The following is a 277,350-nucleotide window of genomic DNA, read 5'->3' as shown; positions in this document are numbered from 1 at the left end:
TATAGGACGAGGGTCCCCACCCCCTCTATCACTCATCGCCATCTTCCCAACACAAGAAGTACTGCACTTCCTTATTTAGTCCATGATTTAGTCATGAAGAACAGCGGGGCTGAGCCCCACCAGAGGTCAGAGAGTGAGGATGGGGGGAGAACAACCAAGATGAAGACTGGACTGATCCTGAAGACCACCATCATTGGGGTATTGACTCCTCCCTCATTATCACTTTCTGTTTAAGGGTCCAAAGTTGGAGGATGTTATCACATTATTATCACCATGTAAAAGTCTGTGCTCCAATCACATCATCCGATATAACATGTCCAGCTGGGAGGAAATGGGTGTAAAATAATTAAGGCCTAAAGTGAAGGAAATGTGTATTTGCTCCCCGGCTGATGTTGAATGTTCGCCCCTCACACAGAAATAATCGGTCTAACAATGGAATGTTCGGTGTAACACAGAAATGATCGGTCTAACAATGGAATGTTCGGTGTAACACTGAGAGACAGAATACAACAACAAATTCAGCAGAAATGCGTCTAACAAATGATGACGGATCTGCATGTTCATGAGGGAAAGAAGGATTTGATCCCATTCACAAAACATGACTTAGTACTTGGTGGCAAATCCCTTGTTGGCAATCACAAAGGTCAGACGTTTCCTGGAGTTGGCCCCCAGGTTTGCACACATCTCAGGAGGGATTTTGGCCCACTCCTCTTGGCAGATCCTCTCCAAGTCATTAGGGTTTGGTGGCTGACATTTGGCAACTCAAACTTTCAGCTCCCTCCACAGATTTTCAATCGGATGAAGGTCTGGAGACTGGCTAGGCCACTCCAGGGCCTTAATGTGCTTCTTCTTGAGCCGCTCCTTTGTTGCCTTGGCCGTGTGTTTTGGGTCATTGTCATGCTGGAACACCCATCCACCACCCATTTTCAGTGCCCTGGCTGAGGGAAGAAGGTTCTCACCCAAGATTAGACGGTACATTGCCCCGTCCATCGTCCCTTTGATGCGGTGCAGTTGTCCTGTCCCCTTAGCAGAAACCCCCCACCCAAAGCAGAATGTTTCCACCACCACGTTTCACAGTTGGGATGGTGTTCTTGGGGTCATAGGCAGCATTCCTCCTCCTCCAAACACGGCGAGTTGAGTTGATGCCAAAGAGCTGGATTTTGGTCTCCTCTGACCACAACACTTCCCACCAGTCCTCCTTGGCATCATTCAGATGTTCAGTGGCAGACTTCAGACGGGCTGGACATGTGCTTTCTTGAGCAGAGGGACCTTGCGGGCACTGCAGGATTTCAGTCCTTGTCGGCGTAGTGTGTTACCAATTGTTTTCTTGGTGACTGTGGTCCCAGCTGCCTGGAGATCATTGACAAGATCCTCACGTGTAGTTCTGGGATGATTCCTCACTGTTCTCATGATCATTGACAGTCCACGAGGTGAGATCTTGCATGGTGCACCAGACCTAGGGAGACTGACACTTGTTTTGTGTTTCTTCCATTTGTGAATGATTGCACCAACTGTTGTCACCTTCTCACCAAGCTGCTTGGCCATAGTTTGGTAGCCCAGTCCAGCCTTGTGTAGGTCTACCATCTTGTCCCTGACATCCTTGGACAGCTCTTTGGTCTTTGCCATGGTGGAGAGTTTGGAATCTGATGGTTTGATTGCTCCTGTGGACAGGTGTCTTTTATACAGGTAACACAATGAGATTAGCAGCACTCCCTTTAAGAGACTGCTTCTAATCTCAGCTTGTTACCTGTATGAGAGACACCTGGGAGCAAGAAATCCTGCTGAATGATAGGGGATCAAATCCTTCTTTCCCTCATGAACATGCAGATCAGTCATCATTTGTTAGACGCATTTCTGCTGAATTTGTTGTTGTATTCTGTCTCTCAGTGTTACACCAAACATTCCATTGTTAGACCGATCATTTCTGTGTGAGGGGCGAACATTCCATTGTTAGACCGATCATTTCTGTGTGAGGGGCGAACATTCCATTGTTAGACCGATCATTTCTGTGTGAGGGGCGAACATTCAGCATCAGCCGGGGAGCAAATATGCATTTCCTTCACTGTATGTAATGTACAACTTACCATATAGGATACAAAAGTTAGGACTAAACAGTATTAGTTTTAATTTTTCAGGATTTCTTCTACATTCATCTGGTGATCTAGCCAGTAAATCTGTTTTATAAAAACTCTACAGCAGAATGTATCAGTTCCAGGGATGAGGCAGACCATTTACCACTGACAGGGGGCTTACAATGATCAGCTTTTATTTATTCATGTAAAACTTTTAACCCAAAAGGAAAAAATTCTGTTTGATGAAACTGATTATGAAGTGTGAGCTGGAGTTTGGCTTCAATTAGTTACTGTTTTTAAATCTGCTAATACATCTAACACTCCCCTCCCCCCAGACTGACTGCTGCTGTCTCCACAGTGGGGGTGCTGTGATAGGGGGTGTGTGTTTTACTGGCCAGATCACCAGGTGAAAACAGGGAAAAAAGTCAAAGAAAAGGAATGCAGCCGCCACACCCAATGATTGGTAAGCTGCAATATGGGACATTTGTGGTTTAATATCCCTTTAGTTTGGTTGATGAAATCTCATCCTATGTCCAGTGATAGCAGTGACATCTACTGGCCACAGTGAGACATCACAGGACAACCTAAACTTAGGGAGAAACCAAGTGAAGAACTATACAATCAGCCTGAGCCAAGTACAGCCCAGCCACAAACTAAACCCACATAGTACCTCTATTCAGGACAAGGGGCCACACTAATAAATAGTGTAAGGATCACATCAAATTGGTGTTTAGTAAATAGAGATCACTTACAGTGGTTGTAACCCTCAGACATGGAATATGAACAAGGCGTATCCCTCTACAGTGTGTACTTGTCTCACTCCAGAGCAATAAGAGTCATTTCTGTCTGCTGTCTCCTTCCTCTGCGATCAGCAGCTGAGTCACTTCTGACAAGTCTTCCTGACACCAAGAGAAGAAATGTGAAAGGGGAGAAGCTCCAGCACACAGCCTGTGATTGACAGCCTCAGCTCTGTTCCTGTGTGAAAGGGGTGTGTACCTTCCCTCCAATCATCTTTCAGAGCTCACCTCACTGAGCTCTGCAGAATGTGACTTTATCTCTCTGTCTCTTTTTTCTGACTTCTCAGACAATCTGTTTACATTCTGGGCTTTGAACAGTTGTAGAGAAGATTGCTACAGATAAAAAGGTGCAACATACGTAGGATTTGTTTTATCTCTGTGTATCACCTGAGGCCAGTCACTGCACTGGGTATATGGAGGGATTACAACCACTTTAAATGTCTACTGTAGACAAGTTGCAGAGATCCCACACCGCTGCCTCCCATCTCCTGAGACTGCACTCAGTGACTTGGGTCTGAGACACTACAGACATATCCCTCCACCCGGCACAGCCAGCAGACCACAGAGCAAGGAACCCTGGGAGAAATGTTCTGTCAGAGATCTTACTAGACCCGGGCATGGGGAAGAAGTACCAAATCACATGTCCCAGGTGCCTAGGTCTAGTAACATCTATGGTGAAAATGAAACTTTTGCTGCCAGCTGAACCCCAGAACCTCCATAAATCCAGTCTAGATACATAAATTGTGTCTGCAGCACAGAGAAGGAAGATTATCCGAGAGAAATCCAGGAATACAGGACGGGGAACACAGCTCAGGAAAGTGACCAGGGGATTACAGGCTGATATCACCCAGTCCCCGCCCTACTCTGGACCAATCAGTGAGCAGTATGGGTGGAGGAATGGATTTAGTGTTCATGACCCACCTGTGCTGATCTCTGTAGGAGTGTCCTCCTCTATAAATGTCCCCGTTATTCCATCCTCCTCCATAGACTGCTGATCATCCCTCACATACGCCTCTTCTTCTTCTGCTTTCACCTCAAATTCTATATCGATTGGATCTCCACTCTAAATCAAGGAAATGAGAGAAAATATCATCTGTAAAATGTAAGGTCACATAAAAATCCACACATCATCTTTACAAGTCCATTTTCTAGATGCTCTGTTCCACCAACCTTGCAATGATGAGGGATGGTGTGACCTTCCTGTGTGGAATCCCGGGAATACAGAGGACGGGGACATCTCTCTGGTGGGTTCCCATGACTGGATCCATCTGTAGGAAACACACACACTGACTGAATCCATTGTTTCTATGTGTTTATCAGATGATGGGGGATCTAGGTGGATCCTCCGTACTGCTCTCTCCTTTACAATAAAGTCTCCTCTTACCCGGTGATGTGAGGGGCGGCTGATTGTCCATCATGACGTCCTTGTAGAGATCCTTGTGTCCTTCTAAATACTCCCACTCCTCCATGGAGAAATAGACAGTGACACCCTGACACCTTATAGGAACCTGACACACACAATGATACAGTCACCATCCAGACACATCCCTTGTCTGTTACTGGAGAATGTCCCAGAATTCCCGGCACCGCTCACCTCTCCTGTCAGCAGCTCCATCATCTTCTTGGTGACTTCTAGAATCTTCTGTGTCTTCTGTCTTGTAGGGATCAGGGATGGAGGTGGGGGGATGGTGATGGGATTCTGGATTCTCGAGGATCTTGTGGTCATACGATGAGATCTCCTTCTGGTGTCATTGTCGGTAGATTTCTTCATGACTCCTGTACAGTTCTGTGTAATACAAAGATAAATCTCACTCTCCCATAATCCCTCACTTCTATGGTCAGCTCTAGATTTATTCTCCAGGGATTGGCCACAATGTGCCGACTCAGCAAAGGACAGACATGTCCATCCAATGATATGATGACAATGGGGTCAGATTTATAGCTCCTTCTAGAAGTCATATAATAGAGTCACTAATGGTTTACTAGTAAGGCTCACTGACCCACCAGGAAATGTCACCCATGGATTTAGTGGTCAGTGGGCGTGGCATGCTGGTAATCATGGGTCTCTCTGATTGGACGAAAGCTGAGATTGTTCTCTTCTATAACCAATGCCGCCATCTTGTTCTATAACCAAATCTCATAGAGTCCGGACACTTTATGTATTCACAGTACTTGTGTGGATGTCGTTATTGATTACAGAACATCAGAAGACTTCAAGTGACTCTGAATCCCTCCCAGTGTACAGCCGAGTCAGATTTAACCCCTTCATTACACTCACCTCTCCAGTCAGCAGGCTGAGGATCTCCAGGGTGAGCTTCAATATCGTCTCATTCCGGGGAAATTCCTTCCTTACAATCTTCACAAAATCCAAAGTCTGCTGATTGTCCATCATGACGTCCTTGTAGAGGTCCTTGTGTCCTTCTAAATACTCCCACTCCTCCATGGAGAAATAGACAGTGACACCCTGACACCTTATAGGAACCTGACACACACAATGATACAGTCACCATCCAGACACATCCCTTGTCTGTTACTGGAGAATGTCCCAGAATTCCCGGCACCGCTCACCTCTCCTGTCAGCTGATGGACCATCATGGTGGTCAGTTCCAGAATCTTCTGCTCTTTCTCCCTCTCAGGTATCAGAGAATGAGATGGAGGCACCATGGTGAGGCTCTGGGTTCTGCTCCATCCTCCTGAGATTGGCTCCCCACTAGACTTCTTCTTTACAACATAATCCTACAGATCAGGAGACAAATAAAACAATATCAACCACCTGACATCATCTAAATGTGTGCAAAAATAAAATGGTCTATTGACCAGAATAGACAAGAGTGATGTCATGTGACCTCCCAGAATCCTCCTCACCTCTCCGGTCAGGTCTGTGTTTTATTAATAGAGATAAGAGTGATGTCATGTGACCTCCCAGAATCCTCCTCACCTCTCCGGTCAGGTCTGTGTTTTATTAATAGAGATAAGAGTGATGTCATGTGACCTCCCAGAATCCTCCTCACCTCTCCGGTCAGGTCTGTGTTTTATTAATAGAGATGAGAGTGACGTCATGTGACCTCCCAGAATCCTCCTCACCTCTCCCGTCAGGTCTGTGTGTTATTAATAGAGATGAGAGTGATGTCATGTGACCTCCCAGAATGCTCCTCACCTCTCCGGTCAGCAGGTAGATGATCTCCAGGGTGAGGTTTAGTATCTTCTCAGTCATGTGACTCCGGTCCTCCTCCATCCTCATTGGTGCCATCATGTGATCTATACAGGTCTCCTTGTAGACGGATAACTTTGGGAAATGAAAGTAAGAATGATTTGGATGGTATTGGTCACACAATAATAGGATGTGGATGTGAGGGGGGAATAGGAGGGTTGCTGGACATTGAAGAACTACTCCCCCCATGGGAAGACATTTTCTTTGGACTGTTTAGTGTTTACTACAATTTTGAGGTCCGGGGCCCCTTTCTCTGTTGGGTTTGTTTGGTCTCTTAACTGGTTTTGATGAGTATTAGATCTGCAGACAAGGAATGATAAATATGATCCTTCCTATGGACTAGTTTGCTCTGAGGCAGTGCTGTGAGGTCAATGTCGGCTCATCATGCAGGGATGGTCACTTTACATCGCCTGACGCCCGGGACATGTAGTTCTGGGGGCCGGGCAAGTATTGTTTTTAATCTTTATCCCTGCTGAGGGCAAGCCGCAGGGCTCTCCTTTCAGGTGCCAGCCTCTGCCACCCCGTGTGTGTGATCCTCTCCTGTACCTACTATGCTTCCCCGGCTCCACCTATCCATCTATGGGCCCGGGTCAGCGGGTGTCGGAGGGTAGAGGGGATGGAGGAGAGCGGACACGTTCACTCCCTTCTTGTCCTGACCCAGAAGTGACGTTATGGCAGATTTCCTGACAATCAAGGCCGGTAAAGAATGTAATGCGATGCGATGTGCTCTACATTACATCCAATGGAGTACAGGGGAGACATTGGGTCCCCTTAAGTAAAAATGTTTTTTTTAAATGTAAAGAATTAAAGTTACACCCAAGTACATAACTCCTCCTCTTAAAAAATTTGAAGCCCCCTCCCCCCATCCCCACATATATGCATGCCCAAACGTAAGAGCACACGCTGGAGCCCCTACACGTGATAACATGGATTGTGATACACGTTACATATCACCGGTCACACCAGAATGAGAGGATAATTCTAGGAGCAGACCTCCTCCGTACTCTATACTGATGACCTAGAAGGGGCTATAAATGTGTCCCCTATAGATAATACCGGGGACTAAAGGTTGTCACCATTTCAGCACACACAACTTAAGGTTTGACATGTTGGATATCTATTTACTCGCTGCAACCTCGGCTTTTATATTATTACACATAAATGGGTCATTTATTGCTTTTTGTGCTCTGAACTCAGCTTAAGTGTATTTTTTAATGAAATTTGCCATTTCCTAGACTTTGTGATAAAATTTTGTGATATAAAAAATTAGAACTGCCGCTATTTTATTCTCTAAAGTCTCTACTTGCAGAAAATCTATATTTTGGGGGTTTTGTGTCATCTTCAGGATAAAATGATTTTTTAAATGTGCAAAAAATGAAAAAAATGGCTCTGGGAGTGAAAGGGAGGAAGGATGAGCAGGACACTCCCCTTTCCTGAGGAGCAGCCAATCTGTACTCATTACACTGCAAGGTCTCTCCCCTCCCTGCTAGTCCCCAGGTGCAGTGCTGGAGACAGGCGGGGGAGGGGAGGAGGAGATAAACAGAACAATGTTACACATATTACACATTTAAGTTGCTATAAAGCCCCTTTCATTTTTTTAAAGCCACAAACATTCCTAAAAGAGCCTCAGATTTATATACATTTGTTGTAAATAGGAAATAACATCTTATTACCTCCTCTGCTGCCTCTTCCACCAACGTCTCTGATATACTTCTTCCCGCCTCACCTCTCATCTGAAACTTCCTGTCTTTACCTGACATCACTTCCTGTCTGTACCTGACATCACTTCCTGTCTGTGCCTGACATCACTTCCTGTCTGCATTCCATAGAGACTTCCTGTGTGAGTATAGGTGAGATCCCCACCTTGTGGAGTTCAGAGGAACTGCAGCCCCGAGATCCATCCCATAATCCCCCTTCCTGTATAATATGTACCTTACAGGGATACTACGGGAGATGAAACATTACTGAATAAAGGAAGAAGAAATAAATGTAACTCTTATGTAACCAACTGTTCAACAAACATCTCTTATTACATATAGAAAAGTCTTACAAACACAGAACACAAAATACAAATGTATAGCTAATGAGAGCGATCCCGCCAAACCTGATCCTTCTGGGGGGGACAATGCAAAAATATATATCAATCCACTCATAATGACATCATCTCCTGCAGCCTATTAGCTCCCATTTCCCTCTCTATGTCTCAGCGGATCTCCTGCAGCCTATTAGCTACCATTTCCCTCTCTATGTCTCAGCTGATCTCATGCAGCCTATTAGCTCCCATTTCCCTTTCTATGTCTCAGCGGATCTCCTGCAGCCTATTAGCACCCATTTCCCTCTCTATGTCTCAGCGGATCTCCTGCAGCCTATTAGCACCCATTTCCCTCTCTATGTCTCAGCTGATCTCCTGCAGCCTATTAGCACCCATTTCCCTCTCTATGTCTCAGCTGATCTCCTGCAGCCTATTAGCACCCATTTCCCTCTCTATATTTCAGCGGACCTCCTGCAGCCTATTAGCACCCACTTCCATCTATATGTCTCAGCGGATCTCTTGCAGCCTATTAGCACCCATTTCCCTCTCTATGTCTCAGTAGATCTCCTGCAGCCTATTAGCACCCATTTCCCTCTCTATGTCTCAGCAGATCTCCTGCAGCCTATTAGCACCCATTTCCCTCTCTATGTCACACATTACAACAAGCTGTCACAAAGGTAAATGTAAAATAAAAGCAGAGAGGGAGAGAAGGCTGATAAAGCAGCTCATCGATGAGAGGTACATAAGAACATACAATGTCAATACAAAACAGTGACATGGCTATCAATCACAAACGATCGGAGCAGACAGATCGGTGTCATAGGTGTCCCGTGGGTCCTGAACTGCCTCCAGCGCAGGGACAGTAGCAGGGTGTAAAGCAGGTAGGTACTCCAACTTTCTCATTTCTGCTCTGACCTTCATCAGTGCCGGTAACATGGGGGACATAGAAGACAGCCAATGCATGGGAATGGTTCTCCTGGCTGCCCTCAGAATGTAGGTGGAAAGTTTCCTCGCACATTTAGAGAGACCCGAAAAGGTAGACCCAACAGAAAGTAAATGGGCTCAAAAGGGACAGGAGCCCGCAGAAGTAACCACAATGGGGTAAGGACCTCCTCCAAAAGGGCGCAATGGACCGGCAATCCCCAAAAATGTGGAAAAGAGTGTCAGTTTCCATCCCACAACACCAGCAAACAGAAGAAACATTCAGGTTACGATCATGGAGAACCTCAGGGGTCCGATACCAAAACATCGGGGTCTTAGAAGGATTTTCTGTACACATTACACACACAGAAGATTTAGAAGAGGCCTCCCAAATCCTACTCCATTGATCCAACCCAATATCACATTGAAGGAAACGGGACCATTTACACATATAAAGGGGAGAACCAATAGAAAAAGGGCGACATCTACAAGCAATGTATACGTAGCGGAAATGATGTCCCGGTGGTGTGGGCCTTGGAGGCAGATATGATCTAAAGGGGTAGGTTGTTCAAGAGTCAGAGAAGAGGCTTTGGAGGCAAAAATGTGTTGTATCTGTAGATAAAATACTGATGGGGTGGAATGCGAGCAGCTTTTTGAATGTCAGGGAAGGATTTAAGGTTGTGAATTACGGGATTGACCAAATGTCACAATTGGAATAGATAAGCCTCAGCCCAAGGAGGGACTCGACCAATGGCCAGACTATCTGGGAGACTTGGATTAAAAATGATGTTGGTCAAGGGGGAACACTTAGAGCCTAGGATGAATCTAACCCTACACCTCCTCCATATAGACAACATAAACTGCATGGGTCCTAATATGAGAGGAGAGGTAGTGCGGGCTGTGACAAAATAAGTCCCCCTCATTCCCTCTTTACACCAAGTCATGGCCAGACATGCACGCCTCGGTTAGCTAGTCGCTGTGGTCGTGTGCATGTGGGTGGGATCCGTGACAGCCTCTGATGACTCCTCTGTAATCCAATAAAGCTGATGGACCTCAGATGTCTTCCTTGTCCTATGATGAAGCTGATGGACCTCTGATGTCTCCCCTATCCTCTGATGAAGCTGATGGACCTCTGATGACTCCCCTGTACTCTGATGAAGTTGATGGACCTCTGATGACTCCCCTGTCCTCCAATAAAGCTGATGGAAGTCTGATGTCTCCCTTGTCCTACGATGAAGCTGATGGACCTCTAATGTCTCCCCTGTCTTCTCATTAGGCTGATAGACCTCTGATGTCTCCCCTGTCCTCTGATTAGGCTGATAGACCTCTGATTTCTCCTCTGTCCTCTGATAAAGCTAATGGACCTCTGATGTCTGCCCTGTCTCCAATGAGGCTGATGGACCTCTGATGTCTCCCCTGTCCTCTGATGAAGCTGATGGACCTCTGATGTCTCCCCTGTCCTCTGATGAAGCTGATAGACCTTTGCATTCTCCTCTGTCCTCTGATGAAGCTAATGGACCTCTGATGTCTCCCATCTCCAATGAGGCTGATGGACCTCTGATGTGTGCCTATCCTCTGATGAAGCTGATGGACCTCTGATGACTCCCCTGTCCTCTGATAAAGCTGATGGACCTCTGATGTCTCCCTTGTTCTACAATGAAGCTGATGGACATTTTGATGTCTCCCCATTCTCAGATGAAGCTGATGGACTTCTGATGTCTCTCCTGTCATCTGATGAATCTGATGGACCTCTGACGTCTCCCCATCCTCTGATATCCTCCAGTCAATGTTCACTGAAGGAAGGGGGATCCAGGAGTGAACATTCACTGAAGGAAGGGAAGATCCATGAACGAATGCTCACTCCAGGAGGGAGAAATCCAGGAGTGAATGTTCACCATGGGAAGTGGAAATCCAGGAGTAAATGTTCAATAAAGGAAGGGGGATCCAGGAGAGAATGTTCACTAATCTCTCACCCCTCTAACTGGTATCAACCCATGTGTCAATCCTAGGTGTGCTAATGGGCCCATGACAGGGGTGTGTGGGGGGACCTACCTTTATCAGGGTGTGTGGGGAAAACCCCCATTGCTGGGCTATGCAGGGGGACCTACCATTACTTATATGTATGGAGGAATCCACCATAACCTGAGTGTGTGCGGGAGGGCTCACCATTACCAGGGTGTGTGCGCGGGGGGGCACCATTGCTGGGGTGTGTGGGGGAACCCACCATTACAATGGAGTTTGGGGGAGCCAACCATTACTGGGGTATATGGGGGACCCACCATTTGTCAATAAGATAACACCGTGTTATCATTAGTTCATTTTTAAAGTGGAGTTCCCCTTCATCTTCATACTTCTCCTAATGTTGGATGAGGGTCTGGTATGGATATTAAAGGGGAACCCCACACTTATTTCGTTTTGAAGCAGAGTTTTCCTTTATATTGTTAGACCTCACAGTTGAGCTGAACTTTTACTGCCCCCTATATCTGCAGAGGCAGTGGGCAGTGTCTACACATATCCCAGTAGTGATGGTTGTCTTCGCAGTCACAGCAGGAATTATCCCCAAGATGTCACTTTTGATGGGTGTATCTCCTGCTGAATGTGACCCATTGAAGTGAATGAGGCTGTTTCTTGACCCCCCAACAAGTGCATGCAATGCATGTGACTCACAAACTGCACCAAAAACACAAGGCAGGTGCATTTTTGAAGTGGTTTGCCATGTTTTCCATTGATTTCAATGGGGAGGTGCATTTTTTGTGTGGCTTTTTTTTACCACACCAAACCTGCACTAAAAATGTGACAAGCAGGACTTTGAAAAATGCAGCGGCCCCGCATCGGCTGAGTGTAAAAAGGAATCTGGGAGGGAAATGTAATTTGTTGGCAATTTAAAACTCTTCTCTAGATTTGTAAATGTCAGGGACGTGCGATGATTGACACCCCCTTACCCAGGTAATGGGGACTTGTAATCTGACAGATTCACACAGGAATTGTTCATTGCTGAAGGAACCCCGAGAAACCTTTGGAGGAACCCTGACTGAGAGAGGCTGGACTAGGCAGTCATATATTTCTGCCCCCTTGGTGGGAGTGGAGGTGACCCCTCTATCAGTGTACCGATCCCCCTGAAGGGGCTGCTTAAGTTTGTTCTCTCCACCACTCTGCCTCCCAACCCCAAGAACTGTCTCAGCCCCAACTGACACCCCTGACAATAGTGAAGTACAAGGACCAATGAAAAGCACACACGGTATAATAAACACAGAGATCAGCTTTACTGTAAGACCTCTATGGGAAGTAATAAACATGAACAACAGGTATACGTTCGGTGAATCAAGAGAACAGCAAATCCTGAGACCGGAAGCAATATAACTCACTTTTACACTCAGGCTGCTTTCAGGGGATTCCAACCGTGAATAACCCCAAGAGCAGAGGAAACACTTACATGGCGCCCTCAATGTGGGTCTAAACCCCTTTACATAAACTCAGCTCTATGATGTCCAAGCAGGAGGAGAGCAGAAGGATGACTCTGTGGTGTCAGACTTCTCCCTTCTAACCCCCGACACCACAAGCCCAATAGGCAAACACTGCGCCCAACTGATGCTTCATAGCTACTGTCCAAGGTAGAGCTATTCCCTCCCACACCATGCAATATAGAGGCCTGAATACGCATGCGCGTGCCCGTATGGCACCAGTAACGTCAGTCTCTTGGTAACAGGATGAATGTTGGGGTCTTCAGCGAGACACTTTCATTGGTGCACTTACACTCCTATGGTAAAGTATCATTGTAATCCCGTGGCAGGATTTGTATAGCAAAGCAAACACTGTGTCTGTATAGCAGAGCCATCTACACAACCCAGTGCCTGGTGAGTATGGGAGAAGTGTCATGTCTCTGTGTGCCGTGTTCCTGTCATCTGCCAGGGGGCAAAATCCCTCTCACCAGATCCTGGGACTAAGGCCCAAACCATGGTCCTGGAAATGACCGGCTCCTGTGGTCACCTCACGATGAGCCCTTCACACTGTCGGTGTAGGCACTGTACTGTAGGCCACATCTCTCAGGTTGGATGTTCCCTGACTGATGCAGATACCTAAACATGGAGTGAACTGACCCTGAGCACTTCTCTGCCAGGTCCAGACTGTCTCCTGCCACATGCAGACTGCCTCCCCTCAGGAAAAACAAGATGGAGTCCTTCACTTTGCTCTCACTAAGCATGCTGGTCTCTGTAGTTCCATCCCTCATATCAGCCTATCAGGCCATTTCTGTTCAGGACTGCATATTCCACAATGCTTTGCAGCTGCACCTCCTGCTTGAGAAAGTCCCTGTCATTGGCTCCTTTAATAGCTCTTCTGATTGGCTCTCTCTGTATTACAGTCTGAGAGGAGAAGGGAGGGGCTGAAATCCCTGACTGCCTTGTGTGTATCCAGTGCCAGTGTCAGATTTCACAGGAGATGCCAGTCAGCAGGTTACAGCAGTCACAGATAGGAGTCATTTCCTCCCCTACACAAGGATCTACAGTCCATACACACCCAGCACAAGGCCGGGGCCACACTACCAGACGCTTCTCGGGGCTGCAGTTCCTCTGAGCTCCTCAAGGTGGGGATCTCACTTCTACCCACACAGGAAGTCTCTATGGAAGACAGGAAGTGATGTCAGGTACAGACAGGAAGTAGAGATGAGACGTGGCTGGAAGTAGCAGCAGAGGAGGTAATAAGATGTTATGTTCTATTTACACCCAGTAACCCCCCGTCATGTCTGTCCTTTTCCTCCATAGTCACGTCCGTCCTCTTCCTCCATAGTCATGTCCGTCCTCTTCCTCCATAGTCATGTCTGTCCCCTTCCTCCATAGTCATGCCCGTCCTCTTCCTCCATAGTCATGCCCGTCCTCTTCCTCCATAGTCACGTCCGTCCTCTTCCTCCATAGTCACGTCCGTCCTCTTCCTCCATAGTCATGTCCGTCCTCTTCCTCCATAGTCACTGTGATGTCTTTTATCTCCAGCAGATGATGATACACACATATATAGTGTGGGAACCCAGATTAACCCCTTCAGGAGCAGAACATTCCCCCACTTCCGGGGCCGGAACATTATTCTCATTGTGGAGAGGTGTCACCTTTCCCACCAATCACTCTCTTACCTCATCAGTCTATACCAAAGGATTTTACCACTTTTATAAATGGCGGGGGATGGAGAATCCTATGACATCACACTGACCTCACAGCTCCTCCTCCCAATGTCCCTCCATCCAGAGTCAGAGAATTCTATGACATCACACTGATCTCACAGCTCCTCCTCCCAATGTCCTTCCATCCAGAGTCAGAGAATCCTATGACATCACACTGACCTCACAGCTCCTCCTCCCAATGTCCTTCTATCTAGAGTCAGGGAATCCTATGACATCACACTGACCTCACAGCTCCTCCTCCCAATGTCCCTCCATCCAGAGTCAGAGAATCCTATGACATCACACTGACCTCACAGCCACCAATGTCCCTCCATCCAGCTCTTTTTTCTTTTTTCCGGTGCTCTTAAGATATGGGCGGACCCTTTACATCCTCACAGCCAAAGCAGAACTGTTGCTCCAGCATTTTATGTAATGACGTCAGAATTCCTTTTATCTGCGTAGTGTGGGGGTCCTGTGGGGGGAAATTATACCTCAGCCTGAAGTGGGGCTTTAATAAAATGGAGACCTGAATGGAGAGGTGAGGAGGATTCTGGGAATATCATTTGATGTGACTATTTGTGTTCAGATGTAGAGTTTTCCTCCTGTGAAGTCTGGAGATCATATGACATCACATTGCCTCCACCTCCCTCCCTGATAGAAGAGAGAAAGAAGAAGAAGATTCTAGAAGTCACCAGAGAGATCACTGAGCTGCTGACAGGAGAGGTGAGCGGTGCCGGGAATTCTGGGACATTCTCCAGTAACAGACAAGGGATGTGTCTGGATGGTGACTGTATCATTGTGTGTGTCAGGTTCCTATAAGGTGTCAGGGTGTCACTGTCTATTTCTCCATGGAGGAGTGGGAGTATTTAGAAGGACACAAGGATCTCTACAAGGACGTCATGATGGACAATCAGCCGCCCCTCACATCACCGGGTAAGAGGAGACTTTATTGTAAAGGAGAGAGCAGTACGGAGGATCCACCTAGATCCCCCATCATCTGATAAACACATAGAAACAATGGATTCAGTCAGTGTGTGTGTTTCCTACAGATGGATCCAGTCATGGGAACCCACCAGAGAGATGTCCCCGTCCTCTGTATTCCCGGGATTCCACACAGGAAGGTCACACCATCCCTCACCATCATCAGGTAGATGATGACAATTATTGGTAGTTGTGATTTATACACAGCATGTTTGTTACAATGAATGTTTTATTATATCTTTCAGAGTGGAATCCTCGGGGATGAGAATATTGATGTTAAAGAAGAGTATAAAGAGGAGGATGAGGAGTATGGAGTGATGGAGGAGTTTTCAGAAGGACACAAGAAGATGATGGAGCCACCTAATACCAGGAACCCACCAGAGAGATGTCCCCGTCCTCTGTATTCCCGGGATTCCACACAGGAAGGTCACACCATCCCTCATCATTGCAAGGTTGGTGGGATGGAACATCTAGAACATGGACTTGAGGAGACAATGGATTTTGTGTGTGATGTCACAATCATAAATCTTGCATTTTTCAGATGATATTTTCTCTCATTTCCTTGATTTAGAGTGGAGATCCAATCGATATAGAATTTGAGGTGAAAGCAGAAGAAGAAGAGGCGTATGTGAGGGATGATCAGCAGTCTATGGAGGAGGATGGAATAACGGGGACATTTATAGAGGAGGACACTCCTACAGAGATCAGCACAGGTGGGTCATGAACACTAAATCCATTCCTCCACCCATACTTGTCATGCTTCCCTTCACATTGATCCAGCACCGGGTTTTGCCTCCTGTCCGTGTTGCTCGGGTTCCTGCCTATCCCCCCTGAACCTAGGTATTATCAAGTCTTTGTACCTGTGTATTAGTGTTCCAGCAACGTGTCTTCATGTGGAAGCCGCACCCCTCTGGTTCCTGTGGTGTTCACTGCCGCTTGAGTATTCCCATATTCTGTGTGCTGTTTGATCCTGTCTTTGTTCTCTGTGTTTTCCCTCTGGCTGTGCAGTTATATTCCCTTTGGTTTCTGTCCGTGGATCCCCTCATTTCCTGTTGCTGTGTGTGTCCTTCTCAGCATTGTTTCCTGTTGTTTGCCTGCAGCCCTTTCCATCTTGCTGAGTCTCTCTCTCTGCACCATTGCTCAGCATCCCTCCCTCTCCTGCACTTTACACGTGTTCCCTGCATCCTCTCCCCCGGAGCCCCTTCCTAGGTTGCTGCAGTAGGTGACCTTGGTTCCTAGTATCCTGTGTGTACCGCGTGTCCTTCCAACATGCTATTTGGTTGCACTGTGCCTGTACGGGTGTGTTAGAGAGCCACAACCTGGGGGCTGCTGAAGACCGGATGGCCCCTTAGATCCTACGACTCTTGTGTGCGGTCACACTGCTCCTGTATATGTGAGGACCGGTACCCAGGTACACCTGTTTAGTTGTTTCCACTGGCCCACTATAGATCCTGAGTTTACAGTCCCAGGTGGTCTTCTCCTCTGATCGTGACAATACTGCTCTCTGATTGGTCCAGAGTAGAGTAACCACTGCAATATCAGCACATGGGACACAATTTATGTATCTAGACTAGATTTATATCGATTCTGGGGTTCAGCTGGCAGCAAAATGTTCATCTTCTTCATAGGTGTTGCGCTACCTAGGCACTTGGGGCATGTGTCTTGGGGTTCTTACCAATGGCCGGATCTAGCAAGATCTGATGTCTGCTGGCTGTGCCGGGTGGAGGGATATGTCTGTAGTGTCTCAGACCCAAGTCACTGAGTGCAGTCTCAGGAGATGGGAGGCAGCGGTGTGGGATCTCTGCAACTTGTCTACAGTAAACATTTAAACTTCCTCTAAATACCCATAATTTGAGTCCTGACCCTTATACTGTATATTATATAGTATATTGCATGTTACATATACCTGACCCCTGCACTATATACTCCATGTTGTACATTACATACTCCTGACCCCTGCACTATATACTCCATCTTGTACATTACATACTCCTGACACCTGCACTATATACTCTATGTTGTACATTACATACTCCTGACCCCTGCACTATATACTCTATATTGTACATTACATACTCCTGACACCTGCACTATATACTCTATGTTGTACATTACATACTCCTGACACCTGCACTATATACTCTATGTTGTACATTACATCCTCCTGACCCCTGCACTATATACTCTGTGTTGTACATTCCATAGTCCTGACTTCTGCTCTCCCCCTCCCCCCACTGCTATATATACACATAATATGGATTCTCTTTTGTTACACCCATTTCCTCCCAGCTGAACATTTTATATCGGATGATGTGATTGGAGCACAGACTTTTACATGGTGATAATAATGTGATAACATCCTCCAACTTTGGACCCTTAAACAGAAAGTGATAATGAGGGAGGAGTCAATACCAAAATGATGGTGGTCTTCAGGATCAGTCCAGTCTTCATCTTGGTTGTTCTCCCCCCATCCTCACTCTCTGACCTCTGGTGGGGCTCAGCCCCGCTGTTCTTCATGACTAAATCATGGAGTAAATAAGGAAGTGCAGTACTTCTTATGTTGGGAAGATGGCGATGAGTGATAGAGGGGGTGGGGACCCTCGTCCTATAATCCCCTCATCACTGTCCCTCCTATAAAAGACAGTTCTGGTTGTTTCCTCACTCTCTGACTAAGGTCCATGAATAAAGAAATGACCTGGTAGGAGATCAGAGGAGCCATTTCCTAGTTCCCTTGAGGGTGGAATTGTAAGCTCCTCAGAGACCAAGCTGCCTGGTGTGGGCGGAGTCCTGGTTTGGGGGAACCAATCAGCTCCTGTCTAGTAATCCTCTTTGTCTTTGTATTTTAGTCCATGGCCGGGAGATGAGGAAAACCTCCGAGGATTGTCTCACTTTGTCTCCAGACTGGAAAGTAGAAGATGAGGACATCACACAGTATAGTCCAGGAGAAAACCCGGCTCCCTCCAATGTCCATCCGGCACCACCCAGTGTAGATGGACCATCGGATTCCTCGTATCCTGAGGAACCTCAGACTGTGCGGGACCGGGCCTGTTTTCCAACAAGGAAGAGCTTCTCCTGTACTGAGTGCGGGAAATGTTTTTCAGATAAGTCTAATCTTTACAGACATAAGAAATTGCACACTGGGGACAAGCCACATTCCTGTCCTCTGTGTGGGAAATGTTTTTCACAGAAGCCCCATCTTTACATACATCAGAGATCTCACACGGGGGAGAAGCCTTATTCCTGTCCTGAGTGCGGGAAATGTTTTTCACAGATGTCCCATCTTTACACACATCAGAGATTACACACTGGACAGAAGCCGTATTCCTGTCCTGAGTGCGGGAAATGTTTTTCAGGGAGATCCGGCCTTAACACACATCAGAGATTTCATACAGGAGAAAAGCCATATTCTTGTTCTGAGTGCGGGAAATGTTTTTTGCAGAAGTCCGATCTTTACAGACATCAGAGAATTCACACGGGGGAGAAGCCACATTCCTGTCCTGAGTGAGGGAAATGTTCCTCACTGAAGTCCTGTCTTCCTGTACATCAGGGGTCCCACACAACCCTCGAGGTGCATTAGTGCCTTGAGTGTGGGAAATGTCTTCTAGATGAATGTTGCTGGACATCCCAGCTCTCATGTGGGGAAGAAGCACACCCTGATATACACCTCAGATATACTCCATGGCTGACCTTCATCATGGAAGAAACAGTTCATAAGGAGATCAGAGGTCCCCAAAGACATGGATGAAGTGTGGGACCAAGTTGGCCATTGATAGCAGGAGAAGAATAAAAATGGAGTCCTGACCTTTCATTGGCTGAGTACATTTTTTTAACATTCTTTATTGAGTTTTCTAAAGAGATATACAAAGAAGCAATATGTCTGGGGTGAAAGAGGAGACGAGTACCTCATACTTCTTGCCATGACTTCTGAATAAAAGATAAATCACAGTAACCAATGAAATAATTGGAATCTCTCCAATAAAGAAAGAGGAAGGAATCTTCTGGCAGGAACTGACCTGGAGGTGTGACCGGGTGTGATACCTGATCAGAAAACATGGATGGACTCTCTCCTGAGACTTTGTTCCCAACTCCAATAAGTGAGAGGAGCAGAATGTCATAATGTTCCTAGATGTCATGATAAAGCCAAGGAAGTAAGGTTCGGCCATGAGTGCGCACAGACACATCAGGAGAGCAAAAGAATGACAACGTCATGAACCAGAAAACCAAGGTATACACGGCCTGATGGGGAGCAACACCTGTTATGTATGCGTGTCCTCAATGCGTGTTCCATACACGGCTGTCTGATCTCTACAATGTAACCACCTTCACCAACCCATCCATAGAAGTAAAAGAAGGCAACATAGAGGATTGCTCCAAGGATGTAAGTGTTGCTGCAATAAAAGTGTCCCATCTATTATGGAAATGTTTGACTGAGGCTTGGTTGTTGAGCTCCATGTCTACCTTCTCTCTGTAAATCAGAAGACGTAGATCTTTTTTAGTGTCTGTGATGGTGGGGGACAAGGTGATAGTCCATTTCTTAGGAATAGCCCTGTGGGCCACCAGTAAATGTATTAATATCCTCTGCAAGCTCCTGCGGGATTTGTGGATGTGGGTTTTCTCAGCTGAATGGAGAGTTGTAGAAGAACTGGGTCCATGGGGAGTGAGCAGCCACAAACTCCTCAGATGTAGGCTAACACTTGTTCCCAAAAGGTTGAGATGCGGGGGGGCCATTCCTGAAATCGGTGGAAGAGAGAGGGCGGTGCTCACTATATAGTGGATTTGTGGAGAGTTCTTAGTGGATAGAAATGGGATGATGGCCCCATGGAAGAGCTTACATTGAGACTCTCCAGGATTCATTCACCACAAGCCTTTGCACTTTGTTCTATCCTTCCAGTATGTTGCCCACCAGGTTCTCTCCCGGTATGACCTTGCTCCAAGATTTCACAGATGTGGGATGTAGAGGTTTAGTAAAGAGAGAGTGTAAAGGTTGATACATGTCAGATACGGAGTATTTCCATTCCTGTAGGAAGCGATCCGATATGGAAGTTTGAAAACATTGTTGTTTGGCTGGGCAGCACCAGTTTATACAACCTGAGAGGTGTAGGTAGTAGAGAGAGGGATGGCTTGGCAGGGCATAAGTTGATGCAAGGGTTGGGAAAGATTTCAAAGTTCCTGATGGTTCAAATATGCATCATACAGGGAGGCAACGCAGGAGAGCCCCTTAGAACTCCAAATGTTAAAAGCCGCATATTGAACAGCTTCTGGAAACATTGTAATGCCTCTTATGGGCAAATATTGGGAGACATGGGGTGACAGGCCCAGTTTGCTCTGTATGTCCCTCCATGTAAGAATCAGATCCCGTATCAGAAGGTTGTGTTGAATACTTGTGGGGAACAATTGTATTTTGCAATGCAGGAGTGCAGCTAAGTCATATGGTTGCCCCACTGCCAACTCCAAATCATAATTGGTGTATGAGGAAGCCTGAAGTATCCAATCTGTCCCTATACACAATAAACAGGCAAGGGTATACAATCGAGTATCGGGAAAGTTTGCTCCACCCTCCATTTTTTTTTCTCCCCCTGTTTAAGCAGGAACCAAATTGTCTGAAGAGGGTACAATAGGCGAGCAATGCTCACCATTTTGAACAGATGGCATCCCCCAAAAAGTGATAGGAGAAGGTACATCCATGTTTCCATCTCATTTCCTATTTTAGATATCAGTGGAGGGTAGTAATGATAGACCGAGGATGGCTCCTTCCCTATCGTAATGCCTGAATATGTGATCTGAACATTTGCTACGTGAAGAGAGACTGCTGGGCCCAGGGAGGGGTGTTGGTTCGAGAAAAGGAAAGTATTCCACTCTTAGCAGAATTGATTGGAAGGCCAGAGAACTGTAGGCAGCTTGTGAAGACCTGATGGATAATGTGAATAGCTGCCACAGGATCCGCCATAAAAAATATCATCGGCAAATAGGACTACACAGAGTTCTTCTTGACCTGTCTGAATCCCATGTATTGGGGCTCTGGAGGAAAGGTAACGGGAGAAAGGTTCCAGGGCAAGGTTGAAAAGAAGAGGTGAAAGGGGGCAACCCTGGTGAGTACCCTTCATGCAGCAATATTTCACCTGATATGAGACCTGCAGCTACCACCCTGGGTGAAGGTGCAGAATCCATACTGCTGAAAAGCCATCAGAAGAACCAGAGCAAGCCAATGATAGCTGACATTATCCAAGACTTTTCCAGCATCCAATGTAATAATAGCTCGATCCTCAGACGGGTGTACCTTGCCTTGTTCCAGCACTGCAATAACTTTCCGAATGTTGGAAGCCACTGGTCTACCATTAATATAGCCAGCCTGGGCAGTATGGATAAGGGAGGGTAATATTGCAGCCAAGAGGGATGCTACTATTTCAGAGAGTATTTTAGTGTCCACATTTAGGAGGGATAGGAGTCGGTATGCCTCCGGTTCAATTGGGTCCTTGCCCTTATTAGAAATCAATTTCATAGTCTTGGTGACCCATTGGAAGGTATGGGTCCCCTCCCAAACCTCGTTATATACTGTCAGTAGCTGAGGGATGAAGAGAGTCCATCATCTTATACAATGCTGGTGTGTAGCCATCAGGACCAGGTGATTTCCCACTAGGTAAGCCTTTAATCACCTCAGACTCTTCATTTAATAAAATAGGGGCATTTACAGATTACAGGTGGGAGGGGCCAATAGTGAGTAAATGAAGTGAGTCTAAGACTTGTGGTCACCTCAAGGTCTTGGATCTAGATATAGAGCGGCACAAATATCTTCCAGTATTTTATTGGTTTCTTCTGAGGAGGAGACAAGGGTAGCAGAAGTATCCTTTAGGGAGGCTACATGAGTTGGTTGGAAAGACCCTTTGCTTACCCACCTTATCACCATATTTACACAATTGTGAATCAGAATAGGAACAATTTACTGTATATGTTTACCCAGCCGAGTCCTTCCTGTGTTAGCGCCTCCACTCTGCTACCCGGCCGAGTCCTTCCTGTGTTAGCGCCTCCACTCTGCTACCCGGCCGAGTCCTTCCTGTGTTAGCGCCTCCACTCTGCTACCCGGCCGAGTCCTTCCTGTGTTAGCGCCTCCACTCTGCTACCCGGCCGAGTCCTTCCTGTGTTAGCGCCTCCACTCTGCTACCCAGCCGAGTCCTTCCTGTGTTAGCGCCTCCACTCTGCTACCCGGCCGAGTCCTTCCTGTGTTAGCGCCTCCACTCTGCTACCCGGCCGAGTCCTTCCTGTGTTAGCGCCTCCACTCTGCTACCCAGCCGAGTCCTTCCTGTGTTAGCGCCTCCACTCTGCTACCCAGCCAAGTCCTTCCTGTGTTAGCGCCTCCACTCTGCTACCCGGCCGAGTCCTTCCTGTGTTAGCGCCTCCACTCTGCTACCCGGCCGAGTCCTTCCTGTGTTAGCGCCTCCACTCTGCTACCCGGCCGAGTCCTTCCTGTGTTAGCGCCTCCACTCTGCTACCCGGCCGAGTCCTTCCTGTGTTAGCGCCTCCACTCTGCTACCCAGCCAAGTCCTTCCTGTGTTAGCGCCTCCACTCTGCTACCCAGCCAAGTCCTTCCTGTGTTAGCGCCTCCACTCTGCAAACCCCGGAGATGTTCACCTGTCCTTCACTCCAGGTCAGGACCCCCAGAAATCCCCCCTGTACCCATCTCAGGCTATCTCCTTCAATTCACAGGACCTTTCAGAGGACATCTGACAGGGAACAAGGACATGTTATTACCACCCCCACACCTAATTTCACCCTACAATGACACACTACCACATTGTAATTGTGTACATTGTACGTAGTGGTGGTGTGGCCCCATTGAGCCCAGTGGGGGAGCTTGATAAGAGGTGCTGCTTGTCAGACTCTGCACCCCGAGGTAATAATGCTGCAGACATGGCCTGTTTATAGCCCCATCTGGCTGTTATTTTACAGTTTGAGAGCAGAAACACTGGCTCAGCTGTCCATTTTTACCACCCCCAAAACCCAACTGAAAGAGACCAATCTCATGAGCAGTGGTATCTAAAATAAATTGAGTAACTCTAGCGCTAACTATGGTGAAATGAAAACAACAAAAATGAGAATTAAATACTGTAGCCACTGGTGCACACAACCCATGTCTCAGTGCGGCAAATTATACATTCATAATGTGAAGTGAAAAAATGCTGCGTTACATGAAACAATGGCACAATCCTTATATAACCAAAAAACAAAGTGAAAAAATAAAACAAATATATATTATAAGATAAAATAGAAAAAATATTAATATTGAAATTAAAAAAAAAATTTAAAAAATATATATATATATAAACAAAAAACACACAAAAAATAAAGAATAGTTTTAAGTATGAATAAAAAAAAAGTCATTCAAAAAATCAAGTTCAGTCAATAAAGTGTTTATTCAGTGAGCCCTCCTTTGGATAATGAAAAATATATGCATCTGTCATGAATTCCCGTGCAGAGACATCCTCCACCATATATCTGCTCACCATCCTCCACCATGTATCTGCTCACCATCCTCCACCATGTATCTGCTCACCATCCTCCACCATGTATCTGCTCACCATCCTCCACCGTGTATCTGCTCACCATCCTCTACCATGTATCTGCTCACCATCCTCCACCATGTATCTGCTCTCCATCCTCCACCATGTATCTGCTCACCATCCTCCACCATAAATCTGCTCACCATCCTCCACCATGTATCTGCTCACCATCCTCCACCATGTATCTGCTCACCATCCTCCACCATGTATCTGCTCACCATCCTCCACCATGTATCTGCTCACCATCCTCCACCATGTATCTGCTCACCATCCTCCACCATGTATCTGCTCACCATCCTCCACCATGTATCTGCTCACCATCCTCCACCATATATCTGCTCACCATCCTCCGCCATGTATCTGCTCACCATCCTCCGCCATGTATCTGCTCACCATCCTCCGCCATGTATCTGCTCACCATCCTCCACCATGTATCTGCTCACCATCCTCCACCATGAATCTGCTCACCATCCTCCACCATGTATCTGCTCACCATCCTCCACCATGTATCTGCTCACCATCCTCCACCATGTATCTGCTCACCATCCTCCACCATGTATCTGCTCACCATCCTCCACCATGTATCTGCTCACCATCCTCCACCATATATCTGCTCACCATCCTCCACCATGTATCTGCTCACCATCCTCCACCATGTATCTGCTCACATGGTGCTTTATCCTTTTATACTTTTATTCATCAATTACACATAAGAAATGCTCTCACGTTCCGGAGGTCTATATTGCACCAGGTATGATGAACATCCAGTGATGTACTGATCAGACACAAGGTGGCAGTATCATCTCAGCAGCAGAGTCCTGCACATGCTCAGAACAGACACCATCCATCATGTGATGTAAGGCAAAGCAAGGGGCCCCTTAATGAATGCTATTGCCTGATGTAATGTCCTTCCAAAAGCCGTTTTTAGAGTACTACAACCGCTGTCCCGATGAATGGCAACGTCGTGACGTCATCCGCACACTCCTCCCCGATGGACAGTATCTCTTTTAAGCATGTGCAGGACTCTGCTGCTGAGATGATACTGCCACCTTGTGTCTGATCAGTACATCACTGGATGTTCATCATACCTGGTGCAATATAGACCTCCGGAACGTGAGAGCATTTCTTATGTGTAATTGATGAATAAAAGTATAAAAGGATAAAGCACCATGTGGAGTTCTTATTAATGAGGAATACGGCTGATACAAAGACGCTTATCAGGAGGGAGCTTACTTTGGAGTCTTCATTCAGCAAGCTGATCTTCTGAGTCCATATGGGACCAAAAGTGCAGTTAGACGGTAACATTGTACAATGTGTGGTCACACTGCATGAGGTGAGCAGATACATGGTGGAGGATGGTGAGCAGATACATGATGGAGGATGGTGAGCAGATACATGGTGGAGGATGGTGAGCAGATACATGGTGGAGGATGGTGAGCAGATACATGGTGGAGGATGGTGAGCAGCAACATGGTGGAGGATGGTGAGCAGCAACATGGTGGAGGATGGTGAGCAGATACATGGTGGAGGATGGTGAGCAGATACATGGTGGAGGATGGTGAGCAGATTCATGGTGGAGGATGGTGAGCAGATATATGGTGGAGGATGGTGAGCAGATATATGGTGGAGGATGGTGAGCAGATATATGGTGGAGGATGGTGAGCAGATACATGGTGGAGGATGGTGAGCAGCAACATGGTGGAGGATGGTGAGCAGATATATGGTGGAGGATGGTGAGCAGATATATGGTGGAGGATGGTGAGCAGATACATGGTGGAGGATGGTGAGCAGATACATGGTGGAGGATGGTGAGCAGATACATGGTGGAGGATGGTGAGCAGCAACATGGTGGAGGATGGTGAGCAGATATATGGTGGAGGATGGTGAGCAGATACATGGTGGAGGATGGTGAGCAGATACATGGTGGAGGATGGTGAGCAGATACATGGTGGAGGATGGTGAGCAGATACATGGTGGAGGATGGTGAGCAGATACATGGTGGAGGATGGTGAGCAGCAACATGGTGGAGGATGGTGAGCAGATATATGGTGGAGGATGGTGAGCAGATATATGGTGGAGGATGGTGAGCAGATACATGGTGGAGGATGGTGAGCAGATACATGGTGGAGGATGGTGAGCAGATACATGGTGGAGGATGGTGAGCAGATTCATGGTGGAGGATGGTGAGCAGATTCATGGTGGAGGATGGTGAGCAGATTCATGGTGGAGGATGGTGAGCAGATTCATGGTGGAGGATGATGAGCAGATATATGGTGGAGGATGTCTCTGCATGGGAATTGATGACATATGCATATATTTTTCATTATCCAAAGGAGGGTTCACTGAATGAACACTATTGATTGAACTTGATTTTTTTAATGACTTTTGTTTGATTCAAGCTTAAAAATATATTTAATTTTGTGTGATTTTTGTTTTATATATATTTATACATACAGTGAGGAACAGAAGTATTTAAACCCCCTGCAATTTTGCAAGTTCTCCCACTTAGAAATCATGGAGGGGTCTGACATTCACATTGTAGGTGCATTCCCACTCTGAGAGACAGAATTTTAAAATAATTCAGGAAATCCCATTGTATGATTTTTAGAGAATGTATTTGTCTCGCACGGCTGAACAGAAGTATTTGAACACATAAGAAACAGCAAGAATTCTGGCTCTCAAAGACCTATTACTGTACCTTTAAAAAGTCCACCTCTACTCCACTCATTAATCTAACTTAGTAGCACCTGTCTGAGCTCTTTAAAGACACCTGTCCACCCCACAGTCAGTCAGACACCAACTACTACCATGGGCAAGATCAAAGAGCTGTCAAAAGACACCAGAGACAAACTTGTGGATCTCCACAAGGCTGGAAAGGGCTACGGGGCAATTGCCAAGCAGCTTGGTGAAAATAGATCAACTGTTGGAGCAATTGTTAGAAAATGGAAGAGGCTAAAGACGACTGTCAGTCTCCCTCGGACTGGGGCTCCATGCAAGATCTCACCTCGTGGGGTATCACTGATGATAAGAAAGGTGAGGAATCAGCCCAGAACTACAAGGGAGGAGCTGGTCAATGACATGAAGAGAGCTGGGACCACAGTTTCACAGGTCACTGTCGGTAGAACACTACGCCGTCATGGTTTCCAATCATGCATTGCACGGAAGGTTCCCCTGCTCAAGTCATCACATGTCCAGGCCTGTCTGAAGTTTGCCAATGACCATCTGGATGATCCAGAGGAGGCATGGGAGAAAGTCATGTGGTCAAATGAGACCAAAGTAGAACTTTTTGGTCTAAACTTCACTCGTCGTGTTTGGAGGAAAAAGAAGGATGAGTTGCATCCCAAGAACACCATCCCTACTGTGAAGCATGGGGGTGGTAACATCATGCTTTGGGGGTGTTTTTCTGCGAAGGGGACAGGACGACTGCACTGTATTAAGGAGAGGATGAATGGGGCCATTTATTGTGAGATTTTCAGCAACAACCTCCTTCCCTCAGTCAGAGCATTGAAGACGGGTCGTGGCTGGGTCTTCCAACATGACAACGACCCGAAGCACACAGCCAGGAGAACCAAGGAGTGGCTCCGTAAGAAGCATATCAAGGTTCTGGAGTGGCCTAGCCAGTCTCCACACCTAAATCCAATAGATCATCTTTGGAGGAAGCTGAAACTCCGTGTTGCTCAGCGACATCCCCGAAACCTGACAGATCTAGAGGAGATCTGTGTGGAGGAGTCGGCCAAAATCCCTGTTGTAGTGCAAACCTGGCCAAGGACTACAGGAAACGTCTGACCTCTGTAATTGCAAACAAAGGATTCTGTACCAAATATTAACACGGATCTTCTCAGGGGTTCAAATACTTCTGTTCAGCAGTGCAAGACAAATACATTCTTTACAAATCATACAATGTGATTTCCTGAATTGTTTTTTTAAATTCTGTCTCTCAGAGTGGGAATGCACCTACAATGTGAATGTCAGACCCCTCCATGATGGAAAAGTGGGAGAACTTGCAAAATCGCAGGGGGTTCAAATACTTCTGTTCCTCACTGTGTGTGTGTGTGTATATATATATATATATATATATATATATATATATATATATATATATAAAAATTTATTTATTTTTTTATTTCAATATTAATAGTTTTTCTATTTTTTCTTCTAAAAAAAGAATAATAAATATATAGACAGTTGTGTTCAAAATAATAGCAGTGTGTTGAAAAAAGTGAATAAAGCTGAAAATCCTTCTAATAGCTTTTATTTCCATCCACACAAATGCATTGGGAACACGACACATTCTATTCCAAATCAAAACATGAAGAAAAATACATCAAATTTGTGTTGTTCCTCTAAAAAAATGGAAGAAAAGTGAATATTAGACGGTTCAAAAAAATAACAGTTTTTGTATTCTTCTTTACAAACTAAACATTCACTATATAAACTGAAAAATGTTTGAAGATTTTGCTTTCCTTTGAATGACTTCATGAATATTTGGTTGTATAAGCACTGTTTCTGAGAACTGCTGTACATCTGTGTCAGGAATGGACTTGCCAATAACGGTGGGACTCACCTGCCCTGTATCTTGTAACCTGCATTCCTGTTCCTGTTTCTGCCTGACTTGTTGCCGACCCTGCCTGATCCTGACCTCTGCTGATTTCTCCTGTTTGATCCCTGGTTTGTGACCCTGACCATTCTCTCCGCCTGCTCCTCCTGTACCTACCTGCCCGATAGTTATCGACCCGGCCTGCCTGACTACGTTGTGCTCTATATGTGTATGTACCTGTGTATCTATATCAGTTTAGGTTTGGGTTTGTTTCACCTTGTTGTATGTATTTGTGTTAGCTTGGCGTTTGGTGCACTGCGTTTATATTTGTATTGTTAGTCTCAATAAATTTATATTATTTACTATATCTGAAGCCTACGTTTCCCTGTGTCAGTCCACACACTTCTGGTCACACCCGCATCCCTGACAATCTGTGTTGCATGGAGTCACCCAACTTCTGGCCCCTGTGATCAGGTATTCCAGCCCAGGATGATTGGACGACATTCCACAGTTCTTCTCTATTTCTTGGTTTTGCCTCAGAAACGGCATTTTTGATGTCACCCCACAAGTTTTCTATTGGATGAAGATCCGGGGATTGGGCTGGCCACTCCATAACGTCCATCTTGTTGGTCTGGAACCAAGATGTTGCACGTTTACTGGTGTGTTTGGGGTCGTTGTCTTGTTGGAACCCCCATTTCAAGGGCATTTCCTCTTCAGCATAAGGCAGCATGACCTCTTCAAGTATTCTGATGGATTCAAACTGATCCATGATCCCTGGTATGCGATAAATAGGCCCAACACCGTAGTATGAGAAACATCCCCATATCATGATGCTTGCACCGCCATGCTTCACGGTCTTCACAGTGTACTGTGGCTTGAATTCAGTGTTTGGGGGTCGTCTGACAAACTGTCTCCGCCCACTAGACCCAAAAAGAACAATCTTACTTTCATCAGTCCACAAAATGTTGCGCCATTTCTCTTTAGGCCGGTCAATGTGCTCTTTGGCAGATTGTAACCTCTTCAGCACACGTCTTTTTCCCAACAGTGGGACTTTGCGGGGACTTCTTGCAGATAGCTTGGCTTCACATCGGCGTCTTCTAATTGTAACAGTCCTCACAGGGAACGTCACACCTTCTTTCATCTTCCTGGAGCTGATTGTTGGCTGAGTCCTCACAGGGAACGTCACACCTTCTTTCATCTTCCTGGAGCTGATTGTTGGCTGAGTCCGCCCCATTTTGGCTATTCTTCTATCCATTTGAATGGTAGTTTTTCGCTTTCTTCCACGTCTTTCAGGTTTTGGTTGCCATTTTAAAGCATTTGCCATCATTTTAGCTGAGCAGCCGATCATTTTCTGCACTTCTTTATATATTTTCCCCTCTCCAATCAACTTTTTAATCAAGGTACGCTGTTCTTCTGAACAATGTCTGGAACGACCCATTTTCCTCAGAATTTCAGAGAGAAATGCACTGTAACCAGCATGTACAACATTTGCTGCCTTCCTTCCTTAAATAAGGGCAATAATTGCCACCTGTTTATCAAAGAATGAATGACCTCACTAATAGAACTCCACACAGCTATTATTTTGAACACGCCCCTTTCAATGAGTGATTCAATGACACAGAATCAGCAGCATGCATGTCATGACTGTCGGGTCTGTTGGATTTCCATGACTCTACTACACCTGCTAGGAAATTATTTGCCATGTAGAAATATCATTTCCACCAAAAACAGTGATTGATCCGGTTAGTGATGTCTGACTGCTATTATTTTGAACACAACTGTATATTTTTTTTCACTTTGTTTTTTGGTTATATAAGGATTGTGCCATTGTTTCATGTAGTGCAGCATTTTTTCACTTCACATTATGATCATCAATGGACAGCCAGAGACTATGTCAGCATTGTAGGATATGAGCAGCTTGCTGCAGTGTGGGTGCCAACAAGGGGCCATATTCTGGTTCTGGTCATCTAGTTTTGTAACCCAAACTGAAAGAGGACTTTGCTATGTTGGGTAGGGCTAGGACTTACTACCGGGGCCTGTACTATGTGACTGTTTAACATCCATGTGTTTCTTGAATGTCAGGGCTCGCATCTTTACTGTGTCTTTTTTTTACTCTTCACGTATTTGTACCTCAGAATGCCCGGGGTGCTATGGGGGAGATCCAACCCCCCCAGGCAAGAAATGTAAGCTCTGTGTTCCAGTTATACGGTGACAACAGCATAGAGTGCTTTCAGGATAATGGACAAAGGTAGACAAGTATTGCATGCTGTTGTTGGTTTATATTACAGATAATACATTTTGTTTGGCTTTTTCTACAGTGTTCCCCGATCCAGACATTCATGGCCTCATGTGCTGTGTGTGCCGACACATCCAGACCCTGGAGCAAGCCCTGGAGGTGGACCCAGCCAAGGACAAGCCTGGACTTGTGGCCTATATTAAGCAACATTTTTAGTTTTTGGTTTTAAGATGTTTTTAGATTTTTATAAATTTGTAAATAAATGTTCTATTTCTCTTGGACAGTGCCCTGTGTTGTGGCCTTCTTCAGCCTTTGTAGGTCGGCAATCTTCTTCATTGCAGTTGGAGATGATCTGCATGTCCCTAAAGCATTGCAGGACTCTGCTAGCTCCAGCTGCGCTGGACAGTCTTGCTTACCTGGAATTGTTGGTAATGTCCAAACGAAGTGTTTTCTGGCAAGTCCAGCTTTAGGACTGTAGCAGATAGGATTGCATGTTTCCGAGAGGTAAACCAGCTCCTTCAATCCTAAGCTGGGATACATAAAGATTGAAGTTGTGTCAAACACCGCCTGGCGGGGCCTCTAGCAACCCACAGAGCAGGGTTCCCCAGGGCACGGGGTCTAAGTCCCAATCTGCTTATTCACCAGGGCCCCTGATGGTGGGGATGGACTTGGAGCAGACTGAGACCAGGTCGCGACCCCTGAGTACATCCGGCAGTGGTAGAGAGCACCGTCAGGGGTGTGCGGGAAATAGAGCCTGACGTGAAGAGGCTGGCAGGCCTGGTAACAGGGACAGATCCGTGCGGTATGGATGGATCGTAAGGAGTAGTCAGGCAGTCCAGTCAGCAACGTGCAGGCAGCGAGGTACCAGAGGAGCAGGCAGAGAATGGTCAGGGTCACAAGCCAGGTTCAGCAACTAACGGGCAGCGTGGTATAGAGGATCAGGCAGAAGAATGGTCGGGTCAAGCCAGGGGTCAAGCAGGAGACAATCTACAGGGTCAGGATCAATGCAGAGGTCGGCAACAGGAAGCTTCACAGGATCAGACTACAGGAACAGGACAATAAGACCAAACGGCAACTTGTGTCTGTGCAGGGCTGGTTTAAATAGCCCGCCCTACACAGACCGCCTCTGGGTCCCAGTGCCTGCCAGCGCCGTCATAGGTGACAGGTGCGCCTGGGTCCTAGTGCCCGCCTGCCTGCATGTCTTGTCGGACACCTACGCATGTGCAGACTCATGCGTCGTTCGCGGTGATCCCTGACATTGCCCCCCCCTACGGGCAGCCTCCAGCTGCCCAACCAATCTCTCCTCTGTGGGTGGCTGCGAAAAAACTCTTGGACAAGTCTAGGGGCGTGAACGTTTTGGGCTGGCTCCCATGAGTTCTCTTCTGGACCATAACCATTCCACTTAATCAGGAATTGTGTCTGCCCACCCCTTTTCCTGCAATCTGATTGCCTCTACTTCAAATTCTACTTCCTCGTCAATGGTTATGGCCTCCGGGGGTCTAGACCTCCGGTCCGGGAATGGATCCGGTGTTGCGGGTTTCAACAAAGACACTTGAAAGACCGGGAGTATTCTAAAAGATTCAGGAAGTATGAGTTCATACGCCACCTCGTTAATCTTTTGTTTTACTCTGAATGGACCCATGAATTTTGGTCCTAATTTTCTTGATGGGCAAGACATTTTCAGATTTGTTGTGGTTAGCCAGACCTGGTCCCCAGGGTGCAGAATGAGTTCTCCTCTCCTCCTCTTGTCGAAGGCCTTTTTATTATCTTCTTGGGCCTTTGTGATAGCTTCTTGTAAGACCTTGTTGTTTGCTGAGAAAAACTGTAGCATATCCTGTGTAGTTGGCACTGGACTTTCTGGAATTGTGTCGGGTAGAAATGTGGGATGGAATCCGTAATTGGCGAAGAACGGAGATTGTTGGGTAGCAGAGTGATTCGCATTGTTGTATGCGAATTCGGCCAGTGGCAGGAGATTCAGCCAATCATCCTGAAGGACAGAGGTGTAGCACCTGAGATACTGTTCCAGAGTCTGGATTGTGCGTTCCGTCTGCCCGTTGGTCTGTGGATGATATGCTGATGATAACGACAGCTTGATTCCCAGGGTCTTGCACAGTGCTCTCCAGAATTTAGAAGTGAACTGGACCCCTCTATCTGAGACAATGTCCTTTGGGACCCCATGAAGTCTCACCACTTCCCTCACGAAGACTTGTGCTGTCTCTGCAGCCGATGGTGTGTTTCTCAGGGGCAGGAAGTGGGCCATCTTTGACAGGCGGTCCACAATCACGAAAATGGCAGTGTGATCTTGGGATGGTGGAAGCTCCATGATGAAGTCGATGGAAATCATCTCCCATGGCCTATTAGGTATTGGTAAGGGTCGTAGCAGACCCCAGGCCTTGCTCCTGGTGGGCTTGTTCCTCTGGCAGATCGCACAGGTCTTCACGTACGCTTCACAATCTTTAATCATGCTTGGCCGTTTGGTACTGTCAAACACCGCCTGGCGGGGCCTCTAGCAACCCACAGCGCAGGGTTCCCAAGGGCGCGGGGTCTAAGTCCCAATCTGCTTATTCACCAGGGCCCCTGATGGTGGGGATGGACTTGGAGCAGACTGAGACCAGGTTGTGACCCCTGAGTACGTCCGGCAGTGGTAGAGAGCACCGTCAGGGGTGTGCAGGAAACAGAGCCTGACGTGAAGAGGCTGGCAGGCCTAGTAACAGGGACAGATCCATGCGGGATGGATGGATCGTAAGGAGTAGTCAGGCAGTGCAGGTCAGCAACGTGCGGGCAGCGAGGTACCAGAGGAGCAGGCAAAGAATGGTCAGGGTCACAAGCCAGGTTCAGCAACTAACGGGCAGCACGGTACAGAGGATCAGGCAGAAGAATGGTCGGGTCAAGCCAGGGGTCAAGCAGGAGACAATCAGCAGGGTCAGGATCAATGCAGAGGTCGGCAACAGGAAGCTTCACAGGATCAGAATACAGGAACAGGACAATAAGACCAAACGGCAACTTGTGTCTTTGCAGGGCTGGTTTAAATAGCCCGCCCTACACAGACAGGTGCCCTTGGGTCCCAGTGCCTGCCAGCGCCATCATAGGTGACAGGTGCGCCTGGGTCCTAGTGCCTGCCTGCCTGCATGTCTTGTCGGACACCTACGCATGTGCAGACTCATGCGTCGCAGTGATCCCTGACAAGTTGTCTGCTTGCTGTCTGCAGCTACTCCCAATCTTGGTTTGCTTCCTCTTGTGAAATGCTGCAACAGTTTACACAGAACACTCCATTCACGTTACATTGTTCACGTTTGGAGTAGCTCTTCATTCCATCCAGGGACTTCTACATAGCTTGGTGGGGTGTAGTTGTGCAGACTGCCAAAAGGGGGTGCAGCCAAGTAGACAAAGTGTGGGGGATCCTGTGGCCCAACTCTGTCAAGATGTCTCCCATCACCTCATCTCTAGTTGGGATTGGCATTACACAGAAGTCACATGACTTGAAAGCTGCTCTTGGAAGGACTATCAGTTATGGATGAGACCAGTTACATGCAATGTCCCCCAGAAAAGAAGGGGCCCTAATGGGCAAATTGTCTATCTGCTCCACACATACCACTTGGATCCAACTTGTTGCTCATTCAGGTCAGTGTTTTGGCAACAAGAGGTGGGGAGGGAATGAAGTGAGGAACAAGTGTCCACTGGGCACATAAATTCCATAGGCACACACATCTAGAATCAGGCAGCTAAAGATCCTATGCTCCCCAACCAATCTCGGGGCAAGATGTTACACGGGGTGTAAAGCAAACTTAGTCTGGGTCCAGTTAGTCCAGCATAATGATAGTCCAAACAACAGAAGGCCTTCTTCTTATTCTCCCAACTTTTCTGTGTCTCTAGCATTCCTTGGCAGGCTTACTGTGTGTAAGTTGTGTCCTGGTGTCACGCCTGGTGTCCTGGATATTACACACTTCTTGTATAGTGTGTGTCAATGAAGTAGCACAGGGAACATATTTGGACAGCAGTGTCAGTCTCTGGGGGAGGTGAGTGTTCCATGCAGGAGTCTTGGCCAAAATCAGCACCCCAAAAAGACAAAAGCTAGCCGACACTTAGAAAACAAGCTGCAATATTGTGTGTTCCCATATTGGGGAACGTTAGCCTTGCCCACAGAGTCCACTGAGAATTCTAAGCTCCCTTGGGGCAGCCAAATGGTTAGCAGATAATGGCCAACCGCTACATGTGCCAGAGAACTTGTGTGATGGGGAACAGCTAAAACTATTTGCAGGACAGACCACCAGGTGAAAACAGCAGAAAGGCCAAAGAGTCTAACCACCAATGACTCTGGAAGGGTCACCTTTTAGTTTTCTTTCTGAAGTGCTGCTTTTTTAGTGTTCGCTATTTGGAATTATTGGTAGCCATTAGAGATGAGCGAATCGAACATGACGAAGTGGAATTCGTTCCGAAGATTTGGAAAAATTCGATTCGCGACGAATCCGAAGATTAGCAAACTTCGGATGCACGAATCGAATTTTCCCAAAAATGGCGGTGACATGTGTGGCGACGGAGCGGGGATCTCTGGGAAGGCGTGCAGACAAGGCACGCTGACCCATAATGCATTCATTCATGACGTGATCGCATTAGCCAATCAGCAGCCAGCCAGCCAGCACTGTGTAATGGTGGAGCTATAAATCGCGGCCATCTTAGAATTCTCCATTAGCTTCCGGTCATTCAAGAGAGACAGACCTGTGTGTATTAAGGGACAGAGTTAGGGCCACAGAGACTTTAGGGCCACAGAATCGTTACTCAGGGACACAGAATCGTTACTCAGGGACACAGAATCGTTACTTAGGGCCACAGCTATCAAAGAATTGAAAATTTAAAGTGACATACACCCTTTTTTTTTTGGTGGCTGTCGTGCACAGTTGGTGCTGCAGTTTGCCGATTGTGCAAAATAAACTGACTTTCTGCTTCACAACCACTATTGTACGTTCAAAGAGTTAATTCCATATACACGCCGGGTGGCGGTAATATTTTTTGGGTGATTAGTGCATTCCAGTGACACAAATGTACAGTTTCCAGCCAACGGCAAGCTGCAATTGACCGATTGTGCTAAATAAACTGACTTTCTGCTTCACAACCACTATTGTACGTTCAAAGAGTTAAATCCATTTACACGCCGGGTGGCGGTAATATTTTTTGGGTGATTAGTGCATTCCAGTGACATAAACGTAGTTTCCAGCCAACGGCAAGCTGCAATTGACCGATTGTGCTAAATAAACTGACTTTCTGCTTCACAACCACTATTGTACGTTCAAAGAGTTAAATCCGGTTTTATTTTTGGGGTGCTTATTGAATTAAAGAGTATGTCAGACAACACGCAGAGGAGTGGCAGAGGAGGCAATGTTTCAGGAGCGAGCAGACGTGACAGCAGAGGAAGGGGTCGAGGCAGCACTAGTCGCAGCCAGAGGCCAGTGCTCCCGGTGTCATCCAGCGGTCGTGTCTCCACCGACAACCCTGCCGTCATCGATTTGGTTGACTCGGTCGTCTTCCTCTTCCCAGGTCACCTCTGACACCTACAGCCAACGGTCGGTGGGTACGTCAGACACAACCGTTAGTTGGCATGGCCCGGGAGCAAGCCCACTGAAATCACGTGTCCTCGACCTGCCCCTGTCCTTTGGTGTTCCCTCACCAAGCGAAGTATCGCATGCTGTGGGCTCAGCCCCACTGTACAGTGAGGAAGAGCTAACAGAGGGCGGTCAGGAACGGGGGGAGACATCCGCCTCTTCAGCAGCCAGGCGAAGAAGTACTGGCGAGGAGAGTGGCTCGGTAGCCGGTCTAGAGACAGGTCTGTCTCCTGACCCACACACAGCCGAGGGGGCTAGTAGTGACGCGGAGACCCTAATTGATGATGATGAGGCTGATCACACTTGGCAGCCTCGTCGTCATCAGGCTATTGCTTCCGCATTATCAGGAGAAGAGGGTGCCAGCTTGCCAGCGAGCAAAACAGTCGGTGGGTTGCCCAGGAGGCAGCAGGGTCGCAGCAGTGTCAGTGAAGCCAAACGGCCACGGAGCAGAGCACCAGCTCCACTGCAGCCTACCACCACGGCCAGTAGTGGTGCCGGTGTGCACGGAGGAAGTAGCAGTCAGCCAGTGAGGAGTAGCGGGGGCAAAGTTTCCTACTCGGCGGTGTGGCAATTTTTTGTCAAGCCGCCCGAGGAAGTAAACGTAGCCGTATGTCGACTATGTGGCCAGAAAGTCAAGCGTGGCCAGGGGGCCCATGTTGGGACTACAGCGTTGCGTCAGCATATGCAGCGTCGCCATTCGGTGGCCTGGGAAAACCGTGATAAAGATACGGCGGTTCTGCCTGCCCCAGCCCCCGCTCCATCTCCCGCTCCGTTACTTGCTCCGTCACCCGACGTCAATCGCCCTCTATCAGCCAGTCAAGGCTCCAACACCTCTGCTGAGGGGAGTTGTCGCTCGTTGGCATCTTCCACTCGTTCAGATGCTCCTTCTCCTGCTACTCCTCTTCACGGATTCCGTCAGCAGTCTTTCTTGGAATCCGTTTCCAAGAGACAACAGTTTGCGAGCACGCACCCGACGGTGCAGAAGCTGAACGTCCTCCTGTCCAAGTTGCTGGTGCTGCAGTCCCTCCCTTTCCAAGTGGTGGACTCAGCACCTTTCCGAGAAATGATGGCTTGTGCTGAGCCACGTGAAGAGTGCCAAGCCGGCATTTCTTCGCCAAAAAGGCAGTGCCGGCCCTGCATTCACATGTAGAAGAGATGGTGGGCCAGTCTTTGAGCATGTCGGTCTCTGCCAAAGTGCATGGCAGCGCCGACGTGTGGAGCTGTAACTACGGTCAGGGACAGTACATGTCATTTACGGCCCACTGGGTGAACGTGGTGCCGGCACAGCCGCACCAGCAACTTGGACAGGTCACGCCGCTTTTGCCTCCACGTTTGCACGTCCTTGGTCCAGCAAAGATGTCCGCCTCTACCACCTCTTCTTCCGCCGTGTCCTCAGCCGCCACCCCCGTGCCAAGTCCCATTACCCGACCGGCATATCACATGTGCAGGGCGCAACGGTGTCACGCTGTGCTGCACCTGGTATGCCTTGGCGAACGTAGTCACACAGGGGAGGAACTTCTGAGTGTAATGAACAGAGAAATTGACAGATGGCTGTCTCTGCGCAAACTGAAAATCGGAACCATGTTGACCGACAACGGAAAGAACATGGTGTCTGCTCTGCGTCAAGGAAGGTTGTGCCATGCGCCATGCATGGCTCACGTGTTCAATCTGGTTGTCAAGCGGTTCCTAAAATCCACCATCCCACTGCAAGACATCCTTAAAATGTCACGTAAACTTTGCATGCATTTCAGCCATTCCTACACCGCAAAGCACACCCTCCTTGAGCTGCAGCGGCAGAACGGAATTCCACAGCATCGCCTGATCTGCGACGTTGCAACAAGGTGGAATTCAACCCTACATATGTTAGACCGCCTTTACGAACAGCGAAAGGCCATCACCGATTTCCTGATGTTACAAGCGGATAAAGGTACTCCCCTGTGTAACTTCGATGTCAGCCATTGGCAGCTCATGCGTGACACCTGCCGCTTGCTCAGGCCCTTTGAGGAGGCCACGCTATTCGTGAGTCGGCAGGACTATGGGATGAACGACGTCATTCCTCTGTTGCACGTCCTGGAACAAATGCTGTTAACAATGGCTGGTCAGGGTGCGGTAGACGTGGTGCACAGATCTCAACGCCACATGACCCCTGTGGGGGCAGGACAGGAAGAAGAGGAGGAGGTAGAGGAGGACATTGGTGCTCAGGAATTATTGAGTGAAATGGGTGGTTTTTCCACTCAGCGGACAGGAGTGGAGGAGCAGGAGCATCTGGTAGAGGAGGAGGAGGAGACAGAGGACCCAGACGCACCGTGGCAGTATGCTGTGGAGATGGAGGCAGGGAGTCCCTCGCATTCCTTGGCACAAATGGCCCATAGCATGCTCGGTTGCTTGCGTAGCGACAGCCGAATAATAACACTGTTCAACAAATTTTTATTTTTTGCCAGTTTTGGAAACAAAAGGATCCATTTCTTAATGAATTTCACATTCTGAGTTCAAATATAACAATGAAATTTGTCAATTGGCTCTAGTTTTTCTGTAAACGGAAAGTTTTCTACTATAGGCGTAATGACTACATAATGCACAATAATTATATAGATAGATGTCTTTCCACAAATATAAAGCAAGTGATATTGACTACATAACAAAGCCTAAATGGCATAATATATTGCATAGGATTACCAAGAAAAATTATAGCCATAAGCTAAGTTGAATCATTTTAAAACTTAGGATTCTCACTAGTTTTGTCTTCAGTTTGTGTCGGTTTTGCTTCTCTTGGCTTTTCTCTTGTATTCGAGGAAAGGGCTATCTCTTACAACTGCACGTGACTACACGCTTCAGGTTCTTCCTCACTTGACTCAACCACGAAGGATTCTGGTGCTTTAGGAATTGGTAGCCCCTCTCCATGAGGAACTGGACGTATTGCCGATGGAATATTTGGATAGTGCACAGATAACTTTTTCTTCTTATTTAGCCCTTTTACAATTGGAGGCACCATACAAAAGTAACAATTACTAACATGATCTGTTGGTTCTCTCCAAATCATTGGCACAGCGAAAGGCATAGATGCCTTTTTTCCATTCAACCATTGCTCCAGTGCCGTCCCACAAGAATTGCAGCATATATGTGGTGCCCAGCTCTTGTCCTGGTCTCCTATCTTGCAGCCAAAATACAAGTTGTAGGCTTTCTTAATCATTCCTGTTATCCTCCTTTTTTGTGAGATAAAAGTTATTTCACCGCAGATATAGCAGAAATTATCTGCTTTATTCACACAAGTTCGAGGCATTACTGAGTAGCCTATAGAAGCATAAAACGAAATGTAAAGACGCTGTCGAACTACAATCAGCTACAGATACTGCAGCTTTTATGCAGTGAAGTGATGCAATTAAAGGCTAATATTGCATCATCTCAGTATACATGCAATTTTCTATTGGTCACCAGTATCAATTGCGCAATATGCAGCTGAAGTTGCATCATAATTTTGAATGGCTTACGTCATTAGATGGGTGAATATATCATGGAAACTAGAGCCAATCAACATTTTTTAGGGTCATTTTCGTTTTCAGCACCCCAAAATTATGTAAGATTAGCTAATTTTATGCCCAAAACTTTTTACCTGTTGAACAGTGTAACCATCAGACAGAGCGATGACTTTTGGCTGTCCACCTTGTTGGACCCTCGCTACCGTTCAAAAATGGTGGCCTTTTTCACACCTGCTGAGAGGGAGGCCAAAATAACGTACTATAAAAACCACCTATGTAGTCAGTTGGTCTCTGCCTTTCTGCGCCAACGTCCATCCTCAGACACTGTGGGCCCTGTGCGCTCGCGTTCCGCTGCCATGGCAGTAGGGGAGGGGTGGGGTGGTAGGAGCAGTGGCAGCTCCACCAGCAGCGGCTGCCTCAGTCTGCAGTCGATGATGAGTAGCTTTCTTCACCAGCGCAGTGAGGAAACTACTAACCAGCCGCAGCAGCAGCAGCAGCAGCATCAGGTGGACCTGGAGCAGGACCTCAAACAACAGGCTTGGGCCTACTTGGACAGCACCCTGCCAACCGAGGTAGACAATCCCCTTGACTACTGGGCAACAAAACTTGACCTTTGGCCCCAACTAGCTGAATTTTCCCTTGAAAGGCTGTCATGCCCGGCCAGTAGCGTGGCATCGGAGCGCGTGTTTAGTGCGGCAGGAGGTATTGTAACTCTGCGGAGGACACGACTGTCCACCCAAAGTGTGGAGAGACTCACGTTTGTGAAAATGAATCAGGCGTGGATTAGTCTGGATTTCAAACCACCAGTTCCTGACACAACTGACTAAATCCGCCATGAATCATGCCCCAAACATGTTATTATTTTTAACATAGGCCTCTGTATGGCCTTCAATTTAAGCTGCTTACGCTTCGCCACTCTGCCATGGGCCCCTGTACCGCCTCCTCTTGCTGCTGCAGGTCCAGAGTGTGTCATGGGTCCCTGTACTGCCTCCTCTTGCTGCTGCCAGGTCCAGAGTGTGTCATGGGTCCCTGTACGGCCTCCCATTGCTGCTGACTTCATCGCCAGACTCTGCCATGTGCCACTTTCAGGTCTCCTTACACTGTTGGTGGGTTCCATTTTGTGATAGGGTGCTGTATGGCCTTCCATTGCTGCTGCCTCCACCGCCACCCTGCGCCATGTGCCTCTGTCATCTGCTCACACTGCTGACGGCTTCCGCTTTTTAACCGAGGCCTGTGTTTGGCTTCCGAATACTGCTGCATCCACCGCCACCCTGCGCCATGTGCCTCTGTCGTCTGCTCACGCTGCTGACGGCTTCTGCTTTTTAACCTAGGCCTGTGTATGGCTTCAGAATAATGCTGCCTCCACCGCCACCCTGCGCCATGTGCCTCTGTCGTCTGCTCACGCTGCTGCCAGGTCCATACTGATTAATGGCCCCCTGTACCGGCTCCTCATGAATGTGGTTCAGCGGGTTTGCATCACTTAACGGCAAATCGTTGACAAACGCTGGGACGTTCAGTGTTGTGCGCATTAAGCCAGACACCAAAGGGCAGCACAGACCTGTTATTACTCGCTCAAGCATGGCTGAACAAAACCAGTCTCTACCACAAATTGGACCCAGACCTGCCCAGGGTCTCGTAACTAGATTGCACGGAGGAGTAGAGTTCGTTATTGGAATTAACTGTGAGAGACTTTTAAACCTAGGCCTGTGTATGGCCTTCAATTGAAGCTGCTTCTGCTCTGCCACTCTGCCATTGGACTCTTGATAGTCGTCTCCCCACGCTGCTGCTGGGGGGACTTTTTAACATAGGCCTCTGTATGGCCTTCAATTTTAGCTGCTTACGCTCCGCCACTCTGCCATGGACCCCTGTACCACCTCCTCATGCTGCTGCCAGGCCCGTAATCTGTCATGGGCCCCTGTACCGACTCCTCATGCTGCTGCCAGGCCCGTAATCTGTCATGGGCCCCTGTACCGCCTCCTCATGCTGCTGCCAGGTCCAGAGTGTGTCATGGGTCCCTGTACGGCCTCCCATTGCTGCTGTCTCCATCGCCACACTCTGCCATGTGCCACTTTCAGGTCTCCTCACACTGCTGGTGGGTTCCATTTTGTCATAGGGTGCTGTATGACCTCCCATTGCTGCTGCCTCCACCGCCACACTGTGGCTCCACACTCTGGTTTTGGCCCCGTGACTGCCCAAATGAGTGAAGTGTGCGGTGATTCTAAGATCGACGGCACTCATCTGCATGTCATACTGACTGACAGTATTATTTCTCTTCCCCAGCAGACTCCAAGGGCATTTAAATTAAAGGTACAGTGTTCTGCACTAATATAAAGGCTCTCTGAAGCCTAGAAACACCCTTTTTATAAGTTAAATTCGCAGCGAATATATTCGGCTCGAATCAAATTTATTCCGCGAATTCGGCGAATCAGCCGAATCGAATTTTTGAATAATTCGCTCATCTCTAGTAGCCATACTCAGAAAAGCACCTGTGTTGGATTCCCTACATGACCAAGCCACCATTATTACCCCAATTGCATTTCTGACAATTAGAAAGACACGTTCTGCTACTTTCCAAATAATGTTTATTACATAAAACATACAAAATTAATGGGGAGGAGAAGGCTGCTGCTGCAGAGGGGGTGGGTGTGAGGGTTGGGGAGGTACAGTGTGTGGCGGGCTGGGAAAGAGTGGTAGGGAGGGAGTGCTGGGGGAGAGGTTGAATGGGGGAATGGAAGACAGGGAGAATGTGGGGAGGGGCATTTGAGGGCTGAGGAGAGTGGGCAGGACATGGAAGGTAAGGGTAGAAATGGGATTGAGAGGAGGGGCGTGTAGAAACAAGGGGAGGGGGTGTGAAAGTGGGGGTGTGGTCAAGGGGCAAAGTGGAGTGTGAAGAAGGTGCAGAAGAGGGATCCTTGGGGAAGGAGGCATACTGTCTGGAATGGACTCAGCATTGGTGGTGGGACTCGCCTGCCGTGTGGGCTGCAGTACCAGAACTGACCAGCGGGTGCTCTCAGCAATGGACTCAGCACTGGTGGTGGGACTTACCTGCCGTGTGGGCTGCAGTACCAGAGCTGACCAGCGGGTGCTCTTAGCAGCCAGAAGCTCACAATCAGCCAAACCTGGGGCTGATTACAGAAAGGTGTATATAAGGCATGACCAGGCCTGTGCTCTGGGCCTTGGTGTATGTTTTCCCCTGAGCCTCTGTACCTGTATCCTGTGTTCCTGCTTTGTTGCTGACCCGGCTTGATCCTGATCTCTGTTGACCGTCTCCTGTTCTGACTACTGGCTCATCCCTGACTATTCTTCTGCCTACTCCTATGCTGTTTGACCTCCTGTTGCTGTACCTTGGCTTGTGACCCGTTTACTCTTTGCCTGCTGCTCTGTACTGATCTGCCTCCACCGTTACCGACCCGGCTTGTCTGACCACGCTAACTACTCTGCCATCCATCCATCCTGCACGGATCCAGCCGTACCTGCACATACCTCTGGTGGATCCCTCTACCACTAGCAGGTGTACTCAGGGGCCGCGACCTGGTCTCAGTCCTGCACCTAGTCCATCCCCACCATCAGGGGCTCTGGTGAAAAGGCAGACTGGGGCTTAGACTCCGCGCCCTGGGGAATCCTGCCCTGAGGACCGCTAGAGGTACCACCAAACGGTCATTACAGAACCCTACGGCCGGCCTGACCGTTCCACCTCTCCAGCCCTGACTACGCCTGTGTTCCTGCACCTCCTAAAGATTAGTGGAAGGTTGGTTTGCTCACTGTGCGTTTATATATATATATATATATATATATATATATATATATGGGTGGTGTTAAATATCGTGACACTTATATTATTTAAGTGTCTGTCTTTAGGCGTTTGAGGCAAATTGTTCTAGTGCCAGGCTGACTTAAAACAGTGTGACTTTTATTTAATGCACACTTGGCATCAAAAATGAATACAAAAGATAAAATAAAATACAGAGTAAAATATAACAAAAGTTGTAGATTATGGAAAAAGAAATAAGCTTTGGAGAAATGTCTAATCTCTTGTCTGTTCTATGACAAGTGTTTCAGTCTCGGCAAGGAAGACAACAGGTGTATCAAGGCTTTGCAGGCCTTACCAGGAGACAAATATGTCAGTGCGTGTCAGCTGTATAATGTCTTGATGTATGAGTGTGAGTGAGTGTATGTGTCTGTCTATCTCTAAGGCACATCTTATATATATTTTACCAGACCAACCCACTAAACAGTTATTTCCTAATTCAGTGTGAGCTAAATAAGTAAAACCCTTATTTGTGCTTCTTCTAAACATATACTCTTAGTGTCCATATATGTAAACCTTCTAAACTATACTTAGTATGACGTTATTTGCAAACCTCTTAGAAGACAGAAATATATGATACTGTCATCTGATATAATGGCTTCACATATCTTTAGAAAGGATAATGGTCACATAAATGCATAGATATAACCAACAATAATTGATACTAAACTTATCACACACTATTCCTAACTAATAAATTGATTATATGAAATAATTATCCAACTAACTATATTATGGATTAGACATGATTTTCTTTATAAAAGACATATCCTTTCTTTGTTCTACTACATATCAATATCTTTTTACATTCCAATTGCTATTCTTAAAACTAAGCTTATGACCTGCTGACCTCTTAGACATGAATATACCATGGTTCATCTTTAACACCTGTTTTCCAAAGCTTCATTCACACGCAAAGTTAAAATTACTTCTCAATGATTTTGCTGTCATTTTGAAAGATATGAGACGTTTGTTTTAAGCTACATAATTTCTACAATATTCCCCCTAAATATAATTTATCATATAATATTATATATACATTCATACTTCATTCATGGCCCAACTATACACGCTCTGAATCAGTTGTTCCAGATGCACCATTTTCTATAACCAGGTCAGTTAGGTCAGAGGTAACCTTCCTTCTAATAATACCTGACAGGATTTTTTCACCTTCTTTCATTTGTTTCTTAATCAATTTGTAAAATTGTTTCATTCTAATCATAATACAGATTTGAAATAAAATACATAAAACCATAATAATAAATATAATAATTAATGGGTGTAATAATATATTTCCAACAGCTGCTGTTACTGAAGTTTTTCCCCACATTGATACAGTATTTTTAAATTTTGACCACCATGAACGACCTAAAAATTCAGACCAATCATGTTCTATCTCTAGTAGATTTCCTTGTTCATGCTTAAATATTATTTCTGCTTTCTGAAGTTCTTCAGACAAAGCAATTAATAATCCCTTATCCTTTTGTATGATCTCTGCCCATTCCTTCCATGGAAACTCATCTACTTGAGATATATTATATTGTATAGGTAGAACACTCACATTTTTCGTAAGTATATTAGTTAAATTTACTCTAATTTCATTTAAACTAATTCCTGAAAGATCTCCTTCTATACAATACAAGCCTCGACTCAGGATATCTGTATGTGTGCAGGATAGGAAGAAAGCTTTCACTGTTTCAGTGTCTGTCATGACTTGAAAACAGACTTTCCTCTTTCCTACAACAGTGACTAGGTCAAGTGAAGTTTTTACTTTTTCTATTCTTGCTGTACATAATGAATGATTATGAAAACAAGAGTGAAAAATACTTTTGTCCTGATTAGGCAAACATATTACTTTTGATTGAAAATGTAAACAAGAAGATAAATCTAATTGTTCTGGTTCAGATGTATTAGTATCCAAAGCAAAATCTACAAATTGTAATTGATAATATAACAACTGGGTATTACTAACTGGCAATCCTAAGACTGTAACTGGAATTAACATTTGTTCTTTCCCAGCAATGGGAATCATTGAGGTACCAAAGCATTCATGTTGATTACATCCTACCCATTTATTTACCCATAAATCTGTATGATTTTTTGCAAATACATATTCATTAGGTAAACTTTGCAAAAGACTTAGAGGAGTTATTCCACTTTGGAATGCTTGTGCAATTATTTTAAAATTGGTAGAATACTCTGTCTGTATTTCTAGACATGTTCTGGCTATGTGGGAATGTTGTTCTCTGTCCATTAAATTCAAAGTAACATCTTGTAAGTGGACTACAGCTGGGCCTATAACCGTAGCTGTCTTCATTAACATATTTTCTAATATTTGATTTACATTTCTTTGAACTTTAATACTTTTACTACCCACTAAGCCCGCTGTTTCCAGATCAGACTGTAATGTATTAATATCCATACTATTGGTAATACTTCCAATAGTACCAATTCCACCTAAAATTCCTTCTATGATACCTCGTTTATTCCTGTTGTTATTTTTATTATTAGTTCCAAACCATTTATCCATACCCAATTCCATATTAATTAAGTATTCTTGACATTGAGGATACTTTGATGAAACTTTCCATTCAGAAACATTAAATTTCCAAAGTATAATCACAAAATGTCCTTCTCTTAAGAGATGTCTGGGTTGGAAATGATTAATTTGAAATGGACTAGAAGGAATAAATTTTTCATCAATACACTTAATGTTCCTAGGAGATGAAATTATAACATTTGCAGTATCACATTTCATTGGATTATTTTCTAATGATATGCAACATTCATATATGCCTCTGTCATTAAGATTTGGACTACTGTGTTGATAAATAAAGTTATTGTTAGTCCAATCTACATTTCCAAGATTACTCTTACGAATTATATTAGTAGAGCTATGGAAAAGACTGCCCAAAAATTCACCATTTCTTTTCCAAGTTAATAGGGAATTTTGAGGTAAATATATTTGTGTAGTACATATCAAATTTAAATCATCCTTTCCTTCAATAATTTTAACAGCTTGAGGGGATACTTTTATATCTGGAATAATCAAGTCTACAATTGAAATAGTCACTCTCACTTTAACGTGAGCTGAACCTCTTGTTATTTGAAAATCCCATACTCTAATTACATCTCCTTCTTCATCTCCTGTAATCTTTAAGTGTTCAGGATCCATAAACTGTAAATAATATTGGGTCAAAAACCAAATATCTGTTTTGGATCCTCCTACAGAAGAAGAACCTACTCTATCTCCAGTTACATCGCCAGTCCAAATTGTAGACTCATTTCCTTTTAAAACTATGGACCAGAATCCCATCTCAGTTAAATTACATTCATATGTACCAGTTTTATTATTATGTACATATGATCCTTGCATTTTTGTAAACTTTGTTTTAGATTCTATTCTAGCTTGTATTTCAATAGAGTTACTATGAAGAAAATAAAACTGCATACAGCAAGTAGCTCCATGACCTATACAAGCAAGTCCATACAAGTCTACGGCTGTGTCAATGTCACTGTATCTTGGAAAATGTCTCTTGTTTCTGGATAAAGGCAATTCTCTTTTATGCAGGGTCTCAGACTTGTTCTTCTCTGCTGGGCTGGAAAAAGTCATATAAGTTTTTAGGAATAAAAATGTCATTAATGAGAAAAGGAGTCCTGTGATGACGAATTTTCTCCTTTTAATGTTCTTTCTTTCTTTCCACTTTTCTGATGTTGTCAGTATTTCTGTTTGGAGTTTGATGTTCCTCCATATTTGATTATCAGATGTCATTTCTGCAAAAGAAATGCAGTATCATTATCTTGGCATAAACAGCTTGCATTGATCAGTGTGAACCCATATTTTTTGTTGTCTCCGTGCATTTTTAACAGAATTGAGAGGTCTTTGGACTTGTATCATTACACCACGTGTGTCCAAAATTTCAAAAGGACCTTCCCAATTACTTTGCCACGGCCCACTTTTTCTAAATGTTTTAATCATGACTTGTCCACCTTTCTCAAATTTTGAGGAGTGTGGAGGGATCATTTTCTGCATGTGAGTAGCTGCATGTGGCAAAATGGCATTTAGATTGTCTTGCAACATCTGTAACCATTTGGTTTTCTCAATTGCTTCTTTCTGCGGAGTTGACAAAAAACACGGTTCATGTGGAAAAACAAGCGGCATTTTTCTACCTGTCATCAGTTCAAATGGACTGTATTGTGTAGATGAAGATGTTGTACTTCTGATACTCATCAGAACAAAAGGCACGGCATCTACCCATGTATGTCCTTTGTCTAACAACATTTTAGCAATTCTGGATTTGATAGTCCTGTTCATTCTTTCCACAATACCTGCAGATTGCGGATGGTATGGAACATGAAATCTTTGCTGGATTCCCAAAATTTTACACATTGCCTGCATTACTTTACCTGTGAAATGAGTTCCACGATCTGAACTGATGTCAATTGGGATCCCCCAAGTAGGAAAAACATGATTAATTAACATTCTTGCAGTTGTTAGTGCATCGTCTGTGCGTACAGGTAAAATCTCAACCCATTTTGAGAAAACATCAACAATTATGAGAGCATATTTGAAACCATTTTTTCCTGTTGGTAATGGTCCTATATAGTCAAGTTGTAATGTGGACCATGGACCATTAGCTGGAGGAGTTCTTTGTAAAGGAGGTTTCTGTCCTTTTGGCCTGGGGTTCACTTGAGCACAAATAAGACAAGATTGAATTACATTGTCTGCAGTCTCATCCATTTTTTCCCAGAAAAATTTCTCTTTGAGAATCTCTAACAATCTCTGCTTACCTACATGGCCTAAACTTTCATGATTGTATTTTGTGAACTCCACTTGTAAATGTTTTGGTATGACAGGACGCAGAACCCCGTTACAGTCATGAAACAAAATCTTGTTTTCAAAAACAAAGGAAGATTCTGTATCAACCTGAGAAGCAGAAAGGGACGGGTCCTTTTTCTGTTCTTCTGCAAATGAGGGGATCTGTGTATCTGTTTTTCTGACTGTGTTTACTGAAACTACTTCAGGTGGAGTCTCTGACTGTTCATTAACAGCTGCTTCTTTTGCTAATGTGTCAGCTATCATATTTCCTATGCTCAGTTCATCATTGTCTTTCCTATGCGCTGGTACTTTAACAATTGCATAGGCACAAGGGTTTATCCCTGCTAGTGTAAAAATTGACTCTAGTATCTCTCTGTGTGCTAAAGCTTTGTTTGAAGCATCTACAAAACCTCGTCTTTTCCAAATTGGAAGATAATCAGTAAGAGAACGCACAACATATGAACTGTCACTATAAATCACTAGTGGACCTTGATTCTCTTCTTTGTCTACAGTTAACACTGTCTCAATGGCTATCAGTTCTGCTTTTTGTGCTGAAAAGTGTCCTGGAAGTCTGTGTTGTATGGCATATCCTCTCTTTGGAAACCAGATTGCATAACCTGAAAAATACTCCCCTGAGACACAATAACGTGAACCATCCACAAACACAGGTTCATCAGTCTTCTCTGCTTCTCTGCGAAACAGAGGAGAGTGAGTGTCTTGGACTTCACATGAACACTCATGTTCTGATCCATTATATTCCATCAATTGAGGGAGTACATATTTGGCATTATGTTCAACCTGGATCTGTTTGGGTGATAAAGCCAACAACCATTGTGAAAATCTTTGATTGGAAACACCTGGGATGTTTTTTTCAAGGAGAAATTTCAGGGTGGAATGGGGTGTTTGTAAGATAATTTTGTTAAATTATACTATGTGCTCAGTTGCTTTTACTGCATAGTGAACTCCTACCAATTGTTTAACACATGTGTCAAAACCTTTCTCAACAGGTGTTAAAAGCCTAGAGAAATATGCTAGGATCCTCCAATTTCCTCCTTATAGCTGAAGCAACACCGAAGAAATAGCAGTTTCAGATGTATGCACCTGCAAAGCAAACGGTGCTTGCTTTTCTACTGTAGTTAGGGCTGGTGCTGTCTGCAAATCTTTTTTCAAAGATTCAAAGGCCTTTTGCTGAACTTCTGTCCAAGGACCAAAACCATTTTCCTCATTATTCTTTAGAAGTTCATACAGAGGTTTTGCTTTATCAGCAAATGACTCAATGAACTCTCTAGAAAAATTCACTAATCCTAGGAATTGTCTTAGTGCTTTGAATGTTGTTGGTACAGGAAGTGCAGCAATAGCATTAACCCTTTCTTGCAAAGGTTGGCGTTTACCCGGACTGATCTGAATGCCGAGAAACTTGACCTCGCGTTTCATGAGCTGAACCTTACGAGTATTCAGCTTGAGACCTGCATCTTGCAACAGATCAAACAATTCTGCCAAAAGGGTTAAATGTTCTTGGTTATTTTCTGTTGATAACAAGATATCGTCCACATATTGTAGGATACAATCTGGCCTAGAAAATTTGGATAGGACTTCCGCTAAAGCTTGATGAAATACGCTAGGACTCAAATGGAGGCCTTGCGGAAGACGATTAAAGGTATACTGAGAATTTGCAAAGGAGAAGGCAAATTTATATTGACAGCTTTTAGATAAAGAGATTGAGAAAAATCCATTTGCAATGTCAATCACAGAGAACACTTTTGCTTTTGCATCAATTCGGGACATTATATCTGGTGTATCTGTCACTATTGGAGCGCAGCTTGGGGTATATTTATTCAGCATTCTGAGATCTACCAGAAGCCTGAATGATTTAGGGTCATCACGTTTAGGTACTACCCATAATGGATTGTTTGTTACAGAATTTGTTTTTCTGATAATACCTTGTTGCAGAAGCTCCTGTATGACTATTGATGCTGGTTCAATAGATTCTGGTGGCAATTTGTATTGCTTCTGTGGGGGCGGATCCTTGCCTTGCACGTCTACTTCTATGTCTTTAAATAGACCGGCCTCATTTTTGCCTTGGCTCCAAAGATTTTTGTATGATTTGACCAATTGTTCTAATTGTTGATTGTCACCACTATCTGGCCACTTATGGTCTGCAGCAAGCACTTCTGTTAAACAGATGCTGCCGACCTCACAGTAATCTGCTGGGTCAATTACCACAGGCTTACGATTAATGGAACCTTTCCATACAATGCCATTACCAAGGTCAATTATCCAACCTCTTCGTTGAAGGATATCTGTCCCAATGATATTCTCTGCACCTTGACAATACCAAATATCAATCTCAGTATCCAAATAATCAGGGATTTCAAATGAAACATTTTTACACATTGAAGCTTTCGAGTTACCTGATCCGTTAAATCCAACAACTGTACATACTGTTGCATCTGTCAAAAGAGGTAATCTTACACCGGTAATAGAGATTTCAGCACCTGTATCGATTAGAAACTTGAGCTTTTGTCCATTCAATTTTGCTTTAATGTAAGGGCGTCCACATTTATCTAGACATATTGGTGTTACATATTCTAGATGATGAGATTTTATTTCCTTTTTATTGTCTAGTCATGGAGTAGGCAATAATGGAGCTGAATTAACAGTGGCTGACTGCAAGTTCTTTTCAGTCAAACCGCTGCTGACCGATAACTCTCTGATCTGTTTTATCAGAGGAGCATAGGGAGAAGAAGATTGAGTTTCCTTCTGACTAGGAGGAGCAGATGGTTCAAGAGAAATAAGTCCATTTTCTTTACCTAAATTTCTTGAATCCTTTATCTGCATATCCTTTAAGAATTTTTTACACTTCCATTTTAAATGTCCAGGCTTTTGACAGTAGTAACAAGTTATTGGCTCTCTCTGTCTCACCTGCTTGTATCTGTCACTTTTACTAAGAGCAGTCATTCCTGTCTTAGCTGTAGTTTGACCGTTCCTATTTAAAGTGTCATTTTGAACTAGAGCTATCTTAGACTTGAGATAGTTCTGTTTCATTTGTCTTCTGATTTTATCAATGAATGAACAAGCATCTGTAATCGAAGTTTTATCTTGCACAATGGCCAAAGAAGTTGGATCAAGATATTTAAATTTTTTTACAAATGCTTTTATCATACCTGTATCGTTTTCATCATCTACACCCAAGACCATTTTGTATGCCTTTGTGAATTTAATTTTAAATTCATAAGGGTCTTCTCTAACTGAAGTCTGTAATGAATCTAGTACTTCTAAAGAAGGTACTTCCTCACCTGTGGTACATAACAACAATTGTCGTAATCTGTCTGATGCGTCACTATGTATCTCCTGTCCGTCATCGTCAATAACAGGTGATTGCACAAGTCGTCTAGCAAAATGTGCAGGTATCCAAAGATAATAGATACGGTTACGCTGTTCGTCAGTCAAGTGATAACGATCTGTATAAGACTCAAAGATGTCCGCATTATAAAAGGCATCGACCTTTGAGTCATACACTGGAATATCTTTTAAAATTTTAATTAATTGATCATGAATTTGTAACTTTAATTTAGCTGCACGGTCTAGTAGTTTTTTCTTTCTAACTTCGGCTTCGTCATTTGCGTCATCTTCCCCCATTTCAGGAATGCAGGAAGCTTGAGGCTTTGACTGTTTAGAATCAGTCTTTTTACCACCTTTTGTTAATACAGCAACCTCTTTTCTGTCATTCTGCAGTCTTAACAAAAGATTTGTTTTAGAATCAATTTGCTCCTCAAGATTTTCTATGTAATTACAAAGTATGTCACAATTTGGACAATTAAGAGGATCTTGAGACAAATGTTCATGCATTTCTGTGTTCTGTACAGTGCTACATTCTGTCTGCTTTAGTGTAGAAACACTTTTAGCAGGTAAGTCAATATTCAAAATCATTTTGTTGAATATTCTTACCAACTTTAAGATATTAGATATCTTCTTATGCTGTTTGTTTACAGTAAATCTAGATTTATCTATCTGAACATTGGCCTGTAAACATTCCTTGTACATGTACTGCCATAATTTACCATCATCAGGATATAAAGAAACATCCTTAAACTCTAACTTGCTTTCTATAGCTAGTTTATCAATAAATTCCATAACTTTTACTCACCGTAATCAGATGATTTTCTTTTTTGCAGCCGGTGGCTCCGTCACTGGACCTCTCGTCAACGTCTGACGAAACACAAACACCTTCACTTCTAGGTTCTTTGCACCGTGTTTTTCCAAGACTTGATCAGTCTGTGCTTTCTCCCCCTCTATCAAGGAATGAAAAACCCGGAAAAACTGTGGCGGAGGCTGGCTTAGCCAAATGTTAAATATCGTGACACTTATATTATTTAAGTGTCTGTCTTTAGGCGTTTGAGGCAAATTGTTCTAGTGCCAGGCTGACTTAAAACAGTGTGACTTTTATTTAATGCACACTTGGCATCAAAAATGAATACAAAAGATAAAATAAAATACAGAGTAAAATATAACAAAAGTTGTAGATTATGGAAAAAGAAATAAGCTTTGGAGAAATGTCTAATCTCTTGTCTGTTCTATGACAAGTGTTTCAGTCTCGGCAAGGAAGACAACAGGTGTATCAAGGCTTTGCAGGCCTTACCAGGAGACAAATATGTCAGTGCGTGTCAGCTGTATAATGTCTTGATGTATGAGTGTGAGTGAATGTATGTGACTCTCTATCTCTAAGGCACATCTTATATATGTTTTACCAGACCAACCCACTAAACAGTTATTTCCTAATTCAGTGTGAGCTAAATAAGTAAAACCCTTATTTGTGCTTCTTCTAAACTTATACTCTTAGTGTCCATATATGTAAACCTTCTAAACTATACTTAGTATGACGTTATTTGAAAACCTCTTAGAAGACAGAAATATATGATACTGTCATCTGATATAATGGCTTCACATATCTTTAGAAAGGATAATGGTCACATAAATGCATAGATATAACCAACAATAATTGATACTAAACTTATCACACACTATTCCTAACTAATAAATTGATTATATGAAATAATTATCCAACTAACTATATTATGGATTAGACATGATTTTCTTTATAAAAGACATATCCTTTCTTTGTTCTACTACATATCAATATCTTTTTACATTCCAATTGCTATTCTTAAAACTAAGCTTATGACCCGCTGACCTCTTAGACATGAATATACCATGGTTCATCTTTAACACCTGTTTTCCAAGCTTCATTCACACGCTAAGTTAAAATTACTTCTAAATGACTTTTGCTGTCATTTTGAAAGATATGAGACGTCTGTTTTATGGTGAATAATTTCTACACAAGCTCACAATCCACAAATCAACTGGCTCAAGAAAGAAGTCACCTTCCAATCAAATTACTGTATTCAGCACTGCGGCACTCCCACACCCACCAATTTCCCTGTGTGCCTCTCAGTTCAGCCTACATCAGATGCCAGTCATTCCGTTCCCCCTGCCTACCACCATTTCCTTGATGTATTTGATAAAAAGAAAGCTGACACTTTACCATCTCATCAATTATATGATTGCCCTATTGGGCAGCTTCCAGGGGCAGCCAACATTTGCCAACGTTCATCAAGGGCTTCTCAACCATTATAGCCCCCATTACCCAACTCACTAGCCAGCATACACATTTTCTCTGGAGCCAAGAAGCACAGACAGCCTTTGAGCAGTTAAAAAAGCAGTTCACTTCTGCTCCTGTATTACAACACCCAGAGCCAACACTTCCCTTCATCCTGGAGGTGGAAGCATCGGATGTGGCTACAGGAGCCAAGGCCCAAAAGCTCTGCTCCATCCGGTAGCTTTTTGCTCTAAGAAACTAAGCCAAGCTGAAAGGCACTATGACATAGGCAACAGGGAACTTTTGGAGATCAAAATGGCGTTCAAAGAATGGAGGTACCTTTTGGAAGGAGCTAGTCACTCAATCATGATCTTCACAGTTCATAAGAATCTAGAATATTTAAGATCTGCCAAGCGCCTAAGACCGCAGCAAGCTAGATGGGTCCTATATTTCTCCATCTTCAATTTTCACATGACCTACCGCTCAGGATCCAAGAATGGGAAAGCAGATGCACTATCACGTATGTTCCCAGATTCAGTTGAAACTTTGCCCCCGATACCATCCTGTCGGCCCCAAATTTTTTGTTGATTCAGCCCAGTCTGAAGCTTTTGATTGAACAGGCATCTGCACGGTGTGCCATACCTGAGCAGAACTCATTAAGAAGGCAGGATGGCTTTCTGTGGCACCAGGATAAGATCTTTGTACCCCAGGAGGTAAGATCCCAAGTTTTCAAGACAATCCACGACCATCAACTGGCTGAAAAACAATGGACCTGATCCAGCGATCGTTTTGGTGGCCCAACTTAAGTCAGGACTGCAGAACTTAAGTAAAATCCTGCACAGTATGTCTACGTAGCAAGGGAGACAAAGCAGAGGGCATGGGGGTTGCTGAGGCTCCTATCCATTCCTAATCATCCCTGGGAAATTATCACAATGGACTTTATTGTACACTTGCCGCCCTCTGAGGGGTTTGCTACCATCCTAGTAGTGATAGATTGGCTATCCAAGATGGCCCACTTTCTGCCAATGATAGGAACTACGTTGACGCCTGAGTTGGCACATATTTTTATTAAGGAAATCGTTAGGCTACACGAACTGCCCAGCAATATCGTGTCTGACCGAGGGGTTCAATTTACCTCCAGGTTCTGGAGAGCCTTATGGAAAACCCTGAAAGTGGAACTCTGCCTATCATCGGCCTACCACCCTCAAAGTAATGGACAAACTGAACAAACTAACCAAATGTTAGAACAATATCTACGATGTTTCTCCGCCTTTTCCCAGGATGACTGGACATCTCTACTCCCATTAGCAGAATTTGCATACAATAATTCCGTCCATTCCGCTATGAATCAGTCGCAATTTTGGGCTAATTACGGATTCCACCCTTCATGCCTGCCGGATACCATACTCGAAACCTCGGTACCTGCAGTTCAGGACAGAATCCGCAGGATACAGGACAACTATTGAGCTCTCCAGGAATCCGTACAAAGATTGCAAACTGACTACAAAAGATACTATGACAAGAAACGGAGGGGAAATCCTTCTCTGAAGGTTGGAGACCAGGCTTGGTTATCAACAGCCAACCTAAAACTTCCTTGCCCATCGCAGAAGTTGGGACCAAGATACATTGGGCCCTTTCAGATCAAACGAGTAATCAATCCAGTGGCATATGAGCTATCTCTTCCTGAATCATATGGGATTCACCCAGTCTTCCATGTTTTTCTGCTCAAGACAGCAGTTCATGATCCATTTCTGGGAAGAGTAGAACCTCCTCCGCCGCCAATAACAGTTGGGGAGGATGCAAAATACGAGATAGAATCAATCCTGCACTGCAAGAAGCGAGGAAGGCAGATTCAGTTCTTGATCAAATGGAAGGGGTAACTCCTGAAGAAGGCTCCTGGGAACCAAAGACAACATACAGTACATGCCCCCAGACTTCTCCAAGAGTTCTACTCCAAATATCCAGACAAGATGGCCCAAGTAGGCATCTGGAGGCTGCCCTTGGGGGGGCACTGTCAGGGCCCTGTCCTCAGCAGAGGTGTTAGGAGACCTGACACCCCTCCAGTACCTTGCATGGCCACAGTTCACATTGGCTCAAATTTGGCAGCAAACGGCCTTTATAAGGAAGCCCTGCACTACTCTCAGGTGGTGGTTGATCTCTGGCTCCCCGGTACCTTGTTCCTGTGCTACTGTGAATTGTGATTTCCTGTTCCTGTGCTACTGTGATCTGTGATTTCCTGTTACCAACTCGGCTTGCTCCTGGACCTGTCTTCTCTGCTTAAACCCTGACCTGACCTTGGCTTGGCTAACGGATATTCTCTCTTGCTCCTCTGTGTATGACCTCGGTTATCCCATCTGACTACGTCTGTTCTGATCTCCACCCAGTACCGGACCTTGGCTTTGAACCGGCTATCCAGTAATCCTCTGCTCCCCGGAAGGGCTTGCATACCTCACACAGGCACCTCCTGTCTGCAGACCTCATCTCAGTGCATCAGTTGTGCTCCAGGGTGGACCACCAACAAGCACTCCTACAGGCGACCTGTGCCACTTTGGTCCTGACTCCTGCTGTCCCACTCTCAGGGGAGTCTGGAACTTAGCTGCAAGGGAAGCCCTCTCTCCATTGGCCTCTCACACCAGGTAAGTGACAACAAAGGAGAACAGACACGTTCACTCCCTTCTTGTCCTGACCCAGAAGTGACGTTATGACAGATTTCAAGACCATCGAGGCCGGCAAAGAATGTAATGCGGTGCAATGTGCTCTACATTACATCCAATGGAGTACAGGGGAGACATTGGGGGTCTTTTAGACCCTGGATGTCTCAATAAAGAGAACCTGTCATCAAAAGTCATCTCATAGAGGACTTTGTCCCCTTAAGTAAAAATGTTTTTTTTAATTGTAAAGAATGAAAGTTACACCCAAGTACATAACTCCTCCCCTTAAAAAATTTTAAGGCCCCCCCGGCCCCCCCACCCCCACATATATGCACGCCCAAATGTAAGAGCATATGCTGGAGCGCCTACACGTGATAACATTGATTGTGATACACGTTACATATCGCCGGTCACACCAGAATGAGAGGATAATTCTAGGAGCAGACCTCCTCCGTACTCTATACTGATGACCTAGAAGGGGCTATAAATGTGTCACCTATAGATAATACCGGGGACTAAAGGTTGTCACCATTTCAGCACACACAACTTAAGGTTTGACATGTTGGATATCTATTTACTCGCTGCAACCTCGGCTTTTATATTGTTACACATAAATGGGTCATTTATTGCTTTTTTGTGCCCTGAAATTAACTTAAGTGTATTTTGTACTGAAATTTGGCATTTCCTAGACTTTGTGATAATATTTTCTGACATAAAAAATTAGAACTGCCACTATTTTATTCTCTAAAGTCTCTACTTTCAGAAAATCGATATTTTGGGGGTTTTGTGTCATCTTCAGGCCTAAAATGATTTTTAAACGTGCAAAAAATGCAAAAACGGCTCTGGGAGTGAAAGGGAGAAAGGATAAGCCGGACACTCCCCTTTCCTGAGGAGCAGCCAATCGGTTCTCATTATACTGCAAGGTCTCTCCCCTCCCTGCTAGTCCCCGGGTGCGGTTCTGGAGACAGGTGGGGGAGGGGAAGAGGAGATAAACAGCACAATGTTACACATATGAAATGTTTTAGTCCCTATAAAGCCCCTTTCATTCTTTACCCCCTCGACATTCCTAAAGAGCCTCAGATTTATATACATTTTCTGTTACAAAGGAATGTTTCCTTCCTCCTGAGCAGCAATGTAAGGGGCTCTATGCTCCATACTCCTGACCCCGGCACTCCATCATTGTGTTGGCTGCATAGTGTAATGATTGCCCATTGGCTGCCTGTGTAGTGTCATCATTGCCCTTTGTAGGCCATGTATGGTCAGGATGGTCCTTGTCTTGTCTATTTATTGTCAGTGCTGTTTGTTTAGAGGACCATATTACTAGAATTTATCTCCACAATGAGGAGAATGTTCCGGCCCCGGAAGTGGGGGAATGTTCTGCCCCTGAAGGGGTTCATCTGGGTTCCCACACTATGTATGTGTGTATCATCATCTGCTGGAGATAAAAGACGTCACAGTGACTATGGAGGAAGAGGACGGACATGACTATGGAGGAAGAGGACGGACGTGACTATGGAGGAAGAGGAGGGACGTGACTATGGAGGAAGAGGAGGGACGTGACTATGGGGGAAGAGGACGGACGTGACTATGGAGGAAGAGGACGGACGTGACTATGGAGGAAGAGGACGGACGTGACTATGGAGGAAGAGGACGGACGTGACTATGGAGGAAGAGGACGGACGTGACTATGGAGGTAGAGGACGGACGTGACTGTGGAGGTAGAGGACGGACGTGACTGTGGAGGAAGAGGACGGACGTGACTGTGGAGGAAGAGGATGGACGTGACCGTGGAGGAGGAGGACGGACCTGACCGTGGAGGAAGAGGACGGACGTGACCGTGGAGGAAGAGGACGGACGTGACCGTGGAGGAAGAGGACGGACGTGACCGTGGAGGAAGAGGACGGACGTGACCGTGGAGGGAGAGGACGGACGTGACCGTGGAGGGAGAGGACGGACGTGACCGTGGAGGGAGAGGACGGACGTGACCGTGGAAGAAGAGGACGGACGTGACCGCGGAGGAAGAGGACGGGCGTGACCGCGGAGGGAGAGGACGGACGTGACTGTGGAGGGAGAGGTCGGGCATGACTGTGGAGGGAGAGGACGGGCGTGACTAAGGAGGAAGAGGATGGACATGATGGGGGGTTACTGGGTGTAAATAGAACATAACATCTTATTACCTCCTCTGCTCCCACTTCCACCAATGTCTCCTCTCTGCTTCCTGTCTGTCCCTCACATCACTTCCTTTCTGTACCTGACATCACTTCCTGTCTGTCCCTGACATCACTTCCTGTCTGTACCTGACATCACTTCCTGTCTGCATTCCATAGAGACTTCCTGTGTGAGTATAGGTGAGATCCCCACCTTGTGGAGTTCAGAGGAACTGCAGCCCCGAGATCCATCCCATAATCCGCCTTCCTGTATAATATGTACCTTACAGGGATACTACGGGAGATGAAACATTACTGAATAAAGGAAGAAGAAATAAATGTAACTCTTATGTAACCAACTGTTCAACAAACATCTCTTATTACATATAGAAAAGTCTTACAAACACAGAACACAAAATACAAATGTATAGCTAATGAGAGCGATCCCGCCAAACCTGATCCTTCTGGGGGGACAATGCAAAAATATATATCAATCCACTCATAATGACATCATCTTCTGGGAGTGTCTGCACATCCATCCATTTCATACACATTTCATGTCTCAGCAGATCTCCTGCAGCCTATTAGCACCCATTTCCCTCTCTATGTTTCAGCAGATCTCCTGCAGCCTATTAGAACCTATTTCCCTCTCTATGTGTCAGCGGATCTCCTGCAGCCTATTAGCGCCCATTTCCCTCTCTATGTCTCAGTGGATCTCCTGCAGCCTATTAGCATCCATTTCCCTCTCTATGTCTCAGCGGATCTCCTTCAGCCTATTAGCTCCCATTTCCCTCTCTATGTCTCAGCAGATCTCCTGCAGCCTATTAGCTCCCATTTCCCTCTCTATGTTTCAGCGGATCTCCCGCAGCCTATTATCTCCCATTTCCCTCTCTATGTCTCAGCGGATCTCCTGCAGCCTATTAGCACCCATTTCCTTCTCTATGTCTCAGCAGATCTCCTGCAGCCTATTAGCACCCATTTCCTTCTCTATGTCTCAGCAGATCTCCTGCAGCCTGACTGCCCGGGGGAGGGATTTTGGCCCCTTTGATTTTGCAGTAAATGTGATTCCTTTAGTCCCGTTGATTTTCGTATTTCCATGTAATAAAAGGTGTCACATGATGTCGGGTTCCCCTTTCTCTCCTCCCTGAGTGTGTATTTAGAGGCGGAGCTCCTGCTGGAATGGCGGTTGGAGGCGGAGTCTAGGAGGGAGACTGACAGAACCCGCAGCAGACTTGCAGGAGCGAGGAGGATCCGGTTCCTTTACCATCGGAGATGAGGAGAGTGTGAAGGATGTTTGTGACTCTGGGAGCTGAAAAGCTGGGAGTCCTATTGGTGTGGTGAGGGGGAAGCACTACTAGGGGGTGCCCTCACCATCCCGTGTACAAGAGGTGGAAGAAGGTGTGGCTACACTACAGCTGCCATGTTTGGAGGGCGGAGCACCTTCACACCTTATCAACTTTTCACTGATTGGTGGATTTTTGGAGTAAAATAAGTGGATTGAAGTAGATGCAAAGTGGAAGCGGTGGACTTGCAGAGAACACTATACTGAGCACACAATATTGTCCGTCTCCATGGATTTGCACAGGATTTGAGATGATTTCCTATAGCAGCAAATCTGATGAGATGAATGAAGTGGGTGTAAAGTGGAAGCAGTGGATGTGCAGGGAGCAGCATCTTGAGCACAAAGCACTTTATGTTGTGGATGGATTTGCACACGGTTCAGTTTCCTTCATTTATTGATAAACCCCATAAGACCAATGAAGTGGGTGTAAAGTGGAAGCAGTGGATGTGCAGAGAATAGGATTTGGAGCCCCGAGCTCTTTATCTCTGAATGTCTCCACATATTTGTAGTGTATTTGTGATGATTTCTGTGCACACACAATAGGACAGCGCTGTGACACATAATGCTCTTCTAGATGACAGGGAATCCTTCCCTTTGTTACAGCAGCAGTCCGCTAGAAGGTTTTTGTAGGTTTGGAGTTGTTACACATAGCGCGGGTTTTATCCATTTATAGTGATGACATCATTGCCCAAATCTGGGGGTCACCAGCCATTTCCACCCTTTACTCCCAGCTGGGGGGCTTTGTATCCATATACCAGATGTTCTACAGGACTAAATCTGCAATCAATGTTACTGCAAAATCAAAGGAGCCAAAACCCCTCCCCCGAGGAGTCAAATATTTCTGTCCCCCTTGGTGGGAGTGGAGGTGACCCCTCTATAAGGATCTACAGTCCATACACACCCAGCACAAGGCCGGGGTCACACTACCAGACGCTTCTCGGGGCTGCAGTTCCTCTGAGCTCCACAAGGTGGGGATCTCACTTCTACCCAGACAGGAAGTCTCTATGGAAGACAGGAAGTGATGTCAGGTACAGACAGGAAGTGATGTCAGGTACAGGCAGAAAGTTCCATGAATGAGGAAGCACAGAGGAGACATTCCTGGATCTGGCAGCAGAGGAGGTAATACGTAGATGAACCCCTTCAGGGGGAGGAGTTGATGATAATATATTTGCTCCCAAAGCTGGCCTACATGGTTCAGTTTTATCGTTCAGCCAGCGGGATGACCATAAAAACTGAAGGGATTCCCCCATCCACACATTGGAGGTGGATGGGGGAATCCTCCCCGCTGCACTCTTGTATTCTGACAATGGGGGGACTCCTCCGCTCTCAGAATACACAGATCAGCACTGAAGCTATTGGCTGCAGCCGCTGGGGGAGTGGCTTTTATCCGGCAGTGGCCACACATGGATAGAAATGTGAGCGATCCCTGCTGAACCAGCTGAATTTCCATGGATCTATGGTCACCTTCAGTGACTTCCTCCCCTCCCCCTCATCTCCTTCATGATGGAAGTCATGCTGAGATCATCTCCCATTGGCTGAGCAATATTCTCATTTGTCTCTCAGCTCCTTCTTGCTATTCCTCGTCCTGCCTGTAGTTTCCTTGGATTGATTTTCTGTGTAGTGACCCCGGCTTGGTCTCTTGGATGCGCTCGTCTGTTGCTTGCCCTGACCTGTCTCCTGATTCCTGGATCTCCTCCTCATCTCTCCTCCATATCCTCTTACACAGCTTTTCTCCACACCTGCAGTGACCCTGGGGGGAGGAAACTTGGCACCAGCACGCCGCCAAATCCATCCCCACCATTAGGGGCTCTGGAGACAATTGTCTGCTATTTACACTCCGTTCCTCCGCACGTCACCTGATCACATGACAGCTTACTTCCACAGATTCCGGACAGATTTCTGAATGGTAAAGGTCAAAGTTCACTCTTCAGCTTAGGAGAGGTAGGACGCACCCAGGAACAATGATTTGGTTTGCATGGGAGCCTAATATAGAGGACCCCTCAAGTCTCCCCATCCAAATGTCCCTCCATCCAGCGTCTATATGTCCTATGACATCACACTGACCTCACAGCTCCTCCCCCCAATGTCCCTCCATCCAGAGTCAGAGAATCCTATGACGTCACTCTGACCTCACAGCTCCTCCTCCCAATGTCCCTCCATCCAGAGTCAGAGAATTCTATGACATCACACTGACCTCACAGCTCCTCCTCCCAATGTCCCTCCATCCAGAGTCAGAGAATTCTATGACATCACACTGACCTCACAGCTCCTCCTCCCAATGTCCCTCCATCCAGAGTCAGAGAATCCTATGACATCACACTGACCTCACAGCCCCTCCTCCCAATGTCCCTCCATCCAGAGTCAGAGAATTATATGACATCACACTGACCTCACAGCTCCTCCTCCCAATGTCCCTCCATCCAGAGTCTATCTGTCATAGGATTCTCTGACTCTGAATGGAGGGACATTAGGAGGAGGAGCTGTGAGGTCAGTGTGATGTCATAGGACATATAGATTAACCAAAATTATTGGTAGTTGTGATTTATACACAGCATGTTTGTTACAATGAATGTTTTATTATATCTTTCAGAGTGGAATCCTCGGGGATGAGAATATTGATGTTAAAGAAGAGTATAAAGAGGAGGATGAGGAGTATGGAGTGATGGAGGAGTTTTCAGAAGGACACAAGGATATGATGGAGCCACCTAATACCAGGAACCCACCAGAGAGATGTCCCCGTCCTCTGTATTCCCGGGATTCCACACAGGAAGGTCACACCATCCCTCACCATCATCAGGTAGATGAGGAACAATCACTGATAGTATCATTAGGATCTGTACATTATCTGCATTGTTACCATTGATGTCATTTTTATTATATATTCAGAGTGGAAACCTGAGAGATCCTAAAGTTGAAGTTAAAGAAGAGATAAAAGAGGAGGATGAGGATGGGGGGATGGAGGAGTCAGAGCTTCTAAGAGAACACAAAGATCTGTACCAGGACACCATGGTGGAGTCATCCAGCTACAGGAACCCCCCAGAGAGATGTCCCCGTCCTCTGTATTCCCGGGATTCCACACAGGAAGGTCACACCATCCCTCACCATCATCAGGTAGATGATTGCAACTGAATTTCTGCTTTATAAACAGGTTTGTTTGTTACGATAATTTATTTATTTCAGAGTGGAATCCTCGGGGATGATAATATTGTTGTTAAGGAAGAATTTATAGAGGAGGATGAGGAGTATGGAGTGATGCAGAAGTCCTCAGAAGGACACAAGGATATGATAGAGGCACCTAATACCAGGAACCCACCAGAGAGATGTCCCCGTTCTCTGTATTCCCGGGATCCCACACAGGAAGGTCACACCATCCCTCACTATTACAAGGTTGGTGGGATGGAGAATCTAGAACATGGACTTGTGGAGACAATTTGTGTATTTTTCATGTTAGTTTATATTTTACAGATATTATTTTCTCTTATTTTAGGGTGAAGATTTAATAGATTTAAAAGTTGAGGTTAAATCAGAAGAAGAAGAGGCGTATGTGAGGGATGATCAGCAGTCTATGGAGGAGGATGGAATAACGGGGACATTTATAGAGGAGGACACTCCTACAGAGATCAGCACAGGTGGGTCATGAACACTAAATCCATTCCTCCACCCATACTGCTCACTGATTGGTCCAGAGTAGGGCGGGGACTGGGTGATATCAGCCTGTAATCCCCTGGTCACTTTCCTGAGCTGTGTTCCCCGTCCTGTATTCCTGGATTTCTCTCGGATAATCTTCCTTCTCTGTGCTGCAGACACAATTTATGTCTCTAGACTGGATTTATGGAGGTTCTGGGGTTCAGCTAAATATTAATTCATTGCCTCTGCTAAACCTAGACACCTGTCAGATCCTGGACTTGAACCCAGGAACTCTACTGTGTCTGGTAGTAACTCTTCTCACTGAACTACCTGATATAATGGACGACACTCGGCTTATCCATTGCTGTGTTTTCTGCTGAACCTTGAACTCTCTGCTCCTCCCATGAACTTCCTGATTTAATCCATGTCTTTGCACTTCCTTTTTGGCAGATTTTTGTGCCTTCTCCATCCAATATCTTGCTCTTGTCTCTCCTGCTACCGCCTGTAGCTTTGCTATTGACCTTTGTCTTGTTTCTGGACTATGATTCTGCTTCATCCCAACCTGCAGCCACTTGTTACTGACCCTTGGCTTGTTTATTGAGTACTACTACTGTGACCTGGTACTAACACGCAGCAAAACCCATACCCACCATCTGGAGCTCTGGTGATACTGGTTAGTGCTTAGACCCCGCACCTCAGGTGAGCCCATGTCATCTGTCAGGGTGACCTGCCTGTATACCTATCCTGTTGGTTGGTCTTCTGCTATAACTACTGGTCTCTGAGCCTGACCTCTGACCGGCACAGAAAAATCTGACCCAAACATGGAGGCCGCTATAGCAAATACCGTGGCTCCTTTCAGGCAGCAACTTTCAGAACTGCAAGAGTTCGGTGTTACCTACCAAGAAAAATGTTCTGGAAAGTGTGTTAAAGGGGCAACAGGAGGAAATCCATGCTCTGCAAAGACGATTGCTGGACTTATGTTCCTGCGATGTTGCTAACACAGGCATGCCTCTGTCAGTCAAGTTCAATGGAGACCGACGCCATTACAGAGGTTTCCTTAACCAATGCCACATTTTTTTCCAGATGCAACCTGCTGCATTTAATTCTGAGAAATAAAAAGTATTGTTTGTTATAAACCTCCTGACTGAGGAAGCCCTAGCTTGGGCCTCTCCCCATATAGGACATGACTGCATTGAACCAGGACTTTGAGGATCCCAACCATTGTGCTACTGCTGAAGCAAAGCTGCATAGTTTACTGCAGGGTAGACGCTCTGTTTCTGAGTACACAGCTGAATTCTGATGATGGAGCTCAGATACCACCTGGAACCCAGCAGCACAAAAGAATCAGTTCCGCCAAGGGCTCTCTGAACAGGTAAATGATGAGCTCACCAGACTAGAGATTCCTAATGATCTTGAAGCTTTCATCCAATTATGCATCTGAATTGATCAGAGACTTACAGAAAGGAGGAAGGAGAGACTGGGAATGTTTGGAAGTATTGGTGACATACGTTTTCCTACTGATCAGTTCATTCAGAAGGATCTAAATGTTTCTCCAGATTCTAACACATCCAACCTATGCAGGTAGATGCTATTAAGTAATCCATTTCTACTCAAAAGAAAGAGAAGACGTTTGGAGAACTTATGTCTGTATTGTGGGGATTCTGGACATTACGCAGTTAATTGTCACAGCAAAGTTAAAAGAACAATTGCTGCGATTGATAGTATATTATTATTATACAGTGTTTATAAAGCGCCAATAGTTCGCTCAGCGCTGTACATTACAATGGGAGACAGAACATGTGACAGAACAATACCAATACAATGCAATACATGAGGGGATCGAGGGCCCTGCTGTTTCGAGGAAAAGGATTGCACTTTGCGTCCATGCATCGATTTCAGGGACTAGAATAAATCACTATTAAAACCTTTACTCCCATTAATCGTTGAAATTCTGGAAAGACTCCGCTCTGCCAAAGTCTTTACAAAACCTGACTTACGGGGGGCATATAACCTGGTATACATTCATCAAGGAGACAAATGGAAAGCCACCTTTACAACCAGATATGGGCACTTCGAGTCCCTAGTTATTCCTTTTGGCCTATGCAACGCTCCCGCGACTTTTCAGCACTTCATCAATGATGTGTTTTGACATCTGTTGGACCAGTTTGTTATTGCATATCTGGATGATATTCTCATCCTTTCCGATAACTTGGAGGATCATCTCAAGCGTGTCTGCACTGTATTCAAAAGATTAAGGAAGAACCGACTTCAAACTGGAGAAATGTGAGTTTGAACAAACCCAGATCCAGGTCTTGGGATTTATTATCTCTTCAGAAGGAGTGAGCATGGATCCCGAGAAGATCAAGGCAGTGGTGGATTGTCCTGTACCTGGAAACGTGAAGGAAATACAATTTGTTGGATTTGCCAACTTACAGGAAATTCATAAGAAACATCTCTAAGGTAATCGCACCAATTACAGAGCTGACAGAAAGGAGTGCCCTTTGTATGGTCACCTGAGGCACACACTGCTTTTAGTAAGATAAAGTTTATTTTTCATTTCTACACCAATATTGGTACATCCTGATCTTGAACTACTCTCTTAATATCTCTCACCTTGACTATTGTAACTCCCTCCTCATTGGCCTACCTCATCGCAGGCTATCCCCTCTTCAGTCTATCATGAATGATGCTGCCAGACTCATCTACCTTACTAACCATTCTGTATCAGCCACCCCTCTCTGCCAATCCCTCCACTGACCTCCATTCAGTGTCCTCCATCCCTCTCTGCCAATCCCTCCACTGTCCTCCACTCAGTGTCCTCCACCCCTCTCTGCCAATCCCTCCACTGACCTCCATTCAGTGTCCTCCATCCCTCTCTGCCAATCCCTCCACTGGCCTCCATTCAGTGTCCTCCATCCCTCTCTGCCAATCCCTCCACTGGCCTCCATTCAGTGTCCTCCACCCCTCTCTGCCAATCTTCTCCACTGGCCTCCATTCAGTGTCCTCCATCCCTCTCTGCCAATCCCTCCACTGGCTTCCATTCAGTGTCCTCCACCCCTCTCTGCCAATCCCTCCACTGGCCTCCATTCAGTGTCCTCCACCCCTCCCTGCCAATCCCTCCACTGGCCTCCATTCAGTGTCCTCCACCCCTCCCTGCCAATTCCTCCACTGGCCTCCATTCAGTGTCCTCCACCCTTCTCTGCCAATCCCTCCACTGGATTCCCATTGCTCAACGAATAAAAGTAAAAATATTAACAATAACATATAAAGCCATTTATAACTCTGCCCCAAATTACATCACCGATCTTGTCTCCAAATATCACCCAAACCGTCCTCTCCACTTCTCCCATGACCTCCTGCTCCTCCTGCTGGAGGAGTCAATACCCCAATGATGGTGGTCTTCAGGATCAGTCCAGTCTTCATCTTGGTTGTTCTCCCCCCATCCTCACTCTCTGACCTCTGGTGGGGCTCAGCCCCGCTGTTCTTCATGACTAAATCATGGACTAAATAAGGAAGTGCAGTACTTCTTGTGTTGGGAAGATGGCGATGAGTGATAGAGGGGGTGGGGACCCTCGTCCTATAATCCCCTCATCACTGTCCCTCCTATAAAAGACAGTTCTGGTTGTTTCCTCACTCTCTGACTAAGGTCCATGAATAAAGAAATGACCTGGTAGGAGATCAGAGGAGCCATTTCCTAGTTCCCTTGAGGGTGGAATTGTAAGCTCCTCAGAGAGCAAGCTGCCTGATGTGGGCGGAGTCCTGGTTTGGGGAGCCAATCAGCTCCTGTCTAGTAATCCTCTTTGTCTTTGTTTTTTAGTCCATGGCCGGGAGATGAGGAAAACCTCCGAGGATTGTCTCACTTTGTCTCCAGACTGGAAAGTAGAACATGAGGACATCACACAGTATAGTCCAGGAGAAAACCCGGCACCACCCAGTGTAGATGGACCATCGGATTCCTCGTATCCTGAGGAACCTCAGACTGTGCGGGACCGGGCCGGCCTTCCAACAGGGAAGAGCTTCTCCTGTACTGAGTGCGGGAAATGTTTCCGTTTTAAATATGATCTCAAGGTGCATAACAGAATTCACACAGGAGAGAAGCCGTATTCCTGTCCTGAGTGTGGGAAATGTTTTTCACAGAAGTCCCATCTTTGCAGACATCAGGGATCTCACACGGGAGAAAAGCCGTATTCTTGTCCTGAGTGTGGGAAATGTTTTTCACGTAGGTCCTATCTTCAAATACATCAGAAGTTTCACAGAGGTGAGAAACCACATTCCTGTCCTGAGTGTGGGAAATGTTTTTCACAAAAGTCTAATCTTTACAAACATCAGAGATCTCACAAGATCAATAAGCCATATACCTGCCCTGAGTGTGGAAAATGTTTTTTAAAGATCTCCCATCTTTCCACTCATCAGAGATCTCACGCTGGCAAGAAGCTGTATTCCTGTCCTGAGTGTGGGAAATGTTTTGAACAAAAATCAGAACTTGTTACACATCAGAGGAGTCACATGGGGGAGAAGCCATATGTTTGTTCTGAGTGCGGGAAGTGTTTTCGTGTTAACTCCAAACTTAAGGTGCATAAAAGATCTCACACGGGAGAGAAGCCGTATTCCTGTCCTGAGTGTGGGAAATGTTTTTCACAGAAGTCCAATCTTAACATACATCAGAGATCCCACACAGGAGAGAAGCCATTTTCCTGTTCTGAGTGCGGGAAATGTTTTTCAGATAAGTCCAGCCTTAAAAATCATCAGAGACTGCACACAGGTGAAATGCCGTATTCCTGTCCTAGGTGTGGGAAAGGTTTTGTACGAAAATCAGAACTTGTCACACATCTAATGTATCACACGGGGCAAAAGCCATATTCCTGTTCCAAGTGTGGGAAATGTTTTGTACGAAAAACGGTACTTGTCAAACATCAAAGGTCTCACGTATAAATACTGTATTCCTGTCCTGAGTGCGGGAAATGTTTTTCAGACAAGTCCAGTTTTTACAGACATCAGAGATCTCAAATGGGATCTCATAGAGATCTCAAATGTTTTTTCAGACAAGTTCCATCTTTACAAACATCAGAGATATCACACGGGGAGAAGCCACCTTCCTGTCCTGAGTGAGGGAAATGTTCCTCACTGAAGTCCTGTCTTCCTGTACATCAGGGGTCCCACACAACCCTGGAGGTGTATTAGTACCTTGAGTGTGGGAAATGTCTTCTAGATGAATGTTGCTGGACATCCCAGGAGATCAGAGGTCACCAAAGACATGGATGAAGTGTGGGACCAGGTCGGCCATTGATGGTAGGAGAAGAATAAAAATGGAGTCCTGCTCTGTGATTGGCTGAGTACATTTTGTGGTGGAAGATTTTGTAACCATTTAGGGGGTCTAAAAAAAATAAATCGAACAAAAGTAACCAACATTCTGGCTGTATTTATTTTCTATGAACATTGCCTCCATCTAGTGGCCATAATGTCATTTTCTATAAATAGCCCCCTTACCTTACTTGGTCAGACATGGCTTCATCCTCATCCCTGAGATCATACTCCGACACGCAGGAGTACAGTAGACTCTGCAGCACACAAGTCAATGACACCAACCATTGATGTAACATGGAAAATACCACACTTGGCCTTTAGATGGCACTAAGTATAATAGCAATTAGCGCCATCTAGTGGCACATGTGGTATTTTCCATATTAAATCATGGAAAACATTCAAGAAGCAGATCTAATAACATCCATTTTCACCCCATTCACACAGGAGGAATGGACATGCACTTTCACCAGGTGAATGGATCTACACATTCTTTATGAATAGACCCCCAAATTTCAGGAGACGTTTCTATAAAGACGGGAAGTATGGAGCAGAGAAATGAATAGACCTCCCAGCAATGTTATTACCAGGCTGCAGCTAGGGGGAGCTCTAATGTCACCCCAGCAGAGGGATCCCATCTAGCCCACATTAACCCTCTCACTGCCAGAGCTGTTTCTGCATGATTTTGCACACATGGGAAAATGCAGATTTTGGTCCTGAAGATGAGATAAACCCCCAAACATCTATTCTGTGACATCAGAGGCCCTGGAGAATAAAATGGTGGTGATTGTTAAGGTGTTCCTTGTACACAGATTCCCCTTCATATCCGCCTTTATTTCCTCCTTTCCCCCATGCAATCAGTAAGGTGGGGGAAGGGGGCCAATTATAAGAACTGATCTCCTGTCCATCTCTCCCTGCATCCGCTGAAAGCTCCCCCTCTTCTTCCTACTGCCGGCTTTTAGTGGCTGCAGGAGAGATGGACCGGGGATTGGTTCTTGTACTTGTACCCCCTCATTCCCCCAGCACACTGATTACATGCTACTGTCTGCCATCCGATTTATGCTGTTTTCCAGCCCCCTCTACCCCCATCTGCCTCCTCCCAAACGCTGCCTGGCTTTCCCTCCCATCCCTCCTGCCCCTACCACTGGCTGCTACAAGCACACGGGATGTTTCAGGATGGAGAGTGGGGGAAGGGGTCATTAAATATTTCATTTACAGGCCTCTTCCTTTTCAGAATGAGCGCACTGGCTGTGTCCATCCATAACTGAAGCATAGTACACATTATTTCCCTGGTTTCAGCCTATGATTGAACAGGAGTCTGTAGCTGGCCTCTGCTCATTCATTCTGCAGTACAGCTGAGGATACAGAGAATCGGATTAAGGAATGTTCTCAATCCCTTTCTCCATCTCAGAAGTGAGACATCGGGGGTCTGTTTAGACCCCTAGTGGTTCACAAATGCCCCCAAAAAATATATTGTGAAAAAATTGTAAAAACTTAAAAAAATTCTAACATTTAAAACAATTGAAAAAAAATGTCAAAAACAATTGGGACTCATTTAGATTTGCAGTATTTTTTGTTTCCATAATACATTTTTATTTGGTTTTACAAATATAGTTACAACAACAAAAAAACTAAATTTGTACAGTGAAAAGCGACACAATATCACAGTCTAGGTGCTGCGTTAAAGTTTAAGAAAGAGAAAAAAAGAAAAATTGAAAAATTCCTAACAATCCTTCTAGTTCCACGAAATAATCATTTTAGAGTATCCAAGAAAAGGTTAAACATAATATCTGAGGTTCCGGTTCTGAACCAGTCGGACCGGGGAGTCCAAGCTTTGTCAGATTTGGTCATATTTAGGTCTGCTAAAGATTTCTCATAGATGAAGTGGGTCTGGACTCGCTCAATGACGTCTTTTACAGAAGGGGCGGAGTCTTTTCCATTGTCTAGTAATGGTGAGTACCGATGCTAGAATAATATGTGTCACTAAGGCCCTGATTTACTAATGTACATAGATGGCCTCTAGGCGCATTTCCGTGGGCTAACGTCTACTTTTCTTTGGAATCCGTCTACTTTTAGGCGGCAAAGACATTTACTAAAGAAAGAGTCTAACAAATAGACGGGAAAGTGAATTTACTAACCAGGCACAATCCAGGAATCCGTCTAAGAAAGCAGACGTCCTAGAAGCACGTCTAACACAAAGAACAATCACTGCACAAACGTTCACATTGAAATTTGCTTTCCCAAATATCTGGACTTCACTTTAAACAATATATTCCTTTTAAAACATTTTTTCAGTGGGTAAAAAATAGTTTTTTTAGGGAATTCATGACAGTCAAGAACTAGACGCTTTTCCAACATCTATGTAGGGATATACAGTGAAGGAAATGAGTATTTGCTCCCCTGCTGATGTTGAATGTTCGCCCCTCACACAGAAATGATCGGTCTAACAATGGAATGTTCGGTGTAACACTGAGAGACAGAATACAACAACAAATTCAGCAGAAATGCGTCTAACAAATGATGACTGATCTGCATGTTCATGAGGGAAAGAAGGATTTGATCCCCTATCATTCAGCAGGATTTCTGGCTCCCAGGTGTCTTTCACACAGGTAACAAGCTGAGATTAGAAGCAGTCTCTTAAAGGGAGTGCTGCTAATCTCATTGTGTTACCTGTATAAAAGACACCTGTCCACAGGAGCCATCAAACCATCAGATTGCAAACTCTCCACCATGGCAAAGACCAAAGAGCTGTCCAAGGATGTCAGGGATAAGATGGTAGACCTACACAAGGCTGGACTGGGCTACCAAACTATGGCCAAGCAGCTTGGTGAGAAGGTGACAACAGTTGGTGCAATCATTCACAAATGGAAGAAACACAAAACAAGTGTCAGTCTCCCTAGGTGTGGTGCACCATGCAAGATCTCACCTCGTGGAGTGTCAATGATCATGAGAACAGTGAGGAATCATTCCAGAACTACACGTGAGGATCTTGTCAATGATCTCCAGGCAGCTGGGACCACAGTCACCAAGAAAACAATTGGTAACACACTACGCCGACAAGGACTGAAATCCTGCAGTGCCCCAAGGTCCCTCTGCTCAAGAAAGCACATGTCCAGGCCCGTCTGAAGTCTGCCACTGAACATCTGAATGATGCCGAGGAGGACTGGTGGGAAGTGTTGTGGTCAGAGGAGACCAAAATCCAGCTCTTTGGCATCAACTCAACTCGCCGTGTTTGGAGGAGGAGGAATGCTGCCTATGACCCCAAGAACATCATCCCAACTGTGAAACATGGTGGTGGAAACATTCTGCTTTGGGGGTGTTTTTCTGCTAAGGGGACAGGACAACTTCACCGCATCAAAGGGCGATGGATGGGGCAATGTACCATCAAATCTTGGGTGAGAACCTTCTTCCCTCAGCCAGGGCATTGAAAATGGGTGGTGGATGGGTGTTCCAGCATGACAATGACCCAAAACACACGGCCAAGGCAACAAAGGAGCGGCTCAAGAAGAAGCACATTAAGGTCCTGGAGTGGCCTAGCCCGTCTCCACACCTTCATCCAATTGAAAAGCTTTGTAGGGAGCTGAAAGTTTGAGTTGCCAAACGTCAGTCACCAAACTTTAATGACTTGGAGAGGATCTGCCAAGAGGAGTGGGCCAAAATCCCTCCTGAGATGTGTGCGAACCTGGGGGCCAACTCCAGGAAACGTCTGACCTCTGTGATTGCCAACAAGGGATTTGCCACCAAGTACTAATTCATGTTTTGTGAAGGGGATCAAATCCTTCTTTCCTTCATGAACATGCAGATCAGTCATCATTTGTTAGACGCATTTCTGCTGAATTTGTTGTTGTATTCTGTCTCTCAGTGTTACATTGAACATTCCATTGTTAGACCGATCGTTTCTGTGTGAGGGGCGAACATTCAGCATCAGCAGGGATAAAATACACATTTCCTTCACTGTATATGAGCATGTGCAGGACACAATGTAGCCGTCTGCCGCGGGTGCTTTCTTTTTAGCCGCTGTTCAATAGTAAATCTCTGTGTGGATTCCTCTGACAAACGGCACTCGGTCACGTCTCCTGTGTGTGGAGTCCTCTGACAGCCGGCACTCGGTCACGTCTCCTGTGTGTGGATTCCTCTGACAGCCGGCACTCAGTCACATCTCCTGTGTGTGGAGTCCTCTGACAGACGGCACTCGGTCGCGTCTCCTGTGTGTGGAGTCCTCTGACAGCCGGCACTCGGTGGTGTCTCCTGTGTGTGGAGTCCTCTGACAAACGGCACTCTGTCACGTGTCCTGTGTGTGGAGTCCTCTGACAGCCGGCACTCGGTCACGTCTCCTGTGTGTGGAGTCCTCTGACAGCCGGCACTCGGTAACGTCTCCTGTGTGTGGAGTCCTCTGACAGCCGGCACTCGGTCGTGTCTCCTGTGTGTGGAGTCCTCTGACAGACGGCACTCGGTCGCGTCTCCTGTGTGTGGAGTCCTCTGACAGACGGCACTCGGTCGTGTCTCCTGTGTGTGGAGTCCTCTGACAGCCAGCACTCGGTCGCGTCTCCTGTGTGTGGAGTCCTCTGACAGCCGGCACTCGGTCGCGTCTCCTGTGTGTGGAGTCCTCTGACAGCCGGCACTCGGTCACGTCTCCTGTGTGTGGAGTCCTCTGACAGCCGGCACTCGATCACGTCTCCTGTGTGTGGAGTCCTCTGACAGCCGGCACTCGGTCGCGTCTCCTGTGTGTGGAGTCCTCTGACAGACGGCACTCGGTCGTGTCTCCTGTGTGTGGATTCCTCTGACAGCCGGCACTCGGTCACATCTCCTGTGTGTGGAGTCCTCTGACAGACGGCACTCGGTCGCGTCTCCTGTGTGTGGAGTCCTCTGACAGCCGGCACTCGGTCACATCTCCTGTGTGTGGAGTCCTCTGACAGCCGGCACTCGGTCGCGTCTCCTGTGTGTGGATTCCTCTGACAGCCGGCACTCGGTCGCGTCTCCTGTGTGTGGAGTCCTCTGACAGCCGGCACTCGGTCGCGTCTCCTGTGTGTGGAGTCCTCTGACAGCCGGCACTCGGTCACGTCTCCTGTGTGTGGAGTCCTCTGACAGCCGGCACTCGGTCGCGTCTCCTGTGTGTGGAGTCCTCTGACAGCCGGCACTCGGTCGCGTCTCCTGTGTGTGGAGTCCTCTGACAGACGGCACTCGGTCGCGTCTCCTGTGTGTGGAGTCCTCTGACAGCCGGCACTCGGTGGCGTCTCCTGTGTGTGGAGTCCTCTGACAGCCGGCACTCGGTCGCGTCTCCTGTGTGTGGAGTCCTCTGACAGCCGGCACTCGGTGGCGTCTCCTGTGTGTGGAGTCCTCTGACAGCCGGCACTCGGTCGCGTCTCCTGTGTGTGGAGTCCTCTGACAGCCGGCACTCGGTCACGTCTCCTGTGTGTGGATTCCTCTGACAGCCGGCACTCGGTGGCGTCTCCTGTGTGTGGAGTCCTCTGACAGCCGGCACTCGGTGGCGTCTCCTGTGTGTGGAGTCCTCTGACAGCCGGCACTCGGTCGCGTCTCCTGTGTGTGGAGTCCTCTGACAGCCGGCACTCGGTCGCGTCTCCTGTGTGTGGAGTCCTCTGACAGCCGGCACTCGGTCACGTCTCCTGTGTGTGGATTCCTCTGACAGCCGGCACTCGGTGGCGTCTCCTGTGTGTGGAGTCCTCTGACAGCCGGCACTCGGTGGCGTCTCCTGTGTGTGGAGTCCTCTGACAGCCGGCACTCGGTGGCGTCTCCTGTGTGTGACAACCAGCACTCGGCAGATCTTTATGAATTCTAATTTGATTTCCTTAGTTCTAGTGATTAAGTTTTTGTTTCTTATCCTTTATAATTATTTCTGTAACGGAATATCCCACAAACAGCGCTCTCAACCTACTAATATACCAAAATGAATATAACCAGTGTATAAATGAATATAACCAGTGTATAAATGAATATAACCAGTGTATAAATGAATATAACCAGTGCATAAATGAATATAAATGACATGTAAAATTATATAAGAAAATTATATAAATAATAAAATAAAACTGCCACCAAATAAAGTGCCAATATGTGCCAAACAATATATATATAATTAAATCATACAAAAAAGTCCAGTAAGTGAAGTCCAAATATATATATAATCTTTCTTCAATGAAGATATGAAATCTTTCTCCAATAGAAATCTTTTCTCCACAATGGTGAATATTTCAGTGCTCAACACCCCATCAAAGTGCCAACTCACCAGATTCTGGAGATTAACCAGCATATCCTTCACATATCAATGGATGTGGAACATTCAGCAGCATAACAATAATCCTCCTTCATCAGATGACTGATCTCATTACTCTCTGTCATGGTAAGTATAAGACACATGTGAACAGATAGAACACTCACTTTAGCATCATTCCATTTTAATGTTTATTCTTCAAAATTCCCCCTTTAAAAACACTCACATTCTGCAAGTAAATATACAGCCTTTTTGTATATAAAACCGTCTGCAGCCTGCAGCACACAATCTCCTGCTCCCAGCACACACAGTGGAGTCTCACCAGCCGTAGTCGGCAACAGATGATGCGGTTGTGGTCATGTGGTCCAGCCATGTGGTAGCGGCATACATGATGATGTCACTGCTCGATCACGCCCTAACGCGTTTCGTCACACAACTTCGTCTGAGGGTGTCACCTCATATGGATAATGATATCATCCTAAAGACCCTGCCCCCTCTTTTACATTTAGCGTATAGGGACCAGAAGCCATCATTCATGGTCAGTGCAATAATGGATCATATGTATTCTCTGGAGTTGTCATCATGATTGATGATGATCTGCATTGCTGGAAAACATGATTCATGATGCATTTACAATGCTGGAAATTTTAAAGACTTTTTATTTCTTAATAAAAGTGTTACTAAACTCCGGATCCTGGATTCACTATATCCGCTCTCCCCGGACCCCGCATTCACTATATCCGCTCTCCCCGGACCCCGCATTCACTATATCCACTCTCCCCGGACCCCGCATTCACTATATCCACTCTCCCCGGACCCCGCATTCACTATATCCACTCTCCCCGGACCCCGCATTCACTATATCCACTCTCCCCGGACCCTGCATTCACTATATCCGCTCTCCCCTGACCCCGCTGTCAGGAAAGGTCTCACCATTGGGTGTGCTGGGGCTCACCTGCTATGTGGGCTGCAGTACCAGTTCTCACCAGTGGGTGCTTTTCAGCAGCCAGGATTGCACTCCTGCAATCAAGCCATCACCTGAGGCTGATCGCAGGAGGTGTATTTAAGCAGTACCAGGCCTGCAATCAGCGCCTTGGGGTTTTCCCATGAGCCCTTGTTGTCCTGAACCTGTATCCTGTCTTCTACCTGCTTGACTCTCCTGCTCGATTCTGACCACGACTGAACTCTGCCTGCACCAAACCGGCTCTCCTTTTTGACTGTCCATTTGCCTGCCCCTCTGTGCCATATCTGCCCGATTGTTCCTGACCCGGCCTGCCTGACCACTCTACCTCTCCAGCCCTGACTATGCCTGTGTTCCTGAACATATTGATATTAGTTGAAGGTTTGTTTTTTGTTTACTGTGCATTTTTGTATATTTGTGCAGCTCTTAATAAATTATATTATTATTACATCATTCCTAAAGCCTGCTGTTCCCTGTGTCAGTCCACACATCTCTGGTCATACCTGGATCCCTGACACCCACATTCACTGTATCCGCTCTCCCCGGACCCCGCATTCACTATATCCGCTCTCCCCAGACTCCTCATTCACTGTGTCCGCTCTCCTCGGACCCCGCATTCACTATATCCGCTCTCCCCAGACCCCTCATTCACTGTGTCCGCTCTCCTCGGACCCTGCATTCACTGTATCCGCTTTCCCCGGACCCCGCATTCACTATATCCGCTCTCCCCGGACCCCTCATTCACTATATCCGCTCTCCCCAGACCCCTCATTCACTGTGTCCGCTCTCCTCGGACCCTGCATTCACTGTATCCGCTCTCCCCAGACCCCTCATTCACTGTATCCGCTTTCCTCGGACCCTGCATTCACTATATCTGCTCTCCCCGGACCCCTCATTCACTATATCCGCTCTCCCCGGACCCCGCATTCACTGTATCTGCTCTCCCCGGAAGCCGCATTCACTGTATCCCCTCTTCCCGGACCCCGCATTCACTATATCCCCTCTCCCCGGACCCCGCATTCACTATATCCGCTCTCCCCGGACCCCGCATTCACTATATCCGCTCTCCCCGGACCCCCATTCACTATATCCGCTCTCCCTGGACCCCGCATTCACTATATCCGCTCTCCCCGGACCCCGCATTCACTATATCCGCTCTCCCTGGACCCCGCATTCACTATATCCGCTCTCCCTGGACCCCGCATTCACTATATCCGCTCTCCCCGGACTCCGCATTCACTATATCCGCTCTCCCCAGACCCCGCATTCACTATATCCACTCTCCTAGGACCCCGCATTCACTATATCCGCTCTCCCCGGACCCCGCATTCACTATATCTGGTCTCCCTGGACCAAGCATTCATTATATCCGGTCTCCCCGGACCCTGCATTCACTATATCTGGTCTCCCTGGACCCCGCATTCACTAAATACGCTTTCCCCGGACCCCACATTCACTATATCTGCTCTCCCCAGACCCCGCATTCACTATATCCGCTCTCCCTGGACCCTGAATTCACTATATCCGCTCTGCCCAGACCCCGAATTCACTATATCCGCTCTCCCCGGACCCTGCATTCACTATATCCGCTCTCCTCGGACCCTGCATTCACTATATCTGGTCTCCCACAGTACACAGAACATGGAAATGCAATTATTTTAGCAAATATAAACTGCTAAATCGGTTTTCTCATCAGCAGTTTATAGAAGTCTTATGACTTCTATCAGTGTCCAGCAGAGCACTAGCTAAAGCTTGTAGGAGTTTTCTTTCTGCTCTAGGAGGATGCAGGACCCCTGATCCTCTGTCTGGACAGTGCTGATTGGCCCTGTGCTGATCACATGCACTCTCCCAAGAAAGAAAAAAACCTCTTTAGCAATACACACTAAACTGAGCATGTGCAAATGCCTATGGTTCAGTCTGTCTTATCAGGAGATAAGAGGTGGTCACTTGAAAAAGGGAGGAACAGAGAAGACAGGATCAAACAGCCTTTTTACACAATGCAGAGGATTAACCCCTTAGGGTCCACAGTGAGTATAACAAGCATGCTTAACTGCATGGGGAACCCAATGCCATTTTTAAGGTCCCCCATTAACATCTATAGTAGACTCATCTAGGATAAGGGTCTGGTATGTGTTTTTAGGGGGAACACCATGCCATTTTTAGGGTCCCCATTAACATCTATAGTAGACTCTCATCTAGGATAAGGGTCTGCTATGTGTTTTTAGGGGGAACACAATGCCATTTTAGGGTCCCCCATTAACATTTATAGTAGACTCTCATCTAGGATAAGGGTCTGGTATGTGTTTTTAGGGGGAACACAATGCCATTTTAGGGTCCCCCATTAACATTTATAGTAGACTCTCATCTAGGATAAGGGTCTGCTATGTGTTTTTAGGGGGAACACAATGCCATTTTAGGGTCCCCCATTAACATTTATAGTAGACTCTCATCTAGGATAAGGGTCTGGTATGTGTTTTTAGGGGGAACACAATGCCATTTTAGGGTCCCCATTAACATCTATAGTAGACTCTCATCTAGGATAGGAGTCTGGTATAGATGAAGGGAATCTTTGGCCCTTTGTTTACTAACAGAACAAAGCCCCCGGGATCTGTCATTAATATAAAGCCTAAGGTTAGCCAAACATTTCTTTACAAAATCAGCACAACAGACAGTACTTACTGTCAATACAAAGTGTCCCTTGTACTGATGACTTCCTCTTTAGTTCTCCATCCTACAATCCCCCTACCCCCACCGTGGTAACAGGTAAATGATTCAAGGTATGCCTCCTCCATTCATAGATTGTCTTCCATTTATAGAAGCTATAGTACTGACTTCTGTTAATGGAGTAGGGGGTGGGAAGAGTGGGCATACAGTAGTTGAGTTCCATCATCAGTCCCTTGGTGGGTATCCTGTCTTCTGCAGCCACTTATCAGTGTATTAAATATTCAGAATACAATGTCCTGGAAGGGGGATTCCCCCATCCACTTCACTTGTTTGGATGGAAAAGAGAAAAGACCCTGTCCCATCTTTGGGGACCAAAGATTCCTAGTGGGGGGAATGTGTAGCCAGGTGCAGGCTACTAAGAGATGGAGGAGAGGAGACATTACAGAGTACACAACAGGTTGTTTCATTTCCCCTTATGTTCATGGATAGATCATTGCATCATCTTTCTGCCTCTAGAGGGAGGTCACTCTTACTGACTCTGAAAGCAGAGGATCCTGGGACATGTAGTCCCTCAGCTAACACTGAAGAATAAAGCAGCCCAGAGACTACAACTTGCTTGAGAGCCAAAGCAACAGGGGATCCTTGGAGAGTTTTTAAATTTACTGTAATTGGTGGTCTCAGGGTCTTGTCCTGGGGACTCTGGAGAGTTCAGTTGTGTGCTGCCCTTCTGCTAGTTTCTGTGGAGAGAAACAGCGACACGGCAGTTCTACATCCAGCCCTCCAGTGACCGTCCTACGTACGCAGCAACCAGATCAGTGACACCGCACCTTCCAGTGACCATCCTATGTAACCAACAAGCAGTTCAGTGACACCGTACCTTCTAGTGACCATCCTACATAAGCAGTTGAATGACACCGCACCTTCCAGTGACTGTCCTACGTAAGCAGACAGCAGTTCAGTTACACTGCACCTTCCAATGACCATCCTATGTTAGCAGCAAGCAGTTCAGTGACACCGCATCTTCTAGTGACCATCCTATGTTAGCAGCAAGCAGTTCAGTGACACCACATCTTCCAGTGACCGTCCTACGTAAGCAGCAATCAGTTCAGTGACACCGCATCTTCTAGTGACCATCCTATGTTAGCAGCAAGCAGTTCAGTGACACCGCATCTTCTAGTGACCATCCTATGTTAGCAGCAAGCAGTTCAGTGACACCGCACCTTCCAGTGGCAGGTACATAGAACCACATTCATCACCAGCAGCCAGAGACACAGGGACATCCATACTGACCATAATCAGTGGTTTCCACTGCAGCCCGCTGTGCATTCTTCACATCATCCTATCTGCTCCAGAGCCTGTTCACCCCCCTTTCCTGCACCACAGTTTTATCTTCAGTCATGATTGGTGGAAGGGAGATTGTCCAACCTTCACTCTGTGCCTTACATATGGACATTGCTAGCAGAAACCTTTACCCTCCCCCACTTCCTCTCTACTTCTCACACGTGGACACCGCTAGCAGATACCTTTACCCTCCCCCACTTCCGCTCTACTTCTCACACGTGGACACTGCTAGCAGACACCTCTACCCTCCCCCACTTCCTCTCTTTCTCACACGTGGACACTGCTAGCAGACACCTCTACCCCACTTCATCCAATGAGATCCCATTACTCCATCTTCTCTGCAGATTTGACCCAGTCATTATCATCCCCTATACTCCAATTGTTGAAGGGCCCCATCTATAGCCGGCAGAAGATGAACTCTCCTTGATCTCCATATACTGAATATCCATCGGTAACTCAGAGATGCTCCCACTTTCCATTAGCCAATCCCTGCTCCTCCTCCCTCCACACCCGCCCCATATACAGTCCAGGCGTGGCAGTCCCGGGAGTGCAGCTGTAGCTGTGTGAAGCCTGAATGTCCCAGTAGGAGGAGTTCTGCCCGCAGTGTGAGCTGCACTCCTGGAGGACCCTTTTCCAGTCTATGCTGCACCACCCCCAGCTTCATGATTGGCCTTCCTCTGCCTCATTGTCTGATATCAATTGTCCGTGTATTGCTACATGTTGGGGATTTCTGCTACAAATCTGAACTAGGAATAGAGAAAGGTAGAAAGGATGGCGCTCTACTTCCTGCTCTCTGTGCTTTCCATCCCCCATCAACCAATCACAATGTGTCCACAATCACCATGGAAATGATCAGATCAATGAAACGTTTGTCATAGACAGACCATCATGTGCCGATCATATACACAGACATTTGTATCACGGGAAACATACAAGAAACATGTATGGAGAAAGACACGGGAAAGTCCCAATATGTGCATTCACCAATCACTCCTTCATTCCCGGTATACACACAATTCCATTGCTTCCATGTGTACACCATCAGTCACTCTTCTAGAATTGGGACATTTTATTACCACCCACCTCTTCAGTGATCCCCCACCATGCAAGTATTGTCCTCACCTCCAACTGTGGGCCTAATTATTTTTATTATTATACAGTATTTATATAGCGCTAAAAGGTTTGCTCAGCGCTGTACATTATAGTGGGGACAGAACATGGGACAATACAGTAACATTACAATACATGAGGGGTTTGAGGGACCGGCTCTTTCAAGCTTACAATCTAGGAAAGAGGGGATAGAGGTACAGGAGGAAGTGGCTGTGGGGGATGGAGTGGTAGGAGGAGTGGAGGAGATCGGCTGTTAGGTGAGGGTGGGGTAGGTTTCCCTGAAGAGATGGGTTTTCAGGGTGTGCCAAAAGGAGAGTAGGGTAGGTGACAGTCTGATGGATTGGGGTAGTGAGTTCCAGAGGATGGGGGAAGTCCTGCAGTTGGGCATGGGAGGAGGAGACCAGGGAGCTAGAAAGTAGGAGGTCTTGTGAGGAGCGAAGATTATGGGTTGGGTGGTATTTGGGTATCAGGTCAGTGATGTAGTTTGTGGCAGCGTTATGAATGGCTTTGTATGTCAATGTTAGTAGTTTGAATTTAATGTGTTAGGCAATCAGGAGCCAGTGGAAGGAATGACAGAGGGGGGTGGAGGACACTGAGTGGAGGCCAGTGGAAGGAATGACAGAGGGGGTGGCAGAAGCGGAGCGGTTGGTGAGGTGGATGAGTCTGGCCGCTGAGTTCAGGATAGACTGAAGCGGGGATACTCTGTGATGAGGTAGGCCGGTGAGGAGGGAGTTGCAGTAGTCCAGGTGTGAGATGATGAGGGAGTGAACACGTTGTTTAGTAGTGTCTGGGGTTAGGAACGTACGTATCTTGGAGATGTTGAGGAGGTGGAGCCTGCATGAGTTTGCCAGCAATTGAATATGGGGCTGGAAGGACAGGTTTGAGTCTAGAGTGACACCTAGGACTTTGGCTTGTGGGGTGGGACTGATGGTGGCATTGTTAGTCGTGATGAAGAGGATGGGGGGCACACGGGCTGGGGGGAAAATTAGGAGCTCAGTCTTGGAAAGGTTCAATTTGAGGAAATGGAGCGACATCCAGTCTGATATGTCATTCAGTAGGTGGGTGATACGGGCGGAGACTGAAGGGGTGAGGCGAGGGGTGGAGAGGTAAATTTGCATCATCGGTGTAAAGGTGATAGTTGAAGCCATGGGAGTGTATCAGTTTGCCGAGGAAGGGGGTGTAGATGGAGAAGAGAAGGGGCCCGAGGACAGAGCCTTGGGGGACCCCAACAGAGAGGGGGAGGTGGTAGCATTATAGGTAATGCTGAAGAAGCGTTGGGATAGACAGGAGGAGAGCCAGGAGAGAGCAGAGTCTCTGATGCCAAGGGAGTGTAATTTATTGAGGAGGGGGTGGTCGACTGTGTCGAAGGCTGCGGAAAGGTCGAGGAGTAGGAGCACTGAATAGTGTCCATTAGCTTTGGCTGTTAGCAGGTCATTAGTGATTTTGAGGAGGGCGGTTTCGGTGGAGTGCAGGGGAAGGAGGCCAGACTGTAGTGGATCGAGGAAGTTGTTGTCGGTGAGGAGGGTGCTTAGGCGATTGTAGACTAAGCGCTCAAGGAGCTTGGATGTAAATGGCAGCATGGAGATGGGTCTAAGGTTGTCAGGTTGGTGGGGTCCAGGGAGGATTTTTTGAGTATGTGGGTGATGTGGGCATGCTTTAGAGGGAGGGAACATGCCAGTAGAGAGAGAGAGATTGAAGATGTGGGTGAGGGACCATAGGATGGAGGAGGAGTTGTGTGGGGACAGGGTCAAGGGGGCAGGTGGTGAGGCAGGCTTCTGAGAAGACCTTAGTGACCTCCTCAGTGGTAGCAAGGCTGGAGGAGTGGAGTGTTGGGGAGGTTATAGTGTGTGGGATGTTAGGTGTGGTGGGGGGCAGGGCGGTTGTGAGGTCAGAGGAGGGGAGAGTTGGTGGGGTTATGGTAGGAGGGAGGCTAGGTGGGGAGGTAGGTTGAGCATTGGCGATGTTCTTACAGATTGTGTCGATCTTATTTTGGAAGTGAATGGCAATCTCGTGGGCGGTGAGTGAGGTACTGGGTGGGGGGGAGAGAGTAGGGAGTTGAAAGTGGAGAAGAGCCGGCGAGGACAGGTGGAGAGGGTGTTGATGAGGGCCTAATGAGTGCTTGTAACATTTGTCCACAAAGTATTAATAATAGACCTCCAAGTGTTTGTGAAATCTCCCACCACAAAATGTACTCAGCCAATCACAGGGCAGGACTCCATTTTTATTCTTCTCCTGCTATCAATGGCCAACCCGGTCCCACACTTCATCCATGTCTTTGGGGACCTCTGATCTCCTTATGAACTGTTTCTTCCATGATGAAGATCAGCCATGGAGTATATCTGAGGTGTATATCAGGGTGTGCTTCTTCCCCACATGAGAGCTGGGATGTCCAGCAACATTCATCTAGAAGACATTTCCCGCACTCAGGGCACTAATACACCTCCAGGGTTGTGTGGGACCCCTGATGTACAGGAAGACAGGACTTCAGTGCGGAATATTCCCTCACTAAGGAGTGGAAAGTAGCTTCTCCCTCGTGTGCAAACTCTGATGTTTGTAAAGATGGGACTTCTGTGAAAAACATTTCCCACACTCAGGACAGGAATATGGCTTCTCCCCTGTATGAGATCACTGATGTGTATAAAGACTGTACTTCACTGAAAAAAATTTCCCGCACTCAGAACAGGAATACGGCTTCTCCCCTGTGTGAGATCTCTGATGTCTGTAAAAATGAAACTTTTGTGAAAAACATTTCCCGCACTCAGAACAGGAATACGGTTTCTCCCCTGTGTGAGATATCTAAAGTTTGTCAAGATCAGATTTCTGTGAAAAACATTTCCCACACTCAGGACAGGAATACGGCTTCTCCCCTGTGTGCAATCTCTGATGAGTGTAAAGACTGGATTTATCCGAAAAACATTTCCCACACTCAACGCAGGAATATGGTTTCTCCCCCATGTAAGATCTCTGATGTGTATAAAGACTAGACATGTCTGCAAAACATTTCCCGCACTCAAGACAGGAATATGGCTATTCCCCCATGTGAGACCTTTGATGTCTGTAAAAATGTGACTTTTCTGAAAAACATTTCCCACACTCAGGACAGAAATATGACTTCTCTCCCGTGTGAGATCTATGATGTCTGTAAAGACTGGTCTTCACAGAAAAACATTTCCCGCACTCAGTACAGGAATATGGTTTCTCCCCAGAGTGAGATCTTTTATGCACATTAAGACGACATTTATAAAGGAAACCCTTCCCACACTCAGTACAGGAGAATATCTTCCCTATTGGAAGGCCGGCCCAGTCCCGCACAGTCTGAGGTTCCTCAGGATATGAGGAATCCGATGGTCCATCTACACTGGGTGGTGCCGGATGGACATTGGAAGGAGCCGGGTTTTCTCCTGGACTATACTGTGTGATGTCCTCATCTTCTACTTTCCAGTCTGGAGACAAAGTGAGACAATCCTCGGAGGTTTTCCTCATCTCCCGGCCATGGACTAAAATACAAAGACAAAGAGGATTACTAGACAGGAGCTGATTGGTTCCCCCAAACCAGGACTCCACCCACATGAGGCAGCTTGGTCTCTGAGGAGTTTACAATTCCACCCTCAAGGTGTCACGGTCGCCCCCTCGCCTGCTGTCCCTTCCTCCCCTCAGTTCAGGTGGTCTGCAGCAGCTCTCCCCTCGCTCTCCTTTGATCCTCCTCCCTCCCTTCCCCTTGCAGATTCCTCACATCCTGCACAAGGAGAAAACGCCCCCTGTGGTGCGGGTAGCACCTCTCCTCAGGGAAGCTGCCGAGGAGTCAGGCACCCCGCTGGACCCGCATAGCACGGGCCTCCGGGGTGTCTCTGAACCCCCCCCTCCCGGTGGGCGCAACGTGAGAACGAGGCTTCCCATGCTCTGCGCCTGCCAGAGACAAAGGGTGCGCTCCCTGAGCGTGGCCAGAGTGAGGGGGGCGTGCCTCGTTGCCCCGGCAACCCGACACTGGACCGGCCATTGCCAGGGCAACCAGGAAGCGTCCTGCTCCAGCATAAGAGGACCAGAGCGGGACCCGGGAGGTTGTTGGTCCCCTGTACATCACCATGAGTAGCTGTTGGGAGGTCTGAGCTGAGGCCAGACCCCCACAGCCAGACCCAGCTGAGTACTTTGCTGATCCCTGGGGGCTAGAGGTGCCTGCTGTCTGCTGTGTGCCAATGAGTACTCCTGCCTGTTATCCATTGTGTGCCAATGAGTATTCCTGCCTGCTATCCATTGTGTGCCAACGAGTACTCCTGCCTGCTATCCATTGTGTGCCAATGAGTACTCCTGCCTGCTATCCATTGTGTGCCAACGAGTACTCCTGCCTTCTATCCGCTGTGTGCCAACGAGTACTCCTGACTGCAATCCATTGTGTGCCAACGAGTACTCCTGCTTTCTATCCGCTGTGTGCCAACGAGTACTCCTGCCTGCTATCCGCTGTGTGCCAACGAGTACTCCTGCCTTCTATCCGCTGTGTGCCAACGAGTACTCCTGACTGCAATCCGCTCTGTGCCAGCGAGTACTCCTGCCTGCTATCCATTGTGTGCCAACGAGTACTCCTGCCTGCTATCCATTGTGTGCCAACGAGTACTCCTGCCTGCTATCCATTGTGTGCCAACGAGTACTCCTGCCTTCTATCCGCTGTGTGCCAACGAGTACTCCTACCTGCTATCCGCTGTGTGCCAACGAGTACTCCTGCCTGCTATCCATTGTGTGCCAACGAGTACTCCTGCCTGCTATCCATTGTGTGCCAACGAGTACTCCTGCTTTCTATCCGCTGTGTGCCAACGAGTACTCCTGCCTGCTATCCGCTGTGTGCCAACGAGTACTCCTGCCTGCTATCCGCTGTGTGCCAACGAGTACTCCTGCCTGCTATCCGCTGTGTGCCAACGAGTACTCCTACCTGCTATCTGCTGTGTGCCAAAGAGTACTCCTGCCTGCTATCCATTGTGTGCCAACGAGTACTCCTGCCTGCTATCCGCTGTGTGCCAACAAATACTCCAGCCATCTATCCGCTGTGTGCCAACGAGTACTCCTGCCTGCTATCCATTGTGTGCCAATGAGTACTCCTGACTGCTATCCGCTGTGTGCCAATGAGTACTCCTGCCTGCTACCTGCTGTGTGCCAATGAGTACTCCTGCCTGCTATCCGCTGTGTGCCAATGAGTACTCCTGCCTGCTATCCGCTGTGTGCCAATGAGTACTCCTGCCTGCTATCCGCTGTGTGCCAATGAATACTCCTGCCTGCTATCCGCTGTGTGCCAATGAGTACTCCTGCCTGCTATCCGCTGTGTGCCAATGAATACTCCTGCCTGCTATCCGCTGTGTGCCAATGAATACTCCTGCCTGCTATCCGCTGTGTGCCAATGAGTACTCCTGCCTGCTATCCATTGTGTGCCAATGAATACTCCTGCCTGCTATCCGCTGTGTGCCAATGAATACTCCTGCCTGCTATCCGCTGTGTGCCAATGAGTACTCCTGCCTGCTATCCATTGTGTGCCAATGAATACTCCTGCCTGCTATCCGCTGTGTGCCAATGAATACTCCTGCCTGCTATCCGCTGTGTGCCAATGAGTACTCCTGCCTGCTATCCGCTGTGTGCCAATGAGTACTCCTGCCTGCTATCCGCTGTGTGCCAACGAGTACTCCTGCCTGCTATCCATTGTGTGCCAATGAATACTCCTGCCTGCTATCCGCTGTGTGCCAATGAGTACTCCTGCCTGCTATCCTCTGTGTGCCAATGAGTACTCCTGCCTGCTATCCGCTGTGTGCCAGAGGTTACTCCTGCTTGCTGTGTGCCCGAGGTGACTGCTGCTTAACCGTGAGTGCTCAGACCCGCCTGTCGGAACTACCCCCCATGGGTCTCCCTATTTTCCCTGCCTGAACTGTCCATGAATCCCCCTATTACCTTGCCTGGACTGGCCCCATTGAATGCCCCTATGTTCCCTGCTTGGACTGCCGTTGAATTTCCCTCTTGTCCCGCCTAGACTGCCCCATTGAACACTCAGACCTTTCCTACCTGGATTGCTCCATTGAACCTCCCTATTACCTTTGCCTGGAACTGCCTGCTTGGATTAATACTTTCTCAGGCCATTGCTACCCAAATTGCCCTATCGTGGGCCGGATTACAATTGTTTTGGGCTCCTCCCCTCTCTTCCCCTTTTGGGTACCCAGACGCTACCTTCCTACCCTGATTGAGTGCCTCCCATAGTTCAATACAGCTTTGTGTGTTTATCATCCTCCGTGTGTGTTGTGTCCTGCCTACACTTCCATCACACAAGGGAACTAGGAAATGGCTCCTCTGATCTCCTACCAGGTCATTTCTTTATTCATGGACCTTAGTCAGAGAGTGAGGAAACAACCAGAACTGTCTTTTATAGGAGGGACAGTGATGAGGGGATTATAGGACGAGGGTCCCCACCCCCTCTATCACTCATCGCCATCTTCCCAACACAAGAAGTACTGCACTTCCTTATTTAGTCCATGATTTAGTCATGAAGAACAGCGGGGCTGAGCCCCACCAGAGGTCAGAGAGTATACAGTGCAGGGGTCAGGAGTATGTAATGTACAACATAGAGTATATAGTGCAGGGGTCGGGAGTATGTAATGTACAATATAAATTATACAGTGTAAGGGTCAGGACTCATAATATTGGTATTCAGCAATCAGTGGAAGCTTAAATGTTTACTGTAGACAAGTTGCAGAGATCCCACACCGCTGCCTCCCATCTCCTGAGACTGCACTCAGTGACTTGGGTCTGAGACACTACAGACATATCCCTCCACCCGGCACAGCCAGACCACAGAGCAAGGAACCCTGGGAGAATTGTTCTGTCAGAGGTCCTACTAGACCCGGGCAAAGGGCAGGAGGCCCAAATTACATGACCCAAGTACCTAGGTCTAGTAATGCTCATGAATCAACATTTTCCTGCCAGCTGAACCCCAAAACCTCCATAAATCCAGTCTAGATACATAAATTGTGTCTGCAGCACAGAGAAGGAAGATTATCCGAGAGAAATCCAGGAATACAGGACGGGGAACACAGCTCAGGAAAGTGACCAGGGGATTACAGGCTGATATCACCCAGTCCCCGCCCTACTCTGGACCAATCAGTGAGCAGTATGGGTGGAGGAATGGATTTAGTGTTCATGACCCACCTGTGCTGATCTCTGTAGGAGTGTCCTCCTCTATAAATGTCCCCGTTATTCCATCCTCCTCCATAGACTGCTGATCATCCCTCACATACCCCTCTTCTTCTTCTGCTTTCACCTCAAATTCTATATCGATTGGATCTCCACTCTAAATCAAGGAAATGAGAGAAAATATCATCTGTAAAATGTAAGATTTATGATTGTGACATCACATAAAAAAATCCACACTTTGTCTCCTCAAGTCCATGTTCTAGATGCTCCATCCCACCAACCTTGTAATAATGAGGGATGGTGTGACCTTCCTGTGTGGAATCCCGGGAATACAGAGGACAGGTACATCTCTCTGGTGGGTTCCTGTAGCTGGATGACTCCACCATGGTGTCCTGGTACAGATCTTTGTGTTCTCTTAGAAGCTCTGACTCCTCCATCACCCCATCCTCATCCTCCTCCTCTTTTATCTCTTCGTTAATCTCAACTTTAGGATCTCTCAGGTTTCCACTCTGAATATATAATAAAAATGCCATCAATGGTAACAATGCAGATAATGAACAGATCCTAATGATACTATCAGTGATTGTTCCTTATCTACCTGATGATGGTGAGGGATGGTGTGACCTTCCTGTGTGGAATCCCGGGAATACAGAGGACGGGGACATCTCTCTGGTGGGTTCCTGGTATTAGGTGGCTCCATCATATCCTTGTGTCCTTCTGAAAACTCCTCCATCACTCCATACTCCTCATCCTCCTCTTTATACTCTTCTTTAACATCAATATTATCATCCCCGAGGATTCCACTCTGAAAGATATAATAAAACATTCATTGTAACAAACATGCTGTGTATAAATCACAACTACCAATAATTGTCATCATCTACCTGATGATGGTGAGGGATGGTGTGACCTTCCTGTGTGGAATCCCGGGAATACAGAGGACGGGGACATCTCTCTGGTGGGTTCCTGTAGCTGGATGACTCCACCATGGCGTCCTGGTATAGATCTTTGTGTTCCTTTAGAAGCTCTGACTCCTTCATCCCCCCATCCTCATCCTCCTCCTCTTTTATCTCTTCGTTAATCTCAACTTTAGGATCTCTCAGGTTTCCACTCTGAATATATAATAAAAATGACATCAATGGTAACAATGCAGATAATGTACAGATCCTAATGATACTATCAGTGATTGTTCCTCATCTACCTGATGATGGTGAGGGATGGTGTGACCTTCCTGTGTGGAATCCCGGGAATACAGAGGACGGGGACATCTCTCTGGTGGGTTTCCATGACTGGATCCATCTGTAGCAAACACACACACTGACTGAATCCATTGTTTCTATGTGTTTATCAGATGATGGGGGATCTAGGTGGATCCTCCGTACTGCTCTCTCCTTTACAATAAAGTCTCCTCTTACCCGGTGATGTGAGGGGCGGCTGATTGTCCATCATGACGTCCTTGTAGAGATCCTTGTGTCCTTCTAAATACTCCCACTCCTCCATGGAGAAATAGACAGTGACACCCTGACACCTTATAGGAACCTGACACACACAATGATACAGTCACCATCCAGACACATCCCTTGTCTGTTACTGGAGAATGTCCCAGAATTCCCGGCACCGCTCACCTCTCCTGTCAGCAGCTCAGTGATCTCTCTGGTGACTTCTAGAATCTTCTTCTTCTTTCTCTCTTCTATCAGGGAGGGAGGTGGAGGCAATGTGATGTCATATGATCTCCAGACTTCACAGGAGGAAAACTCTACATCTGAACACAAATAGTCACATCAAATGATATTCCCAGAATCCTCCTCACCTCTCCATTCAGGTCTCCATTTTATTAAAGCCCCACTTCAGGCTGAGGTATAATTCCCCCCACAGGACCCCCACACTACGCAGGGTATAGGCTTGTTGCAGCATTCTGATGTCATTACATACAACGCAGGACCAACAGTCCCACTTTACATGTGAGGATACCAAGGACCCCACATCCTAAGAGCATCAGGGAAAAAGCCAGATGGAGGGACATTGGGAGGAGGAGCTGTGAGGTCAGTGTGATGTCATAGGATTCTCTGACTCTGGATGGAGGGACATTGGGGGGAGGAGCTGTGAGGTCAGTGTGATGTCATAGGATTCTCTGACTCTGGATGGAGGGACATTGGGAGGAGGAGCTGTGAGGTCAGTGTGATGTCATAGGATTCTCTGACTCTGGATGGAGGGACATTGGGAGGAGGAGCTGTGAGGTCAGTGTGATGTCATAGGATTCTCTGACTCTGGATGGAGGGACATTGGGGGGAGGAGCTGTGAGGTCAGTGTGATGTCATAGGACATATAGACTCTGGATGGAGGGACATTTGAGGGGTCCGCTATATGAGGCTCCCATGCAAACCAAATCACTGTTCCTGGGTGCGTCCTACCTCTCCTCAACTGAAGAGTGACCTTTGACCTTTACCATCCAGAAATCTGTCCGGAATCTGTGGAAGTAAGCTGTCATGTGATCAGGTGACGTGCGGAGGAACGGAGTGTAAATAGCAGACAATTGTCTCCAGAGCCCCTAATGGTGGGGATGGATTTGGCGGCGTGCTGGTGCCAAGTTTCCTCCCCCCAGGGTCACTGCAGGTGTGGAGAAAAGCTGTGTAAGAGGATATGGAGGAGAGATGAGGAGGAGATCCAGGAATCAGGAGAAAGGTCAGGGCAAGCAACAGACGAGCGCATCCAAGAGACCAAGCCGGGGTCACTACACAGAAAATCAATCCAAGGAAACAACAGGCAGGACGAGGAATAGCAAGAAGGAGCTGAGAGACAAATGAGAATATTGCTCAGCCAATGGGAGATGATCTCAGCATGACTTCCATCATGAAGGAGATGAGGGGGAGGGGAGGAAGTCACTGAAGGTGACCATAGATCCATGGAAATTCAGCTGGTTCAGCAGGGATCGCTCACATTTCCATCCATGTGTGGCCACTGCCGGATAAAAGACACTCCCCCAGCGGCTGCAGCCAATAGCTTCAGTGCTGATCCGTGTATTCTGAGAGCGGAGGAGTCCCCCCATTGTCAGAATACAAGAGTGCAGCGGGGAGGATTCCCCCATCCACCTCCAATGTGTGGATGGGAGAATCACTTCAGTTTTTATGGTCATCCCGCTGGCTGAACGATAAAACTGAACCATGTAGGCCAGCTTTGGGAGCAAATATATTATCATCAACTCCTCCCCCTGAAGGGGTTCATCTACGTATTACCTCCTCTGCTGCCACATCCAGGAATGTCACCTCTCTACTTCTTCCTGATTCACCTCTCCCCTGGAACGTCCTGTCTGTACCTGAAATCACTTCCTGTCTGTACCTGACATCACTTCCTGTCTGTACCTGACATCACTTCCTGTGTGTCTTCCATATAGACTTCCTGTCTGGGTAGAAGTGAGATCCCCACCTTGTGGAGCTCAGAGGAACTGCAGCCCCGAGAAGCGTCTGGTAGTGTGACCCCGGCCTTGTGCTGGGTGTGTATGGACTGTAGATCCTTATAGAGGGGTCACCTCCACTCCCACCAAGGGGGACAGAAATATATGACTCCTCGGGGGAGGGGTTTTGGCCCCTTTGATTTTGCAGTAACATTGATTGCAGATTTAGTCCTGTAGAACATATGGTATATGGATACAAAGCCCCCCAGCTGGGAGTAAAGGGTGGAAATGGCTGGTGACCCCAGATTTGGGCAATGATGTCATCACTATAAATGGATAAAACCCGCGCTATGTGTAACAACTCCAAACCTACAAAAACCTTCTAGCGGACTGCTGCTGTAACAAAGGGAAGGATTCCCTGTCATCTAGAAGAGCATTATGTGTCACAGCGCTGTCCTATTGTGTGTGCACAGAAATCATCACAAATACACTACAAATATGTGGAGACATTCAGAGATAAAGAGCTCGGGGCTCCAAATCCTATTCTCTGCACATCCACTGCTTCCACTTTACACCCACTTCATTGGTCTTATGGGGTTTATCAATAAATGAAGGAAACTGAACCGTGTGCAAATCCATCCACAACATAAAGGGCTTTGTGCTCAAGATGCTGCTCCCTGCAGATCCACTGCTTCCACTTTACACCCACTTCATTCATCTCATCAGATTTGCTGCTGTAGGAAATCATTTATAATGATGTCCCATCTCGCTGCTCGTAAACACAATTCTGCAGCTAATTGGCCACTAGGATTACTTTTACATGAAAGCCGACCTCCAGCTAATAAACCAGCACTAGAATGGTGCCTGTAGCTGCAAGCATCCTCCCGGTATAACCACTCCAAGTCCAGCGACGTTCCAGTACATTGCTGGTCCATGTTGGACATATATGTACCAGCAGAGAACACGGACATACGATGAATCGGGTCTGCGGACCAATATGACTGCAATTCATTCTTTTCTGTAATGCCGATGTTGGGGGTTTGGCCCAATAAGTTTTAATTTCATAAACGGTGATAGAGTTCCATGTGAATTGTGTGACAAGAGCTGAATTTGGGTGTCGCCATGTATTGTGGTGTATAAATTGCCTTGGCCCACAATTGGTACAAATCTTCTGTGAAGAACAGTGGAGGGGCTGAACACTGTGTGATGTCACTAGTGGCAGGAATACAGAGATCAGTGAAACATTCTATATACTGACACTGTGCTAATGGCACTGGCTGGGTGACGGGGCCATCAAAGGGTTAAATGTGCTAATCTAACGTGTGTGTACAATGTAGTGGTGCTTTTACTCGGTGCCGTGTTCTCTCTTCTCTCCCTGGACCGACGGGGGGGGCAGTGGGGGGTGCAGGCGCATTGACACCCCAAAACAGGAAGTGATGCAGATTACGCCACTTAGCCAAGAGCTGCTGCTCGCCCACAAAATGCGGGTAAGTGGTTGGCAAGTAGTTAAAAAAAAAACTTAAAAAAATTTAAAACAAAATTCTCAATATGGTATTTAACTTTTTTTTAAATACTTTTACCAGAATAGTAGGATGTTACCATAGTAACCATTGTACTACTGTGGGGGGAGGGGGGTGATCAGGGATTTTGTTTCCACACTTTTCTATGCAGGAGAAATAATGGTCATTTCTCCTGCAGTGCAAAGCTTGCTGTCAGAACTGAACTCATTCATCAACTGTCATCAGTGAGTTAGCTTTTTGACAGCTCAAGATAATGGTCTGTGATTGGCTGGAGCTGGTCACATGGTACAGGGTGCTGGGATTGGCCCCATGTATCATGTGACAGCTGTGGGCCAATCACAGCTCACTTGGAGGAGAAGCAGAGCTGTTATGAATGAGATTGATTCATAATAACTGCTTACATTGGGATCACCTAGAGATCACATGATCACCGGGTCACAATCACTGGGATCTTCATTCCGCTGTATCCACCAGACACAGCAGTCGGGGGGAGGGGAGCGCTGTGTGCTGGCTCGGGTGTGCGGTGTGCCTCCTGTGTTAGTACAGCCAGAGTGATGTACAAGTACATTGCTTTGCCTGTAGCTGCCGCCTGGCCACAGTACATTGCGGGTGGGAAGCGGGTAATCTAGGACTAAGGATTCCAAGCTCACTCCTTGGGCCATGATATCATCCAGGCAAGAAATGTAAGTTCTGTGTTCCAATTATGAGGTGACAACAGCATAGAGTGCTTTCAGGATAATGGACAAAGGTAGACAAGCATTGCATGCTGTTGTTGTGTGAAGCAAGTCTGTCTCCTTTTTTATTACAGATAATACATTTTGTTTGGCTTTTTCTACATTGTTCCCCGATCCTGACATTCGTGGCCTCCTGGGCTGGATGTGCCGCTGGATCCAGGCCCTGGAGCAAGCCCTGGAGGTGGAACCAGACGAGGACCAGCCCAGCCTTGGAGCCTATTTCAGGCAGCAATTTTAGTTTAGTTACAATTTTTTATGATGTTTTATAGTTTTCTATTGATTGTTGGTAATAAATGTTCTATTTCTCTTGGACAGTGCCCTGTGTTGTGGCCTTCTTCAGCCTTTGCAGGTCGGCAATCTTCTTCATTGCAGTTGGAGCTGATCTGCATGTCCCTAAAGCATTGCAGGACTCTGCTAGCTCCAGCTGCACTGGACAATCTTGCTTACCTGGAATTTCTGGTAATGTCCAAACAAAGTGTTTTCTGGCAAGTCCAGCTTTAGGACTGTAGCAGATAGGATTGCATGTTTCCGAGAGGTAAACCAGCTCCTTCAATCCTAAGCTGGGATACATAAAGATTGAAGTTGTCTGCTTGCTGTCTGCAGCTACTCCCAATCTTGGTTTGCTTCCTCTTGTGAAATGCTGCAACAGTTTACACAGAACACTCCATTCACGTTACATTGTTCACGTTTGGAGTAGCTCTTCATTCCATCCAGGGACTTCCACATAGCTTGGTGGAGTGTAGTTGTGTAGACTGCCAAAAGGGGGGTGCAGCCAAGTAGACAATGTGGGGGGATCCTGTGGCCCAACTCTGTCAAGATGTCTCCCATCACCTCATCTCCAGTTGGGATTGGCATTCCACAGAAGTCACATGACTTGAAAGCTGCTCTTGGAAGGACTATCAGTTATGGATGAGACCAGTTACATGCAATGTCCCCCAGAGAAGAAGGGGCCCTAATGGGCAAATTGTCTATCTGCTCCACACATACCACTTGGATCCAACTTGTTGCTCATTCACATGTCAGTGTTTTGGCAACAAGAGGTGGGGAGGGAATGAAGTGAGGAACAAGTGTCCACTGGGCACATAAATTCCATAGGCACACACGTCTAGAATCAGGCAGCTAAAGATCCTATGCTCCCCAACCAATCTCAGGGCAAGATGTTACACGGGGTGTAAAGCAAACTTAGTCTGGGTCCAGTTAGTCCAGCATAATGATAGTCCAAACAACAGAAGGCCTTCTTCTTATTCTCCCAACTTTTCTGTGTCTCTAGCATTCCTTGGCAGGCTTACTGTGTGTAAGTTGTGTCCTGGTGTCACGTCTGGTGTCCTGGATATTACACACTTCTTGTATAGTGTGTGTCAATGAAGTAGCACAGGGAACATATTTGGACAGCAGTGTCAGTCTCTGGGGAGGTGAGTGTTCCATACAGGAGTCTTGGCCAAAATCAGCACCCCAAAAAGACAAAAGCTAGCCGACACTTAGAGAACAAGCTGCAATATTGTGTGTTCCCATATTGGGGAACGTTAGCCTTGCCCACAGAGTCCACTGAGAATTCTAAGCTCCCTTGGGACAGCCAAATGGTTAGCAGATAATGGCCAACCGCTACATGTGCCAGAGAACTTTTGTGATGGGGAACAGAGAAAACTATTTGCAGGACAGACCACCAGGTGAAAACAGCAGAAAGGCCAAAGAGTCTCACCACCAATGCCTCTGGAAGGGTCACCTTTTAGTTTTCTTTCTGAAGTGCTGCTTTTTTAGTGTTCGCTATTTGGAATTATTGGTAGCCATACTCAGAAAAGCGCCTGTGTTGGATTCCCGACATGACCAAGCCACCATTATTACCCCAAACGCATTTCTGACAATTTGAAAGACACGTTCTGCTACTTTCCAAATAATGTTTATTACAAAAAACATACAAAATTAATGGGGAGGAGGAGGCTGCTGCTGCAGAGGGGGAGGGTTGAGGGGGTACAGTGTGTGGGGGGGCTGGGAAAGAGTGGTGGGGAGGGAGTGCTGGGGGAGAGGTTGAATGGGGGGAATGGAAGACAGGGAGAATGTAGGGAGGGGCATTTGAGGGCTGAGGAGAATGGGCAGGACATGGAAGGTAAGGGTGGAAATGGGATTGAAAGGAGGGGCATGTAGAAACAAGGGGAGGGGGTGTGAAAGTGGGGGTGTGGTCAAGGGGCAAAGTGGAGTGTGAGGAAGGTGCAGAAGAGGGATCCATGGGGAAGGAGGCATACTGGTCTTCCGGTGGGGTTTCTTGAGGGGGCTGCTCCAGAGTGGGTAGTTCCAGAATCGGCACCTCCAATGCTTGTTCCCCTGCTGATTCCCCGGCACTTTCTACAGGGGAACTCTGTGGCAACCTTGGCATTGGCCCCAAACTACTACTGCACAGGGGTTGGGAGCCTCTGGCCGAAGGTGCATTTTGTTCAGCCCCTGCTTGACATAAGGCCCAGATATCATGACTAAGGTCCTGCAGCGCTGTAGTCTGATCCCTGACCACGGTGACAAGTCCAAGCAGGGCTTCATGTTGGAGCCCCAGTAACCTTTCTATATTACTGGATACATTAGAAAGCCTCCTTTGCTCCCATAATCTCTCCATGTTGAACACCAGCCTTTCCCCAAGCTTGAGAAGGGGGCTGGGTCCAGGTGGACGGGGTGCCAATCCAGCTGCATCCAATGTTGGCTGCAAGGAGAAACAAACAAAAAATGAAAGCGTGTAACACACAGCACAAGGGTACAGTAGGACAGGGGGCTCGTCTGACACCAAACACTAGATCATGTTCTTGTCCCACCCCTAGGACCAGGTATTGGTGAATACCTTTCCCTGACACATTACACTGGATCAGCATTTGACTGAAATGAATGGTTTGGCATCTTTCCCCAGACTGATACCTTCCTGCTGATTTATCACATGCACATCACTCCCTCCAGCTCCTGACTAAGCAAGGATCCAAAAAAAGTTACACATCACGTTACCAAATCCTGCCCAGCCAGGAACGGAGTTATACTCTAAATGGGTGACTCATTAGGGAGAACATCTTTAGCATCTCTTACCGGATGTTCAGGCAACTCAGGTGGAGGTGACGGCATTTCACACAAGTTTGGAGTGCCTGAACTTCCCTGCACCACAAAACAAAAAAAAATGCATGACATTTCCCAAATACACATGCAACATGCATTTGTACCTCCCCACCCCATTACAGCAGTTCCCGTACCCCAACATCAGGTGCAGATTCTTCTCCCACTCCAACAGCTGGGGCCTCCAGGGGCAAAACATGATCTGCAAATAGAGTTCAAGATGATAATTAGTAACAGATACTAGTTAGGCTGTATGTATGATGTGACATTTGTGACCAAGGTTTGAGGGATTGCTCATTGGTATGTTCTTCACTCCAGTTTATCCAGACAAATAGGACACTGGCAGCCACAGCCCAGGAGACGGTTTGGGAGTAGAAAGAGGCATGATAATTCTCAGGAGCAGGGGCCACAAGAATGAGGGGCCACCTTTCCTGCCAAACAAGGAGGCAGATGTTAGGATGGCTCCATTATGCCCATAAGCTACTGCAGCCATTTTGACCATGGGCTTCAAACATTAAAGCAAAATATATAACATTTGTTGTCAAGGCAACATTCCAAAAAGGATTCAATAGGTTATAGAAGGGTCACCCAGGGGGAAAAATGGGTCAAATCAAATATAAACATTCCCCAAAATATTTCCAAAGCCAGAGAAACGCATGTAAATGCACCCAAAAGAATTGTTGATATAACTGTTGATCTGAAGAGACCAAGAGCAATGCATCCAAAACTCCTTTAATCACTTTTAAACCGCAGGTCTCCTGCAAACTCAATGTGAAAAAGAAAATAAGTAATTCTTGTGGCAATCTCAGAATATCCAAAAACATTAAACAGCCTTTCCAGATGATTGGAAGCTGAGCTACAAAGGGCGGGACTACTCAATATTGAACCCTACGGACTAAGACTGGGATGTCATTGAAGTTCATGTGTGCGGAAAGGAAGTCATCCCAGCAGTGTTGGCAATATAGTGTATTTGTCAATGAACTATAGATTAGTCTTTATGATGCCTTTTGGGCTTTAGACAACTTAAATTCCAAGATTCTCGGTGGATAAGTCTGACAAAGGAACACTGTAGATCTTCCTGCTAGTCATGTGATGTGCCAAAATGAAGCAGTCTAATTATTGGCCCCAAGTTTACATGAGAGGCCCAAAGCATTAGTTAGATTCCATTTTTTTGGGGGGGAGGAGCACTTTAAAATGATTTGCCCCTGGAGATTCCTTTTTCAAGAATTAGAAAATTGACATTTTTGTGTGATTTTATTTGGGATCTGGCTGGGTTTTTGGACTCCGGGAAAATGGCCCCAAGAATACTCAGTCTTTGTATGTATTTGTCTTGGCCTTTACATTTTGAGCAATGGGAAAATGGTTGCCGTCACTTGGAACTTGACAATTGGGTGAGTAGCTACATTTCTTGATGTTGACCTCAAGTTTTACTATGCTGAAGTCCAAGATCACATGCTTCTGGTAGATCCCTACCTGCCATATCTGCTACTGGTTCCTGGCTTGCTCACTTCCTGGTGGGGTGATCCTGAGAACTGCGACCTGGTACTAACACCAGCAAAATCCATCTCCACCATTAGGAGCTCTGGTGATACCAGTTAGTACTTAGACCCCGCACCTCAGGTGAGCCTGCGTCATTCTCAGGGGGACCTGCCTGTGTACCTATCCTGCTGGTTTCAGGTAAGCCTTACACTGCTATAGCAGCTGGTCTTTGATCCTGACCCCTGATCGTGACAACGGAAATAGATCGTATCCATAGAGCTCTGGTCTTTGATCCTGACCCCTGATCGTGACAACGGAAATAGATCGTATCCATAGAGCTCTGGTCTTTGATCCTGACCCCTGATCGTGACAACGGAAATAGATCGTATCCATAGAGCTCTGGTCTTTGATCCTGACCCCTGATCGTGACAACGGAAATAGATCGTATCCATAGAGCTCTGGTCTTTGATCCTGACCCCTGATCGTGACAACGGAAATAGATCGTATCCATAGAGCTCTGGTTTCTGTAAAACTGGATGGGCCTCCTCAAGACATAATCATTAAACCCCATTTTTTTAAATTAAGAAGGTGGTGATGCGATACACCAGGGAACATCCAGATTTGGAAATCCATGGGCACAAGATTCAAGTCTTTGCAGATATTTCTCAAGCTACTATCCTGAAACGGAGGAAGTTCAAGCCGTTGCTTTCATCTTTAATTCAAAGGGACATTCGTTTTCAATGGAAATATCCATTTTGCTTACAATTTACTTACAATGGCAAATCCTACGCCTTTTCTACATTTTCTGAAGGAGAGAAACTTGTTGAATCTGGGCTTTATTTCCCTTAGTCCCTCCCCACAAAACCAGCCCAGGGTTGACAGCCCTCCTCCCCCGCTTTCACCTCTGTGGTCCCCCTCTTCAAGGAAGAAGAAACCTGCTACTCCACGTTAGGTCCCTTGAGGAACCTGCTGGCTACTAGCTGATTTCTGTCGGGCGGGGACCTCTACATGGTCTTGTTATGGGACATTGGCCCCTGCCCTTGTTCTTTGAATTGTTATTCCAAATATTATGTTTTTAATTGTATTGCTTTTTACCTGTTTACTGGCTAGATTGGATATATGTCAGGTATTCTATTTCTCTGGGGTTAGGGACCTTTCTTATATATGTCTTTTACAGACCCCATGGTGCCGGGAAGCGTCTATGTGCTCTTCCTAATTGAAAGACTGTCCCCACTGCTATGCTTTGGTGGAGACTCTTCCAGTCCTTGACCTTGTGTCTGGGTTATTTGGTGTTTTACTGTTTTATGCTGCATATTGTTGTTTTACCACTTGAACTGACGATAGCCATTTTCTGGGCTCGGTGTCTTTTGTCTCTCCCCTATTTCTTCCTTATTTCCCTCACTTTTTTAAATTGTTTTTCTTTGAGGGTCATCTCAGGAATTTTCATTTGGTCCTGGATTCTTGATCTCCCCTACAGGGATGTGTGGGTCTCCCCATCGCTGTCTTGCATTTTTCTATGTCCACCTTAAGACCTAATAGTGTTGTTGTTCCCTTACTCTCCCATAATGTGCAGGTTCGGGATTCCCCTCTAAGCATCTCAAGGTTTTTTCTCGTTATAAGTTCCTGGGAGCTGATATAGGTGCTCTGCAGGAAACCCATTTTGTCTCCTCTTTCACACCACGTTATATTCATAGAGATTTCCCTGTGTGCTTTTTTGCTAATGCATCTGACAAAGAATGAGGGGTAGCGCTCTGTTTGGCCCAGCGGTTATCCTTTACTGAATCTAAAGTGATACGGGACAAGGAAGGGCGATATCTATTGGTTAAAGGCCACTTGGGGGGAAACTTAGTGACTTTCCTGATTTACTACGCCCCTAATGTGAATCGATTAGACTTTTTTCGATCCCCGTTTAAATCTTTAGCTCCGGAACTGGAAGGTGATGTCATTTTAGTGGGGGATTCGAATTTGGCTTTAGATCAAACGCTTGATAAATCACGTGCAACCAAACTTGTGTCCCCCCGAAACAAAGTCGCAAATTTGCTCAACCTTTATATCGCTATAATTTGGTGGATGCATGGAGAGAGGCCAATCCTACTTCTAGAGACTACTCTCATTTCTCTAGAGCTCACAACCATAAAGCTTCTATCAGAGGTTTTTGTATCCAACGAGCCTATAGACTAAAGCAATCTCGTGAAGAGTTGATCTCTGCCAAAACTAAGGAATACGAGGCTTTACTGGCCCAACGTAAAATGACTCCAACCCCGGACTTGTTACTTAAGGTACAACAGGCTCGTTTGGAGCTTAATATTTGTCTCCCCACAAAAACAGAAAAACAGCTACGATGGAGGAATCATAAATTCTTCACATGGCGAGACAAACAGGAGTGTTGAGAGAGACTTGGAGTGCTGCCCAGGGGCGGACTGACCATTTGGAAACGTGGGCACTTCCCGAGGGCCCGGGGTCAGTAGGGGGCCCCATGAGATGCCCCTGGTACCTTTTTCATAGGCTTTTTTGAGTTTGGGCAAGGACACAGAGGCCCCATGATCCCCTATTGCCCTGGGGGCCCCATGAGTTGTCAGTCCACCCCTGGTTCTGCCCATGTGCTGAGAGCTGCCAAGTAGCCAGAGATGAACTGGGCTAAACTTGGGGATGATGGAGTCATGAGATGTTTGCCTAAGGATTGGAACCCCGTCTGTAACATACTGAAGTGAGAGTCCAGGGAGTGACTACAACACTGGAGTGACAGTCCAGGGAGTGACTACAACACTGGAGTGACAGTCCGGGGAGCGACTACAACACTGGAGTGACAGTCCAGGGAGCGACTACAACACTGGAGTGACAGTCCGGGGAGCGACTACAACACTGGAGTGAGAGTCCAGGGAGCGACTACAACACTGGAGTGACAGTCCAGGGAGTGACTACAACACTGGAGTGAGAGTCCAGGGAGGGACTACAACACTGGAGTGAGAGTCCAGGGAGCGACTACAACACTGGAGTGACAGTCCGGGGAGCGACTACAACACTGGAGTGAGAGTCCAGGGAGCGACTACAACACTGGAGTGACAGTTCAGGGAGCGACTACAACACTGGAGTGAGAGTCCAGGGAGCGACTACAACACTGGAGTGACAGTCCAGGGAGCGACTACAACACTGGAGTGAGAGTCCAGGGAGCGACTACAACACTGGAGTGACAGTCCGGGGAGCGACTACAACACTGGAGTGACAGTCCGGGGAGCGACTACAACACTGGAGTGACAGTCCGGGGAGCGACTACAACACTGGAGTGACAGTCCGGGGAGCGACTACAACACTGGAGTGACAGTCCGGGGAGCGACTACAACACTGGAGTGACAGTCCGGGGAGCGACTACAACACTGGAGTGAGAGTCCGGGGAGCGACTACAACACTGGAGTGACAGTCCGGGGAGCGACTACAACACTGGAGTGACAGTCCGGGGAGCGACTACAACACTGGAGTGACAGTCCGGGGAGCGACTACAACACTGGAGTGACAGTCCGGGGAGCGACTACAACACTGGAGTGACAGTCCGGGGAGCGACTACAACACTGGAGTGACAGTCCGGGGAGCGACTACAACACTGGAGTGACAGTCCGGGGAGCTACTACAACACTGGAGTGACAGTCCAGGGAGCGACTACAACACTGGAGTGACAGTCCGGGGAGTGACTACAACACTGGAGTGACAGTCCAGGGAGTGACTACAACACTGGAGTGACAGTCCAGGGTGTACTCTTTAAAGGCTTGCTATTACTCTAATGAGGGTAATTGTATGCATTTCAGCTATTTAGAAGTGTTCACAATTTATATCATTTTATTTATTTATTTCCTTTATTTTATTTATTTTAATTTTATTTATTTCATGTTTTGTTTTATGAGTGTACACTGATTGTTCACATTTATATATATTTATAGTGTACACGGAGTGATTTCATGATTCACGTGTTGCTCACGATTTGAATCTTGTTTTTATTTTGTGCATATTTTGTTAAGTATATATTATTGTTGGTAAAGTTATACCAGATGATATTGAAGGTAATACACTATTTAGTTTTTCCGGTTTTTTTGAGGTACACATCTTATCTGGATTTATGGGGAGGTTGAAGTTGGACACGGAGGATTCATTTATTTGGACTTTAATTTCTTTGGACTATAATTTTGGATTTTAAACATCGACTGGCACAAATAAGATTTTTGTATAATGTCTGATAGTTACTAGATTTTGGACCCACATGTTTAACCTTATGTACAGGGTGATGGGGGTTAATGTTGGTAGGGCCCCGGAAACGGCCCTCTTCCATAAATGTCCACTTACAGTACCAAAAGAAGACCCTTAACCACTTGCCAACTGCATATAGGCAAATGATGGCTTCATTGTGGCCGGCTAGTTCTGGGAGTGTCATATGACGTTCTCCCACAACACGCCCTCCCGCGTACCCCCGGAGGCACGCACTCTGTGATCTCCATGATCGCTGTGTCCTACGGACACAGCTGATCATGTGATGCGATAAAAGGCCAATCACAGCAACCTTTTACCACATGATCAGCTGTGTCCAATGACACAGCAGATCACCAGGAAATGAAGTTGCCAGTTATCGACTGCATTTCCTCACACTGTCACAGCATGAGAAAAGTACTGCTGATAACTAGCAATTGTACCCTCCCCTCTCCTTCCCTCCCCTCCCCTCTCCTCTCTCCCCTGTGCTCCCCTCCTTTCCCCTCCCCTCCCCTCTCCTCTCCTCTCCCCTCCCCTCCCCTCTCCTCTCCCCTCCCCTCCCCTCTCCTCTCCTCTCCTCTCCCCTCCCCTCTCCTCTCCTCTCCTCTCCTCTCCTCTCTCCTCTCCTCTCCCATCCCATCCCCTCCCCCATCCCCTCCCCTCTCCCTTCTCCTCTCCCTTCTCCTCTCCCCTTCCCTCTCCTCTCCCCTTCCCTCTCCTCCTCCTCCCCCTCCTCTCCTCTCCTCCTCCCCTCTTCTCTCCTCTCCTCCTCCCCTCTCCCTCTCCTCTCCCCTCCCCTGTCCCTTCTCCTCCCCTCTCCTCCTCCTCCCCTCTCCCTCTCCCCTCCCCTCTCCTCCTCCCCTCTCCTCCCCTCCCCTCCCCTCCTCTCTCCTCTTCCTCCCCTCTCTTCTCCTCCTCCTCTCCTCTCATTACTGTTACCCTCTTTTCTTCCTTTCTGCTGTCTCTTTTATTTTCCCATGTTCTGGTGCTAGTGTAGTTCCATGTTGTATGTGTTGTGCACTATGTGTGGTGTGTATGATGAATGCTCTGTGTGATCCATATGTCTCCTATTATTGCTTCCCCTGTACAAGGTGGACTTAATGCTGGGAATGTTCTATGTGACGTCTCCAGTCATTATTGCACACATTTCCTGCTTCCCTGCGGGATGTCTGTTGTTTATTCATCCGCCTGTTTGTTGGGGAGATTTCATACCTTATTTTATAACATGACACTTGTCTATTACATTTTCTGTAACTTAAAACATTTCAATAAAAATATTGGAAAATAAATAGTTGGTTGCATAAGAGATAGATTTATTTTTTCTCAGTTATTTTTTAGTTATTTTTGATCTTTCATGGAAACCACAGGAACGGTTATTTTAATGTTTCTTGGGGCTGCAGTTCCTCTGAACGCCACAAGGTGGTGATCTCACTTCTATCCAGAAAGGAAGTTATTATAGAACACAGACAGGAAGTGATGTCAGGCAAAGACAGGAAGTGATGTCAGGTAAAGACAGGAAGTCATCTGCAATAAAGACAGGAAGTTTCATACCATAAGAAGCAGCGAGGAGACAGTGGTCAAAGTAGCAGCAGAGGAGGTAATAAGATGTTATTTTATATTTACACCCAGTAACTCCCCATCATGTCTGTCCTCTTCCTCCATAGTCATGTCAGTCCTCTTCCTCCATAGTCATGTCCGTCCTCTTCCTCCATAGTCATGTCCGTCCTCTTCCTCCATAGTCATGTCCGTCCTCTTCCCCCAAAGTCACATCCGCCCTCATCCTCCATAGTCATGTCTGTCCTCTTCCTCCATAGTCACGTCCGTCCTCTTCCTCCATAGTCACGTCCGTCCTCTTCCTCCATAGTCACGTCCGTCCTCTTCCTCCATAGTCACGTCCGTCCTCTTCCTCCTTAGTCATGTCCGTCCTCTTCCTCCATAGTCACTGTGACGTCTTTTATCTCCAGCAGATGATGATACACACATATATAGTGTGGGAACCCAGATGAACCCCTTCAGGGGCAGAACATTCCCCCACTTCCGGGGCCGGAACATTCTCCTCATTGTGGAGATAAATTCTAGTAATATGGTCCTCTAAACAAACAGCACTGACAATAAATAGACAAGACAAGGACCATCCTGACCATACATGGCCTACAAAGGACAATGATGACACTACACAGGCAGCCAATGGGCAATCATTACACTATGCAGCCAACACAATGATGGAGTGCCGGGGTCAGGAGTATGGAGCATAGAGCTCATTGCTGCTCAGGAGGAAGAAAATACTGAGGGGTCTGAGGGAAGTAGTGGAGCTGAGGGGTCTCTCAGGGATTACTGAGGATGAGAGACTTTGGGGGCCCTTAGGGGGCAGTGGAGTTCAAGGGTTTTGAGGGGGTAGAGTAGCTGAAGGGATCTGGGTCTTTGATAGGGTTGGCGGGGAGCAGAGCTCTGAGGAAAGGGAAGTTTGTCAGGCTCAGGGGGACACTGAGGCAGGGAGGGGGGCTCTTGGTCTCTAATTGTCCTCTTACCTGTACTTACTTTCTAGACCTCCTTACAGAACTCCTACCAGGAAAGGAAGACAACCTTCACCTTCTTACCATCTCACTGGTCAAATAATGTATTCCAAGATACCAAATGGAATGAAGAAGGACAATCCTTCACCCTTGGTGGGCACTTGTTCTTAGAGGAGGTCTGTTGGTGCATTTTTTACTAAAAGGTAGTCAGGGGTCAGTGCTGAACATCTTCAGGAGACACTCCAATACCTTCCCATGACACAGGCTCTGGCAGTGCCCGGTGCTGGAATTCAGAGCCCCAGGAACCCACCACCACTCTGTACAATGTCCTGGATATTACAGTATACTTGGGAACCAAACAGCTCCCCCCTGCTGTCCTCCTTCTACCCACACTAGGCTGTCATTGGAGGGAAGAGATTAGGGCTCTTTCCTCACAGCTCTCTACTCCACCAGCACCATCCTCCTGCTATCCCATCCAATCCCTTCTCTTACTGCAGAGAGTGACAGTGACATCACTCCTGTCAGTCAGCAGGCTGCCACAGATTGGAGCCTTGCAGCCGGAGTTCTGCCAATTGTCCTGATTATCCAGCAACTTCGGCCAAAAGTCATCAAGTTCCCCTTCCTGGACCTCATGATGACCCGACATTGACCTCACAGCACTGCCTCAGAGCAAACAAGTCATAGGAAGGATCAGATTTATCATTCCTTGTCTGCAGATCTAATACTCATCAAAACCAGTTCAGAGACCAAACAAACCCAACAGAGAAAAGGGGATTTCTGATCTGGCAGACCAAGAGGGTCCCGGGACCTCCAAAATGTAGCAAATGCTAAACAGTCCAGACTACTGTCTTCCCATGGGGGGAGTAGTTCTTCAATGTCCAGCAACCCTCCTATTCCCCCCTCACATCCACATCCTATTATTGTGTGACCAATACCATCCAAATCATTCTTACTTTCATTTCCCAAAGTTATCCGTCTACAAGGAGACCTGTATAGATCACATGATGGCACCAATGAGGATGGAGGAGGACCGGAGTCACATGACTGAGAAGATACTAAACCTCACCGTGGAGATCATCTACCTGCTGACTGGAGAGGTGAGGAGGATTCTGGGAGGTCACATGACATCACTCTTATCTCTATTAATAAAACACAGACCTGACCGGAGAGGTGAGGAGGATTCTGGAAGGTCTCATGACATCATTCTCATCTCTATTAATAAAACACAGACCTGATCGGAGAGGTGAGGAGGATTCTGGGAGGTCACATGACATCACTCTCATCTCTATTAATAAAACAGACCTGACCAGAGAGATGAGGAGGATTCTGGGAGGTCACATGACATCACTCACATTTCTATTAATAAAACACAGACCTGACCGGAGAGGTGAGGAGGATTCTGGGAAGTCACATGACATCACTCTCATCTCTATTAATAAAACACAGACCTGACCGGAGAGATGAGGATTCTAGGAGGTCACATGACATCACTTTGATCTGTATTAAAAAAAACACAGACATGACCGGAGAGGTGAGGAGGATTCTGGGAGGTCACATGACAGCACTCTTATGTCTATTAATAATACACAGTGTGACGATTGCGATATCAAATCTCTGCCCCTCTCACCAGACTCGTGACCAAAGGACTAGCCAATCTAAAACCGCGATGTCAGGTGCGTAACAATGCCACGCCCAGCTGCACTCTGCACATTGATTTTCCAGCTAACTGGACCACAAATCTATGTACCGGCATCTTGAGCACGATAGTTACTGGGTCAGGTTAATTACGCAATTAACCCTTCACATTGCCACCACCTACTTTTTGTACAGAGAAAGAGGAAACTCGGCAATATCAGCAATAACACTAGGGTGGTTGAAATATTCATCTGTATACCACTTTCACTGCAGACAGGTTATACAGAGGGTTAAACACACACAGTAGCGCTCTTCAGCGGCAGGAATTCTTAAGTTGCATTAAAGAGCTTTAGAAACAGTTCAACACTTTCAGAAAGTAAGTTTTATTACTAAAAGGTCAAAAGGGTGCAATAAAAAGATTCACAGAAAAAAGATGTAACCAATATATATATAAATATATAGAGAGCAATAACACAGCAAAGAGATAACAGAAGTTTAGGTAGATAAGTACTAGCCAAAAAGCCTTGGGTTATGCAGTTTCAAGTCTCATGAGCCAATTTCTTGGCTCTACTGCTAGTCTCGATGTTAAAAGCAGGAGAATCTTCTCTTCTCTCATCCACACTCCAAGCATAACAGCCTTTTTCTAGCAAATCCCAGCAGGGTGTCTCTTTGGAGTAGTAACCAATGGTCTCCTTTTGGGGAGGGGTGTTGGGTGGAGACCTAAGTTACAAGCAGAATCTCTCCTAGCTTATATTTTGGCTCATAACTTTTCCTAGGTACATTTGCCGGCCTGGTCACTAGTATATTAATACTCAGCCGCATCTGCGGAATGGTTAGAGATGAAACATGAAATATGCACTTAAATGGTTCAAGAGATATACTTTTCTGCTTTTCTCTGTAGGTCAGCTAAGGGGTGTCACATACCAGGAGAATGGTCTCAAACTGAGCCTTCTGAATATAGGCTCCATGTTTAGGTAGTTATGTCCTACGTGAACATATCAACTTATATGTAAAGTGAGTTTTTAAAAGTAAGTCTGTGTTTAGAACCCCTTGGAAGGTCTTTTGAAGTTCAGTGACCCTTCTCATCACTCAGGCCACATGTCACCCCACAGCACGGGAGGGGGAAGAGAGATCTACAAGATGGAGGGGGTAGCCTGCTTTGGGAGTTAGAAATGGTATAACATAGAAAATTCTTAACAAAACGGAGGGCCGCCTCAGTCTCTGTGTGCACGATTCCTACACACAGACCTGACCGGAGAGGTGAGGAGGATTCTGGGAGGTCACATGACATCACACAGACCTGACCGGAGAGGTGAGGAGGATTCTGGGATTCTAACATGATATTCTATTTGTTCCTCAATACAGAGATTTCCTCTTCTGAAGTCAGGTGATCATATAACCATCACAGTGCCTCCATGTGACTCCCTAAACCCTGAGAGACACAACATGCAGAAGATTCTAGAAGTCACCAAGAAGATGATGGAGCTGCTGACAGGAGAGGTGAGCGGTGCCGGGAATTCTGGGACATTCTCCAGTAACAGACAAGGGATGTGTCTGGATGGTGACTGTATCATTGTGTGTGTCAGGTTCCTATAAGGTGTCAGGGTGTCACTGTCTATTTCTCCATGGAGGAGTGGGAGTATTTAGAAGGACACAAGGATCTCTACAAGGACGTCATGATGGACAATCAGCCGCCCCTCACATCACCGGGTAAGAGGAGACTTTATTGTAAAGGAGAGAGCAGTACGGAGGATCCACCTAGATCCCCCATCATCTGATAAACACATAGAAACAATGGATTCAGTCAGTGTGTGTGTTTCCTACAGATGGATCCAGTCATGGGAACCCACCAGAGAGATGTCCCCGTCCTCTGTATTCCCAGGATTCCACACAGGAAGGTCACACCATCCCTCACCATCATCAGGTAGATGAGGAACAATCACTGATAGCATCATTAGGATCTGTACATTATCTGCATTGTTACCATTGATGTCATTTTTATTATATATTCAGAGTGGAAACCTGAGAGAATTTGAGGTTGAAGAAGAAGAGGCGTATGTGAGGGATGATCAGCAGTCTATGGAGGAGGATGGAATAACGGGGACATTTATAGAGGAGGACACTCCTACAGAGATCAGCACAGGTGGGTCATGAACACTAAATCCATTCCTCCACCCATACTGCTCACTGATTGGTCCAGAGTAGGGCGGGGACTGGGTGATATCAGCCTGTAATCCCCTGGTCACTTTCCTGAGCTGTGTTCCCCGTCCTGTATTCCTGGATTTCTCTCGGATAATCTTCCTTCTCTGTGCTGCAGACACAATTTATGTATCTAGACTGGATTTATGGAGGTTCTGGGGTTCAGCTGGCAGCAAAATGTTCATTTCACCATAGAGGTTACTAGACCTAGGCACCTGGGGTGTGTGCTATTGATCTTCTGCTCCATGTCTGGGTCTAGTAAGATCTCTGACAGAACATTTCTCCCAGGGTTCCTTGCTCTGTTATCTGCTGGCTGTGCCGGGTGGAGGGATATGTCTGTAGTGTCTCAGCCCCAAGTCACTGAGTGCAGTCTCAGGAGATGGGAGGCAGCGGTGTGGGATCTCTGCAACTTGTCTACAGTAAACATTTAAAGTGGTTGTAATCCCTCCATATACTCAGTGCAGTGACTGGCCTCAGGTGATACACAGAGATAAAACAAATCCTACATATGTTGCACCTTTTTATCTGCAGCAATCTCTTCTCTACAACTGTTCAAAGCCCAGAATGTATACAGCTTGTCTGAGAAGTCAGAAAAAAAGAGACAGAGAGATAAAGTCACATTCTGCAGAGTTCAGTGAGGTGAGCTCTAAAGGTGATTGGAGGGAAGGTACACAGCACACAGGAACAGAGCTGAGGCTGTCAATCACAGGCTGTGTGCTGGAGCTTCTCCCCTTTCACATTTTTTCTCTTGGTGTCAGGAAGATTTGTCAGAAGTGATTCATGCTGATCGCAGAGGAAGGAGATAGCAGACAGAAATGGCTCTTATTGCTCTGGAGTGAGACAAGTACACACTGTAGAGGGATATGTTTGTTCATATTCCATGTCTGAGGGTTACAACCCCTGTAAGTGATCTCTGATTACTAAACACCAATTTGATGTGATCCTTACACTATTTATTAGTATCGCCCCCCTTGTCCTGAATAGAGGTAGTATGTGGGTTTAGTTTGTGGCTGGGCTGTACTTGGCTCAGGATGATTGTATAGTTCTTCACTTGGTTTCTCCCTAAGTTTAGGTTGTCTTGTGATGTCTCACTGTGGCCAGTAGATGTCACTGCTATCACTGGACATAGGATGAGGTGGCGGCTGCATTCCTTTTCTTTGGCTTTTTTCCCTGTTTTCACCTGGTGATCTGGCCAGTAACACACCTTCTGTATTAGAGCGCCCCCGCTGTGGAGACAGCAGCATGGTCAGTCTGGGGGGAGGGGAGTGTTAGATGTATTAGCAGATATAAAAACAGTAACTAATTGAAGCCAAACTCCAGATCACACTTCATAATCAGTTACATCAAACAGGTTTTTTCTTTTGGGATAAAAGTTTTACATGAATAAATAAAAGCTGCTCATTGTAAGCCCCCTGTCAGTGATAAATGGTCTGCCTCATCCCTGGAACTGATACATTCTGCTGCAGAGTTTTATAAAACAGATTTACTGGCTAGATCACCAGATGAATATAGAAGAAAACTAATACTGTTCAGTCCTAACTTTTGTATCCCGTATGATAAGTTGTACATTACATACAGTGAAGGAAATGCGTATTTGCTCCCCGGCTGATGGTGAATGTTCGCCCCTCACACAGAAATGATCGGTCTAACAATGGAATGTTCGCCCCTCACACAGAAATGATCGGTCTAACAATGGAATGTTCGATGTAACACTGAGAGACAGAATACAACAACAAATTCAGCAGAAATGCATGTCTAACAAATGATGACTGATCTGCACGTTCATGAGGGAAAGAAGGATTTGATCCCCAATCATTCAGCAGGATTTCTGGCTCCCAGGTGTCTCTCATACAGGTAACAAGCTGAGATTAGAAGCAGTCTCTTAAAGGGAGTGCTGCTAATCTCATTGTGTTACCTGTATAAAAGACACCTGTCCACAGGAGCCATCAAACCATCAGATTGCAAACTCTCCACCATGGCAAAGACCAAAGAGCTGTCCAAGGATTTCAGGGACAAGATGGTAGACCTACACAAGGCTGGACTGGGCTACCAAACTATGGCCAAGCAGCTTGGTGAGAAGGTGACAACAGTTGGTGCAATCATTCACAAATGGAAGAAACACAAAACAAGTGTCAGTCTCCCTAGGTCTGGTGCACCATGCAAGATCTCACCTCGTGGGGTGTCAATGATCATGAGAACAGTGAGGAATCATCCCAGAACTACACGTGAGGATCTTGTCAATGATCTCCAGGCAGCTGGGACCACAGTCACCAAGAAAACAATTGGTAACACACTACGCCGACAAGGACTGAAATCCTGCAGTGCCCGCAAGGTCCCTCTGCTCAAGAAAGCACATGTCCAGGCCCGGCTGAAGTCTGCCACTGAACATCTGAATGATGCAGAGGAGGACTGGTGGGAAGTGTTGTGGTCAGAGGAGACCAAAATCCAGCTCTTTGGCATCAACTCAACTCATTGTTTGGAGGAGGAGGAATGCTGCCTATGACCCCAAGAACACCATCCCAACTGTGAAACATGGTGGTGGAAACATTCTGCTTTGGGGGTGTTTTTCTGCTAAGGGGACAGGACAACTTCACCGCATCAAAGGGACGATGGATGGGGCAATGTACCGTCTAATCTTGGGTGAGAACCTTCTTCCCTCAGCCAGGGCATTGAAAATGGGTGGTGGATGGGTGTTCCAGCATGACAATGACCCAAAACACACGGCCAAGGCAACAAAGGAGCGGCTCAAGAAGAAGCACATTAAGGTCCTGGAGTGGCCTAGCCAGTCTCCAAACCTTCATCCGATTGAAAATCTGTGGATGGAGCTGAAAGTTCAAGTTGCCAAACGTCAGCCACCAAATCTTAATGACTTGGAGAGGATCTGCCAAGAGGAGTGGGCCAAAATCCCTCCTGAGATGTGTGCAAACCTGGGGGCCAACTCCAGGAAACGTCTGACCTCTGTGATTGCCAACAAGGGATTTGCCACCAAGTACTAAGTCATGTTTTGTGAAAGGGATCAAATCCTTCTTTCCCTCATGAACATGCAGATCCGTCATCATTTGTTAGACGCATTTCTGCTGAATTTGTTGTTGTATTCTGTCTCTCAGTGTTACACCGAACATTCCATTGTTAGACCGATCATTTCTGTGTGAGGGGCGAACATTCCATTGTTAGACCGATCATTTCTGTGTGAGGGGCGAACATTCCATTGTTAGACCGATCATTTCTGTGTGAGGGGCGACCATTCAACATCAGCAGGGGAGCAAATACACATTTCCTTCACTTTAGGCCTTAATTATTTTCCACCCATTTCCTCCCAGCTGGACATTTTATATCGGATGATGTGATTGGAGCACAGACTTTTACATGGTGATAATAATGTGATAACATCCTCCAACTTTGGACCCTTAAACAGTGATAATGAGGGAGGAGTCAATACCCCAATGATGATGGTCTTCAGGATCAGTCCAGTCTTCATCTTGGTTGTTCTCCCCCCATCCTCACTCTCTGACCTCTGGTGGGGCTCAGCCCCGCTGTTCTTCATGACTAAATCATGGAGTAAATAAGGAAGTGCAGTACTTCTTGTGTTGGGAAGATGGCGATGAGTGATAGAGGGGGTGGGGACCCTCGTCCTATAATCCCCTCATCACTGTCCCTCCTATAAAAGACAGTTCTGGTTGTTTCCTCACTCTCTGACTAAGGTCCATGAATAAAGAAATGACCTGGTAGGAGATCAGAGGAGCCATTTCCTAGTTCCCTTGAGGGTGGAATTGTAAGCTCCTCAGAGACCAAGCTGCCTGATGTGGGCGGAGTCCTGGTTTGGGGGAACCAATCAGCTTCTGTCTAGTAATCCTCTTTGTCTTTGTATTTTAGTCCATGGCCGGGAGATGAGGAAAACCTCCGAGGATTGTCTCACTTTGTCTCCAGACTGGAAAGGAGAAGATGAGGACATCACAGAGTCTAGTCCAGGAGAAAACCCGGCTCCCTCCAATGTCCATCCGGCACCACCCAGTGTAGATGGACCATCGGATTCCTCGTATCCTGAGGAACCTCAGACTGTGCGGGACCAGGCCGGCCTTCCAATAGGGAAGAGCTTCTCCTGTACTGAGTGCGGGAAATGTTTCTGTTATAAATCCCATCTTAATGTGCATAAAAGAACTCACAGGGGGGAGAAGCCGTATTCCTGTCCTGAGTGCGGGAAATGTTTCCGTTTTAAATGTCGTCTTAATGAGCATAAAACATCTCACACAGGAGAGAAGCCACATTCCTGTCCTGAGTGCGGGAAATGTTTTTCACAGAAGTGCAATCTTTCCAGACATCAGAGATCTCACAAGGGGGAGAAGCCATTTTCTTGTCCTGAGTGTGGGAAATGTTTTGTAGCAAAATCAGATCTTGTTAAGCATCAAAGATCTCACACAGGGAAAAGACCTTATATCTGTCCTAAGTGTAGAAAATGTTTCTCAGAGAAGTCTGATCTTTACAGACATCAGAGATCTCACACAGGGGAAAAGCCCTATTCCTGTGCAGAGTGTGGGAAATGTTTTTCAGACAAGTCCAGTCTTTACAGACATCATAGATCTCACACGGGGGAGAAGCCATATGCCTGTCCTGAGTGCGGGAAATGTTTTTCACTGAGGTTCCATGTTTACAGTCATCAGAGAACTCACACAGGGGAGAAGCCACTTTCCTGTTCTGAGTGCGGGAAATGTTTTTCTGATAAGTCCAGTCTTCGTATTCATCAGAGATTGCACACGGGGGAGAAACCATTTTCCTGTCCTGAATGTGGGAAATGTTTTTCAGAGAAGTCTAATCTTCACGCACATCAAAGATCTCACACGGGGGAGAAGCCATATGCTTGTCCTGAGTGTGGGAAATGTTTTTCACAGAAATCCAATCTTTACACACATCAGAGATCTCACACGGGGGAGAAGCCGTATGCCTGTTGTGAGTGTGGGAAATGTTTTTCAGTGAAGTCCAATCTTTACAAACATCAGAGATGTCACACGGGGGAGAAGCCACTTTCCTGTCCTGAGTGAGGGAAATGTTCCTCACTGTCCTGTCTTCCTGTACATCAGGGGCCCCACACAACCCTCGAGGTGTATTAGTGCCTTGAGTGCGGGAAATGTCTTCTAGATGAATGTTGCTGGACATCCCAGCTCTCATGTGGGGAAGAAGCACACCCTGATATACACCTCAGATATACTCCATGGCTGATCTTCATCATGGAAGAAACAGTTCATAAGGAGATCAGAGGTCCCCAAAGACATGGATGAAGTGTGGGACCGGGTTGGCTATTGATAGCAGCTCAGTGGTTAGCCCTTCTGCCTGGCAGTACTCGGGTCATTAGTTTGAATCCCAACCATGGCACCACCTGCCTGGAGTTTGCATGTTCTCCCTGTGCCTGCATGGGTCTCCTCCAGGTACTCTGGTTTCTTCCCACATGCCAAAGACATGCTGGTAGGTATATTGTCCCCTAGTATGTGTATGTATGAATGTGAGTTAGGGACCTTAGATTGTACGCTCCTCGGGGGCGGGGACTGATGGGAATGAACAATTTATGTATAAATGGACAGTGCTATAGAAGTACCTGTAATAAATATGGAGTCATCACCTCTCATTGGCTGAGTATATTTATGGTGGAAGCTTTCACAAACACTTAGAGGTTTAGTAAAAAAAAAAAAAAAAGTTAGAAGGAATGTGAGTGACATTCGCCCGGCCATGACGAATATTGGGCATACTTTATTTCACACTCTGATTCCTTTGGCTCCATCTAGTGGCCATAATGTGGTATTGTGCTGTTATTGATTGCTGTATTTCAGGAAAAATCCCCCATTATGTCCAATATTTGGAGGGCAATGTTATTACCAGGCTGCAGCTAGGGGGAGCTCTAATGTCACCCCAGCAGAGGGATCCCATCTAGCCCACATTAACCCTCTCACTGCCAGAGCTGTTTCTGCATGATTTTGCACACATGGGAAAATGCAGATTTTGGTCCTGAAGATGAGATAAACCCCCAAACATCTATTCTGTGACATCAGAGGCCCTGGAGAATAAAATGGTGGTGATTGTTAAGGTGTTCCCCGTACACAGATTCCCCTTCATATCCGCCTTTATTTCCTCCTTTCCCCCATTTTCTATGTTGGGATCTTTTCTACAATACTTTGTTATAATAATGGAACACGTTGTGTATTGTATTGTACACCAATAATAATGACTCCGCCCCCACATTCCAGACAAGGGATCTTCCTGACCAATCGGATTTCTGCCTTTACTATTTCCTGGTTATTTTTGTAATCTTGTTAAAAGTGAAATTGTAATAAAAATGTATTGAATGAAAACAAAATGGTGTGTGTGTGCAATGATGACAAAGCTGTGTATCCAGAAACGGCTGGTCGGTGACACTTCCATATACAGCCCAATGAAGTGACAAGGAAGCCCTAGAACCCTTTGGAGGAACCCTGGCTGAGAAAGGCTGGACTAGGCAGTCACATATCTCTGCCCCCCTTGCAGGGTTCCCAACCCTCCGTGACTTTTATTACTGACACAACATGAACATTTACTGACGGAGGACATGTTTTTCCTGACATCCTGAAAAATGACAGAACACCTGTTAGGATTATTATTATTATTATACATTATTTATATAGCACCAAAGGGTTTGCTCAGCGCTGTACAGTAGCGGGGGGGACAGAACATGAGACAAGATGGTAACAATACAATACACGAGGGGTTCGAGGGCCCTGCTCTTTCCAGCTTACAATCTAGGAGGGAGGGGAAGGTGGTACAGGAGGAGATGGCTGTGGGGGATGGAGTGGTGGGAGGAGTGGAGGAGGTTAGTTGTTAGGTGAGGTCGGGTGTTAGGTGAGGTTGGGGTAGGCTTCCCTGAAGAGATGGGTTTTCAGGGTGCGCTTGAAGGTGAGGAGGGTAGGCGACAGTCTGATGGATTGGGGTTGGGAGTTCCAGAGGATGGGGGATGTCCTGGAGAAGTCCTGCAATCGGGCGTGGGAGGAGGAGACCAGGGAGCTAGAGAGCAAAAGGTCCTGAGAGGAGCGGAGGGCACGGGTAGGGTAGTATCTGGGTATCAGGTCGGTTATGTAGTTTGGGGCGGCGTTGTGAATGGCTTTGTAGGTCAGGGTTAGCAGCTTGAACTTGATGCGTTGGGCAATTGGGAGCCAATGAAGGGATTGGCAGATGGGGGAGGCAGATGTGGAGCGCTTGGTGAGGTGGATGAGTCTCGCCGCTGAGTTTAGGATCGACTGGAGTGGGGATAGCATTCGTTTGGGTGGGCCAGTGAGGAGGGAGTTGCAGTAGTCCAGGCGTGAGATGATGAGGGAGTGTACGAGTTGTTTGGTGGTGTCTGGGGTGAGGAATGTGCGTATCTTGGAGATGTTGCGGAGGTGAAGCCTGCAAGATTTAGATAGCAGTTGGATATGGGGTAGGAAGGAGAGGTGGGAGTCCAGGGTGACACCCAGGACTTTGGCGTGTGGGGTGGGAGTGATGGTGGCGTTGTTAGTAGTGATGGAGAGGATGGGGGGGGGCACAGGGTGGGGGGAAGACCAGGAGCTTGGTTTTGGATAGGTTAAGTTTGAGGAAGTGGAGCGACATCCAGTCTGATATGTTTTTTAGGAGGTGGGCAATGCGGGCAGAGAATGAGGGGGTGAGGTGGGGGGGTGGAGAGGTAAATTTGGGTGTTGTCAGCATAGAGGTGGTAATTGAAGCCGTGGGAGTGAATAAGTTTGCCAAGGGAGAAGGTATAGATGGAGAAGAGGAGGGGCCCGAGGACAGAGCCTTGGGGGACCCCGACAGAGAGGGGGAGGTGGCAGTGTTGTAGGTGACACTGAAGGAGCGTTGGGAAAGGTAGGAGGCGAACCAGGAGAGAGCAGCGTCCTTGATGCCAAGGGAGTGCAGTTTGGCAAGGAGGAGAGGGTGGTCAACAGTGTTGAAGGCCACGGAGAGGTCGAGGAGCAGGGGGATAGAATAGTGGCCATTGGCTTTGGCAATTGTAGGCCAGGTGCTCAAGGAGCTTGGAAGTGAAGGGCAACAAGGAGATGGGTCTAAGGTTGTTAAGGTTGGTGGGGTCAAGGGAGGGTTTTTTGAGTATGGGGATGATGTGTGCATGCTTTAGAGGGGAGGGGACGGTGCCAGTGGAGAGGGAGAGATTGAAGATGTGGGTGAGGGAGCGAATGATGGAGGGGGGTGACTGGAGGAGCTGTGAGGGGATTTGGTCTAGGGGGCAGGTGGTGAGGCGGGCTTCAGGGAAGACCTTAGAGACCTCCTAGGGGGTAGTTGAGCTGAAGGAGCGGAGTGTTGGCGAGGTGATGATGTGTGGGGCATTAGGTATAGTGGGGGGTAGTGCGGCTATGAGGTCGGGGGAGGGGACGGTTGAAGGAGGGCAGAAGGCTGGGTGGAGAGGTGGATTGCGAGTTGACAATGTCCTTACGGATTGCGTCAATCTTGTTTTGGAAGTGATTGGCAATCTCGTGGGCGGTGAGTGAGGTGCTGGGTGGGGGTGGGGGGGATGTAGTGACTTTTGGGGGAATATTTATTAAAAATATGATTTCAATCCAACAGTAACAAGCCCAGCCGTCTGTTAAGGGTTAATCTTTCTTGGTGAGAATTCAAATGACCTTCTCGTGAAATCACACACACAATGAGTGGAAGAGACTTGTTCCAGAGACAATATACTATTTGAATCTCTACAGGTGGTCAAACAAGTCCCAGGAAAGATAATAGTGGGATCTGATGTCGGTGACTCTAAGACTGGCAAAGTATGTTTTCTCAACAATTACCATTGTCTGTTGAAAATGAGGAGATTTCACCTGAAAAAAGTTAATTACAAAGTAAAATACCACCGTTGGACTTCCAAACAGTGAGTCATCACACCTGACCAAAATGACAATGGTGAGACGATACTTGTAGATCTGAGAAGATTAAATAAAACCTTGAAAGTGTGGATTCCCAGAGGAAACGTTATGGACTGTCACAATAGGCTATTGAATTCAGGTTTAACTACAGGCCAGTCTATGTACTTTAAGCACCCAACAATGGATAAGGTTCTCTGTCATATTCCCATGAACTATATTCCCAGCCAAGGAAAGTGTGGGGGATCTCAATGGGATGTTATAAAGGGTTCCACACACAAAAATCTATTCAGCAGAGTTGGGGATTGCATACCACTAAATTAAGTATGAAATGGTGAAAAGTAAGATATTTTGTGAATTGGTATCAGTTGTATGTTTCCATCAGAAAGCAAATGTTTCACACAAGTTTGAATCTCAGGGAAATGAATAACTGAATGCACATATATCTTTCTATGGTTCCTATCCGAAACATTAGTGGTAAAATCAAATATATTTGGATAAGACGTATATTTAATATCTAAAATCACCTTGGTTTCCACCCGAGGCATGAGTCATCATTAATACTCAAATTGTTTTGTGATCCCTGACTGCCCCCCAGTGGACAGGTGAGAGATATCTTAGGTACATACACTTCTCGACCGGCCAATCAAAAAGCCTGTTGGGAGGGTCTTTTAAAACAATGGTTTGGATGGTATAAAAAAGCCATGCACCTCATCTAAAAAAAAACATATACTAAAAGACTCATGCTAAGAAAAATAAGAAAGCTAAAGAAAAACCAATCAACAATCGGAAGGAGATCTGAAAAGCTGAAGAAATCTGACGAGGCTGAAATCTATCCCATCTGAAAAACTTAAAGACCTTTTAACACTATTTCTCAATATTTTCAAACTACTAAAACTTTTACTAGACTCCTAAATCTCTGAACTTCTACCATCCTACACTTTTTCTTAAACACTACCACCTATTGCACTATCTCTCACTTGCTCCCTGCGGCCATTCTTCTGCAGGAATTTCAATTGCCAGCTGAATGCACTGGGGAGGCGTCATAATCCAGGTTCTGGGTGTGGTGAGATTGTTAAGAATTAATATTGTATTTTATATTTCCTCTCTTGCATTGGGGTGATAGTAATTGCATTGGGGTGATAGTAATTGCATTGGGTGTTCATATATATATATATAGAGAGATCCATATTATTACTGCTAAGAATTGTTTGGTGTAATATTGAAATTATAGATATTGCATAATTAATTAATTTTTAATTGGTTATAGTACGATTTATCAGGGAATATTTTCTCACATTTCTATGGCCACGTTTTGGGAGAAATGACCTCTGAAGTACTATAAATTAACACTTATCACTAAATTTGATTTTAATCTTTATTACTATCTAGAAAAATTGTTTGGTGTATAGAATTGGTATAGTATATCTTTGATCGTGTGTACCAGTATCCATTCATCACCAGTCTTTTGCGTTTTGTGTTAATATATATATAATTTTTGTACATAAATAAATTTATCTATTTATTTATTATAAAGGCAATTTTTGTGTGTATGGTACGAAATCATACTGGCTAAAAGGACTCAAGGTATATTAATAAGTGGTGATCAAATTATTAAGGTGTCCAAATTATTGGTTCATTAAATAATTGCCGTATTTTAACGGCTGGAGGCACTGCAATATTTTGTTTAAGGGAAAAGGACACCACCCTTCATAAGTAGAATAAATTCTTACATAAACCACCACAGGGAGAGAGCAGGGATTTGAAAGTGGAGAAGAGCCGACGAGGACAGGTGGAGAGGGTGTTGATGAGGGTTATGAAATAGGCTTGCTTGGCAGCGTGGAGGGAGGTGGTGTAGGCGAGGTAGGCAGCTTTATAGAGAGAGAACCCGGGAGGGGATCTGGTTTTGCACCATAAGCACTCCAGGGCGTGACTGCGTTGTTTGAGGCATTTTGTGTGGTCGTTTTGCCAGGGTTGAAGCGGTCAGGGTCTAATGCTATGTGTGGTTAGGGGTGCCAGGGAGTCAAGGGCAGCTGACAGTGAGTCGTTGTATGCAGTAGTGGCCAGGTCAGGGCATGACAGAGGGAGGATACTGTCATACAGACGGTCAGCTGCTGGGTGGAGATGGGTCGGGTCCAGATTGCGGAGGTTGCGGGTGATGGTTAGATGCTTTGGGGGGGAGTTGAGGGAGGGGGAGATGGAGAATGTGAGGAGGTGGTGGTCAGAGAGGGGGAAGGGGGTGTTAGTGAAGTCATAGGAGGTGCAGAGGTGGGAGAAAACGAGGTCCAGGGTGTTTCCGTTGGAGTGGGTGGAGGACTGAGTGTGCTGTGTGAGCGCGAAGGAGGAGGTTAGAAGGAGGAGTTGGGAAGTAGCCGGCCTGTTGGCGTTGATCGGGATATTGAAGTCGCCTAGGATGATGGTCGGTAGCTCGGAGGAGAGGAAGAAGGGAAGCCAGGCGGCGAAGTCCTCTAGGAAGAGGGATGCGGAACAGGAGGCCGATAGATTACCGCAATCCTTAGGGGGGTGGGAGAGAAGAGCCGGATGCAGTGGGCCTCGAAGGAGGAGGATAGGGAGGGGGGATAGGGAGGACCTGGAAGGTGCTCAGCGGTGGTAGGAGCATACCAAACCCTCCGCCTCTGCGTCCACTCGGTCTGGGTGAATGGGTCCAAACGAGGCCTCTGTTGGAGAGGGCAGCAGGGGAGGTGGAGTCAGTGGCTTGGATCCAGGTTTCGGTGACCGCTAGGAGGTTGAGGGAGTGGGAGACAAAGAGGTCGTGGATGGCGGTGAGCTTGTTGCAAACCAAACAGGCATTCAGGAGTGCAACCGAGAGGGGAGGGGTGGATGTGGGGAGGAGGGGGACAGATATGAGATTAAAGGGGGTTGTGGTGGTTGGCGTGAGTAGGGGGGTGCCGGGTGTTGGGAATGCAACAGCATGTACTATAATGTACTATATATAGTATTGTGTGTTATTATCACTTGACCAGTAGATGGCACTATACACTAAAGGTTACTAGTTGTGTATATCTGAAAACTTGTTTGTTCCTCTCTATCATCTCTTCAGGAAGTAATGTGTCTGTAATATGTCTGCTGAGAAATGTGCTCTGTATGTTTGCAACTTAAGCCACACAAGTAAAGTCTGAATTCTGCTATCACTACCAGTGTCTTCTATAACACATAACCAACAGGCTATGGGCCCAGCTCCAGACACTGGAAAAAGGAAAACTACAAGCAAGTGCTGCATTTACAATCCTACCAATTCACTGAAAGATGGCAAGTGCTTCAGATATGAAGTTTACAATAGCAAAGCTCAACAATACCAACTACCAGCTATGGAAGTTTAAGCTTGAAATGCTGTTATCCAAAGATGACTTGTGGCCGGTACTAGATACACACAGACCCAATGACAACCCGGAAGAATGGGACAGAAAAAACAGGCAAGCAAAAGCAGTCATAAGCCTGTTAGTGGAGGACGATCAACTCATTCATATAAGGAAAGAAAGCACAGCTAAAGGTATGTGGACTGCATTACAAACACTGCATGAACGTGCAAACCTAAACAGTAAACTATATCTGCTACGCAAACTGTATAAGATGAGGCTGGAAAAAGGGCAGGAAATGGGTGAACATGTAAATGCTATGCTAGAAATTGTGGACCAGCTGGGTGCAATAGGTGAAGAATTAAAAAGCAACCATGTTGTGTCAATACTTCTGTGCAGCCTTCCAGAATCATACAGTGCCCTTATAAATGCTCTAGAAACTAGACCGGAAGCTGAACTGACGCTAGAATATGTTAAGGGAAAATTAATTGATGAATACAGCAGAAGAAAGAAAAATTTGCATAGTGAAGAGAACGAGAGACCAGAGGCAGCTCTGAAGGTGCATGAAGGCAGAAGACAAAGCAAAGAAACCAGGGTATGTTTTCGCTGCAAAAAGGCCGGTCACCTGAAAAAGAACTGTTCAATCTGGAAAGCTGAACAGCGAAAGCGGGAGCTACCCACAAGAGAAAGAGCTAAAGCAGTCATGAAAGAAAATGAAAGTACATCATGGAATGGTACTTTAAAGTGACTCAGAATAGTACCCCACACGGATGGTACATTGATTCAGGGGCAACAAGTCACATGACAAGCGACGAGACATTCTTCACAGAAATTGATTTTAGTGTAAAAGATAAAGTCTTCCTAGCAAATGGGAAAAGTATTACAGCGGAAGGTAATGATCAGGGATTCCTGAACTGCAAAACGCCATCAGGGGGCAAGCAGAGCATCCTTGTAAAGAATGTTCTATATGTTCCAAGCCTAGAAGGAAGCCTCCTATCAGTTAAAACCCTTGCAAGCAATGGACTCACTGTCCAGTTCAGAGGTAATGAATGCACAATTCAAAATGGAAAGCAAATTTTAGCAAGAGGAAGATTAAATGAACATCTGTACAAAATCATCACTGAAAGTGAGAAGGCTAATGCGGCAACTCATAACCCACATGACAAGTGCATCCACCTGTGGCATAGAAGATTGGGGCATCCAAACCCAGAAGCTATAAAGGATTTTGCAAAGAGAGGTCTATCAGAAGACATGAAAATATTGCCTTGCCACACACTCAGCAAGTGCACGTGTTGCATCAAAGCAAAGGCCACCCGAACCTCTCTTCCACAGACCAGTCAGAGTAAAACCATTAAACCCATGGAACTGATACACAGTGATGTGTGCGGACCAATGAAAACCATCACACCTGGCGGGAACAGATATTTACTGACTTTCATCGACGATTATTCCCGGTACACAATAACGTATCTAATGAAGCACAAAAGTGAGACATTAGAAAAACTTCAAGAGTTTGTAGCTATGACAAGCAACAAGTTTCAAAGGAAACCTGGAATAATACGCACTGACAATGGAGGGGAATATATGAATAAAGAGATGGAATCATACCTAAAGAAACAAGGTATTATACACCAAACAACTGTACCATACACTCCTGAGCAAAACGGTGTAGCTGAAAGAAAGAATCGCACTCTTGTAGAAATGACCAGATGAATGATTACGGACGCTGCCTTACCTAACAAATACTGGGGAGAAGCAATAATGACTGCAACATACCTACAAAACAGGCTCCCATCAAAAGCTATTGAGAGTACACCATATGAACTGTGGAATGGATCAAAACCTAACGTAGGACACATCAGAGTGTTCGGCTGTAAAGCATATGCCCACATTCCAAGTCAGAAACTCTCCAAGTTGGAGAACAAAGCCATAGAAGGCATTCTGGTGGGCTACAGTGAGCAGAGTAAGGGATATAGAATCCTTTGTCCAAAGACCAACAAGGTCACAGTAAGCCGCAGTGTTTATTTTGATGAAAGTGAAGCATCAGATAATACAATTCTTGAAAAATATGGAGAGGATTTACACGCTGAATCAGCAAGAGACACTGACCCATGCGAAGCAGGACAAGAGCCAGAACAAGAATTGGAACTTACAATCAACGAGCCAATAGAACCCACTGAACAACAAGAAATCAGAAGATCCTCACGAATGACAAAAGGGATACCACCCCACAGGTTATTATACGCTGCTAAAACACATCAAACACAGGAGCCAACATCCTGGGAAGACATAGAAACTTTGCCGAGAAGGGAAGCAGATCAGTGGAGAAAAGCAGCTGAAGAAGAAATAAAATCACTTCAAGAAAATAAAACTTGGTCACTAACAGAACTCCCTCCTGGTCGCAAAACCATCGGAAGCAAATGGACATACATCCTAATATACGTCGATGACATCTTGACGTGTTTTGAACAAGAAGGGGACTATGACCAAATAGTTCACAAACTGAAACAAAATTTTGAAATTAAAGAGTTGGGGAACATTACTCACTACCTAGGAATTCAAATAGAGCGGGAAGAGGATGGAAGCTATCTTCTTAACCGAAGTCAGAAAATTACAGAAATGTTACAACAGTTTCACATGCAAGATGCAAAGGAAGTGAAAACACCAATGGAACCAGATTATCCAAAAACAAGGGAACGTTATTGTTTTCTACAAAAGAGACTAAATGTCATATAATTATGCACATGCCGTTGAGAAGGGGTGTTGGGAATGCAACAGCATGTACTATAATGTACTATATACAGTATTCTCTGTTAATGTCACTTGACCAGTAGATGGCACTGTACACTAAAGGTTACTAGTTGTATATATGTAATACTTGCTGGTTCTTCCTGTTCTTCTCTATCATCTTCTGGAAGTAATGTGTCTGTAATATGTCTGCTGAGAAATGTGCTCTGTATGTTTGCAACTTAAGCCACACAAGTAAAGTCTGAATTCTGCTATCACTACCAGTGTCTTCTATAACACATAACCAACATGTTCCACCCCCTCCCCTTCCTCTTCCTCTATGGCCTCTTCTGCTGAATTGTCCTCTGAACCAGCAGTGCTCCATAAGCGTTCAAGGAGCTACATAAGCAGTCAGGCTAATAGATGCCATGTGGTGCTTCAGCTGGTCTGTCTAGGGGACAGGAGCCACACCGGGCCAGAGATTCTGTCAGCTCTGTAGGGGCAGGCTCAGAAGTGGTTGATGCCACGGCAGCTTGAGCCAGGAATGGTTGTATATGACAATGGCACCAACCTTCTCTCCGTCTTCTTACAGGTACACTTGACACATGTTCCATGCTTGGCACACATCCTGAATTTGGTGGTGCAGTGTTTCTTGAACAGGTACCCAGGCTTTCAAGATCTTCTGAGGCAGGCCAGAAAAGTCTGTGGCCATTTCCAGCAGTCATACATGGCCAGTGTTCGGCTGGCTGAAATTCAATGGGAATTCAATCTGCCCACCAACCAACCAACTCATTTGTGACATGTCCACTCGGTGGAACTCCACATTGGCAATGCTGCAGTGGCTGCACATGTAGCAGAGGGCCATCAATGAGTACCTGTGTGAAAATGGCACAAGGACAGGCTCAGGGGAGCTTGGCTTCTTCTCACCTCGCCAGTGGCTGCTGATAATGGATGCATGCACTGTCCTGTCACCATCTGAGGAGGCCACAAGGATGGGGAGCTGTGAAACTGCATGCATAAGTGACACTATCCCTCTAGTGTTCCACACTATGTGGAATCATGGGCAGGGCACTTGAGGCAGAACAGCGAGAGGAAGAGGAGGATGTCCTGTCCTCTCAAGGCCCCCTTTATGCAGAAACCATTCCTGTGGGGCCACAGAACACACAGCAGGAGGAGGAAGTGAAGGAGGATTGCAGCAGCATGGAAGTAGAGGATCACATAGAGCAGTCTTCAAGGGACACTTTTCAGTCCCCAGAAACCCAGCCTGGAGTAGTACATGTCTGGGAGGAGGTAGTTCCTGACAATGTCATCCTCAGTGACCCAGAGGACTCAGAATCTCCTGCCTCCTCAAACTTACACTGCATGGGCTCCCTGATTCTGCAAAGTCTGTGTAAGGACCTGAGGATTTGTGTTATCAAGAAGAGGGATCAATACTGGTTGGCAACCCTTCTTGATCCACGTTACAAGGGTCAAGGTGCAGAGCTCATCCAGTCTTCCCAGAGGGAGCAGAGGATGAAACATCCTGAGGATGCCTTGAAATTGTGTAACACCTCTCCAGACACTGGGAGGTTACCATTTCCTGGACAACGTGTTTCTGAGGCTTCATTCTGTCAAAGGAAGAGCGGTGGAGAAGGCGGCCAGCTGACCGATTAAACAGTTCTTTAGTCCTCAGCACCCAGGGCTGTTAGGTTTAAGCACCCATCGTCAGGGTCTGCATCATATGGTGCAGGATTATCTAGGGGCAAGGACAGACTTGGAGACCTTTCCAACTGATCATCCACTGGGTTACTGGGTCTTGAGGATGGATCACTGGCCAGAACTTGCTCAATATGCCATCAAGCTACTGGCCTTTCCTGCATCCAGCGTGCTTTCCGAACGGACATTCAGTGCTGCTGGAGGTTTTGTGATGGATAAAAGAGTGCGTCTGTCCACAGACTCCATTGACCAGCTGACATTTATCAAAAGGAATCAGTCCTGGATCAACAGCAACTATTTTGCCCCTGATGCTGATGTAACTGATTACATTTGTTAGGGATCTGGGATCCCTGGAAGACTGCCTATGTTGCCTATCCTATTCCTCAATCCTGCTAGCTTTGAACAATTTTTTGGTTTAGGGCACCACCAACCCCCAAGTTTAACAAGAGTATGGCATTTCAATTCTTTTAACCATTTATCTATAATTGTTATCAGTTTATAAGTGCAGGGCACATGCCTGCACCCAGCAAAAGTAGGTTTGAGGGGATACAGTGTTCAGGCACCATCAACACCCAAGGCAAAATTTTTCTGCACCTGTATAACAGGTGCATATACTTAGACTTTTTAGAGCCGGGTCCAATCCTGCACTCAAGAATAACTCTGAAGGGTTAAGGTGTGAGTCCTGCTGTAGCAGGTTCTATACATTGTACAGATGTGCAACTTTGTACGTAGTTTAAGTGGACCCCCAAGACATGATATTTAAAGGAATATTTAATTATTTTTTTTATTTTAGGCAGTGAAAAATGGCTGCCCCTTTAAAATTGTACTATTTTAATTTTTTTTCCCCCACTGATTCATGTCCCTCAGGGCAGCACCCGAGTCCCCATACCACTTTATGGCCAATACCTTACATATAAGCCATCAAAATGGGCACTTTTGAATTTGCAAGTTTGAGTCCCATAGACTTGCATTAGGATTGATGTTCGCGGAAAACTTTTTGTCTGTTCAAATATTCTACCGGGAACAGAACCGGGGGTTTATTGGGGAATGTGAGGGCACATTACAGATAACAAGACACAGCACAACAAAATAGTCCACCGGGTAGCAATGTAATACCACATAGATAGTCCATGTAGGATGGCCAAGCAAAATGGAGAACCAGTACACCAGGCCACCGGGCAGTATGGAAAGGGGAATGTACCCAGCCCACAGGGCACGGATTTGGACAGACCAGAGTATAGCGTAGCAGTGGGTAAGTCCAGCACACAATGCAGTGATCCAGGCGGACCAGGGTAGGATGTAGCAAGGGTCAAATCCAGCAGACTTGGCAGGGATCCGGGCAGACAAGTGGATGAGTCCAGCACAGGGCAGGCATCCAGGTGGACATGTGGTTGAGTCCAGCACAGGGCAGGCATCCGGGTGGACATGTGGTTGAGTCCAGCACAGGGCAGGGATCCAGGCAGACAAGGAGCTAATTCAACACAGGATAGAGAACTGGGCAGCAATTGGATCCAGCAGGCACTTACTCCAGAGTCCAGGACCACAGTCCAGGCACAATGAGGGATGAGCAGCAATAGACAGAGCATAGGTTCAAGGACTCATCAGTCAACAGTGGCTCCAACTTAGGAAGTCCAGGCAGCAAGTCAGGGAAACAGATAGTCTTGTGGCCAGAGGTTCTTCATATGCACATCACAGGTCCTCAGAAGTCTGTGTGTCCTGCCGCAGTATCCAGACCACACAGACAGAAGTTTCTGGAAGATCAGAAAGTAGAGCAGAGTCCCAGTGTCCAGGAAGCTATCTGTCTCAGCAATTCTGTGCACCAGGTAACCTCTTTCTAGGAAGACATGCAGCCCTCAGTCCTGTGTGTCCATCACAGAAGTAAACTCAGAAACGTCTGACCCTTTCTGCCAGCATAGGGTTATTATATTGTCCTTTGAGTTCAGCCAAGCCTTAATAATCCAAACCTGCTGCTGGCCCATCTGGCTTTCTCCAGCTACAGGACACAATGCTGCCCTGTGCTACAACCCCTGCCCCTTCCAAACATAGGATGGTCCAGCAAATTGAGGAACTGGTACACCAGGCTACTAGATGGTATGGCAAGGGGAATGTTCCCAGCCCAAAAGCTGAGCATAGCAGCTGTTCATTGCAATGTGAACCTGGCCTTAGAATTTTGGAACTGTTCCCCTCCTTACTTCATGCTTCATGTTTTTTCTTTGATTCTACACAAGTCCTTGGATCTCCAGATAGTCAAGCCCTGCTGTTACAAAGCCTGATTTTTCCAGCCTTATGGTGTCAGTGGGCATACTGGATTGACTATTGCAGCCAAAAAGGTTTTGAGAGACAGAAGTATCTAGGCCTTTTGTTGTTTCTGCTCTTTTGAAGGCTAGGAATTCTAACTTAGGGAGACTTCCCGCAGGTCTTTACAATCATATTTTGTGTTTTGTTGACCTGAGAGGTTTCCTCCTTGTTTTGGTCCGTGTCTTGGTTTCCTTCTTGGGGTGGGGGGTGAATGTGTGCCTGGCCTTGTGTATAATCAAGAGTCAGATTTCATCCTTGGCAGTCTCTTCTTTCAGGGGCTGATTGCATTACACTTTCTAGTTGCATGCGTTGGTACTAGATGTCATGCATGTTGTTCCTCCGGTCAGCCTGTCATTGTTTCTATGAGATCTCTTTCTGTTTTTACAGAATGGCTTTTTTACCTTAGCTTTTTATTTATTATTTTTTTTACCTCAGGACAGCGTATTACCTTCCTTTACCCTCATCTCAGCCGGGACAGCGTATTACCTTCCTTTACCCTCATCTCAGCCGGGACAGCGTATTACCTTCCTTTACCCTCATCTCAGCCGGGACGGCGTATTACCTCCCTTTACCCTCATCTCAGCCGGGACAGCGTATTACCTTCCTTTACCCTCATCTCAGCCGGGACAGCGTATTACCTCCCTTTACCCTCATCTCAGCCGGGACAGCGTATTACCTTCCTTTACCCTCATCTCAGCCGGGACAGCGTATTACCTCCCTTTACCCTCATCTCAGCCGGGACGGCGTATTACCTCCCTTTACCCTCATCTCAGCCGGGACAGCGTATTACCTTCCTTTACCCTCATCTCAGCCAGGACAGCGTATTACCTCCCTTTACCCTCATCTCAGCCGGGACAGCGTATTACCTTCCTTTACCCTCATCTCAGCCGGGACAGCGTATTGCCTCCCTTTACCCTCATCTCAGCCGGGACAGCGTATTACCTCCCTTTACCCTCATCTCAGCCGGGACAGCGTATTACCTCCCTTTACCCTCATCTCAGCCGGGACAGCGTATTGCCTTCCTTTACCCTCATCTCAGCCTGGACAGCGTATTACCTTCCTTTACCCTCATCTCAGCCGGGACAGCGTATTACCTTCCTTTACCCTCATCTCAGCCGGGACAGCGTATTACCTCCCTTTACCCTCATCTCAGCCGGGACAGCGTATTACCTTCCTTTACCCTCATCTCAGCCGGGACAGAGTATTACCTTCCTTTACCCTCATCTCAGCCAGGACAGTGTATTACCTCCCTTTGCCCTCATCTCAGCCGGGACAGAGTATTACCTCCCTTTACCCTCATCTCAGCCGGGACAGCGTATTACCTTCCTTTACCCTCATCTCAGCCGGGACAGCGTATTACCTCCCTTTACCCTCATCTCAGCCAGGACAGCGTATTACCTCCCTTTGCCCTCAGGCTCAGTAACTGGGGGAATAGGTTTTTATCACGTTGGGTATTTGTTTGTCCTATCAGGTTACCTGTAGTTGACAGCCGCAATTTGGCAACAGGATTTCTCTTTGTGGCTCCTGAGGACCGAATAGAAGGATCCCGCAGCTTCCATGTCTACGTTTATTCCCTGAATTTGTCGGCTTGTTGCTCCAGTTTCCAGTATGAAAGGACAGGTTCCCCCTTTATAAGGGATGACACTACCTACCTTCAGTGTATCATGTTGGTGAAGCCTCTACCTGGTCTTCGGTGCACTCTTTATGATGTTACCAGGTGGATGTTAGAGTCACTAAGGACACTTCCCTTTGGACACATTGGTTTTTGCAGGCTGCTGCATGAGGTTCTTTCCTATTTCTGGTTGTTTTTGGGACCTGTTGGCTTGTTGTCCTCCCCTCATGTTCTAGGTGGGACATCCCTGTTAGTAAGGAATGTAAAAGATGCTTCGTGTCCTGTGATGTGCAACAAAGAAAATGCCATTTTTTTGGTTTTCCTGTAAAATCCATTTCTTGGAGTCCCTCAGGAATCCCAGAGATCCGTCCCCTCCTGTTATGGGCTATGGCTTGCTACAAACCTTTCCTATGTCGGAGATCTGCTCTACAAGGGGACGTCCTGTCTATTGTTTGCCAATGTCCGATCACCTGTAGGTGGGCATAACAGTGTTAGGAAGGATTTATAAAGATGCTTCGTGTCCTGTGATGTATTCCAAGAAATGGATTTTACAGATCATTGATGCCATTTGTTACTAAGAGACAGGAATTGTTCATTGCTGAAGGAGCCCCTAGAAACCTTTGGAGGAACCCTGGCTGAGAAAGGCTGGACTAGGCAGTCATATATTTCTGTCCCCCTTGGTGGGAGTGGAGGTGACCCCTCTATAAGGATCTACAGTCCATACACACCCAGCACAAGGCCGGGGTCACACTACCAGACGCTTCTCGGGGCTGCAGTTCCTCTGAGCTCCACAAGGTGGGGATCTCACTTCTACCCAGACAGGAAGTCTCTATGGAAGATAGACAGGAAGTGATGTCAGGTACAGACAGGAAGTAGAGAGGAGACGTTGCTAGAAGTGGCAGCAGAGGAGGTAATAAGATGTTATGTTCTATTTACACCCAGTAACCCCCTCCCCCATCACGTCCGTCCTCTTCCTCCATAGTCACGGCTTTCCTCTTCCTCCATAGTCATGTCCGTCCTCTTCCTCCATAGTCATGTCCGTCCTTTTATTCCATAGTCATGTCTGTCCTTTTATTCCATAATCATGTCTGTCCTCTTCCTCCATAGTCATAGTCCATGCAAGTGAAACTGTCAAAAGGTGATCTTCACTCTGGTGAATAAATCCTCAGATGGCAGCAATCCTTCTCACCTCCACACACTGACCACACAGGGCCAAAGGCTAGTAACCTCCTGTGTACCAGATCCTCATAAATATGCTCCTCATCCAGGGACATGCGTCACCTCGTAACCCGAAATGGCGTACTGACGCACGTGATGCAACGCGTCGGTACGCCATTGCCAGTTACGAGGTGACGCATGTCCGGACGCAGCGGCCATATTGCTTTCCCCAGATACCATGCAGTACACCCATAGGATGTGGTGACAGGCTGATGTGTCTGGGAATTACATGTGAGTGCAATATAACTTGTATCCATTCTTACAATAAACAATACTGCACTATGGAAGGATCTTTCTGTGTGTCACTTATATGTCCTTGAGGGGAGGTGGAGTAGATAAGGTACGCTTGGGAGGAGTCCCCATTTATCCTGTGGTCCCTGGATGAGGAGCATATTTATGAGGATCTGGTACACAGGAGGTTACTAGCCTTTGGCCCTGTGTGGGTCAGTGTGTGGAGGGGAGCAGCATTGCTGACATCTGAGGATTTATTCACCAGAGTGAAGATCACCATTTGACAGTTTCACTTGCATGGACTTTATATTTTGAATATTCACGGATGTTTTTTTTGCATTGATTTACATTCTGATGTCATTTAATATTGAGCGGTTATTAGTTTTGTAAAATATATTGTTAATGCATTCGATATATATTTCTTTATATCACTTGAACTTTATTTATTTCTATATATTCTTTGTGTAGTGGTGTCACATTAAGGATAGTTTATCCCGTTTGCGGGTCATTTTTACCACTGAGCACTAATATGTTGACACATTTTGCACAATTAAGTATACATTTTTATTTATGATTAGGATTTGGGTTTATATAGCGCTTCACTATTTTATGTATGTTTAAATCCCAGCAAGCATTCACCCGATATAAATCTGCTTTCTTCACATACAATTCCTCCCTCCATGTTACCAAACAAGCCTACTTTGTCACTCTCATCAATACCTTGTCATCTCTTCTCTCCTGGTTCTCCTCCTACCTATCGCAGAGCTCCTTCAGCGTTACCTATAACTCTCTCTCCCCCTCTCCACTCCCTCTCTCTGTAGGGGTCCCTCAAGGTTCTGTCCTTGGACCCCTTCTCTTCTCCATCTACACCTCCTCCCTTGGTCACTTGATAAACTCCCATGGCTTTAAGTACCATCTCTATGCTGATGACACAAATCTATCTTTCTACCCCTCACCTCACCCCTTCAGTCTCCTCCTCACCTCGCCCCTTCAGTCTCCTCCTCACCCCACCCCTTCAGTCTCCTCCTCACCCCTTCAGTCTCCTCCTCACCTCACCCCTTCAGTCTCCTCCTCACCTCACCCCTTCAGTCTCCTCTCACATTACTAACCTACTAAGTGACATATCGGCATGGATGTCACTCCACTTCCTCAAACTCAATCTTTCCAAAACTGAGTTCTTAGTATTCCCCCCAGCCTGTGCCCCCTCCCCTGACTTCTCCATCAAGAGCAATAATACACCCATCAGTCCCTCCCCTCATGCCAGGGTACTAGGTGTAATCCTAGACTCCCATCTGTCCTTTCACCGCCAAATCCAATCGCTATCCAAATCTTGTAGACTTTACCTCCACAACATCTCCAAGATACGCCCGTTCCTAACCTCGGAAACCACTAAGCAACGTATTCACTCCCTTGTTATATCTCGCCTTGACTATTGTAACTCCCTCCTCATTGGCCGACCTCATCGCAGGCTATCCCCTCTTCATTCTATCATGAATGCTGCTGCCAGACTCATCCACCTTACTAACCGTTCTCAGTGTCCTCCACCCCTCTCTGCCAATCCCTCCACATGCCTCCACTCAGTGTCCTCCACCCCTCTCTGCCAATCCCTCCACTGGCCTCCATTCAGTATCCTCCACCCCTCTCTGCCAATCCCTCCACTGGCCTCCTCTCAGTGTCCTCCACCCCTCTCTGCCAATCCCTCCACTGGCTTCCATTCACTGTCCTCCACCCCTCTCTGCCAATCCCTCCACTGACCTCCATTCAGTGTCCTCCACCCCTCTCTGCCAATCCCTCCACTGGCCTCCACTCAGTATCCTCCACCCCTCTCTGCCAATCCCTCCACATGCCTCCACTCAGTGTCCACCACCCCTCTCTGCCAATCCCTTCACTGGTCTCCATTCAGTGTCCTCCACCCCTCTCTGCCAATCCCTCTCCCTAATTCCACTCAGCGTCCTCCACTCCTCTCTGCCAATCCCTCCACTGGCCTCCATTCAGTGTCCTCCACTCCTCTCTGCCAATCCCTCCACTGGCCTCCATTCAGTGTCCCCACCCCTCTCTGCCAATCCCTCCACTGGCTTCCCATTGCCCAACAGATAAAATACAAAACACTAACAATAACATATAAAGCCATTTATAACTCTGCCCCAAATTACATCACCGATCTTGTCTCCAAATATCACCCAAACCGTCCTCTCCGCTCCTTGCATGACCTCCTGCTCTTTAGCTCCCTTGTCTCCTCCTCCCATGCTCAGCTCCAAGACTTTTCCAGAGCTTCACCCATCCTCTGGAACTCTCTACCCCATTTTATCAGACTATCGCCTACTCTGCTCACTTTTAGGTGATCTCTGAAAACCTCTCTGTTCAGAGAAGCCTATCCTGCCCTCAGCTAATACTGGAATCTTCTACTCCTCCTACCAGTCCATCCCCCACAGTTACTACCTTTTGTACCACTAGCGCTTCCCTCTTAGATTGTAAGCTCCAAGGAGCAGGGCCCTCCAAACCCTCTTGTATTGAACTGTATTGTTGCTGTATTGTCTCCCATTAGATTGTAAAGCGCTGAGCAAACTGTTGGCGCCATAAATCCTGTATAATAATAATACTAAAAATGTCCTGAAAGCATATTTCTCCATAATGATCCCAGTCTCAGATATTCATCCTAAAATGTGATCAGTAAAGTCTCCGGAGATCTGAGAAATATGATGTGTCCTGGCAAAGCCCAAAGACAAAGTTCATCTTTCATGTTTGGAGAAATGGGGTGCACCTGGGAGCAATGTACAGAAACCTCACAGAGCGCCCCCCCAAAGCTCCTCCTCCCAATGTCCCTCCATCCAGAGTCAGAGAATCCTATGACATCACACTGACCTCACAGCTCCTCCTCCCAATGTCCCTCCATCCAGAGTCAGAGAATCCTATGACATCACACTGACCTCACAGCTCCTCCTCCCAATGTCCCTCCATCTGGAGTCAGAGAATCCTATGACATCACACTGACCTCACAGCTCCTTCTCCCAATGTCCCTCCATCCGGAGTCAGCGAATCCTATGACATCACACTGACCTCACAGCTCCTTCTCCCAATGTCCATCCATCTGGAGTCAGCGAATCCTATGACATCACACTGACCTCACAGCTCCTCCTCCCAATGTCCCTCCATCTTGATTTTTTTCTGTTCCTCTTAGGATGTGGGGTCCCTTGGTATCCTCACATGTAAAGTGGGACTGTTGGTCCTGCGTTGTATGTAATGACATCAGAATGCTGCAACAAGCCTATACCCTGCGTAGTGTGGGGGTCCTGTGGGGGGAAATTATACCTCAATTGTTTTCCCCCTGATGAAGCCACGTGACCCTGTGGCGTAATGCGTAGGGGAGGGGCTCTGACGTCACGACGCCGCGGTGGACGAGCGGCACTTACAAACACAGGATCTGGGCACATATCAGCTGAACACAGTACTGCTGAACAAAATGTGAGTGGCGATTTTACTTACTAATAAAAAGGTTGAGCCTCACAAAGGATAAGGCACTATTGTGGCTCTTTTTTACATGGTTTACTGGGAGGAGGAAATGCCATCTAAACCATCTCTAAAAACACCCATTGAGGCTAAAGTGTGGAAGGAGGGAGACCCCTGGTGGCAGAAATAAGGCAATCCACAAATATGGCTGGAAACATGCATATAGAGTGAAGATTCCCACCTTGTCCTGATGGGACAAAAAGTGTTTTTAGCCAGCTTGTCTGGCTAAATAAGGAGGTGAGCGTACACCTATCTACAGAGCACGGGGAGTGTGGCACAATACACCTCACTTGTCACTGAAATATCATAGAAGCACAAAGAGGACTGTTTATGAAATTGTTTTGAATATTGGATGAACATTATTTTGAAATGCACTATATGTTGCACTGGCTTGAAGCACAGTAACTTTGTTCACATTATTATTTGAATAATCACCAGTATATGAGTTTTTAAGAATATTATGGAGCGTGTCACGTATATGTATCTGTAGATATATATGTTTTATGTATAGTCCATGTTTTTGCACAGATAATGAGTATTGTGTAAAGTGTTGATGCACCATTATTTGATATATATGAAATTAGTTATTTATTTATCACGTTAGGGGAGTATCACATTTTGGCTCACGAGTATTATTCATTGCATTTTAATAAAATGGAGACCTGACCGGAGAGGTGAGGAGGATTCTGGGAATATCATTTGATGTGACTATTTGTGTTCAGATGTAGAGTTTTCCTCCTGTGAAGTCTGGAGATCATATGACATCACATTGCCTCCACCTCCCTCCCTGATAGAAGAGAGAAAGAAGAAGAAGATTCTAGAAGTCACCAGAGAGATCACTGAGCTGCTGACAGGAGAGGTGAGCGGTGCCGGGAATTCTGGGACATTCTCCAGTAACAGACAAGGGATGTGTCTGGATGGTGACTGTATCATTGTGTGTGTCAGGTTCCTATAAGGTGTCAGGGTGTCACTGTCTATTTCTCCATGGAGGAGTGGGAGTATTTAGAAGGACACAAGGACCTCTACAAGGACGTCATGATGGACAATCAGCCGCCCCTCACATCACCGGGTAAGAGGAGACTTTATTGTAAAGGAGAGAGCAGTACGGAGGATCCACCTAGATCCCCCATCATCTGATAAACACATAGAAACAATGGATTCAGTCAGTGTGTGTGTTTCCTACAGATGGATCCAGTCATGGGAACCCACCAGAGAGATGTCCCCGTCCTCTGTATTCCCGGGATTCCACACAGGAAGGTCACACCATCCCTCACCATCATCAGGTAGATGAGGAACAATCACTGATAGTATCATTAGGATCTGTACATTATCTGCATTGTTACCATTGATGTCATTTTATTATATATTCAGAGTGGAATCCTGAGAGATCCTAAAGCTGAGGTTAAAGAAGAGATAAAAGAGGAGGAGGAGGAGGATGGGGGGATGGAGGAGTCAGAGATTCCAGAAGAACACAAAGATCTGTACCAGGACACCATGGTGAAGTCATCCAGCTACAGGAACCCACCAGAGAGATGTCCCCGTCCTCTGTATTCCCCAGATTCATCACAGGAGGGTCACACCATCCCTCACCATTACAAGGTTGGTGGCAGGCCCGGACTGGTCTTAGGGCACACTGGATATTTGCCTGGTGGACAGGGCCAAAACTCTGGGAACTCTGCTGCATTTCTTTAGTACCCTGCAATGCATGAGGAGGGAGTGAGGCAAACAGCTCTGGAGCCCCGGAGCCATGGAGGACTGAGACAGGGGGCAAGGTGACCTTGCTGCTCTGATGCTATTGTTAGGGGCCCCAGGAGGCTGGACTGTGGCTCCCCAGTGGCCGCAGGGCTATGAGCTGAAAGAGTCTCTCTTACAGCCCAGAGCTAGCAGTGACATTCCCCCCTTTTCCCACATGGACAGGAGTAGAGAGAGCTGGTTCTGTTCCTCCTCCCTCCCTTTCCTCCTGTGTCTGCCCCACCTACACCCCCCCGCAGTGTTGTGCCTCAGAGATGGAGATATGTGGGTGGAAAGTTTTCTTTTTCTACATTGTGTGGAGGATTACACTGGGCTCCTCAGTCTAAAATGCCTGGGACAATTTTATTGGCCAGGTCCAGACCTAGTTGGTGGGATGGAGCATCTAGAACATGGACTTGTGGAGACAATGTGTGGATTTTGTGTGTGATGTCACAATAATAAAGCTCATATTTTACAGATGACCTCTTCTATCATTCTCTTGGTTTAGGATGGAGATCCAATCGATATAGAATTTGAGGTGAAAGCAGAAGAAGAAGAGGCGTATGTGAGGGATGATCAGCAGTCTATGGAGGAGGATGGAATAACGGGGACATTTATAGAGGAGGACACTCCTACAGAGATCAGCACAGGTGGGTCATGAACACTAAATCCATTCCTCCACCCATACTGCTCACTGATTGGTCCAGAGTAGGGCGGGGACTGGGTGATATCAGCCTGTAATCCCCTGGTCACTTTCCTGAGCTGTGTTCCCCGTCCTGTATTCCTGGATTTCTCTCGGATAATCTTCCTTCTCTGTGCTGCAGACACAATTTATGTATCTAGACTGGATTTATGGAGGTTCTGGGGTTCAGCTGGCAGCAAAATGTTCATTTTTACTCTAAGCATTGCATAATGTAGGCAGCCAGGACATGTGACTGGGGTCTCCTGCCTTGTGCCTGACTCCTCCAGGGGACCTTCTATGTTATCTGCTGGCTGTGCCGGGTGGAGGGATATGTCTGTAGTGTCTCAGACCCAAGTCACTGAGTGCAGTCTCAGGAGATGGGAGGCAGCGGTGTGGGATCTCTGCAACTTGTCTACAGGAAACAGTTAAGCTTCTACTGATTGATGAATAATAATATTATGAGTCCTGACCCCTGCACTATATACTCTATGTTGTACATTACATACTCCTGACCCCTGCACTATATACTCTGTGTTGTACATTACATACTCCTGACCCCTGCACTATATACTCTATGTTGTAAATTACATACTGATGACCCCTGCACTATATACTCTCTGTTGTACATTCCATACTCCTGACCCCTGCACTATATACTCTATGTTGTACATTACATCCTCCTGACCCCTTCACTATATACTCTATGTTGTACATTACATCCTCCTGACCCCTTCACTATATACTCTATGTTGTACATTACATCCTCCTGACCCCTGTACTATATACTCTATGTTGTACATTACATCCTCCTGACCCCTTCACTATATACTCTATGTTGTACATTACATCCTCCTGACCCCTGTACTATATACTCTATGTTGTACATTACATACTCCTGACCCCTGTACTATATACTCTATGTTGTACTTTACATCTTCCTGACCCCTGCACTATATACTATGTTGTACATTCCATACTCCTGACCCCTGCACTATATACTCTATGTTGTACATTACATACTGCTGACCCCTGCACTATATACTCTCTGTTGTACATTACATACTCCTGATAACTGCACTATATAATCTATGTTGTACATTACATACTCCTGACCCCTGCACTATATACTCTATGTTGTACATTACATACTCCTGACCCCTGCACTATATACTCTGTTGTCCATTACATACTCCTGACCCCTGCACTATTTACTCTCTGTTGTACATTACATAATCCTGACCCCTGCACTATATACTCTGTATTGTACATTACATACTCCTGACCCCTGCACTTTATACTTTATGTTGTACATTACATACTCCTGACCCCTGCACTATATACTCTGTTGTACATTACATACTCCTGACCCCTGCACTATATACTCTATGTTGTACATTCCATACTCCTGACCCCTGCACTATATACTCTATGTTGTACATTACATCCTCCTGACCCCTGCACTATATACTCTATGTTGTACATTACATACTCCTGACCCCTGCACTATATACTCTGTTGTCCATTACATACTCCTGACCCCTGCACTATTTACTCTCTGTTGTACATTACATCCTCCTGACCCCTGCACTATATACTCTGTATTGTACATTACATACTCCTGACCCCTGCACTTTATACTTTATGTTGTACATTACATACTCCTGACCCCTGCACTATATACTCTGTTGTACATTACATACTCCTGACCCCTGCACTATATACTCTGTGTTGTACATTACATACTCCTGACCCCTGCACTATATACTCTATGTTGTAAATTACATACTGATGACCCCTGCACTATATACTCTCTGTTGTACATTCCATACTCCTGACCCCTGCACTATATACTCTATGTTGTACATTACATCCTCCTGACCCCTTCACTATATACTCTATGTTGTACATTACATCCTCCTGACCCCTTCACTATATACTCTATGTTGTACATTACATCCTCCTGACCCCTGTACTATATACTCTATGTTGTACATTACATCCTCCTGACCCCTTCACTATATACTCTATGTTGTACATTACATCCTCCTGACCCCTGTACTATATACTCTATGTTGTACATTACATACTCCTGACCCCTGTACTATATACTCTATGTTGTACTTTACATCTTCCTGACCCCTGCACTATATACTATGTTGTACATTCCATACTCCTGACCCCTGCACTATATACTCTATGTTGTACATTACATACTGCTGACCCCTGCACTATATACTCTCTGTTGTACATTACATACTCCTGATAACTGCACTATATAATCTATGTTGTACATTACATACTCCTGACCCCTGCACTATATACTCTATGTTGTACATTACATACTCCTGACCCCTGCACTATATACTCTGTTGTCCATTACATACTCCTGACCCCTGCACTATTTACTCTCTGTTGTACATTACATAATCCTGACCCCTGCACTATATACTCTGTATTGTACATTACATACCTCTGACCCCTGCACTTTATACTTTATGTTGTACATTACATACTCCTGACCCCTGCACTATATACTCTGTTGTACATTACATACTCCTGACCCCTGCACTATATACTCTATGTTGTACATTCCATACTCCTGACCCCTGCACTATATACTCTATGTTGTACATTACATCCTCCTGACCCCTGCACTATATACTCTATGTTGTACATTACATACTCCTGACCCCTGCACTATATACTCTATGTTGTACATTACATCCTCCTGACCCCTGCACTATATACTCTGTTGTCCATTACATACTCCTGACCCCTGCACTATTTACTCTCTGTTGTACATTACATCCTCCTGACCCCTGCACTATATACTCTGTATTGTACATTACATACTCCTGACCCCTGCACTTTATACTTTATGTTGTACATTACATACTCCTGACCCCTGCACTATATACTCTGTTGTACATTACATACTCCTGACCCCTGCACTATATACTCTATGTTGTACATTACATCCTCCTGACCCCTGCACTATATACTCTATGTTGTACATTACATACTCCTGACTTCTGCTCTCCCCCCTCCCCCCACTGCTATATATACACATAATATGGATTCTCTTTTGTTACACCCATTTTCTCCCAGCTGGACATTTTATATCGGATGATGTGATTGGAGCACAGACTTTTACATGGTGATAATAATGTGATAACATCCTCCAACTTTGGACCCTTAAACAGAAAGTGATAATGAGGGAGGAGTCAATACCCCAATGATGGTGGTCTTCAGGATCAGTCCAGTCTTCATCTTGGTTGTTCTCCCCCCATCCTCACTCTCTGACCTCTGGTGGGGCTCAGCCCCGCTGTTCTTCATGACTAAATCATGGCGTAAATAAGGAAGTGCAGTACTTCTTGTGTTGGGAAGATGGCGATGAGTGATAGAGGGGGTGGGGACCCTCGTCCTATAATCCCCTCATCACTGTCCCTCCTATAAAAGACAGTTCTGGTTGTTTCCTCACTCTCTGACTAAGGTCCATGAATAAAGAAATGACCTGGTAGGAGATCAGAGGAGCCATTTCCTAGTTCCCTTGAGGGTGGAATTGTAAGCTCCTCGGAGACCAAGCTGCCTGATGTGGGCGGAGTCCTGGTTTGGAGGAACCAATCAGCTCCTGTCTAGTAATCCTCTTTGTCTTTGTATTTTAGTCCATGGCCGGGAGATGAGGAAAACCTCCGAGGATTGTCTCACTTTGTCTCCAGACTGGAAAGTAGAAGATGAGGACATCACACAGTATAGTCCAGGAGAAAACCCGGCTCCCTCCAATGTCCATCCGGCACCACCCAGTGTAGATGGACCATCGGATTCCTCGTATCCTGAGGAACCTCAGACTGTGCGGGACCGGGCCGGCCTTCCAACAGGGAAGAACTTCTCCTGTACTGAGTGTGGGAAGGGTTTCCAATCTAAATCCAATTTTAATGTTCATAAAAGATCTCACACGGGACAGAAGCCGTATTCCTGTTCTGAGTGCGGGAAATGTTTTTCACGAAAGTCCAATCTTCAAATACATCAGAGGCTCCACACAGGTGAGAAACCATATTCCTGTCCTGAGTGCGGGAAATGTTTTTCACAGAAGACCAATCTTTACACACATCAGAGATCTCACACAGGGGAAAAGCCATATTCCTGTCCTGAGTGTGGGAAATGTTTTTCAGACAAATCCAGTCTTTACGCACATCAGAGATCTCACACTGGGGAGAAGCCATATTCCTGTCCTGAGTGCGGGAAATGTTTCTCACTGAAGTCCAATCTTTATAGGCATCAGAGATCTCACATGGAGGAGAAGACATATTCCTGTCCTGAGTGTGGGAAATGTTTTTCAGAGATGTTCAGTCTTTACAAACATCAGGAGTATCACATGGGGGAGAAAAAGTATTCCTGTCCTGAGTGTGGGAAATGTTTTTCCAAGACATCCAATCTTTACACACATCAGAGATCTCACACTGGGGAGAAGCCATTTTCATGTCCTGAGTGTGGGAAATGTTTTTCAAGGAAGTCTATTCTTTACATTCATCAGAGATCTCACACGGGGGAGAAGCCGTATTCCTGTTCTGAGTGCGGGAAATGTTTTTCACAGAAGTCCAATCTTTATGCACATCAGCGATTTCATACAGGTGAGAAGCCTTATTCTTGTCCTGAGTGCGGGAAATGTTTTTCAGACAAGTCCGGTCTTTACAAACATCAGAGATGCCACACAGCGAAGAAGCCGTATTCCTGTCCTATGTGTGGGAAATGTTTTTCACAGAAGTCTGATCTTTCCAGGCATCAGAGATTGCACACGGGGGAGAAGCCATATTCCTGTCCTGAGTGAGGGAAATGTTCCTCACTGAAGTCCTATCTTCCTGTACATCAGGGGTCCCACATAACCCTCAAGGTGTATCAGTGCCTTAAGTGCGGGAAATGTCCGTCTTTGAAAGTCCATCCAGGGAGGACAAGCTTGTCCTTGGAGCAGATGCTGGCTGCAATGTAAAGAAGACAAGCGGGGCAGGAAAAAGCCCCTCTAAGTGTAGCCCCCCTAATACATTATTATTATTATTATTATTATTATTATTATTATACAGTATTTATAAAGCGCCAATAGTTCGCTCAGCGCTGTACATTACAAAGGGGGACAGAACATGTGACAGAACAATACCAATACAATGCAAAACATGAGGGGATCGAGGACCCTGCTCTTTCGAGCTTACAATCTAGAAGGGATGGGATAGTGGTACAGGAGGAGATAGCTGTGGGGGATGGAGTGGTAGGAAGAGTGGAGGAGGTCAGCAAGTTAGCAGGGGGTGGGGTAGGCTTCCCTGAAGAGATGGGTTTTCAGGGTGCGCCTAAAGGAGAGGAGAGTAGGTGATAATCTGATGGATTGGGGCAGGGAGTTCCAGAGGATGGGTGACACCCTGGAGAAGTCCTGGAGGCGGGCATGGGAGGAGGAGACCAGGGAACTTGAGAGAAGGAGGTCTTGTGAGGAGCGGAGTGTGCGTGCTGGGCGGTACTTGGATATTAGGTCAGTGATGTAGTTCGGGGCAGTATGGTGGACGGCTTTGTACGTCAGTGTTAGGATTTTAAATTTGATCCGTTGCGCAATCGGAAGCCAGTGGAGGGATTGGCAGAGGGGGGTGGAGGACACTGAGTGGAGGCCAGTGGAGGGATTGGCAGAGGGGGGTGGAGGACACTGAGTGGAGGCCAGTGGAGGGATTGGCAGAGGGGGGTGGAGGACACTGAGTGGAGGCCAGTGGAGGGATTGGCAGAGGGGGGTGGAGGACACTGAGTGGAGGCCAGTGGAGGGATTGGCAGAGGGGGGTGGCGGAAATGGAGCGGTTGGAAAGGTGAATGAGTCTGGCAGCCGTATTCAGGATCGACTGAAGCGGGGATAGCCAGCGGCGAGGCAGGCCAGTGAGGAGGGAGTTGCAGTAGTCGAGTCGTGATATGATGAGGGAGTGGATGAGCTGTTTAGTGGTTTCTGGGGTTAGGAACGTGCGGATTTTGGCGATGAGGCGGAGTCTGCATGTTGCGGAGGTGGAGTCTGCATGAGTTTGTTAAAGATTGGACTTGGGCCTGGAAGGATAGGTTGGAGTCCAGAATGACACCAAGTACTCTGGCCTGCAGAGCGGGTTTGATATTGGCGTTGTTGGATGTGATGGAGAAGTCAATGGGGGGTGGGGTCCGGGCTGGGGGGAAGACAAGAAACTCGGTTTTGGAGAGATTCAGTTTAAGGAAGTGGAGCGACATCCAATCTGATATGTCGCTCAGTAGGTGTGTGATTCGGGCTGAGACCGAGGGGGTGAGGTGGGGGGCGGAGAGATAGATTTGTGTGTCGTCGGCATAGAGGTGGTAGTTGAAGCCGTGAGAGTGTATGAGTTGGCCAAGGGAGGAGGTGTAGATGGAGAAGAGAAGGGGCCCAAGGACAGAGCCTTGAGGGACCCCAAAAGAGAGGGGGAGTGAGGGGGAGGTGGTAGCATTATAGGTAACGCTGAAAGAGCGTTGTGACAGGTAGGATGAGAGCCAGGAGAGAGCAGAATCTCTGAGGCCGAGGGAGTGTAGTATTTTGAGGAGGAGGGGGTGGTCAACTGTGTCGCAGGCCGCAGAGAGGTCAAGGAGTAGGAGCACTGAATAGTGGCCATTAGCTTTGGCGGTTAGAAGGTCGTTGGAGAGTTTGAGTAAGGCAGTTTCGGTGGAGTGTAGGGAAGTTTCGGTGGAGTGTAGGGGGCGGAAGCCAGACTGTAGGGGATCGAGGAGGTTGTTGTCGTTGAGGTGAGAGCATAGGCGGGTGTAGACGAGACGCTCGAGGAGTTTAGATGTAAGTGGGAGCAGGGAGATGGGTCTGAGGTTGTTCGGGTCATTGGGGTCCAGGGAGGGCTTTTTAAGTATGGGGGTGATGTGTGCATGCTTCAGTGGGGAGGGGAAAGTGCCGGAGGAGAGGGAGAGATTAAAGATGTGGGTGAGGGAGCGTAGGATGGAGGGGGAGGGAGGTCGTAGGAATTGAGAGGGGATAGGGTCGAGGGGGCAGGTGGTGAGGCGGGCATCAGAGAGGATCTTGGAGACTTCCTCGATGGTAGTAAGGTCAAAGGTGTGGAGTGTTGGGGGAGCTTCAGTATGAGGAATGTAGGGTGGGGTGGGAGTGGAGGTCAGAGCAGTGGTGGGGCCGTGGGAGAGGGGTGTAGAGGGGGTAGCTGAGTGAGGGGGAACGGGGTTGGAGGGAGTTTGAGCAGTGACGAAGTCCCTGCGGGTAATGTCGAGGGGGAGGGGGGATGAGGGGGTAGCTGTGTGAGAGGGGACGGGTTGAGAGGGCGTGTGAGTTGCGGCAATGTCCTTGCGAATTGTGTCAATCTTGTTTCTGAAGTGATTGGCAATCTCAAGGGCGGTGAGTGAGGTGCTGGGTGGAGGTGGGGGTGGAGAGAGTAGAGAGTTGAAGGTGGAGAAGAGTCGGCGAGGATTGGAGGAGAGGGCCTTGATGAGGGTCAGGAAGTAGGCTTGTTTGGCTGCGTGGAGGGAGGAGGTGTAGGTGTGGAAGGCAGATTTGTAGCGGGTGAAGGCTTGTTGGGATTTGGTTTTGTGCCATAGTCGCTCCAGGGCACGACTGTGTCGTTTGAGGGTTTTGGTGTGATCAGTCTGCCAGGGCTGGAGCGGTTGGAGTCTGATGTTGCGTGTGGTTAAAGGCGCTAGTGAGTCAAGGGCTGCTGACAGCGCGTTGTTGTAGGCAGTCATAGCCAAGTCGGGGCAGGACAGGGGGAGGATGCTGTCGTGGAGTTGATCAGCTGCAGAGTGGAGGGGGGCAGGGTTAAGGTTGCGGAGGTTACGGCTGGTAGTAGTGTGGCATTTGGAGGGGTAGGCGTTGGAGGATGAGGAGATAGAGAAGGTAATCAGGTTGTGGTCAGAGAGAGGGAAGGGGGTGTTCGTGAGGTTGTGGGGAGCGCAGCGGTTGGAGAAGACAAGATCAAGGATATTACCGTCGGAGTGGGTGGTGGATTGTATGCACTGTGCAAGTGTAAAGGAGGAAGTTAAGTGGAGGAGACGGGCTGTGTCTGGGTTGTCGAGGTTGACAGGGATGTTGAAATCCCCAAGGATGATGGTGGGTAGCTCAGAGGAGAGGAAGAAGGGTAGCCAGGAGGAAAAGTCTTCCAGGAAGCGGGGTATGGATCCAGGAGGCCGGTATATCACAGCAATCTTCAGGGGGGTTGGGGAGAATAGTCGGACGCAGTGGGCCTCGAAGGAGGAGAAGGATAGGGAGGGGGGGTTTGGGAGGACTCGGAAGGCGCTCTGCGGTGACAGGAGCAGACCAACCCCACCACCTTTACGACCGTTAGGTCTGGGTGAGTGGGTCCAGGTGAGACCTCCGTAGGAGAGTGCAGCAGGGGAGGTAGAGTCAGTGGGCTGGATCCAGGTTTCCGTGATCACTAGGAGATGGAGGGAGCGGGAAACAAAGAGGTCGTGGATGGCGGTAAGCTTGTTGCACACCGATCGGGCGTTCAGGAGTGCACATGAAAACGGGGGGGAGATTTTAGGGAGCAGGGGGACAGATACTAGTTTGCGGTAGGACATGGAGGCGGGAGGGTGTTGTGCGGGTGCGGGAGGTGGTGGAGGGCCAGGATTCGGGGAGATGTCTCCCGCGGCTAGGAGGAGGAGAAGGGTGAGAAAGGTGGCATGGGAGCGGGATGTGCAGGAGCGTGAAAAACTCCTAGTGGAGGTGTTGGGGTCAGTGGGAGAGCGGAGTAATAGGAGGAGGTGGTGGGTGCCATAGAGGGGCGAAGGAAGCAGTGAGGACACAATATACAAATGTTTAGGAGGAGCAGAGGGATATAGTGAATGGATTTTGGGAATGGAGGAGAGGAAAATGAGAAGGAGTAGAAGAGGCATTTTGGGGGGTGATGAGAGCAGTAGTAGGGAGATGATAGCAATGAGGGGGAGATGTGCAAGTTTTGGGGTGGAGCAGAGGGGTAAAGAAATGAGATTTGGGAACAGAGGATAGTAGTATGAAGAGGAGAAGAGGGGATGTATTATATAAAGGTACACAGAGTGGGAGTCAGGCATGTAAGAGAGGTTTCCCAGGGTGTTTGCTTGCAGTCTGTCCAGCATGCAGTAGAGTTTCTTGCTGTTGTGTCTTTCTCCTGCTTTAGTTCAACTGCTGTGTTTAACTGCTTCGCACTCTTTCGAAGCCGCACTCCATCAGAAGCAGCACCCCCATCAGAGACTGTGCCCCCCATCAGAGAATACATTTCTTGGTATATAAGGCAGGCCCCTCCCATAAAGTCAGAGTAAGCAGGCTCATCAGTAACACATCACCGGGAAGAAGGACTCCAACGTGATCGGTGTGTGCCGCTGTCTATGGGGGAGGAAGCTGGCCAGCAGACATCCCACATCTGGAAATCAGGGCTGGAATGCAGTGTGGACCGCAGTGCTGGCGTGATGATGTTGCCTTGGAAGAATGCAACATGTTTCTGAGCATGTGCAATGTCTGTAACAGTCATGTGTGCTCAAGGAGCTTGGACCTCTTCCCGGGGATGTTTTACTGATGAGCCTGTTTACTGTTTGTTGCTGACCTTGTATACCAATCCTGTCCCCTTCTGACACCCTGATATACACCTCAGATATACTCCATGGCTGATCTTCATCATGGAAGAAACAGTTGATAAGGAGATGAGAGGCCCCCAAAGACATGGATGAAGTGCAGTAAATGTTGGGGTGCAGAGTGGTCAGTAGATCCTGGAAATGAAGGACACAACTTCAGCCCTTCTTGGGTGTCGGAGTTGCGTTTCCTGATAATGATATAGCGGGTTACAGAGCTAGAAGCCGGGAGAGCCCAGATCTCGTTATCGGGGAACTTTACACAGACAACAAGAACTTCTGAAGTTGATGTCCTTCATTTCAAGGCTCTACAGAACAGTGGTGACCCCGAAGCGTCTCTCTATCTTCAGTCCATCCTTCTCCCATCCCCCAACAGGAGGGAAGGAGAACTCCGCCCCAAACTAGGGGGGAACTTTCCTCTCATTATTTCCCTTTGCTTCTGTGTGGGTTTGGGTGGTTGGAGGAGTGCGGCACGAGAGGGAACACAGCTTGTTGTTCTATGTCTACATATGGGGTCTGGGTAGAGGGGATCCACCGGAAAATATTTCTACTCTTTGATTTTGTTCAAATTGTTTCTGTTTTCACTTTGAAGGGCGATATTATGTGTGGTTTGTAAAAGGGATTGGCCCAATAGATACCACCCCACTTAGAGAATAGATGAACTATTATATGACCAGCATTCATTCAGCCATGTCACATGTTGATCTTCTCATACAAATACTGGAGATCACACCCCAACATATTATTAGTGTACTATGTGAGGGGCGGTGTCATACAAATACCGGAGATCACCCCCCCCAACATATTATTAGTGTGCTATGTGAGGGGCGGTGTCATACAAATACCGGAGATCACACCCCCCAACATATTATTAGTGTACTATGTGAGGGGCGGTGTCATACAAATACCGGAGATCACACCCCCCAACATATTATTAGTGTGCTATGTGAGGGGCGGTATCATACAAATACCGGAGATCACACCCTCCCGACATATTATTAGTGTGCTATGTGAGGGGCGGTGTCATACAAATACAGGAGATCACACCCCCCAACATATTATTAGTGTACTATGTGAGGGGCGGTGTCATACAAATACCGGAGATCACACCCCCAACATATTAGTGTACTATGTGAGGGGCGGTGTCATACAAATACCGGAGATCACACCCCCCAACATATTATTAGTGTACTATGTGAGGGGCGGTGTCATACAAATACCGGAGATCACACCCCCCAACATATTATTAGTGTACCATGTGAGGGGTGGTGTCATACAAATACCGGAGATCACACCCCCAACATATTATTAGTGTACTATGTGAGGGGCGGTGTCATACAAATACCGGAGATCACACCCCCAACATATTATTAGTGTACTATGTGAGGGGCGGTGTCATACAAATACCGGAGATCACACCCCCCAACATATTATTAGTGTACTATGTGAGGGGCGGTGTCATACAAATACCGGAGATCACACCCCCAACATATTATTAGTGTGCTATGTGAGTGGCGGTGTCATACAAATACCGGAGATCACTCCCCCCAACATATTATTAGTATGCTATGTGAGGGGCGGTGTCATACAAATACCGGAGATCACACCCCCCAACATATTATTAGTGTACTATGTGAGGGGCGGTGTCATACAAATACCGGAGATCACACCCCCCAACATATTATTAGTGTACTATGTGAGGGGCGGTGTCATACAAATACCGGAGATCACACCCCCAACATATTAGTGTACTATGTGAGGGGCGGTGTCATACAAATACCGGAGATCACACCCCCAACATATTATTAGTGTACTATGTGAGGGGCGGTGTCATACAAATACCGGAGATCACACCCCAACATATTATTAGTGTACTATGTGAGGGGCGGTGTCATACAAATACCAGAGATCACCCCCCCAACATATTATTAGTGTACTATGTGAGGGGCGGTGTCATACAAATACCAGAGATCACCCCCCCAACATATTATTAGTGTACTATGTGAGGGGCGGTGTCATACAAATACCGGAGATCACACCCCCAACATATTATTAGTGTACTATGTGAGGGGCGGTGTCATACAAATACCGGAGATCACACCCCCAACATATTATTAGTGTACTATGTGAGGGGCGGTGTCATACAAATACCGGAGATCACACCCCCCAACATATTATTAGTGTACTATGTGAGGGGCGGTGTCATACAAATACCGGAGATCACACCCCAACATATTATTAGTGTACTATGTGAGGGGCGGTGTCATACAAATACCGGAGATCACACCCCAACATATTATTAGTGTGCTATGTGAGGGGCGGTGTCATACAAATACCGGAGATCACCCCCCAACATATTATTAGTGTGCTATGTGAGGGGCGGTGTCATACAAATACCGGAGATCACACCCCCCAACATATTATTAGTGTGCTATGTGAGGGGCGGTGTCATACAAATACCGGAGATCACACCCCCAACATATTATTAGTGTGCTATGTGAGGGGCGGTGTCATACAAATACCGGAGATCACACCCCCCCAACATATTATTAGTGTACTATGTGAGGGGCGGTGTCATACAAATACCGGAGATCACAGCCCCCAACATATTATTAGTGTGCTATGTGAGGGGCGGTGTCATACAAATACCGGAGATCACACCCCCCAACATATTATTAGTGTGCTATGTGAGGGGCGGTGTCATACAAATACCGGAGATCACACCCCCAACATATTATTAGTGTGCTATGTGAGGGGCGGTGTCATACAAATACCGGAGATCACACCCCCCAACATATTATTAGTGTACTATGTGAGGGGCGGTGTCATACAAATACCGGAGATCACACCCCCAACATATTATTAGTGTGCTATGTGAGGGGCGGTGTCATACAAATACCGGAGATCACACCCCCAACATATTATTAGTGTGCTATGTGAGGGGCGGTGTCATACAAATACCGGAGATCACACCCCCCAACATATTATTAGTGTGCTATGTGAGGGGCGGTGTCATACAAATACCGGAGATCACACCCCCAACATATTATTAGTGTGCTATGTGAGGGGGGGTGTCATACAAATACCGGAGATCACACCCCCAACATATTATTAGTGTACTATGTGAGGGGCGGTGTCATACAAATACCGGAGATCACACCCCCAACATATTATTAGTGTACTATGTGAGGGGCGGTGTCATACAAATACCGGAGATCACACCCCCCAACATATTATTAGTGTGCTATGTGAGGGGGGTGTCATACAAATACCGGAGATCACACCCCCAACATATTATTAGTGTACTATGTGAGGGGGGGTGTCATACAAATACCGGAGATCACTCTCATACATTTATGAGTTGAAGAAAATAAATAAAACCATATCATTAATCCAATCATTGATTTAAAATCCAAAATTGCTTGTTTGGCCTTTAGATGGCGCTAAGTATCATAGTAATCAGCTCCACCTAGTGTACAAGGGCAACATGTTTCATTTGAAATCAATGGGAAATATTCATCCAGCTCAGCAAATAGACTCCTAACATTCACCATTCCCCATTCACACAGGAGGAATGGACATGAACTCTCACTGAGGGAATTGCTATACAAACATTCTATGAATAGACCCCCAAATGTCAGGAGACGTTTCTATAAAGACGGGAAGTATGGAGCAGAGAAATGAAGAGACCTCCCAGCAATGTTATTACCAGGCTGCAGCTAGGGGGAGCTCTAATGTCACCCCACCAGAGGGATCCCATCTAGCCCACATTAACCCTCTCACTGCCAGAGCTGTTTCTGCATGATTTTGCACACATGGGAAAATGCAGATTTTGGTCCTGAAGATGAGATAAACCCCCAAACATCTATTCTGTGACATCAGAGACCCTGGAGAATAAAATGGTGGTGATTGTTAAGGTGTTCCCCGTACACAGATTCCCCTTCATATCCGCCTTTATTTCCTCCTTTCCCCCATTTTCTATGTTGGGATCTTTTCTACAATACTTTGTTATAATAATGGAACATGTTGTGTATTGTATTGTACACCAATAATAATGACTCCGCCCCCACATTCCAGACAAGGGCTCTTCCTGTCCAATCAGATTTCTGCCTTTTTTCTATTTCCTGATTTTATGACTACAATCTTGTTAAAAGTAAAAATATAATAAAGAGTAAAAAAAAAAATTGTGTAACGATGAAACATTTCTCATAGGTGACTTCAAAAGCCTTTACAGGTCATCAGTTTACGGTTAATCATGAATAATGTCCCAGAGTGCACAGGTCAGGAGACTATTATATACAGCCCTGCAAACTAAGTGTAGTGGTCAGGAGTATATGATTATTATTATACAGGATTTATATGGCACCAACAGTCTGCTCAGCGCTGTACAATATAAGGGGGGCGGTACAATTACAATACATTTCAGTACAGAAGGAATAGGAGGGCCCGGCTCATGGAGCTTACAATCTGAAGGAAGGGGGAGGGGATACAAAAGGTGATAGCTGTGGGGGATGATCTGGTGGAGGAGATTCAAGTACAGTTCTTAGGTGGGGGTGGGGTAGGCTTCCTTGAATAAGTGGGTTTTCAAAGATCGCCTAAAGGCAGACAGGGTGGGGACTGACCAGACATATTGTGGTAGGGAGTTCCAGAGGATGGGAGAGGCTCTGGAGAAGTCCTGGAGGCGAGCATGGGAGGAGGTGATGAGGGAGATAGAGAGGAGGATATCATGGGAGGTGCGGAGCTGGCGATTTGGTCAGTATCTGTGGATGAGGATGGTGATGTAGCTAGGGGCAGGATTGTGGATGGCTTTGTAAGTTGTGGTTAGTATTTTGAATTTTATATGTTGGGTTAGTGGAAGCCAGTGAAGGGATTGGCAGAGAGGGGCAGCAGTCACTGATCGGTTGGTGAGGTGTATGAGTCTAGCAGCAGTCGCTGATCCGTTGGTGAGGTGTATGAGTCTAGCAGCAGTCGCTGATCCGTTGGTGAGGTATATGACTCTAGCGGCAGTCACTGATCGGTTGGTAAGGTGTATGAGTCTAGCGGCAGTCTCTGATCGGTTGGTAAGGTGTATGAGTCTAGTGGCAGTCGCTGATCGGTTGGTAAGGTGTATGAGTCTAGTGGCAGTCGCTGATCGGTTGGTGAGGTGTATGAGTCTAGCGGCAGTCGCTGATCGGTTGGTAAGGTGTATGAATCTAGCAGCGTTCACTGATTGGTTGGTAAGGTGTATGAGTCTAGCGGCAGTCGCTGATCGGTTGGTAAGGTGTATGAGCCTAGCGGCAGTCGCTGATTGGTTGGTAAGGTGTATGAGTCTAGCAGCAGTCCCTGATCGGTTGGTGAGGTGTATGAGTCTAGCAGCAGTTGCTGATTGGTTGGTAAGGTGTATGAGTCTAGCAGCAGTTGTTGATCGAACGGTAAGATGAATAAGGAAAACATTAAACAAGAATGGAGTACATGGGAGGACACCACGGAGGAAGCCATTGCTGTCCAATAAGAAGATTGCAGCACGTTTGAAGTTTGCAAAAGAGCACCTGGATGTTCCACAGCACTACTGGCAGAATATACTGTGGACAGATGAAACCAAGATTGAGTTGTTTGGGAAGAACACACAACACTATGTGTGGAGGAAAAAAGGCACAGCACACCAACATCAAAACCTCATCCCCACTGTGAAACATGGCGGAGGGAGCATCATGGTTTGGGGCTGCTTTGCTGCCTCAGGGCCTGGACGGATTGTTGTCATTGATGGGAAAATGAATTCCAGAGTTTATCAAGACATTTTGCAGGAAAACGTACGACCATCTGTTCGCCAACTGAAGCTCCGCAGAGGATGGGTGATGCAACAGGACAATAACCCAAATCATACAAGTAATTCAACAAAACAATGGCTGCAACAGCACAGAATACGCCTTCTGGAGTGGCCCAGTCAGAGTCCTGACCTCAACCCGATGGAAATGCTGTGGCATGACCTTAAGAGAGCGATTCACACCAGACATCCCAAGAATATTGCTACACTGAAACAGTTTTGTGAAGAGGAGTGGTCCAAAATGACTCCAGATCGTTGTGCAGGTCTGATCTGCAACTACAGGAAACGTTTGGTTGAGGTTATTGCTGCCAACGGAGGGTCAACCAGTTATTAAGTCCAAAGGTTCACATACTTTTTCCTCCCTGCACTGTGAATGTTTACATGTTATGTGCAATTAAACCATGGCAACATCTAATGTTTGTGTAGTATTATGTTCAGCAGACTGTGTTCTTCTATTGTTGTGACTTAGATGACGTTCAGAGCACATTTTATGCCCAATTCATGCAAAACTCCACGTAGTCCCAAGGGGTTCACATACTTTTTCTTGCAACTGTATATACATGGAAAGTAGCACAGCAAAGAGATAACAAGGAGAAGTTAAAAGGTTAAGTTACTTGCCATGTTCAGCCTTAAGGTAAGCAGATCTAAGTTGCAGAGCGAAGGGTCTTTGATCTCCTGCTGTTACAATGTTAAAATTAGGAGATCTCTTTAGCTTTTTTTTTTAGGCCTGTTAGCCTGAGTTTTTAAAAGTCCCCCAGCAGGGGAAATGGCTCTGAGTAACTGACCAATACGCTGTTTAGGGAGGGGTCAGTCGAGCGAACTCTGAATTAGAACCAACATCTGTCATAATCCATGATATGAAACGGAAAACCAGATCTGTTAAAAATGTTATCTTGTTTGTGCTTCTGGGGAATGCCTTGAACTCTTGAGAAGGTTCTGCCATCCATTCCTGAGGTGTGAAATCAAACAGGTCCCTTGGACAGAGAGTCTGCTGTTTCTATGGGGGGGCTTTGTAGTGCTGGACCCCCTGCTGCTCCAGTCTGCCAGCAACTTTTAACACTTACACATCTGTCCCTGTGCCTCTCAGGAAGGGAGGAGATAAGGAATAAAGGATTGAGGAATACTTCTAATAAAACAGGGGAACTCCACGTCCATCTCTGATGAGCAAGTTTGCTACAATGCCATTTGGACTTTGCAACGTTTCAGCATTTTATCAACAATGTTTTTCGTGATCTGTTGGACCAATTTGTGATTGCCTATCTGGATGGTATCCTTATCTCTTACGATAATTGGGAGGAGCACCGCACACATGTTTGCACAGTTTTTGAAAGATTAAGGAAAAATAGACTTTACATTAAATTGGAGAAATGTGAGTTCCAGTTCTTAGGCTATATCATTTCTCCAGAGGGCGTGAGCATGGATCCCGAGAAAATCAAAGCAGTGGTAGATTGGTCAGCACCTGGAAATGTTAAGGAAATTCAACGTTTCGGCAGGTTTGCCAACTTTTACAGAAAATTTATAAGAAACTTTTCTAGAGTGATAGCTCCAATCACACAGCTTACAAAGAAAGGGGTACCCTTCATGTGGACCTCTGAGGCACAAGCTGCGTTTGAAAAACTGAAAACTCTTTTCACTTCTGCACCAATCTTGGTACATCCCGATCCTGAACTACCCTTTATAGTGGAAGTGGATGCCTCCAATTCTGCCGTGGGAGCGATCCTGTCTCAGTGAAGTGGTGAAAAAATGCAGCTTCATCCTTGTGCCTTCTTCTCCCGTTTGATGTCCTCAGCCGAAAGAAATTACGACATTGGGAATAAAGAGTTACTGGCAATTAAGGAAGCCTTTTCTGAATGGAGGCATCTGCTAGAAGGGGCTAATCATCCTGTAACTGTTCTCACTGACCATAAAAATCTGGAATTTATTTGTTCGGCCAAGAGATTGTCTTCTAGACAAGCTCGCTGGTCTCTATTCTTTTTCAGATTTAATTTTATTATATCATATCGACCGGGATCGAGGAATGGTAAGGCTGATGCCTTATCAAGGATGCTGTCCAAGCCTCCCCTGGAGGGCAACTCCGAATGTTCTATCCTAACACAAAAGAACTTCCTAGGGGCCACAAGTGCAAAGACATTCTTGAGTCTTCTCAAAGAGGGGTATGAGAATGACCCACTTCTCAATGATCCTCCTAGGGACATGAACCTGGTGTACAAGAATGGCTTTTGGATTCAAGGACATCATCTTTATGTACCTGAGTCTGTTCGGGTGGAAGCTCTCAAGTTGGTTCATGATTCCAAACTTGCTGGGCATTTTGGAGTTACTAAGACCTGAAGAACTGTTGTCACGTTCCTTTTGGTGGCCGGGGTACAAGAAGGATGTCAAACGCTATGTGGCCTCATGCTTGACCTTTGCACACAATAAAACTCCCCGAGCCTCTCCTTTGGGGTTGCTTCAGCCACTCCCTGTTCCATCGAGACCATGGGGGTCTATTTCTATGGATTTTGTGGTAGATCTACCTCCCTCAAAAGAAATGACCACCATTTTGGTGGTGGTTGACCGTCTCACAAAGATGGCCCATTTTGTTCCAGTGAAGGGGGTGCCCACTGCTGAACAGACTGCAGAACTAATGGTTCGAGAAGTATTTAAACTGCATGGAATCCCTGATGATGTAGTGTCTGACAGAGGTTTGCAGTTTACTTCGAAATTATGGAAAAGCTTTTGCTCAGCCTTGAGTGTTACAATCAATCTGTCCTCTGCTTTTCATCCCCAGTCTAATGGTCAGACTGAGAGAACTAATCAAACAATGGAGCAGTATCTTCGATGCTTTGTCACTTATCTTCAGGATGACTGGGTGGACTGTCTTCCCACTGCAGAGTTTGCATACAACAATTCTAAACATAGTTCCACCTCTCAAAGTCCCTTTTTACTTAAACACCGGTTACCATCCAGTTTTTATTCCTGATCTCCCTATCACAACTCCAATTCCTGCTGTTACCAACAGACTAACTACATTGCAGGAGATTCAGGAGAAATTGATTGAGACTTTGAGGGAAGCTCAGGAATATTACAAAAAGACGGCTGACAGACACCGGAGAGAACTTCCGTTTCATGTGGGTGACAAAGTTTGGTTATCAACAAAGAAATTGAAGGTACATGTGCCATCTGCTAAGCTGGGTCAAAAGTTTGTGGGTCCTTTTCAGATTTCTGCTCAGATCAACCCAGTCACCTTTCGCTTAAAACTTCCCGACAGTATGAAGATTCACCCGGTTTTTCATGTATCGCTTTTCAAACCATTTCACGACAATCCTTTTCTCTGGAAGAATTCTTCTACCTCCTCCACCTGTTGAGGTACAGGGTGAAGAAGAATATGTGGTGGAGAAGATTCTTGATTCTAGGTGGTTTAGAGGAAAGTTGCAATATCTTGTCCAATGGGAAGGATATGGGCAAAAGGAAAATTCTTGGGAGCCTGAGGAAAATGTTTATGCTCCTAGACTAACAAGAGAATTCCACCAGAGGTTTCCACACAAGCCTGGTCCTAAGACGTCCAGGGGATGTCCTGTGAGTTGGGGAGTACTGTCAGAGCCTGGAATCGAACCTGGGCCTTCTGCAGTGAGAGACAATGTTTCTTCTCACTGAGCCACCTGGAATTCTGGACAGCTCCCTTGACAATTCTTTGGATGATCCTGCCTTGGCCCTGTTTTCTCTTGAACCTTGAACTCCTTGCTCCTCCCATGAACTTCCTATATAAGCCATTCCTCTGCACTTCCTCTTTCTCCGCTTCTTTTTTGATCCCTGAACTGTTTGATCCGCTTTTGGTTCCCAGCCTATTCATTCCCTGGTGGGGTGATCCTGAGATCTGCGACCTGGCATTCACACGCAGCCAAATCCATCTCCACCATTAGGAGCTCTGGGGAAGACCGGTGGATGCTTAGACCCCGCACCTCAGGTGAGCCTCTGTCATGCCCAGGGTGGGCCGCTGGTGTACCAATCCTGCTGGTTTCAGGTAAGCCTTACAACTGCTGTAGCAACTGGTCTCTGAACCTGACCCAGACCGTGGCAGGTTCATTGGTAACATCAATCAAGGTTTCTTTGTGACCTCAGTCAAGGTTCCTTAGTGACTTCAATCAATCAAGGTTTCTTGGTGACCTCAATCAAGGTTCCTTGGTTATTTCAATCAATCAAGGTTCCTTGGTGACATCAATCAATCTATCAAGGTTCTTTGGTGAACTCAGATGATCTTGATCAGCTATCCTGATCAGTGTTTTCTCAGCACTAGCTTTTGAGGCCAGACCCTCCTGGACTGTACATGTGAGACTAGCCTGGAATGTAACCATTGGGCACTGGGCTTTTCATTCTGGTGCTCTCCAGGCCAGGGTGTACTGTTTTAGTTAGCTAAGGAGTGCTTTCGGGTCCAGAGTTGTGCTGCGATCACAGGTCTGATCCTGTCTTTGAAGAATAACTTAGTGAGCAGAGCCAGTTGTGATAAAGCACTGGGAGCTACCTCATTGATGGCCACCATTTTTAAATTTCCCACCACTAAGAGTTAAGGATGAGGAATCAAGTGCTGATGGCATTCACTGGGTGGAGCTCTGACTTCTCTTTCTCTCTATTCAACTTGGAGGAAGCATCATTCTGCCGTTGCTCTTGAAGCATCACATGGATCTCCCTGCCTACAATGACTTGGTCACCCCCGGCCACCTGAAACCCTCAGCCCAAGCTGCCTGGGTTTATGAGACTTAAAACCTTGCCTCACATTGGGCCTAGTTGAATTACCACTGTGCAAACACACCATGTCTTCACTAAGACAGCCAGGACTGTACCACTGCCAAGGATGAACACGGCTTATAGTCCTAGAGTGCTTCCTTCCCAGAAGGAATTGTCACCTGTAATTCAGAACCTTGGACCCCTATTGTCACTGGATCATCTTTATTGAAGTCTACCAAAGCTCTCTCGTGTGTGGCCAAGGTATCCCCCATGTCCACAGGGACCTCAGTCTCCCCTTTGGACTTTCTGGCTGTTTTTGCTCAGATATCGGTGCACTCTACCCTCAAAGGCTCTAAATGGTCCCCTGCAGATTATGTCTGTGATTGGCCTTAAACTTCTATTCATGTTGGCCATGTTGACCTTGTCACTGTATCTGAGAATTCCAACAGTCTACCTCTGGTTGGGGTCATTGCAGTCTCCTGAAGTGGACACAGATTTAACGTGGTTGTTTCAAACCTTATAGATGTACTACCCGTCATCTGGAGAATCAGCCTTTTGTTCCAGGCCTTGGGTTTTTTAAAGGTCACTGTTGGGCAAGGTTGCTCATTTCCTTTAGGGCAGGGGTGTCAAACTGGCGGCCCTCCAGCTGTTGCAAAACTGCAAGTCCCATCATGCCTCTGCCTTTGGGAGTCATGCTTGTAACTGTCAATCTTGCAATGTCTCATGAGACTTGAAGTTTGGCAACAGTTGGAGGGTCATCAGTTTGACACCTGTGCTTTAGGGTTCTAAATCCTCCCATTATAAGTCAGGATCATTCTCCCTCCCTCATCTTTCAGGGTGTGTAGGGTGCCAAGGGATTACGCTCATAAGTTAGACTCCCTTTTTCAATTGTAACTCAGTCCTTGTCATCAATCCCTCATGCCTGGGAGCCTGAACTTGGGGCAAAACATGAAAAATGGTCTCTCTAGACTAAGTACTTCTAGATATTACCTGTCTCCCTTTTTGTATGAAAGGGGTATTTCTTCCCTTCACCATGAAAGTCTTGGGGCTCCAATCTGTTTCCTGAGAACAGTTCCCGTCTCATCAAGCATCCTCTCCATGACTTGGTACTCTGACCTGAGCTCCACTGGAAATCCCTCACATGTTGAAGAGTCTTCCACTATGGAAAGGTCTGGGAGTTTTCCCTGTGGCAGGCCTAGTGGCCTAGTCCCTATGCTGTACTGCACTGAGAGTGTTACGTTTCACTATGCTGTCCTCTTCGGAGATAAGAATTTGCCATCTGGTTCTCTTCTGATTCAGTACCTGAAAGCTGTTGATTTCCCACCTGGCAGGAAGATTTAATTGCTGGATGGCCCTGTGCTCTCCACATTGTCAGCAAGAAGATCATGCTTGGGTCCTGCTGCTAATTCACCCAGCAGGTAGGGAGTCTGCCTGGAGACCTTTGTGGGACCTGGTCACTGGAGGGTAAGTTCTCATTTGATGACCGATGTGCAGTTCCTCCAGACTCCTTCCCTTGATCCTGTTCCTAATCAGGTAGACAATCTAGGATCCCTTCCCCCCATTCCCCTCTCCTCAGCTGAGGATGCTTTGTTGGACCATGTTCTGTGATTAGATGTAGGCAGTTTTGCTTAGAGGCACCGATGGGTGTTTAGGCACATGGGTCCCTGTGCATCCTTATGACCTGCTGGTGTTTTGTGCACCATATGGGTTGCACCATATTTCTTCTCTCTGCTTACCCCTGTGGAGGTGTCTTGGCACTTTTTCCTCTTCTAGTCAAACCCTTAGCTACTCTTAGGGTTCTTTCCTACCAGCCTTCAAGAGCTGCCTGGCTGTCTGATATGAAGGATGGGACATTCTGTGTAGTCTGACTCTCTCTCTTTTATATGAAGGACGGGACATTCTGGGTAGTCTGTCTCACTCTGACAGGAAGGATGGGAGATTCTGTGTAGTCTGTCTTGGTCTCTGATATGAAGGATGGGACATTCTGGGTAGTCTGTCTCGGTCTCTGATATGAAGAATGGGACATTCTGGGTAGTCTGTCTCTCTCTGATATGAAGGACGGGACATTCTGGGTAGTCTGTCTCTCTCTGATAGGAAGGACGGGACGTTCTGGGTAGTCTGTCTCTCTCTGATATGAAGGACGGGACATTCTGGGTAGTCTGTCTCTCTCTGATAGGAAGGATGGGAGCAGGAGCGGACTGACAACTCATGGGGCCTCCGGGCAATAGGGGATCATGGGGCCCCTGTGCCCTTGCCCAAACTAAAAAAAGCCTATGAAAAAGGTACCAGGGGCATCTCATGGGGCCCCCTACTGATCCTGGGCCCTCGGGCAGTGCCTGAGTTTCCAAATGGTCAGTCCGCCCCTGGATGGGAGATTCTGGGTAGTCTGTCTTGATCTCTGATATGAAGGACGGGACATTCTGGGTAGTCTGTCTCTCTCTGATATGAAGGATGGGTCATTCTGGGTAGTCTGTCTCTCTCTGATATGAAGGATGGGACATTCTGGGTAGTCTGTCTCTCTCTGATATGAAGGATGGGACATTCTGGGTAGTCTCTCTCTCTCTCTCTCTCTCTCTCTCTCTCTCATATGAAGGACGGGACATTCTGGGTAGTCTGTCTCTCTCCGATATGAAGGATGGGACATTCTGGGGCTGCAGTTCCTCTGAACTCCACAAGATGGTGATCTCATTTCTACTACCCAGACAGGACTTCTCTATGGAATACAGACAGGAAGTGATGTCGGGTACTGATAGGAAGTGATGTCAGGAACAGACAGGAAGTGATCTGGAATAAAGAGAAGAAGTTCTGTGCAGTCTGAAGGAGATCGGAGAGGTTGCTTGACATGGCAGTAGAGGAGGTAATTATTATTATACAGGATTTATGGTGCTAACAGTTTGCTCAGCGCTTTACAATATAACGGGAGACAATACAGCAACAATACAGATCAATACAAGAGAGTTAGGAGGGCCTGATCCTGGGAGCTTACAATCTAGGAGGGAGGGGCTAGTAGTACAAAATGTTGTAACTGTGTGGGATGGACTGGTAGGAGGAGTAGAAGATTCCATTATTAGCTGAGGGCAGGATAGGCTTCCCTGAAGAGATAGGTTTTCAGAGATCGCCTAAAAGTGAGCAGAGTAGGTGATAGTCTGATAGATTGGGGTAGAGAGTTCCAGAGGATGGGGGAAGCTCTGGACAAGTCCTGGAGATGAGCATGGGAGGAGGAGACAAGGGAGCTAGAGAGTAGGAGATCTTGCGAGGAGCTGAGAGGATGGTTTGGGTGATATTTAGAGATGAGATCGGTGATGTAATTTGGGGCGGAGTTATAAATGGCTTTATATGTTATTGTTAATGTTTTGAATTCTATCCATTGGGCAATGGGAAGCCAGTGGAGGGATTGGCAGAGAGGGGTGGAGGCCAGTGGAGGGATTGGCAGAGAGGGGTGGAGGACACTGAGTGGAGGTCAGCGGAGGGATTGGCTGAGAGGGGTGGCAGATATGGAGCAGTTAGTAAGGTGGATGAGTCTGCAGCAGCATTCATAATAGACTGAAGAGGGGATAGCCTGTGATGAGTTGGCCAATGAGGAGGGAGTTACAATAGTCAAGGTGAGAGATAACCAGGGAGTGAATAAGTTGCTTAGTAGTTTCTGAGGTTAAGAACCACCATATCTTGGAGATGTTGTGGAGGTTGGAGGTGTTGCGGAGGTGAAGTCTACAAGATTTGGACAGTGATTGGATTTGGGACTGAAAGGACAGATGGGAGTCTAGGATTACACCTCGTACCCTGGCATGAGGGGAGGGACTGATGATTGTGTTATTGATATTGATGGAGAAGTCGGGGGGGGGGGGGGGTCACGGGCTGGAGGGAATACTAAGAGCTCAGTTTTGGAAAGATTGAGTTTGAGGAAGTGGAGTGATATCCATGATGATATGTCACTTAGTAGGTTAGTAATGCGAGAGGAGACTGAAGGGGTGAGGTGAGGAGGAGACTGAAGGGGTGAGGTGAGGAGGAGACTGAAGGGGTGAGGTGAGGAGGAGACTGAAGGGGTGAGGTGAGGGGTAGAAAGATAGATTTGTGTGTCATCAGTATAGAGATGGTACTTAAAGCCATGGGAGTTTATCAAGTGACCAAGGGAGGAGGTGTAGATGGAGAAGAGAAGGGGTCCAAGGACAGAACCTTGAGGGACCCCTACAGAGAGAGGGAGTGAAGCGGAAGAGGCAGAGTTACTGGTAACACTGAAGGAGCGCTGCGATAGGTAGGAGGAGAACCAGGAGAGAGCAGAGTCTCGGAGGCCAAGAGAGTGTAGTTTTTTGAGGAGGAGAGGATGGTCAACCGTATCAAAAGCCGCAGAGAGGTTAAGTAGTAAGAGTAGTGGCCATTGGCTGGGATGAGTACGGAGTAGTGGCCATTGGCTGGGATGAGTACGGAGTAGTGGCCATTGGCTGGGATGAGTACAGAGTAGTGGCCATTGGCTGGGATGAGTACGGAGTAGTGGCCATTGGTTGGGATGAGTACGGAGTAGTGGCCATTGTTTGGGATGAGTACGAAGTAGTGGCCATTGTTTGGGATGAGTAGTGGCCATTGTTTGGGATGAGTAGTGGCCATTGTTTGGGATGAGTACGGAGTAGTGGCCATTGTTTGGGATGAGTACGGAGTAGTGGCCGTTGTTTGGGATGAGTACGGAGTAGTGGCCGTTGTTTGGGATGAATACGGAGTAGTGGCCATTGGTTGGGATTAGTATAGAGTAGTGGCCATTGGTTTTAGCAGTTAGTAGATCATTAGTGAGGTTTAGTAGGGCAGTTTCAGTGGAGTGTAGTGAGCGAAAGCCAGACTGTAAAGGGTGAAGAAGGTTGTTGTCAGTGAGGTGGGAGCTCAGGCGATTGTAGACTAAGCGTTCTAGGAGTTTAGAGGTAAATGGCAGCAGGGAGATGGGTCTTAAGTTGTTCAGGTTGGTGGGGTCCAGGGAGGGCTTGTTAAGTATGGGAGTGATGTGTGCATGCTTTAGAGGGGAGGGGAAGGCACCAGTAGAGAGGGAAAGATTGAAAATGTGAGTGAGGGAGCATAGGATGAAAGAAGAGGGTGAGCACAGTAGTTGTGAGGGGACAGGATCCAGGGGGCAGGTGGTGAGACAGACTTCTGAGAAAACCTTAGTGACCTCTTCAGTAGTAGCGAGGTCAAAAGAGGAAAGTGTTGAGGGAGGTTTAGTATAAGGTATGCTAAGTGGGATGGATGTCTGTGCAGTGGTGATGTCCCTACAAATTGCATCAATCTTATTTTTGAAATTATTTGCAATCTCGTGAGCAGTGAGTGAGGTACTGGGTGGAGGTGGAGAAAGTAGAGAGTTAAAAGTAGAGAAGAGACAACGAGGACTGGATGACAAGGTATTGATGAGAGTGACAGTCGTCTTGTTTGGCAGCATGGAGGGAGGAATTGTATGTGAAGAAAGCAGATTTATATCAGGTGAATGCTTGCTGGGATTTGGTTTTATGTCACAATCGCTCCAACGCACGACTATGTCGTTTAAGATGTCTGGTGTGGTCAGTCTGCCACAGATGTAACAGTCGGGGCCTGATGCTTCGTGTTGTTAGAGGAGCAAGTGAGTCCAGTGTGGATGATAGTGAACTGTTGTAGACAGCAGTGGCCAGGTCAGGGCAGGACAGGGGAGAGATTCTGTCATAGAGTTGGTCAGTTGCAGAGTGGAAAGGAGCCGGGTTCAAGTTGTGAAGGTTTCTGCGGGTAATTGTTTGCTGCTTGGAGGGATAGGTGTTTGAAGATGAGGAGACTGTGAAGGTGATGAGATTGTGATCAGAGAGAGGAAAGGGGGTGTTTGTGAGGTTGTAGGGAGTGCAAAGATGGGAGAAAACAAGGTCTAATGTATTCCCATCAGAGTGAGTGGAGGACGGTATACATTGTACTAATGCAAAAGATGAGGTTATGTTGAAGAGTTGGGATGTAGCCGGGTTGTTCACATTAACAGGGATGGTAAAATCTCAGAGAATGATAGCGGGTATTTCAGAGGAGAGAAAGTAGGGTGTCCAGGCGGAGAAATCATCAAGAAAGCGGGACACGGGTCCAGGAGGCCAATAGATCACTGCAATCCTCAGAGAAATGGGAGAAAACAGCCGGATGCAGTGAGTCTCGAAAGAAGAGAAGGATAGAGAGGGAGGGTTAGGGAGGACTTGAAAGGTGCTCAGTGGGGATAGAAGTAAACCAACCCCACCACCTTTCTGACTACTGGGTCTGGGTGAGTGGGTCCAGAGGAGGCCTCCATAGGGAAGTGCTGCGGTGGAAGTGTTTTGCCTCAAAACAAAGTGTTTTTAACACTACTACAATCGCTCACTAATACACGGATTAGGTTTAATAAATATTAAAGCAAAACATGATTTATTGAATAAGTTCTGTTAGTATAATAACATAAGAATTGTCAGAATTGCAAATCATATTTAGATCATATTATAGCAAGAATAAAGCATCAATACATCACCGGATATTGTAGCATCACCCACTGCCCAGTGACTGGGGGACTCCAACAGTCAGCAAAGGGGAATCCGGGAAATCACCGCAAGGCACGTCTGCCGCATCTTCAATGAGTCCCAAATTCCCCTAGAATCCCCCGTCTTTTATATACATAGTTTGGAATGACTTTATCTACTGCCATGCGCAGTATCTCCTGGTTATATAACGTCATGTATGATTCTGCGGAGTAGTTAGAGTCAACACGTGATCGGCTGTGCCATCACGCGTAGTTACCTATTTTGATGGAATGCACATCTGGTGAATATCAGCCACATCTCTGGTTTCAACTGGTTTTAACTGGTTTAATGTACACTTCCAACATGTTATTTTGAACTCCAGTTACCCATCTAATGGTTATAATCCTTAGCATTATGACAGTTGAGTGTCAATCACTTCTCATCCATACATCCTATACACTCATGTCACATATGTATCACAGGAAGCAGAATCTGCTGCTTGGAGTCAGGTTTCTGTAATTGCTAGTAGGTTAAGGGAGCGGGAGACAAAAAGGTCATGGACAGAGGTGAGATTATTACAGACAGAGCGGGCATTCCAGAGTGCACATGAAAAAGGGAGGGTGGTTTTTGGGAGCACGGGGACTCCTATTAAATTGAGGGGATTGCAGCTATTCCTGGATGAAAGAGGATGCCTGGTGGGGGGGTGAAATACTGGAGGACCAGGGTTTGGGGAGATATCCCCAGAGGTTAGGAGAAGGAGGGTGCCTGGTGTGGGGCTGAGATACTGGAGGACCAGGGTTTGGGGAGATATCCCCAGATGTTAGGAGAAGGAGGGTGCAGAAAGTAAGATGGGAGCGGGATGTACACGAGCGCACATGTCTTCCAGTCCTGGTGTTTGGGTCAGCAGGGGAGTGAAGTATCAGCAGGAGGTGATGAGAGCAGTAGTAGGGAGATGGTAGCAGTGAGGGGGAGATGTACAAGTCCTGGGGTAGAGCAGAGGGGTAAAGAAGTGAGATTTTGAGAACGCAGGAAAGTAATATGAAAGGAGGAGTAGAGGGGACATATTAAAGGTACACGGAGTGGGACTCAGACTTGTAGGAGATGTTTCCCGGGGTGTTTGCTTGCAGTCTGTCCAGCATGCAGGAGAGTTTCTTGTATCTTCCTGCTGCTTGAGTTCTGCTTTAGTTCAACTGCTTCTTAGCACTCCATCAACGCAGCACTCACTCAAAAGCAGCACCCCATCAGTGACTGTGCCCCCCCCCATCAGTGATCTCCCCCCATAAGCTGTTCTAAATTTCTAGGGAGATGGCCAAATGAGCACTCATCTCCGCCCCAATTAGGAACTGATAAGGATCACATGAATGGGGGGGATGATTCTAAAGCACAGACCAGGCAGAGACTACAATCATAAAATGGTAATAAGATGTTATGTTCTATTTACACCCAGTAACCCCCCGTCATGTCCGTCCTCTTCCTCCATAGTCATGTCCGTCCTCTTTGTCAAGGTCCTACCTTTCCTCAGGGCTTGTGCTTCTCCATGTGCTGGCATCCATCTTAGGTGTCTGCAAAGCATTGTGGGATCCTTTATGCTTTCAGCCCTCTGCGGCTCCTCCTCCAGGAGGTGGCGGCTTATCACATATAAGTCTGCTGTTTGTAGCTGTCCATTGCATTTGTGTCCTGTCTTTTGCATAGCAGCAAGCTCGTTTTGTTTCTCATTGCTCTCCTGGATAACAACTCGGCTTTGGCAAGACTCCTTCCTGGCTTCTGACCCCGGCTCTGGTGACCATCCTTCCTGGCTTCTGATCCCGGCTCTGGCGATCATTCTTCCTGGCTTCTGACCCCGGCTCTGGCGACCATTCTTCCTGGCTTCTGACCCCGGCTCTGGCGACCATCCTTCCTGGCTTCTGACCCCGGCTCTGGCGACCATCCTTCCTGGCTTCTGACCCCGGCTCTGGCGACCATCCTTCCTGGCTTCTGACCCCGGCTCTGGCGACCATCCTTCCTGGCTTCTGACCCCGGCTCTGGCGACCATCCTTCCTGGCTTCTGACCCCGGCTCTGGCGACCATCCTTCCTGGCTTCTGACCCCGGCTCTGGCGACCATCCTTCCTGGCTTCTGACCCCGGCTCTGGCGACCATCCTTCCTGGCTACTGTCCTATCAAGTCATCCGCTGTTGCTGTTGGACTTGCATAGACTCTGTCTTGTTTTTGTATAATAAACCTACCTTTAATTGCACTTCCTTGTGTCTGGCTCCTCGCTCCCTGACACTGCACAAATGCCATGAATCCTGACGGTGCAGGTACGCCCTCGCTCCCTATGTTGGTTGCCAGACTTGATCAGCAGGATCTCTTGTTGGATCAATTCGCTCAGGCTTTGCAGACGCTGCTTGCACGCACAGCGCACCTTACTCCTGGTGCTATTAGGCCGGTTGTCACTCCTGTGGTCACTCCCGCTGTTGCTCCGGTTGTTGCGCCTACCTCCGCACCTGTGGTGCCCAGAGGTATGACTGGTTCAGCCCCCCTTCCACATCGCTTTGGGGATGAGCCGAGTCAGTGTCGGGGTTTCCTTATCCAAGTGTGCATATATTTTGAATTGATACCCCACGTTTTTCCTACTGAGAGGTCAAAGGTGGGCTTCCTAATCTCGCTGCTCTCGGACAAGGCCTTGGCCTGGGCAAATCCTGTATGGGAGAACAATAACCCTGTGATTCACGAGTTTGCCGGTTTTGTTGCCTCCTTCCGTAAGGTATTTGATGTGCCTGCTCGCTCTGCCTCTGCTGCTAAGCTGCTCATGTCCATGCATCTGGGATCACGAACCGTTGCCGAGTACGCCATAGAATTTCGTACCCTGGCAGCAGAGGTGGGTTGGAACAATGAGGCTCTGGTCTCTGCTTTCTCTCATGGTCTCTCAGAAGCATTGAAGGACAAGATTGGAGCCAAAGAACTGCCTGTGGAGCTTGAAGCACTCATTTCCTTCCTAATCCTGATTGACACCAGGCTCAGGGAGAGGTCTTCACTTTAAGGAGCGTCTGTAGAGGCCTCCTAACCGATTGGCACCTATGTTTTCTGTCCCACCCATTCCTCCCTCTCCTCCCACGCCTCCTGGGGATGGCTTGTCTGGCGGTGAGCCCATGCAGCTGGGGTTTGCTCGCCTTTCGGCGTCGGGAGGGTCGCTGCCTGTACTGTGGTCTCGGTGGGCATTTTTGGCTGTCCTGTCCGGTCCTTCTGGGAAACGCTCGCACCTGAGATCCTGTCGGGGGCAGATCTTGGGTGGAGTTTCCTCGTCCCCGGTTTCCCCGCAAAGATAAACCGCTAATCACCGTTGTCCTCTATTGGGAAGAAGGCTCGGTGATGGCCCAGGCGTTGGTAGACTCTGGTGCTGGCGGGTTCTTTATGGACAGTTCATTTGCTGCTCAGTATTCCATTCCTCTGCAGGCTCGAGTTACTCCATTGGTCCTCGAGGCGATAGATGTCAGGCCCCTGCAACCGTCGCAGGTTACCCACGAGACCCTGCCGGTTGAAGTAGCTATTGGGGCTGTTCACAGGGAGCTGGCCTGTTTCCAGGTAATATCTTCCCCGCACTACTCAGTGGTTTTGGGATATCCCTGGCTTCAGAAGCACAATCCAACCTTTGATTGGCGGTCGGCCGAGATTCTCTCGTGGTCTCCACAGTGTGGGGCCCGTTACATCCGTGGACCTGTTTAAGGTGTTTTGTGCCTCCTCGGACTCCGTGTTGCCCACTGACTACGGGGAGTACCTGGATGTGTTTGACAAGGTGCGTGCCGGTGCTCTGCCTCCTCATCGTCCATACGATTGTGGCATAACCTTACAACCTGGTGCCACTCCTCCTCGTGGCAGGGTGTATCCTCTTTCAGTTGCGGAGAATCAGGCCATGGAGGAGTACGTTGCGGATGCGTTTTCCCGGGGGCACATTCGCAAGTCTACTTCTCCAGCAGGAGCTGGCTTTTTCTTCGTGAAAAAGAAGGGCGGTGAATTGAGGCCTTGCATCGATTTTAGGGGTCTCAATTGAATCACGATTAAGAACGCTTACCCAATTCCGTTGATTACCGAGTTGTTCAACTGCCTCAAGGGAGCAACGGTCTTTACTAAACTCAACCTTAGGGCTGCATACAACCTCGTACAGATCAAGGAGGGCGAAGAGTGGAAGACCGCGTTCAACACCAGAACCAGCCACTGTGAATCCCTGGTGATGCCCTTCGGGTTGTGTAACGTGCCCGCGGTCTTTCAGGAGTTCATTAATTATGTCTTTCGTGACATGTTGCAGCAGTGCATGGTGGCTTACTTGGACGACATCCTGGTTTACTCTGCGTCTATGGAGTCTCATATCCAGGATGTTAAGCGGGTGCTGCAACGGTTACGTGAGAAGGAGCTTTTCTGTAAGCTCAAGAAGTGTGAATTTCACAGATCCCAGATTGCCTTTTTGGGCTAAATCATTTCCGCTGTGGGTTTTTCCATGGACCCTCAGAAGGTTTTGGCGGTTCTGCAGTGGCCTCGTCCCAGTAGTCTTCGGTCCATTCAGTGCTTTTTGGGATTCACCAACTATTATCGGAAGTTTATCAGAAACTTCTCCACGCTAGCCAAGCCTCTCTCAGATCTGACCAAGAAAGGCAGTAATCCCCAAGAGTGGTCATCCGAGGCCATCTCCGCTTTCGAAGCTCTGAAATCCGCCTTCGCTTCGGCTCCGATACTGTCTCATCCCAATCCTGGGTTGCCTTTTTGTCCTCAAAGTTGATGCATCTGAGACGGGAGTAGGCGCCCTCCTGTCTCAACGTTTGGTCACCAGATGGACCCCTACTTCCCTGTGGGTTCTACTCCAGGAAGCTTTCCTCTGCAGAATGCAACTACCAGATTGAAGACAGGGAGTTGTTGGCTATTCAGGCTCTCAAGGAATGGAGGCACCTGCTCGAGGGTTCTTGGGTTCCAGTTCTTATTCTCTCTGACCACAAGAACCTGACGTATCTCTCGGAAGCTAAGAGGTTGACGCCCTATCAGGCCAGATGGGCTCTGTTCTTGTCGCGTTTTAACTATGTGGTCTCCTATTTGCCTGGCTCCAAGAATGTCAGGGCTGATACCTTGTCACGGCAATACTCTGAACTGTCCAGGGAGGACACTGAGCCGACCTCGGTGATAACTCCGGATCAGATCCTGGCTGCCATTTGTACCAGCCTGACTTCTCCACTTGGGGAGCAGATTTTGGCGGCTAAAACTGATGCTCCCTCTGAGAGACCGGCTGGTAAATGTTTCGTACCTGAGGGATTGCGCACCCGCTTGCTGCATACCTACCATAACTCCAAGACTGCCGGTCATCCAGGGAGGAACCAGTTGTCCTGGGTCATTTCTCATTTATTCTGGTGGCCATCTCTCCGTTCCGACATCTCCTCATATATGTAGCGGCATGTTCTGTCTGTGCCCAGAATAAATCTCCTCGGCATCTTCCATTGGGCCTTCTGCAACCCATTCCCAATGGGAAGCATCCCTGGTCACACCTAAGCATGGATTATATTGTAGACCTCCCTGCGTCTTGAGGCCATACGGTCATTCTTTTGGTCATTGATCGTTTCTCCAAGATGTGCCATTGTGTTCCGTTCAAGAAAATTGATGACTGCGCAAGAACTGGCTATGGTTTTTGCCAGGGAGATCTTTTGCTTGCATGGGTTGCCTAAGGTGATAGTCTCGGACCGTGGGAGCCAGTTTGTGTCAAGGTTCTGGCGCGCCTTCTGCTCCCAGTTGGGTATCAAGCACTCCTTCTCTTCGGCCTACCACCCACAGTCCAATGGGGCTGCGGAGCGTTCCAACCAGGCCCTGTAACAATTCCTTCGCTGCTATATCTCAGACCATCAAGACAATTGGGTTGATTTTCTGCCATGGGCAGAGTTTGCGAGGAACTCTGCTGTCAACTCCTCCTCCGGGATGTCTCCCTTCATGGCCAACTATGGGTTCCAACCCGTTTTGTATTGCCTGAGTTTTTCTCGCCACAGGACATTCCGGCTGTGGATAACCATCTTGCTGCCCTGCCTGCCTCATGGGGGCAGATCCAGAGGTCCTTGAAGGATTCAGCTCAGCGCCAGAAGCTCCAGGCTGATCGTAGACCGTTGCCCGCTCCTTCATACCAGGTCGGAGATCGGGTGTGGTTGTCCACTCGTAACCTCAATCTTTGGGTGCCCACACCGAAACTGGCTCCCCGTTTTGTTTGTCCTTTCCGCATCCTCCGCAGGGTGAACCCGGTTGCCTATGCCCTTGCTCTTCCTCCTGGGATGCGTATCTCCAATATCTTCCACGTATCCCTGTTGAAGCCTCTGGTCTGTAATCGCTTTACTGCCTCTCCGACTTGTCCTCATCCTATCCGGGTTGACTGTCATGAGGAGTATGAGCATCCTGGACTTTTGGTTTGTCCACGGTCGGGTGAAGTTCCTGGTCCATTGGCGTGGTTATGGTCCCGAGGAGCGTTCCTGGGTTCCTTCCGCGGATGTTCATGCTCCTGCCCTCCTCCGCGCTTTTCACGCCCGCTTTCCCCAGAAGCCTTATGTTGAGCCACGGAGGGCCCTTGAGGAGGAGTTACTGTCAAGGTCCTACCTTTCCTCAGGGCTTGTGCTGCTCCATGTGCTGGCATCCATCTTAGGTGTCTGCAAAGCATTGTGGGATCCTTTATGCTTTCAGCCCTCTTCGGCTCCTCCCAGGAGGTGGCGGCTTATCACATTTAAGTCTGCTGTTTGTAGCTGTCCATTCCATTCGTGTCCTGTCTGTTGCACAGCAGCAAGCTCCTGTTTTGTTTCTCATTGCTCTCCTGGATACTGACTCGGCTTTGGCAAGACTCCTTCCTGGCTTCTGACCCCGGCTCTGGCGACCATCCTTCCTGGCTTCTGACCCCAGATCTGGCGACCATCCTTCCTGGCTACTGTCCTATCAAGTCATCCGCTGTTGCTGTTTGACTTGCATAGACTCTGTCTTGTGTTTGTATAATAAACCTACCTTTAATTGCACCTCCTTGTGTGCCTGGCTCCTCGCTCCCTGACATTCTTCCTCCATAGTCATGTCTGTCCTCTTCCTCTATAGTCATTGTGACGTCTTTTATCTCCAGCAGATGATGATACACACATGTTGATGATACATATCAATATTTAGAAGGACACAAGGATCTCTACAAGGACATCATGATGGACAATCAGCCGCCCCTCACATCACCGGGTAAGAGGAGACTTTATTGTAAAGGAGAGAGCAGTACGGAGGATCCACCTAGATCCCCCATCATCTGATAAACACATAGAAACAATGGATTCAGTCAGTGTGTGTGTTTCCTACAGATGGATCCAGTCATGGGAACCCACCAGAGAGATGTCCCCGTCCTCTGTATTCCCGGGATTCCACACAGGAAGGTCACACCATCCCTCACCATCATCAGGTAGATGAGGAACAATCACTGATAGTATCATTAGGATCTGTACATTATCTGCATTGTTACCATTGATGGCATTTTTATTATATATTCAGAGTGGAAACCTGAGAGATCCTAAAGTTGAGGTTAAAGAAGAGATAAAAGAGGAGGATGAGGAGTATGGAGTGATGGAGGAGTTTCCAGAAGGACACAAGGATATGATGGAGCCACCTAATACCAGGAACCCACCAGAGAGATGTCCCCGTCCTCTGTATTCCCGGGATTCAACACAGGAAGGTCACACCATCCCTCACCATCATCAGGTAGATGATGACAATTATTGGTAGTTGTGATTTATACACAGCATGTTTGTTACAATTAATGTTTTATTATATCTTTCAGAGTGGAATCCTCGGGGATTATAATATTGTTGTTACAGAAGAGTATAAAGAGGAGGATGAGGAGTATGGAGTGATGGAGGAGTTTTCAGAAGGACACAAGGATATGATGGAGCCACCTAATACCAGGAACCCACCAGAGAGATGTCCCCGTCCTCTTTATTCCCGGGATTCCACACAGGAAGGTCACACCATCCCTCACCATTACAAGGTTGGTGGGATGGAGCATCTACAACATGGACTCATGGAGACAATGTGTGGAGTTTTTTTTTATGTAACCTTATATCTTACAGATGATATTTTCTCTCATTTCCTTGATTTAGAGTGGAGATCCAATCGATATAGAATTTGAGGTGAAAGCAGAAGAAGAAGAGGCGTATGTGAGGGATGATCAGCAGTCTATGGAGGAGGATGGAATAACGGGGACATTTATAGAGGAGGACACTCCTACAGAGATCAGCACAGGTGGGTCATGAACACTAAATCCATTCCTCCACCCATACTGCTCACTGATTGGTCCAGAGTAGGGCGGGGACTGGGTGATATCAGCCTGTAATCCCCTGGTCACTTTCCTGAGCTGTGTTCCCCGTCCTGTATTCCTGGATTTCTCTCGGATAATCTTCCTTCTCTGTGCTGCAGACACAATTTATGTATCTAGACTGGATTTATGGAGGTTCTGGGGTTCAGCTGGCAGCAAAATGTTCATTTTTAAGCATTGCATAATGTAGGCACCCAGGACATGTGACTGGGGTCTCCTGCCTTGTGCCTGACTCCTCCAGGGGACCTTCTCTGTTATCTGCTGGCTGTGCCGGGTGGAGGGATATGTCTGTAGTGTCTCAGACCCAAGTCACTGAGTGCAGTCTCAGGAGATGGGAGGCAGCGGTGTGGGACCTACATAGTTAGTCTGGCTGAAAAAAGACAGTCTATCTAGTTGTACCATTAAAAATTATAATCCTACACCCACAGCTTATCCACCAGAAGGCAAAGACCCAGCAAAGCGCGATCCAATCTGCTCCTGCAGGGGAAAAAATCCTTCCTGACCCCCTGAGAGGCAATCGGATATTCCCTGGATCAACTTTCCCTATAAATGTTATATCCAGTTATATTCTGTGTATCCAAGAAAGAATCCAGGACTTTCCTACAGCAACCCCCCCTTATGTATTATACATGGAGATCATATCCCCCCTTATGTATTATACATGGAGATCATATACCCCCTTATGTATTATACATGGAGATCATATCCCCCCCTTATGTATTATACATGGAGATCATACCCCCCTTATGTATTATACATGGAGATCATATCCCCCCCTTATGTATTATACATGGAGATCATATCCCCCCTTATGTATTATACATGGAGATCATATCCCCCCTTATGTATTATACATGGAGATCATATCCCCCCTTATGTATTATACATGGAGATCATATCCCCCTTATGTATTATACATGATGATCGTATCCCCCCTTATGTATTATACATGATGATCGTATCCCCCCTTATGTATTATACATGGAGATCATATCCCCCCTTATGTATTATACATGGAGATCATATCCCCCCTTATGTATTGTACATGGAGATCATATCCCCCCTTATGTATTATACATGAAGATCATATCCCCCTTATGTATTATACATGGAGATCATATCCCCCCCTTATGTATTATACATGGAAATCATATCCCCCCTTATGTATTATACATGGAGATCATATCCCCCCTTATGTATTATACATGGAGATCATATCCCCCTTATGTATTATACATGGAGATCATATCCCCCCCTTATGTATTATAAATGGAGATCATATCCCCCCCTTATGTATTATACATGGAGATCATATCCCCCCTTATGTATTATACATGGAGATCATATCCCCCCTTAATCTCCTCTTCTCAGTAGAGAATACATTCAGTTCCTCTAATCTCTCCTCATAGCTGATCTCCTCCATGCCTCGTATCAGTTTGGTTGTCCTTCTCTGTACTTTCTCCAGTTCCCCAATGTTCTTTTTGTGAATTGGAGCCCAAAACTGAACTGCATATTCCAGATGAGGTCTTACTAATGATTTGTACCGGGGGGGGAGGGGAGGGGGGGTGATATCTCTCTCTCTGGAGTCTATACTTCTCCTAATACAAGAGAGGATTTTGCTCAGTTTTGAAACCGCAGCTTGCATTGCATGTGATCTGCCAGAACCCCCAGATCCTTCTCCACCATTGACCCCCCCAGTTGTACCCCCCTAGTATGTATGATGCATATTCTTAGCCCCCCAAGTGCAGAACCTTACATTTATCACCATTAGCCCTCATTGGCCCCATAGTCCCCCAATTACACAGAGCATTGAGGTCGGCTTGTAAGTTGGAGACATCCTGTAAGGACGTTATTCCCCGGCACAGCTTGGTGTCATCTGCAAAGACTGGAATGGGATTTATAATCTCACACCCCATATTGTTTATATATATATTAATAAGTAAGGGTCCCAACACTGATCCCTGGGGTACCCCACTAATGACACTGAGCCTTGGGGTACCCCACTAATAACACTGAACCTTGGGGTACCCCACTAATAACATTGAACCTTGGGGTACACCACTAATAGCACTGAACCTTGGGGTACCCCACTAATAACACTGAACCTTGGGGTACCCCACTAATAACACTGAACCTTGGGGTACCCCACTAATAGCACTGAACCTTGGGGTACCCCACTAATGACACTGAGCCCTTGGGGTACCCCACTAATAACACTGAGCCCTTGGGGTACCCCACTAATAGCACTGAACCTTGGGGTACCCCACTGACACTGAGCCTTGGGGTACCCCACTAATAACACTGAGCCTTGGGGTACCCCACTAATAACACTGAACCTTGGGGTACCCCACTAGATACACTGAACCCTGGGGTACCCCACTAATAACACTGAACCCTTGGGGTACCCCACTAATAACACTGAACCTTGGGGTACCCCACTAATAGCACTAAACCTTGGGGTACCCCACTAATAACATTGAACCTTGGGGTACCCCACTAATAACATTGAACCTTGGGGTACCCCACTAATAACACTGAACCTTGGGGTACCCCACTAATAACACTGAGCCTTGGTCTACCCCATTAATGACACTGAGCCTTGGTCTACCTCACTAATGACACTGGGCCTTGGGGTACCCCACTAATGACATTGAACCTTAGGGTACCCCACTAACCCCTTCCATACCGGGCACTTTTACCCCCTTCCTGTCCAGGCCAATGTTTAGGTTTCAGCGCTCTCACACTTTGAATGAAATTGCGCGATCATACAACACTGTACCCAAATTAAAATTTTGGGGGATATCCGTGCCGTCCTGACATTTGGGAGATATCTGTACTGTTCTGACATTTGGGGGGATATCTGTGCCGTCCTGACATTTGGGGGGATATCTGTACCGTCCTGACATTTGGGGGGATATCTGTACTGTCCTGACATTTGGGGGATATCTGTACTGTTCTGACATTCTTGGACCTCAATAAATGAGATTGGCTGTCAGTACTTCAGGATTGATCAATATTCAGATCTATCCCATAGTTTGTGAACTCTATAACTTTCCTACAAACTAAATAATACATCCTAATTTGGGTTTTTTTCACCAAAGACATGGAGCAGAATAGATCTCGGCCTAAATTTATGAAGAACAATTATTTATTTGCAAACTTTTATAACAGAAACAAAGAAAAACGTGTTTTATTTTCAAAATGTTTGTTCTTCTTTTGGGAAGAAAATGAAGCCATCCATTGTATACAACTGTCATGTGACCTGCAGTGATTGGTCACAGCAGGTCACATGGTACCTACAACGGGGCCGTTACACAGATCTGTCATTGGCCGTGTCCGAGGTACATGGCCGGTGACAGATCCTGCCGCTGCATGGCTCTGCGGTCATGCAAACTGCGCATGTCTGGAAGGATGCCATATGGCTTCCACGCGGAGGGATGAGGTGCTCGCTCGGCCACCATCTGGCCATAGGCCGAGCGGGAACCAGCTAATCACACTGAACCTTGGGGTACCCCACTAATAACACTGAACCTTGGGGTACCCCACTAATAACACTGAACCCTGGGGTACCCCACTAATAACACTGAGCCTTGGGGTACACCACTAATAACACTGAACCTTGGGGTACACCACTAATAACACTGAACCCTGGGGTACCCCACTAACACTGAACCTTGGGGTACCCCACTAATAACACTGAACCTTGGGGTACCCCACTAATAACACTGAACCTTGGGGTACCCCACTAATAACACTGAACCTTGGGGTACCCCACTAATAACACTGAAGCTTGCGTTACTCCACTAATAACACTGAAGCTTGGGGTACCCCACTAATCACACTGAGCCTTGGGGTACCCCACTAATCACACTGAGCCTTAGGTTACCCCACTAATGACATTGAACGTTGGTGAACCCCACTAATTACACTGAACCCTGGGGTACCCCGCTAACTGAACCTTTGGGTACAACGCTAATCACACTGAACCTTGGGGTACCTCAATAATACTGAACATTGGGGTTCCCCACTAATAACACTGAACCTTGGGGTACCCCACTAACCCCTTCCATACTGGGCACTTTTACCCCCTTCCTGCCCAGGCCAATTTTTAGGTTTCAGCGCTCTCACACTTTGACATACAACATTGTTCCCAAACTAAAATTTGGGAGATATCTGTACTGTTCTGACATTTGGGGGATATCGGTACCGTCCTGACATTTGGGGGATATCTGTACTGTCCTGACGTTTGGGGGATATCGGTACCATCCTAACATTTGGGGGATTTCTGTACTGTCCTGACATTTGGGGGATATCTGTACTGTTCTGACATTTGGGGGATATCTGTACCATCCTAACATTTGGGGGATTTCTGTACTGTTCTGACATTTGGGGGATATCGGTACCGTCCTGACATTTGGGGGATATCGGTACCGTCCTGACATTTGGGGGATATCGGTACCATCCTAACATTTGGGGGATTTCTGTACTGTCCTGACATTTGGGGGATATCTGTACTGTTCTGACATTTGGGGGATATCTGTACCATCCTAACATTTGGGGGATTTCTGTACTGTCCTGACATTTGGGGGATATCTGTACCGTTCTGACATTCTTGGTCCTTAATAAAATAGACTGGCTGTCAGTACTTCAGGATTGATCAATTTTCAGATCTATCCCATAGTTTGTGAACTCTATAACTTTCCTACAAACTAAATCATAAATCCTAATTTGGGTTATTTTCACCAAAGACATGGAGCAGAATACATCTCGGCCTAAATTTATGAAGAACAATTATTTATTTGAAAACTTTTATAACAGAAACAAAGAAAAACGTGTTTTAATTTCAAAATGTTTGTTCTTCTTTTGGGAAGAAAATGAAGCCATCCATTGTATACAACTGTCATGTGACCTGCAGTGATTGGTCACAGCAGGTCACATGGTACTTACAACGGATGGTACTTACATGGTACTTACACAGATCTGTCACCGGCTGTGTCCGAGGTGCACGGCCAGTGACAGATCATGCCGCTGTGCTGTGAGATGGGGAAACTGCTTTCATTGTTTGAACACTGATTGAGGTGAATTAAAAATGTTCTGACTGACATTCTGCAGTTGAGCCACAAGATGTCACTGTTTATTGTAGCAGCCTCAGACTGCATAGAGACTTCTATGTTCATGAAGGGGTGGGGTTTTGGACTTGGAGAGTGAGCAGGGGAAGGAGAGGAGAGCAGCCATGCTTGAGAGAGAGAAGATGGCTGAGTGACTTTGAGAATCCATTGCCATCCAGCTGTGATGATGGCCCTCTGTAATCAGAAATTCACTTGAGTGAAGCTGATGGTGTTGAAGACGCTAACCCTGTTCAAAGAAAGAAAGATTTGCTGCCAGGAAGCTGATGAGGACAGAGGAGCAAAGCAACATGTACTGCTGATGACATTGCATGCCTGTTGAAGAGACGTTTGTTCTGTTCAGAGTCACCAGCGGATGCAAAGCAGACCCGGGTCGGTAAGATTGTGCACGCATCTCATTTCAGTGTTGGCGCCTATAGGACTGAGACAGGCCTATAGTAAGTTAGGGTCTCTGTTTGTGTCAGGCTACAAGTGTTGTTATTGATCATTGGAAGGACTCCACAACTTAAAGTGACATTTTAGATTGGAGAGCTGATAAAATCCTACAAACTCAAGCCAGACTGGTGTTTTGCTCAGAAGGAATACTCAGGGACGTGCTACAGGACCAGTTATGGGAGGGGGAATACTGTAGATTTGTGTAAGATTGTAAGCTGTTGTGCTGCACCGCAGGCTAGCCCATACCGTACCCCCATACACTGATTCCTGCTCTGTAGGGTAATAACAGGTAAGGTGTGGCAGCTTAGTTGTGCCCCCAGTAGGTAAATTACTACACTTTCTACCTTCATCCATCAGGAGGCGCCGTGCTGTGCAGCACAAGGGTCTCAGCCTCTGGGCTGGGTGTATGTAAATATATTGTATGTTCCCAGCATTTGTGGTTGTGTTTATTTGCCACATCTAAGTAAAATTCTGTTGTGGCAAAAGCTGGTGTTGGGGTTGCTTTCCTCGTTCGTGACTTCACTGTATCCTGGGGAGCCCACCCCGGTACATGGCTTACAGCGCGGCTCTGCGGGCATGCAAACTGCGCATGTCTGGAAGGATGCCATATGGCTTCCACCCAGAGGAACGAGGTGCTCGCCCAGCCACCATCTGGCCATAGGCCGGGCGGGTACCGGCTAATCACACGGAACCTTGGGGTACACCACTGATGACACTGAACCTTGGAGTACCCCATTAATATCACTGAACCTTGGGGTACCCCACTAATCACACTGAACCGTGGGGTACACCACTGATGACACTTAACCTTGGGGTACCCCACTAATAACACTGAACCTTGGGGTACACCAATGATGCTGAACCTTGGGGTACACCACTGATGACACTGAACCTTGGGGTACCCCACTAATACCACTGAACCTTGGGGTATACCACTGATGACACTGAACCTTGGGGTACCCCACTGACAACCCCAGACCCTTCAGAGTATGAATCATTAACCACTACTCTCTGAATACAATCTTTTAGCCAGTTTTCTATCCATTTACATTCGGATTTTCCAGCCTGTAGACTTTACCTTACACATTAGCCGTGTGTGGGGAACTGTGTCCAAGTATACCACGTCCACCGCCACCCCTCTGTCCAAGTATACCACGTCCACCACCACCCCTCTGTCCATGTATACCACGTCTACCGCCACCCCTCTGTCCATGTATACCACGTCCACCACCACCCCTCTGTCCATGTATACCACGTCTACCGCCACCCCTCTGTCCAAGTATACCACATCCACCATCACCCCTCTGTCCCAAGTATTCCACAGCCATCCCTCTGTCCAAGTATACCACGTCCACCCCTCTGTCCATGTATTATTATTATTATTATTATTATACAGTATTTATATAGCGCCAACAGTTCGCTCAGCGCTGTACATTACAATGGGAGACAATACATGCGACAATACAATGAGATACACGAGGGGTTCGAGGGCTCTGCTCCTTGGAGCTTACAATCTAGGAGGAAGGGGATAGTGGTACAGGAGGAAGTGGCTATGGGTATTGGAGTGGTAGGAAGAGAGGAGGAGATCAGCAATTAGGTGAGGGCAGGGTAGGCTTCCCTGAAGAGGTAGGTTTTCAGGGTGCGCCTAGAGGAGAGTAGGTGATAGGCTTATGGGTTGGGGCAGGGAGTTACAGAGGATGGGTGATGCCCTGGAGAAGTCCTGGAGGTGGGCATGGGAGGAGGAGACCAGGGAACTAGAGAGAAGGAGGTCTTGTGAGAAGCGGAGAGTTTGTTTTGGGTGGTACTTGGATATTAGGTCAGTGATGTAGTTCGGGGCAGTATGGTGGACAGCTTTGTACGTCAATGTTAGGATTTTGAATTTGATCCGTTGCGCAATCGGAAGCCAGTGGAGGGATTGGGAGAGGGGGGTGGCGGATACGGAGCGGTTGGAAAGGTGAATGAGTCTGGCTGCCGTATTCAGGATTGATTGAAGTGGGGCGGAGACTGAAGGGGTGAGGCGACAGGTAAAGAGAGAGATTTGCGTGTCGTGGGTGTAGAGGTGGTAGTTGAATCCATGGGAGTGTATGAGTTGGCCAAGGGAGGAGGTGTAGATGGAGAAGAGAAGGGGCCCAAGGACAGAGCCTTGAGACCCCAACAGAGAGGGGGAGTGAGGGGGAGGTGGTAGCATTATAGGTAACGCTGAAGGAGCGCTGTGATAGGTAGGATGAGAGCCAGGAGAGAGCGGAGTCTCTGATGCCAAGGGAGTGTAGTTTATTAAGGAGGAGGGGGTGGTCAACTGTGTCAAAAGCTGTGGAGAGGTCAAGGAGTAGGAGCACTGAATAGTGGCCATTAGCTTTGGCGGTTAGCAGGTCGTTGGAGAGTTTGAGTAAGGCAGTTTCGGTGGAGTGTAGGGGACAGAAGCCAGACTGTAGGGGATCGAGGAGGTTGTTATCATTGAGGTGAGAGCTTAGGCGATTGTAGACTAGGCGCTCGAGGAGTTTGGATGTAAATGGCAGCAGGGAGATGGGTCTAAGGTTGTCCAGGGAGGGCTTTTTGAGTATGGGAGTGATGTGTGCATGTTTCAGAGGGGAGGGGAATGCACCAGTAGAGAGGGAAAGATTAAAGATGTTGGTGAGGGAGCATAGGATAGAGGAGGAGGGAGGTCGTAGGAGTTGTGTGGGGGCTGGTGGTGAGGCGGGCCTCATCCTCCACCACCCCTCTGCCCAAGTATACCACATCCACCGCCACCCCTCTGCCCAAGTATACCACATCCACCGCCACCCCTCTGCCCAAGTATACCACGTCCACCGCCACCCCTCTGCCCAAGTATACCACGTCCACCGCCACCCCTCCGCCCAAGGATTTGCTCACCTCCAATCTAATGTGTTTCATGATGGTTTAATCCCAGATCACCTCTACATGTTGTCTACAGTAAACATTTAAGCTTCCACTGATTACAGAATACTAATACTGTGAGTCCTGACCCTTATACTATATAACTTGTACATTACATCCTCCTGACCCCTGCACTATATACTCTATGTTGTACATTACATCCTCCTGACCCCTGCACTATATTCTCTATGTTGTACATTACATACTCCTGACCCCTGCACTATATACTCTATGTTGTACATTACATCCCCCTGACCCCTGCACTATATACTCTATGTTGTACATTACATACTTCTGACCCCTGCACTATATACTCTGTTGTACATTATGTACTCCTGACCCCTGCACTATATACTTTGTTGTACATTAAATACTCCTGACCCCTGCACTATATACTCTGTTGTACGTTACATCCTCCTGACCCTTGCACTTTATATTTTACGTTACATACTCCTGACCCCTGCACTATATACTCTATGTTGTACAGTACATACTCCTGACCCCTGCAATATATACTATGTTGTACATTCAATACTTCTGACCCCTGCACTATATACTCTGTTGTACATTAAATACTCCTGACCCCTGCACTATATACTTTGTGTTGTATATTAAATTCTTCTGACCCCTGCACTATATACTCTATGTTGTACATTACATACTCCTGACCCCTGCACTATATACTCTATGTTGTACATTACATACTCCTGACTTCTGCTCTCCCCCTCCCCCCACTGCTATATATACACATAATATGGATTCTCTTTTGTTACACCCATTTCCTCCCAGCTGGACATTTTATATCGGATGATGTGATTGGAGCACAGACTTTTACATGGTGATAATAATATGATAACATCCTCCAACTTTGGACCCTTAAACAGAAAGTGATAATGAGGGAGGAGTCAATACCCCAATGATGGTGGTCTTCGGGATCAGTCCAGTCTTCATCTTGGTTGTTCTCCCCCCATCTTCACTCTCTGACCTCTGGTGGGGCTCAGCCCTGCTGTTCTTCATGACTAAATCATGGACTAAATAAGGAAGTGCAGTACTTCTTGCGTTGGAAAGATGGTGATGAGTGATAGAGGGGGTGGGGACCCTCGTCTTATAATCCCCTCATCACTGTCCCTCCTATAAAAGACAGTTCTGGTTGTTTCCTCACTCTCTGACTAAGGTCCATGAATAAAGAAATGACCTGGTAGGAGATCAGAGGAGCCATTTCCTAGTTCCCTTGAGGGTGGAATTGTAAGCTCCTCAGAGAACAAAACTGCCTGATGTGGGCGGAGTCCTAGTTTGGGGAAACCAATCAGCTCTTGTCTAGTAATCCTCTTTGTCTTTGTATTTTAGTCCATGGTCGGGAGATGAGGAAAACCTCTGAGGATTGTCTCACTTTGTCTCCAGACTGGAAAGTAGAAGATGAGGACATCACACAGTATAGTCCAGGAGAAAACCCGGCTCCCTCCAATGTCCATCCGGCACCACCCAGTATAGATGGACCATCGGATTCCTCGTATCCTGAGGAACTTCAGACTGTGCGGGACCGGGCCGGCCTTCCTACAGGGAAGAGCTTCTCCTGTACTGAGTGCGGGAAGAGCTTCCGTTATAAATCCCGTCTTAATAGGCATAAAAGATCTCACGCGGGGGAGAAGCCGTATTCCTGTCCTGAGTGCGGGAAATGTTTTTCACAAAAGTACCATCTTTACACACATCAGAGATCTCACACAGGGGAGAAGCCGTATTCCTGTCCTGAGTGTGGGAAATGTTTTTCAGTTAAGTCCGATCTTCACAAACATCAGAGATCTCATACGGGGGAGAAGCCGTATTCCTGTCCTGAGTGTGGGAAATGTTTTTCACAGAAGTCCAGTCTTTACAAACATCAGAGATCTCACACGGGTGAAAAGCCATATTTCTGTCCTGAGTGTGGGAAATGTTTTTCACAGAAGTTCATTCTGCACAAACATCAGAGATCACACACAGGGGAGAAGCTGTATTCTTGTCCTGAGTGCGGGAAATGTTTTTCACAGAAGTCCGATCTTTACACACATCAGCGATCCCACGCGGGGGAGAAGCCGTATTCCTGTCATGAGTGCGGGAGATGTTTTTCACAGAAATCCAATCTTTCCACACATCAGCGATCTCACACAGGTGAGAAGCCACATTCCTGTCCTGTGTGCGGGAAATGTTTTTCACAGAAGGCCCATCTTTCCACACATCAGAGATCTCACACAGGGGAGAAGCCATTTTCCTGTCATGAGTGTGGGAAATGTTTTTCAGTGAAGTCCATTCTTTACATACATCAACGATCTCACACGGGGGAGAAGCCGTATTCCTGTACTGAGTGTGGGAAATGTTTTTCAGTGAGGTCCCATCTTTCCATTCATCAGAGATCTCACACAGGGGAGAAGCCGTATTCCTGTTCTGAGTGCGGGAAAGGTTTTTCAGATAAGTCCCATCTTCACAGACATCAGAGATCTCACACGGGGGAGTAGCCGTATTCCTGTCCTGAGTGATGGAAATGTTCCTCACTGAAGTCCTGTCCTCCTGTACATCAGGGGCCCCACACAACCCTGGAGGTGTATTAGTGCCTTGAGTGCGGGAAATGGATGTTTCTGGACATCCCAGCTCTCATGTGGGGAAGAAGCACACCCTGATATACACCTCAGATATACTCCATGACTGATCTTCATCTTGGAAGAAACCGTTCATAAGGAGATCAGAGGTCACCAAAGACATGGATGAAGTGTGGGACTGGGTTGGCCATTGATAGCAGGAGAAGAATAAAAATGGAATCCTGACCTAGAGCACTGGGCTGACTTCTCATTGGGGTGCAGCCTATATACTAGAGATGGTTTGCACCTAAATGGAAGGGGGTCTGCTATGCTGGGGGAGGGGTTTATGGGAAGTCTGGAGGAGTATATAATCTAGGATGGAGGGGGGAGGGAGAATTCAATTATAACAGGGTGGACAGATCACACGGGGGTCAGTACTTATTGGGGGGTGGAATGGGGAAAGATGGGGGGAGGGCTATGGCAAATGATAAGAAAGTTCCCATGTTACAACCAGTGGAATTGGTACCATTTGTATGAAAATAAAAAATTCACAAAATCCGTGTGAACAAGGTGTCAGTGAATGGACAAGGTGTCAGTAAATGAACAAGGTGTCAGTGAATGAACAAGGTGTCAGTGAATGAAAGTGTTTGTTCCCCAATGCCAGAAGTGTGCCCAGCACAATAGGTGAGTTGGAAGGTTTGGTGCATGAAGAGAACTAGGATTGAATTGGTATTGCTGAATCTTGGCTTCATTCCTCACATGACTGGGCCATTCATATTCCTGGCTAGGTTCTCTTTCGGAGAGACGGGGGAAATAGGAAAGGTGGTGGTGTCTGTCTCTATGTGAGAAGTGATCTCAGAGCGAGTGTGAAAGAGGACCTAGTTGATGGAGAGTGTGATGAGGCTGAAGTATTATGGGTGGAACTGCACATGGGGGGGCGGTACTACAAAGGTCATCATTGGAGTTTGTTATAGGCCTCCCAGTGTTAATGAGGAGGTGGAGACTCAGCTCCTCCCACAGATGGAAAGGGCTGCAAGGGCTGGGACAGTGATAATAATGGGGGATGGTAACTACCCGGAAAGTGACTGGAGTAATGGTACTGCAGTAACAGTTAAAGGGCAAAAGTTTTTAAACCTACTACAGGACAATTTTATGGTCCAATTCATAGAGGCCCCTACTAGGAATGATGTTCTGCTGGACCTGGTCATCTCCAACCATGCAGAGCTTATTATGAATGTCCATATAAAAGAACATTGGGTAGCAGTGACCATAACATGATTTCATTTATTGTTACCTGTAAACAGCAAGCATATACAGGAAAAATAAAAATGCTCAACTTTAAGAGAGCTAATATTCCAAGGCTGAGAGCTGCTCTCCAGGACTTAGACTGGGAGGGAATATTGCCATCACAATGAACACAACACAGAAATGGGAGTTCTTCAAAAAGACTGTATGTGACCACACTGCAAAATATATTCCCATGGGAACAAGTATAAAAGGCTACAAATCCAACCTATGTGGCTTACGGCCAAAGTTACAAAAGCGATAGATAATAAGAAAAGAGCTTTTATTAAATATAACAATGAAGGAACGCGATCATCGTTTACACATTACAAAGAATAGAACAGAATATGCAAAAAGGAAATAAAAGAGCAACAACTGAAAACGAACAACAGAAAGATATCAGGACGACCCCAAAACATTCCTCCAATATATGAATAGTAGAAAGGTCCGGTCCCAGCATGTAGGCCCTTTACAGAACCATCTAGAGGGGGTGACTGGGGACAAAGAGAAGGACAATGTATGAAATCCCTTCTTCAGCTCTGTGTATACAAAGGAGCATGGGGGGGCTCTTGTCCATAATGGGGGGTGGTACTGACACCCCCCAGATGATCCACATTGGCTCACAATTGATATGATCCAGAAATATTTAGACAGAATAAAGGTGAATAAAGCCCCTGGACCGGATGGCAGACACCCACGGGGCCTTAAAGAATTCAGCTCTGTTATCTCACAGCCATTGTTTCTCATTGTTAGGGACTCTTTAACCATTAGCCTCCCGGCCAATGGCCGTTTGGCGGCTTCAGATGTGCCTCTTCATTCCGGGTGCACGCCATTTGGCGTGCTCCCGCACATGCGCCGTTTGCGGTAATGCAGAGCGGCGCAGCAGTGCGATCTGTCACCGGCCGTGCGCCTCGGACACGGCCGATGACAGATCCGAGTACCGGCTCCCGTTGCTGGTACCATGTGACCTGCTGTGACCAATCACAGCAGGTCACATGACAGTTGTATACAATGGATGGCTTCATTCATGATGCCATCCATTGTATACTAGTGCCTAGCTGTGAATGGTCACAGATAATCACATGCACATGTCATGTGATTAGCTGTGACCAAATCACAGCTAAGCACAAAAAAAAAAAAAAAAAAAGCTGAATGAATCGATTTCATTCAGGTAAATGCTTGCTTATAGCAAAGTAATTCTTTGCTATAAGCAAATTGTGTAAAAAAAAAAAAATACTGATCACTTCCCCAAAGTAGTACAGTGTTACTATGGTAACATTGTACTACTTTGGTCATAGTGAAATATGAAAAAAAATCTTAAAAAAAAAAAAAAAAAAGTAATAAAAAATTTAAAAAAAATATATATATGTATATATTTTTTTTTCATACTATCACCAGTCAGTGTCCCTGTTCACCGCCATGCCAGTTATATGATGACGCTGTACTGCACTGGTGACAGTATGTAAAAAAAAAAATAGTGAAAATAATTTGTTTAATTTTTTCATTTTCCGAAAAATTATGACATAAAAATACAACTTCAAAAAACTTGCCATGCCTCTTATGAAGTACGTCGGACTGTCTACTCTGCAAAAAGGGGTCATTTGGGGGATATCTGTACTGTTCTGACATTTGGGGGATATCTGTACCATCCTGGCATTTGGGGGATATCTGTACTGTTCTGACATTTGGGGGATATCTGTACCATCCTGACATTTGGGGGATATCTGTACTGTTCTGACATTTGGGGGATATCTGTACTGTTCTGACATTCTTGGACCTCAAGAAATTAGATTGGCTGTCAGTACTTCAGGATTGATCAATATTCAGATCTATACCATAGTTTGTGAACTCTATAACTTTCCTACAAACTAAATAATACATCCTAATTTGGGTTATTTTCACCAAAGACATGTAGCAGAATAGATCTCGGCCTAAATTTATGAAGAACAATTATTTATTTGTAAACTTTTATAACAGAAACAAAGAAAAATGTGTTTTTTTTTCAAAATTTTTGGTCTTTTTTTGTTAATTTAGCAAAAAATAAAAACCCCAGCGGTGATTAAATACCACCAAAAGAAAGCTCTAGTTGTGTGAAGAAAATGATAACATTTTAGTTTGGGTACAGTGTTGTATGACCGCGCAATTGTCATTCAAAGTGTGAGAGCGCTGAAACCTGAAAACTGGCCTGGGCAGGAAGGTGTAAAATTGCCCGGTATGGAAGAGGTTAATGACTGGCATAGTACCACTGGATTGGTGTAAGGCCAATGTGGGGCCAATATTTATAAAGGGGACAAAATCTTTCCCAAGTAATTATAGACCTGTTAGTGTAACTTCTATAGTTGGGAAGATACTGGAGAGTTTAATAAAAGACCACAGAGAGGAGTTCTTGCTGGAAACAAATATTGTAAGCCACAGACAGCATGGATTCATGAACTTCAAAAAAATATAGGTTGCGCTTAAATACATACAAAAAATTTAACAAAACAATAAGAAACAATATATTAAATCAAAATAAAATCCAGCAAAAACAAAAAATTCCAAAAGTTCAAATAATAAATAATGTCCAAAATAATAATTCACCACATGAATCCACCACCAAAAATGGTTAAATAGAACTCCCCAGAGTAATATGCTGATTGTTGAAAAACCAGCATATAGTACTTGTTACTCTGGGAGAAATAAATATTATGTTGACAGCAACCCTGACAAAATGAGGGATGAACTCCAACAGATGATGTGCTGCAAAGCTGAAAATCCACTTCAAAGGTGATTTAGTATCCAAACTGAGAGATGATCAGACCGTCACTCGAAAGAAAAAAGTGACCAATCATGGTGCAGTATGTTTTAAAAGGCATCAAACTTTAATGAAGAAATGCACTTCCAAGCAAGGTGTCCAGACTGACACCAGTATAAACAGTGTGTGTGATGAATACAAGCGACTCAGACCCAGCTAAACATGCACATGCAACGTGCAAACAGACCAGGAGTGTTCTGAACGTCACATCCAAAGGCACCGCCCTACGCATTTCGTCATCGACGTCCTCACGGAGCGGATGGATGTGAGACGTCAGCTGTTCATTAAATATTCACTGCACCAGACTGACAGCTGGTGACTAATGGGAGCGACAAAGCAAGCAATCCTATCCCAAAACAACAAGCTGTCATGTAAACAAATGGATACAATAGATGGGTAAAATGTAACAATGTGGTAAATAACAAACATGACTTCAATATAAGCAGATAAAAGATCATTGGGAACATAAACATCTTGGGAGACAGTAACAAAATAGATACATGTGTCATTCAACATAAACACATGTATCTTGTAATGCACGTTGATGTCTCTGCACACCTATCTAAACAAAAACCTAATATATCTAACGTAAGAATGTATATAAAAATATCTATACAAAACATAAACATGATAAAGAAACATTAAAAAAAAAAAAAACATTTAACGTGGCATTGTCAAATAGATACTAAAAGAGAATTCTGATCAAAAATGAAAAGGATTGTAATACTAATCAACAAGGATAGATAATAATTAAGGGGAACTCTAATACAATAAATAAACTAAAATACTAAAATAAAGGGAACAACTCATGAAAAAATATCTTATGAAAAGAGAAAAAAAAGGGGACTAGGGGACCGTAATATAAAATATCGCAAAAAATGGCATAAAAAAATCAAAATAAAAACAAACGTCAAAAATTAGTGAGAAAACAATTAAGATCAATATCAACGTTCATTCCATTGGGTTTAAGAGCATTCAATTCATAAATCCAATAAGTTTCCTTCTTGGAAATATTATTAATTAAATCTGTGCCCCTCCAATGTGATTTAGCCAAATCAATACCATAAAAGGTTAATAAACTCGGATCACAATTATGTTTCATCTTAAAATGCTTCAAAACACTGTGTTTTTCGAAACCCTTTTTTATATTGGCAATATGTTCAGCTATTCTAGTTTTAAGACATCTCCCTGTCCGCCCCACGTATGGAAGGTGGCACGGACATTCTAGGATATAAACTACATGGGTTGAATTGCAAGGAATCAGGGAATTGATTTTATATTCTTTATTAGAACAAAACGAATTAAAGATTTTTCTTTGACTCTGCGTACTGTTCTGCAACATATACATTTGTTGCAATAAAAGAAACCTTTTAAATTTGGAAATAACTCTACTCTTTTAGGGGGATCTATAACATTCTGGGCTCTTCTTGTCCTTAATGACCTATTTTTCCTATAGACAAATATTGTTTTTTTAGGAATAATTTTCTTTAAGGTATCATCTTGTCACAAAATAGGCCAATATTTTTTAAAACCTCTTTCAACCTTACGATATTGCATATTAAAATTGGTAATAAAGCTGATATTGTTCTCAAATTCCTTAGATAACTTATTATTCAAAAGGGACTCTCTATTTTTTTCATTAATTAAATTTCTTTCTTTAAGAAGAAAAGGCCTCTCATATCCCTTCTCCACAAATCTGTCAATAATAATATCTGTTTGATTGATATAGTCTGTTTTCACTACAACTTCTTTTCATTCTCATAAATTGGCTCCTAGGTGTATTGTGAAGCCATCTAGGATGGTGTCCACTAATTGCAGGAATATAGCTATTTTTATCAACTTCCTTGAAAAAAGTTTTAGTCAAAATTTCACCATCGCTTTTATATAATATGAGGTCAAGGAAATGAATCTGATTCAGATCGCTAGTTACCGTAAATCTTAACCCCTCGCCCTCCAGAGGATTTACCCCCCTTCCTGACCACGCCTCTTTTTGCTACTCGGCGCTGCACTTATTCAACTGATAATTGCGCGGTCATGCAATGCTGCACCCAAATGAAATTTACGTCCTTTTTTTCACACAAATAGAGCTTTCTTTCGGTGGTATTTGATCACCTGTGCGCTTTTTATTTTTCACGCTATAAACAAAAAAAGGCCCAAAATTTTGAAGAAAAACAATATTTTTTACTTTCAGCTATAAAAAATATATAGTAAACTCAAAGTTGGTTATAAATTTAGGCCAAAATGTATTCTCCATGTTTTTGGTAAAAAAAATCCCAATAAGTGTATATTGATTGCTTTGTGTGATAGTTATAGTGTCTACAAACTATGGGATAGATACTGCAATTTACGCCATTTTTTTGCTATACAGCGCTGTGCTAGTTTAACGGACAATTGCGCGGTCATGCAATGCGGTACATAAATGAAATTTACATCCTTTTTTTCCCCACAAATTGAGCTTTCTTTTGGTGGTATTTGATTGCCTGTGCGGTTTTTATTTTTTGCGCTATAAAAAAAAAGGCTGACAATTTTAAGGAAAAAAAAACAATATTTTGGACTTTTTGCTATAAAACATGTCCAGTAAAAAAAAATGTAAAAATCAAATTTAGTCATAAATTTCTGCCAAAATGTATTCTGCGACGTCTTTGCTAAAAAAACCCAATACGTGTAAATTAATTGGTTTACGTGAACGTTATAGCGTTTACAAATGGCGGAAAGATACTGGGATTTTTAGTTTTTTTTTATATTAATAATGGCGGCAATCAGCGACTTATGGCGGGACTGTGGCGGACATTCTGACATTGGGGGTACTGACTTGGGGTCACTGACATCCCCAGTGACACCAATACAGTGATCAGTGCAAAAAAAAAACACTGACACTGTACTAATGGCACTGGGGAGGAAGGGGTTAAGTTTATTATTCAGGGAAATGGTTAACTGTGTGAGGGGAGTGTTTTACTAGGGGGCGGGGTGTGTACTGCAGGGAACACCGCTGATCGGGAGAGAGAAACTCTTCTGTCCTGATCAGCGTGTCCTGGAGCTGTCAGGGAACTGACAGAAAGCACAGCTACTGCAGCTGTGCTCTCTGTCAGCAATTGCTGCCGATCGCTGGGACATAGCCGGTAACGACTGGCTGTAACCTGGCGACTGACATCTGCGGCCTCGCGCGTGCCCCCTACCTGTTTTAAAAACACATGTTGTAAAATGTGGTTTTGCCCAGTTGTGTCGCCCTGCCACCGTGTTTCTACAGTGGCTGGGTGGCATGCGGTTAAACCATACACATTATTATTGATCTGTTCAATAAAATTATTCAGATGTTCATAGATGCCATTCAATATTATGATAATATCATCAATGTATCGCCTGTACAGCGCCATCTCTGGCCATTTGTCATAGATTCACTCTTCCTCCCATTTATCCATTACCAAATTGTAGTGGATTGTAGTGGATTCATGAAAGACAGAAGTTGTCACACAAATCTGCTTTCTTTTTATGAGGCGGTGAGCAAAACCTTGGCCAGAGGGGTGGCGGTGGACGTGGTATGCTTGGACAGAGGGGTGGCGATGGACGTGGTATACTTGGACAGAGGGGTGGCTGTAGACTTGGTATACTTGGACAGAGGGGTGGGGGTGGATGTGGTATACTTGGAAAAAGGAATGGCGGTGGACGTGGTATACTTGGACAGAGGGGTGATGGTGGATGTGGTATACTTGGACAGAGGGGTGGCGGTGGATGTGGTATACTTGGACAGAGGGGTGGCACTGGACGTGGTATACTTGGACAGAGGGGTGGCGCTGGATGTGGTATACTTGGACAGAGGGGTGGCGGTGGACGTGGTATACTTGGACAGAGGGGTGGCGGTGGATGTGGTATACTTGGACAGAGGGGTGGCGGTGGACGTGGTATACTTGGACAGAGGGGTGGCGCTGGATGTGGTATACTTGGACAGAGGGGTGGCGGTGGACATGGTATACTTGGACAGAGGGCTTGCGGTGGACGTGGTATACTTGGACAGAGGGTTGACTGTGGACGTGGTATACTTGGACAGAGGGCTGGCTGTGGACGTGGTATACTTGGACAAAGGGGTGGCGCTGGATGTGGTATACTTGGACAGAGGGCTGGCTGTGGATGTGGTATACTTGGACAAAGGGGTGGCGCTGGATGTGGTATACTCGGACAGAGAGGTGGCTGTGGACGTGGTATACTTGGACAGAGAGGTGGCTGTGGACATGGTATACTCGGGCAGAGAAGTGGCGGTTGACGTGGTGTACTTGGACAGAGGGGTGGCGGTAGACGTGGTGTACTTGGACAGAGGGGTGGTTTTGGACGTGGTATACTTGGACAGAGGTGTGGCGGTTGATGTGGTATACTTGGACAAAGGGGTGGCGGTGGACGTGGTATACTTGGACAGAGGGTTGGTGGTGGACGTCGTATACTTGGACAGAGGGGTGGCGGTGGATGTGGTATACTTGGACAGAGGGATGGCAGTGGTCGTGGTATACTTAGACAGAGGGGTAGCGGTGGACATGGTATACTTGGACAGAGGGGTGGCGGTGGACGTGGTATACTTAGACAGAGGGGTGGCGGTGGACGTGGTATACTTGGACAGAGGGGTGGCGGTGGACGTGGTATACTTGGACACAGTTCCCCACACACGGCCAATGTGTAAGGTAAAGTATATGGGCTGGAAAAATCTGAATGTAAATGGATAGAAAACTGACTAAAAGATCGTATTCAGAGAGTAGTGGTTAATGATTCATACTCTGAATGGTCTGGGGGTGTCAGTGGTGTACCCCAAGGTTCAGTGGTATTAGTGGGTACCCCAGGGTTCATGTCAGTGGGGTACCCCAAGGTTCTGTGTTATTAGTGGGGTAACCCAAGGATCAGTGTTATTAGTAGGGTACCCAGGGTTCAGTGTTAGTGGGGCACCCCAGGGTTCAGTGTTATTGGTGGTGTACCCCAAGGTTCAGTGTTATTAGTGGGGTACCCCAAGGTTCAGTGTTATTAGTGGGGTACCCCAGGGTTCAGTGTTATTAGTGGGGTACCCCAAGGTTCAGTGTTATTAGTGGGGTACCCCAAGGTTCAGTGTTAGGCCCCTTACTTATTAATATATATATAAACAATATGGGGTGTGAGATTATAAACCCCATTCCAGTCTTTGCAGATGACACCAAGCTGTGCCGGGGAATAACGTCCTTACAGGATGTCTCCAACTTACAAGCCGACCTCAATGCTCTGTGTAATGAGATGTTGTAACATGAGTCCTCTACATATAGTGGGGACCCCCCATTGTTGGACACCATTTTTGGATGTTCTTATCAGTAATCCATCTCTAATACTGAATTGAGATTTGGATGTCACTAATAATTGGTGGTCTTCTTTTTGGGTGTAGTCTTCCTCCACTATAGGGCTGTTACAGGGTCTTCTATGTGTTTATTATTATTATACAGGATTTATGGCACCAACAGTTTGTGCAGCACTGTACAATATAAGGGGGGCGGTACAATTACAATACATTTCAGTACAGAAGGAATAGGAGGGCCCGGCTCGAGGAGCTTACAATCTGAAGGAAGGGGGAGGGGATACAAAAGGTGATAGCTGCGGGGGATGATCCGGTGGAGGTGATTCAAGTACAGTTCTTAGGTGGGGGTGGTGTAGGCTTCCTTGAATAAGTGGGTTTTCAAACATCGTCTAAAGGCAGACAGGGTGGGGGCTGACTGGACATGCTGTGGTAGGGAGTTCCAGAGGATGGGAGAGGCTCTGGAGAAGTCCTGGAGGCGAGCATGGGAGGAGGTGATAAGGGAGATAGAGAGGAGGATATCATGGGGGGAGCAGAGCTGGCGATTTGGGCAGTATCTGTGGATGAGGATGGTGATGTAGCTAGGGGCAGGATTGTGGATGGCTTTGTAAGTTGTGGTTAGTATTTTGAATTTTATATGTTGGGTTAGTGGAAGCCAGTGAAGGGATTGGCAGAGAGGGGCAGCAGTCACTGATCGGTTGGTAAAGTGTATGGCCGTGATTTACTAAAAATTGAGTCTACCAGCAGACGCTGAACATTCAGGCAGACTCAATTAAATCAATCAAGACCTGTCAGTCTTCTGAGTGGCGTCTAGCAATCTCATTGACGAACGTCTACTTTGCTGTTAGTAAATGTGGAATCGCGTCTGGCACATTTTTAGGTGCAATACCGGATATGTTCACTAGATGGTGCACAAGCGCAGGCTTTGTAGCGGCGTTTTTCTGTTTGCATATGAGAATACTTAGAATGCTGGCAGCTATGGGTTAGTCATCCAGCTCCAGCCATCCATCCATCCATCAGGGTGGGTGACAAAATGGTCCTGGGGAGGAATTAGCTCAGCCACAGGAGCCAGAAAGGTGCTTAATAGTGTAGTACACTGTCACAAGGGTGGTTTACCTTTCACAAGTTCATGCACTACTGTCCGTCACGGAGAGACCACACGTGCCATTCATAGGCACTCTCTGAGTTGGTATTCTCACACCAAGGACATTCCATTATTCAGGAATGATTAGATGAACTTTTTTTTAGCACCATTTACCATTTTACATCATCATTAATGGGCAGCACAGTGGCTTAGTGGTTAGCACATCTGCCTTGCAGTAAATGGGTCATGGGTTCAATTCCTAACCATGGCACCTCCTGCATGGAGTTTGCATGTTCTCCCTGTGCTTGCGTGGGTTTCCTTCGAGTACTCCAGTTTCCTCCCACACTCCAAAGACATGCTGGTAGGTGAATTGATTCTTGTCCAAATTGGCCCTAGTATATGGGAGTTAGGGACCTTAGATTGTACACCCCTTGAGGTTTAGGGACTGATGTGAATGTACAATGTATGTGTAAAGCACTGCATAAATTGACAGCGCTATGTACAGTAAGTACCTGAAATAAATAAATTATTGCACTTTTCTGATTTTAAATGCGTTTATGATTGATAACATGCATTTATAGCGCTGCACTATTACTGTAACATATTTCTATTCTGGGACTGTTGCCAATACCCTGAGTGCTAGCTGCTACCTTCATATCTATACCTAGATTTATATTTATCTTGTGTAATACCATTTTAGTAGTCTATATCATTTGACCAGCGCTCGCTTTATCATTTTTAAACAATGTAACTATTCTACATTGCAGTTCAAACTCTGTTTCCTACAGTGGCTTAGTGGTTAGAACTCAGAATTTACAGCATTTGGGTCATGGATTCTAATCCCAGTCATGGCTGCATTCCAGTTTGCATGCTTTCCCTGTATGGATGTGTTTCTGCAAAACACTCCAAAGACATGCTGTTAGGTTAATTGGGCCTAGTACATGGCTGAGTTTTTGCCCTTAGATTGTAAGCTCCTTGACATTTATGAATGTTAAAAAAAATGGAGATAAATTGTCTGGGTTGTGTCAGTGCCAGGAATATTGATCAATCAATTAAGGTTTTGCCTAATGACAAAAAAGTAGAAAGGGAGTGACTCTTACCTGCATCCCGTTCTTCTGACAAGTTGGAAATGTGCAAGTTTCATGCTGTGTATATTTCATTGTAACTTTTTTATCTTCTTTTAAACCTTTCTCCTTATATAACTTGACCCCCTCCCCCACCCCATCATCACCTGTCCCATATGCAAATCTAGGGATCACGCCCCACTCTTTTTAACTATTTATTTACTGATCAAGTGAATGTGTCTCATTTTATATCAGCTGCAGCTCATATCTCACATTATTATAGGATTGCTGATTGTATCTCACCACTAGTCTGATTGAATTCACAATTCCTGGTCAGTCCCGTTCCCTGACCTCTAATAATCTTTAGGGCCAGTTCACACTACATGTGTTTCAGTTGCTTTTTCGGCATCACAAAGAAGGTTATATGGTTGTCAATGTCAGTTCACATCAGCGCTTGCATTTTCAGTGCATTGCAGGTGCTGTAAACAAAGTTGACCACGCTGCATTGTTTCTGCACAGAACTGTACTGGAACACGTTGAAATGCCCTTGAATGTACTAAAACGCACATGTCCCTAATTAAATTGAATAAAAAGAAAGTAGAAAAAACTAACTGGAAGGGATACAAAAATGCAATGCAACGTGTCCAAAACGCATCCAAAATGTATTGGAACACATTAAACATGCCAAAAGGGCATGCAAAAACGCATCAGGAACACATTTAGACTGTTTCTATAGTGTGAACTGGCCCTTAGGACTTGTTCACACCATTGGTGGTGCAGAAATGCATGCAAGAACACACATTTTCCAGCACAGCAAAGAAATGCAATGCCCTCTGTAGATGTGCGCAGGTAACATGATGAAAATGCAATTGCACCTACACACCTCTATTAAAAACAGCCCCATTCGCAGCCACCAAAACGCATGGCACCACACTACTGTGCGGTTAGGTGTAACACACTTTTACAATAACATGCCTGCAGTAATTTTGCATGTTCCCACACATTAGGCAGCCCATTGAAATTAATGAGCTGAGGAAAAAAAAGTAAAAAATGCCCCATTCACACAGGTCCTCTGTCCTGTACAGCATGAATGAGGGGGTTGTTTATGTGGCTGGAGCCACCTGTTACACTATGGGGACACAGCAGCTGTATGAACACAGGTTGTCATCTGACAGGTGTGAAGGCATGGGGAAGTGGCCCTGAATGCTCACTGTCTGTGTTCAGGGCTGTACACCTTCACCATGTGCTTGTCAAATTATGACCTGCAGCATTTCCATAGTGTAACATAGGTTGCCTGCAAACGGCGATAGCCACAAAAACCAACCACTGATTCCCACTCTACAGGCCACAGCACCCATGTGAATGAGCCCCAACACCTCCATTACACACACAGCTTTATTTATTAACTCAGTACAGTTTTATCATTTAGATTTCACAGGAATATGGTTGGGATTATGTCCATTAATAATGTTTTTAGTGTATTTTTACCATAAATATAATTTGGATATTTGCTCTGGCGGTGGGGGCTGTCAGGTATACTGTACGGGGCCCCGTGATATCTAGCAGTGGCCCTGGGTGTATGCTTGTGTCTGTGCCACCTGTATAGTTAGGAAGAACCTTGAACCTCTGCTATGCACCTCAATGGATCTAGGAATTGGACATGTTTTCAACTGAAAATACAACAATTATTAGTAATGTTTCCCCAGCAAATGAGGATCAGCTCCTCGGTGGAGAACAGCGATCTCGCCATGTCCAGATGTGGCCTGGAATTCCACAAAAGAACAATTCACAAAACTAAAAAATAGACTTGTAAATGACCACTAAACTCTCCTAACTACACTCCCATCCACTCACACTCCCCATTACCACTTCCGGGTGTGTGCAAACGTCCTGCCGCCAATGTCATGACGTATTTCCGGTATGACAGCTTCTCTAGCGCCTCCTCCAACAACCATCTTGGCGTTTATTTGTGCACCATAGCAATTTTACATGCGGCTCCACTGTGTATATGATATTTGCAAATATATGTTTGCAGTTCTATTGTGGATTTGGCATTGGTGAATGTATGCTTGCAGCTCTACTGTGTATATGACATTGGTGAATGTATGCTTGCAGCTATACTGTGTATATGACATTGGTGAATGTATGCCTGCAGCTATACTGTGTATATGACATTGGTGAATGTATGTTTGCAGCTCTACTGTTTATATGACATTGGTGAATGTATGCTTGCAGCTATACTGTGTATATGACTTTGGTGAATGTATGCTTGCAGCTATACTGTGTATATGACATTGGTGAATGTATGTTTGTATCTCTACTGTGTATGACATTGGTGAATGTATGCTTGCAGCTATACTGTGTATATGACATTGGTGAATGTATGTTTGCAGCTATACTGTGTATATGACATTGGTGAATGTATGCTTGCAGCTATACTGTGTATATGACATTGGTGAATGTATGTTTGCAGCTATACTGTGTATATGACATTGGTGAATGTATGCTTGCAGCTATACTGTGTATATGACATTGGCAAATATATATTTGCCGGTAAAGGCCCAAAGTCAATATAAATTGGGGGCCCAATTTATTACTGTTAAGAGGATTGTAGAAAAAGAATAGCTAGCTGCACATTGAACACGACCTATTCATTGGTACATAACATGGTCTTGTGGTGCAATAGGGGGCTTTTGGTTGGTTAGTTTGGACATACTTGCATATGTGCACTCTAACAAGGAAGATTTGGGCATATTATATAGCTAGGAAAAATAAGTGTTAAGGGTGTGAGTACATTTATTTATTTCAGATACTTATATAGCGCTGTCAATCTACACAGCACTTTACATATATATGTGGTAAATTCACATCAGTCCCTAACCCTCAAGGGGCGTACTATCTAAGGTCCCTAACTTACATTCATACATATACTAGGGCCAATTTTGACAGGATCCAATTAACCTACCAGCATGTCTTTAAAGTGTGGGAGGAAAACCAAGTACCTGGAGGAAAAAGGCACAGGGAGAACATGCAAACTCCAGGCAGGAGGTGCTATGGTTGGGATTTGAACCAACGACCCTAGTACTGCCAGGTGGAAGAGCTAACCATTTAGCCACTGTGCTACATTCAACTACAACATGAAATAATCCCCCAAAAAATACATAGTCCAAATGTTTATTGATCAAATACACATTCCACATTTATTTGGACAGCAACAACAAATAAGTACATTCAATATCTCGGTAAAAAAAAAAAAAAAGCAGGATTGATGTTGCTAAAATAGAACGGTCCTGCTCATAAGAGCTTACAATCTAAAAGACTATACTTCTAATGAACTGTGCTTTCACAGGTTACAGCAGGAAACAAACAGTTAATAGGAATCACTTGGGCTTATCCACAATACAAGCTGCAGATCGAAATATCTATATAAAAATACATACGTGCCAAAATAAAAATACCTCCCACCTCCCCAAATCCCCCACACATACATTTCTCACCATGTTTGTCTGAAAACTGCATTTCATTCTAAATAAAGCAAACTTGGAAGAGCAGAGCAATGGACATGTGTTAGGATTACAATGCAAAGATAATAAACACAATCATTGTACAATAACACACAAACACACCTTAGAAGGAAGAACATGCAAAACATTTACAGCCCACATCAAAACACAGCGTGAGTGTGACCTGGGGCAATTCACCACAATATCTCTTCCTCCCCCCCAAACCACCACAGACAAGGACTTGCAGAAATAATGTGCCTGTACAAGGAAAAAACAGCCACTACTGCATCTCTATATATAAGGTAGGCCACACCCACCACTGTCATTCATTGGGTCAGAGAAAGTGTTTGCACCTGATGAATCCTCTTCCCACCTGCGTTAACCCTTGGTATACAGGCCCCACAAATCAGAGTCAGAAAGAAAGCCACAGTGAACTGTACCTGTGCAGCATACAACAGAACATTGAACAGGGATGTGAAGGGAACCCTATTGGCAATATTTCTTGGCCCTATGGGCACAATTCCCTCCAGATTATCGCATGAGTTAAGGCAGTCACATGACCACATCTCGCATGCAGTACTGAAAATGTCAATTCACTTTTGCTAGTATACGACATTTTCCATAAATCGGAAAAACACTCAGGAAATCAAACATAAAAAGGCCTTACACCGCGGTCACATCAAAGCCGATTTAGAAATTGTGCGACGTACAGTGAAGATGCTGATTTCCTTACGATTTGCAAGACATCTGACACAGATATCTATGCAAATCGTCATAAAAGTAGTACATGTACTACTATAGAAATCAGTGTCGGAAACGCACCCATGTGACCGCTCTAATAGCAGACAATAGGGTGCGACTTGGCATACGATTTGCAAGTCGCATGCCATGCAAATCGCATGCCAAGTCACATCCAGGGTGCACGATTTCAGGTGCGATTTGGGAATTGAAATTGTACCTGATATCCAATCTAATGAATGTGGATGTGAGTGTCTTAACGTAAGCGATTTGCTGCAGCACAATTTCAAAAGTAGTTCTCGTCTAACTTTTTCAGCATTTTGTAGCGATTTCACATATAGACTACAATAGAAATCGCAATGCAAAACACAATTGAAAACGCAATAACTTATTGGTAAATCTACAGAAAACACGGTGAAATTGCCAACAAAAATCACAATTTTAAATCACATCTAGTGTGAACCAAGCAGGCAATTCAACAAAGGAAATAAATCTTTGAAGGCGTGCGGTATCTGCATGCTCAGATAAGGGTCTGATATGGATTTGGGGGGGACTCCATGCCATTATTTTATTTTATTTTTTTAATCCATTTCTTTCGCTCACTCTTCTCATGTTTGACAAACTTTCCCAAAAGGATGTGGAGTGCAAACCAGCATTATCCAATCAATCATTAGTCCAGGCCCTTATCTCATCCCATCGTTTGACATTCACATAAGGTGCAGCATTGAAGGTGATTGAACAGACAAGGCCTCATTCTAATTCACATTCTAGGGATCATTTAAACAGAAAGCAAAGATGCTGCCACCAGCACATGTATGTTAGGGTAGTCACACAGAGATCATGCAAATTCATTGCTGTGGTTGGGATTCAAACCAACAACCCTAGCGTTGTGAGACAGCAGTGCTAACCACTAATCCACGGAGCTGTTGAACACTAATCCTGCCTGTATTTCTGTGGTGTGAATCAATCCTAGGTCCCTGGGCAAGGTCAGTGTAACTACCAGATATCTCCAATGTGACACAAATGTTGTGCTATGTTACCAATTCAGATGTATGTTGGTTCTATGTATCCCAATACAAAGGATTGCAATACTAATACAGGCGTACCTCGGTGTACCAACACCTCGGTTAACGTAATTTTTGGTTTACGAATGAAAATCCATTGAAAATAATGCCTCGGTTTACACAATTGTTAATTATTTTTTTCGCAATATAAAGTGTATGTCGGCGCTGATTTTCAAATGCAAATGCCGCCTTTTTTTTTTCTTCACTATAGTTCACAAGCTTAGAAGTCACTTTCCCCGAAGTTACAGAAAACTTTGTATCTTTTAATAAACTCAAAGTAAACATTGTTTCCTTTAGGGATATAAATTCCAAGAAAACTTTCTCTTTTAGCTGGGGGAAGTGACAGGTGAATTTCTGAGCTATAGTGAAGAAAAAAAAAGGGAGAACTACATTTAAAAACCAGCACCATAATAAATAAAAAACAGCATGGGGTCCCCCCTCCCATCCACACCAAGCCCTTCGAGTCTGGTATGGATATTAATGGGTAACTCCACGCCAAAATTAAATAAAAAACAGCTTGGGGATCCCCCAATATCCATACCAGACCCTTAACCGAGCATGCAGCCCAGTAGGTCAGGAAAGGAGGGGACGAGCGAGCGCCCCCCCCCTCCTGAACCATACCAGGCCACATGCCCTCAACATGGGGGCTCCCCCCCAAAGCACCTTGTCCCCATGTTAATGGGGACAAGGGCCTCTTCCGTTAGTGGGTTAATTGGTCGGCCATTTTTCGGGATTTTGGCATATTTTGTTTATCAGTAAAGTTGGAAATTTTGTTTTCCAAATTTACTGATAAAAAAAATGTGCCAAAATCCCAAAAAACGGCCAACCAATTAACCCACTAACGGCCTGAAAATCGTTCGGTTTTTTTTTCGGCAGAAAAATCGGCCGAATTTAGATCCATCTATGGCCTGCTTTAGATGGATCTAAAATCGGCCGAAAGAAAAATCGGCTGATTTTCGGGCCGTTAGTGGGTTAATTGGTCAGCCATTTCTTGGGATTTTGCAACTTTTTTTAATCAGTAAATTTGGATAAAAATCGGACGATTTTTGCAGATCGGCCGATTTTAGCGGCAATGATCGGCAAATTGGCTGATCTTTTAACAGATAAAAAATCTGCACATGAGCCATGACCTGCAAGAAAAAGAAGAAGAAAATGAAAAAGCAGAATAAAAAAAAAGAAGAAAAAGAAAAATGCAGGCCATAGATGGGGCGAAAACTGACCGTTTAAAAAAAAATAAAAATCGGTTGTTCAATGGGCCGACGTTACCACCAACGGTAAAAAAAATTGTCCGATTTTCGCCCCGTCTACGGCCGGCAAATATAATAGCGAAGTAATTACTTCTGTCCCTGCAGAGAGCTGCGCTATTATATTTGACATTAAAAAGTACAGAGACTGCAACATTGTATCTATATGTATCCGAATAAAAACATCTGCATCCGAAATGGATACAAATAGATACAATGTTGCAACCTTTTATACTTTTTAATGTCAAATATAATAGCGGAGCTCTCTGCAGGGACAGAAGGAATGTTTCAGCTGTCATCGGGGTTTCCCACTGACAGCTGAATTTTAAATTATTTCTGTGAATTAAATAAATAATAAAAAAAACAGCGTGGGGTCCCCCCTCCCATCCATACCAAGCCCTTCGGGGGTCCCCCCTCCCATCCATACCAAGCCCTTCGGGGGTCCCCCCTCCCATTCCTATCAAGCCCTTCAGGTCTGGTATGGATGTTAAGGAGTAACTCGAAGTCGAAAATAAAAAAAAAAAACAGCGTGGAGTACCCCCCAATATCCATGCCAGACCCTTATCCGAGCATGCAGCCCGGCAGGTCAGGAAAGGGGGGGACGAGCAAGCGCCCCCCCTCCTGAACCATACCAGGCCACATGCCCTCAACATGGGGGGGTGCTTTGGGGCAGAGGGGGCTCCCCCCCAAAGCACCTTGTCCCCATGTCGATGAGGACAAGGGCCTCTTCCCCACAACCCTGGCCGGTGGTTGTGGGGGTCTGCGGGCGGGGGGCTTATCAGAATCTGGAAGCCCCCTTTAACAAGGGGGCCCCCAGATTTCAGCCCCCCCTACGTGAGTGAGTCTGCGGTACATCATCCACTCATTCACAAAAAAACTAAGTGTGGTGTAAAAAAAACACAGTACAGGGTCTTTGACAAGTCCTTTATTAAAACAATGTCCCCCGAAGTAGATCCAACGTCAATCACGGCAGCGGGGACCCGAAAAAACAGAAAAAAAAATCTGGTCCCGTCGGAGGCGTCCAGCCTTCTGAAAAAAAGGCTAGCTGACAGTTCTTAAATAGGTTTTGGGCGGGGCCAGCCGTGGACATCATCCGAGAAACCCCGCCCAATGTAACATCATTGATGTCACATGGGGCGGGGTTTCTCGGATGATTCTCTGCTTTTATGTATATCTTTGTTTTTATCTTGTGTTCTGTGTCTTTAAGACTTTTCTATCTGTAGTAAAATATATTTTTTAAACAGTTGGTTGCATAAAAGTTAGTTTTATTGTTTCTTACTTTTTTTAGTTATTTTGGCTCTTCCCTGATATCTCTGTAAGGTAGATACAATGCAGGAATGGGTATTAGGGGACATTTCTGGGGGCTGCAGTTCCTCTGAACTCCACAAGATGGTGATCTCATTTCTACTACCCAGACAGGACTTCTCTATGGAATACAGACAGGAAGTGATGTCAGGAACAGACAGGAAGTGATGTCAGGAACATACAGGAAGTCATTTGGACTAAAGGCAGGCTGTGCCATGTAGTGTGAATGAGATTGGAGACGTTGGTGGACGTGGCAACAGAGGAGGTAATAAGATGTTATGTTCTATTTATACCCAGTAACCCCCATCATGTCCGTCCTCTTCCTCCATAGTCACGTCCGTCCTCTTTCTCCATAGTCATGTCCGTCCTCTTCCTCCATAGTCACGTCTGTCCTCTTCCTCCATAGTCATGTCCGTCCTCTTCCTCCACAGTCACTGTGACGTCTTATCTTCAGCACATAATGATACACACATGTTGATGATATACATCAATATTTAGAAGGACACAAGGATCTCTACAAGGACGTCATGATGGACAATCAGCCGCCCCTCACATCACCGGGTAAGAGGAGACTTTATTGTAAAGGAGAGAGCAGTACGGAGGATCCACCTAGATCCCCCATCATCTGATAAACACATAGAAACAATGGATTCAGTCAGTGTGTGTGTTTCCTACAGATGGATCCAGTCATGGGAACCCACCAGAGAGATGTCCCCGTCCTCTGTATTCCCGGGATTCCACACAGGAAGGTCACACCATCCCTCCCCATCATCAGGTAGATGATGACAATTTTTGGTAGTTGTGATTTATACACAGCATGTTTGTTACAATGAATGTTTTATTATATCTTTCAGAGTGGAATCCTCGGGGATGATAATATTGATGTTAAAGAAGAGTATAAAGAGGAGGATGAGGAGTATGGAGTGATGGAGGAGTTTTCAGAAGGACACAAGGATATGATGGAGCCACCTAATACCAGGAACCCACCAGAGAGATGTCCCCGTCCTCTGTATTCCCGGGATTCCACACAAGAAGGTCACACCATCCCTCCCCATTGCAAGGTTGGTGGGATGGAGAATCTAGAACATGGACTTGTAGAGACAATGTGTGGATATTTTATGTGACCTTATATTTTACAGATGATATTTTCTCTCATTTCCTTGATTTAGAGTGGAGATCCAATCGATATAGAATTTGAGGTGAAAGCAGAAGAAGAAGAGGCGTATGTGAGGGATGATCAGCAGTCTATGGAGGAGGATGGAATAACGGGGACATTTATAGAGGAGGACACTCCTACAGAGATCAGCACAGGTGGGTCATGAACACTAAATCCATTCCTCCACCCATACTGCTCACTGATTGGTCCAGAGTAGGGCGGGGACTGGGTGATATCAGCCTGTAATCCCCTGGTCACTTTCCTGAGCTGTGTTCCCCGTCCTGTATTCCTGGATTTCTCTCGGATAATCTTCCTTCTCTGTGCTGCAGACACAATTTATGTATCTAGACTGGATTTATGGAGGTTCTGGGGTTCAGCTGGCAGCAAAATGTTCATTTCACCATAAATGTTACTAGACCTAGGCACCTGGGGTGTGTGCTATTGATCTTCTTCTCCATGCCCGGGTCTAGTAATATCTCTGACAGAACATTTCTCCCAGGGTTCCTTGCTCTGTGTTCTGCTGGCTGTGCCGGGTGGAGGGATATGTCTGTATAGTCTCAGACCCAAGTCACTGAGTGCAGTCTCAGGAGATGGGAGGCAGCGGTGTGGGATCTCTGCAACTTGTCTACAGTAAACATTTAAAGTGGTTGTAATCCCTCCATATACCCAGTGCAGTGACTGGCCTCAGGTGATACACAGAGATAAAACAAATCCTCCTACATATGTTGCACCTTTTTATCTGCAGTACTCTCTTCTCTACAACTGTTCAAAGCCCAGAATGTGTACAGCTTGTATGAGAAGTCAGAAAAAAAGAGACAGAGAGCTAAAGTCACATTCTGTAGAGCTCAGTGATGTGAGCTCTGAAAGATGATTGGAGGGAAGGTACACTTTCACACAGGAACAGAGCTGAGGCTGTCAATCACAGGCTGTGTGCTGGAGCTTCTTCCCTTTCACATTTCTTCTCTTGGTGTCAGGAAGACTTGTCAGAAGTGATTCATGCTGATCACAGAGGAAGGAGACAGCAGAAAGAAATGACTCTTAGTGCTCTGGAGTGAGACAAGTACACACTGTAGAGGGATATGTTTGTTCATATTCCATGTCTGAGGGTTACAACCACTGTAAGTGATCTCTGATTACTAAACACCAATTTGATGTGATCCTTACACTATGTATTAGTGTGGCCCCCTTGTCCTGAATAGAGGTACTGTGTGGGTTTAGTTTGTGGCTGGGCTGTACTTGGCTCAGGCTGATTGTATAGTTCTTCACTTGGTTTCTCCCTAAGTTTAGGTTGTCTTGTGATGTCTCACTGTGGCCAGTAGATGTCACTGCTATCACTGGACATAGGATGAGGTGGCGGCTGCATTCCTTTTCTTTGGCTTTTTCCGTTTTCACCTGGTGATCTGGCCAGTAACACACCTTCTGTATTAGAGTGCCCCCGCTGTGGAGACAGCAGCATGGTCAGTCTGGGGGGAGGGGAGTGTTAGATGTACTAGCAGATATAAAAACAGTAACTAATTGAAGCCAAACTCCAGATCACACTTCATAATCAGTTACATCAAACAGTTTTTTTCTTTTGGGATAAAAGTTTTACATGAATAAATAAAAGCTGATCATTGTAAGCCCCCTGTCAGTGGTAAATGGTCTGCCTCATCCCTGGAACTGATACATTCTGCTGCAGAGTTTTTATAAAACAGATTTACTGGCTAGATCACCAGATGAATATAGAAGAAAACTAATACTGTTTAGTCCTAACTTTTGTATCTTTTATGATAAGTTGTACATTACATACAGTGAAGGAAATGCGTATTTGCTCCCCGGCTGATGGTGAATGTTCGCCCCTCACACAGAAATGATCGGTCTAACAATGGAATGTTCGCCCCTCACACAGAAATGATCGGTCTAACAATGGAATGTTCGGTGTAACACTGAGAGACAGAATACAACAACAAATTCAGCAGAAATGCGTCTAACAAATGATGACGGATCTGCATGTTCATGAGGGAAAGAAGGATTTGATCCCCTATCATTCAGCAGGATTTCTGGCTCCCAGGTGTCTTTCATACAGGTAACAAGCTGAGATTAGAAGCAGTCTTTTAAAGGGAGTGCTGCTAATCTCATTGTGTTACCTGTATAAAAGACACCTGTCCACAGGAGCAATCAAACCATCAGATTCCAAACTCTCCACCATGGCAAAGACCAAAGAGCTGTCCAAGGATGTCAGGGACAAGATGGTAGACCTACACAAGGCTGGACTGGGCTACCAAACTATGGCCAAGCAGCTTGGTGAGAAGGTGACAACAGTTGGTGCAATCATTCACAAATGGAAGAAACACAAAACAAGTGTCAGTCTCCCTAGGTCTGGTGCACCATGCAAGATCTCACCTCGTGGAGTGTCAATGATCATGAGAACAGTGAGGAATCATCCCAGAACTACACGTCAGGATCTTGTCAATGATCTCCAGGCAGCTGGGACCGCAGTCACCAAGAAAACAATTGGTAACACACTACGCCGACAAGGACTGAAATCCTGCAGTGCCCGCACGGTCCCTCTGCTCAAGAAAGCACATGTCCAGGCCAGTCTGAAGTCTGCCACTGAACATCTGAATGATGCAGAGGAGGACTGGTGGGAAGTGTTGTGGTCAGAAGAGACCAAAATCCAGCTCTTTGGCATCAACTCAACTCGCCGTGTTTGGAGGAGGAGTAGGAATGCTGCCTATGACCCCAAGAACACCATCCCAACTGTGAAACATGGTGGTGGAAACATTCTGCTTTGGGGGTGTCAGGGATCACTGTCGCGATGGGCTCGGCACAGGTGCAGTGCACCGCCCTGTGTCGGAATGCGGGCACTGAGACCTGGCCGACCGCGGCGAGTGAGTTTGCGCATGCGCAGTAGGGACCGCGGGCGCGCACGTGGCACCAATGACAGCGCAGGGCGGGATATTTAAATGGCCCTGAGCTGTCATTCAGTGCCTTCTGGTCTTACCTGCATTCTGTATCCTGCGAACCTGTACCTAGTAAGTTGTTGACCCGGATTGTTCTTGACCTGCTGTTGCTGACCTGGCGTGTGACCCTACGATTCTCTGCCCACTGTCTTGTACAGTACTGTCCTCTCTGTTACCGACTCAGCCTGTCTGACTTCGCACTTGCTCAGCCATCCATCCATCCCATCGGGGTCACCCGACCTCATATCAGGCTCTCCCCTGTTGGAGCCCCTGGCGAACACCCCTACCACTGACGGGTGTGCTCAGTAGTCTTGACCTGGTCTCGGGGTACTCCAAGTCCATCCCCACCATCAGGGGCCCTGGTGAACAAGTACCCTGGGGCTTAGATTCCACGCTCTGGGGATACCTGACCAGTGGAGTGCTAGTGGTGCCGCTAGGCGGTCCGTTACAGGGGGTGTCTTTCTGCTAAGGGGACAGGACAACTGCACCGCATCAAAGGGACGATGGACGGGGCAATGTACCATCATATCTTGGGTGAGAACCTTCTTCCCTCAGCCAAGGCATTGAAAATGGGTGGTGGATGGGTGTTCCAGCATGACAATGACCCAAAACACACGTCCAAGGCAACAAAGGAGGGGCTCAAGAAGAAGCACATTAAGGTCCTGGAGTGGCCTAGCCCGTCTCCACACCTTCATCCGATTGAAAATCTGTGGAGGGAGCTGAAAGTTCGAGTTGCCAAACGTCATCCACCAAACCTTAATGACTTGGAGAGGATCTGCCAAGAGGAGTGGGCCAAAATCCCTCCTGAGATGTGTGCAAACCTGGGGGCCAACTCCAGGAAACGTCTGACCTCTGTGATTGCCAACAAGGGATTGGCCACCAAGTACTAAGTCATGTTTTGTGAAGGGGATCAAATCCTTCTTTCCCTCATGAACATGCAGATCAGTCATCATTTGTTAGACGCATTTCTGCTGAATTTGTTGTTGTATTCTGTCTCTCAGTGTTACACCGAACATTCCATTGTTAGACCGATCATTTCTGTGTGAGGGGCGAACATTCCATTGTTAGACCGATCGTTTCTGTGTGAGGGGCGAACATTCCATTGTTAGACCGATCGTTTCTGTGTGAGGGGCGAACATTCCATTGTTAGACCGATCGTTTCTGTGTGAGGGGCGAACATTCCATTGTTAGACCGATCGTTTCTGTGTGAGGGGCGAACATTCCATTGTTAGACCGATCATTTCTGTGTGAGGGGCGAACATTCAACATCAGCGGGGGAGCAAATACACATTTCCTTCACTTTAGGCCTTAATTATTTTTCACCCATTTCCTCCCAGCTGGACATTTTATATCGGATGATGTGATTGGAGCACAGACTTTTACATGGTGATAATAATGTGATAACATCCTCCAACTTTGGACCCTTAAACAGAAAGTGATAATGAGGGAGGAGTCAATACCCCAATGATGGTGGTCTTCAGGATCAGTCCAGTCTTCATCTTGGTTGTTCTCCCCCCATCCTCACTCTCTGACCTCTGGTGGGGCTCAGCCCCGCTGTTCTTCATGACTAAATCATGGAGTAAATAAGGAAGTGCAGTACTTCTTGTGTTGGGAAGATGGCGATGAGTGATAGAGGGGGTGGGGACCCTCGTCCTATAATCCCCTCATCACTGTCCCTCCTATAAAAGACACTTCTGGTTGTTTCCTCACTCTCTGACTAAGGTCCATGAATAAAGAAATGACCTGGTAGGAGATCAGAGGAGCCATTTCCTAGTTCCCTTGAGGGTGGAATTGTAAGTTCCTCAGAGACCAAGCTGCCTGATGTGGGTGGAGTCCTAGTTTGGAGGAACCAATCAGCTCCTGTCTAGTAATCCTCTTTGTCTTTGTATTTTAGTCCATGGCCGGGAGATGAGGAAAACCTCCGAGGATTGTCTCACTTTGTCTCCAGACTGGAAAGTAGACGATGAGGACATCACACAGTATAGTCCAGGAGAAAACCCGACTCCCTCCAATGTCCATCCGGCACCACCCAGTGTAGATGGACCATCGGATTCCTCGTATCCTGAGGAACCTCAGACTGTGCGGGACCGGACCGGCCTTCCAACAGGGAAGAGCTTCTCCTGTACTGAGTGCGGGAACGGTTTCTGTTCTAAATTCGGTCATAATCTGCATAAAATATCTCACACGGGGGAGAAACCGTATTCCTGTCCTGAGTGTGGGAAATTTTTTTCAAAGAAGTCACATCTTTGCAGACATCAGAAATCTCACACAGGGGAGAAGCCATATTCCTGTCCTGAGTGCGGGAAGGGTTTCCATCATAAATCCCATCTTAATGTGCATGAAAGATCTCACACGGGGGAGAAGCCGTATTCCTGTCCTGAGTGCGGGAAATGTTTTTCAGTGAAGTCCAATCTTTACACACATCAAAGATCTCACATGGGGGAGAAGCCGTATTCCTGTCCTGAGTGTGGGAAATTTTTTTCAGCGAAGTCCAGTCTTTACAGACATCAGAGGTCTCACACAGGGGAGAAGTTATTTTTCTGTCCTGAGTGTGGGAAATGTTTTTCAGAGAAGTCCAAACTTCATAGTCATCAGAGATCTCACACGGGAGAGAAGCCGTATTCCTGTCCTGAGTGTGGGAAATGCTTTTCACTGAAGTCCCATCTTTACAGACATCAGAGATCTCATACGGGGGAGAAGCCGTATTCCTGTCCTGAGTGCGGGAAATGTTTTTCATTGAAGTCCCTTCTTCACACACATCAGAGATCTCATACAGGTGAGAAGCCATATTCCTGTCCTGAGTGCAGGAAATGTTTTTCACAGATGTCCAGTCTTCACAGACATCAGAGATCTCACACGGGTGAGAAGCCATATTACTGTCTTGAGTGTGGAAAATGTTTTGCGCGGAAGTCCATTCTTCATAAACATCAGAAATCTCACAAGGGGGAGAAGCCGCATTCATGTCCTGAGTGCGGGAAATGTTTTTCACAGATGTCCACTCTTTACAGACATCAGAGATCTCACACGGGGGAGAAGCCACATTCCTGTCCTGAGTGTGGGAAATGTTTTGCAGTGAAGTCCAATCTTTACAGACATCAGAAATCTCACACAAGGGAGAAGCCACATTCCTGTCCTGAGTGTGGGAAATGTTTTTCAGTGAAGTCCAATCTTCACACACATCAGAGATCTCACACGGGGGAGAAGCCACTTTCCTGTCCTGAGTGAGGGAAATTTTCCTCACTGAAGTCCTGCCTTCCTGTATATCAGGGGTCCCACACAACCCTGGAGGTGTATTAGTGCCTTGAGTGCGGGAAATGTCTTCTAGATGAATGTTGCTGGACATCCCAGCTCTCATGTGGGGAAGAAGCACACCCTGATATACACCTCAGATATACTCCATGGCTGATCTTCATCATGGAAGAAACAGTTGATAAGGAGATGAGAGGCCCCCAAAGACATGGATGAAGTGTGGGACCGGGTTGGCCATTGATGGCAGGAGAAGAAGTTTTCAATGTATTTTCCATGAATGGAAGACATTCCAGCAGCTCAGATGTGATCCTAATAACATTGGTTCCCCCATTCACACAGGAGGAATGGACATGAACTCTCACTGAGGGAATTGCTATACAAACATTCTATGAATAGACCCCCAAATGTCAGGAGACGTTTCTATAAAGACGGGAAGTATGGAGCAGAGAAATGAATAGACCTCCCAGCAATGTTATTACCAGGCTGCAGCTAGGGGGAGCTCTAATGTCACCCCAGCAGAGGGATCCCATCTAGCCCACATTAACCCTCTCACTGCCAGAGCTGTTTCTGCATGATTTTGCACACATGGGAAAATGCAGATTTTGGTCCTGAAGATGAGATAAACCCCCAAACATCTATTCTGTGACATCAGAGGCCCTGGAGAATAAAATGGTGGTGATTGTTAAGGTGTTCCCCGTACACAGATTCCCCTTCATATCCGCCTTTATTTCCTCCTTTCCCCCATTTTCTATGTTGGGATCTTTTCTACAATATTTTGTTATAATAATGGAACACGTTGTGTATTGTATTGTACACCAATAATGACTCCGCCCCCACATTCCAGACAAGGGATCTTCCTGACCAATCCGATTCCTTCCTTTACTATTTCCTGATTTTTATGCTTCAATCTTGTTAAATGTAAAATTATAATAAAACATTTATTGAACAAAAACTATTGTGTGTGTCGGTGCAATGATGGCAAACTTCAATATAGAACATTGCTCCTCGGTGACACCTCACACCCTTCAATAACGGCGCAGAGTGCGGGGGTCAGCAGTATATCATATACAGCCCACCATACAGAGTGCAGAGGGGGCTGTAGTGTGCCCCCCCTCCTGATCCATACCAGACCACATGTCCACAACATGGGGGTCACCTTACCAGCGGGGATTCCCCCAGGTATAGCACCTTGTCTGGTGGCTGTGGGGATCTGTGGGTGGGGGTCATATTGGATTCTGGAAACCCCCTTTAATAACAGGGGGCCCCCCTATACCGTCCCCCCATGTGAATGAGTATGGGGTATATAGTACCCGACAATAGCACCAGCCCAATGACAGCTCCCTAAACTGTCATCATCTACATAAGTGAAGGGACAGGGATGGTGGGACCTTATTACCCAAATGTGACCATATTTGGTCAGTGATGTCACTGCTTTCCCCGCCCCCTTCCTTACATGGCAGGGATTCCCAATGACATCACTGATTCCTGGGGGTGTGGCCGCTGTACCCATCCATGTCTTCCTCAGGCACCAGTGACAGCGGGAAGCTGTTATATATAGAAGTGGTAGAAATGTCTCTTCTATGTGTGATGATCGGCTCCTGCAAAACACGGGACCGGAACAGGCAAAGTTTGGTTTGTACTGTCGTCTCATCCCTACTCTCCGACAACTAAACCCAGAGATCATCCCAAGTGGTCATTGTATTTGTCCCTTACATTGCTGACCAATGGGAGAAGGACCCTCTTATATCAGTGGTCAGTGTAGTGGTCCCTTACATTGGTGACCAATGGGAGAAGGACCCCTTATATCAGTGGTCAGTGTACTGGTCCCTTACATTGGTGACCAATGGGAGAAGGACCCCCTTATATCAGTGGTCAGTGTACTGGTCCCTTACATTGGTGACCAATGGGAGAAGGACCCCTTATATCAGTGGTCAGTGTAGTGGTCCCTTACATTGGTGACCAATGGGAGAAGGACCCCCTTATATCAGTGGTCCATGTAGCGGTCCCTTACATTGGTGACCAATGGGAGAAGGACCCCCTTATATCAGTGGTCAGTGTAATGGTCCCTTACATTGGTGACCAATGGAAGAAGGAACCCCTTTTATCAGTGGTCAGTGTAGTGGTCCCTTAAATTTTGTGACCAATTGGAAGATTCCCTTTTATCAGTGGTCAATGTAGTGGCCCCTTACATTTTGTTACCAATTGGAGAAGGATTCCCCTTTTATCAGTGGTCAGTGTAATGGTCCCTTACATTTTGTGACCAATTGGGGAAGGATTCCCTTTTATCAGTGGTCAGTGTAGTGGCCCCTTACAAAAGACTAGAAGGTCTAAAAAAAAACTAAATGTGAATGAATCACCAGGACCAGATGGGTTGCACCTGAGAGTCCTCAAAGAATGTAGCCAGGTTATTGATAGACAGTCATTCTTCATCTTTAGGAAAGCTTACTGACCGGAATGGTGGCAGCAGTTTGGTGAAAATCTAACGTGGTTCCAGTATTCCAGAAAGGACCGAGATACATATCTGGAAGCTCCAAGCCAGTCAGCCTAACATCAATAGTTTGTAAACTATTGGAGGGATGATAAGGGACCATACCCAAGAATTTGCTGATGAACATAGTATCATTAGTAGTAACCAGCATGGATTTATGGGAAAAGATCGTTCTTGTCAGACCAACCTATTAACAATCTATGAGGAGGTGAGCTGTGATCTGGATAAAGGAACCCCCGTGGATGTAGAAGCAACGAGGATTGTGTCACTTCCAGAGTCACTCAGATGTAAACAAGACATTTCCAGCTTGTGAAAGCATCAGAATGAACTGATCTTGGTTTGATTGGATGTTTTTATGGTCAGATTGGGATCTGGGGTCCAATAGACCGCAGATGTCTCAGTACAGAGAACCTGTCTGATAGCAATAAAAGTAATAAATAAATTGGGACAGTGTAAAAAAATAGAAAAAAAATTAAAAGAAAAAAATGAAAGCACCCCCCCCCCCCTTGTTTGCACACAAAGGCTAACACATACGGAATTCCACCATGCATTGTAAACGGTGTTCTCACCACACGTGTCTCCACACAGGTATGGCTGGAAATGTCAGAGTGAGAGTGATAATTCCGGCATCAGACCTCCTGTGTAACTCTACACTGGTAACCTGACTGACACCTATGAGGGGTATTTAGGCCCCGTAGTTTGGCGCCGTTCCACTGGCATTTGTAATTGTAAAGCGTGACATGTTAGGTATCTATTTACTCGGCATAACATCATCTTTTACCCCCAAAACTGTATTATATTGTGTTTGCTGCACTAACATGAGGTAAAGTTTCTTTTCTAAAAAATGTACATTAAAGAAAATCTGCAGAAATACGGAGCGACAAATATTGTACCAGCAACCATGTTCCTCTCCAGGGTCTCTGCTTATATATAATATTTGGGGGCTCTCAGTCATTTCCCAGCAAATAATGACTTTTACATGTTGGAATGTCAGAATTGGCCGGGTAGGGAAGTATTAATAATAAATACAATAAATAATCGTCTCCTGACATTTAGGAGTCTATTAATAAATGGAACAACAACTCCCCCAGGTAGAAGTGCCGGTACAGTCCATTCCTTCTGTGTGAATGGGATGGGGGGACCAATGGTAGGAGGCTCTTTGCTGAGCTGCTTGAAGGGTTTCCATCCATTTCACATGGAAAATACCACATTTGTCTATTAGATGGTGAGAATTCCTAGGATACTTAGCGTCATCTGAAGGCCAAATGCAGAATTTACCATTTTAAATCAATGGCTGGTTTCATAGCGCTGGTTTAATCCCCTGATGCAGAGCGCACGCAAATTAGTGACCTCTCAGACCACACCTGGGATTTTTTCTGTGTGTACCTGTCTTTGTGCTGGGAGCACACCGCATGGCGCACTCCCAGCACAAAGACCGGGGTGTCAGTGAGAGCCCCGGGTCCTGGAACTCTCAATTCTGGGTCACATGATCGCTGTGACAGCCCCTGATTGGCTATCACAGTGATCAGTCACTATGAAGCCCACCCCCTTGTTTTCTCTCTTTGAATGGAAGAGAGATACATTGTATCATTATATATGTTACACATTGTGTAAAATACCGTATTGTCTTGATATTTTATTAACTTGTATTGGTGAGAAAAGCTCAAAATAGAAAGTCCTTCCAACTCTTGCATAAACTCAAAAATTGATTTAATAATAATTGCATAAAATTAGAAATAAAATATTGGAATACAGAATGTTTAAATAATGTCCAAAAATATAGTTCTGTTCTTGAGATAAATATTATATGTAATTGTGTATGTGTGTGGTGTGAATAAGTAGGCTCTCTTAGCCTTGGTTCCAAAAAAAGTGTGTGTCCAAAGTCTTTGTTCTGCTCTAAAAAAGGAGCAATTCAGCCCCCACCATCTCCTAAAAGTGGGCTGGTATTCTCTTGTAGTCCCACAATGATAAATGACAACAGATGAATTAGTCTTCTTCCCTCCCCTCAGAGTCTGAGTGAAACTTTAGCTTACAGAGATGGGGGAGGGATAGCTAGACTAATTACTACCACATGTTGCTAGAATGTAGAGAAAAAACCCAAGATATATATATATATATATATATATATATACATCTCCACATATATATATTCACAGACTATATAAAGTCTATTTATCTTACTTTTCCCAATCTAGAACAAATAGAAATATAACAACTCAATTATCCTATTAAGATCCAACTCATCCATACATATGTTAGTACTGTTAATAAGCAGATATTAGATATTAGGTTAAGGAAAGCTTCTAACATTTCCCTCAAAATGATCGATTTATCAGATCTTAATCATTTTCCTTATCTTAATCCATTTATACACATTCTAGTCACTTTCGTATCCATTCATGCGTTTTTAGATCTTAAGATAACTGATCTGAACATATATTCAACTTGATTCTATAATGGGAAAATGAATTATTTGATAAACCTTTTGTATTGTATCACATAAAAATATTTTAACCCTTATTATTTTCCTTTCACCAAATAATTTATCCCCTTAATAAATGTAATATTATAGCACAATACTTTAAAGTATGTATGTCACTTAAAAAATAGATGTTTCATATTTTCCCTCCAAAATATATGTGTAGCACACAGTTCTATAATCCATACATCTTTTCAAATTACCTTATCAACATTTAACCATAACATATGTTCCCTAACTTCAATTCATTCATGTATATCAAATGTTTTTTTTTAAATATACATATAACAATGTATTCCAAGATACCACTTGCTACACGTCTGGACGTGCCTTGGTCTATCACCACGGCTTATCCTCTTGGACATTTAACCCATGTTTTGCCCTCTTGACTGTCTTCATACACACCACGTCTTAAGCTATATGTCTATCTTTCTAGCACGACTCATTCAACATGAAGTGAGCCATTTATCCACAAGTATACACTCTACTTCCCCGTTTTATCTTACCCAAAGCCCTCCCCTCCCCCCCTTTTTTTTCTCTTCTTTCTTTCTCTCCTTCCCCTTCCTTTCTATCCTATACACTTACCTTTCCCACTATACTACCCTACATACCCTTCTCTAACTAACCCCCTCTCTGTCCGTTCTCTAGTTCACACCTGTATCCAAATCCTATCACTTATATATCACAAACAATACAGAGCATTGATCTTCAAACAGGTGTGCTATACTCCACTTAACTCAAATATCCAATCCATGGACACACGAAACATAACAGACACAACATCATGTGCTGTTCTTACTCAACATTTCACACTCCCTGATATAGAAACCTGCTCATAGGTCAGAAGACAATCTATCTCAATGCTTATCTCCTATACTCTGTATATTTGCTGGACTGTAATATTATGTTGTCATAATATCTTACACCATTCTGATCTGTATTGCTTTTTAAGCTTTGACCCATCTGCGAAATGGGAGGTGACATGCTATGTTTTGTTCAGATTTGGTTCCATAACTGTATATGCACTGTTATGCCTTCTTTCTTCTAATAAAAATATTTTTTGGAAAAAAAAAAACAATGTAAAGCTGTCTCAGTTTTTCTATATGTACCTTAGGAAAACTTATCTCTAGCTTAATTAACAACAGATGTTCTGACTAATTAGAGTGACTCTGTTGTAACAAAAGTTTAACCCTTTCACTTCTGAAAGTACATAGTGTGTGATTGTAAATGTTTGTGTGAAAACTGATCTCATCTTGATATGGTAAACAAATCATGTCAAAATAAAATGTACACACAAAAAAAAATATACAGTGGGGATCGAAAGTTTGGGCACCCCAGCTAAAAATTTGTATTAATGTGCATAAAGAAGCCAAGGAAAGATGTAAAAATCTTCAAAAGGCATCAAATTACAGATTAGACATTCTTATAATATGTCAACAAAAGTTAGATTTTATTTCCATCATTTACACTTTTAAAATAACAGAAAACAAAAAAATGGCGTCTGCAAAAGTTTGGGCACTCTGCAGAATTTATAGCATGCACTGCCCCCTTTGCAAAGCTGAGACCTGCCAGTGTCATGGATTGTTCTCAATCATCGTCTGGGAAGACCAGGTGATGTCAATCTCAAAGGTTTTAAATGCCCAGACTTATCTGACCTTGCCCCAACAATCAGCACCATGGGTTCTTCTAAGCAGTTGTCTAGAAAACTGAAACTGAAAATAGTTGACGCTCACAAAGCTGGAGAAGGCTATAAGAAGATAGCAAAGCGTTTTCAGATGTCAATATCCTCTGTTCGGAATGTAATTAAGAAATGGCAGTCATCAGGAACAGTGGAAGTTAAAGCAAGATCTGGAAGACCAAGAAAAATATCAGACAGAACAGCTCGCAGGATTGTGAGAAAAACAATTCAAAACCCACGTTTCACTGCACGATCCCTCCAGAAAGATCTGGCAGACACTGGAGTTGTGGTCACTATTCCACTATAAAGAGATACTTGTACAAATATGGTCTTCATGGAAGAGTCATCAGAAGAAAACCTCTTCTACGTCCTCACCACAAAAATCATTGTTTGAACTTTTCAAATGAACATATAGACAAGCCTGATGCATTTTGGAAACAAGTTCTGTGGACCGATGAGGTTAAAATTGAACTTTTTGGCCAGACTGAGCAAAGGTACGTTTGGAGAAGAAGGGGCACAGAATTGAATGAAAAGAACCTCTGTCCAACTGTTAAGCATGGGGTTGGATCAATCATTCTTTGGGGTTGTGTTGCAGCCAGTGGCACTGGGAACATCTCACGAGTAGAAGGAAAAACGGATTCAATAAAATTTCAGCAAATTTTGGATGGTAACTTGATGCCATCTGTGAAAAAGCTGAAGTTAAAGAGAGGATGGCTTCTACAAATGGATAATGATCCTAAACACACCTCGAAATCCACGGGGGATTACATCAAGAGGCGTAAACTGAAGGTTTTGCCATGGCCTTCACAATCTCCTGACCTCAACATAATTGAAAATCTATGGATAGACCTTAAAAGAGCAGTGCGTGACAGACAGCCCAGAAATCTCAAAGAACTGGAAGACTTTTGTAAGGAAGAATGGGCAAAGATACCTCAAACAAGAATTGAAAGACTCTTGGCTGGCTACAAAAAGCGTTTACAAGCTGTGATACTTGCCAAAGGGGGCAGTACAAGATATTAACTCTGCAGGGTGCCCAAACTTTTGCAGATGCCATTTTTTTGTTTTCTGTTATTTTGAAAGTGTAAATGATGGAAATAAAATCTAACTTTTGTTGACATATTATAAGAATGTCTAATCTGTAATTTGATGCCTTTTGGAGATTTTTCCATCTTTCCTTGGCTTCTTTATGCACATTAATACAAATTTTTAGCTGGGGTGCCCAAACTTTCGATCCCCACTGTATCTGACGAATGAATTATTTCATCAGTAGTCAAAAGTCAATTGTTTTATAAGTTCTTCCTCTATGAGATGCCTTGAGAATTCTTGTCTTCTTCTAGCGCTCTGTAAAGTTAAAATAACTTTATTGAACATAAAAAGACAACAAAAACTATGATGAGTGAATTATTTTTGCAAAGCTTCTTCCAGAATAGATTTCCTTTTTGGAAAATGTACTATCATCTGAAAGGTTTAGAAATATTTGAGCTTTCTTTTAGCAGTTACTCTTAAGTCATTTCCTGTAACAGAAATGCAGTATCATTATTTTGGAATTGATCATTTTACATTGGTTAATCCTCTTACATTAATCTATTAATATCACATATCACAATCACAAACATTTCTAGTCATGACATGGAAGACATATTTTTATTATAACATTTCTTATTGACTTGTAGTGTTCTATTTTTCCTAAAATGGCCTAAATTCTTCTACAAATGTTCTGTGAATTTAAATATAACAGGACGCTACATCTCCATTATTGGTCATGATTCAAAACCTTGGTTTCAAAAACAAAGAAAGGTTTTGTATCTACCCAGAGATGACAAAGGACTGCCTTTGATCTTATCTCTATAACATTGGAAATATGCGTAACTGTTTTTTGTGTTGACTTACTTCTTGTAGTATTGTACTGATCTGCAGTAATACATACTGGTTTAAAACTTTTCTCACTTCTTATACTGAAAACATGAGGTACAAACTTCTCACCTACAGCTGTACAAACATGTGTTGGTATGTTTTCCTGAAAATGTCTTTTTGTTACATCTATCTGTATGTGTTTGGATGACAGTGTTTTGTACCATATAGGATCATTTTCACGATAATTGTCTGTTGAACCATCTTCCTCTAGGAGTTTCAGTGATGAATCAGGTGTCTGTAATATGATCTTACTAGATCTCACAATGTTTTCAGTTACCTTGACTGCAAAGGAAACACTTAACAATTTTTTCATATGTGCATCAAAGTTTTTTTCCATATTTGTCAAAGTTCTTGAGAAGAAACCTATTATTTTCTGATCACCTTCTTTTAATTGTGACAAAGTTGCTGAGTTTGCATTATTGGTTACAAACATTGGTTTCTAAAACAAAAGGAATTTTACTACAAAACTCAGCAGTACTCAATGTAGTAGCATTCTGCAAATCTCTTTTCAATAGTTCAAAGGCTTCTTTCTCAGTTTGATCCCATTGATCAAACACACCATGTTTTTGTCTCAAACGATCAAATAATGATCTAGACTTCTCTGCAAAATTGGGTATAAAATCTTTACAATGATTTACTTCACAAAATAAATAGAAAAAGCGCCACACTATTTAAAATAATAAGCTATGTGTCAGCAGCAACACCCACCAAAAAAAATTATATATACAAACAATTAATTTGGCAAAGTGAACAAAATCTCATAAGGGTATGCGCTAAAAAAAAAAAAATATATATATATATATATATATATATATATCTATCTCACCATATATTAAGTGTCCAAAATAAACTAGTGTCCAAAACAAAATCTAAATATTCTCTGTGACTTCATAACACTGTGAATAATCCACCACCAAATGAATTAAATGAACTCACCAGAGCTATATGCTGATCAAATTATAGAGCAGCAATAGCACTTGTGCTCTGGGAGCGGTGAATGAACGATGTCCAGATATTAGATGTGGTAATTCTTAATCACGTCCAGGTAATCAATAATGGTGAACAGTAGGAAGGATAATGTATCACTACCAAAAGCAATACTCTGCAGCCAAGGATCTCATGATGAGTCTCTCCATTTAATTCCATACCTCCATATATGCATGAATCACACTCAGGGACAAAGGAAAAAGCATGATGGTGCAGTACGTTTAAAACATATGTAAATTTAATAAAAGCTCAAACAACTCACAAAAAAGGTGTCCAGACAGACACCAGCTTAAACAGCAATGCACAGCAATGAGGTGATGAACGATCCCCGCTCACCGCGGATCACCTCCGCCCCTTGATGACGTTGTGGTGACGAAACGTGTTGGGCGTGGGCTACTCGATGTTGACATCAGAACGTTCTTTTCCCAGTGTTTGTCGGAGGTGATCCTGAAATCAACTGATAAAGAATATGAATTATCAGCTTTCTTGATAGGCCAAATACAATTATTCACCACTGATTGTACTTTCTTTAAATTCCTTGCTGTAAAAACTCCTCTATAATGGAAGAAACTGGATTAATTGATTCTAATGGCAATTTGTATTGAGGTTGAGGCTTAGGGTCTCTACTAGAGATGAGCGAAGTATTCAAAAATTCGATTCGACTGATTCGGCGAATTCGTAGAAAAATTTCGATTCGAGTCGAATATATTCGCTGTGAATTTAACTTAAAAAAGGGTGTTTCTAGGCTTCAGAGAGACTTAATATTAGTGCTGAACACTGTACCTTTAATTTAAATGCCCTTGGAGTCTGCTGGGGAAGAGAAATAATACTGTCAGGCAGTATGACATGCAGATGAGTGCCGTCGATCTTAGAATCACCGCACACTTCACTCATTTGGCCAGTCACGGGGCCAAAACCAGAGTGTGGAGCCACAGTGTGGCGGTGGAGGCAGCAGCAATGGGAGGCCATACAGCACCCTATGACAAAAATGGAAACCACCAGCAGTGTGAGGAGACCTGAAAGTGGCACATGGCAGAGTGTGGCGATAGAGACAGCAGCAATGGGAGGCCGTACAGGGACCCATGACACACTCTGGACCTGGCAGCAGCATGAGGAGGCGGTACAGGGGCCCATGGCAGATTACGGGCCTGGCAGCAGCATGAGGAGTCGGTACGGGGGCCCATGGCAGATTACAGGCCTGGCAGCAGCAATGGGAGGCCGTACAGGGACCCATGACACAATCTGGACCTGGCAGCAGCATGGGGAGGCGGTACAGGGGCCCATGACAGATTACGGGCCTGGCAGCAGCATTTGGAGTCGGTACGGGGGCCCATGACACACTCTGGACCTGGCAGCAGCATGAGGAGGCGGTACAGGGGCGCATGACAGATTACGAGCCTGGCAGCAGCAACTTGGACAGGAGGACGTTCAGTTTCTGCACCGTCTGGTGCGTGCTCGCAAACTGTTGTCTCTTGGAAACGGATTCCAAGAAAGACTGCTGACGGAATCCGTGAAGAGGAGTAGCAGGAGAAGGAGCATCTGAACGAGCGGAATATGCCAACAAGCGACAACAGGGGCCCATGACAGATTACGGGCCTGGCAGCAGCATGAGGAGTCGGTACGGGGGCCCATGGCAGATTAGGGGCCTGGCAGCAGCTATGGGAGGCCCGTAATCTGCCAGCACCCTATGACAAAAAATGGAACCCACCAGCAGTGTGAGGAGACCTGAAAGTGGCACATGGCAGAGTGTGGCGATGGAGACAGCAGCAATGGGAGGCCGTACAGGGACCCATGAGAGACTCTGGACCTGGCAGCAGCATGAGGAGGCGGTATAGGGGCCCATGGCAGATTAGGGGCCTGGCAGCAGCTATGGGAGGCCCGTAATCTGCCAGCACCCTATGACAAAAAATGGAATACACCAGCAGTGTGAGGAGACCTGAAAGTGGCACATGGCAGAGTGTGGCGATGGAGACAGCAGCAATGGGAGGCCGTACAGGGACCCATGAGAGACTCTGGACTTGGCAGCAGCATGAGGAGGCGGTATAGGGGCCCATGGCAGATTAGGGGCCTGGCAGCAGCTATGGGAGGCCCGTAATCTGCCAGCACCCTATGACAAAAAATGGAACACACCAGCAGTGTGAGGAGACCTGAAAGTGGCACATGTTTGGGGCATGATTCATGGCGGATTTAGTCAGTTGTGTCAGGAACTGGTGGTTTGAAATCCAGACTAATCCACGCCTGATTCATTTTCACAAACGTGAGTCTCTCCACACTTTGGGTGGACAGTCGTGTCCTCCGCGGAGTTGCAATACCTCCTGCCGCACTAAACACGCGCTCCGATGCCACGCTACTGGCCGGGCATGACAGCCTTTCAAGGGCAAATTCAGCTAGTTGGGGCCAAAGGTCAAGTTTCGTTGCCCAGTAGTCAAGGGGATTGTCTACCTCGGTTGGCAGGGTGCTGTCCAAGTAGGCCTAAGCCTGTTGTTTGAGGTCCTGCTCCAGGTCCACCTGATGCTGCTGCTGCTGCTGCTGCTGCGGCTGGTTAGTAGTTTCCTCACTGCGCTGGTGAAGAAAGCTACTCATCATCGACTGCAGACTGAGGCAGCCGCTGCTGGTGGAGCTGCCACTGCTCCTACCACCCCACCCCTCCCCTGCTGCCATGGCAGCGGAACGCGAGCGCACAGGGCCCACAGTGTCTGAGGATGGACGTTGGCGCAGACAGGCAGAGACCAGCTGACTACATAGGTGGTTTTTATAGTACGTTATTTTGGCCTCCCTCTCAGCAGGTGTGAAAAAGGCCACCATTTTGGAACGGTAGCGAGGGTCCAACAAGGTGGACAGCCAAAAGTCATCCCTCTGTCTGATGGTTATTATTCGGCTGTCGCTACGCAAGCAACCGAGCATGCTATGGGCCATTTGTGCCAAGGAATGCGAGGGACTCCCTGCCTCCATCTCCACAGCATACTGCCACGGTGCGTCTGGGTCCTCTGTCTCCTCCTCCTCCTCCTCCTCTACCAGATGCTCCTGCTCCTCCACTCCTGTCCGCTGAGTGGAAAAACCACCCATTTCACTCAATAATTCCTGAGCACCAATGTCCTCCTCTACCTCCTCCTCTTCTTCCTGTCCTGCCCCCACAGGGGTCATGTGGCGTTGAGATCTGTGCGCCACGTCTACCGCACCCTGACCAGCCATTGTTAACAGCATTTGTTCCAGGACGTGCAACAGAGGAATGACGTCGTTCATCCCATAGTCCTGCCGACTCACGAATAGTGTGGCCTCCTCAAAGGGCCTGAGCAAGCGCAGGTGTCACGCATGAGCTGCCAATGGCTGACATCTAAGTTACACAGGGAATACCTTTATCCGCTTTTAACATCAGGAAATCTGTGATGGCCTTTTGCTGTTCGTAAAGGCGGTCTAACATATGTAGGGTTGAATTCCACCTTGTTGCAACGTCACAGCATGAGGAGTCGGTATAGGGGCCCATGGCAGATTAGGGGCCTGGCAGCAGCTATGGGAGGCCCGTAATCTGCCAGCACCCTATGTCAAAAAAATTCTACACACCAGCAGTGTGAGGAGACCTGAAAGTGGCACATGGCAGAGTGTGGCGATGGAGACAGCAGCAATGGGAGGCCGTACAGGGACCCATGAGAGACTCTGGACCTGGCAGCAGCATGAGGAGGCGGTATATAGGGGCCTATGGCAGATTAGGGGCCTGGCAGCAGCTATGGGAGGCCCGTAATCTGCCAGCACCCTATGTCAAAAAATTCTACACACCAGCAGTGTGTGAGGAGACCTGAAAGTGGCACATGGCAGAGTGTGGCGATGGAGACAGCAGCAATGGGAGGCCGTACAGGGACCCATGACAGACTCTGGACCTGGCAGCAGCATGAGGAGGCGGTATATAGGGGCCTATGGCAGATTAGGGGCCTGGCAGCAGCTATGGGAGGCCCGTAATCTGCCAGCACCCTATGTCAAAAAATTCTACACACCAGCAGTGTGAGGAGACCTGAAAGTGGCACATGGCAGAGTGTAGCGATGGAGACAGCAGCAATGGGAGGCCGTACAGGGACCCATGAGAGACTCTGGACCTGGCAGCAGCATGAGGAGGCGGTATATAGGGGCCTATGGCAGATTAGGGGCCTGGCAGCAGCTATGGGAGGCCCGTAATCTGCCAGCACCCTATGTCAAAAAATTCTACACACCAGCAGTGTGTGAGGAGACCTGAAAGTGGCACATGGCAGAGTGTGGCGATGGAGACAGCAGCAATGGGAGGCCGTACAGGGACCCATGACAGACTCTGGACCTGGCAGCAGCATGAGGAGGCGGTATATAGGGGCCCATGGCAGATTAGGGGCCTGGCAGCAGCAATGGGAGGCCCGTAATCTGCCAGCACCCTATGTCAAAAAATTCTACACACCAGCAGTGTGAGGAGACCTGAAAGTGGCACATGGCATGAGAGACTCTGGACCTGGCAGCAGCATGAGGAAGCGGTATATAGGGGCCTATGGCAGATTAGGGGCCTGGCAGCAGCTATAGGAGGCCCATAATCTGCCAGCACCCTATGTCAAAAAATTCAACACACCAGCAGTGTGAGGAGACCTGAAAGTGGCACATGGCAGAGTGTGGCGATGGAGACAGCAGCAATGGGAGGCCGTACAGGGACCCATGAGAGACTCTGGACCTGGCAGCAGCATGAGGAGGCGGTATATAGGGGCCTATGGCAGATTAGGGGCCTGGCAGCAGCTATGGGAGGCCCTTAATCTGCCAGCACCCTATGTCAAAAAATTCTACACACCAGCAGTGTGTGAGGAGACCTGAAAGTGGCACATGGCAGAGTGTGGCGATGGAGACAGCAGCAATGGGAGGCCGTACAGGGACCCATGAGAGACTCTGGACCTGGCAGCAGCATGAGGAGGCGGTATATAGGGGCCTATGGCAGATTAGGGGCCTGGCAGCAGCTATGGGAGGCCCGTAATCTGCCAGCACCCTATGTCAAAAAATTCTACACACCAGCAGTGTGTGAGGAGACCTGAAAGTGGCACATGGCAGAGTGTGGCGATGGAGACAGCAGCAATGGGAGGCCGTACAGGGACCCATGACAGACTCTGGACCTGGCAGCAGCATGAGGAGGCGGTATATAGGGGCCTATGGCAGATTAGGGGCCTGGCAGCAGCTATGGGAGGCCCATAATCTGCCAGCACCCTATGTCAAAAAATTCTACACACCAGCAGTGTGAGGAGACCTGAAAGTGGCACATGGCATGAGAGACTCTGGACCTGGCAGCAGCATGAGGAAGCGGTATATAGGGGCCTATGGCAGATTAGGGGCCTGGCAGCAGCAATGGGAGGCCCATAATCTGCCAGCACCCTATGTCAAAAAATTCTACACACCAGCAGTGTGTGAGGAGACCTGAAAGTGGCACATGGCAGAGTGTGGCGATGGAGACAGCAGCAATGGGAGGCCGTACAGGGACCCATGAGAGACTCTGGACCTGGCAGCAGCATGAGGAGGCGGTATATAGGGGCCTATGGCAGATTAGGGGCCTGGCAGCAGCTATGGGAGGCCCGTAATCTGCCAGCACCCTATGTCAAAAAATTCTACACACCAGCAGTGTGTGAGGAGACCTGAAAGTGGCACATGGCAGAGTGTGGCGATGGAGACAGCAGCAATGGGAGGCCGTACAGGGACCCATGACAGACTCTGGACCTGGCAGCAGCATGAGGAGGCGGTATATAGGGGCCCATGGCAGATTAGGGGCCTGGCAGCAGCAATGGGAGGCCCGTAATCTGCCAGCACCCTATGTCAAAAAATTCTACACACCAGCAGTGTGAGGAGACCTGAAAGTGGCACATGGCATGAGAGACTCTGGACCTGGCAGCAGCATGAGGAAGCGGTATATAGGGGCCTATGGCAGATTAGGGGCCTGGCAGCAGCAATGGGAGGCCCATAATCTGCCAGCACCCTATGTCAAAAAATTCTACACACCAGCAGTGTGTGAGGAGACCTGAAAGTGGCACATGGCAGAGTGTGGCGATGGAGACAGCAGCAATGGGAGGCCGTACAGGGACCCATGACAGACTCTGGACCTGGCAGCAGCATGAGGAGGCGGTATATAGGGGCCTATGGCAGATTAGGGGCCTGGCAGCAGCTATGGGAGGCCCGTAATCTGCCAGCACCCTATGTCAAAAAATTCTACACACCAGCAGTGTGTGAGGAGACCTGAAAGTGGCACATGGCAGAGTGTGGCGATGGAGACAGCAGCAATGGGAGGCCGTACAGGGACCCATGAGAGACTCTGGACCTGGCAGCAGCATGAGGAGGCGGTATATAGGGGCCTATGGCAGATTAGGGGCCTGGCAGCAGCTATGGGAGGCCCGTAATCTGCCAGCACCCTATGTCAAAAAATTCTACACACCAGCAGTGTGTGAGGAGACCTGAAAGTGGCACATGGCAGAGTGTGGCGATGGAGACAGCAGCAATGGGAGGCCGTACAGGGACCCATGAGAGACTCTGGACCTGGCAGCAGCATGAGGAGGCGGTATATAGGGGCCTATGGCAGATTAGGGGCCTGGCAGCAGCTATGGGAGGCCCGTAATCTGCCAGCACCCTATGTCAAAAAATTCTACACACCAGCAGTGTGTGAGGAGACCTGAAAGTGGCACATGGCAGAGTGTGGCGATGGAGACAGCAGCAATGGGAGGCCGTACAGGGACCCATGAGAGACTCTGGACCTGGCAGCAGCATGAGGAGGCGGTATATAGGGGCCTATGGCAGATTAGGGGCCTGGCAGCAGCTATGGGAGGCCCGTAATCTGCCAGCACCCTATGTCAAAAATTCTACACACCAGCAATGTGTGAGGAGACCTGAAAGTGGCACATGGCAGAGTGTGGCGATGGAGACAGCAGCAATGGGAGGCCGTACAGGGACCCATGACAGACTCTGGACCTGGCAGCAGCATGAGGAGGCGGTATATAGGGGCCCATGGCAGATTAGGGGCCTGGCAGCAGCAATGGGAGGCCCGTAATCTGCCAGCACCCTATGTCAAAAAATTCAACACACCAGCAGTGTGAGGAGACCTGAAAGTGGCACATGGCATGAGAGACTCTGGACCTGGCAGCAGCATGAGGAAGTGGTATATAGGGGCCTATGGCAGATTAGGGGCCTGGCAGCAGCTATAGGAGGCCCATAATCTGCCAGCACCCTATGTCAAAAAATTCAACACACCAGCAGTGTGAGGAGACCTGAAAGTGGCACATGGCATGAGAGACTCTGGACCTGGCAGCAGCATGAGGAGGCGGTATATAGGGGCCCATGGCAGATTAGGGGCCTGGCAGCAGCAATGGGAGGCCCGTAATCTGCCAGCACCCTATGTCAAAAAATTCTACACACCAGCAGTGTGTGAGGAGACCTGAAAGTGGCACATGGCAGAGTGTGGCGATGGAGACAGCAGCAATGGGAGGCCGTACAGGGACCCATGAGAGACTCTGGACCTGGCAGCAGCATGAGGAGGCGGTATATAGGGGCCCATGGCAGATTAGGGGCCTGGCAGCAGCTATGGGAGGCCCGTAATCTGCCAGCACCCTATGTCAAAAAATTCTACACACCAGCAGTGTGTGAGGAGACCTGAAAGTGGCACATGGCAGAGTGTGGCGATGGAGACAGCAGCAATGGGAGGCCGTACAGGGACCCATGACAGACTCTGGACCTGGCAGCAGCATGAGGAGGCGGTATATAGGGGCCTATGGCAGATTAGGGGCCTGGCAGCAGCTATGGGAGGCCCATAATCTGCCAGCACCCTATGTCAAAAAATTCTACACACCAGCAGTGTGTGAGGAGACCTGAAAGTGGCACATGGCAGAGTGTGGCGATGGAGACAGCAGCAATGGGAGGCCGTACAGGGACCCATGACAGACTCTGGACCTGGCAGCAGCATGAGGAGGCGGTATATAGGGGCCTATGGCAGATTAGGGGCCTGGCAGCAGCTATGGGAGGCCCATAATCTGCCAGCACCCTATGTCAAAAAATTCTACACACCAGCAGTGTGTGAGGAGACCTGAAAGTGGCACATGGCAGAGTGTGGCGATGGAGACAGCAGCAATGGGAGGCCGTACAGGGACCCATGACAGACTCTGGACCTGGCAGCAGCATGAGGAGGCGGTATATAGGGGCCTATGGCAGATTAGGGGCCTGGCAGCAGCTATGGGAGGCCCGTAATCTGCCAGCACCCTATGTCAAAAAACTGAACACACCAGCAGTGTGTGAGGAGACCTGAAAGTGGCACATGGCAGAGTGTGGCGATGGAGACAGCAGCAATGGGAGGTCTCCCATTGTCCCAACATGGCCCAAATAGTCCCAACATGGGCCCCCTGGCCACGCTTGACTTTCTGGCCACATAGTCGACATACGGCTACGTTTACTTCCTCGGGCGGCTTGACGAAAAATTGCCACACCGCCGAGTAGGAAACTTTGCCCCCGATACTCCTCACTGGCTGACTGCTGCTTCCTCCGTGCACACCGGCACCACTACTGGCCGTGGTGGTAGGCTGCAGTGGAGCTGGTGCTCTACTCCGTGGCCGTTTGGCTCCACTGACACTGCTTCCACTGACACTGCTGCGACCCTCCTGCTGTCTCCTGGGCAACCCACCGACTGTTTCGCTCACTGCCAAGCTGCCACCCTCTTCTCCTGATGATGCGGAAGAAATTGCCTGATGACGACGAGGCTGCCAAGTGCGATCAACCTCCTCATCATCAAGTAGGGTCTCCGCCTCACTACTAGCCCCCTCGGCTGCGTCTGGGTCAGGAGACAGACCTGTCTCTAGACCGGCTACCGGGCCACTCTCCTCGCCACTACTTCTTCGCCTAGCTGCTGAAAAGGCGGATGTCTCCCCCCGTTCCTGACTGCCCTCTGTTAGCTCTTCCTCACTGTACAGTGGGGCTGAGCCCACAGCATGCGATACTTCGCTTGGTGAGGGAACACCAAAGGACAGGGGCAGGTAGAGGACACGTGATTTCAGTGGGCTAGGTCCCGGGCCATGCCAACTAACGGTTGTGTCTGACGTACCCACCGACCGTTGGCTGTAGGTGTCAGAGGTGACCTGGGAAGAGGAAGACGACCGAGCCAACCAATCGACGACGGCAGGGTTGTCGGTGGAGACACGACCGCTGGATGACACCGGGAGCACTGGCCTCTGGCTGCGAATAGTGCTGCCTCGACCCCTTCCTCTGCTGCCACGTCTGCTCGCTCCTAAAACATTGCCTCCTCTGCCACTCCTCTGCATGTTGTCTGACATACTCTTTAATTAAACGATTATGTGTCCCTGAGTAACAATTCTGTGTCCCTGAGTAACAATTCTCTGGCACTCCGTAACAATTCTGTCTGTCCCTGAGTATGAATTCCGTGGCCCTAACTAGCGTTTCTTTGTCCCTAAGTAAAGTTTCTGTGGCCCTCAGTAACAGTTCTGTGTCTTTGCGAGTAACAATTCTGTGTCTGTGCGAGTAACAATTCTGTGGCCCTAAGTAAAGTTTCTGTGGCCCTAAGTAACAATTCTCTGGCACTCCGTAACAATTCTGTCTGTCCCTGAGTAACAATTCTCTGGCACTCAGTAACAATTCTGTCTGTCCCTGAGTAAAAATTCTGTGGCCCTAAGTAAAGTTTCTGTGGCCCTGAGTAACAATTCTCTGGCACTCCGTAACAATTCTGTCTGTCCCTGAGTAACAATTCTCTGGCACTCAGTAACAATTCTGTCTGTCCCTGAGTAAAAATTCTGTGGCCCTAAGTAAAGTTTCTGTGGCCCAGAGTAACAATTCTCTGGCACTCCGTAACAATTCTGTCTGTCCCTGAGTATGAATTCTGTGGCCCTAACTAGCGTTTCTTTGTCCCTAAGTAACAGTTCTGTGGCCCTGAGTAACAATTCTGTGTCTGTGCGAGTAACAATTCTGTGGCCCTAAGTAACAGTTCTGTGGCCCTCAGTAACAGTTCTGTGTCTGTGCGAGTAACAATTCTGTGTCTGTGCGAGTAACAATTCTGTGGCCCTAAGTAACAGTTCTGTGGCCTTCAGTAACAATTCTGTGTCTGTGCGAGTAACAATTCTGTGTCTGTGCGAGTAACAATTCTGTGGCCCTAAGTAAAGTTTCTGTGGCCCTAAGTAACAATTCTCTGGCACTCAGTAACAATTCTGTCTGTCCCTGAGTAACAATTCTCTGGCACTCAGTAACAATTCTGTCTGTCCCTGAGTAAAAATTCTGTGGCCCTAAGTAAAGTTTCTGTGGCCCTGAGTAACAATTCTCTGGCACTCCGTAACAATTCTGTCTGTCCCTGAGTAACAATTCTCTGGCACTCAGTAACAATTCTGTCTGTCCCTGAGTAAAAATTCTGTGGCCCTAAGTAAAGTTTCTGTGGCCCAGAGTAACAATTCTCTGGCACTCCGTAACAATTCTGTCTGTCCCTGAGTATGAATTCTGTGGCCCTAACTAGCGTTTCTTTGTCCCTAAGTAACAGTTCTGTGGCCCTGAGTAACAATTCTGTGTCTGTGCGAGTAACAATTCTGTGGCCCTAAGTAACAGTTCTGTGGCCCTCAGTAACAGTTCTGTGTCTGTGCGAGTAACAATTCTGTGTCTGTGCGAGTAACAATTCTGTGGCCCTAAGTAACAGTTCTGTGGCCTTCAGTAACAATTCTGTGTCTGTGCGAGTAACAATTCTGTGTCTGTGCGAGTAACAATTCTGTGGCCCTAAGTAAAGTTTCTGTGGCCCTAAGTAACAATTCTCTGGCACTCAGTAACAATTCTGTCTGTCCCTGAGTAACAATTCTCTGGCACTCAGTAACAATTCTGTCTGTCCCTGAGTAAAAATTCTGTGGCCCTAAGTAAAGTTTCTGGGGCCCTGAGTAACAATTCTCTGGCACTCAGTAACAATTCTGTCTGTCCCTGAGTAACAATTCTCTGGCACTGAGTAACAATTCTGTCTGTCCCTGAGTAAAAATTCTGTGGCCCTAAGTAAAGTTTCTGTGGCCCTAAGTAACAATTCTCTGGCACTCAGTAACAATTCTGTCTGTCCCTGAGTAACAATTCTCTGGCACTCAGTAACAATTCTGTCTGTCCCTGAGTAAAAATTCTGTGGCCCTAATTAAAGTTTCTGTGGCCCTGAGTAACAATTCTCTGGCACTCCGTAACAATTCTGTCTGTCCCTGAGTAACAATTCTCTGGCACTCAATAACAATTCTGTCTGTCCCTGAGTAAAAATTCTGTGGCCCTAAGTAAAGTTTCTGTGGCCCTGAGTAACAATTCTCTGGCACTCCGTAACAATTCTGTCTGTCCCTGAGTATGAATTCTGTGGCCCTAACTAGCGTTTCTTTGTCCCTAAGTAACAGTTCTGTGGCCCTGAGTAACAATTCTGTGTCTGTGCGAGTAACAATTCTGTGGCCCTAAGTAACAGTTCTGTGGCCCTCAGTAACAGTTCTGTGTCTGTGCGAGTAACAATTCTGTGTCTGTGCGAGTAACAATTCTGTGACCCTAAGTAACAGTTCTGTGGCCTTCAGTAACAATTCTGTGTCTGTGCGAGTAACAATTCTGTGTCTGTGTGAGTAACAATTCTGTGGCCCTAAGTAAAGTTTCTGTGGCCCTAAGTAACAATTCTCTGGCACTCAGTAACAATTCTGTCTGTCCCTGAGTAACAATTCTCTGGCACTCAGTAACAATTCTGTCTGTCCCTGAGTAAAAATTCTGTGGCCCTAAGTAAAGTTTCTGGGGCCCTGAGTAACAATTCTCTGGCACTCAGTAACAATTCTGTCTGTCCCTGAGTAACAATTCTCTGGCACTGAGTAACAATTCTGTCTGTCCCTGAGTAAAAATTCTGTGGCCCTAAGTAAAGTTTCTGTGGCCCTAAGTAACAATTCTCTGGCACTCAGTAACAATTCTGTCTGTCCCTGAGTAACAATTCTCTGGCACTCAGTAACAATTCTGTCTGTCCCTGAGTAAAAATTCTGTGGCCCTAATTAAAGTTTCTGTGGCCCTAAGTAACAATTCTCTGGCACTCAGTAACAATTCTGTCTGTCCCTGAGTAACAATTCTCTGACACTCCGTAACAATTCTGTCTGTCCCTGAGTAACAATTCTCTGGCACTCAGTAACAATTCTGTCTGTCCCTGAGTAAAAATTCTGTGGCCCTAAGTAAAGTTTCTGTGGCCCTGAGTAACAATTCTCTGGCACTCCGTAACAATTCTGTCTGTCCCTGAGTATGAATTCCGTGGCCCTAACTAGCGTTTCTTTGTCCCTAAGTAAAGTTTCTGTGGCCCTCAGTAACAGTTCTGTGTCTGTGCGAGTAACAATTCTGTGTCTGTGCGAGTAACAATTCTGTGGCCCTAAGTAAAGTTTCTGTGGCCCTAAGTAACAATTCTCTGGCACTCCGTAACAATTCTGTCTGTCCCTGAGTAACAATTCTCTGGCACTCAGTAACAATTCTGTCTGTCCCTGAGTAAAAATTCTGTGGCCCTAAGTAAAGTTTCTGTGGCCCTGAGTAACAATTCTCTGGCACTCCGTAACAATTCTGTCTGTCCCTGAGTAACAATTCTCTGGCCCTAACTAGCGTTTCTTTGTCCCTAAGTAACAGTTCTGTGGCCCTGAGTAACAATTCTGTGTCTGTGCGAGTAACAATTCTGTGGCCCTAAGTAACAGTTCTGTGGCCCTCAGTAACAGTTCTGTGTCTGTGCGAGTAACAATTCTGTGTCTGTGCGAGTAACAATTCTGTGACCCTAAGTAACAGTTCTGTGGCCTTCAGTAACAATTCTGTGTCTGTGCGAGTAACAATTCTGTGTCTGTGTGAGTAACAATTCTGTGGCCCTAAGTAAAGTTTCTGTGGCCCTAAGTAACAATTCTCTGGCACTCAGTAACAATTCTGTCTGTCCCTGAGTAACAATTCTCTGGCACTCAGTAACAATTCTGTCTGTCCCTGAGTAAAAATTCTGTGGCCCTAAGTAAAGTTTCTGGGGCCCTGAGTAACAATTCTCTGGCACTCAGTAACAATTCTGTCTGTCCCTGAGTAACAATTCTCTGGCACTGAGTAACAATTCTGTCTGTCCCTGAGTAAAAATTCTGTGGCCCTAAGTAAAGTTTCTGTGGCCCTAAGTAACAATTCTCTGGCACTCAGTAACAATTCTGTCTGTCCCTGAGTAACAATTCTCTGGCACTCAGTAACAATTCTGTCTGTCCCTGAGTAAAAATTCTGTGGCCCTAATTAAAGTTTCTGTGGCCCTAAGTAACAATTCTCTGGCACTCAGTAACAATTCTGTCTGTCCCTGAGTAACAATTCTCTGACACTCCGTAACAATTCTGTCTGTCCCTGAGTAACAATTCTCTGGCACTCAGTAACAATTCTGTCTGTCCCTGAGTAAAAATTCTGTGGCCCTAAGTAAAGTTTCTGTGGCCCTGAGTAACAATTCTCTGGCACTCCGTAACAATTCTGTCTGTCCCTGAGTATGAATTCCGTGGCCCTAACTAGCGTTTCTTTGTCCCTAAGTAAAGTTTCTGTGGCCCTCAGTAACAGTTCTGTGTCTGTGCGAGTAACAATTCTGTGTCTGTGCGAGTAACAATTCTGTGGCCCTAAGTAAAGTTTCTGTGGCCCTAAGTAACAATTCTCTGGCACTCCGTAACAATTCTGTCTGTCCCTGAGTAACAATTCTCTGGCACTCAGTAACAATTCTGTCTGTCCCTGAGTAAAAATTCTGTGGCCCTAAGTAAAGTTTCTGTGGCCCTGAGTAACAATTCTCTGGCACTCCGTAACAATTCTGTCTGTCCCTGAGTAACAATTCTCTGGCACTCAGTAACAATTCTGTCTGTCCTTGAGTAAAAATTCTGTGGCCCTAAGTAAAGTTTCTGTGGCCCAGAGTAACAATTCTCTGGCACTCCGTAACAATTCTGTCTGTCCCTGAGTATGAATTCTGTGGTCCTAACTAGCGTTTCTTTGTCCCTAAGTAACAGTTCTGTGGCCCTGAGTAACAATTCTGTGTCTGTGCGAGTAACAATTCTGTGGCCCTAAGTAACAGTTCTGTGGCCCTCAGTAACAGTTCTGTGTCTGTGCGAGTAACAATTCTGTGTCTGTGCGAGTAACAATTCTGTGGCCCTAAGTAACAGTTCTGTGGCCTTCAGTAACAATTCTGTGTCTGTGCGAGTAACAATTCTGTGTCTGTGCGAGTAACAATTCTGTGGCCCTAAGTAAAGTTTCTGTGGCCCTAAGTAACAATTCTCTGGCACTCAGTAACAATTCTGTCTGTCCCTGAGTAACAATTCTCTGGCACTCAGTAACAATTCTGTCTGTCCCTGAGTAACAATTCTGTGGCCCTAATAACGTTTCTGTGGCCCTAAGTAACAATTCTCTGGCACTGAGTAACAATTCTGTCTGTCCCTGATTATGAATTCTGTGGCCCTAACTAGCGTTTCTTTGTCCCTAAATAACGATTCTGTGGCCCTCATTAACAAGTCTGTGTCCCTGAGTAATGGTTCTCTGTCCCTAAGTAACTTTTCTCTGTCCCCAATTATCGTTTCTGTGGCCCTAACTCTGTCCCTGTCCCTAGTACAGAGCGGTCTGCCTCTGTTCAATAACTGCAGGCAAATGAAGAATTCCAAAATGGCCGCTATTTATAGCTCGACCATTACACAGTGCTGGCTGGCTGGCTGCTGATAGGCTGATGCGATCACATGTAGTTGAGGAATGCATTATGGGTCAGCGCGCCTTGTCTGCGCGCCTTCCCAGACATCCCCGCTCCGTCGCCGCACATGTCAGCCGCCATTTTCTGAAAAATTTCGATTCGCGCGTCCGAATTAGGCTATTTTTCGGATTCGGCACGAATCGAAATTTTTCCGATATTCGACTCGAATTCCACTTCGGATACTTCGATTCGCTCATCTCTAGTCTCTACCTTCAATGTCAGCTTCAAAATCTGTAAACAAACCTGCATCATTTTTGCTTTTACTTCAAAGATCTTTATGTGACCTAACCAATTGTTCCAGTTCAAGATTGGTTCCTGTATGTGGCCATTTATGATCTGAAGACATGTCAGCGGTTGCTGTACAAATACTTCCAACATTACAGTACATGGAAGAATCAATTAACGTTGATTTGGGCCTAGATGGATCTCTCCATAACGTTGAAGTACATAAATCAATTATCAAACTGAGTTTACTAATCACATCAATACCAAGAATGTTCTGGGCACCATGACAATATCAGATGTTTATGTTAGTTTTCAAAAATCCTGGAATCTCAAAAGTCACATTAGAAACTTTCCCAGCAACTAAACTACATTTTCCACTAAAATCAAGTAAATTGCATTTTGGAGAATTGGCATTTACAGGTAATTTATGTTTATGTTTTATGTACCTACTAAAAACATTATGTTCCTGCCATTCAATACACCCTGTACATATGGCCTTCCACTTTCATCCAATAAAATTGAAGCAACATATTCTAACGGTAAAGGAGAAGAATCTCGGTTTGATCCTGACTCTAATTTTGGAAATGGCAATAAACAATTCCTATTAATGACAACAGCACTGTGTACCATATTGTTCAAGCTGTTGTTGACACTCAGTGAACTGATCTCTTTGACTTCTGAGGCATAAGGCAACTCAGACAGACTATTGTTGGAACATGGAGGAGCAGATTGTTCAGAAATTGTATTTTCACTTTCTAATTCCAAAGTTTTTCTTTGTAAATCTAATACATATTGAACACAATCTCTTTTCAAATGACTAAATCATTTACAATAATAGTATTTCCTGTCTGCTCTGAGACCCTAGGTCTGCCTGTGACATGTTCATCACCATAATTGGGTGTGGCCAAGCACGTGGTCTCTCTCTGATCTCCATTTTGAATAGCTACACTTTCCATCTTCTGATTGTTTAGTTTAATTTGTCTGCTAACTGCATCTATAACTTTGGCTGCTTGATCTAAATCATTTTATCCGGCAGCAAATAAGAGATGCTGGATATAGATACTTAAATTTTTTAACAAAAGCTTTTATCATAGCAGAACTCTCATTGTCCAAATTAAATATCATTTTGTATACTTTGGAAAATCTATTTTTACAATCAAAAGGATCATCATTGATCGTATCTCTAAAGGAGTCTAAGATTTCCAGGGAAGGAGTTTCCTCTCCAGTTGTACATAGCAATAACTGACGCAATCGGTCTGATGCATTGTAATGAATTTCCACATCATCCTCATTAATATATGGGGTTTTGGTGAATCCACATGCCATAAAGCTGGGAAGCCATAATCTGAAGAAAACATTTCTTTCCTCCTCATTCAGGCAAAAGTTATTGCACAAAATTTCAAAAACTTCTGTATTATGAAAAGCATCCGCTTTCATGTCATAGGCTGGCATATCCTTCAAAATTTTCATGAGCTGATCAAGGATCTTAAGATTAAGTTCTGCAGCTTTATCCATTCATTTTCTCTTAAGCATTGCTTCATGATCCTGCAGATCATCTTCTATAAACTGGATGTCTGCTATTAAAGATTTTTGTCTGCCTTGCCTCTGGCTAGTATTTACACAAATTCTTTTTATATCAGTCATGGTGTGACAGATGTCCCGCTCCCCCCTTGGCTCACCTTCATCCCCCTCCACCTCTCATCCTGTCGTGGTCCTTTGAAGCCGGGCTGCTCAGGATAAGAGGTGTGACTCCTGTCACCCCTGTCACTTATATTCCCCCATCCGGCTTGGCCGGCGGGAGGAAGATAGTTTCCCACAGTGAGGTTCACACCCCTCCGCGAACCTCCCGCAGGGATGTTCAGGGCCACGGCAGTCAGCCTGATGCTGCACGGCCCCGGCATCTGCAGCGCGGGCATTAAAGTTCCTGCGCTTGCAGATACCGACAGACAAAGGCCGCGCTCTCAAGAGCGTGGCCCATGTCAAGGGGGGCATGCCTCATTGCCGGGTGACAAGGCATGCCACCCACGGTTGCCAGGATGACCAAGGAGCGTCCTGCATCAGCTTAAGAAGGCCGATGCTGGGCTCCCTGGTTGTTCGTTCTGCTGCACAGCCACTGAGAAGTCTCTGCTGCGGCGAGACTCTCACGGCCACTCTGCAAAAGCCTGATACTGGGCGAATTAACCCCCGCTGCCACTCTGCAATAACCAGGGATGTGGGGGAGAATTACCACCCACTGTCCCCTGACTGGCGTCTGCTTTGATTCCGGGCAACCCTGCCGGAGCCGTGAGTGTATGCACCCCTGTTTTATTCCCCTGAACTGTTCCTGTACTCTATCTCCATTTCCCTGCTTGGATTATAAACTGTTGTAGAGACTCTAACTTTGCCCCTGGGATCCGATTACAACTGTTTTGATCCCTCTCCTTGCTACTTCCCCATACCAGGTACTGCCACACTCCCTGCAGACCCCAACTGAGTGACTGTCATTTGCTTTAATAAAGCTTTGTGTGTTTGCCATCTGCTTTGTGTGTTCTGTCCTGCCTACCCTCCATCACAATATCATTCTGTAGTTCAGAAAGCTGAATGTCTTTCGTTTGAATTGCACTTTGCAGGTTAACTATTTGCTCAAAGTCTGGCAATTAGCACATACACTGTTATCTTCCTCTGACTTATTCTTTACACAAGCAGCAATCCTAGGAACCTCCAAAATCATGGCGTTAAAAACATTAACTAACTTCATTACATTTCTAACTTGTTTGCTCAATTCCTTAAAGGAAAACCTAGATTTTTCTATCTTAATATTATCCTGTAAGCACTCATTATACATGTACCGCCAAAGGTCATCATCTTTAACAAATTTAGACAGATTTTGGAATTCTAATTTACTCTCTCTATATAATTCATCAATACAATCCATTACTTACCAATTAAGAAGGTCTTTCTTCATGTAACGTTCCTTTTCTCTCTTGGTGGGAAATTACATCACCAAGGAACAGCGTTTTCTTGCATCTGCACAAAATTCTCACCAATTCTAATTCTAGGCTGATTTCGATTATGCCAAAGGGTCATCTGCTGAAGGCTTTTATTTCTCCTGAAAGCTCGACTTCATATTTTGCTGACCTTGCAGCAATCTTCTCTCTCATCAAGGTGAAGGAAAAAAAAGTAAAAAACGATCGATATTCGGAAAAAATCAAACTGGTCTGACGCGCCACTGTAAAATACCGGATTGTCTAGATGTTTTGTTAACTTGTATTGATGAGAAAAGTCCAAAATAGAAAGTCCTTCCAACTCTTTCATAAACTCAAAAATGTGTTTAATAATAATATTGCATACAATTAGAAATAAAATATTGGAATACAAAATGTTTAGATAATGTCCAAAAAATATAGTTATGTTCTTGAGATAAAAATTGTATGTAAAATTGTTTGCGTAGTGTGAATCTGTAGGCTCCTTAGCCCAGCTTCTAAAAAATCTGCCACCAAAAAGTCTTTGTTCTGCTCTATAAGGAGCAATTCAGCCCCCACCTTCTCCTAAAAGTTGGCTGGTTTTCCTCTCTGGTTCTTATAGTCCCACAATAATATCTGGTGACAGATGTATAGAACAAACCTTCAGTCTAGGAGAGAGGCTGAAAATGAATCCTTGGGACCTCTAATCAAAACTTCACTGATATTCCATCAGTCAGGGGGGATGGGATGTGTTACACATACTGTATATACTATATATATATATATATATATATATAATTCCTAAAAATAGTCTTAACATAAAAGTTATATCATATATAAATATCCTAATCAAGAAATATTACAGTATAAAATGTGTAAGCTTACCATGTATCAAGAAGATTCTTACAAATCTCTATTAGTGAAACTTTAGCTCCTACCCACAGAGATGGGGGAGGAAAGCTAGCAAACCAATTCATGACTAATTACTACCACGTTACTATACTAGAATGTAGAGAAAAGATCCAACACATTCATACATATGTTAGTAATGTCAATAAGCAGATATTAGGTTATATCTAACAGGAACATTTCCCTCATTCAGGACAGGAAAGTGGCTTCTCTCCCGTGTGAGACCTCTGATGTGTGTAAAGACTGGACTTCTCCGAAAAACATTTCCCGCAGTCAAGACAGGAAAATTGCTTTTCAACCACATGAGACTTCTGATGTCTGACGAGTTTTGATTTCACTACAAAACATTTCCCACACTCAGGACAGGAATATGGCTTCTCTCCTGTGTGCAATTTCTGATGATTATAAAGATTGGGCTTCTTTGAAAAACATTTCCCACACTCAGAACAGAAATACGGCTTCTCCCCCGTGTGAGATCTCTGATGTGTGTACAGACTGGACTTATCTGAAAAACATTTTCTGCATTCAGAACAGGAATATGGCTTCTCCCCCGTGTGAGATCTCTGATGCCTGGAAAGATGGGACTTCACTGAAAAACATTTCCCGCACTGAGGACACAAATATGGCTTTTCTCCCGTGTGAGATCTCTGATGTTTCTGAAGACTGGCCTTCACTGAAAAACATTTCCCACACTCAGGACAAGAATACGGCTTCTCCCCCGTGTGAGATCTCTGATGTGTTTGAAAGTTGGACTTTTGCAAAAAACATTTCCCACACTCAGGACAGGAATACAGATTCTCCCCCGTGTGAGATCTCTGATGTTTGTGAAGACTGGACTTCACTGAAAAACATTTCCCGCACTTAGGACAGGAGTACGGCTTTTCCCCTGTGTGACATATTTTATGCACATTAAGATTGTACTTAGAACAGAAACCCTTCCCGCACTCAGTACAGGAGAAGCTCTTCCCTGTTGGAAGGGCAGCCCGGTCCTGCACAGTCTGAGGTTCCTCAGGATACGAGGAATCCGATGGTCCATCTACACTGGGTGGTGCCGGATGGACATTGGAGGGAGCCGGGTTTTCTCCTGGTCTATACTGTGTGATGTCCTCATCTTCTACTTTCCAGTCTGGAGACAAAGTGAGACAATCCTCGGAGGTTTTCCTCATCTCCCGGCCATGGACTAAAATACAAAGACAAAGAGGATTACTAGACAGGAGCTGATTGGTTCCCCCAAACCAGGACTCCGCCCACATCGGGCAGCTTGGTCTCTGAGGAGCGCACAATTCCACCCTCAAGGGAACTAGGAAATGGCTCCTCTGATCTCCTACCAGGTCATTTCTTTATTCATGGACCTTAGTCAGAGAGTGAGGAAACAACCAGAACTGTCTTTTATAGGAGGGACAGTAATGAGGGGATTATAGGACGAGGGGCCCCACCCCCTCTATCACTCATCGCCATCTTCCCAACACAAGAAATACTGCACTTCCTTATTTAGTCCATGATTTAGTCATGAAGAACAGCGGGGCTGAGCCCCACCAGAGGTCAGGGAGTGAGGATGGGAGGAGAACAACCAAGATGAAGACTGGACTGATCCTGAAGACCACCATCATTGGGGTATTGACTCCTCCCTCATTATCACTTTCTGTTTAAGGGTCCAAAGTTGGAGGATGTTATCACATTATTATCACCATGTAAAAGTCTGTGCTCCAATCACATCATCTGATATAAAATGTCCAGCTGGGAGGAAATGGGTATAAAATAATGAAGACCAATGTAATGTACAACTTATCATATAGGATACAAAAGTTAGGACTATACAGTATTAGTTTTCGTCTATATTCATCTGGTGATCTAGCCAGTAAATCTGTTGTTTTATAAAGACCATTTACCACTGACAGGGGGCTTACAATGATCAGCTTTTATTTATTCATGTAAAACTTTTATCCCAAAAAGAAAAACCTGTTTGATGAAACTGATTATGAAGTGTGAGCTGGAGTTTGGCTTCAATTAGTTGCTGTTTTTAAATCTGCTAGTACATCTAACACTCTCCTCCCCCCAGACTGACCATGCTGCTGTCTCCACAGTGGGGGCGCTCTAACACAGAAGGTGTGTTACTGGACAGATCACCAGGTGAAAACAGGGAAAAAAGCCAAAGAAAAGGAATGCAGCCGCCACACCCAATGATTGGTAAGCTACAATATGGGACATTTGTGGTTTAACTGCTTGCCGACCCACCGCAGTGTTTTTACTGTGGCAGGGTGACACCTGTACGCACAGTGCTGTCTTTTAACATTGCTGTGCAAAACAGGTAGGGGGCGCGCGTGTGGCGTGTGCCCGCCCTACCCTACCCGCCGATCGTGGCAGCAGGTGTCCGTCACCGGCTCCGGGCGGGTCATTTCCTGCGGGGTGCCGGTGATTACAAGTAATCACTGACAGATAGCAGGGCTGCAGTGTTTACATTGCAGCTCTGCTATGTTTCAGTTCCAAACATGCTGAACCTGAGAGAAGACTTTATCTCTAGGGATCAGTGTGTTCCTGTGAAGTACACACCCCCGCCCACTAGTAAAACACTCCCCTCACACAGTTAACCCTTTCATTACCTAAAAAATGTTAACCCCTTCCTCCCCAGTGTCATTAGTACAGTGTCAGTGGGTTTTTTTTGCACTGATCACTGTATTGGTGTCACTGGGGAAGTCAGTTCCCCCCAGTGTCAAAATGTCTGCCGCAGTCCGGCCATAAGTCGCTGATCACTGTCATAAATCGCTGATCACCGCTATAAGTCGCTGATCGCCACCATTATTAGTATAATTTAAAAAAAAATCCCAGTATCTTTCCCGCCATTTGTAAACGCTATAACTTTCACATAAACCAATTAATTTACACGTATTGGGATTATTTTTAAGCAAAGACATGTCGCAGAATACATTTTGGTAGAAATTTATGACTAAATTTGATTTTTACATTTTTTTTACAGGACATGTTTTATAGCAAAAAGTCCAAAATATTGGGTTTTTTTGCTAAAAATGTTCACTTTTTTTTTATAGCGCAAAAATTAAAAAAACGGACAGGCGATTAAATACCACCGAAAGAAAGCTCAATTTGTGGGAAAAAAAGGATGTAAATTTCATTTATGTACTGTATTGCATGACTGCGCAATTGTCCGTTAAACTAGTGCAGCGCTGTATAGCAAAAAAATGGTGTAAATTGCAGTATCTATACCATAGTTTGTAGACGCTATAACTTCACACAAAGCAATCAATATACACTTAGTGGGATTTTTTTACCAAAAACATGGAGCAGAATACATTTTGGCCTAAATTTATAACTAACTTTGAGTTTACTATATATTTTTTATAGCTGAAAGTAAAAAATATTGTTTTTCTTCAAAATGTTTGGTCTTTTTTTATATATAGTGTGAAAAATGAAAAGCTCACAGGTGATCAAATACCTCTGAAAGAAAGCTCTATTTGTGTGAAAAAAGGACGTAAATTTAGTTTGGGTGCAGAATTGCATGACCGCGCAATTATCAGTTGAATTAGTGCAGCGCTGAGTAGCAAAAAGAGGCGTGGTCATTAAGGGGGGTAAATCCTCAGGAGGGAAAGGGGTTGTTGAAATCTCATCCTATGTCCAGTGATAGCAGTGACATCTACTGGCCACAGTGAGACATCACAAGACAACCTAAACTTAGGGAGAAACCAAGCGAAGAACTATACAATCAGCCTGAGCCAAGTACAGCCCAGCCACAAACTAAACCCACATAGTACCTCTATTCAGGACAAGGGGGCCACACTAATAAATAGTGTAAGGATCACATCAAATTGGTGTTTAGTAATCAGAGATCACTTACAGTGGTTGTAACCCTCAGACATGGAATATGAACAAACATATCCCTCTACAGTGTGTACTTGTCTCACTCCAGAGCAATAAGAGCCACTTCTGTCTGCTGTCTCCTTCCTCTGCAATCAGCAGCTGAGTCACTTCTAACAAATCTTCCTGACACCAAGAAAAAAAAGATGACAGGGGAGGGAGCTCCAGCACACAGCCTGTGATTGACAGCCTCAGCTCTGTTCCTGTGTGAAGGAAGTGTGTCCCTTCCCATCAATTGTTTCTCAGAGCTCATTTCACTGAGCTCTGAAGAGAGTGACTTCAGCTCTCTGCCCCCTTTTTTCTGACTTCTCAGACAAGCTGTAAATATTCTAGACTTTGAACAAATATAGAGAAGAAAGTGATACAAATAAACAGGTACAACGTATGTAGGAGGATTTTTTTTTATCTCTGTGTATCACCTGAGGCCAGTCACTGCACTGGGTATATGGAGGGATTACAACCACTTTAAATGTTTACTGTAGACAAGTTGCAGAGATCCCACACCGCTGCCTCCCATCTCCTGAGACTGCACTCAGTGACTTGGGTCTGAGACACTACAGACATATCCCTCCACCCGGCACAGCCAGCAGATAACAGAGAAGGTCCCCTGGAAGAGTCAGGCACAAGGCAGGAGACCCCAGTCACATGTCCTGGGTGCCTACATTATGCAATGCTTAGAGTAAAAATCAACATATTTCTGCCAGCTGAACCCCAGAACCTCCATAAATCCAGTCTAGAGACATAAATTGTGTCTGCAGCACAGAGAAGGAAGATTATCCGAGAGAAATCCAGGAATACAGGACGGGGAACACAGCTCAGGAAAGTGACCAGGGGATTACAGGCTGATATCACCCAGTCCCCGCCCTACTCTGGACCAATCAGTGAGCAGTATGGGTGGAGGAATGGATTTAGTGTTCATGACCCACCTGTGCTGATCTCTGTAGGAGTGTCCTCCTCTATAAATGTCCCCGTTATTCCATCCTCCTCCATAGACTGCTGATCATCCCTCACATACGCCTCTTCTTCTTCTGCTTTCACCTCAAATTCTCTCAGGTTTCCACTCTGAATATATAATAAAATGCCATCAATGGTAACAATGCAGATAATGTACAGATCCTAATGATACTATCAGTGATTGTTCCTCATCTACCTGATGATGGTGAGGGATGGTGTGACCTTCCTGTGTGGAATCCCGGGAATACAGAGGACGGGGACATCTCTCTGGTGGGTTCCCATGACTGGATCCATCTGTAGGAAACACACACACTGACTGAATCCATTGTTTCTATGTGTTTATCAGATGATGGGGGATCTAGGTGGATCCTCCGTACTGCTCTCTCCTTTACAATAAAGTCTCCTCTTACCCGGTGATGTGAGGGGCGGCTGATTGTCCATCATGACGTCCTTGTAGAGATCCTTGTGTCCTTCTAAATACTCCCACTCCTCCATGGAGAAATAGACAGTGACACCCTGACACCTTATAGGAACCTGACACACACAATGATACAGTCACCATCCAGACACATCCCTTGTCTGTTACTGGAGAATGTCCCAGAATTCCCGGCACCGCTCACCTCTCCTGTCAGCAGCTCCATCATCTTCTTGGTGACTTCTAGAATCTTCTGCATGTTGTGTCTCTCAGGGTTTAGGGAGTCACATGGAGGCACTGTGATGGTCATATGATCACCTGACTTCAGAAGAGGAAATCTCTGTAATGAGGAACCAATAAGAATATCATGTTAGAATCCCAGAATCCTCCTCACCTCTCCGGTCGGGTCTGTGTGTAGGAATCGTGCACACAGAGATGGACGCGGCCCCCCATTTTGTTAAGAATTTTCTATGTTATACAATTTCTAACTCTCAAGGCAGGCTACCCCCTCCATCTTGTAGATCTCTCATCCCCCTCCCTCGCTGTGGGGTGACATGTGGCCTGAGTGATGAGAAGGGTCACAGGCGGCCAAAACACAGCAGGAAGCTCCGAGCTATAAAACCTCACGAGCTGGGTGCCTAGCTGTCTAAGAAACTGTGCAATCTGGCACATAGTAAAAGTATAAACCGAGTCCCTCAATGAACATCAAAAGACCTTCCAAGGGGTCGTAAAAACAGACTTACTTTTAAAAACTCACTTTTCATATAAGTTGATATCTTCACGTAGGACATAACTACCTAAACATGGAGCCTATATTCGGAAGGCTCAGATTGAGGCCATTCTCCTGGTATGTGACACCCCTTAGCTGACCTACAGAGAAAAGCAGAAAAGTATATCTCTTGAACCATTTAAGTGCATATTTCATGTTTCATCTCTAACCATTCCGCAGATGTGGCTGAGTATTAATATACTAGTGACCAGGCCGGCAAATGTACCTAGGAAAAATTATGAGCCAAAATATAAGCTAGGAGAGATTCTGCTTGTAACTTAGGTCTCCACCCAACACCCCTCCCCAAAAGGAGACCATTGGTTACTACTCCAAAGAGACACCCTGCTGGGATTTGCTAGAAAAAGGCTGTTATGCTTGGAGTGTGGATGAGAGAAGAGAAGATTCTCCTGCTTTTAACATCGAGACTAGCAGTAGAGCCAAGAAATTGGCTCATGAGACTTGAAACTGCATAACCCAAGGCTTTTTGGCTAGTACTTATCTACCTAAACTTCTGTTATCTCTTTGCGGTGTTATTGCTCTCTATATATTTATATATATATTGGTTACATCTTTTTTCTGTAAATCTTTTTATTGCACCCTTTTGACCTTTTAGTAATAAAACTTACTTTCTGAAAGTGTTGAACTGTTTCTAAAGCTCTTTAATGCAATTTAAGAATTCCTGCCGCTGAAGAGCGCTACTGTGTGTGTTTAACCCTCTGTATAACCTGTCTGCAGTGAAAGTGGTATACAGATGAATATTTCAACCACCCTAGTGTTATTGCTGATATTGCCAAGTTTCCTCTTTCTCTGTACAAAAAGTAGGTGGCGGCAATGTGAAGGGTTAATTGCGTAATTAACCTGACCCAGTAACTATCGTGCTCAAGATGCCGGTACATAGATTTGTGGTCCAGTTAGCTGGAAAATCAATGTGCAGGGTGCAGCTGGGCATGGCATTGTTACGCACCTGACATCGCGGTTTTAGATTGGCTAGTCCTTTGGTCACGAGTCTGGTGAGAGGGGCAGAGATTTGATATCGCAATCGTCACACTGTGTATTATTAATAGACATAAGAGTGATGTCATGTGACCTCCCAGAATCCTCCTCACCTCTCCGGTCATGTCTGTGTTTTTTTTAATACAGATCAAAGTGATGTCATGTGACCTCCTAGAATCCTCATCTCTCCGGTCAGGTCTGTGTTTTATTAATAGAGATGAGAGTGATGTCATGTGACTTCCCAGAATCCTCCTCACCTCTCCGGTCAGGTCTGTGTTTTATTAATAGAAATGTGAGTGATGTCATGTGACCTCCCAGAATCCTCCCCACCTCTCCGGTCAGGTCTGTGTTTTATTAAAAAAGTTGAGTGATGTCATGTGACCTCCCAGAATCCTCCTCATCTCTCCGGTCAGGTCTGTTTTATTAATAGAGATGAGAATGATGTCATGTGACCTCCCAGAATCCTCACCTCTCCGGTCAGCAGGTAGATGATCTCCAGGGTGAGGTTTAGTATCTTCTCAGTCATGTGACTCCGGTCCTCCTCCATCCTCATTGGTGCCATCATGTGATCTATACAGGTCTCCTTGTAGATGGATAACTTTGGGAAATGAAAGTAAGAATGATTTGGATGGTATTGGTCACACAATAATAGGATGTGGATGTGAGGGGGGAATAGGAGGGTTGCTGGACATTGAAGAACTACTTCCCCATGGGAAGACAGTAGTCTGGACTGTTTAGCATTTGCTACATTTTGGAGGTCCCGGGACCCTCTTGGTCTGCCAGATCAGAAACCTCCTTTTCTCTGTTGGGTTTGTTTGGTCTCTGAACTGGTTTTGATGAGTATTAGATCTGCAGACAAGGAATGATAAATACGATCCTTCCTATGACTTGTTTGCTCTGAGGCAGTGCTGTGAGATCAATGTCGGCTCATCATGAGGTCCAGGAAGGGGAACTTGATGACTTTTGGCCGGAGTTGCTGGATAATCAGGACAATTGGCAGAACTCCGGCTGCAAGGCTCCAATCTGTGGCAGCCTGCTGACTGACAGGAGTGATGTCACTGTCACTCTCTGCAGTAAGAGAAGGGATTGGATGGGATAGCAGGAGGATGGTGTTGGTTGAGTATAGAGCTGTGAGGAAGGAGCCTATTCTCTTCCCTCCAATGACAGCCTAGTGTGGGTAGAAGGAGGACAGCAGGGGGGAGCTGTTTGGTTCCCAAGTATACTGTAATATCCAGGACATTGTACAGAGTGGTGGTGGGTTCCTGGGGCTCTGAATTCCTGCACCGGGCACTGCCAGAGCCTGTGTCATGGGAAGGTATTGGAGTGTCTCCTGAAGATGTATAGCACTGACCCCTGACTACCTTTTAGTAAAAAATGCACCAACAGACCTCCTCAAAGAACAAGTGCCCACCAAGGGGTGAAGGACTGTCCTTCTTCATTCCATTTGGGATCTTGGAATACATTATTTGACCAGTGAGATGGTAAGAAGGTGAAGGTTGCCTTCCTTTCCTGGTAGGAGTTCTGTAAGGAGGTCTAGAAAGTAAGTACAGGTAAGAGGACAATTAGAGACCAAGAGCCCCCCTCCCTGCCTCAGTGTCCCCCTGAGCCTGATAAACTTCCCTTTCCTCAGAGCTCTGCTCCCCGCCAACCCTATCAAGGACCCAGATCCCTTCAGCTACTCTACCCCCTCAAAACCCTTGAACTCCACTGCCCCCTAAGGGCCCCCAAGAGGGGAGGGGAGAGGAGAGGGAGAGGGGAGGAGGAGGAGAGGGGAGGAGAAAAGACAGGGGAGGGGAGAGGGGAGAGGAGAGGGAGAGGGGAGGAGGAGAGGAGAGAAGAGGGGAGGAGGAGAGGAGAGGAGAAGAGAGGAGGGGGAGGAGGAGGAGAGGGAAGGGGAGAGGAGAGGGAAGGGGAGAGGAGAAGGGAGAGGGAAGGGGAGAGGAGAAGGGAGAGGGGAGGGGATGGGGGAGGGGAGGGGAGGGGAGGGGAGGGGATGGGATGGGAGAGGAGAGGAGAGGAGAGGAGAGGGGAGGAGAGGGGAGGGGAGGGGAAAGGAGGGGAGCGCAGGGGAGAGAGGAGAGGGGAGGGGAGGGAAGGGAAGGAGAGGGGAGGGTACAATTGCTAGTTATCAGCAGTACTTTCCTCATGCTGTGACAGTGTGAGGAAAGTGCAGCCGATAACTGGCAACTTCATTTCCTGGTGATCTGCTGTGTCATTGGACACAGCTGATCATGTGGTAAAAGGTTGCTGTGATTGGCCTTTTATCGCATCACATGATCAGCTGTGTCCGTAGGACACAGCGATCATGGAGATCACAGAGTGCACGCCTCCGGGGGTACGCGGGAGGGCGTGTTGTGGGAGGACGTCATATGACACTCCCAGAACTAGCCGGCCACAATGAAGCCATCATTTGCCTATATGCAGTTGGCAAGTGGTTAAGGGTCTTCTTTTGGTACTGTAAGTGGAAATTTATGGAAGAGGGCCGTTTCCGGGGCCCTACCAACATTAACCCCCATCACCCTGTACATAAGGTTAAACATGTGGGTCCAAAATCTAGTAACTATCAGACATTATACAAAAATCTTATTTGTGCCAGTCAATGTTTAAAATCCAAAATTATAGTCCAAAGAAATTAAAGTCCAAATAAATGAATCCTCCGTGTCCAACTTCAACCTCCCCATAAATCCAGATAAGATGTGTACCTCAAAAAAACGGAAAAACTAAATAGTGTATTACCTTCAATATCATCTGGTATATACTTTACCAACAATAATATATACTTAACAAAATATGCGCAAAATAAAAACAAGATTCAAATCGTGAGCAACACATGAATCATGAAATCACTCCATGTACACTATAAATATATATAAATGTGAACAATCAGTGTACACTCATAAAACAAAAAAATAAATAAAGTTAAAATAAATAAATAAAATAAAGGAAATAAATAAATAAAATGATATAAATTGTGAAAAATTCTAAATAGCTGAAATGCATACAATTACCCTCATTAGAGTAATAGCAAGCCTTTAAAGAGCCTTTAAAGAGTACACCCTGGACTGTCACTCCAGTGTTGTAGTCGCTCCCCGGACTGTCACTCCAGTGTTGTAGTCGCTCCCCGGACTGTCACTCCAGTGTTGTAGTCGCTCCCCGGACTGTCACTCCAGTGTTGTAGTCGCTCCCCGGACTGTCACTCCAGTGTTGTAGTCGCTCCCCGGACTGTCACTCCAGTGTTGTAGTCGCTCCCCGGACTGTCACTCCAGTGTTGTAGTCGCTCCCCGGACTGTCACTCCAGTGTTGTAGTCGCTCCCCGGACTGTCACTCCAGTGTTGTAGTCGCTCCCCGGACTGTCACTCCAGTGTTGTAGTCGCTCCCCGGACTGTCACTCCAGTGTTGTAGTCACTCCCTGGACTGTCACTCCAGTGTTGTAGTCGCTCCCCGGACTGTCACTCCAGTGTTGTAGTCGCTCTCCGGACTGTCACTCCAGTGTTGTAGTCGCTCCCTGGACTGTCACTCCAGTGTTGTAGTCGCTCCCCGAACTGTCACTCCAGTGTTGTAGTCGCTCCCCGGACTGTCACTCCAGTGTTGTAGTCGCTCCCTGGACTCTCACTCCAGTGTTGTAGTCGCTCCCTGAACTGTCACTCCAGTGTTGTAGTCGCTCCCCGGACTGTCACTCCAGCGTTGTAGTCGCTCCCCGGACTGTCACTCCAGTGTTGTAGTCGCTCCCCGGACTGTCACTCCAGTGTTGTAGTCGCTCCCTGAACTGTCACTCCAGTGTTGTAGTCGCTCCCTGGACTCTCACTCCAGTGTTGTAGTCGCTCCCTGGACTGTCACTCCAGTGTTGTAGTCGCTCCCTGGACTCTCACTCCAGTGTTGTAGTCGCTCCCTGGACTCTCACTCCAGTGTTGTAGTCCCTCCCTGGACTCTCACTCCAGTGTTGTAGTCACTCCCTGGACTGTCACTCCAGTGTTGTAGTCACTCCCTGGACTCTCACTCCAGTATGTTACAGACGGGGTTCCAATCCTTAGGCAAACATCTCATGACTCCATCATCCCCAAGTTTAGCCCAGTTCATCTCTGGCTACTTGGCAGCTCTCAGCACATGGGCAGAACCAGGGGTGGACTGACAACTCATGGGGCCCCCCGGGCAATAGGGGATCATGGGGCCTCTGTGTCCTTGCCCAAACTCAAAAAAGCCTATGAAAAAGGTACCAGGGGCATCTCATGGGGCCCCCTACTGACCCCGGGCCCTTGGGAAGTGCCCACGTTTCCAAATGGTCAGTCCGCCCCTGGGCAGCACTCCAAGTCTCTCTCAACACTCCTGTTTGTCTCGCCATGTGAAGAATTTATGATTCCTCCATCGTAGCTGTTTTTCCGTTTTTGTGGGGAGACAAAGATTAAGCTCCAAATGAGCCTGTTGTACCTTAAGTAACAAGTCGGGGGTTGGAGTCATTTTACGTTGGGCCAGTAAAGCCTCGTATTCCTTAGTTTTGGCAGAGATCAACTCTTCACAAGATTGCTTTAGTCTATAGGCTCGTTGGATACAAAAACCTCTGATAGAAGCTTTATGGTTGTGAGCTCTAGAGAAATGAGAGTAGTCTCTAGAAGTAGGATTGGCCTCTCTCCATGCATCCACCAAATTATAGCGATATAAAGGTTGAGCAAATTTGCGACTTTGTTTCGGGGGGACACAAGTTTGGTTGCACGTGATTTATCAAGCGTTTGATCTAAAGCCAAATTCGAATCCCCCACTAAAATGACATCACCTTCCAGTTCCGGAGCTAAAGATTTAAACAGGGATCGAAAAAAGGCTAATTGATTCACATTAGGGGTGTAGTAAATCAGGAAAGTCACTAAGTTTCCCCCCAAGTGGCCTTTAACCAATAGATATCGCCCTTCCTTGTCCCGTATCACTTTAGATTCAGTAAAGGATAACCGCCGGGCCAAACAGAGCGCTACCCCTCATTCTTTCTCAGATGCATTAGCAAAAAGCACACAGGGAAATCTCCATGAATATAACGTGGTGTGAAAGAGGAGACAAAATGGGTTTCCTGCAGAGCAACTATATCAGCTTCCAGGGACTCCAAGGGAAAAAACCTTGAGACGCTTAGAGGGGATCCCAAACCTGCACATTATGGGAGAGTAAGGGAACAACACCACTATTAGGTCTTAAGGTGGACATAGAAAAATGCAAGACAGCGATGGGGAGACCCACACATCCCCGTAGGGGAGATCGAGAATCCAGGACCAAATAAAAATTCCCGAGATGACCCTCAAAGAAAAACAATTTAAAAAAGTGAGGGAAATAAGGAAGAAATAGGGGAGAGACAAAAGACACCGAGCCCAGAAAATGGCTGGCATCAGTTCAAATGGTAAAACAACGATATGCAGCATAAAACAGTAAAACACCAGATAACCCAGACACAAGGTCAAGGACTGGAAGAGTCTCCACCAAAGCATAGCAGTGGGGAGAGTCTTCCAATTAGGAAGAGCACATAGACGCTTCCCAGCACCATGGGGTCTGTAACAGACATGTATAAGAAAGGTTCCTAACCCCAGAGAAATAGAATACCTGACATATATCCAATCTAGCCAGTAAACAGGTAAAAAGAAATAAAATTAAAAACATAATATTTGGAATAACAATTCAAAGAAGAACAAGGGCGGAGGCCAATGTCCCATAACAAGACCGTGTAGAGGTCCCCGCCCAATAGAAATCAACTAGTAGCCAGCAGGGTCCTCAAAGGACCTAACGTGGAGTAGCAGGTTTCTTCTTCCTTGAAAAGGGTGACCACAGAAGTGAAAGCGGGGGAGGAGGGCCGTCAACCCTGGGCTGGTTCTGTGGGGAGGGGCTAAGGTAAATAAAGCCCAGATTCAGCAAGTTTCTCTCCTTCAGAAAATGTAGAAAAGGCGTAGGATTTGCCATTGTAAGTAAATTGTAAGCAAAATGGATATTTCCATTGATAACGAATGTCCCTTTGAATTAAAGATGAAAACAACGGCTTGAACTTCCTCCATTTCAGTATAGTAGCTTGAGAAATATCTGCAAAGACTTGAATCTTGTGCCCATGTATTTCCAAATCTGGATGTTCCCTGGCGTATCGCATCACCGCCTCCTTAATTTAAAAAAAAATGTGATTTAATGATTATGTCTTGAGAAGGCCCATCCAGTTTTACAGGGACCAGAGCTCTATGGATACGATCTATTTCCGTTGTCATGATCAGGGGTCAGGATCAAAGACCAGAGCTCTATGGATACGATCTATTTCCGTTGTCATGATCAGGGGTCAGGCTCCAAGATCGGCAGTGTAAGGCTTACCTGAAACCAGCAGGATAGGTACACAGGCAGGTCCCCCTGGGAATGACGCAGGCTCACCTGAGGTGCGGGGTCTAAGTACTAACTGGTATCACCAGAGCTCCTAATGGTGGAGATGGATTTTGCTGGTGTTAGTACCAGGTCGCAGTTCTCAGGATCATCTCACCAGGAAGTGAGCAAGCCAGGAACCAGTAGCAGATATGGAAGGTAGGGATCTACCAGAAGCATGTGATCTGGGACTTCAGCATAGTAAAACTTGAGGTCAACATCAAGAAATGTAGCTACTCACCCAATTGTCAAGTTCCAATTGACGGCAACCATTTTCCCATTGCTCAAAATGTAGAGGCCAAATCAAATACATACCAAGACTGAGTATTCTTGAGGCCATTTTCCCAGAGTCCAAAAACCCAACCAGATCCCAAATAAAATCACACAAAAATGTCAATTTTCTAATTTTTGAAAAAGGAATCCCCAGGGGCAAATCATTTTAAAGTGCTCCTCCCCCCCAAAAAAATGGAATCTAACTAATGCTTTGGGCCTCTCATGTAAACCTGGGGCCAATAATTAGACTGCTTCATTTTGGCACATCACATGACTAGCAGGAAGATCTATTCCTTTGCCAGACTTATCCACCGAGAATCTTGGAATTTAAGTCACCTAAAGCCCAAAAAGCTAAATAAAGACTAATCTATAGTTCATTGACAAATACACTATATTGCCAACACTGCTGGGATGACTTCCTTTCCACACACATGAACTTCAATGGCATCCCAGTCTTAGTCCGTAGGGTTCAATATTGAGTAGTCCCGCCCTTTGTAGCTCAGCTTCCAATCATCTGGAAAGGCTGTTTAATCTTTTCAGCTATTCTGAGATTGCCACAAGAATTACTTATTTTCTTGTTCACATTGAGTTTGCAGGAGGTCTGCGGTTTAAAAGTGATTAAAGGAGTTTTGGATGCATTGCTCTTGGTCTCTTCAGATCAACAGTTATATCAACAATTCTTTTGGGTGCATTTACATGTGTTTGGCTTTGGAAATATTTTGGGGAATGTTTATATTTGATTTGACCCCTTTTTTTCCCTGGGTGACCCTTCTGTAACCTATTGAATCCTTTTTGGAATGTTGCCTTAACAACAAATGTTATATCTTTTGCTTTAATGTTTGAAGCCCATGGTCAAAATGGCTGCAGTAACTTATGGGCATAATGGAGCCATCCTAACATCTGCCTCCTTGTTTGGCAGGAAAGGTGGCCCCTCATTCTTGTGGCCCCTGCTCCTGAGCCTTATCATGCCTCTTTCTACTCCCTACCAGTCTCCTGGACTGTGGCTGCCAGTGTCCTGTTTGTCTGGATAAACTTGAGTGAAGAACATACTAATGAGCGATCCCTCAAACCTTGGTCACAAATGTCACATCATACATACAGCCTAACTAGTATCTGTTACTAATCATCATCTTGAACTCTATTTGCAGATCATCTTTTGCCCCTGGAGGCCCCAGCTGTTGGAGTGGGAGAGGAATCTGCATCTGATGTTGGGGTACGGGAACTGCTGTAATGGGGTGGGGGATGTACAAATGCATGTTACATGTGTATTTGGGAAATGTCATGCATTTTTTTTTGGTTTTGTGGTGCAGGGAAGTTCAGGCACTCCAAACTTGCATGAAATGCCGTCACCTCCACCTGAGTTGCCTGAAACTCCGGTAAGAGATGCTAAAGATGTTCTCCCTAATGAGTCACCCATTTAGAGTATAACTCCGTTCCTGGCTGGGCAGGATTTGGCAACGTGATGTGTAACTTTTTTTGGATCATTGCTTAGTCAGGAGCTGGAGGGACTGATGTGCATGTGACAAATCAGCAGGAAGGTATCAGTCTGGGTAAAGATGCCAAACCATTCATTTCAGTCAAATGCTGATCCAGTGTAATGTGTCAGGGAAAGGCATTCACCAATACCTGGTCCTAGGGGTGGGACAAGAACATGATCTAGTGTTTGGTGTCAGACGAGCCCCCTGTCCTACTGTACACTTGTGCTGTGTGTTAAACACTCTTTCATTTTTTTGTTTGTTTCTCCTTGCAGCCAACATTGGATGCGGCTGGATCGGCACCCCGTCCACCTGGACCCAGCCGCCTTCTCAAGCTTGGGGAACATGGAGAGATTATGGGAGCAAAGGAGGCTTTCTAATGCATCCAATAATATAGAAAGGTTACTGGTGCTCCAACATGAAACCCTGCTTGGACTTGTCACCGCGGTCAGGGAGCAGACTACAGCATTGCAGGACCTTAGTCATGATATCTGGGCCTTATGTCAAGCAGGGGCTGAACAAAATGCACCTTCGGCCAGAGGCTCCCAACCCCCGTGCAGTAGTAGTTTGGGGCCAATGCCAAGGTTGCCACAGAGTTCCCCTGTAGAAAGTGCCGGGGAAGCAGCAGAGGAACAAGCTTTGGAGGTGCTGATTCTGGAACTACGCACTCTGGAGCAGCCCCCTCAAGAAACCCCACCTGAAGACCAGTATGACTCCTTCCCCATGGATCCCTCTTCTGCACCTTCCTCACACTCCACTTTGCCCCTTGACCACACCCCCACTTTCACACCCCCTCCCCTTGTTTCTACATGCCCCTCCTCTCAATCCCATTTCCACCCTTACCTTCCACGTCCTGCCCACTCTCCTCAGCCCTTAAATGCCCCTCCCCACATTCTCCCTGTCTTCCATTCCCCCCATTCAACCTCTCCCCAAACACTCCCTCCCTACCACTCTTTCCCAGCCCCCCCACACACTGTACCCCCCCAACCCTCACACCCTCCCCCTCTGCAGCAGCAACAGCCTCCTCCTCCCCATTCATTTTGTATGTTTTTGTAATAAACATTATTTGGAAAGTAGCAGAACGTGTCTTTCAAATTGTCAGAAATGCATTTGGGGTAATAATGGAGGCTTGGTCGTGTCGGTAATCCAACACAGGCGCTTTTCTGAGTATGGCTACTAATAATTCCAAATAGCGAACACTAAAAAAGCAGCACTTCAGAAAGAAAACTAAAAGGTGACCCTTCCAGAGGCATTGGTGGTTAGACTCTTTGGCCTTTCTGCTGTTTTCACCTGGTGGTCTGTCCTGCAAATAGTTTTAGCTGTTCCCCATCACACAAGTTCTCTGGCACATGTAGCGGTTGGCCATTATCTGCTAACCATTTGGCTGCCCCAAGGGAGCTTAGAATTATCAGTGGACTCTGTGGGCAAGGCTAACGTTCCCCAATATGGGAACACACAATATTGCAGCTTGTTTTCTAAGTGTCGGCTAGCTTTTGTCTTTTTGGGGTGCTGATTTTGGCCAAGACTCCTGCATGGAACACTCACCTCCCCAGAGACTGACACTGCTGTCCAAACATGTTCCCTGTGCTACTTCATTGACACACACTATACAAGAAGTGTGTAATATCCAGGACACCAGGCGTGACACCAGGACACAACTTACAGTAAGCCTGCCAAGGAATGCTAGAGACACAGAAAAGTTGGGAGAATAAGAAGAAGGCCTTCTGTTGTTTGGACTATCATTATGCTGGACTAACTGGACCCAGACTAAGTTTGCTTTACACCCCGTGTAACATCTTGTCCCGAGATTGGTTGGGGAGCATAGGATCTTTAGCTGCCTGATTCTAGACGTGTGTGCCTATGGAATTTATGTGCCCAGTGGACACTTGTTCCTCACTTCATTCCCTCCCCACCTCTTGTTGTCAAAACACTGACATGTGAATGAGCAACACGTTGGATCCAAGTGGTATGTGTGGAGCAGATAGACAATTTGACCATTAGGGCCCCTTCTTTTCTGGGGGACATTGCATGTAACTGGTCTCATCCATAACTGATAGTCCATCCAAGAGCAGCTTTCAAGTCATGTGACTTCTGTGTAATGCCAATCCCAACTAGAGATGAGGTGATGGGAGACATCTTGACAGAGTTGGGCCACAGGATCCCCCACACATTGTCTACTTGGCTGCACCCCCTTTTGGCAGTCTGCACAACTACACTCCACCAAGCTATGTAGAAGTCCCTGGATGGAATGAAGAGCTACTCCAAACGTGAACAATGTAACGTGAATGGAGTGTTCTGTGTAAAGTGTTGCAGCATTTCACAAGAGGAAGCAAACCAAGATTGGGAGTAGCTGCAGACAGCAAGCAGACAACTTCAATCTTTATGTATCCCAGCTTAGGATGGAAGGAGCTGGTTTACCTCTCGGAAACATGCAATCCTATCTGCTACAGTCCTAAAGCTGGACTTGCCAGAAAACACTTCGTTTGGACATTACCAGAAATTCCAGGTAAGCAAGATTGTCCAGTGCAGCTGGAGCTAGCAGAGTCCTGCAATGCTTTAGGGACATGCAGATCAGCTCCAACTGCAATGAAGAAGATTGCCGACCTGCAAAGGCTGAAGAAGACACAACACAGGGCTCTGTCCAAGAGAAATAGAACATTTATTACCAACAATCAATAGAAAACTATAAAACATCATAAAAAATTGTAACTAAACTAAAATTGCTGCCTGAAATAGGCTCCAAGGCTTGGCTGGTCCTCATCTGGTTCCACCTCCAGGGCTTGCTCCAGGGCCTGGATCCAGCAGCACATCCAGCCCAGGAGGCCACGAATGTCAGGATCGGGGAACAATGTAGAAAAAGCCAAACAAAATGTATTATCTGTAATAAAAAAGGAGACAGACTTGCTTCACACAACAACAGCATGCAATGCTTGTCTACCTTTGTCCATTATCCTGAAAGCACTCTATGCTGTTGTCACCTCATAATTGGAACACAGAACTTACATTTCTTGCCTGGATGATATCATGGCCCAAGGAGTGAGCTTGGAATCCTTAGTCCTAGATTACCCGCTTCCCACCCGCAATGTATTGTGGCCAGGCGGCAGCTACAGGCAAAGCAATGTACTTGTACGTCACTCTGGCTGTACTAACACAGGAGGGGGGTGCGCACCCGAGCCGGCACACAGCGCTCCCCTCCCCCCCGACTGCTGTGTCTGGTGGATACAGCGGAATGAAGATCCCAGTGATTGTGACCCGGTGATCATGTGATCTCTAGGTGATCCCAATGTAAGCAGTTATTATGAATCAATCTCATTCATAACAGCTCTGCTTCTCCTCCTAGTGAGCTGTGATTGGCCCACAGCTGTCACATGATACATGGGGCCAATCACAGCACCCTGTACCATGTGACCAGCTCCAACCAATCACAGATCATTATCTTGAGCTGTCAAAAAGCTAACTTAATGACAGTTGATGAATGAGTTCGGTTCTGACAGCAAGCTTTGCATTGCAGGAGAAATGACCATTATTTCTACAGCAAAGAAAAGTGTGGAAACAAAATCCCTGATCACCCCCCTCCCCCCACAGTAGTACAATGGTTACTATGGTAACATCCTACTATTCTGATACAAGTATTAAAAAAAAAAGTTAAATACCATATTGAGAATTTTGTTTTAAACATTTTTAAGGTTTTTTTTAACTACTTGCCAACCACTTACCCGAATTTTGTGGGCGAGCAGCAGCTCTTGGCAAAGTGACGTAATCTGCATCGCTTCCGGTGTCAGTGCACCTGCACCCCCTGCTGCCCCCCCCGGTCGGTCCGGAGAGAGAAGAGAGAACACGGCACCGAGTAATAGCACCACTACATTGTACACACATGTTAGATTAGCACATTTAACCCTTTGATTGCCCCGTCACCCAGCCAGTGCCATTAGTACAGTGTCAGTATATAGAATGTTTCACTGATCTCTGTATTCCTGCCACTAGTGACATCACATAGTGTCAGGGTCAGTAAGCCCCTCCCAGCCAGGGTCAGCTGGCGTTAGATTGGCCGCACACTGTCGCACTCACGCTATAGGTCGCTGATCACCGCCATTACTAGTATAGTGTTTGTACGGATCAATATATTGATCATGAACAGAACTATACTAGTGCCGGCTTTGTATAGTGTCCCCAATACTCAGTGTTAGCCGGATCGGCCCGGTCACTGCCAGCACTAGTGTTCAGCCCCTCCACTGTTCTTCACAGAAGATTTGTACCAATTGTGGGCCAAGGCAATTTATACACCACAATACATGGCGACACCCAAATTCAGCTCTTGTCACACAATTCACATGGAACTCTATCACCGTTTATGAAATTAAAACATTTTTGGGTCGAACCCTCAACATGGACATTACAGAAAAGAATGAATTGCAGTCATATTGGTCCGCAGACCCGATTCATCGTATGTCCGTGTTCTCTGCTGGTACATATATGTCCAACATGGACCAGCAATGTACTGGAACGTCGCTGGACTTGGAGTGGTTATACCGGGAGGATGCTTGCAGCTACAGCCATCCTTCTAGTGCTGGTTTATTAGCTGGTGGTCGGCTTTCATGTAAAAGTAATCCTAGTGACCAATTAGCTGCAGAATTGTTTTTATGATCATTTTAAATGATTTCCTATAGCAGCAAATCTGATGAGATGAATGAAGTGGGTGTAAAGTGGAAGCAGTGGATGTGCAGGGAGCAGCATCTTGAGCACAAAGCACTTTATGTTGTGGATGGATTTGCACACGGTTCAGTTTCCTTCATTTATTGATAAACCCCATAAGACCAATGAAGTGGGTGTAAAGTGGAAGCAGTGGATGTGCAGAGAATAGGATTTGGAGCCCCGAGCTCTTTATCTCTGAATGTCTCCACATATTTGTAGTGTATTTGTGATGATTTCTGTGCACACACAATAGGACAGCGCTGTGACACATAATGCTCTTCTAGATGACAGGGAATCCTTCCCTTTGTTACAGCAGCAGTCCGCTAGAAGGTTTTTGTAGGTTTGGAGTTGTTACACATAGCGCGGGTTTTATCCATTTATAGTGATGACATCATTGCCCAAATCTGGGGGTCACCAGCCATTTCCACCCTTTACTCCCAGCTGGGGGGCTTTGTATCCATATACCAGATGTTCTACAGGACTAAATCTGCAATCAATGTTACTGCAAAATCAAAGGGGCCAAAACCCCTCCCCCGAGCAGTCATATATTTCTGTCCCCCTTGGTGGGAGAGGAGGTGACCCCTCTATAAGGATCTACAGTCCATACACACCCAGCACAAGGCCGGGGTCACACTACCAGACGCTTCTCGGGGCTGCAGTTCCTCTGAGCTCCACAAGGTGGGGATCTCACTTCTACCCAGACAGGAAGTCTCTATGGAAGACAGGAAGTGATGTCAGGTACAGACAGGAAGTGATGTCAGGTACAGACAGGAAGTTCCAGGGGAGAGGTGAATCAGGAAGAAGCAGAGAGGAGACATTCCTGGATCTGGCAGCAGAGGAGGTAATACGTAGATGAACCCCTTCAGGGGGAGGAGTTGATGATAATATATTTGCTCCCAAAGCTGGCCTACATGGTTCAGTTTTATCGTTCAGCCAGCGGGATGACCATAAAAACTGAAGTGATTCCCCCATCCACACATTGGAGGTGGATGGGGGAATCCTCCCCGCTGCACTCTTGTATTCTGACAATGGGGGGACTCCTCCGCTCTCAGAATACACAGATCAGCACTGAAGCTATTGGCTGCAGCCGCTGGGGGAGTGGCTTTTATCCGGCAGTGGCCACACATGGATGGAAATGTGAGCGATCCCTGCTGAACCAGCTGAATTTCCATGGATCTATGGTCACCTTCAGTGACTTCCTCCCCTCCCCCTCATCTCCTTCATGATGGAAGTCATGCTGAGATCATCTCCCATTGGCTGAGCAATATTCTCATTTGTCTCTCAGCTCCTTCTTGCTATTCCTCGTCCTGCCTGTTGTTTCCTTGGATTGATTTTCTGTGTAGTGACCCCGGCTTGGTCTCTTGGATGCGCTCGTCTGTTGCTTGCCCTGACCTTTCTCCTGATTCCTGGATCTCCTCCTCATCTCTCCTCCATATCCTCTTACACAGCTTTTCTCCACACCTGCAGTGACCCTGGGGGGAGGAAACTTGGCACCAGCACGCCGCCAAATCCATCCCCACCATTAGGGGCTCTGGAGACAATTGTCTGCTATTTACACTCCGTTCCTCCGCACGTCACCTGATCACATGACAGCTTACTTCCACAGATTCCGGACAGATTTCTGGATGGTAAAGGTCAAAGTTCACTCTTCAGTTTAGGAGAGGTAGGACGCACCCAGGAACAATGATTTAATTTGTATGGGAGCCTCATATAGAGGACCCCTCAAATCTCCCAATCCAAATGTCCCTCCATCCAGAGTCTATCTGTCATAGGATTCTGTGACTCTGGATGGAGGGACATTGGGAGGAGGAGCTGTGAGGTCACTGTGATGTCATAGGACATATAGATTAACCAAAATTATTGGTAGTTGTGATTTATACACAGCATGTTTGTTACAATGAATGTTTTATTATATCTTTCAGAGTGGAATCCTCGGGGATGATAATATTGATGTTAAAGAAGAGTATAAAGAGGAGGATGAGGAGTATGGAGTGATGGAGGAGTTTTCAGAAGGACACAAGGATATGATGGAGCCACCTAATACCAGGAACCCACCAGAGAGATGTCCCCGTCCTCTGTATTCCCGGGATTCCACACAGGAAGGTCACACCATCCCTCACCATCATCAGGTAGATGAGGAACAATCACTGATAGTATCATTAGGATCTGTACATTATCTGCATTGTTGCCATTGATGTCATTTTTATTATATATTCAGAGTGGAAACCTGAGAGATCCTAAAGTTGAGGTTAAAGAAGAGATAAAAGAGGAGGAGGATGAGGATGGGGGGATGGAGGAGTCAGAGCTTCTAAGAGAACACAAAGATCTGTACCAGGACACCATGGTGGAGTCATCCAGCTACAGGAACCCACCAGAGAGATGTCCCCATCCTCTGTATTCTTGGGATTCCACACCGGAAGGTCACATCATCCCTCACTGTTACAAGGTTGGTGGGATGGAGCATCTAGAACATGGACTCATGGAGACAATGTGTGGAGTTTTTTTATGTGACCTTACATTTTACAGATGATATTTCCTCTCATTTCCTTGATTTAGAGTGGAGATCCAATCGATATAGAATTTGAGGTGAAAGCAGAAGAAGAAGAGGCGTATGTGAGGGATGATCAGCAGTCTATGGAGGAGGATGGAATAACGGGGACATTTATAGAGGAGGACACTCCTACAGAGATCAGCACAGGTGGGTCATGGATTTCTCTCGGATAATCTTCCTTCTCTGTGCTGCAGACACAATTTATGTATCTAGACTGGATTTATGGAGGTTCTGGGCTTCAGCTGGCAGCAAAATGTTGATTTTCACCATAGACGTTGCTTGACTTGGCACTTGGCATTTGGGTCTTGGACCTTCTTTCCCATGCCCTGGTCTTGCAAAATCTCTGACAGAGCAATTCTTCCAGTCTTATGACCCAGACAACTGACCCTTGCCCTTATGTCCCTTTTTCTGTTGCAGATTTCCACACTAACACACGGACTTACCAACACTTAGGACCTGCTGCTGCTGCAAACAGCACCCAGCCAGACTTCCTGCCCACTTGTCCTCCCATGGCAACCCCAAGGGGGCAAAGAGGCCAGGCTTCCAGGGGGGGCCGTAGTGCCAAGTGGGACACTGGGCCTCCCCCTGGCCATGATGCCAGGGGAGCTACTGGGGCCAAGGGGTCCACTAGGGCTAGGGTGGGCCAGAGGTCTGGCTGTGGTGTGAAGGGGTCACAAACTGGTGGCAGAAGGGGCCAGTTTTCCTTCAGAAAAAAAGTGGAAGCTGAGCTGAGGACCTCACCTGGGGCTGCTGCCTCCCCGTGGAGCCCAAGAGAAGGGATATTTAGGAGAAGCGGAAGGTCCCAGACCCGGGCCCAGTCCCAGCCCAAGTTTCCACCCTTCTCCCATGATGAGATCTGGGCCCTGGTGGTTGCTTATGTAGATCGGGCTAAATGCATCTCGGGGCCCAGGTCCTCCCGCAGCGGTCAGGCAGCAAGGGACCGTCTGTGGAAGGAAATCACGGTGGCCGTAAATGCAGTGGGCAGGATGGCACATCGGGACCTCAAGAATGTGAAGAAGCGTATGCGTGATCTGAGGCGGAGTTTAAAGGAGAAGCTGACTCTGTGGGCTCAGCAGGGGCATGTTACAAGGCATGGGGTGGACCCTGACCATCTGCAGGACCTGTCTCAGGCAGAACTGGCACTTCTGCCGATCATTCGCCTCAACGCGATTTTTGGGGTGACGGCTCATGGAGATACTGATGATTGCCACAGTGGTAAGTACACTACACATGTCCATATTGTGTCTTCAAAGCTGTGTTATCTTTTTAACATTTACCATTTGTTGTTCATTTTGTCTTGTGTTGTAGCCTATCCCGAGGCAGGGGCAGCCCCAGCCAGACCATCAGAGGACAAGCCAGATCTTGCATACACTGATCCAGAGGTGTTCCCTCCTGGTAAGTACTCATTGGGAATGCACCCCGTAATGTTGAACAGACTGCTAGAACATCAAACATCTCACATGTCAATGTCCTATTCACAGCACAACATCAGCAGGAGGAGGAGGAGCGGCTCCCCCCACTGCAGTCGGGCCAGGAGGAAGATCTGGGTATGTATTAATGTGCTTGTCTACAACAATCATAATCACTCAGGATGAGCCAATGAGCATCCTCTTAGGAATGCAGAACAAACCAATGCTAAACTCTGTGTGACCACAAATATATCTCCACAACACGCTGCATTTCTGGGGTTCCTCACTGTATTGCTCTCAAACCCCTAGAGAAATCAGTGTGGAAAACTGTTACCACACAGAAATGTGTCTAATCCCTGCCAAATGTCCTGGGACCAGTTTCCCCAGACCAAGAAAAGCAGGTAACCCCACCAAACCAAATGGGGGAACTAACTGATGAGGGCAATAAAGTTCCAAACATCACTAACTAGCTGACATCTCCTGAGCGTTCCAAATCAGACTCGCCCTCACAACTTCACAAGTTCTCTCAGACACAAAAACATTCCACGCATGTAAACACATACATGTAATCTGACCAACGTCAACATGCTCAACTCTGGCAGTCCCAGAATATCCAATGTGTTTGGTGTTTAGTGACATCATATATCATGCCTGCTCAATATACAGGAAATGATCCACTACAGGGACCCATCACCTCCCAATCGTGCCGCTCACCTTCAGGTTTGAGCCACACAAAGGGAAGGTCAAACACACTTTGGTCACCACTATGGGTGGCAGAACTGGCAACATTCCTCCACTTCACTTGGAATCAGTAAGTCTCATTTTAAGGTCTCCAGGCAAATCCTTGTTAAAATTAAAGCCCAGAAGAGCTCATGATTGTTTACATTTCCATTCAATGAGTTTATTGGCCCCCTTAAGGATGCAGTTTTCCCAAAGTAGTGTTTAACCACTTGTCACCCGCACTGTAGCTGTCATTTGGCTACAGTCCGGGGAGGGCGTCCTATGACATCCTCCAAGAACATGCCCTCCTGCACGCCCCTGGGGGTGCACACCCAGCCATCTCAGGGGTTGCTGTGTCCTATGGAGACAGCTGATCATGCGATGTGGTAAAAGGCCAAACACCGCAACGTTTTACCATGTGATCACGGCAGATTACCAAAAAAAACCGTAAAACTTGAGGTCAACATCAAGAAATGTTGCTACTCACCCAATTGTCAAGTGACGGTGACCATTCTCTCATTGCTCCAAATGTAAAGGCCAAAAAAAATACATACCAAGACTGAGTATTCTTGGAGCCATTTTCCCAAAGCCCAAAAACTCAGCCAGATCAAAAATAAAAGCAAAAAAAAATGTCACTTTGGGCCTCTCATGTAAACTTGGGGCCAATAATTAGACTGAGTTTTGCACATCGCATGACTAGCAGGAAGATCTATTCCTTTGTCAGACTTATCCACCGAGTATCTCAGGATTGAAGTCGCCTAAAGCCCAAAAGGCATCATAAAGACTAATCTATTGTTCATTGACAAATACACTATATTGCCAACACTGCTGGGATGACTTCCTTTCCACACACATGAACTTGAATGGCATCCCAGTCTTAGTCCGTAGGGTTCAATATTGAGTAGTCCCGCCCTTTGTAGCTCAAACAGCTTCCAATCATCAGGAAAGGCTGTTTAATGTTTTCGGATACTCTGAGACTGCCACATGAGTTAATAATTTTCTTTTTCACATTGAGTTTGCAGGAGACCTGTGGTTTAAAAGTGATTAAAGGAGTTTTGGATGCATTGCTCTTGCTCTCTTCAGATCAACAGTTATATTATTATTATTATACAGTATTTATAAAGCGCCGATAGTTCGCTCAGCGCTGTACATTACAAAGGGGGGCAGAACAATAACAATACAATGCAAAACATGAGGGGATTGAGGGCCCTGCTCTTTCAAGCTTACAATCTAGGAGGGAGGGGATAGTGGTACAGGAGGAGATAGCTGTGGGGGATGGAGTGGTAGGAAGAGTGGAGGAGGTCAGCAAGTTAGCAGGGGGTGGGGTAGGCTTCCCTGAAGAGGTGGGTTTCAGGGTGCACCTAAAGGAGAGGAGAGTAGGTGATAATCTGATGGGTTGGGGCAGGGAGTTCCAGGGGATGGATGACACCCTGGAGAAGTCCTGGAGGAGGGCATGGGAGGAGGAGACCAGGGAACTAGAGAGAAGGAGGTCTTGTGAGGAGCGGAGTGTGCGTGTTGGATGGTACTTGGATATTAGGTCAGTGATGTAGTTCGGGGCAGTATGGTGGACGGCTTTGTACGTCAGTGTTAGGATTTTGAATTTGATCCGTTGCACAATCGGAAGCCAGTGGAGGGATTGGCAGAGGGGGGTGGCGGAGATGGAGTGGTTGGAAAGGTGAATGAGTCTGGCAGCCATATTCAGGATCGACTGAAGCAGGGATAGCCAGCGGCGAGGCAGGCCAGTGAGGAGGGAGTTGCAGTAGTCGAGTCGTGATATGATGAGGGAGTGGATGAGCTGTTTAGTGGTTTCTGGGGTTAGGAACGTGCGGATTTTGGCGATGTTGCGGAGGTGGAGTCTGCATGTTGCGGAGGTGGAGTCTGCACGAGCTTGTTAAAGATTGGACTTGGGGCTGGAAGGATAGGTTGGAGTCCAGAATGACACCAAGTACTCTGGCCTGCGGGGCTGGTTTGATATTTGCGTTGTTGGATGTGACGGAGAAGTCAATGGGGGGTGGTGTCCGGGCTGGGGGGAAGACAAGAAACTCGGTCTTGGAGAGGTTCAGTTTAAGGAAGTGGAGTGACATCCAGTTAGATATGTCGTTCAGTAGGTGTGTGATTCGGGCGGAGACCGAGGGGATGAGGTGGGGGGTTGAGAGATAGATTTGTGTGTGGTCGGCATATAAGTGGTAGTTGAAGACATGAGAGTGTATGAGTTGGCCAAGGGAGGAGGTGTAGATGGAGAAGAGAAGGGGCCCGAGGACAGAGCCTTGAGGGACCCCAACAGAGAGGGGGAGTGAGGGGGAGGTGGTAGCATTATAGGTAACGCTGAAAGAGCGTTGTGACAGGATGAGAGCCAGGAGAGAGCAGAATCTCTGAGGCCGAGGGAGTGTAGTTTTTATAGGAGGAGGGGGTGGTCGACTGTGTCAAAGGCCGCAGAGAGGTGAAGGAGTAGGAGTACTGAATAGTGGCCATTAGCTTTGGCTGTTAGCAGGTCGTTGGAGAGTTTGAGTAAGGCAGTTTCGGTGGAGTGTAGGGGACGGAAGCCAGATTGTAGGGGATCGAGGAGGTTGTTGTCGCTGAGGTGTGAGCCTAGGCGGGTGTAGACTAGGCGCTCAAGGGGTTGACTGTAAATGGGAGCAGGGAGATGGGTCTGAGGTTGTTCTGGTCATTGGGGTCCAGGGAGGGCTTTTTAAGTATGGGGGTGATGTGTGCATGTTTCAGAAGGGAGGGGAAAGTGCCGGAGGGGAGGGAGAGATTGAAGATGTGGGTGAGGGTGCGTAGGATGGAGGGGGAGGGAGGTCGTAGGAATTGTGAGGGGATAGGGTCGAGGGGGCAGGTGGTGAGGCAGGCATCAGAGAGGATCTTGGAGACTTCCTCGATGGTAGTAAGGTCAAAGGTGTGGAGTGTTGAGGGGGCTTCAGTATGAGGAATGAAGGGTGGGGTGGAAGTGGAGGTCAGAGCAGTGGTGGGGCCGTGGGAGAGGGGTGATGAGGGGGTAGCTGAGTGAGGGGGAACGGGGTTGGAGGGAGTTTGAGCAGTGATGACGTCCCTGTGGGTTATGTCGAGGGAGAGGGGGGATGAGGGGGTAGCTGTGTGAGAGGGGACGGGTTGAGAGGGCGTGTGAGTTGTGGCAATGTCCTTGCGAATTGTGTCAATCTTGTTTCTGAAGTGATTGGCAATCTCAAGGGCGGTGAGTGAGGTGCTGGGTGGAGGTGGGGGTGGCGAGAGTAGAGAGTTGAAGGTGGAGAAGAGTCGGCGAGGATTGGAGGAGAGGGCCTTGATGAGGGTCAGGAAGTAGGCTTGTTTGGCTGCGTGGAGGGAGGAGGTGTAGGTGTGGAAGGCAGATTTGTAGCGGGTGAAGGCTTGTTGGGATTTGGTTTTGCGTCATAGTCGCTCCAGGGCATGACTGTGTCGTTTGAGGGTTTAGGTGTGATCAGTCTGCTGGAGCGGTCAGGGTTTGATGTTGTGTGTGGTTAAAGGCGCTAGTGAGTCAAGGGCTGTTGACAGCGCGTTGTTGTAGACAGTCATAGCCAAGTCGGGGCAGGACAGGGGGAGGATGCTGTCGTGGAGTTGATCAGCTGCAGAGTGGAGGGGGGCAGGGTTAAGGTTGTGGAGGTTAAGGCTGGTAGTAGTATGACATTTGGAGGGGTAGGCGTTGGAGGACGAGGAGATAGAGAAGGTAATCAGGTTGTGGTCAGAGAGAGGGAAGGGGGTGTTAGTGAGGTCGTGGGGAGCGCAGCGGTTGGAGAAGACAAGGTCTAGGATATTTCCCTCGGAGTGGGTGGTGGATTGTATGCACTGTGCAAGTGTAAAGGAGGAAGTTAAGTGGAGGAGACGGGCTGTGTCCGGGTTGACGGGGATGTTGAAATCCCCAAGGATGATGGTGGGTAACTCAGAGGAGAGGAAGAAGGGTAGCCAGGAGGAAAAGTCATCCAGGAAGCGAGATATGGATCCAGGAGGCCGGTATATCACAGCAATCTTCAGGGGGGTTGGGGAGAATAGTCTGACGCAGTAGGCCTCGAAGGAGGAAAAGGATAGGGAGGGGGGGTTTGGGAGGACTCGGAAGGTGCTCTGCGGTGACAGGAGCAGACCAACCCCACCACCTTCACGACCATTGGGCCTGGGTGAGTGGGTCCAGGTGAGACCTCTATAGGAGAGTGCAGCAGGGGAGGTAGATTCAGTGGGCTGGATCCAGGTTTCCGTGATCGCTAGGAGGTTGAGGGAGCGGGAAACAAAGAGGTCGTGGATGGCGGTAAGCTTGTTGCACACCGATCAAGCGTTCAGGAGTGCACATGAATACGGGGGGGTGATTTTAGAGAGCAGGGGGACAGATACTAAGTTGCGGGGGTTGGGGCAGGACATGGAGGCGGGAGGGTGTTGTGTGGGTAAGGGAGGTGGTGGAGGGCCAGGCTTCAGAGAGATGTCCCCCGCGGCTAGGAGGAGGAGAAGGGTGAGGAAGGTGGCATGGTAGCGGGATGTGCAGGAGCGTGAGAAACTACTAGTGGAGGTGTTGGGGTCAGTGGGAGAGTGGAGTAATAGGAGGAGGTGGTGGGTGCCGTAGAGGGGTGAAGGAAGCAGTGAGGACACAATATACAATTGTTTGGGAGGAGCAGAGGGATATAGTGAATGGATTTTGGGAACGGAGGAGAGGAAAATGAGAAGGACGAGTGGAAGAGGCATTTTAGGGGGGTGCCCAGGAGGGCGGATAGGAGTGGTGAGAGGCTTGGTTGTCGATAGTCCAGCGGGTATTTCCCAGGGTGTATGCTTGCAGTCTGTCCAGCATGCAGTAGAGTTTCATTTCTTTTGGATTCATTTACATGTGTTTGTCTGGCTTTGGAAATATTTTGGGGAACATTTATATTTGATTTGACCCATTTTGTTTTTGATTTTGTCCAAATCCTTTTTGGAATGTTGCCTTAACGAAAAATGTTATATATTTTGTTTTGATGTTTGAAGCCCATAGTCAAAATGGCTGCAGTAGCTTATGGGCATAATGGAGCCATCCTAACACATCTGCCTCCTTGTTTGGCAGGAAAGGTGGCCCCTCATTCTTGTGGCCCCTGCTCCTGAGCCTTACCATGCCGCTTTCTTCTCTCAAACAGTCTCCTGGGCTGTGGCTGCCAGTGTCCTATTTGTCTGGATAAATGAGTGAAGAACATACCAATGAGCAATCCCTCAAACCTTGGTCACAAATGTCACATCATACATACAGCCTAACTAGTATCTGTTGCTAATCAGCATCTTGAACTCTATTTGCAGATCATCTTTTGCCCCTGGAGGCCCCAGCTTTTGGAGTGGGAGAAGAATCTGCATCTGATGTTGGGGTACGGGAACTGCTGTAATGGGGTGGGGATGTACAAATGCATGTTGAATGTGTATTTGGGAAATGTCATGCATTTGTTTTTGTTTTGTGGTGCAGGGAAGTTCAGGCACTCCAAACTTGTGTGAAATGCCGTCACCTCCACCTGAGTTGCCTGAACATCCGGTAAGAGATGCTAAAGATGTTCTCCCTAATGAGTCACCCATTTAGAGTATAACTCCGTTCCTGGCTGGGCAGGATTTGGCAACGTGATGTGTAACTTACTTTTTTCGGATTATTGCTTAGTCAGGAGCTGGAGGGAGTGATGTGCAGGTGACAAATCAGCAGGAAGGTATCAGTCTGGGTAAAGATGCCAAACCATTCATTTCAGTCAAATGTTCATCCAGTGTAATGTGTCAGGGAAAGGCATTCACCAATACCTGGTCCTAGGGGTGGGACAAGAACATGATCTAGTGTTTGATGTCAGACGAGGCCCCTGTCCTACTGTATGCTTGTGCTGTGTGTTAAACACTCTTTCTTTTTTGTTTGTTTCTCTTTGTAGCCAACATTGGATGCAGCTGGATCGGCACCCCGTCCACCTGGACCCGGCCCCCTTCTCAAGCTTGGGGAAAGGCTGGTGTTCAACATGGAGAGATTATGGGAGCAAAGGAGGCTTTCTAATGCATCCAGTAATATAGAAAGGTTACTGGGGCTCCAACATGAAGCCCTGCTTGAAGTTCTCACCTCGGTCAGGGAGCAGACTGCAGCGTTGCAGGACCTTAGTCATGATATCCGGGCCTTATGTCAAGCAGGTCCTGAACAAAATGCACCTTCAGCCAGAGGCTCCCAACCCCTGTGCAGTAGTAGTTTGGGGCCAATGCCAAGGTTGCCACAGAGTTCCCCTGTAGAAAGTGCCGGGGAAGCAGCAGGGGAACAAGCTTTGGAGGTGCCGATTCTGGAAATACCCACTCTGGAGCAACCCCCTCAAGAAACCCCACCTGAAGACCAGTATGCCTCCTTCCCCATGGATCCCTCTTCTGCACCTTCCTCACACTCCCCTTGACCACACCCCCACTTTCACACCCCCTCCCCTTATTTCTACATGCCCCTCCTCTCAATCCCGTTTCCACCCTTACCTTCCACATCCTGCCCACTCTCCTCAGCCCTCAAATGCCCCTCCCCACATTCTCAGTCTTCCATTCCCCCTATTAAACCCCTCCCCCTGCACTCCCTCCCCACCACTCTTTCCCAGCCCCCCCACACACTGTACCCCCCCAACCGTCACACCCACCCATTCATTTTGTATTTTTTTTGTAATAAACATTATTTGGAAAGTAGCAGAACGTGTCTTTCAAATTGTCAGAAATGCATTTGGGGTAATAATGGTGGCTTGGTCATGTAGGGAATCCAACACAGGTGCTTTTCTGAGTATGGCTACCAATAATTCCAAATAGCGAACACTAAAAAAGCAGCACTTCAGAAAGAAAACTAAAAGGTGACCCTTCCAGAGGCATTGGTGGTTAGACTCTTTGGCCTTTCTGCTGTTTTCACCTGGTGGTCTGTCCTGCAAATAGTTTTAGCTGTTCCCCATCACACAAGTTCTCTGGCACATGTAGCGGTTGGCCATTATCTGCTAACCATTTGGCTGCCCCAAGGGAGCTTAGAATTATCAGTGGACTCTGTGGGCAAGGCCAACGTTCCCCAATATGGGAACACACAATATTGCAGCTTGTTTTCTAAGTGTCGGCTAGCTTTTGTCTTTTTGGGGTGCTGATTTTGGCCAAGACTCCTGCATGGAACATTCACCTCCCCAGAGACTGACACTGCTGTCCAAATATGTTCCCTGTGCTACTTCATTGACACACACTATACAAGAAGTGTGTAATATCCAGGACACCAGGCGTGACACCAGGACACAACTTACACACAGTAAGCCTGCCAAGGAATGCTAGAGACACAGAAAAGTTGGGAGAATAAGAAGAAGGCCTTCTGTTGTTTGGACTATCATTATGCTGGACTAACTGGACCCAGACTAAGTTTGCTTTACACCCCGTGTAACATCTTGCCCCGAGATTGGTTGGGGAGCATAGGATCTTTAGCTGCCTGATTCTAGACGTGTGTGCCTATGGAATTTATGTGCCCAGTGGACACTTGTTCCTCACTTCATTCCCTCCCCACCTCTTGTTGTCAAAACACTGACATGTGAATGAGGAACAAGTTGGATCCAAGTGGTATGTGTGGAGCAGATAGACAATTTGGCCATTAGGGCCCCTTCTTTTCTGGGGGACATTGCATGTAACTGGTCTCATCCATAACTGATAGTCCTTCCAAGAGCAGCTTTCAAGTCATGTGACTTCTGTGTAATGCCAATCCCAACTAGAGATGAGGTGATGGGAAACATCTTGACAGAGTTGGGGCACAGGATCCCCCCACACATTGTCTACTTGGCTGCACCCCCTTTTGGCAGTCTGCACAACTCCACTCCACCAAGCTATGTAGAAGTCCCTGGATGGAATGAAGAGCTACTCCAAACGTGAACAATGTAACGTGAATGGAGTGTTCTGTGTAAACTGTTGCAGCATTTCACAAGAGGAAGCAAACCAAGATTGGGAGTAGCTGCAGACAGCAAGCAGACAACTTCAATCTTTATGTATCCCAGCTTAGGATGGAAGGAGCTGGTTTACCTCTCGGAAACATGCAATCCTATCTGCTACAGTCCTAAAGCTGGACTTGCCAGAAAACACTTTGTTTGGACATTACCAGACATTCCAGGTAAGCAAGATTGTCCAGTGCAGCTGGAGCTAGCAGAGTCCTGCAATGCTTTAGGGACATGCAGATCAGCTCCAACTGCAATGAAGAAGATTGCCGACCTGCAAAGGCTGAAGAAGGCCACAACACAGGGCACTGTCCAAGAGAAATAGAACATTTATTACCAACAATCAATAGAAAACTATAAAACATCATAAAAAATTGTAACTAAACTAAAATTGCTGCCTGAAATAGGCTCCAAGGCTGGGCTGGTCCTCGTCTGGTTCCACCTCCAGGGCTTGCTCCAGGGCCTGAATCCAGCGGCACATCCAGCCCAGGAGGCCACGAATGTCAGGATCGGGGAACAATGTAGAAAAAGCCAAACAAAATGTATTATCTGTAATAAAAAAGGAGACAGACTTGCTTCACACAACAACAGCATGCAATGCTTGTCTACCTTTGTCCATTATCCTGAAAGCACTCTATGCTGTTGTCACCTCATAATTGGAACACAGAACTTACATTTCTTGCCTGGATGATATCATGGCCCAAGGAGTGAGCTTGGAATCCTTAGTCCTAGATTACCCGCTTCCCACCCGCAATGTACTGTGGCCAGGCGGCAGCTATAGGCAAAGCAATGTACGTGTAGTCACTCTGGCTGTACTAACACAGGAGGCACATCACACACCCGAGCCGGCACACAGCGCTCCCCCACCCCCGACTGCTGTGTCTGGTGGATACAGCGGAATGAAGATCCCAGTGATTGTGACCCGGTGATCATGTGATCTCTAGGTGATCACAATGTAAGCAGTTGTTATGAATCAATCTCATTCATAACAGCTCTGCTTCTCCTCCTAGTGAGCTGTGATTGGCCCACAGCTGTCACATGATACATGGGGCCAATCACAGCATCCTATGAGCCAATCACAGATCACTATCTTGAGCTGTCAAAAATCTAACTCACTGATGACAGTTGATGAATGAGTTCGGTTCTGACAGCAAGCTTTGCACTGCAGGAGAAATCACCATTATTTCTACAGCAAAGAAAAGTGTGGAAAAAAAATCCCTGATCACCCCCCTCCCCCCACAGTAGTACAATGGTTACTATGGTAACATCCTACTATTCTGATACAAGTATTAAAAAAAAGTTAAATACCATATTGAGAATTTTGTTTTAAAATGTTTTTAAGGTTTTTTTTTAAACTACTTGCCAACCACTTACCCGCATTTTGTGGGCGAGCAGCAGCTCTTGGCAAAGTGGCGTAATCTGCATCACTTCCTGTTTTGGGGTGTCAATGCGCCTGCGCCCCCCCACTGCCCCCCCCGGTCAGTCCAGGGAGAGAAGAGAGAACACGGCACCGAGTAAAAGCACCACTACATTGTACACACACGTTAGATTAGCACATTTAACCCTTTGATGGCCCCGTCACCCAGCCAGTGCCATTAGTACAGTGTCAGTATATAGAATGTATCACTGATCTCTGTATTCCTGCCACTAGTGACATCACATAGTGTCAGGGTCAGTAAGCCCCTCCCAGCCAGGGTCAGCTGGCGTTAGATTGGCCGCACACTGTCGCACTCACACTATAGGTCGCTGATCACCGCCATTACTAGTATAGTGTTTGTACGGATCAATATATTGATCATGAACAGAACTATACTAGTGCCGGCTTTGTATAGTGTCCCCAATACTCAGTGTTAGCCGGATCGGCCCGGTCACTGCCAGCACTAGTGTTCAGCCCCTCCACTGTTCTTCACAGAAGATTTGTACCAATTGTGGGCCAAGGCAATTTATACACCACAATACATGGCCGCCCCCCAAATTCAGCTCTTGTCACACAATTCACATGGAACTCTATCACCGTTTATGAAATTAAAACATTTGTTTGGGCTGAACCCTCTACATGGACATTACAGAAAAGAATGAATTGCAGTCATATTGGTCCGCAGACCCGATTCATCGTATGTCCGTGTTCTCTGCTGGTACATATATGTCCAACATGGACCAGCAATGTACTGGAACGTCGCTGGACTTGGAGTGGTTATACCGGGAGGATGCTTGCAGCTACAGGCATCATTCTAGTGCTGGATTATTAGCTGGTGGGTGGCTTTCATGTAAAAGTAATCCTAGTGGCCAATTAGCTGCAGAATTGTTTTTATGATCATTTTAAATGATTTCCTATAGCAGCAAATCTGATGAGATGAATGAAGTGGTGTAAAGTGGAAGCAGTGGATGTGCAGGGAGCAGCATCTTGAGCACAAAGCACTTTATGTTGTGGATGATTTGCACACGGTTCAGTTTCCTTCATTTATTGATAAACCCCATAGGACCAATGAAGTGGGTGTAAAGTGGAAGCAGTGGATGTGCAGAGAATAGGATTTGGAGCCCCGAGCTCTTTATCTCTGAATGTCTCCACATATTTGTAGTGTATTTGTGATGATTTCTGTGCACACACAATAGGACAGCGCTGTGACACATAATGCTCTTCTAGATGACAGGGAATCCTTCCCTTTGTTACAGCAGCAGTCCGCTAGAAGGTTTTTGTAGGTTTGGAGTTGTTACACATAGCGCGGGTTTTATCCATTTATAGTGATGACATCATTGCCCAAATCTGGGGGTCACCAGCCATTTCCACCCTTTACTCCCAGCTGGGGGGGCTTTGTATCCATATACCAGATGTTCTACAGGACTAAATCTGCAATCAATGTTACTGCAAAATCAAAGGGGCCAAAACCCCTCCCCCGAGGAGTCATATATTTCTGTCCCCCTTGGTGGGAGTGGAGGTGACCCCTCTATAAGGATCTACAGTCCATACACACCCAGCACAAGGCCGGTGTAGCGGCAAGATGAGTCCCCCATGAAGATGTGTGTCCCGGACACATCTGCACATGTTACAGTTTCAGTCACAATCAATCGATTACTAAACTGCTGCATCCGACCTTCTTGAATTAACCCTTCATGGCAATTTCTTACTTTTGTTAACTAGTTAATTCATAATTATAATAATCATAAAATTTAATAATATTTAATTTCTTAGATGTGGCAGTTCTGTGCTATGGATGGTGATCGGCGATCATCTGCTGCTGCCAAAAACCGTGACATGCGCAGATGCATCAGAGACACACATCTTCATGGGGGAACTCATCTTGCCCCTACACCGGGGTCACACTACCAGACGCTTCTCGGGGCTGCAGTTCCTCTGAGCTCCACAAGGTGGTGATCTCATCTCTACCCAGACAGGAAGTCTCTATGGAAGACAGACAGGAAGTGATGTCATGTACAGACAGGAAGTGAGGTTAGGTACAGACAGGAAGTGATGTCAGGTACAGACAGGAAGTTCCATGAATGAGGAAGTAGAGAGGAGACATTCCTGGATCTGGCGGCAGAGGAGGTAATATGTAGATGAACCCCTTCAGGGGGAGGAGTTGATGATAATATATTTGCCCCCAAAGCTGGCCTACATGGTTCAGTTTTATCGTTCAGCCAGCGGGATGACCATAAAAAGCTGAAGTGATTCCCCCATCCAAACACTGGAGGTGGATGAGGGAATCCTCCCTGCTGCACTCTTGTATTCTGACAATGGGGGGACTCCTCCGCTCTCAGAATACACGGATCAGCACTGAAGCTATTGGCTATAGCCGCTGGGGGAGTGGCTTTTATCCGGCAGTGGCCACACATGGATGGAAATGTGAGCGATCCCTGCTGAACCAGCTGAATTTCCATGGATCTATGGTCACCTTCAGTGACTTCCTCCCCTCCCCCTCATCTCCTTCATGATGGAAGTCATGCTGAGATCATCTCCCATTGGCTGAGCAATATTCTCATTTGTCTCTCAGCTCCTTCTTGCTATTCCTCGTCCTGCCTGTTGTTTCCTTGGATTGATTTTCTGTGTAGTGACCCCGGCTTGGTCTCTTGGATGCGCTCGTCTGTTGCTTGCCCTGACCTTTCTCCTGATTCCTGGATCTCCTCCTCATCTCTCCTCCATATCCTCTTACACAGCTTTTCTCCACACCTGCAGTGACCCTGGGGGGAGGAAACTTGGCACCAGCACGCCGCCAAATCCATCCCCACCATTAGGGGCTCTGGAGACAATTGTCTGCTATTTACACTCCGTTCCTCCGCACGTCACCTGATCACATGACAGCTTACTTCCACAGATTCCGGACAGATTTCTGGATGGTAAAGGTCAAAGTTCACTCCTCAGTTTAGGAGAGGTAGGACGCACCCAGGAACAAGGATTTGGTTTATAGGGGAGCCTCATATAGAGGACCCCTCAAATCTCCCCATCCAAATGACCCCCCATCCAGAGTCTATATGTCCTATGACATCACACTGACCCCACAACTCCTCCTCCCATTGTCCCTCCATCCAGAGTCAGAGAATCCTATGACATCACACTGACCTCACAGCTCCTCCTCCCAATGTCCCTCCATTCAGAGTCAGAGAATCCTATGACATCACACTGACCTCACAGCTCCTCCCCCCAATGTCCCTTCATCTGACATTTTTCTGATGCTCTTAGGATGTGGGGCCCCTTGGTATCCTCACATGTAAAGTGGGACTGTTGGTCCTGCGTTGTATGTAATGACATCAGAATGCTGCAACAAGCCTATACCCTGCGTAGTGTGGGGGTCCTGTGGGGGGAATTATACCTCAGCCTGAAGTGGGGCTTTAATAAAATGGAGACCTGAATGGAGAGGTGAGGAGGATTCTGGGAATATCATTTGATGTGATTATTTGTGTTCAGATGTAGAGTTTTCCTCCTGTGAAGTCTGGAGATCATATGACATCACATTGCCTCCACCTCCCTCCCTGATAGAAGAGAGAAAGAAGAAGAAGATTCTAGAAGTCACCAGAGAGATCACTGAGCTGCTGACAGGAGAGGTGAGCGGTGCCGGGAATTCTGGGACATTCTCCAGTAACAGACAAGGGATGTGTCTGGATGGTGACTGTATCATTGTGTGTGTCAGGTTCCTATAAGGTGTCAGGGTGTCACTGTCTATTTCTCCATGGAGGAGTGGGAGTATTTAGAAGGACACAAGGATCTCTACAAGGACGTCATGATGGACAATCAGCCGCCCCTCACATCACCGGGTAAGAGGAGACTTTATTGTAAAGGAGAGAGCAGTACGGAGGATCCACCTAGATCCCCCATCATCTGATAAACACATAGAAACAATGGATTCAGTCAGTGTGTGTGTTTCCTACAGATGGATCCAGTCATGGGAACCCACCAGAGAGATGTCCCCGTCCTCTGTATTCCCGGGATTCCACACAGGAAGGTCACACCATCCCTCACCATCATCAGGTAGATGATTGACAATTATTGGTAGTTGTGATTTATACACAGCATGTTTGTTACAATGAATGTTTTATTATATCTTTCAGAGTGGAATCCTCGGGGATGATAATATTGATGTTAAAGAAGAGTATAAAGAGGAGGATGAGGAGTATGGAGTGATGGAGGAGTTTTCAGAAGGACACAAGGAGATGATGGAGCCACCTAATACCAGGAACCCACCAGAGAGATGTCCCCGTCCTCTGTATTCCCGGGATTCCACACAGGAAGGTCACACCATCCCTCACTATTACAAGGTTGGTGGGATGGAGCATCTAGAACATGGACTCATAGAGACAATGTGTGGATATTTTATGTGATCTTACATTTTACAGATGATATTCTCTCTCATTTCCTTGATTTAGAGTGGAGATCCAATCGATATAGAATTTGAGGTGAAAGCAGAAGAAGAAGAGGCGTATGTGAGGGATGATCAGCAGTCTATGGAGGAGGATGGAATAACGGGGACATTTATAGAGGAGGACACTCCTACAGAGATCAGCACAGGTGGGTCATGAACACTAAATCCATTCCTCCACCCATACTGCTCACTGATTGGTCCAGAGTAGGGCGGGGACTGGGTGATATCAGCCTGTAATCCCCTGGTCACTTTCCTGAGCTGTGTTCCCCGTCCTGTATTCCTGGATTTCTCTCGGATAATCTTCCTTCTCTGTGCTGCAGACACAATTTATGTATCTAGACTGGATTTATGGAGGTTCTGGGGTTCAGCTGGCAGCAAAATGTTCATTTTCACCATAAGTGTTACTAGACCTAGGCACCTGGGGTGTGTGTGTTTTGGGTCTTCTGTCCCATGTCTGGGCCAGTAAGATCTCAGGCAGAACAATTCTCCCAGGGTTCTTTGCTCTGTGGTCTGCTGGCTGTGCCGGGTGGAGGGGTATGTCTGTAGTGTCTCAGACCCAAGTCACTGAGTGCAGTCTCAGGAGATGGGAGGCAGCGGTGTGGGACCTCTGCAACTTGTCTACAGTAAACATTTAATCTTCTACTGATTACTGAATACCAATATTATGAGTCATGACCCTTACACTGTATAATTTATATTGTACATTACATACCCCTGACCCCTGCACTATATACTCTATATTGTACATTACATACTCCTGACCCCTGCACTATATACTCCATGTTGTACATTACATACTCCTGACCTCTGAACTATATACTCAATATTGTACATTACATACTCCTGACCCCTGCACTATATACTCTATGTTGTACATTACATACTCCTGGCTTCTGCTCTCCCCCCTCCCCCCACTGCTATATATACACATAATATGGATTCTCTTTTGTTCCCCCCATTTCCTCCCAGCTGGACATTTTATATCGGATGATGTGATTGGAGGACAGAATTTTACATGGTGATAATAATGTGATAACATCCTCCAGCTTTGGACCCTTAAACAGAAAGTGATAATGAGGGAGGAGTCAATACCCCAATGATGGTGGTCTTCAGGATCAGTCCAGTCTTCATCTTGGTTGTTCTCCCCCCATCCTCACTCTCTGACCTCTGGTGGGGCTCAGCCCCGCTGTTCTTCATGACTAAATCATGGACTAA

At 46.4% G+C, this 277,350-nt stretch overlaps 7 protein-coding genes across 8 annotated transcripts; 3 read left to right on the top strand and 4 right to left on the bottom strand.

Moving 5' to 3' along the window:
• Positions 1-3,152: 3,152 nt before the first annotated feature.
• LOC149438168 (uncharacterized) lies at positions 3,153-19,326 on the bottom strand. The gene is made up of 5 exons (XM_089660184.1): positions 19,177-19,326; positions 5,438-5,605; positions 4,254-4,332; positions 3,982-4,137; positions 3,153-3,202 (listed from the first exon to the last, which is right to left on the bottom strand). Exons 1-5 carry the CDS (start codon positions 19,324-19,326, stop codon positions 3,153-3,155), a joined length of 603 nt encoding a protein of 200 aa, XP_089516310.1.
• Positions 19,327-44,326: 25,000 nt separating this feature from the next.
• LOC149438167 (uncharacterized) lies at positions 44,327-47,150 on the bottom strand. The gene has a single exon (XM_089660168.1). It carries the CDS (start codon positions 47,142-47,144, stop codon positions 44,436-44,438), a length of 2,709 nt encoding a protein of 902 aa, XP_089516294.1. The 5' UTR covers positions 47,145-47,150; the 3' UTR covers positions 44,327-44,435.
• A 6,952-nt stretch (positions 47,151-54,102) lies between these two features.
• On the top strand, positions 54,103-68,962 carry LOC149438166 (uncharacterized). The gene is made up of 5 exons (XM_089660182.1): positions 54,103-54,324; positions 62,518-62,724; positions 62,814-63,038; positions 63,415-63,556; positions 67,372-68,962. The coding sequence occupies exons 1-5, from the start codon at positions 54,103-54,105 to the stop codon at positions 68,484-68,486; spliced, it is 1,911 nt and encodes a 636-aa protein (XP_089516308.1). The 3' UTR covers positions 68,487-68,962.
• Positions 68,963-70,607: 1,645 nt separating this feature from the next.
• Positions 70,608-94,689, bottom strand: LOC149438165 (uncharacterized). Its single transcript, XM_089660181.1, has 9 exons — positions 94,641-94,689; positions 89,944-90,080; positions 89,734-89,812; positions 89,520-89,617; positions 89,203-89,430; positions 88,917-89,123; positions 88,600-88,827; positions 88,334-88,475; positions 70,608-70,798 (listed from the first exon to the last, which is right to left on the bottom strand). Exons 1-9 carry the CDS (start codon positions 94,687-94,689, stop codon positions 70,608-70,610), a joined length of 1,359 nt encoding a protein of 452 aa, XP_089516307.1.
• A 14,230-nt stretch (positions 94,690-108,919) lies between these two features.
• Positions 108,920-210,553, top strand: LOC149438164 (uncharacterized). The gene is made up of 4 exons (XM_089660180.1): positions 108,920-109,047; positions 112,977-114,136; positions 181,641-182,798; positions 208,235-210,553. The coding sequence occupies exons 1-4, from the start codon at positions 108,984-108,986 to the stop codon at positions 209,558-209,560; spliced, it is 3,708 nt and encodes a 1,235-aa protein (XP_089516306.1). The 5' UTR covers positions 108,920-108,983; the 3' UTR covers positions 209,561-210,553.
• Positions 210,554-237,813: 27,260 nt separating this feature from the next.
• LOC149438163 (uncharacterized) lies at positions 237,814-249,357 on the bottom strand. Its single transcript, XM_089660179.1, has 5 exons — positions 249,328-249,357; positions 243,346-243,480; positions 243,136-243,259; positions 238,947-239,084; positions 237,814-238,790 (listed from the first exon to the last, which is right to left on the bottom strand). The coding sequence occupies exons 1-5, from the start codon at positions 249,355-249,357 to the stop codon at positions 238,090-238,092; spliced, it is 1,128 nt and encodes a 375-aa protein (XP_089516305.1). The 3' UTR covers positions 237,814-238,089.
• Positions 249,358-259,887: 10,530 nt separating this feature from the next.
• On the top strand, positions 259,888-269,024 carry LOC149438162 (uncharacterized). 2 transcript variants are annotated; one of them, XM_089660169.1, is made up of 8 exons: positions 259,888-260,154; positions 260,265-260,406; positions 260,677-261,474; positions 261,568-261,654; positions 261,741-261,806; positions 267,648-267,712; positions 267,808-267,873; positions 268,250-269,024. In XM_089660169.1, exons 1-8 carry the CDS (start codon positions 259,903-259,905, stop codon positions 268,748-268,750), a joined length of 1,977 nt encoding a protein of 658 aa, XP_089516295.1. In that variant the 5' UTR covers positions 259,888-259,902; the 3' UTR covers positions 268,751-269,024. The 2 variants fall into 2 exon arrangements, with proteins under 2 accessions (XP_089516295.1, XP_089516296.1); XM_089660170.1 differs by lacking the exon at positions 267,808-267,873.
• Positions 269,025-277,350: the final 8,326 nt, after the last annotated feature.

Source organism: Staurois parvus, unplaced genomic scaffold (genome assembly GCF_062004578.1).
Source record: "Staurois parvus isolate SC_StPar_1 unplaced genomic scaffold, SC_StPar_1.0 ptg001208l, whole genome shotgun sequence".
Taxonomy (NCBI): Eukaryota; Metazoa; Chordata; class Amphibia; order Anura; family Ranidae; genus Staurois; species Staurois parvus.
Note: the sequence above shows the minus strand (reverse complement) of the source record. Positions and strands in the feature narration are given on the sequence as shown.

Coding starts and splice junctions, on each gene's coding strand:
- LOC149438168 (XM_089660184.1), bottom strand. CDS start 19,326: ATGGCCGAACCTTACTTCCTTGGCTTTATCATGACATCTAGGAACATT. Junction 4,333..5,437: donor TCCATCAGCTGACAGGAGAG/GTGAGCGGTGCC, acceptor TTCTCCATGGAG/GAGTGGGAGTATTTAGAAGG. Junction 4,138..4,253: donor GCCGCCCCTCACATCACCGG/GTAAGAGGAGAC, acceptor TGTTTCCTACAG/ATGGATCCAGTCATGGGAAC.
- LOC149438167 (XM_089660168.1), bottom strand. CDS start 47,144: ATGACATCTGATAATCAAATATGGAGGAACATCAAACTCCAAACAGAA.
- LOC149438166 (XM_089660182.1), top strand. CDS start 54,103: ATGGCGTTCAAAGAATGGAGGTACCTTTTGGAAGGAGCTAGTCACTCA. Junction 63,039..63,414: donor CCATCCCTCACCATCATCAG/GTAGATGATTGC, acceptor CTCTTATTTTAG/GGTGAAGATTTAATAGATTT. Junction 63,557..67,371: donor TCCTACAGAGATCAGCACAG/GTGGGTCATGAA, acceptor TTTGTTTTTTAG/TCCATGGCCGGGAGATGAGG.
- LOC149438165 (XM_089660181.1), bottom strand. CDS start 94,689: ATGTGGAAGTCCCTGGATGGAATGAAGAGCTACTCCAAACGTGAACAA. Junction 89,124..89,202: donor CCATCCCTCACCATCATCAG/GTAGATGATGAC, acceptor TATATCTTTCAG/AGTGGAATCCTCGGGGATGA. Junction 88,828..88,916: donor CCATCCCTCACCATCATCAG/GTAGATAAGGAA, acceptor TTATATATTCAG/AGTGGAAACCTGAGAGATCC.
- LOC149438164 (XM_089660180.1), top strand. CDS start 108,984: ATGGAGGAGGATGGAATAACGGGGACATTTATAGAGGAGGACACTCCT. Junction 109,048..112,976: donor TCCTACAGAGATCAGCACAG/GTGGGTCATGAA, acceptor TTTGTATTTTAG/TCCATGGCCGGGAGATGAGG. Junction 114,137..181,640: donor AGCCACTTTCCTGTCCTGAG/TGAGGGAAATGT, acceptor TCTAGTAATCCT/CTTTGTCTTTGTATTTTAGT.
- LOC149438163 (XM_089660179.1), bottom strand. CDS start 249,357: ATGACTCCAACCCCCGACTTGTTACTTAAG. Junction 239,085..243,135: donor GCCGCCCCTCACATCACCGG/GTAAGAGGAGAC, acceptor TTTGTATTTTAG/TCCATGGCCGGGAGATGAGG. Junction 238,791..238,946: donor TGTCCATCCGGCACCACCCA/GTGTAGATGGAC, acceptor TATGTCACACAG/GGGAAAAGCCGTACTCCTGT.
- LOC149438162 (XM_089660169.1), top strand. CDS start 259,903: ATGTCATTTTTATTATATATTCAGAGTGGAAACCTGAGAGATCCTAAA. Junction 260,155..260,264: donor TCATCCCTCACTGTTACAAG/GTTGGTGGGATG, acceptor TCCTTGATTTAG/AGTGGAGATCCAATCGATAT. Junction 261,655..261,740: donor TCCAGAGGTGTTCCCTCCTG/GTAAGTACTCAT, acceptor TCCTATTCACAG/CACAACATCAGCAGGAGGAG.